The following is a 288,358-nucleotide window of genomic DNA, read 5'->3' on the forward strand; positions in this document are numbered from 1 at the left end:
CCTTTTCATGTACCAGTTTACACGCCAATCAACTGAGCCACCTGGCCAGGGCAAAATTCACTAGTTTTTTTACCTAAAGGTGAAAACTCATTGCTCCAGATGTGTTTGGACTTTCGACAGCAAAAAGTTGTCTTACTGGGCCCCAACCGAATAGGAAACTTCTATTTTTCTCCCAAAACCCATAGCGGTAAAAAAAATAAATAAAAATAAATAAATAAATAAATAAATAAATAAATAAATAAATAAATAAATAAATAAATAAATAAATAAATAAATAAATAAATAAATAAATTCCAGTATCAGGGAATTCCAATCTTTGTTTACTCCTTTGGTGGACAGGGTGATATCTTTCCCTCTTCTGTGCTGAGTCCATATTGTTGTAGAGCGAACGCGAGTAAAGACCACTGGAGTCCAGACCAAATTAAAATTTAGGGAGCCTTTATTGCCGGCCGGCGACTGTCCCCTCTCCACTCAGGGAGATCAGAGAGCAGCCCCGACCCTTTGTGTCCGACCGTATTTAAACCCATTCACTACAGTTTTTTTTTTCTTTTTCAGAGCAAACAGTCTAAAACAATTTAAAACAAGCAGTTTTCCTTAATTAAAGAGCCAGCCCTATGTGTGCTTAGTGGTTATCTGGCTGCTGGCCTTGAAAACAACTCAGTTCTATCCAATTAAAAATGCATCTGGCCTAGCATTGGGAGTATGAGCATCTCTAGTCTCTGGCCTACAAGGTCAGACAGCTAAGTTTATCTTCCTCGTTATTCAAGCAGGCTAGAAAGCAAAGTTATTTTTTAGAATAAGAGTTCGTCTAAAAAACAGCAGAGAATTCCAAACAGTAGTTTTACAATATAGGGGTTAGCCTTCTCACTAGGAGGAAGCATGCTCAAAAATTCCCACTCTCTAACAATATCAAGGAAACAAGATAATTTATCAAAATGTTAATCTGTCCTAGTCTTAATCCCCTCCCTACCCTGATGTGTTAAGAAGATGAAGTTCCTTCCTTTGGCCTTTGCTATCCACTTGACCATTTTATTAACTTCATTGATTAAAAAAAAAAAAATATTTCTCTATGTGATGTTGGAAATAACTGAGCAAAAATAATAATGATAATTATAATACTCCCAGTAATTCAGTGAGTATGTATGTATACATGTGAGTGGGATAATTATTTAACAGGTCTAGAGGTAAAGGGAAAATCATTTAGTATTTCTCAAAATGCTTTAACCTGATTCTTTAATATTAGAAATACAAACTAAAACAATGATTTTATTGTCTGTGAAGAGGGGTGTGAAGACAGTTTGGGATTTCAGTGAAATGCAGGTTTTGATGATTCTGAATACGCATCTTCTTCCGCTATGCGCCAAGTACTTAAATAGAGCCTAACCCAAAGGGGTGGGGAAAACACCTTATTAAAATCAGATGCTTTGCTGTCTGTCTTATGCAAGGACTTTTCCTTTGTGAAGATATAAAACGTGTGAGAGACTCTGTATGTTGTCTTACTGATTTGTTTTCTCTTCACTATCAGGTCTACATTAAAGGAGTAGAAATAAATGCAATGTGAAAATGTAACGTACAGTGATTGCCTTTATCTTTTTTTCTTTCCTTCTCTTCCTTTACTTTCTGTGCTCTCTCTGTAAAGGGGAGCTTATGAGTCATCATCTTGTAGAAACAGCAAGTGGTGACTCATTTCTTCGGAGTTTTCGGGAGTTGTGCGTGGCATTTCAAGCACATAAAGTATTTAACCTGTGATTATCCCATAGCCGTTAATAGTAACATATATGATGTTTTTTTATTTCCACATATGCACTTAGCATTATTATTATGTATGTGTGGGGGGGGCTCCTAACAGATTATTCACAGCAATGTTGACACATGATTAGTAATTTTCTTTTCTTTTTATATTTGGGAATTTCATTTGCCTTCTGAGTTACAACTAGAATTTTGGAAAAAGTGTTTTTCTAATTTTTTTTTCCTCAATACTTCCACAAGCACCCTTTTATTGTTGCTATAATAGGTTTTCCAGTGCATTACAAATTCAAATATATAAAGCAATTCCTCTGGGTTTATGCTACTGGTAACCACAAAAACAAAACAAAATGAGACTATATGTTTCTTACAGGTAGTCAAATTGTTTAAAAGGTACACGGACGTTTTCCTTATTTCGTAAGAGTGTTACTGTGTAGAAAGATTCCATTCCATTTCCCATTACCCAAGTTACAAATACAAATAGAAAAACAAATTTTGACTAATTATCTTTTCCCTTCTCAGCTGACAAAATAAACGATCTTAGAAGGCTGGTGTACATGTCAAGATTGATTTGTAATTATATCAATCAATTCACTAGTTAGTAACTGATTAATTAGTTCAACACATACTTATGATAGGTGCCCAAAATATAGATAGGCATTTTCTCAAATATTTAGATTAGATAATCATCCTACTTCAAGATATGTTGACTTCTTTGAAAACAGGATTGAGAATTTAGGAAGTGTTATAAAAAAACTGACAATCTTGAAAAAGTATTTTCACAGGCTTTTCTAAACCTAACATATAAGTAAGTACCTGAGATCCCTATGAGAAAAAGAGGAAAAAGAAGAAAACACCAAAATGTAGCCTAGCCTGAACCTGAATGCTGTGGGGGAGTTCAGACTTGTGCACAATTTAATGGAAACGTCATACAATATTTTGTAAGCTTTCATGAAGGATAAAAATGAATCACTAGTGATGTTACCAGAACTGATTTGCATCAGGTGAGAAATTTCTTATGGTACCTGTTCCATCATAGTTACTAACTAGTCCATTAATCGTTTTAATTTATAGTTCTGGTTTATTGTTCAAATACTCTAAATGTCAAGGATCTATTTGTATCAAAGTTTAGATAAAATTGTTCCTATATATATGAATTACTGTAAATAGGCCTTCCTGCAATGCCAATACTTATTTTGGATAATTATCACAATTTCTTTGTTTGAAATTATGGTTCATTCTAGAGCTCCATTTCTTTTATATTTCTTATTTATATCAAGAAGCTATATCTAAGCACAAAAAGCCTTTTATTCTGAAGGCAGGAAAAATGCTGGTGAAGGATAAATAGAGAATTATTCAGCACTATATACCGTAACAGTAGGATTTACAAATATATATTGTCACAAGAATTCCAGTGGGTAGGCAGCCTAGATAATATTACCCCCATTTTACAAAAGTGGAAATAGGTTCAGAAAAATTAAATATGTTACCAAGGTCACATAGTAATAAATGATGGAGCTGAGATTCAAATGGAAAGGTATTTAAAAAATTGTTCTTTTTTTGTTTTGAAGTTTAAACATTGTTCATTTTAAACCTGTTTAAGGTGGGGGTGGGGGGAGGTGGGGAAAGGTGTCCATCCTTGGCATCAGGACTGGAGCAGAGAGTACTGCATATTTGAAAATCCATTGCATACTACTCCCTCCGGGAAAAAAAAAAGAAAACTGCAAACTAAAGAGGGAAAAAAAAATCTGTCCTTCCGTTCTTCTCCTTGGGGTTGTCAGCTCTGAGTCGGCTTGGTGAGTAGTTTTGCAAGACTTGTTTCACTTTGTTTTGGGCAAGGCTGAGCCACATATTTCAAACAAAAGCCAGCCAGTTGCTAACTTCTGGTTGCTGGGTGTGGTCTCCTTTCAAGTTCTATAAAACCAGGAGCCCAGGGCTTCAGCGCTGGTGTGAGACTTTCAGAGAAGAACCTCTCTAGTTCTTTGCAAGAAGGCCGAAAACAAAGGTAAGTCTTGGTTTTTCTTTTAGGCAGTTTTGGTTGTTTTGAAAACTTCTCTCATCGTGATGTTACATAGTACTCCTTCTCTAAGATTTATGGCCAACTGTGTTTGATAGGTTTTGATAAATCTTTCTGTGAAATTACACAGGGTATTTGTATTTTGGGAATCACGAATGGTAGTGTTTTGATTTACTTAGTTAAGAAATATAATTTTAAAGTATTACTTTGCTTACTACTGACTTGTTTTACTGTTGGTGCGTTAACCATGGAAAAGAAGGAAAGAATTGCTTTTTTTTTTCCTACAAGTTGTGAGTTTCCAAGAGCTTTGTGTGCCCCACATGGAAATCATGATGTAGGGGGGCGGGGGGTGCATGTGGGGAAGGAGTCAGGCCAGGGTGGGTTTCAGGGAACTGTTTCTAAATAGCATGGTTGACATCATTTATTTTCTTTTGTAAGGAAAACGTAATAGATTCTGGCCTCATAGTGGTATCATGCCCTTTGTAATTAACATTCTGAAATTAGTGTTAGTTTTACTCATGCCATGTAAATAAATAATAAGAGGATCTGCTTATTAACCATGTCATTTAAAGAGGGTGTGGATGCCTTCTTATTCCTGTAGTGTCTGTGTCATAGGCAGGCTTTCAAGTGCTGATCAGGAAACCTACGGGGAAGAAAACATTTTTTGAGGGTGTCAGATAAATCATCCCTTGGGAAAACCAGATGAGCCATTTAAAGTTATTCTTCTTAGTAGCATCTTGATTGTTGAATGAGCTAATGGCTATACCACTCCTTACAAAAGCACAACCTAAATCTAAAGCAGAGTGTTTACTGGTTTGGATACATTTTCAAAAGGAATAGATTTTTAATCATAACCATATATCTGGCTATTGCTCATTACAAATGTTCCTTCAAGAATGTTTCTCTTAGCCCATTTTGAGTGTTAAATTAAATGCCCCAATATCTACTTTTTAATGCTAGCTCATTAAGAAAGGTATTGTTGTTTTTTTCTTGATTTGTTTATGTCTGAAATTATACATGGACTTTGAAAAAATAATATTCCCCTCTGCCTGCACGAATATATTTTTGGTGGCTGGAAGAGATGGCCCATTGCAAAATGATTCACATGTGGTGAAATGCTAGTTTCATCATTCTGAAATGGCCTCTTCTCTAGAAGCTGGTCAACACCCTAGCCCCGGGTACTAACCACATCTGGCAGCTCCCCAAAAGTTGACTGATGTTGTCAAAAGAGTCAATCATAACATTATTAAGGAACCAGCTAGAGTCTCATGCTTATTAAATACTTTTTCACTCAAAAGATCTGCAAAGGTTGTAGATGACATAAGCTTGCTGAGCTGATTGCTCTTAATCCTCTCTAGACCCATTAATTTATGGCTTATTTTACAAATCAGCTAAAGCAATGGCCCTATTCTTTTCCAGTGATAAATCAAAAGCTGTTTTTGAAGTAAACGAGTTCATCTTTCTTTAAAATGGGATCAATTTTTATCAGAAAGATCAGAACAGGCACAATTTATATAATATCTTCATTAAGCTAATTTTTTCCACTTCCATCCTCTTGAGGTAAAGTTTAAGTTTGGCACTTCAGCGCTATCATGCATTTTAGATACTATTTATTCCAACACTCCTATTTTTACAAATGAAGACCCCTAGAGACCTTAAATGTTTTCTTGAAGTCCTACAATCAGCTAAAGAGAATCAAAATAGGGCTTAGAACTCCTCTATTCTCACTTTTATATTCTATAATTATGGGTAGAAACAGTTGTTAAATTAGCATAGATATGTTTCCTAAATAATTAACACTCATACACTGTTTATTCCCTCAATAATGCTTATTAGCATACTAAATACAGTAACAGGCATTTTGGCCCAGATTGGAGGGACGGAATCAATAGTAGATTAGCATTGCCTTCATGTAATGCTGCAGTAAAAAGATACATAAGTAGAAAGTGATAATACAGAATGGTAGGGGCTCCCATAGGGTAAAAGCAGGATGTTTGGGGAGAGCACAGAACTATTAAAGGCTTTCTGGAGGATGTAGTGAGGTCTATGCTGACTCCTGACTTAGAAGTTAGACAAAGGGCTGTGGGCGTGGAAGAGAAAACAGCATTCCAAGCAAAGGGAACACCCTACTCCAAGGCCTGGAAGCAAAACATTTGTGAGGCTACTTTTCATAAAGTGGTTCTTCATAAGCCATGCTGTTGTACGGTCTCATTAGCTTCTCTCATGCGGGTAGGCGTGAAAAGGATTTGTGAAATATAACCCAGCTGTTAAGAGTTCACCACATTTGCTTTGTCATTAATCCTTCCCCTTCCTCCTTCTACCCTCTGTAGATATTTTTTTCTGTAACATTTGAGAGAACACTGCAGATATGATGTCCCTATGCCTCCAAATACTTCTGCCTGGATAAATTTAAAAAATAAGGATACAACCATAGTGCAATTTTTTTTAAAAAAAAAAATCAGGCAATTAACTTTAATGCAACAAGCCTAGGGGTCTCAAACTGTCTAGTGGGTGCAATCACTAATGTACCATTTCTGGAATACCTTTTTCTTACATTTAGTAAGCATAGATCCCTCTAACACCGTGGGCATACTTTTTGTGCAACTTACCTTCTTTAATTCCTTGCTGAATGAGATGAAGAGAGCTCTCTTTGGACCCATGACTATACAAAAAATGCGAATCTCTAGAAAGCTCCGCACATTTATGCACATATAAATGAGATTGGTAGGTTAGTGTATGATCACTAACCAGATAAATTCTGGAATATTGTTAATTTCCATGTAGGTCAGCCTATGTATAAATGGCCAAGTTCATCTTCAAATAAGATGACGGTAAGGCCCGAACTGGCAGAATGGTCTGGCTAAAGCTTTTGGCCAAAATGTTTTTGCTGTGGAATTTGTAACGTGTGTTGCCATTGCTATGCATTTATGTTTAAACATGCAGTTGACTTTAGGTACTTAATTAGTAGTACATGGCGATTCCTAAAATTCTTTTAGAGCAATTTCTGACGTCTTATCAAAATCCTTGTTTCTCTAAGCTTTGTTCAGAGCTGGTGGGTCTCATTGGGGTGAGTTGAGATTCCATTCTGCTCCAATTGCTTTCACGAGATGGGTCCTACTTAGGCTGTCTTCTTCGTGAGGCCATCCAAATCATTTCACACTGAAGTCTAGGAACTCAGGGTATGTTATAAAGCTGTTTCCTCTGCGGACACTGTTATGTCAAGTAAATCATTCAACCCCTTTTTATTTTGTGTTATCTAATTAAGAGAGCAATAACATTTTCTTATACTTTCTCAAGTTTATATTTTAAGAAAGCGATGCGTTATGTAAGCATCATTTTAAAGTGACAAAAATGAGTGAAGTAGGGGAAAGTTCTCATAAAATTCATTTTCTAGTGTGAGTCTCATTTTAAAAAATTTATTCGACAGTATCCTTAATTTTTTTTTTATCTCTTCTGAAGTTTTTATTTTCTAATTGAAAAGAGTATAAATAGTCAAACATATGTTCCTATAACTGTGGAAAAGTACTTTCTTTTGAGGATTCATGAGTGATCACATCACACATTTTGAGGATTCTACTTTATGAAAGTCTTGGATGAGATGATAAAAATGGAAATTTCAAATACCCGAAACCTTGCCAGAAATTGCTAGATGTTTTTGATGTGCCATTAAAAGGATAGGAAAAGGAAATTCTGTAAATGCCAATGGCAACGGCACCAGATTATGTAATAGGAATTAAACCCTTGTGCAAAATATGTACAACATGACTTTACCTTAGGAAACAACTTCAGATTTATCAATTGCTGGGTGTGGGAGTGGAGAGAGATTAAATAAGTGCACAATATGTAGTTTCTTCTCCCAGACCACCGAATAGTAATTTGAACAATCCCTTAATAATTAAGGGGAGATAGTTTCTGCTTTGGAGATTACTTCCCTCATGCATTTAATCACGTTACCTGGAACTGCAGTTCTTTTCCTGGCAGGCGTGGATTGAAATACTGTCTGAACGTGCTGTTAAGGAGGGTTACGGTTTCACTCCTCATGAGTCATTTAGCTTCACGTGAAGGATTTACAATGGCGTAGATTATCCTTCCAGTCTCCCTGACAAATATTCCTGGGAGTAGTCTCCTGAGGGATCAACAGAAGGGCATGGAGAGATATCAGCGCAGACCGGGAGCACAGGCTCCTAAAAACAGAAGCCCAGGCAGAAAGTATCGCTGGGAGCTTCTTTTGTGGGTAACACGGAAAATACATCAGTCGTTCACACACTTCAGGTTTCCAAAATATTCATGGTTGGTTACATAAAAACACTGCTGAAACATGATAGTAATTCCAGAAATTTCCTTTAAGATAGAGTTTACAGCGATGTTGCAATTTAACTCTCCTGTTAGAGCAAAGCACCTGGTATAAAATAATCCATTTCCCAGTTGTTCGTGTTGGGTGGAAAAACATGTAGGCCTAATATTTGAACAGCTCAAAAAGAAAAAAAAAAAAATAGAAGCACTCCAAGTGCTGAAATAATTTTATACCAAGGAATGGGAGAAAATACTGAATCATTCGGGGGAGAGAAATAACACCTGAATATCCTTTTATGGATAGAGTTTTAAGTTTCAATCAACTCCTTCAGATTGCCACAGATTTGTTTACCTTATAAATGTAAATATTATGCTCTTTTTGTTCAGGCTCTCTGGGATCCTACCTAGATTCGCCAGTGGCCTACTAAATGATCTCTAATTTTCGTCTTGCTCATCTCTTAGCCATTCTCTATGATAGAGGATGAGTAATCTTTTCAACATATAAATAGAATCATATTGCTTTCTTTTTAAAAAAACAAACCATTAATTTTTCCCCCCAAAGCTTTAGGGATGCATTTAAACTTCTTTGTTGGAGCTTCTGTCAAACTTCCTAGTTCCAGTGAACTTCTTGTAGCTCCCCAAACAGGACAAGTGTCTCTCTGTTTTGTTCTCTTTCACTTTTCTGCCAGGTTAATCTCAGCTCATTTCAAGAGAGGCTCAGGCCAGCCAACATGTCTTCTAAAAAGTTTCCTTAGCTTTTGTGTTTTCCCACCAAGAACAACAGGAACTTTAAGTTCATGGAGGCAAGCAATGATGTTTTGATGTTTTTTTGCACCCCCAGTGCTTGGCAAATAGTTAGTGGTCTGTAGGTTTAGAGCAATGAAATGAATCACCAGCTCCTCTCTTCAGCCTATATGTTGTTTATAGTAGTCCTCTGATTCCTAAAAGGCAGGGACTGAATAAGCCAAGAAAGAGCCAAATTTCTGAGTGGAGATGATGGGTGCCTATTCAAGGGGAAGATTCTCCTTTTATAAACTTACACCTAGCATTTTAATTATGCTTCTAAGAGTAATATCCTGGTAAGTCAAGTCAAGTCCACTCCAATATGTCTTGTGTATGTAGGGGAATGGAGTGATGTACATGTATGGTGAATTTGTGATTTGTAAAAGCATCTATCTGTTTTCTTTCCAGAAACTTCTTTAAAAATGGCAATGGTATCAGAATTCCTCAAGCAGGCCTGGTTCATTGAAAATGAAGAGCAGGAATACATCGTAAGTCAAGTGACAATAAAATAACTTAGTTAAATATTGAAAAGGAAACTAATAGGAGTGAACGGACATTAATTTTCTCTCTCTCATCCACAGGAAACTGTTAAAGGATCCAAAGGTGGTCCTGGGTCAGCAGTGTACCCCTTTCCCAGCTTCAATCCATCCTCAGATGTTGCTGCCTTGGATAAAGCAATGACAGTTAAAGGTAATGAAGTCTTCCTAAACAGTCCCCTCCTGCACACTTCAGAATGGCTGTCTGAATTGCTGGTGAAAAACAGACATGTGCAGTGGAAAAAGTCTGTTTCATTTTGAAGATACGACTTCTTTATCAAATGAAGCTATATTTCCTTTCTTATCACTTAAAACAAATGGTTAAATCTGGAGAATCTCTGCTGCCATAACAGATATCCTTACCAGCTCATTTCTAGCATAAACTCTACACTGAAACCAACACCACTGCTCACATGGAGGGTCTGAATTAAGATCAAACACTGTAACAGGGAGGGTAAGGGCCAAGGTCCTCTTCCTTTCTCATTCATCTGAGAAAGCTTCCCTTTGAGGAGGGTAGTTGCATCTATATAATCCCTTTTTCTTAGTTTGTTAAGAACTTCATTTGGAGCACCTTGATAATGAATCATTTAATGTCGGTTATTAATGAGGAACAAAATTGATTTTAAAAGGCAAGCCACCCTTTATTTCCAGGTGTGGATGAAGCAACCATCATTGACATTCTAACTAAGAGAACCAATGCACAGCGCCAACAGATCAAAGCAGCTTACCTCCAGGAAAAAGGAAAGGTGGGTTGGAGTGGTAAATTTAGATATTCAATTTCAGTTGCATTTGTGTTAAACATGGGTTTTGAAACACGATTACCTAGTTCCTATTACAACTACTATGACTGCAATTGCAGTATTTATCCACTTGATTGCAATCAAATCAATACTGGCAAATTTATTGATTTCATACTTTTGTCCTAGTGGTGTAGGTTCTTTGCAGATGTGTTCTGTATTGGAGACAAGTCTTTAATTTCAACATAACAAACATCAAAATTACTATGGGTGATAAGGAATAGGTTCTGGTTGAAATGTGTCTTCTGCTAAAATATAATTCTACTGTTGATGTAAGAAACATCTAAAACCTGTAGAGAATTTTCATGAGTTTATTTGAGCCAAACTAATGACAATTGCCAGGAAGTAAAATGTGAAGTTTTGCGGCTTATTTTATACATTAGAATCAAAGGAGGACACATAAGGAGGGATACATGAATTTCATTATTTTTAGATTAAGGGGGCAGGATAAAGCAAAAACAGGGAATTCTCTGGGATTGGATGAAAAGTAAAATGGAGAGACACATTCTTGTTTAAGGTGGGTACAGGATAGTTAATTAACAGTTAATTAACCAGCGCATAGCCATGGTTTGTGAGGAAGAAAACAATGAGGGTTCTGTGACCTAGTGCTCTGGTGGGGGTGGTGATGGTGGTGGTGGTGGGTGTGCCCTGAGGGGTCTGGAAAAGGTAATTACTCTGACATTTTAGATGCAAAAAACCATTTTACTGGCTCACTTCAGGTCAAGATTGACCTTTGTCAAGGAAGCTGCTGGTCTAGTACCTGACTACCTGCCACAACCTGCTTTCAGCTAGGAAATCTATGTTCATACTATCCTCTGTGGTTACTTTCTGTCTCTGAGTTTGTAAGTCTCTCCATTCAGGCATCTCCTGAGCTTGTCAGGTTTAGTATGTGGCCCCTTTTCTGCCCACACTACTTTAAAAGTAAGCTTTGTATTTTTTACACCAAACAAGGGCAGTGTTTCTTAAGGAATGCACTTAGGAAACTATATGTCAGTGTCTGATTATAGTGCTTCTTTGAGCAGTGCAAACCTCAAAGTTTGGAAAAAATTGTTAATACATTATATATATTTTTAAGAATTCTTACTACAGTTTCTGTTAATACACAACCCTATGCTTTGAGCTTTGTGGTTTCTTCCCTGTATAAAAGATTGAGAACCCTGTCCTATAGGGAGGATAAATAGTGATGGAAGGAAACTTGATTTGGGGTGGTGAACATACCACATTACAATAGACAGATGATATATTATAGAATTGTACACCAGAAACCTATGTAATTTTATTAACCAATATCACCACAATAAATTCAATAAAAAACAACTTCACAGCTAAGAAATAAAAAAACTGAAAAATTTTAAAAAATAAGTTAATCAACAAACTTAGTAAAATTTCATTCTAATCACTCTAAAAGATTAAGATAACATTCTAAAAATCTGGTGCCTTTTGTATGCAAAGGGAGGAGCTCTAAATATGGTTGAGTTTAGGAATCTGCAATAAAATTAAAGGTCAGATAACCCTACATTGCTATGTAACCTAGCACTGTTACTTATTGTAAGCCCTGATTTTAATCTCTTTCTTATAGCCCTTGGATGAAGCTCTGAAGAAAGCCCTTACAGGTCACCTTGAGGAAGTTGCTTTGGCTCTATTAAAAACTCCAGCCCAGTTTGATGCGGAAGAACTTCGAGCTGCCATGAAGGTAAATGCCTGATTTAGGAAAAACTTCTTTCCTGAAAAGAATGTGTAGGTCAAATCCACTTAGGCCTCTTATTGTATCTTCAACATCTAGTAGAGGGCCTTCAATTAAGGGAATAAAATGATTAATTAATTAAAATTGTCATTAATTGCTGTGTTATTCCCATGCTCAACATGTCACTATATCAGTCATATATCTCACCTTTTATATCTTTGTCCAAAATATTGGTTTAAAAGCCATTTTGTTTCTAGAGCAGTATACCAGATAGAACTAATTGTAATTACTAAATATTGTGGGAAATGTACTAAATGCCAGATTCAAACAAATTTCAGGACACAAAAACTGGTTGATGCTCTCAAGTGAAGATTTCCTACATTTCCTCTTCTCTTTTAATTCAGGGCCTTGGAACTGATGAAGACACTCTGAATGAAATTTTGGCATCAAGAACTAACAGAGAAATCAGAGAAATTAACAGAGTCTATAAAGAAGGTAAGTTTTAATGTCCAACAGTCCAAGTGCCTAAGTTGGAAAAGGAAATGTGATATACTTTTCTTAAAATTGAGTGCGGGTGTTAATTATGGTGACTTTGAAACTCTAAATACTAAAATTTTTTTTTTATTGTTTTCACATGTCTACTGTAATCACACACTGTTACTGGATAGCATTCAATTTGTTGGGGTGCTGAAGTGAGACAATGTTTGCACTTTTAATAAAGTGTCCCTCTAAGACTAATAGTATTGTAATTCCATAGCATTGTAATGGAAGTCAATTCAAAGCATTAAATTCAAAGAATTTTCCAAGTGGGGATGATGAGATTTATTTTGGAAAAGGTAACAATAAAAATAAAATCTCCAAAAAAAAATATTCTCCAATTGTCCTTGGAAAGGTAAAGAGCTAGGTACTTACAATCCTGTGATGGAAACTCTTACCATTATGAACTTTAGCATTGTGCACATAAATGATTTGCTTATTCTTTATGTATAGTTGGATTCATAGGGATGAAAGAACAAGTCATTACCCATTTATTCTATTCAGTGAAACATCTCATTTAAATGATATGCTCAATGTTGTAAAGAGGGTAGCTGAGCAACACTGGGTCCTTCCTATTTTCCTTTTCTAGTTTTCCAAACCAATATGCAGTACCTGGACTTTTCATCCCAAACACAGAGAATACAATGGCCCTTGCATTTTGTTTTTGGAGCAACTTAATAAAAGGATCAGAATAAGGAAGATTTCAACCTCATTTTCTGCATTTATTTCATTATCAATATTGATCTTAATTCATTTATAAGTGATAATAATCAAGAGGGGCATTATTTTTAGTTTTTTTTTCAATAAAACATAGTTTACAAAGGGAAATAGCCATATTTTCCCATTAAACCCAAGATATAGTCTAGTGATAGCTTACTAAATTGTTCCATCTTCTGGTTAATTATAAATTCAGTTAATTTTTTCCTAATACAGCATTATTTTGCATACTTAAGCAAGGGTGTTTATAAAATAAAAAGTTTAAGTCTATATCTATATACATACATAACTAAACTATATTATATATACTTATAATTAAAATGAATAACCTGTGTTCAAGCAAGCACCTCTGGTTTATTCTTTTAAATAACTGTTGTATTCCATCACATTGCTTAAATTCTGGCATGTTTTTTTCAGAAATAATTATTTAATACCTATGCAATTCATATTAGCAAAAGCTCTGTGACTGTAGGTTTTCATTCACAGTATTGTCTAAATTGCTTTCATTGCCTTAGAGGATATAAATTTGATGATCCAAAGTTTTACTTGGTCCAATATCTCTATTTTTATTTTTTAAAAATTATATTTTGAATGCATTCCATAAGTCATTGAACATTTGGCATTGACATTTTTTAAGCCAATATAGAGATGTCTGGTATTATAAACATCACCATTATTTATCATTAATTTACTGCAAAACATACCTCTCTTATTTTTCAGAATTGAAGAGAGACCTGGCTAAAGACATCACCAAAGACACCTCTGGAGATTACAGGACGGCTTTGCTCGCTCTGCTTAAGGTATAATTCACGTGGTTCAGGGAAGGCCTCTTCTTTTATGAAGAGTAAAATTTTAGATTTCATCTCACTCTAGAAATGAGCAATTGACTCTCTTTTTTCTCAAAGAATATTATTTATTTGATTTTAAGGGAATTAAATGAATCATGTGATTCCATGCTAGTAAACAACTTACCAAGAGAATGGGATTTTTTTTTTTCAGGGTGACCGAGCTGAGGACTTTTCCTTAAATGAGGACATGGCTGATTCAGATGCCAGGGTAAGCAATACTTCCTACCTCAAATGGTTCCTGCCTTAAGTGAGGTTACACCGGATGACCTCCACATGAAAGCAAGCCTCAAGAGGCCAAAGGCACCTAATGTTCATTTCCTGAATGATGGGCACTGTTCTGTACTTGAGCAATCCAAGAAAAAGAAATGCAGTCTTGATGTTTTCAATAGATCTCATTATTCATAAAATAGAAAAGGGTTGAAAGGGAACAATGAGAATTTGATTGGTTGTTCCACAGAATTGTTATATTAAGAAAACTCTGATTTTTATTTTATCAGGCATAATTTTTTATTAAGTGAAGTGGAAAGAGTAAGCACATCTAACATTCTTTTAACAATGAACTTGGGATGGCTTGTAGATATAAGCTTACATTGTAAAAATATTATAGTAATGATATTATAATTATAAAACAATTATAATAACATATTTATATACTTTCAAATATATTGTTATATATCATTTCAGTGAGGTTGCTGGTTATTAATATTCCAGTCCATTGGCAACATTAGAAAATGATACCATTTTAGGGTTTGGAATTTCTATTGAAAAAAATAAAACTTATTTGCATATGCCTTCCTCTTGGGATAACGTTGTCTCTATAAATTCATCACAGTGAGACAGTAAGAATAGAAAGGTATTTCTCCATCCCTACTCCCTTCACAGTAACAGTACATTATCTTGCACATAATAGGCATTCATTAACTTTTTGTAGAATAAGTGCATACATATCAGATCAGTTTGCCTGAAAAGTCCAAAATAACTTATGTCCATTGGAAGTTTGACCATTTTAATAGAAATTGTGTAAGCAAACCAAATAACTGAAGTTAGTATTTGAATAATTATCTATACTAAAAAAAATATTCTTATTTGCTTATGACATTTTTAAACTTGCTTTCTATTTTAAGGCTATCAAAGCTCTAAGATGTATATTTATGGCAGCTACTTGGATTAGTGTGTTCCAAGAGAATGATGGCAATTAAAATTTTAAAGTTAACAGAACAATGTGTGATAATAAGGGGGATTATCTTTTTCATTTACAAAAGAGGAAAACCTATACTTTAATAAGGCTAAATTATTTACCTAAGATTACAGAGTTATTAAGTTACGGAGTCAAAATTTGAATCTAGAAATTCTAACATCAAAATTCAAGACCTAAGTTATTTATGGTTGAATTGTTGATTTTTTAGTACCATTTGCTGATAATTACTTTGAACAATTAAAAGTAAATAAAAATTAGAGAGGTCCTTGGAGTTATCTTAATATAGAATGTAATCTTAAAGCAATTTAATTCATCAAACGTCTCTTCTTCAAACGTATATTCAGTCTTTATTGTTTGCAAGGCACCTTGAGAGATACTGTGGAAGATACTCTCAATCTTAGCATCGTGTATTCTGATCCTTTTGGATACAAAGCAGATGCCTAGAAAATCTTAACATTCTCATGCAGATATTAAGTCAGCAGATGGTCAAGCGTCTATTTTTGTGTTTCTTGACAGGCCTTATATGAAGCAGGAGAAAAGAGAAAAGGGACAGATGTGAACGTGTTCACTACCATTCTTACCAGCAGAAGCTATGCCCACCTTCGCAGAGGTAAGAAGAAAAAAAAGCGTTCCCAAAACCTGTTTATAGCAGACGCAATTTCTTTTTTGAGGAAAAATAAGAGAAAGGAAAACAAAAAGTCTTAATCACCAGCATCACTCATACACCCAATGAATATTGTATAGGGCTTCTGACCCCTTATTGATCTTTGTGCATTCAACATTGTATAGGGATCATTTTATAGTATTTGAAACACCTTTTGTGACTTTGGCATTAGAGCATTATTTCTTTATTTTCACTATTTCTATTCCCCCCAAATATTTGGAGCAGATGTGACAAAGTATATACATACAACAGAACACACGAAATTACAATAAAGAAAAACAAAAAACTCAGGACTAAGTTTAAAAAAAAAGTCCATGTAGATGCTCCAGAAACAAAAACTAAAAGGAGTTTTTCCCTTTGAGCACAAGATTTTGCTGAGCCCACTGGAAGCCATGGCAAATAGAATGTCATAATAATTACCTAAAGTTTAATATCTAATAACTAGAGGCCCGGTGCACGAAATTTGGGGGGGGGGGTGTCCCTCAGCCCAGCCTGCACCCTCTCCAATGTAGGACCCCTCAAGGAATGTCCGACTGCCCGTTTAGGCCCGATCCTACTGGGATCGGCCCTAAATGGGCAGTCGGACATCCCTCTCACAACCCAGGACTGCTGGCTCTCAACTGCTCACCTGCCTGCCTTCCTGATTGCCCCTCACCGCTTCTGCCTGCCATCCTGATCACCCCCTAACCACTCCTCTGCCAGCCTGATTGATGTCTAACTGCTCCCCTGCCAGCCTGATTGCCCCTAACTGCCTTACCCTGCAGGCCTGGGTCCCCCCCAACAGCCCTTCTCTGCAGGCCTGGTCGCCCCGGTCGCCCCAACTGCCCTCCCCTGCTGGCCTGATCGCCCACAACTGCCCTCCTTTGCAGGCCTGGTCTCTCCCAACTTCCCTCTCCTGCTGGCCATCTTGTGGCGGCCATCTTGTGTCCACATGGGGGCAGCCATCTTGTGTGTTGGAGTGATGGTCAATTTGCATATTACTCTTTTATTAGATAGGATAGTACACTGATTTCTAATGCCAAAATTAAGTGAAACTTAACTATACAGATTTTTATATAAGTTAAGATCCATTTGCTATGGTACTTAGCTCTGATGTAGCAAATGTTATGATTGTCAATCACATGCCATTTCTAATAAATGTCAACACTTGCAAAAATTTCCCCCAAATATACAAAATAGCCATGTGACTTACATTCCTAGGGCAAGATGAAGTACCCAAAATATACTCAGTTCAGTAATTAGCTTTAAAATATGTTGTGAAGCCCTAACCGGTTTGGCTTAGTGGGTAGAGCGTCGGCCTGTGGACTGAAGGGTCCCAGGTTCGATTCTGGTCGAGGGCATGTACCTTGGTTGCGTGCACATCCCCAGTGGGAGGTGTGCAGGAGGCAGCTGATCGATGTTTCTAACTCTCTATTCCCTCTCCCTTCCTCTGTGTAAAAAAGCAATAAAACATTTAAAAAATAAATAAATAAAATATGTTGTGAAGTGCAGTCATCCCAAGGAGTGCTTTGAGTCAGTTGCCCGATTTTGCTAAAGTTTGCTAAAGGATGGGATGCTTTCTACATCTCTTAGTTTGAATGTCATATTCAGTGTTTCAGAAGTACACCAAGTACAGTCAGCATGACATGACCAAAGTTCTGGACCTGGAGATGAAAGGTGACATCGAGAAATTCTTCACAACTATCGGTACGTAGTCCTGGAAGGAGAAGAATTTTCTAAGTGAAAATTGCGTCATCATTGCTCTCCCATAATTAAAAAAACAAAACAGAGCAAAACCAAAAGCAAAATAACTCAGATATAGTTCATCTAAGCTTCAGAGAGAGGCAACCTGTAAGCTAATGGCAATGCATAGTTAGCTAAATGTATACAACAGCCTTCTTAATAATAACAGGTATCATTCCCTTTAGAAAAGGCAGATTTGCAGATAGAAAATACTTACTGAGCCCCCACTTATGCCACAAGATGCACCAGGCTGGACATAGCACAGAGGAAAGTCAGAATGGTCATTAAGATGGAATTTGGAATTAGATAACAGATTCAAATCCTGGTCTATCCCTTGCCAATTGAATAGTCCTAGGGAAGCCCAGAGGTTTTGATTCAGTAGTTCTCTGGTAGCTTCTGACAAGGTCTTTAAAAGAAAAAGGCATTAAAGTTCTCTCATGTTATTCAGCTGACCATGTAGGGCTGAGAGCCTGTGTTCTAAAGCAGCTTCTCGAACATTAATGTGCACAGGAATCCCCTGGAAATTTTGTCAAAACACAGATTCCCGTCTTACTAGGTCTGGCGTGGGCCTGGGATTCTGCATTTCTAACAAACTCCCAGGTGATACCAATTCTTTTGGTCCAAGGATAACACTTTGAGTAGCAAACTAGATCATCTTACTAACTGACACATCTATTAGCGTTTTATTTGGCAGCTGCCTTTTACAGCCTGTCCTTCCCAATTTTTTTCTTGTTATGACATGAAAAAAGTATGTATTATATGCCAATATGGCTTTTAACACCAAGTGGTTTCCACATTTCTAAGAAGAGTATGCTCAGAATAGCATGAAGCTGCTATTGTTTGTCTTTAAGATAATAGGAGAGAGGTGATGGTGTTATGAGGAAAGAATATTAAAAACCAACATCTAGAGAATAGCTTCCCATAAACCAAGTATCCCATACTGAGAAGCAAGGTGAGAAATAGGAGTGAATAGAATCTTGCTTGTTGCAAAACCCTGTATCTCCTATTTCTTTCATAGCGTCTTGCTTTCTTCTTTTGGCGTATATAAATATGTCAACTAAAATGTGCCTCTCTTGCAGTGAAGTGTGCCACAAACAAACCAATGTTCTTTGCTGAGAAGCTTCATCAGGCCATGAAGGTAAGATTCTACTTATATGATTTGCTTAGGGGGAAAATTATTGTTAGTGGAGAGAACACAAAACCTCCGATTGTTTGAAAAATACACATTTTTGTAAATATATTTTCATTGATTTCAGAGAGGAAGGGAGAGAGGAGAGAGAGATAGAAACACCAATGATGAAAGAGAATCATTGATTGGCTGCCTCATGCACACCCCCTACTGGGGATTGAGCCTGCAACCTGGGCATGTGCCCTAGACTGGAATCGAACCCAGGACCCTTCGTTCCACAGGCCAATGCTTTAGGGCATAAAAACCCTAAATATTTTAATATTTTCCCATTAAAAAGAATCACGGTTCCATCCAATGCAAGAGGTAATACACTTCCTTGTTAGAATAAAATGGTTAGATTTGTGGTGTTTTTTTATAGGTAAGATGGTAAGGTAACCTTGTAGGTAATTTGTGAGTTACTCATGCTTTGCATAAAAGCAGAGTCAGCATAGGAAGGGTGATATAATTTCGCTTTTAATGTGTGATTTTAGTAACCTACATCTGCTAAGGTTGGGAGTTTTACAACCTCTCCTTTTCTAAGTTTAATCTGTTTTTTATTAGTCTGTCTTCCATGCCATGGGTTAATATGTCAGTCTAAGCTTTTAAAATGTTGTGCTAAGATTACTGAAGTAGAAGGCGTTATTAAGATTTACTGAGATGCACTTCAACCACTTTAATTCTATTCTCCTGCTTGCATCATATTATATAGGATGCCACTTGTATACTCATACTGTGAAAAGTTATGAAATTGTCTTTTTTTTTTTCCTTTAACAATTCCAAAAGAAGGAAATCGAGAGGGAGGGAGGGAGAGAGAGAGAGAGAGAGAGAGAGAGAGAGAGAGAGAGAGAGAGAGAGAGAGAGAGAGAGAAAGAGATATCTAACCATTCAATTAATAGGAAAGAGTCCTTATGAAATGACAGGCATTGTGCCATTATGTACTAGGCAGTACAGTCCCTGAGCCCACGTCCACTCTATTTAGTGGGCTAATCCGATGGGCAATGATATTGTAGAAGAGGAGAAGAGTGTCCTCTATTCCTAGACTTTGGATTTCAATGTAGCCTTGTTCTCAGATAAACTAAGACCTGATAGTGAACAGGAATTAGCGAGATGTGAACAGGGGTAGAAGAGATGGAGAGATACAGTATGGTTGGCCCAAGAGGAGGAGGTAGCATTACCCTTTCAAGATGATAAATACAGTTAGAGTGATGGTGCATAGTGGAAGAAGAGATTGTAGAATTAGGGCATTGCAAGACCAGATAAAATGCTTGGTTTTTAATCCTACCAGAAAAATCCATTGAAGGATTTTAAGTAGGTGAATTAGATGATCAGATTTGCAATTTAGATAGTTCACTGTATTGGTAATTATTGAACAGTTTAGAGTAAGGAAAGACTGGATGGTGGAAGGCCAGTTAGGAGGTTGTAAAAGCTCTTAACGTACTGCTGATGTAGCAGTTGGGTTCTTGTCATTTTATTACCACTTGTGTAAAGTGTGAGAGAGAGAAAGAACGAGAGAGAGAGAGAGAGAGAGAGAGAGAGAGAGAGAGAGAGAGAGAGAGAGTGTGTGTGTTTTAATGTAGAGATAGTTTCTCTATAGAACTATATGAGTTAACGAAAGAGCTTTATATTCAAACCCATATCTTGCTTTATTATGAGTATGCTCTGAATATGAGACTCTTAACCCTCTCTTGTTTTGGACAGGGTGCTGGAACACGTCATAAGATATTGACCAGGATTATGGTTTCCCGTTCTGAAGTCGATATGAATGACATCAAAGCATGCTATCAGAAGTTGTATGGTGTCTCTCTCTGCCAAGCCATCCTGGTATGTTGTGATTTTCATAATGCTACCCCCACAAATTATCATTCTTTTTGAAAGGGAAAGGCTGACTTACTATATCTATAAATTTTATATGTAAGATTAACTCATTATATTAAGATATATAATTTATAAGTAAATTTAACTTGCGCTGGTAAAATCTACTAATAAGTTCTGTACTGAAAAAAATACTCAAAATTTTCAGCATTCATAGAACATTTAGTTTCTCATACATAAATTTAGCAACCAAAATATTTTTAGTAAGGAGATATAATGACTTATTTTGCAATGAATATTGATCAGAGAGTTAGAGAATTATTATTCTAAGTTTTTCTTTAATTTTTGTCATATGTAATATGTATAAAATACATGTTCATGTGATCTCATTATAATGTTAAGAAATAAAATATAATGCTAACAAGTAAAGGCAAGTCAAGGGTTTTGAAGTTATTGAAAGATAGGTGACTATTTAAATTCAATTTGTTACATATAATGAATAACTGTAATCTACCAAGAAAATCACAAGCTTATAACTTTCTCTGGTGAATGAGTCAGATATTCCTTAAGATCTGAAATGATTGTTATGTTATATTTACTCAATTCTGCATGACATCTTATTCTTGGAAAATAATAGCTCTAATACACAGCATAATCAATTCAGAGAAGTTCACAATCTGAATCTTGACAGGTATTGCTTTTACATAATAACCCAGTAACAAATATCAGTTATCTGCTATACGAATTAAGTTATTTAATTAAATAAATAATGTTCTTATCGAAGATCCTAGATAAGTGGTTCTAATGTTGAGATCCTTTAATATAAATATCTGTGTTTTCCGGTGGTCTTAGGCGACCCTGCTAGCGGTTCTCAACCTGTGGGTCGCTAGCAGGGTCGCCTAAAGACCATCGGAAAACACAGATATTTACATTATGATTCATAACAGTAGCAAAATTACAGTTATGAAGTAGCAACGAAAATAATTTTATGGTTGGGGGTCACCACAACATGAGGAACTGTATTAAAGGGTCGCGGCATTAGAAAGGTTGAGAACCACTGTCCTAGATAATTGATGTACTGTGATGTATGCTCTACTACTCTTCAGTCTACTAAGATTATAATTACTCTGTTATTTAAAAATACTTTATATTGATTATGGTTTCAGGTAGCATTAAGTAATACTCTATTTTTAATCAACAGGATGAAACCAAAGGAGATTATGAAAAAATCCTGGTGGCTCTCTGTGGAGGACAGTAAACATTCCTTTGATGATTTCAAGCTTTTTGATCAGAAGATTGTTAAATCATGTCTTTTTATGCCATGTTATAGATTTAAATAGGAAAGTTTCTTCAGCAGGATTAGTCTAGCTAACTGCTTTCTGAAAACTATAGCCTATAAATCATTTTTATATCACAACTCTGTATAATAAAGATAAGTTTTTTAAAAATATATTTGCCCCAAACTGTAAAACCCCATAACAGGTTGTTCTGTTAACATTACCTGAGAAAGATGTTTATGTAACAGAAAATAAAATGATTTTACAGGACAATTGGTGTGTTACTGGTTCTTCTGCTCCAAATTTCTTCTGTGTGTAATGTAGTGGTTTAATCCTATCTAATAAAAAAGTAATATGCAAATTGACCGTACATCCACCACACCCACAAGCCATGCCCACCAGCCAATCAGGAGCGAGTATGCAAATTAACCCAACCAAGATGGGTGCAGCCACAGAGTGAGCAGGAGGATTGGGTTTCCCTGGTAATGGAGGAAGCCAAGCTTTCCACACACCCTGGCTAGCCTAGGCCTCCACTCAAGGCTACAAAGTTTCAATTATAGAAGATAAATAAATCCCAGATACCAGGGCCTCTGCTTGGGTCGCTGGGGGCGTGGCCAGCCTGCAAACCACCACAGGCCCCTCGCCCAGGCCATCCCAAGGGAACCCCCACCCTGATCCAGGACACCCTTCAGGGCAAACCAGCTGGCCCCCACCCATGCACCAGGCCTCTATCCTATCTAATAAAAGAGTAATATGCAAATTCACCATCACTCCAACACACAAAATTGCTGCCCCCATGTGGACACAAGATAGCCGCCACAAGATGGCCAGTAGGGGAGGGCAGTTGGGAGGGACCAGGCCTGCAAGGGAGGGCAATTGTGGGTGATCAGGCCAGCAGGGGAGGACAGTTGGGAGGGACCAGGCCTGCAAGGGAGGGCAGTTGGGGACAATCAAGCCTGCAGGGGAGGGCAGTTAGGGGTGACCAGGCCGGCAGAGGAGGGAAGTTGGGGGTGACCGGGCCTGCAGGGAAGGGCAGTTGGGGGGACCCAGGCCTGCAGGGGAGAGCAGTTGGGGGGGGACCAGGCCTGCAGGGGAGGGCAATTAGGGGTGACCAGGCCTACAGGGGAGGGCAGTTAGGGGTGACCAGGCCTGCAGAGGAGGGCAGTTAGGGGCAAACAGGCTGGCAGGGGAGCAGTTAGGCATCAATCAGGCTGGCAGGGAAGTGGTTAGGGTGTGATCAGGCTGGCAGGCAGAAGCAGTTGGGGCAATCAGGCAGGCAGGCAGGCGAGCAGCTGGGAGCCAGCAGTCCTGGATTGTGCGAGGGATGTCCGGCTGCCCGTTTAGGCCCGATCCTACCGGGAGAGGGTGCAGGCTGGGCTGAGGGCCACCCCCTCCTGTGCACAAATTTTGTGCACCGGGCCTCTAGTTTAATATCAGGGGATAGTAGCCTGCATACTAAATTATAATTATTTAATGAAATAGTTATTACATATTAAATTAAAGAAAATACAGAGTTAGAAAATAGATTCCTTACATTTTATCACCTTGGTACAGATTATCAAGAGTGTTTCTGTCTAATAATGGATTTATTGCATCAGTGATTGTAATAATTGGACATTCTGCTACTTTTGTGAATCAGTGTAAAGAAAAAATGGTAACAGCAATAAAAATTTCTCACTTAAAAATAAAAAGATAGTTGCATGTTTAGTTTTCCAAGAAAATGTCAAACTGTTTTCCAGAGTAGCTGAATCATTTTACTTTTTCACGTAAGCATACAAGTGATCTAGTTTCTCCACAGCTTTACCAGCATTTGGTATTGTCACTATTTTGTATTTTTGCATTGTTGTCTTTTTATTGTTGAATTTTGAGAATTCTTTATGTAGTCTAGATACCAGTGCTTTGTCAAATATGTGGTTTTCAAAAATTTTCTTTCAGTATATAGCTTGTCTTTTTATCTTCTTAATAGAGTCTTCCTCAGAGCCAGTATATTAAATTTTAATGAGGTCCAGTTTTTCAATTTTTATATTTTATTGATTGTGTTTTTGGTGTCACATATACAGACTCTTTACCTAACCTTAGATCCTGAAAATTTTCTTCTGTTTTTTTCCCCCTAGAAATGTTATAGTTCCTTTTTACAGTTAAGTTTGTAATCCATGTTGAACTATTTCCTCTCTCCCTTCTACTCACTCTAAAAATCAATGGGGAAAAATATATCCTCCAATGAGGATAAACAAACAAACAAACAAATAAAAAAGAGCAAAACATCTGAACAGGCACCTTACCAGAGATATTAAGGTAGTAAGTAAGCATTCGACAGAATACCCAACATCATATGTCATTAGGGAATTGCAAATTAAAACAACAGTGAGATACTGCTACACACCTGTTAGGATGGCTAAAATTCATCCCATGTAGGAGCAACAGGAACTCACAAATATCACTCATAGGAATGTAAAATGTTACAGCCATTTGTAAAGACAGGCAGTTTCTTACAAAGTTTAAGTGTCATTGTACAATTCAGCAATCACACTGCTAGGTAGTTACCCAAATGAGCTGAAAAATTATAGCCACAGAAAACCTTACACACAAATGATTATACCACTTTTATCATATCCAAACTTTGGGAGCAACCAAGATGTCCTTCAGTAGGTGAAAAGATAAACAAACTGTGGTACATACACACAATGGAATATTTATTATTCAGTGATAAAAAGAAATGATGTATCAAGACATGGAGGAACCTTAAGTGCATATTGCTGAATTAAAGGAGCAGATCTGAAAAGGCTACTTATGTATGATTCCAACTATATGACATTCTGAAATAGGCAACAGTATGGAGACAGCAAAAAGATGAGCAGTTGCCAGGGGTTGAGGGAAGGTAGAAGGGATGAATAAGTGAAGCACTGGACATTTTTAGGCTAGTTAAGTTATTTTGTAAATATTGTGGTGGTGGATTACATGCATTATGCATACCTACAGAACTATACAAATACAAAGAGTGAACCCTTATATAAATTATAAATTTTAGTTAATAATAATGTATAAATATTGGTTCATCATTACGTCTGCCACATTATTTTGGTTACAAGCAGGGCACAAGAATGCTCAGATTTAAGTGGAGGGTAATTACATTTCACCTCTTAAAAGACAAGTGGCATGGTCTTAGATGATTTGGGGAAGAATGGAGATATTATGACCACCATTTTTGTAATAGATAATATGCCATATGCAGGACGATAGCATGCCATTACATTCCATGTACCATCATTAGTAATATCTTTCATGAACTGTCTATGCAAACTCACACATTGTCATTGCCTTTAAAGCAGAAAGTCATGGTTCTCCTAATTATTTTAATGCAAGAAATAGATAACTACCTTGGAACAATTTTTGTGGGGTGCTGAAAAGTCATGTCCAATTTATTGGCATACATACATCATAGTTCAATAGATCACACTCAGTAAATGAGGGTTGAGACATGGGGCTTTTTTTTTCTTTGTGGAAGTCATGGAATATTGCTAGCAAAGAAGAGAAAGACGAAAAGACATTTGTGAATATTTGCTAAAGGTTTATTATAATGGGAGCAGAAAGGTACGGAGGGTTGTGACTTGGAGCCCGAGAGATCCAAGTTTTAATCAAGCCTCTACCACTTACTAAGTGATCCTGACCATAATAATTACCTTTTCTAAGCTATAGTTTTTAATCAGTGAAATACTACTACTGTTACTACTGTTACTACTACTACTACCACCACCTGCCTCACAGAGTTACTATAACACTAGAAATAATGGAGGTAAAGTAACTGACATTTACTAGGTACATAAGAAATTAAAGGGGAAGCTAAACATGAAATCACCTAAAAGAAAATGAAAAAAAAATCATTGCTTCCAAATACTAAGCTATTTGGTAATGATATGCCAATCAGCCAATATAATTGAATGATTTTTTTATTTTTTATCCATCTCTTTTGCTATAGATAACATAGACCTTGTGATGATTAAGCTTAGATTAAGCTAATTCTTAGCTCCAAACTGAAATGACTTTGAAAAATGGAATGATATAAAAAAAATTTTTTTTTCTTGCATTGGGGTTTGTGCCACTACTTCAGGCGGAGCCAGAAATGCAGGAAGAGAAAGCGCTCTGTGTCCTGAAACTCAAAACGCAGCCATGTGGAAACAATCCTTTCCTTGGAACAGACTCAGAAGCCAAGGCGACCCACCTTCCAAATCCTTCCTTTAGTTTCGATGGGTACACAGTGCACCTTCGCGCCATTATTACCGCTGTTTATCCCATGACTTTGAAGAATGACTCAGAGAAGGTGAGCACCTTCTTACCATAATCCAGAGTTAGTCAGCTGCCTGATTTAAATCCCAGCCCCGCCACTCGCTGACCACGGGGCGCGGCTGTCTTACCTTCTCCTGCCTCTTCACCCTGCTCGTTATAAAATGAAGATAGTGATGGCTGCAAGGGAAAGGAGAGTTTGCCATCTCAAAATATGTCTTTGGGGAATATTATGTTCGAGCTGGTTATTTTTAAGAAAATGAAATAAAAGAGCCAGGAAGAACCTGTGGCCTCCCTTCAACCTGCCTACAAGATTTAAATAGAGGAGCGCTCCAGGAAGGGAAATGCCATCACCGAGAAGTGTGGTTTCCTATGAACTGGAAGAGGCAGAACCTAGCAAGTCTGACCTCCACGCTGTGACCCATTATTTCTGGGTGGCCCAGCAAGAATGCATTTATCAAATGTCTGCTCCCTCTCATCCACCTGTGAATGCTGACCTTCCCTTTGTAGTCTAGACCACCACTCTCCCCTCTCTCCTTAGCTGAACATGGCATAGAAGCCCCAAATACCTGATTTGTCTTTGTGTCCCCTATTCTCACAGAACCCCTGCCTGGACATACGTCATTAAATTCGGTTATTTTGTCCCATTAATCAGTCTCATGTCAATTTGATTATCAGATCAGCCAGAAGAACTAAAAGGAAAAGGGGGACATTTTCCTCTCCCCCACAGTTGTGATGAAAACAAAATGAATACTAAGCATATATCATGTACAACAAACCCCCCAAAAAACCTCAATAAATATTAATAATAGCTGTTGCTACTCTCAGGAGCTTGCAATGCCTTTCTACCAAAGAAACCTTCCTTTGATATGATCATGCATTATGAAATGAACCATAATATCAGAAATATCAGATCATTTCTAGCTATGGCAAAGGTAAATGGAATGAGATTTCTTGCATGTCATAAACGGTTATGGGTTATGTTCTTTAGATTCTTGTCTCCCTGCAGATTATTAAATTCAATAGTGTCAGCCTTATGAGAGCTTATATATTGACTGCTTTTTTCCTACAAAAGGATAGGAAACTACAAAGGCATCAATGTAAAGGTAGGGAAAGCACCTGTGAAAAGGAGCAAAAAAATAGTTATGAGATAAAAGAAAGGAAATGAAAATGACTTGAATATAACTGTTCATTAAGGATTTCATTGTGTGTGTGTGTATTTTATTTTATTTTATTTTGGTTAATCCTCACCCAAGGATATTTTTTCCACTGGTTTTCAGAGAGAGTGGAAGAGAAGGGGAGAGTGAGAAACATCCATGTGAGAGAGACACATCCATTGGTTGCCTCTCTCATGCACCTGACCAGGGTGGGAAGGGAATGGGACTGAGCCTGCAGCCTAGGTATGTGCCCTTGCCTGGAATCAAACCCGGACCATTCAGTTCACAGGCCCACGTTCTATTCACTGAGCCAAACCAGTTAGGGCTGTGTGTGTTTATTTTAGGCCTGTAAACAAAAGAAACGTTCATGGCAAGCTTTTCTAAAACAAAGGGTTTGTTGAGACCTGGATGAAATCTAAACACAGCAACAGGGCCAGGAAAAAAAGACAAACACTGCCCACTGTCCCGGAGTTGATGGCGCATTTAAACATTATGTTTTGGGGAAGAAAGATGTGAGTTGTTCTGAAAGAACTTACATGAGCTACAGATAAGCAGGGGTGGGGAAAGTGCATCTGGGGTAGTTTTATGATAGGTGCACAGTCTGTCAGTAAGAAATATTTACTACTTCTGAGTGGTTACAGGCAACAATCCTGACAGTTCATGCACGGGAGGGGAGGAATGCCGTGGTGTTGGGTAGTCACTCCAGAAGGCGATGGAAAGCTCTAACATACTTTCAGGAATAGAGGCAGTTTACCGTTCGTTGCCTCACAGCTCTTAATTGGTTCAAGACTCTAGTCCAGGCATCCTCAAACTATGGCCCGCGGGCCACATGCGGCCTGCCGAGGACATTTATCCCGCCCGCCGGGTGCCGCTGCCTGTCCTGCTTAGCAGCCGACTCGTCCCGGGCCCACAGTGCGCATAGGAATTTGTTCATAGCTTTTTTTTTTTTTTTTTTTTTTTTTTTTTAACTATAGTCCGGCCCTCCATCGGTCTGAGGGACAGTGAACTGGCCCCCTGTTTAAAAAGTTTGAGGACCCCTGCCTAGTCTCTTCCTCTCACTCTCCTGCCCACTCCACTGTCAGTTAATTTAGGACAGCTCAGAATTTTTCTTTTATCAGGCCCCACCACAGGAGTTCATAGAAATTCAGGCGCAGTCCCAAGCTGAGTCATCCACCAAACAACCCGTGCGGAAAGAAGACTGCTTTGTCTTGGCCAGTCTAATGGAAATAAATGTCTAGTTTCCTGCTTCTAACTGGAAACAATTATTGTCATTCTGTTTCCATGAAGATTGTGACCGCTGGAATGTTTGTGTTGTCAGAATGCAAGCCAACTATTGATTTCAAATGCCTCGACTTTTATACTTTAAATATTTTATCCTGACTTATCTAGTGTCTGTGTATTTTATTTTTAAATGTTCTATGTTCATATTTCTAGTTTAGTCTTACTAAATCTATTACCATGGTGGTGGGGGGGATCAGAAAAAAACACACAAAACTTCTCTACATAGTCATATAGCAAAAACCAACTTCTACGCTAATTTTCAAATGGAGAAGAAAGAAAAAAAGCAGAAACTTATTGGCTTGTCTCTAGTAGGATTAAGAAAATAAAGTTACGTGATAACTTGAAGATGCAGTGAACATATAGCCAAGGCTGGCTGCATGGCAAAACCAAAATGTGGGCTCCTTGAATGAAAGCTATTGAGAATTTCAAGAGAGTGAGAGCAGACCATTTAGGGGCTTAATCACAAGGAACAACAGCCTGTAATTATTGGAATCGAGAGTCTAGGTCTAACCGAACATGAGGCTTTTCTGAACGAGGGGCGATACTACACAGGTTGTGTACCATGAAGCTGACCCTGAAAGTAACTCCTTTAGGTTGTCTAAAAATAATCTATTCTTCTTCATAAGCCCTCATATTCAGTATAAGGAGAGGAAAAATAAACTTCTAGTGCCATCTGGTGTGAATTTTAGTCTGATTTAAAAATCTACTTTTAGATACTCCTCTATATGTCTAGGAACAAGAAGCTTAGTTTCTCAGTTTCTCTTCCACTTCCTTCCCTGGCCACAGTCTAAAAATGTTTGGAGTGTTGCCCTAGCCCAGTGGTCGGCAAACTCATCAGTCAACAGAGCCAAATATCAACAGTACAACGATTGAAATTTCTTTTGAGAGCCAATTTTTTTAAACTTAAACTTCTTCTAACACCACTTCTTCAAAATAGACTCACCCAGGCCGTGGTATTTTGTGGAAGAGCCACACTCAAGGGGCCAAAGAGCCTCATGTGGCTCACGAGCCGCAGAGTGCCGAACTCGGCCCTAGCTGGTTTGGCTCCGTGGATAGAGCGTTGGCCTAAGGACTGAAGGGTCCTGGGTTTGATTCCAGTCAAGGGCACATGCCTGGGTTTCGGGCTCAATCCCCAGTAGGGAGTGTGCAGGAGGCAGCCGATCAATGATTCTCTCTCATCATTGATGTTTCTATCTCTCTCTCCCTCTCCCTTCCTCTCTGAAATCAATGAAAATATATTTACAACAATATGTGTGGTTTTCTGGCTCAGCATCCCCTGGCCCTGTTGTTTGCTGGTTAACATCTCTCTCCTGCCTGGGGGAACCTGACACGAGGTGAACGTGGGGTGTGAGAGTCTGGCTATTTGGTCAATAGATGAACTGTCATTATTGATCTTAAATGAGGTAGCATTCAGAGTTAATTTTTCTGCCAGTTTGGGATCTTGGAAGAACGACTCTATTAACCAAAGGCAAAATGAGGGGGTTTACATTTGCTCTAGACTTAAGCTAAGACTCATGTGAAATTTATGATCTAGTCATGTATGATAATTTTTCAAAGATTGTTCCTTTAAATTACAAGTAAATATTGATTTATATTCTGGGTAAATTTTATGTATTTTTCTAAAACAAAAATAATCTAACAAAAAAACCTGCTTATATATAAAAAGACAAATTTGACTTATTTAAAAGAACGGTGCATTAAAATAATTTATTAAATAATGTATATTTTAAAAAGTGAATACAGTTCTTTATTTCTCCTCATTTCCCAGTGTTTTGATGGATTCCATGAGAAGATATATAAATGCATCCAACAGTGAGGCATTTGTACCTCATGGGACTCACTATTGCTAATTTCTATTTTAAATCTTTTCCTTTGCTAGTTCTTTCCTATCTTTATTTTAAAGATTCAAGAATTTTCCATCTTAAAAGACAAAAAAAAAAATAAAAAGAAAACAAACAAACAAACAAACGAAGTAAAATAAAAACCAAACAAAAAACCAGTTCATTGTACACCCCTGGCATCTGGTACCATCACTGGCATAAATTACCAATTTCAATTAAATAATGGGTGAAGCATCACAGGGGCTGCTCAGAGAAAAATGGCATTAATTCAGAGCTGAGAGGAGGAACTCTGAACCACTGGGCTATTCACTACTTCTGTGATACTTTCTTGGAGGTGAATATATCCACGTACAGGTTATGGGCCTCCTTGATCCTTTGCTCATGAGGCACCAATAATGCTGCTTAGAGTGCAGAGGTTTCATAACAAAAATGTTTTATCATACGTATTTACATTATGCAAAGAATAAAAGGATAAATATGCATAATTTAAAGACAGCAAAGAATGTTATAACTTTCATAAATGATCGCAAATAAAAGAAACTGTGAATTTATTTAAATATTTTTAAAATGCATAAATATAGTGAAAATTATTATTCAACATTCTAACATCCTATATAATAAAAGGCTAATATGCAAATCAACCAAACAGCAGAATGACCGATTGCTATGATGTGCACTGACCACCAGGGGGAAGATGCTCAATGCAGGAGCTGCCCCCAGACCAGAGGCCCCAGGCCAGCCAAGGCGGGTGCCAGTGGGGCCCCCTGATCACCCCTCCGGTCGCCCCACAGGGGGAGGCAAATAGCAATGGCGGCAGGGCCTGCATGCAGGCGGCACTAAGCCGGCCAAGGCAGGTGCCAGCATGAGCCCCCTGATCGCCCCACTGGTCGCCCCACAGATCAGCCCTGATCACCGGCCAGGCCTAGGGACCCTACCCATGCCGAAATTTCGTGCACCAGGCCTCTAGTTGCTATATATTTTGTATTTCCAGAGAAGTAAAGAAAATGCTAGAATGAAAAATGCTGAAATACTACATGTAAAGAATTTCTCTATTTGTTGAGGAAGTATATATTTTCTTTGACAGAAGGCACAGAACTGAACTTTATGTTTTAGGCATGATGATCATATTGTATAAAAAGCTTATAAGTTTCTCTCTAGGGAGTTGTGGAGGTTATAGTTGTCATACAAATAGGCATATCATTACTCATTTGTGCTTTTTACCACCTTCCTTCAATATTTCCATCGTTTTCCTCCAAGAGAATCTGCTTTTTAAGTACAGTATGTCAGCAGCTTTTTTCAAATATGTATTAGCCATCGTATTTTGCAGTATAACTTTTACATTGTTCTCAAATGTGCAAATTCATAATTTATTTCAAAATTATTAATAGTGGAAGTTTTCTACCTTGGCTTCATCCAATTTTTGATCTTTACCGCCATCTAGTGCTAAACTTTAAAAATTTCCTCCTAACTATGTACAAAGTGTGTAAAAAAATATCAAGAACTAGAAAAATGTTGTATTTCTTCTTAGGGCTTATAGTGTAGCCCACAAGACACAAGCCTATATAGGAAAAGCATGAGAAAACACTTTTAAAAGAAAATAAAAGAAAAATTATCAACAATGGGGAAAGTTGGTTTTTTTGTTCGAGGGAGTGGAAAATGGCGGCAGAATAGACGGACGTGTCCTGAGCCTTGTCCCGGAGCAGATAGAGGGAGCAGCTGAAACGAGTGGAATCCAGCCTGAATTGGCGAAGGAGGCGCAGCTGGTGAGACAGTTTGCAGCTGGGAAGGGCAGAGATTCCCCGATAAAGGTAAAATCAAAGATCTAGGCATTAGAATCTGCTGGACCTCTGAGCCCAGGTAAGGGAGAAACTACACAGCGCCAAGCCGCGTCCCTGAGGACAGGCAAAGCGTCTGACTGAAAAAAAAAAAAAAAAAAAAGAAGGGTCCACGGGATTGCGGGAGGTAGGGGATTTTAGACCTTGGAGTCTGGATTTGGGATCTGAGCTCTAAGGCAGCCCTGAAGAGCTGCTGGACCGCGCAGTGCCGGCAAGAGAGGAACTTGCAGAGACACGGTCCCTCCTCACACTGGGGCCTGCACCTTTCTCCACTGAACCTAGTTCATAGGACCTTTTGGACACAGACACTTACCTGTGGCTGAGGTGCAGAGGAGGGAGTGGGGTTGTGGAATCTGGGGAGAGTAGGCAGCGGATGGTCCAGGAGAGGTGGAAGGGAGTCTGGTGCTGAGTCATATCTAGGCCCCGTCGCCATTTTCTCCTGAGAGATAGCCCCTCCCTCCAGTCTCCAGGCAACCAATATAGCCACACCCAGATCCCACACTGATTAATACCGAGGAACCTGAATACTCCCTGAGGCTATAGGATCTGCCCTAAAGAGAAATCTTTAGAAGTTAAGCACCTTAATTACACAGCTACACTGCCAGAGCCCTTCAGAGTGCTTCAGTGTGCCTCGCTGGCAAACTTAACGGCGGGTGCTCCTGTGAGCCACCACTGGGAGTAAGCGCCTATCCACCACAGGTGCAGCAGTGAAAGCTGAGTCTGCCCACCCCATAACTACAGAACTCTGGGCATCACAGTCACACCTTTCCAGAGTGCAGACCCCCTGAGCCACATCACCCCGACAGACAGTTCCTTGGTGCCACTGTGAGTGCCCACTGGGCACGCGTGATTTCAATTAAGGGTGCAAGACAGCAAAAATTGGGATACTCCCCTCCACAGCTGCTGACTTCTAGATACTGCAGTTGTGCCTCTCAAGGTCGAAGGCCTACACCAAGAGAATCCAAATAGCTCAAGTAGGGAGCTACACTAGATTACCAAGCCCAGGAGAACAGAGAGATTACACCAGTAGCACCATCACCAAAAGAACCTGGGTAGCAAAGCAATTGGATCTACAATTAAAACATTACAGGAAACCATGGGGAGACAAAAAAGCAACTCCCAAAGGAAAGAAAAAGAGGAATCACCAGAGAGGGAGTTAAATGAAATTGAGGCTAGTAGCTTAACAGAGAAAGAATTCAGAGTAATGGTTATAAGGATGTTTAAACGGATGGATGACAAATACACACAACTCAATGAGAACTATAAGGAGCTGAATGAGAATGTCACCAACATGAAAAGAAACCAAGAAGAGATGAAAAATGACATAGCTGCAATAAAAAACACATTGGAAGGCTTAAACAGTAGACTAGAAGAGGCTGAGGACCGCATCAGCGAATTAGAAGACAAGGTAGGAAAAAACACACAAACACAGCAGCAACTGGAAAGAAGACTTAAAAAGCAAGAGGAGAGCCTAAGAGAGCTTTGGGACAACACAAAACGAAACAATATTAGAATAATAGGGATACCAGAAGGAGAAGAAGAGAAGCAAGGAATAGAAAACCTGTTTGAAGAAATAATGACAGAAAACTTCCCTGATATTGGCAAGAAAAAAACTATGCAAGTCCAAGAAGTACATAGAGTCCCAAACAGGTTGAACCCCAAAAGACCAACACCAAGACACATCATAATTAAATTGGCGAACACTAATGACAAAGTAAGAATCTTAAAGGCTGCCAGAGAGAGACAGAAAGTTACCTACAAGGGCTCTCCTATTAGAATATCAACTGATTTCTCAACGGAAACACACCAGGCCAGAAGGGAATGGAATGAAATATACAAAGTGATGCAAAGCAAGGGTTTGAATCCAAGAATACTATACCCAGCAAGGCTATCATTCAAAATTGAAGGTGGAATCAGGAGCTTCACAGACAAAAAAGGGCTAAGAGAGTTTATCACTACCAAGCCAGCAATGCAAGAGATGCTAAAGGGACTGCTGTAAAAAGAAGAAAGAGAAAGGCAAAAAGAAACACAAACACTAAGGAAAAATATGACAACAAACATGTACTTGTCAATAATAACATTAAACGTAAATGGATTAAATGCACCAATCAAAAGACATAGGGTAGCTGAATGGATAAGAAAACATGACCCATATATTTGCTGTCTACAAGAGACCCACCTCAGAGCAAAGGACTCACACAGACTGAGAGTGAAGGGATGGAAAAACATTTTTCAGGCAAATGGAAATGAGAAAAAAGCTGGGGTTGCAATACTTATCTCTGATAAAATAGACCTCAAAGTAAAGGCCATAACAAGAGATAAGGAAGGCCACTACATAATACTAAAGGGAGCAATTCAACAAGAAGATATAACCCTGGTAAACATATATGCACCCAATACAGGAGCACCCAAATACATAAAAGAACTCCTAGAAGACATCAAGGGAGAGATCGACAACAATACAATCATAGTAGGAGACTTTAATACACCACTGACATCGCTGGATAAATCCTCTAGACAAAAAATCAGCAAAGAAACAGCAATTCTAAATGACGCACTAGATCAAATGGACCTAATTGACATCTTCAGAGCATTTCACCCCAAAACCACGGAATATACGTTCTTCTCAAGTGCACATGGGACATTTTCAAAAATAGACCACATACTGGGTCACAAGCAAAGTCTCCCCAAATTCAAAAAGATTAAAATCATATCAAGCATTTTCTCAGACCACAATGGCATAATATTAGAAATAAACTATAATAAAAACATTCCAAAAAATTCAAACACTTGGAAGCTGAATAGCATGCTATTAAACAATGATTGGGTGATCAATGAGATCAAAGAAGAAATTAAAAACATCCTGGAGACTAATGACAATAAAAACACAACAATGCAATTGCTATGGGACACAATGAAAGCAGTCCTGAGAGGGAAGTTTATAGCTCTACAGGCCTACCTCAAAAAACAAGAAAAAATGCTAATAAATGATCTAACTCAACAACTCAAAGAATTAGAAAGAGAGCAACAAGAAAAGCCCACAGTGAGCAGAAGGAAGGACATAATAAAGATCAGAGCAGAAATGAATGACATAGAGACCAAAAAAACAATACAAAAGATCAACAAAACCAAGAGCTGGTTCTTTGAAAGGATAAACAAGATTGATGAACCTCTAGCCAGGCTCACCAAGAAACAAAGAGAGAGGACCCAAATAAACAAAATCAGAAATGAAAGAGGAGAAATAACAACAGACCCCACCGAAATACAAAGGATTGTTAAAAAATACTATGAACAACTCTATTCCAACAAACTGGACAACCTGGAGGAAATGGACATATTCCTAGAAAAATATAACCTTCCAAAACTCAATCAAGAAGAATCTAAGCATCTCAATAGGCCAATAACTATGGAAGAAATTGAAGCAGTCATCAAAAAGCTTCCAGGAAACAAAAGCCCGGGGCCAGATGGCTTCACAGGGGAGTTTTACCAAACATTCAAGGAAGAACTAAAACCTGTCCTCCACAGACTATTCCAGAAAATTCAAGAGGAAGGAACACTTCCAAGCTCCTTCTATGAAGCCAGCATCACCCTAATACCAAAACCAGATAAAGATAACACAATGAAAGAGAATTTTAGGCCAATATCCCTCATGAATATAGATGCCAAAATCCTCAACAAAATTCTAGCAAATCGAATCCAGCAGTACATCAGAAAGATCATACACCATGACCAAGTAGGATTTATCCCGGGGATGCAAGGATGGTACAATATTCGCAAATCAATAAACGTGATACATCACATAAACAAATTGAGAGATAAAAACCACATAGTCATATCAATTGATGCAGAAAAAGCATTTGACAAAATCCAACACCCTTTCTTGATAAAAACTCTCAGCAAGGTGGGAATAGAAGGATCATACCTGAACATAATAAAAGCCATATATGACAAACCAACAGCCAACATCATACTCAATGGGCAAAAACTAAAACCATTTCCCCTAAGAACAGGAACAAGACAGGGATGCCCACTCTCACCACTCCTGTTCAATATAGTGCTGGAAGTATTAGCCATTGCGATCAGACAAGAAGAAGAAATAAAAGGCATCCAAATTGGAAAAGAAGAAGTAAAACTGTCCTTATTCGCAGATGACATGATATTGTACATAGAAAACCCTAAAGACTCCATCAAAAAACTAACAGACTTAATAAATGAATTCGGCAATGTAGCAGGATACAAAATTAACGCCAAGAAATCTATGGCATTTCTATACACTAATAGTGAACTTACAGAAAGAGAGACTAAAAAAGCAATTCCATTTACCATTGCACCAAAAAAATTAAGATACCTAGGAATAAACTTAACCAAGGAGGTAAAAGACCTATATGCGGAAAACTACACGACATTGAAAAAAGAGATAGAGGAAGACATAAACAGATGGAAGAACATACCATGTTCATGGATTGGTAGAATCAACATCATCAAAATGTCCATACTACCCAAAGCAATCTATAAATTCAATGCACTTCCCATTAAAATACCAACGACATATTTCACAGACCTAGAACGAACTTTCCAAAAATTTATCTGGAATAAAAAAAGACCCCGAATAGCTGCAGCAATCCTGAGAAAGAAGAACAAAGTAGGTGGGATCTCAATACCGGATATCAAGCTGTATTACAAAGCCACTGTTCTTAAAACAGCCTGGTACTGGCACAAGAACAGACATATTGATCAATGGAATAGAATAGAGAACCCAGAAATTGACCCAAATAACTATGCTCAATTAATATTTGACAAAGGAGGCACGAACATACAATGGAGTCAAGACAGTCTCTTCAACAAATGGTGTTGGGAAAATTGGACAGATACATGCAAAAAAATGAAGCTAGATCACCAACTTACACCATACACAAAAATAAACTCAAAATGGATAAAGGACTTAAACATAAGACGGGAAACCATAAAAATACTAGAGGAATCCACAGGCAGAAAAATCTCAGACATATGCCGAAGGAACTTCTTCACTGATACTGCTCCTAGGGCAATGGAAACTAAAGAGAAAATAAACAAATGGGACTACATCAAATTAAAAAGCTTTTGCACAGCAAAGGAAACCATCAATAAAACAACAAGAAAGCCCACTGCATGGGAGAACATATTTGCCAATGATATCAACGATAAGGGTTTAATCTCCAACATTTACAGGGAACTCATGCAGCTTAACAAAAAGAAGATAAACAACCCAATCAAAAAATGGGCATCTGACCTAAATAGACACTTTTCGAAAGAAGACAGAAGGAAGGCCAAGAAACATATGAAAACCTGCTCAAAGTCACTCATCATCAGAGAGATGCAAATCAAAACAACCATGCGGTACCATCTCACACCTGTCAGAATGGCTTTTATCAACAAATTAACAAATGACAGGTGCTGGCGAGGATGTGGAGAAAAAGGAACCCTCGTGCACTGCTGGTGGGAATGCAGACTGGTGCAGCCACTGTGGAGAACAGTATGGAGTTTCCTCAAAAAACTAAAAATGGAACTCCCATTTGACCCAGTGATCCCACTTCTAGGAATATATCCCAAGAAACTAGAATCACGAATCAGAAAGGATATATGCACCCCTATGTTCATAGCAGCTCAATTCACCATAGCTAAGATTTGGAAACAGCCTAAATGCCCATCAGCAGATGAGTGGATTAAAAAACTGTGGTATATCTACACAATGGAATACTACGCGGCGGTAAAAAAGAAGGAGTTCCTAGCATTTGCAACAACATGGATGGATATGGAGAGTATTATGTTAAGTGAAATAAGCCAGGCAGAGAAAGATAAATATCACATGATCTCACTCATTTGTGGAATATAATGAATGGCATAGTCTGATGAACAAGAACAGATCCAGAGACTGAGAAACGTCGAACAGCACGTCATACCTCAGGGAAGGTAGGGGAGGGTGGGGATAAGGGGGAGAGATCAACCAAGGGACTTGTGTGCATGCATATGAGCCTAATCAATGGACACAGACAACAAGGGGGTGGGACATAAGTGGAGGGTGGGGGGTTATGGGGGAATAATTTATGTTTTTGCCTCCCTGACAAAGTTTATATAAAGTTACAAAAAGTAATTGTCAGCCAGTTTGAAATTGAATTGCCATGGCCTAGAGCAAAGAATATCCTTACATGATATTATTCTACAATGTCATTATAATTTTAGATATTTTACAACAGCATACTGTACAATTATCCCAAACAAACTTACAAACTAATTATTGGAATGTTTGGCAGCAATTTAAAAAAAAAAAAAAAAAAAAAAAAAAAAAAAAGGACATGAAAGGATTTAATCCCTTTCAGAAGGAATTAAGGCACTGGGAAGGCACTTGAGCATTCTATATTGGCCCCTCTTGCTTTTTGTGCCAAGAGGGACCCTCTTCTCACAATCCAATTGCCCTCAGCTGTTGCCTGAGCTTTCTGTTCATGCTGAGCTTGAAGCCTCGTGGTGGCTGGTACCATGGATCTGTCTCTCGCCCAATTGTGTGAGCTGGGCCCTCCCTGGAGAAGAAATCTGAGTTCCCCGAGATATGTAATCAGTTCTGGGGCCCCGCCAGCAGGCCAGGGGATCCCAAGGCAAGTACTGGGCGTGGAGGCCATGGGGGCATAGGCTACCAAGGAGACAGAACTGAACCTCACATCACCCTGCTTGGCCCCGGAGGATGACTGGTTAGCCAGAGACGGGTAAGATTCCTCAGGGAAGGAACAACCTAAGACAGGCACAGTCGCAGAGGGGCCATCAGGAGAGAACTTGGGGATCATCAGAGGTGGGGCACAGACCCCCACCCTCCCAACCTTGCAGGGGCCTGAACCCTCGCCCCATCTGAGGGAGGTCTCCTGCTCTCATGGCTGCTTTGCTTCCCACGCCCAGCTCAGATCGGGACACAGGTGACAGACAGTGTGACTTGGCCCAGCTCAGATTGGGACCCAGGTAACAGACAGAGACTTGGCTGACAGCAGCTGCCCTATATCTAAATCCAGCCTAGCACCAGGAATGCTCAGGGCCTACTCAAGAATGCAAATAATCCTTTCCACTAATATTTACAGGGTAAACTAAGATTGTTGGTAGAGTATTAAATTTGACAGTAAAATAATAATCAAGTTTTCAGATTAATTTAAATAGGCTAATTCAAATAAGTGAATATTCAAGAAAATTTAATTGTACTGGACAAAAAGCTGTTCCTAAAGTGTTAACTAAAATTTCTATTGGTAGTTCATCTCATGGTAAAATTCCTGAACATGCAATGAAACTAAAGCAGTCATATTTTTGTGCAAAAAGTTAAAATTTAAAGTTATCAAGACTGCATTATAAAATTTACAAAAGCCTCCATTAATCAAAAAAGGGGGGATAGTAGGGTAATATCATGTAAGGAAAAATATCCTATAAGTAAATTACATCTAGAAAATTTTTACTTTACAAAATTAGTTTCTATTTGTAATGCTAACAGCAAAACACACATGGTGTCTAAATAAGACAAAGGAAAATCATTTGGGCAAAAATAAAAAAGGATCCCAAATCAATTATATAGAAAAGATTCCTTTATTAACTTTTGGTCGAGAATATGTTTGTATATTTTCAGAAAACAACTCCAAGACCATGTGGATTCCTGCAACAGAGAGGAATTGACAGGTCTGCTCCAACCATGAAGACAAGAGGAGAAACAGTCCAGAGATGGGAGACGCTGACGACGCCTTGCCACGCTAGCAGTCAGAAGCTGTGCGACGCAGCACTTGCCTAGGACCAAACCAGAGAGGGTTGGACCTGCATTGCCACCATGTGCCCACCATCCAGATATCATTGCTGACATGTACACAAAAGGAACTGTTTGACATTGAAACGGGGAATCAGAACTGTTGGACATTGAAATTGGGACTCAAACATTTTTTGTTATTATATGTCTATTTCTAGTCTGCAGAGGCAAGATTTTTTAAAGGAAAGAAAAGGGGGAAAAATAGATACAGAAGCAAAGAAGCATTGAACAGACTGTCAAACTACAGTGGGAAGGCAGAGGAGGTTTTTGGGGGGAGGGGGGCTGTAAGAGATCAACCGAAGGACTTGTACGCATGCATATAAGCATAACCAATGGATAAAAGACACTGGGGGGGGGCAGGTAAAGGCATGTACTGGGGGGAAGGGGAGGGTGGGGGGAGGTCAATGGGGAAAAAAAAGAGACATATGTACTACTATTTTTAATACTTCAAACAATTAAAAAAATGTAAAAAAAAATAAAAATAAAGCAATGTAACTAGTCTGAATCAAAAAAAAATAAATAAAAAAATAAAAAAAAAACAATGGGGAAAGTTATATGTCTACACTACTTGTGTAACAATAATGCTTTTATATGTAACTAGAGGCCCAGTGCACGGATTCGTGCACTGGTGGGGTCCCTAGGCCTGGCCTGTGGGGATTGGGCCAAAACCAGCTCTCCAACATTCCCAGGGGATTCCAGATTGCGCGAGGGCGGTTCTCCTGGCTCCCTCTTCTCTGGTTCCGGGTGCATCACCCAAGAACCACAGCTGCCAAGTCACTGCAGCTCGGCAGCTTCTGCATTGAGCGTCTGCCCCCTGGTGGTCAGTGTGCATCATAGCTACTGGTCAGACAGTCACTTAGGCATAGATAGATAGATAGATAGATAGATAGATAGATAGATAGATACTAGAGGCCCGGTGCACGAAAATTGTGCATGGGGGGCGGGTCCCCTCAGCCCAGCCTGCACCCTCTCCAATCCAGGACCCCTTGGGGGTTGTCTGACTGCTGGTCTAGACTGGCAGTCGGACATCCCTCTCACAATCCTGGACCACTGACTCCTAATTGCTCACCTGCCTGCCTGCCTGGTTGTCCCTAACTGCCCCTCCTGCTGACCTGATTGCCCTTCACTGCCCCCCCTGCCAGCCAGGTCGCCCCCAACTGCCCCCTCCCTGCCGACCTGGTCACACCTAACTGCCCCCCCCCACCAGCCTAGTCACCCCTCACTGCCCCGCCTGCCGGCCTGGTCGCCCTTCACGGCCTCCCCCCACCCCCCACTGGCCTGATCACCCAACGCAGCCTGCTGTTCAGTCGTTTGGTCATCCCTCACTAACCCCCCTGCCGGCCTGGTTGCCCCATGCAGCCTGCTTGTTCAGTCATTTGGTTGTCCCTCAGGCTGGCCCTGGGTGGCTGAGCAGCCTCCATCTGAGGCTTGCCTGTGCCTCAGGCCGGCCCTGAGCAGCTGGGGGCTGAGGAGACTCTGGAGGCAGGCAAGTGGACCTGCCACCCTGGCAGGGCTGAGGGGACTGGGCGCTGCTATCTTGTGGCTGTGGGTGCTGCCATCTTTGAGGGCGTGGCAGTCAATTAGCATATTCCCTCCTTATTGGCTGTGGGCACCTCCATCTTTGTGAGGGTGTGATGGTCAATTAGCATATTCCCTCTTTATTAGATAGGATTATGTTTATTATTTTTATTTGAAGTCAGGCTTTATAAAGCTAATTTTTACATTTTCCCTAACTTAGTTCCCTAGAAGAGCTTGTCTCAGTTATTGGTTCTGCTTCTTCAGTCGTATTTATTCCTCACTACTCTGCTGAATTAACCCTGCCAATTAGCAGTGACTTCTCAATAAATATAATAACCATTTTTAGTCATTATTTTCCTGGGATCATTTGCAACATGACATATCTTTTTTTTTTTTTTTTTTTTTTTTTTTTTTTTAGTTAATCCTCACCTGAGGATATTTTACCCATTGATTTATAGAGAGTGGAAGGGTGGAAAAGAGGGGGAGAAAGAGAGAAAGAGGAAAACGTCAATGTGAGAGAGACACATTGATTGGTTGCCTCCCACACATGCCCCCCGACTGGGGCCAGAGATTGAACCTGCAACCCAGGTATGTTCAATTGGGAATCAAACCCTTGTCGTTCTAACCACTGAGAAACACAGGCCCTGGCTGACATATTCTTTTATGTTTTTCCCTCTACCCATGACTACAGTCCTCTGCTTCTCCTGGTTCTTTCTCCATTTCTCCCTTCATGTAGCTTCCTCTTCCTTTGCTTCCTCTTTAAGTGCTATTGGCTGTCATAGTCCATTTGGGCTACTATAACAAAACACCATAGACTAGGAGGCTTATACACAATGGAGACTTAGTTTTGGAGGCTGGAAAGTCTAGAGTGGTGTGTCTAGAGCGCCCTTCCTAGTTCGCAGAACTGATTTTTCACTGCAACCTCACATGGCAGAAGGGGAAAGTGGTCTCTCTGGGGCCTCTTTTATAAGCTCACTAAATCCCACTCATGAGGCCCCACCTCCTAATAACATCACTTTGGGTTTAGGTTCCCACATGTGAATTGTGGGAGACCATAAGCTCTCAGTCTATAGCATTGGGATCACCCAAGGTGGCATATGCCATACTTGGCTCACTAATGGTCACATGTTAAGACAATTCACATGTATGTGTTTACCTTCCATCCATATTCTGGTGACCTTCAAATCTAACATGTACGTGTCGATGTCCCAGAGCTCTAGCCTGGCACATCTGGTGACCTGTTGAACACTTGGATGTCCCCCGGGAAACTGAAGCTCAGCATGTCTGCACTTGCAATCTGAAAGTGAAGATTTGTCCTGTCGAAAAAATGAATGGGTCAGTGAGAGATGGCTTAAGGTATGGCCACCTCTTACCAGAGGTTGCACTGGTAACAAAATAGTAGCATAGTGAGAGCACTGAATGCTTCCAGTGTAATCACTGGGGTGGGAAGCAAACAGGAATGTGACCTAGCAGAAACACTTTGCTGGCTATTAACATTATCAACCATCACTGAGAATGAATAACTCCTTTTAGAACTCAGTAAGTGGAAAACGGAAGTCTGGCAGAAAAGCATTCCTGTCCTTGGAGAAATGGTAACTTTTAGATACTCTTCGCTTCCTGTCCGTGGTGCTGTGCCAGTGGACTCTTGAATTTTTGCAGAGTGCCCAAAGCCATGTCATACTGTAAAGGGAGATTTTTAAATGTTTAAGGCCATCAATACCTGACCGAGAGTCTATACCTGACACAAAAAGAGAAGATATAAAAAGAGAATATTGACACTAGAAATGTAAGGGAGAAAAAAAAGCACCCACTAACAGCATATGAAATCAGATATTATTAACTACTGCTTTCAAGGGCTCTTTAAAATCTATTTCCAAAGGTTAAGTAAATTATTTCCTTTACCTTAGAAACATCTTATTCTTTTCCAGCTGTGTAGAGAAACAAGAAGAAATACATTTTGGCTTTTTTGGTCAATTCTTGAGAAAAAAATCCCCAAAATAGACTTAGAAAATACCTCAAATCATGGTAAATACTTCTTTTTGTGTTTTTGTATTTGTACACATAAGCATTAACATGTTATTAAAATAAGAAAATGATATATATATAAAATTATATAGTATCTTCTTCCATCTCATATTCTCAACATATATCATTGTGTGTTATTTTTATTTAAAATGGTGCCATTTTTCCTAATTTATTCATGTATTGTCTAAGAGAGCACTACTCTCTATGGATAAACCATTTGAAATTTTATATTTTTACTTCTTGTGATGGCTTACCTCGATAATTCTTATTACAAACCTATATATTTATTTCTTAATTTATTAACCTTAAAAATATCTATTAACATCTCTTCTCAAAAGATGAAGATAACCTTTTAATCAATCTCCACAGCCCCACATAATCCCACAAATGTGTGTTAATTATATCATTATTTTGAGTTTTTCGAGTAACTGCATTTGTGCATTTAAATGTTAGTTGTTTCTGGCTCCAGATTAAATACAAACCTGATGAATTCTGGCTTAAACAAACAAGGATTTATTTCCTGCTCATAACTAGTCCAGAGGTGAATGGCTCTGGGCTTGGCCCAGTGGTCCAATGGACAGCAACTCTGCAATCTCTTGGCCATCTCCTCTGTGGCTGACATCTTCACTCATTTGCACCCTAATGAGCTGGAGAGGGTGTGTCCACAAGATTACTTTCCTCTTTTGTGTCATTATTTGGAATCACTCATTTCTCCAAAGAGCCCTGGTTCCTTTTATGGGAGACTGATTTTTAGGAACCAAGATCTAGTCATATATACTGGAGTGTGATTTTTTTTTTAAGGTTGTTCAACACACGGAGCTAGGAAATAAATGCGTGTGTATGCCCACATATCTGTATTTACTTCCATCCCTGTCTCTGTGAATTCTGATATTACAGCCCCAGGAAAGAAATATCCACCGTTTTACATGAATCAATTTGCATTCTGACTTGAAAGATCTTACTCTTTTGCACTGGGTTACCGGATTCTGTCCTCCTGGAAAGACCAAATTTCTGTGGCACACCATCAAAGTGGAGGTTTGGGTACTTGAAGTACAAGGCTAACGTGAGTGCTGCCACCTGGTGGGAGTCTGCTGCAAGCTCAGTTGCAGTCTTCCCCCTGGCTGAATCACAAGGAACAGCCTGTAATTATTGGAATCGAGAGTCTAGGCCCGTGGTCGGCAAACTGCGGCTCTTTGGCCCTTGAGTGTGGCTCTTCCACAAAATACCACGGCCTGGGCGAGTCTATTTTGACGAAGTGGCGTTAGAAGAAGTTTTAGTTTAAAAAATTTGGCTCTCAAAAGAAATTTCAATCGTTGTACTGTTGATATTTGACTCTGTTGACTAATGAGTTTGCCGACCACTGGTCTAGGCTATCTAGGCTCTTTGGTAACTCTGTGTTTATACTTATGTGAATAATTTTTTTTACTACAGTCTGTATAATTTTATATGAGTTGGAAGATTAGTTACAAACAATCCTGAGTTTCCATTAACAAATAACAATTACATAATTAAGTACATTTGTAAATGACAGCCTGAACTTACTGGCTTTATATTCCAAGAACTTTTTGATTGAGGTTGCAGTAGCTTAAGTGAAACCAGAAAATCCTAACGTTTTTCTTTGGACTATATTCCTTCAAGTGAAAAATGTAATTTACTTGCTTATATGTGGATAATATACACTCGTTTACTGGGGAGTAATTACCATGACATTGATAAAATATTGTTTATGGGAGATGAGAAATTTGTTGGGCAATTTACTTTGTAGACCAAATACAAGAATCCATATGAAATTAATTCATCTTGTTATTTTTTTACACTTTATAACGGCCTCCCTCCCAATGTCTTACAAAAATCATGAAAGAAATTATTGACAAACTCTGGACCTGGATATTGTGAAACAGTCATTTCTGGAGGCCTAACTGTCTGAGGTAAAGGGAATTATTTTTCCTTGCAAAGACTGAAGGGAAGGCTCCAATTTGGCTTAGTAAACATTTATCCTCCTTGGGAAAAAATTTTAATTTCTAAAGGTAAAATACAAATTACATTCTGAGATAAATTTATAGATGCCAGTGAAGTAGAAGAGAATATGATGACTGAGCCCATTCTCACCAATAGATGGAGGTATTGTCATTTGTAGGAGAGAGTAATGTCTGGTTACATATTTTTCTGCCCTCGGAATCAGAGAAATTATGGATGTCCTCTGTGACCCTCAGCATGCATTTTCCATCACCCACCCTTCCCCCCAACACACACATCCACACGACAGTGCGCTAGTGCTGAAAGGCACAGAACAAAACTAAAGGACAACACACCATCTCATGAGTTAATAATAAAGTGGCCACAGTGGAGCTACAAAACAAATACAGAGAGAAATACCCGGCGATGAGTCTGACGTTGTCCTTATGGGAATGGAGTGCAGGTTTCTCCTGAAGAATCAATGCGTTTGACGTGGGTAGGACATACTCGCTGTAACCCCATCAGCTTCAGTGGTCATAGTAACAGAAGGACCCTAAAATAGAACCCCTGTGGTAATCGGTCTGGATTACTAAATTCAGTGATGTCTTGGCAACAAATCAGAGAAAGGTTTGAGGAAAGGGATTTAAACCCATCATGAAGTTTGTGTCTGCATTATGGAGAAATCCACAAGGCCCCCAATTCGGGGCTACTGCTTCCGGGGCTGCTTCCAAACAACCACGCTCATTTTGTCAAAACATCACCTTTCTGTCCTGCCTTTTGCGATTTAATGATGTTAAATCCATTCTCGGAGGCAACGAAAAGGAGCAGCTTTCAACAAGGGCCTGTCCACCCCATCTCTGGTGTCTACATTTTACCCCACAAAGTCCTTATAGGTACAACTTTCTTAATGGTGGTAGAGAAGTTAAGAGACCATGTGGATTGTCGTGAAAACATCATTTGAAATAAAGGTAAGGTGGGTTGTTGGTGTTTTTTTAACCACCCAAAGATGTGTGTAACAGTCACAGCTATATAGACAGAAAAGAGTGAAATAGTTTAGATGTGTGCTCTCTGCGGCTAATGGACGAGAGAGGCACTTTTGTGGACCAGGAACTCAGATTCAGAATCTAGAAGAAACAGTACTCCTGGCACACCTGTTTTCAGCATTGAGGATTAATTACTCTGTGGGCACTCAGTGCAGTTTTTCTACATGCTAGGAAATTGCATACAGGCCTTTTGGCTTGTCAGCCCCACAGTCCCTTTTCAGGTCCAGAAAGCTCTCCCAGGTTTTCTTTGCTCGGACCTCTGAGACACAGGAAGTTTTCTTTTCTTTGGCACTGTAATTGGTGGTAATCCCTCTGCCCATTTTCTCAGGAACCTCTCCTCTCTCCCCCACACTGCAGCTCCCTGACCTCATCCACGTTCCTCCCCAGACAACCCTCTTGTCTTCTAATTCTTTCACTGATAAGCACTTAACGGAATCAGGGAATGCCTAACTAACAAATACAGTTTTGGTGGGGCTTGTTTTCAGCAAAAGCTACCTACCAAAGGAGCAGGATATTTAGACAATCCCACGCACCAAAACAGATACCCTTGGTACAACGGAGCAGAGACTCTGAGTCCCAGTATTTCCACAGAAAAGAAAAAACATACTGAAACACAATTTTTATCATGTCATTCCCTATCTTAAACCGACAGTGATTTCCCTGCTCTTCAGAGCTGTGCTGTTCAGCACTGACATCACTAGCCTCATGTGGCTACTTATATTTAAATTTTAATTAATTAGAATAAAATAAAATTAAAATTGAGTTTCTAAGTTGCACGAGCCACATTTCAAGGGCTCTATAGCCTAAAGTGCCTACAATTCAGGACAGCACAAATAAAGCATTGCCGTCATCACAGAAAGTTCTCTTGGGCAGCACTGTTCTAGAATATAACGTCAATTTCTGGGTGGCAATTGAGATGTCCACAATCGAAAACCCAATGCATCAGTCCAATCTTTTTAGCCAAAATCCCTCTAAAAGAGTGTGATCATTCTCACCTATACTTACTTTTACCACAACTTATCCAACTTTGAAATTCAACTGATGAGATCTTACTGTATTCTAACAGCCTTCTTGGCCCTTTTATGTTAAACTTTTTTCCCTACACAATAATGATAATTACATTCAGTACTTTTTTGGGGTAAGTAGATGTATGCTGCTATACATGATTTAAAAAAAATATTTTTATTGATTTCATAGAAGAAGGGAGATGGATTGGCTGCCTCCCACATGCCCCACAGCAGGGATCGAACCTACAACCCGGGCACATGCCCCAGACTGGAATTGAACCCTGGACCCTTTGGTCTGCAGGCCAACGCTCTACCCACTGAGTCAAACCAGCCAGGGCTATACATTCTTAAGGACACTTTTGTTTGTGTATATCTCAAGTCAAATATAAGTTTCTTGATAAAAGGACTGTAATTGTTACCTCTCTGCATTCCCTATACGACAAGCATGTCAAACTAAAAGGCTAACACAGGCCAAATAAATAAGGCATGTGTCCCGCAGACCACGAGTTTGACATGCTTGCTCTACGATATTCAGGGCTGGTCTGATGCCCACTGATGATAACCAGTTCTAGTAAATGATAACATTATTAGTCCAACCATATTATTCATCTACTTGTTGACTTGCTTCCCCAATGAAAATCCTCCCTCAGCAATAACGCAGCTCTATTTCTCCCTTTCTACCACTATCTTCATTCCTATGCAATCTGAACATACATGCCAGAAGGCTTCTTTCAAAATAAAATATCTCAGAAGATCCTTGCCCAACACTTACTCAACTACTCAAATATACATTTCCATCCCCCCCCCCCCCTCACTGTAAATTCCTGATTGTAACCCTGGTCATGACAGCCCGGGAGGCCCAAACTGCCCACCGACGATGTCATGCCTAATTACTTGTGTATTGTCTTTACAGTTGAAAATACAAATTATTAATAGGTTAGTATGCTTTTCATATCTAATTTCCCAAGTTAAACTTATATCTGTTTTTATTGGGGACATGTCATAGGTTAATACATGCCATATATAGTATTTTCAGAAAGCTTTGTTAAAAGGATTTGGTAGACTCGGTTCTCCTCTCAACAACTGAAGTCCCCATATTACCAGCAATTTAATCAGCATTGATATTAATGTAGCCTGACTCCCTCCTTTAACCACCCCGGCAGAGAAACCAAGAACTAACTGCAACTGGATAGCTCAAAACACACATTCTTCAGATTTTCTTCATTTTAGTAAAAGACACATTTTGTTGGCTTGCTGATTATTGCAATGCAGCTTATACCAGGACATTGTTGATTATTCTAAGACATTGATAAAAAAATGAAAGAAATGGGAGCTGCTAGTGTAGTATGTCTATCAAATATTGATTTGTCTGCACCAAAGAACCATTTGCTCTACTATGTTCTCTTAAAGATACAGCCAGCCCATTCTAGTTGAAGTCTGGTTTCCAAATATTTACGAGACGGAGCAAATCATTTCACCTCTTGCATCTTCAGTGCTGGCTTGGATGCTGTATAAGAGCTTCTGAAATTCAAATTGAAATGGCAAAGGGACCAAAGTGGAGGAAATTTAAGTTTTTCTAAGTAACAAATGTGTTTTTCTTATTGGTAACTGATTAGTAGATGTTAACTAAGACTAACACAAACAAACTATATTTTATATGATTTTAAAAATCATTGCTTTCTAGAATTTATGGTAATCAATTTTTTTCAGTAACAGTGTTCTCTATTCCTACCTGTCAGGAAAATTCTTCATTACTTACCTTCAATGCATTGGTTTCTTTGACTAGCCACTATTACTTCCCACATTTTAAAAATTACTTTGCTCTTTATTGCATATGTTCTGGAAAGGGCATATATCAGACCATCATTTCTTGGCATTTGCCTGCTTTCTAGTATCTTAGTTTTTTTTTTAACTTTTATTAAATTTACTGGGGGTTGACATTGGTTAATAAAATAAAATAGGTTTCAGGTGCGCAAATTCTATAATACATCATCTGTATATTGTATTGTGTGTACATCATCCCAAGTCAAGTCTCCCTCCATCACCATTTATCCCCCATTTATCTCTTCTACCTTCTCCCACCCTCTGGTAATCATCATGTAGTGGTCTGTGTATATGAAGTTTTTTTCTTGGCTTAATTCCTTCACCTTTTTCACCCAGTCCCTCAACAACCTACCTCTGACAGCTGTCAGTCTGTTCTCCTTCTCTATGAGTCTGTTTCAGTTTTGTTCATTTCTTTTGTTTTCAGATCCCACATATAAGTGAAATCATATGGTATTTGTCTTTTTCTGACTGGCTTATTTCATTTAACAATATATTCTAGGTCCATCCATGCTGTTGCAAAAGGTAATATTTCCTTCTTTTTTACAGTTGAGTAGTGTTCCATTGTGTAAATATACCACAGCTTATTTATCCACTCATCTACTGATGGGCACTTGGGCTGCTTCCAAATTTTTGCTTTTGTAAATAACACCTGAGCATGAAGGACATTTACGATGCTGTGTAAGCATCACCACCATTTAGTTGCAGGATGTTCCATCACCCCAAAAGGAAACCCTGCACCAAAAGTACTCACTCCCTACTGCTCCTGCCCCTGGCTACCCCTGGGAGTGATACACCCAGGTAGAAGGTCCCATCCATCCTGCCTCTGCCCTTCCCTATGTCTCTCCCCTTACCTCCTCTCCATTATCCCCACCCCTACCCCACACCTGCTCCACCTCACTCCAAAACTCAACTGAGCTGAGCAGCCTGCCCTGCCATGGGGGCCACTGGAGGATGGGGCCTGCACATTCAGACCTGCTCACTCTCCCTGCAAGCACAGAGCCCCTTCCTCTATGTCAGGAAAGCAGATCTAGGTAGGCTCAGCCAGTCATAGGGACCACTGTGAATGTGCGCTATCCAGGGGAAGTTCTCAGTTGCAACAGCAGGAACCACTTGAGCTTGTGTGAAGAGAAGGGACCTCACAAGGGGGCTCAAGGAAGGTGCCACAGGTCAGAGCACCAGGCTTGAGGCTTCAGGGCAGGCCATAGCACCCAAACCACAGATGTCCTCTAGCAGTGACCTCTGCTCTGTCCCTATGCCAGCCCAGCCCACATACCCAGCACATCCAGCTTTTGTGAGTGGGGCTCTGCTCAGTGGGGAGGAGGGAGAGAGCCATCATCTCATTCAAAGTTAGATCAGGTGAAGTCCACTTGATCTGTGGCTGCCAGGTGAGGCCACAGACAATGACATATCTCTTATCTACCCAGAAAGCACCCCCCACCACCTCCCCAGCAGAGAACACGGGTCCTCCAGGTGGGGTCCCATCAGGCTCTCCCTGGAGGAAGAGAGAGGAACCCCTAATGGTTGGGAAAGCAGGAGAGTGTAGAGAGGAAGACATTTTTTGTGAATGTCAGTCTACTAACAGATTTTAACATAAGCCAAAGACTTGGAGAAATTGATTTCAAAACACAGATCTGATAAAGAACTGATACATATCTTAATTCTCAACAACAAGAAAACAACCAACCAAATTAAAAATGGGCATAAATTCTGGACAGACACCTCACTACAGAAGATACACAGATGGGGATGGGGAGGGATGCAAGATGGTAGCAGAATAAGTGGATGGTACACTCACCTCCTTCCAGGACCGAATTTGAGTGACAACTAAATGACAACACTCAACATGAATAACCAAATGAAGACTAGCTGAATGGAAGTCTTGTAACCAGGGATCATAGAAGAAGCCACAGCCAGAGTGATAAGAAAAATGGAGACACAAAAAGGGCTGGCCCCACACCCACATGTGGCGGTAGAGAATATTCAAGAATCTCTCAGCTGCAAAGGTACCTCCTGAGAAGTGAGGGGTCTCAACCCCATGCTGGGATCCCAACCTGAGGCACTAGAGCCTGGAAGAGGTACGCACCTAACAGCTGGCTCTGAAAATCAATGTGATTCCATTTGCCAGGGAGAGATGGGGGAGGGGGCAGAGGGGCGTCTGGTAGAAAATCAGGTGCTCTCTTAAGGAGCCGGCACACAAAGTCTCATTTGCAGGCACTCAAAGGAGAAGTGGCTCGGAGAAGACTGGAGTCATACAGGGAGAGAGCTTGAGGGAGAGCTGCCACGGACTCAGTGATGAGTCCATCTCCTGCTCTGCCCGCAGACACCATCTTTTCCCTCCATAAGGTCCCGGCCATGCTCATGGCCTGTGTAGGACTCAGCTGGCTTTGGATAGCTTGGGCCTGTGGTGCAGACTTTCTTAGAAGGCTCTTAGGAGATCCAAGCAGACTCAGCAGTGGCAGAGACAGACAAGGAGCTCTGGGGTGATGGCCACTGTTTTCTCCTAAGAAGAGAGGCCTCACTGTTTCTGTGCAGAGCCCTCCCTCCACGTGGCCAAATTTTAATCTGTTTTTAGCCTGATGAGCTCTGCTGGCCTCACCCTGAGGGCTTCTTGAGATCCTGCCCCACCACAAAGGTCCACAGGCCCCTGGCAGGTCACTGCTAGATTTGGTGTGCCCTGAGACTTTCGCGGAGTGGCCTCAGGCCCAACACTGGTGCCAAGTTTGAATCTGTGAACCCCACTGGTGAATGCCACTGGCCCTGGCTCAGGACTTCTGAGAACCTACTCCCCCAACTTGCCTCCTGCCAGATGCACTTTCAGTGACTGAGCCTAACAGGCAGAGGGCAAGAGGAGGCAGATCTCGGGGTGCCTTGAGCCTTTTGCTGACCTGCCCCCAGGCTCAGAACTGGTGGAAACCAGCTTTGGTATGCACACTGGCCCCTACCACACACACCAAGGCCCAACAGAGGCCGCTCCAAACTGTGGGTCATTTTTGTAGCTCCAAACTGGTAGCCAAGGGTTGGTCACAGGCAGCGTCGGACATTGACCTGCACCTGAGTGCCTCCCCATACGCCCCAGAACAAACATACCCAGGAGCGGGCTTTAGAAGAAAATTAGAGCACAGTTTCATTAGCCCCGCGAGCAGCACACCCAAAGCAACATCCTGGCAGTCACCAGAGCCTGCTGGGATGAATTCTGCTTTGGGAGGTCAATCCCCAGAGCAGCTCATACTGGTCAGGGTCAATCCTTATTGTCAGCCAGACTGAGGGTCAATCCCACCCATTGATGGGTCAGCAGCAATCTGGTCTCACCTTCAACAGGAGGGCTCACAAAACCCACACGAGGGATATTCCTGGAGCACCTAGCTCAGGCAACCAGGGAGACTGCACCATTGAGCCCCACAGGACACCTACTACATAAGGCCGTTATACCAAGACTGGGAGACATAGCACATCTACTTAAGACACAGAAACAAATACAGGAGGCAAAATGAAAAGGCAAACAAGCATGCCCCAAATGAGAGAGCAGGAGAAATCCTCAGGAAAAGAAGCAAATACAGCAGAGGCCAGCAATCTACCTGATACAGAGCTCAAAACTTAGGGGAAGAACTCAGTGAGAACTTAAACAGAGATAGTAAACATAAAAAAAGGACATATAAACCAACAAAAGAACCAGTCAGAAAGAAAAAATACAAAAGCCGAAATAAAAAATACCCTAGAAGGAATAACCAGGAGGTTAGATGAGGCAGAGGATGAAACCAGTGATTTGGAAGACAGCAGAAAACACCCAATCGCAGCAGCAGAAAGGAAAAAGAATTGATAAAGTTGAGTATAGTTGAAGGGACTTCTGGGACATCAAGCATAACAACAAAGCTTCCCAGATAAGGAAAAGCTAAAGAAAGCTAAAGGAGACTATGGACTTTTAAACGCAGGAACTGTATGTCCTATTTATATTTACTTCTGTTGGTATTTTTCCACTGAGCACAGTGTATAAGCCATGGGGGATTGATGCATTTCAGCTGAGTGAATAGTAGTGTGGTTAAGTACTGTATGAACATAATGATCAGCTCAGTGCCTTTCATATAAATAAAGCATCAGGTTGGCTTCTATGATAGAAAGCAAGGAAACAACTGAAAAATGATAAGAAAAGCATTGCTAGCACATGGTGTAAAGCTAATGAATCATTAATTCATTTGTTTTGGTTTGATTTCTTCCAGGAGAAGATCCTGAGACAAGGGTTCAAGTAAATAGTATATTGATTAGGAAGTGATTCCAGGAAGCACTAGAAGGGGAGTAGGAAAGTCAGACAGAAAGGGAAGAAGGCAGGCAATAAAAGCAAACTCCCACTGTGGATACTAGAGCTTAATCCTAATAGGAAACACTGGGAAACAGACTAGAACAAACACCTCATAGTTATGCTCCCTAATGGGTAGAGGTGCTGGAGTGTTTATACAGTAACTCTTACTACTGGTTGGCTGGGGGTACTCCTGGGGGATGTTAATTCCTCGGCATTTCTCACCTGCCACTGCCAAGTAGAAACATGGGCTTTAAGGCCAGAGATTATTCTCAATTGAACAACTGCAAATGTTGGAATTTGGACGTAGGGTTAGTATGCAAAGTCCAAGTTGGAAGTAGGGTTAGTATGAAAAGTTCTGACATTTCATTGTAAGCATTATTTAAGAAAGAAAGAAATACTTTTCTTTAAATTTGCATGCATTATTTTTCTATATTTAGTATATTTTTAGAAAATAAATACGTTTAAAATATCTTGGATTTAACTACTTATTAACTACCTAATAAGTGTAACAGTGAGATGTTAATTTTGGTCTACCACAGAAGTATTATTAAACCTTAAGAATGTCATGAATTAAGAAACTTTGCGAACGATTAACCTGCCTCTTCTTTATTAAGATTTGTGTTTGGACTTTTGAGAGAAAACTTTCCCTGGGTAATATCTATGGATTGTATGAATCTATAAGAACAGACCTACCTTCTACACACTAAAATTATATTTCAGAAGCAGGAGAAATTGCACATGAATATATGGACACACTGTCTTTCTGCATAAATGGCAAACACATGTCATATATATTGATGTGTTCTTTCTGGTAAGAGACTATAATTTTTATGGAAAATCTGGTAAAACAAAATTTTGTGTACTGTCTTTGAGCCTCAAAACACCCAGGGTGCTTAACTTCAGAAGGAATTCCTAATTCTTCCTTTGGCATCTTTGCTCAGAATAACCAAGAAGCTAGTTCTGGCTTAAAATCTTGCTATTTTTACATAATCTTTTAAACAGCATGTAGACAGCTATATGACCTGTCATGACAAATTCAGGTCACTGTGGTATTTGTTATTAGTCTCACTTACTATTTTATTCTATAATTCCAATTGTGTCTCTATATTCAACAGTTTTAATTGCTTACATTTTATGTTTTATAAGTCATTAAAATATCTTCTATAGTAGGCAAATAATTCATTAAATAGCACAGAGATGAATGATTTCTAAATAAAAAAATTAATGTAAAACACACTGTTAAAAATATATTATTATCCTATATAATAAAAGCCTAATATGCTAAGTGTCTGGCAATTCATTTGACTGTTTGACCCGTTGCTATGACCCACACTGACCACCAGGGGGCAGACGCTCCAACCAGGAGGTTAGCTTGTTGCTGGGGTCTGGTTGATCCGGACTGGGTGAGATGAGACAGGCCAGACATGCCCTGGAGCCCTCCTGCGGTCCCTCCCCGGCCTCTAAAATATTTCTTCTAATTAATTTCCTTTCAATGTGCATGAATCCATGCACTGGGCCTCTATTACTTATAATAATAAAAAAATAACATAATAATGTCTATTGGATACTTACCACACATAGTCCCTATGTGGTTTTTATGTCTGTACCCATTTCATCCTAACAGCACCCTATGATGTAGTTTTATTCTTACCTCATTTGGGTTGCATCCATCCTGTAGGAGATGCTGTTGGTGTTCCACTTTATTCTCTAGGGCCTTACCATGCAATGCATGGAGTTCTGACTTAATGCCACATTCTGCTTCTCTTTGTCCAATGGCTTTTTCAATAGCTGGTGCCAGGTCTGCCCTCTTACACAGCAGTCTGCAAGTACAGGAGAACTAGCTCAAACTATTACTCCCCCCATCCACCATTGTTTCCTGGGATAATGTTTCAAATAAACTACTTGCACTCAAATCCTTATTTCGGGGATGGCTTCTGGAGGACCCAAACTAAGAGTCATCTGTACATTCACTTGCACATCTATGCACACATAAATATAAAATTGCCTTGACTTGGGGAGAGGAATACGATGTATGTATCCGGGACTGAGAAAGCACTGTCTCAGCCCTTGCATTATAGAGATTATTGGGAAGAAGGAACAAGAAAGCAGAACAGATTTCATCTTCAGGAAAAGTACTAATAATATAGGTTCAAATAAAGAGAAGTAGCCACATAGAGAAAGCAGAGAATGGAACAAGTGACCACATTGCACAAAACCATGGCTGCCCCACAATGCAGTCACACCCCAGAGTCAGAGGAATAGTAAAAATAATCAGCTACTTTCTGATTCCAAATTTTCTCCCATAATTTGGCAAAATGATCTGGGGAGGCAATTAGTAAATTATTTAAGTCCGATGCACTCAGATCTGAAATGTTGGCAGCCTTATTATTGTGGGGGGTTGGGTGGCAAGGGCTGGACTGGCTGGGTACTCTATTCACAAGTATATAAAAAACACCCACACTCCAACCCATCCATATTGAGGCACAGAGAAGCTGTATTGGTCTAGGAAAAGTGGTAAGAAGACTGTTCTTTGCTTATTATCACTACAGCTTTTTGTTATTATTATTGATGTTATGTCTCCCAGGTATTGACATTTCTAAGAATTGTGATTGACAGTAAACTTGGATGAGAATGAAGTTTCCATCAGATCCCTAATTTACTTTGTTTAACTATTAAAAATGTTTATTTTTGGTCAATTTCACAATTTTCTGAAAATAATATTTTCCTTTTTGATACTCTTTCTATTTTATTATAATTTAAAATATTATATTTGTGGTGGTGGTGGTGGTGGCGTGTGTGTGTCTGTATTTCAAAGTAAGCTACCGATATTATTTAATCTCTGATTGCTTGAAACTAGGTATTTCTCATTTGGCAGCCTGTTCAGAACTGAATGGAAGCTGCGTGCTTCTCCATCAGAGTCATTACAGTACATGCTGTGAATGTGAACGTTCATTAGCATTTTATGGATCTATAATTTCTGCTTTAAAAAACAACAACTATGAAAAGCAATTACCCAGCATGGTAAGAGCTCTGTTTTAAAGTCAACATCTTTCTCCAGTTTCCTTCCTTTCAGTCTACCTTCTCCATACCTCTGAATATTTGCTTTGAACCAAATAGAAAAATTGGATCATTCACGATCTCTGACTGGGTCATTTGTACAGAGCTGGCTCCACTGTGACCAGAGGGAAGATGGCTCAGGTAAAGCATCAGCTACTGCAGACCATCTGATGGCTTATTACACGGCTGAAAGGAAATGGACAAGTGCTGCTCTCGGAGTAGACAGTGGCCTCTCTGCCATTTGCTTGCTGTGTGACTTTGAGATACTCAAGTAGCCTCTCAGAGCTTTGTTTTATTAGTCTTTCGGTGGGATCAATACATTCTATCTTGCAGAGTGGTTATGAATAGAAAAGATGATGAATAGTAAAGAACTTTACACAGAGCTCAGAGTTGTACAAATACAAAGGTATTGCTATCATGACTACTATAAGCAGGCATTGATTTAGAAATTGCTGCAATGTGTATTGCTGAATTTAGTTTTCAAAAATGTCCTGCAGAATAAAAAGGTAACCCCCCCTATTTTGTTTATTTCAGATGAGAACACTGAGGCTCTGTGAAGTCAGGTAGAGCCAGGCATGATCAATTTTACAACTTAAGAAACTGCATAGGAATGGCTGGCTGCTGAGTTTGGAATTCAAATTTAAATTCTAATTTAAAGTTAATAATTTGTACATGATAAATAAATACTCATATGCATGTGCACACAGACTCATGGAGAGAAAGACAGGCAAAGAGACAGGTAAGGCAGTGACAGAGAGGGAGAGATAGCTGTAATGGGTTTCATTTGGGATCCCACTGTGCCCTTTAGGACCAGCTCAGATTTTCATATCAAATTGTGATCTTCCCAAGATTTCCCTAAGTTACCCTCTGGCTAGCGTTTCCCTAACACCCCTGCTTCAGTCTCTCGCTTCTTCTGATTCCCAGTTCTCTACTCTGTGTCTGGCAGCTGCTCCAGGTGTGTGGTGGATTATCCTGGTGATTCACATGTAACAATAAAGGTCTTTGCACATATTACTGCTCAACAGATATATTTTTTTAATTGGGCATTAGACAATCTGGTTTGTCAATGTTTTTCAGTCATTTTCACTGCTTTAGGCTTGAGGTTTTTACTTTATTTCTTGGGTCTCTCTTTCTTCCTAAACCCTTACCTTTTATTTATTTTTGTGCTTGTCCCATCCCTCCTTTCCTGCCCTGAGCACATTATAAATCTTTTTATTCCCATCACCCAAAGCCTCTAGAATAGGCTCCATGCGGGGAACAAGAATGTCTGTCATCTCATCTCTGAATACCCAGTGTCTGAAGGGATAGAGTTGGGGGGTGCCTAACATGTAGGAGATAAATAATAAATACATTATTATTTGATAATATAATAAAAATATTGTTATTTGATAAATGAATACATCAAGGTATTGCCTAAGAAGAGTTCTAATACCAACTGGAAAGACAATATATATTGTAATATATTTTCCTCAGCCCACGACATATTTAAAATTTACTTATGAAAATGATAACAGATTTTTAAGCAGACACTAATGTTTTACCAAAATCATATTTTAAACATGTTATATACTCCTTGACACTTATATTACTTCCCTTTAACAGAGCACTCTCTACAAATTCACTGATCATTTTTTTCTCCATTGCTTTTGTTTCATTTTTTCTTTGCCCCGGAGATTGCTATTGTGCTGGATGTAGGCATATTCTGGAAACTTCATTTAAAAATTAATAAATGTGTTTAATTGGAAAAGAAGAACTGCTATATTTTTATGGGCGGGAAGAAACTTCCTTGCTAGCCTTTATCCTCAGATTCTTTTTCTTTAATGTCACTCTCTGTAGAATTGCTTGATCAACGAAAGCGTGTCTCCTGATGAAAACAGACTGTTCCTCAAAGAACAAATTAAGGACTTTCAGTCCTGGAGGTAAAACACTGTGAGCTCATCATGCAGTGCTGTAAAACAAATGTGTTATGTGCCTGGCAACTCTGCCACACAATCAACAGGAAGCCTGAAACGCTGAGATGGGCTGATTTGCACATTTTCATCAGGTACTTGCTAATGCAATAAAAATAAGCCAATGGGATTTAAGACTTCTTGCCATGACATAGCCTATTGGAATTTTTTTTAACAGTCTTTTAACAAATTATTATTTTTTGGCATTGAATGATTATGTTGAATTTTTTAAATTATTATTGATGTTTTTAGAGAGAGAAGGGGGGGAGAGACAGACAGACAGAGAGAGAGAAGAACATCAATTTTGTTGCTCCACTTGCTCATGCATGCAGTGGTTGCTTCTTATATGTGTCCTGACCAGAGATCCAACCCACACCCTTGGCTTCTGAGGATGACACTTTAACCAACTGAGCTATCAGGAAAGGGCTATATCTTGCATTTTGAAAAGCCATTTCAAATTCCAAGTTCTATTTGAGGGTACAAGTGTAGTATGACCTCTCAAGGAGCAATGTGGTATAATTCACAGAACAGAGGAAATGAAGACTCTTCTTAAGCCCCTATTATGTCTTTCTCTTGCTTCTCTCTCCTTTTCTTTGTCATTTTTCCCACCCCTCTGTGTTCAGCCTTTTATCTCCCTTATTCTCTTTTTTCTTAGTCTCCAGTTCAAACTTTGTCCACAATGAATGCATGTTTATGGAAAAGATAGAAAGTAGTATAAGTACTGATTTCTTGGGAAGTCATTTTTACTCATTCAACAAATGCTTTATTTTTCAGCAACAATGGTGTGGTAAGCACTCTATTAGGCATAAACATGGTTTTCAGTAAGCCAGAGTCCTTAAAAGGAATTATTTAAGTGACTGTCTCCCAAATAAAGCTCTGCTATTGTAGGTAAAATGTACACCAAAAATTCATAATCCATACTTTTCACTAAATTCTATATGGTGAATGGTGGCTGGTTGTAGAGATGAAAGTGGTTTTTTTTTTTTTTATGAAATACTAGAGGCCTGGTGCACGGATTCGTGCACCGGTGAGGTCCCTCGGCCTGGCCTGTGGGGATCTGGCTGAAACTGGCTCTCTGACATCCCCTGAGGAGTCCTGGATTATGAGAGGGCATAGGCCAGGCCGAGGGACCCCACTGATGCACTATCGGGGCCAGCGAGGGACTGCAGGAGGGCTCCAGGGTGTGTCTGGCCCATCTTGCCCAGTCCTGATCAGCCGGATCCCAGCAGAAAGCTAACCTACTGGTTGGAGCATCTGCCCCCTGGTGGTCAGTGCATGTCATAGAAACCAGTCAAATGATCAAAAGGTCGACCGGTTGAATGGTCGCTTAGGCTTTTATATATATACATGGATCTGAGGATTTAACAATTGATGACTAATTTATCTGAATCGGCATTAACATATTCTCAATTTTACACCTCAATTTAAATCTTTACTAATGATGTACTAGTAGTCTATCTAGATGTTTTAAACAGACTCAAATGTGTTATTGATTTGTGAATCAGTGTTGTATGTAGAACCTTTACATGATTTCCTTGTGTATATTTTGGACTTGCCAAGACATCACACACTGTAAACCTCAGCCACAATACTAAAAAGATCTATACTATTTGTATAGTCAGCTCATAGTCAACAAGTGTCATCCCTGTGTTTCTCCCGGTATTTCTATCACTCAGCACACTGGGTGAAAGTCCTGGGAGTGCAACGTTATACATTCACCTACCAGGGGCCAATCGGAAAAATAAGCTCTTATTATAGACTAGGTCTTGGAACAAGGTAATTTATTCATAAATGAAATTATGCATTCAATTGTGTTATGAGTTGAATTGTGTCTCCACCCCGGCCCTCATTCCCCCCTCCACCACACACACACCCAAATGCATATGTTGAGGTTCCCATCCCCAGTGCTTCAGAATGTGACCTTATTTGGAAATAGGGTCTTTGCAGATATAATTAGCTAAGATGAAGTCATATTATAATCAGTATGCTTCTAATCCAATATGATTGGTATTCTTATGAAAAGGAGAAAATTGAACACAGAAATAGACAAACAGAAGAAAGCTAAGTAAAGATTGGAGCCATGCTGCCGCAAAACGAAGAATTATCAGAAGTCAGAGAGGTCTGGAACAGATCCTTCCCTGGAGTTTTCAGAGACCAGGTATGGCCCCTGTTAACACATTAGCCTCAGCCTGCTGCCTCCAGGTCTGCAAGACAATACGTTTTTGTTGTTTAAGCCACTTAGTTTGTGGTACTTGCTATGGCAGCCATAGGAAACTAACAGTCAATATTTGAGTTACCTATATTGTTAAGTGAAAAAGGTAAAATGCTACAGTGAGTGAGAAGTACGCAGGAAATTTCCATGCTTTTATATTCTCTCAGAGCTGCTGGGAAACAGGCATGAGGCAAGGATTTGAAACTACTAATTTAAGAATATAAATCGGGGTGCTAACATTGGCTGCCGTGAGGGAATTTAAATTGATAATGTATCTTCAGCAGACGAAGATGATAAAAGCATTCTAGGTGGGTCTCTAAGTCTGAAACCAAAATCCCTGGGCAGAGTTGATGAATACCCCCGGAATCCTCGAGTGTTCTCATCTCCATTTATGCTGCAGAGGTAGCTATAAGGTAAGTAAAATCTCAAGCAGCCAGGCCCTTATTGATTATGCATCAGCAGAGGCTGAAAGATGTTTTTTGTTCTCCCAAGTGGATTGTGAGAGCCTCATTGTGACAACATGCCAGTGCACAGCTAAATGAATGAAGCTTTTTAAAAAGTTGACAATACAAAAAAGAGATGCAGCGCCACATTTAAGGTTCTGAGAACACATCTTTGAAACTAAATACAACAGAAACATAAGTCACCCACATCCTCTACTGTGCAGGGAAACAATATGCAAGCAACTACAGGACCTTAAGAAAAGATAATAGAGAATGAAACAGAGAAAAATGTGGAAATGTAATGAGTGACATTAATAAAAGTATTGCTATGTGGGAAGAAAATCTGGCATTTCCAGATTTTAGCTACAATATCAAATTGATCTTGGAACATGTATGTATAGGATTAATGCAATAAAAATGCCTTTAATCTTAAATGTGCCAGTTGCTTTCCCAAGCACTTAATATGTTATATAATTTAATATTTACATATTCCTTTCTAGTTGGATTCTGTTATTATTTCATTGTACAGATAGGTAATCTGAAGCCTAGAGAAGTTTACTAGTAGTATCATCCCCAGGACTAAAGAGCTAACTAGCTGGAGGTTAGGTATGACCCCCTAACCAGTGCTCTGTACTATAGCTCTGACACAACAGAATGTCCCTTTCAAAACTGGTAATTTTTAAATAAAAAAGGACAACATATTTAGTATTTGTAGTAGTTTCCTTAGCCCTACCGATGAAGGACTATAATAGTGGTGTACTTAAGAATTTACATTTAAAAAAATATATATTTTATTGTTTTTTTACAGAGTGGAAGGGAGAGGGATAGAGAGTTAGAAACATCGATGAGAGACATCGATCAGCTGCCTCCTACACACCTCCCACTGGGGATGTGCTCGCAACCAAGGTACATGCCCTTTACCGGAATTGAACCTGGGACTCTTCAGTCAGCAGGCCGACGCTCTATCCACTGAGCAAAACAGGTTAGGTCAAGAATTTACATTATTTTTACCTAAAATCACCCAAGGGCCAAAGGCTTGATCTCTACCTGACACAATTAGGAGAACATCTGCCTTAACATTTTTATTCAATACCATTGAAAAAGAAAACAACAGGAAAATTTTCCAATCCCTAGGCGTTAGTGACTATGGAGAGTACTGTGGAAACACCTATGGAGAGTGCTGTGGAAAACCTATGGAGAGTGCTGTGGTAACACCTATGGAGAGTGCTGTGGAAAACCTATGGAGAGTGCTGTGGAAACACCTATGGAGAGTACTGTGGAAAACCTATGGAGAGTACTGTGGAAACACCTATGGAGAGTGCTGTGGAAAACCTATGGAGAGTGCTGTGGAAACACCTATGGAGAGTGCTGTGGAAAACCTATGGAGAGTGCTGTGGAAACACCTATGGAGAGTACTGTGGAAAACCTATGGAGAGTGCTGTGGAAACACCTATGGAGAGTACTGTGGAAACACCTATGGAGAGTGCTGTGGAAAGCTTTGGCTTTCCTGCCTCTTTGAGAGGGGAAAGTAAGATCTGGAGATTAGTTGCTGTGAGTCATTTTTATGTATATCTAATGAAGCTTTATTTTTCAGTTGCCAAAAACTAAATGGTCTTACTGGGGAACTGTTGCCAAGTTGGACACCTGTCATAGTTTTGCTTTCCTTGATATTATTAGACACTGTGCTATAACCAATCTGTTTCCACAGTGCCTACAGCAAACCATTTTGCTAAGATCCCTGGTCTTAATGAACTGTATATAGCCTTATTTTTCCTTATTTTAAGGGGGGGGGTGGAGGGAATATCATTTTTAAAAAAATGGGAAGCTGATGTTAGCATGTTGAATTGATTCTTTAACTTTATAAATGTGTCTTCTCAAAAAATGCCCTCAAAAACAAGTAGAAATGAAACAAACAAAAAACAAGTAGGAGTGAAAGCATGGAGGAAATCCAAACATATGTCCAGAGACAGGAAGTTAGAAAGTCAAGTGTTTTCCACTTTGCTCATTCATGGGTCACCTTTAAGGTATTTGCTATATCTGCATGCCCCAAATATTATTGTTTGCTGTGTATTTTATTTATATTAATTATTTATTGCCCTTCAGCATCCTAAGCAACAATAATATTTTTTAAATTCATAGGTTTTTATATATGTTACAGACATTAAACAGATTGCTATTAAAACAAAATAGGTTCAACTCTGTACCTCTTAATGTCATTTGCATCACTATTTTAACTCACTGCAAAATGTGTGGGCTTAAAGCTGCCAACAATAGCTGGCCTCCTGCTCCTACCCAGTCAGAGGATTGGAAAACAAGTTAAAATAAGAACTTATTCCAGAACTCAGATCTCCCAACTGCTTGTTCAGTTATTTCTAAACTCTGTGAATCTCATGCAATCTCAGGAGTTTTTCCTCCCCAACAATCTAAGGAAATTAAGCTTGGATTCTCACTTCCCTTCATGTCTCTACCTTCCCTTGTGGCAATCTTTACAGGAGACTGTCTCTGGATACCCTATCACCACTATTGCTGCTCTCTCTACCAGCCCCTCCTGAGAGAGATGTCCTGTAGGTTAAATGATGTTCCCTCTCCATTCCCCAGAAACACTTTCTCCCACATGACTATCAATGTATTTCATATCAACGCAGCTCCGCGACAGACATACTGAAGATTTCTTGGCCTGGTTGAAACCTCGTCCTATCCAAGTAAGGTATTATTGTTCTTTGATTCAAAGTTATTTTTCTTTTGGTCAAATTCTTTACAGATCTAATTTTGGCCACCAAAAATCTCTGCTGGGCAATAGTTTCTCATAGTAAAGTAGATGGACTATTAAGTTTTACAGGTCTAGGTTCAAATTCAAATTTCTCACAATTTCAATGAAAAAGTGGAAAGTCATTACAATAATAACACAATAAGTCTATAAGAACAAAAGACTGGAGAGCAGAAAAGTTGCCAGGCAGAAGGAAACTTATCTGGTAGACCACACAAAAAATAGATACACAAGTTAATAAGAAAGGAAGCCAAGAATCCAACAGATTTGTGATATAAAATCTGAGAGACTAAGGAATTGAGAGTCCTGGTAAAGATGGGCCTAGGACACAATGATTGAATGAGAGTCTGAATAGCCACTACCAGCCGTGGGCAAACTACGGCCCGCGGGCTGGATCCGGCTGTTCTATCCGGTTCTCTTGCTCTCCCCTCAGCTCCTTTACTTTGAATTTATATTAGTTCACACAAACACTCCATCCATGCTTTTGTTCTGGTCCTCCGGTCCAGTTTAAGAAACCATTGTGGCCCTCAAGTCAAAAAGTTTGCCCACCCCTGCAACTCACACATCGCTGCCCACTTTTTCTATATTTGAGAAACCGCATTGGCCTATCATCTCACCCCAATTACAGAAGGAGCCGGGGCAAGCAGAACTGAAACCAGAAAGATGAAAGGAAGATCCACCTACTGAATGGCCACCTGTCCTCCCCCATGTTTGACTTGTACCTTCCAGGCGGGGGATTGGAAGAGTCCTTTCTGGGAAACTGACCATTCCAACAAATGGGGTTCCAAGGCTGAAACCAACCAGTCCAGTCCCCATACAAAGAAGCCCACAAGGTGAAAAGTCAAGTCTGGAAAAGCAGATGATCCAATTATGCTTTATGGACCCTCAAGTTTAAATCTGAGCAGATAGTAAGTATGGCCAGGTATTTGCTGGAGGCCTCTAACAAAAAAGATCAAGACCAAACAGACAAACAAATACAAGCAGCTAAAGAAAACATTAAAATATTAAAGAAAACTATAATTAATATCCTTAGAGAAATAAGATAGTGTATTGTTAAAGACTAGGATGCTATTTTTAGAAAAGCAACCTTTAAAGTCAATAAGTGTGCCAAGGGATTTAAAAAAAAATGTAACAGCAGAAAATGAAAAAAGTTAATAGAAGGGCTGAGACATAAGTTGAGGATAAGAATCAGAAACTAATATCTCTAGCTAAAAGAGAATAGGAGAGAAGAGATAAGAAAACCATATTATTATGACTCTATAAATGAGTGCTAAAGGATCAGGTAATAGGGCTGTGGACTGTGAAGGGAGAGGGGCCAAGTTGAAAATGTATATAGGATAACCAGGGCAACACCACGAGGTATCACTTCACACCTGTTAGAATGGCTATTATAAAAAAGACAAGATATTACAAGTGTTGGCAAGGATTGGAGAAAAGGGAATCCTTGTGCACTGTAGGTTGGAATGTAAACTGGTGTAGCCACTATGGAAAACAGTATGGAGGTTTCTCAAAAAATGAAATATAAAACTACCATATGATCCAGCAATTCAACTTCTACATATGTACCCAAAGTAAATAAAATCGGGATCTCAAAGAGATTAATAATGAGTACTTTTTTAGTATCAGTTTGGCCCAAATATTATATGGCACAAACCTAAAAATGTTTGTTGTTTATCTAAAATTAAAATTTAACTGGGTGTCCTATATTTCTATTGCTAAACCTGGGAATCCTAAATCTAATCTGCGTTTAGGTATCTAAGTGTAGAAGTGGAATGTCTCTTTTCTGCTCTGTACCCATTGTCTAGAACTAGTGGTCCTAATCCAAGTCCAAAGAAAGCTGGGAAATTTGGAAAAACACATGGATTATTTGTGAGTATTTGCTTCATAGTTTTAGGGATAAATTACAGGAGTTTTAAAATGAAAGAAATACCTGACAACATTTAACCAAGTTTCTTGTTTTACTGATGAGGAAACTAAACCCAGAGAGGAGAGAAACCAAGATGGCAGCATAGGTAAACACCTAAACTGCTGCCTCGCACAACAATTTCAAAACTACAACTAAAAGACAAAACGGACATCATCCAGAACCACAGGAAGGCTGGCTGAGTGGAAATTCTACAACTAGAAGGAAAGAGAAAAGCACACTGAGACTCAGAGGAGCTGCAGGAGGCAGAGGTACTGAGACGCGCATGTGGAGAGGACTGGCAACTGAGTGCGCGGCTGGCTTTCTGAAGCGGAGGGAGACAAAAGCTCCCAACTGTGTTGAACTCCAGTTCCAGGCGAGACTCTGGGGACCCAGACTCATACGGGGTGAAACTGGACTGTCAGGAAAGAGAAAAGCACACTGAGACTCAGAGGAGATGTGGAAGGCAGAGGTACTGAGGCGCGCGTGTGGAGAGGGTGGGCAACTGAGTACACGGCTGGCTTTCTCAAGCGGAAGGAGACAAAAGCTCCCGACTGCACTGAACTCCAGTTCCAGGCAAGACTCTGGGGACCCAGACTCATTCGGGGAGAAACTGGACTGTCTGGCAGTGGGTGAAACTCAAGGGTGGCTTTCTCTTAGAGGTGCTTACAGTGATTACCACAGGACACTGAGACACAGGGGCCTATTAGGGCAGGGCTGATGGCAAACCAATGCTGTCTGCTCTGCCCTGAGACTCTGCCCCATTCAAGCTGAGCACCGAGGCTTTTGCAAGTCTTCTCCCATAAGGGTGTCTCCTGCACAGAAGTTCTCCCAGCATAGACATAGCTGATCCTCACAGCCAATTGGCCTGAAGGTCAATTCCTTCCAGTGATACCAACAACAATCAAGGCTTAACTACAACAAGACTGTGCACACAGCCCACAAAGGGGTGCACCAAGAGTGTCCACCTCAGGTAACTGGGGAGGCTGAGTCACTGGGCCCTATAGGATACCTAGGACACAAAACCACTCTATCAACTCAGGGAAGCAGCCAAAGTGCAGAGACAAAGAAACAGGTCACAAATGAAAGAAATGGAGGAAAGCAAGTGACTGGATATAGAGTTCAAAACCACGGTTATAAGGTTTTTCAGGAATTTTCTAGAAAAGGACGATAAGTTTAGCAAGACCCTCGAGGATATGAAAAAGGACCAACTAGAAATTAATCATACACTGACTGAAATAAGAAATATTATACAGAGATCCAACAGCAGACTGGAGGATCACAAGAATCAAGTCAAAGATTTGAAATACAAAGAAGCAAAAAACACTCAACCAGAAAAGCAAAAAGAAAAAAGAATCCAAAAAGTTGAGGATAGTGTAAGGAGCCTCTGGGACAACTTCAAGCGTACCAACATCAGAATTATGGGGGTGCCAGAAGAAGAGAGAGAGCAAGATACTGAAAACCTATTTGAAGAAATAATGACTGAAAACTTCCCCCACCTGGTGAAAGAAATAGACTTACAAGTCCAGGAAGCGCAGAGAACACCAAACAAAAGGAATCTAAAGAGGACCACACCAAGACACATCATAATTAAAATGCCTAAGAGCAAAAGACAAAGAGAGAATATTAAAAGCAGCAAGAGAAAAACAGTTAGTTACCTACAAGGGAGCTCCCATACGACTGTCAGTGGATTTCTCAACAGAAACTATGCAGGCCAGACGGGAGTGGCAAGAAATATTCAAAGTGATGAATAGCGAGAACCTACAACCAAGATTACTCTACGCAGCAAAGCTATCATTCAGAATTGAAGGGCAGATAAAGAGCTTCACAGATAAGAAAAAGCTAAAGGAGTTCATCACCACCAAACCAGTATTATATGAAATGTTGAAAGGTATTCTTTAAGAAGAGGAAGAAGAAGAAAAAGGTAAAGGTAAAGATAAAAATTATGAACATCAAATACCTATCTGTCAACAAGTGAATCTAAAAATCAAGTGAATAAAAAAATCTGATGAACAGAATAAACTGGTGAATATAATAGAATCAGGGGCATAGGACGGGAGTGGACTGACAATTCTTAGGGGGAAAGGAGTGTGAGGGGTGCGGGAAGAGACTGCACAAAAATCGTATACCTATGGATGAGTACAGTTGGTGGGGGGTGGGTAAGGGCAGAGGGTGGGGTGGGAACCAGATGGAGGGGAGCTATGGGGGGAAAAAGAGGAACAATTTTAATAATCTGAACAATAAAGATTTATTAAATTAAAAAACAAAACAAAACAAAAAAAAACTAAATCCAGAGAGATGCATGAATGCATCCATTTTATATTGCTATTTAGTGAAGGGTAAAAATCCTGGGTAAACTGAGTCACAGACTAGGATTTTTTTCCCCTATATGAATGGTCTGTCCAGACCTTCTCTGAGATAAACATAGAGCTCATTTCCTTAATAATCGTTTAAATCAGACACATCTTTGGGTAACCTTCTCATACTTTGTTTTTCCTTGTAATTGAAAAGCCTAACATGATGCCTACAGAAACTTGCTCTGATGTAGAGTTCAGTTCATATTAAAACATTTAACTTTTTCCTTTTTCCCGTTTCCTCTTTTTCTAGTAAATCAGAGTTACAGCTACAATACATTAAGTGATGGATTCTAATCAGTGGCGAGAGATGGTCTGAGGTCTGCTTCAGTGAGTGAGAAGCTGGCACTAAAGGCATTTAAGCATTTTCTAGCCATTTCACCCAGTTGATTGTAATGATTGTTGATTGTAATGATTTTTGAGTCATTCTATATTAGCAGAAATGTCAAAATCTGTATTGTCCAAGAACTCAGGCATTTGAAAAAAAAAGAGTGTATGGGACGTGGAAGTGGAGAAGAAACCACTAGTTGTGGACAGTAGCTAATCTAATAGCTGTATTTTTTTTCTTTGATAGATTGAAGTGGCTTTTTATCACTGCCAACTACTCCCCACTGCTCTAGTCTCCCTTCCTTTTCCTCTCCCCACATCATCACTTCATGTTGATGATTCCAACGGCAGGGCTTTATTTGTGAAGGGCTTTATCATTTGTGCTGGCAGAAAGGGTCACCATTTGCAACACTTCCAAAGTAGAACATCCCCTTATTGGTGTCATGCAAATTGTTTTTCACTCTTATTGTAAAAGGTAAGTGCTATCAAAACACATGGCAGGTAACCACAGTAGAAAATGCATCTTGTATCAATTTCTGTGCATGTGTATATCTAAAAAAAGTTTCTTAAAATAGTACCTTTGCCATGGATAATACACTGACATTATCTTTTCTATGCTTTTATTCTTTTATATTTTACTAGGGGCCCAGTGCACGAATTTGTGCACCTTGAAAGGAACTGTGGGCCATGAAGCTGCGGTCGGCACAGAGGCAGGTCTTGGCCCATCTCTGCACCCCTGCCTGGTCCCTCCTGCCATGGCCCTGGACCCCTCTCTGCCTGCAGCCCCGATCCTGCTGCCGCCGCTCCCACACGCTGAGGGCACTGGTACTGCTTGCACCCACTCCCTGACTGTGTGGAGTGATTGGGGCCAGCACCAGCAGCAGGTGCGAGTGGTAGCTCCGGCGCCAGCTGTGGGTGTGAGCAGTGCCATCACCAGCAGCCGGTGCGAGAGGTGGCTGCCAGCCCCGATCGCCTCTCAGGAGCAGGGGGAGGTGAAGAAGCCCTGAGGGGCAATTGGGGCCAGCAGCCACTGCTCACACCTGCTGATGGTACTGAGAGATCAGGGCTGGTGTTGGGCGCCAACAGCAGGTGTGAGCAGGGCCAGTGCCAGCAGCAGGTGTGAGCACTGGGTGGGACTGCGGCACGCAGGAGCAAAGAATTTTCAGTAACCACCAGAGGCTCACTCCGATGACAGTGACCAGTGTCCTGACTTGGTCTGGCGCCCCCACTCACCTGCTCCACCATCCCACTGTAGCCAAAGCCCACCATGTTCCGCACTCTACCGCCTGCTGCCAATGCCTGCCATGTTTCGTGCACGGCCCCTGGTGGTCAGCACATGTCATAGCAACCAGTTGTTCGGTTGTTCAGTTGTTTGGTTGTTCTGCTGTTCAGTCTATTTGCATATTAGGGTTTTATATATATAGATGTTCTATTCCATTAAAAAGGCTTCTACTATATTACATTAACCTAATGACTCAATGAAGGCCTTAACTCATATTTTCTAAAACACTGATGTAGGCATGCTTACCTAACTGCCCTCCAGATTACTCTGAAAATTGTGTTTGGCCAATATTACTTAGGTTGCAGTTGAAGTTCTATGAGTTCTCCTTGCATACTTAAAAATATTATAATAAATTTACTTGTGGATAGGGTAAGCATCAATGGTTCTAGAATTGTGCCTTATTTTTTTTCCAGTTTTCATTTTCACATCTTTCCATATGCATTTAACTCTATAACATACTTTTCATCTTCAGATGATGTAAAATAATTTTAATTGCTTCACATAGCATAATTCTAGGAACTTCTTTTGATAATAATGATAAGCATTGAACAAAAGTTATTTTGGTTTTGATATATATTCTTTTTTATTTATCCAATCCTTCTAAAAAGTGTTTTAAATTTTTTGATCTGTGTGAATAGTCATACACATCATACATTGCATATATGTATATACTTGTATTTATTATATATCTCAAAATAAAAATGTAATGGCTTAACAAATATAATTAATCTAGTTTTATAAAACATATACAATATTAAAAATGAGGTTATCCTAGGAGAGGTAATAAACCCAGGAACTGGTTTAAAATGCATAAGGTGTATGTTGTACAGCAGTATATTTGTTTCAGGGAAACAACAAAAGTGGGTCTACCTCTTTTTTTTTTTTTTTTAATATATTTTATTGATTTTTTACAGAGAGGAAGGGAGAGGGATAGAGAGCCAGAAACATCGATGAGAGAGAAACATCGACCAGCTGCCTCCTGCACAACCCCCACTGGGGATGTGCCCGCAACCAGGGTACATGCCCTTGACCGGAATCGAACCCGGGATCCTTCAGTCCACAGGCCGATGCTCTATCCACTGAGCCAAACCGGTTAGGGAAGGTCTACCTCTTTTTTAACAGCTAATGGGATGCTATGACATGATTTACTTGCTTGTTTTCCTTTCTTATGATTCTTTGGGGATCTTGGTTCTGACTTACTTTTTTGTTATAGTAAGCTCTTAATTTCTTATACTTTTTTTATACTAGAGTTCTAAATTCATACCCATGGTAGAAGAGTAAATAGAAATTTTGCATAGGACAAAGGTCACTGATATATATACAAGCTATCCCCCCAAATTTATACACACTTGAATAGCTGATAGCTCAATTTTGAAAATGAAATGTATTTTAATAAACACTGCCTTTATTATGATTCAAAGTGTGTGCATACATTTTTGGGGAACAACCTATATACAGTTTTCATCACAGAGGACAAAGATGCATTGCAGGATGGGGCAGAACGGTAACTTCCCTTCTGCATGAAATACCTCCTGACTCCAAACACTCAGAGTTGTGGGGGATGTGATGCTCCTTGAGGGTTAGCTTCTAGAGCACTGAGAGTCCCACATTCCTAGGGCTGATGGCCGAGCTCAGGGAGCTTTAGAGGCTAATAGGAAGAAGGAGAGTGGTCTGGGTAGAAAAGCCCAATCACATAATGAGTGAGGATGCAAACGGAAATGTGAGGAAAAGGAATTACAAAGGCTAAAGGCTCATTCTTACAGGGATAAGTGCATTCACCAAGGAAGACTGTAATTTTTTTAGTCAATGCAAACCCATCAGTACCTGCAAACTGGGGACAGCTGGGGAAACTGGCTAGTAAGAGGAGACAAGCAGGATTATGAGTGTGTCCTCTGCCAAATAGGACACATCTGTGACCACTCAATATGCTAGGGTTTAGAGAGAATGCAAACTCTTCTTCAGTGGAAAGCACACATGGGGATGTTAAAAATCAGAGCCACTTTGTCAAGCCCTGCCTACCGGAACCTTCCTCACCTCTGTGCGAGTCTCAGACTTCTCTCTCACCGAAGAGCCACTGAACTCTGAAGGTTCTGGAAAACTCAGATTTCAAACTAAAACTACTGATTCAGTTTTAGAAAGAAACAAAATTGACATACAGAGAGGCAAAACGAACCAAACCCACACAGAGGCAGTGCAGAAATGGGGCCGGCCCCATTCACCCGTGCATTGAGAGCAGCTGTGTGGAATGAATGAGAAAATAGCATACATTATTTCTATTCTATTTTCTGATGTTCATGAGATTGGCCATCTAATCTCTATTGATCTTACATCTCACATGTAACTATCAAAAGAATGTAAAAAGTATTCAACGTGGCCAGGGAAGACAAACCCTGGACAGAAGGCTTCGTAAGAGTGGCTGCATGCTCTGCCCGCTTTGGGATCAGGGCCAGACGGGGACTGAAGAGAGAGGGGCAGAGCAGAAGCACAGAGATGCTGGGGAAGCCAGAGGCAACCGCCCAGTGTTGGTGCAGCGTGCAGTACTTGTGGGCTCATGTAGTTCTCCATCCCAGAAGCGTTATGCTCATGTAGCACATGAAGTCTATTTGACAGGCTCTCTTTTCTCTCTTTCTACTCTCTTTACCAATGCCAACACTTCTTTTCTTTCCATTTTCCTCTCCTCCCTCAGCCTTTTTTTAAAAAAATATATTTTTAAAATTGATTTCAGAGAGGTAGGGAGAGGGAGAGAGAGATAGAAACATCAAAGATGAGAGAGAATCATTGATTGGCTGCCTCCTGCACGTCCCACTCCTGCACAGCCCAGGTATGTGCCCTGACTGGGAATCGAACCACGACCCCCTGCTTCATAGGTCAATGCTCAACCACTGAGCCATGCCAGCCAGGCCCTCAGCCTTTTTTAACTGTTCTCCCTTCTTCAGTCCCTCTTACTTCCCTTTCCCCTTTCCTTCCCTCTTTTCTCTCATTACCAAATGAGTTTTACAAAAATTAACACTGATTTACACTCACACCAGCACTGATAAGCTTATACCTGTTTTCTCATAGTATTCTCATAAAAACTAGTCATTATAAAAAAAAATGATTACTCTTTTCCAATGTGTAAGGAGAAAAGTAATCTCTCTTGTTAAAATGTATTTAATGTATTTTTTTTTTAATATTGGACATCATATACCAATGAGGGATAAGTAGAATAACAGCTGTGTACCTTTGTACTAGGTGATTTTGATTATTATCATTTTAAAACAATAAGAATGGAAAGATTCTCTCTTCTATGTAAGTGAGAAATGAGGCTCTAAAAGATTGAATAACTTTGCTGCAAAACACCGTTGGTAAAGCGCAGGTCTGTGATCAAATGGCATAGATTTACTTTATGAAAATTAGGGGTAGACTGTTTTGGTAGGGGCAGATAATGCAAATGAGCCCCAGCATAGCATTCAAGGAATATGAAAAAAAAATTATCTTATATAATCATCCAGCATGGTGATTTATTCTGAATGCATACATGAAAGTGTTACTTCCTATGCATAAGGCATTGCAAGTAAATAGAAAACACATTTTTTTCTCTCTCAAGAACTTACAATATACAGGAGTGGGCAAAAGTAGGTTTGCAGTCATTTGTATGGAAAATAGCACAATAATTACTAAACAATAATAGAAGAATAAATTATGTGTCTCACACACTCACAACTATAAACCTACTTTTTCTCATCCTGTATTAAAGAAGATAAGTCATAAATACAAGTAATTATAATCCAAGGGAGCTTGGATGGCATAAAACAAAGTGAGGGGAGTGGAAGGATAACAACCTGCTCAGGAGAGCGGGTTCCTGGATCTGAGATCCTGTAGGTGGATGAGATCCAAAACATGCAGGAGGCGGGCTATGGCCACACCCGTACGTACTAGTATAAAGGAGGAATGTGAATAAGTTTGTTGACATTGAGGAGCTATGCAGCTAGGGAATGACAAGGTTAGAAATGTGCTGTTTTCGAGTATTTCAGGCACTGGGGATGACTGGAAGTGTCAAGACAAAGATGCGCATCATTGGCTGAGTTCGTGCATGTTGAGAGAATGTCCTGGAGGCTGGTGGATAATAGAGTTGAGATTAAAGAAAAAGGGAAAAGAAATAGAAAATTCTATTTCTCTAGATTTCTAATAGATTTGGACACAGTGAATACTAGTTTGTTTTCATGATCTATAGTCAGTATCTGGATTAATTCATGTGTACAATAGCTATCAAGTTAGGAAAGTCGATGTTCACGGATTGATTTGAAAAAGGGAATGAGGAGGAGAAGAAATCAGTAAGAGAACACTGGGTTGGCAGTGGGTAGAGGAGTAGACCCAGAAACAAAACAAATATCTTCTTTGTGTCCTTCTCTAATGAATATTTATGGCAAACTCATTAGTCAACAGAGCCAAATATCAACAGTACAACGATTGAAATTTCTTATGAGAGCCAAATTTTTTAAACTTAAACTTCTTTTAATAACACTTCTTCAAAATAGACTCGCCCAGGCCGTGGTATTTTGTGGAAGAGCCACACTCAAGGGGCCAAAGAGCCGCATGTGGCTCACGAGCCACAGTTTGCCAACCACAGGCCTAGGGAATGAGGAGCTGCAGAAGGAAACTAAAGATATTCTCAAAGAGGCCTGTGTGAGGCAAAGAGCACCCACAGTACTATTTAAAGAGCCAAGGGACTAAGCAGTCACACAATAGGAACATGGAAGGCTTCCTTTTGTCTATGCAGTACATGGCATACCTGTGGGGATGACAAGTTCTATTGCTATCCTATTCAGTAGCCAATTGCAACATGAATGGAGCTGTGTTGAGAAGGATTCTGAGACTTAACAGGAATGCATGCAATAATTCATTAGTTTGTCATGGTTAGGAAGGCAGATAATAAGCATATGTACCAAGTATCTGTCATCCCTGATTTGTGAAAATATGAAGGATGAAGTTCTGGGCTAGAAGAAAAGCTTTTATGAAAGAGTAATTAGTTAGCATCCACGTGCCTAATCTTGCATATTAAAAATGACCAATTTTGCGGAAACAATGTACATTATTTTGACTAGGAAATAATACCATAGTCAACATTCAAAATAAAAGGTACACATGAAGGAAACAATCTCATTGCCTCTATGAATTTAGAAACTGATTTGCCATAGAGTTAGACAATTTCAAATATATTTAAGTCCTATTATTTTCATGAAGTGGGCACTACACTCTTCTGTGGGGTAGGGATGGGTTGTAGGAACTGGAAAGACCCCAGCTCACAGTGTACGTCAGTGAACCGAGATGTAGATAGCCCTTGATACGGCCCTTTTGTTCCCATCTACACTCATACCATTTTCACACTATCAGTGATGAGTGCTTATTTAGGAGGGAGCGTGAACACTGAGGTAAAGTGAAAGGCACTATTTCTACACTTCACTCTGCCATCACAGAAGACTCAGCCCTTGTAAGGCCCTTTACTACCCACTCATAACTCTTCTTTTTAGCAACAGCTGATAATTTTTATATAGTGCCATTGTAGAGAGCAGTGAAGCATCATGCTACTTAACAATGAGAGTAACTCAGTAGAGATAAAAAAGGTTGATTAGATTTTGTTCATTCTCTTTTCCTGACTGTGAAAAATGTAACACTTGAGAGGTCAAAATTATTATATGAAGAGCAGCATGCCTCTCTCTTCTCTTAGAACATGTGTGGGAGGAGCCTTTTGCACTCTCATGTTACTTCAACACCGATTTTTTCTATAGCATGAGTCATCATGGATATAAGTCCTTTGTGGATCAGTTTATAAATTGTTTTGCTGTTGAGAAACAAGTTTACATTGGCTAGGCTCCCTCAATATCAACACATATTTGCTGAATAGAATTAAAGGTATCCTTTATACTTGCACACATATGTTACCCATACCATAGTAAGCAATACACCAAGCTCCTATTGCCTGGAGAACATGAATAGTGTTACACAGAACGTGTCATGACTATAATGGAAGATCAGTTTTTATTTGAGGTTAAGCAGGAAGAGTTTTGTTGTCTACAAAGATCACGAAGACTCCTCCCAGATACTGAAATAAAATATAAACATTACACAAGTCACTACAGAGAACAGTGGTTTTGCACCATGACCTAGACATTCTCAACGCTAACAAAGACAGGCTCAAAATTGAAAGACTGCCCTTTAATGAAGTTGTCAAGCAAGTGCTAAGACTGTGTAAGGTCCTGTGGCAGAACATATATCCAGGCACAGAAGAGATGGTTTGGGACCAGAGAGACCCAGAACAGCTTCCACGGAAGATCAAGACAAAAGCCATCTAGCCACACTGCTTAAGGATTGTCATAAATTCCTAGTGAGGAGAAATGCAATAATTAAAAAACAACAACAATTTACTGTATGTCTCTTAATGTATTGTCTTTATATATGCACAGTAAAGTATCTATATATATAAAAGCCTAAACGACCGAGCAACTGAAAGACCAGTTGACCGGTTGCTATGATGTGCACTGGCCAAAGCAGGAGCTGCCCCTTGTGGTCAGTGCGCTCCCACAGCCAACCTCCTGTGGCCAGCCAACCTCCTGTGGTCCCTCCCACCAGCCAGCCGGCCCGATCAGTCCCGATCAGGACTGGGTGAGACGGCCCCGATGGGCCCCGGTCACCAGCCAGGCTGAGGGACCCCACATGTGCATGAATTCATGCACCAGACCTCTAGTATATAATAATATATATAAAAAAAAAAAAACACAAGAAACCAAGACCCAGCTCAGGAATGAATCTGTGCAGCTCACATAGATTTTAATTAAGCTGGTCTTAAATAGTTTTGAATGTTGTGGAAATATATTTTTACTGGTTTTGCTCTGAGGTTTTACATTTTTAAAAGAATTATGAACAAAGTTAACACTCAGTGATATGTCATTATAAAGACACAAACCACAAATCACATAAATAAATATACGCATACACAAGTTAATAATAGGTTACAGTGAATAACACACTATGTAATGCCTACCATTAATTTTGCAGTAAGGTCAAGGCAATGCTCTCATCAGCGATAAAGGCAGGCAAACAGAGATTCTTGACACAGTCAGAAGTAAGCATTAATAATGCCTCCCTTTTATGTTTTAATTGGGTGTGATTTGCCTCTGATAGCACCTTTCATTATCGGTACAGCGGGGCATCTATCTGTTCCCTCTGAGGTGCCCATTGTTCTAATTATTCTGCATGCTGGCCATCTTCAATGCATATTAAATAATACCAGTAATGTATATTTAAGCAATAGGCTTGGATATATTATAGGTACTATGTCAGCCTGGGATTGCTCTTTTACTCTTCAGACTGGAGAAAGCTGTGTGGCTATTTTGCACTGATAGGCATTTACATTGATCGGAGGGAAAAAAGAAAGTCCTCATTACGGGGCTGCTAGCAGTGTAATTACAGAGTGGCACCCGCGCCGGGGTGTATTAGGAGCCATGCTTCTCTTTAACACTATGTAGTATGCAGTATCAGTAGCTCAGCAGAATACTTCCTTTGTACTGGTAATTGTGTACAATTAGACCAGAGTAGCAGGGTCTTTTGCTTTCTACCTATCATCAGCCTGACATTAGGAGACTGGGTATTAGGTTTACTTGCAATCCTTAAAATTATTTAATTGTGAAAATCCATATATTAGGATTTGCTTCTTTTTAGACTTTGACCTCATGGTTAAAGGCCTGATTTTGAATTCAGGCTCTGCCACTCACGAGTTCCATGAATGTAGGGAAATTTATTAGTTTTTGCAAGCCTCAGTTGTCTTTTTCGCTGAAAAGTCAGCTTAATAATAGCAACCCCTTGAAAATTTATCAAAGGAAAAAATTCTGGATGAAGAGAAATGAGTATGTGGAAAATGGTAGCTGAAATGATGTTGTCATGATGATTATGACACATGAATCAATCATCCAAATCTAAATTATTTTCTATTATAACATGTTACATTCTCACTGCTAACTTAAACTTCCACCAATTTTTTTTTTTCCTGCAGTAGTAACAGAAATCAGTAAATAAGTTAGTGGTTCATTTTCTCAAAGACATTTTAAAAATGCTCTTGACTGAGTTCATCCTTTTGCAAGTTCTTAAAACCCTGTCCCAGGGGTCCTCAAACTTTTTAAACAGGGGGCCAGTTCACTGTCCCTCAGACCGTTGGAGGGCCGGACTATAGTTTAAAAAAAAACTATGAACAAATTCCTATGCGCACTGAGGGCCCGGGACGAGTCGGCTGCTAAGCAGGACAGGCAGCAGCACCCGGTGGGCTGGATAAATGTCCTCGGCGTGCCGCATGTGGCCTGCGGGCCGTAGTTTGAGGATGCCTGCGGGCCATTCAGCTGAGTTTCCTTTCTCTGTGATGGGGTTTCCTATTTGTTTGCCAAGTTACTTGAATTTAATGCTGCTGAGAGCAGATCTGGATACAGAGCCAGCACAACTTGAGACTCTTGGCCAGTCAACAACTGACCCACTCAGCCCTTCCGCTAGGAAAATGCAGAAGGTAAAAGAGTGAGTGAAATACCTTCCAGGTCTCAGGCTCTATTTTCTCTCCTGCTTCTTACAGAATGTCTGTCCTGAAATCAAGGCAGGGATTTTCAGGGCCATCAAGTATATTAACATGTTCTCTATGATAGTCTCCATTTAACAGTGTTTTATAATCCCAAAAGAGGTATCTGATTTCTCCTCTGAAATGTACGGTTTGGTGGACAATGACAAGCTCTATAAGAGCAGATATATTTGGATCCCAATTCTAGTTTGCCACTCCTTAGCTGTGTGAGAAGTGACCAGTTACTTAGGTTCTTAGAGCTTCCATTTTCCCTATTTATGCAATGACTGCTATCATAGGTATTTTTGTTTGTTTGTTTGTTTTTTTTGGTGAGAAGTGAGAAAATACATATAAAGAAGCCAGTAGAATATCTTCCCTTTTGCTGTGATATGTTTTTTAGTATTTCAACTATACAAAGTCCCCTAAACTTGTTTCTCCTGTTGATAGAGTAGAGACTACACCTGGGAAGTTTTGAGGTATGTGTCAAACTAAAAACATTTCAGCTCTCTTTTACAATATCAGAATTAATTTTAAAAAATGTCTAGACAAGCAATAACAAGTATTGGAGAGGTTGTAAAAAAATAAAAAAGGAGTACCCTAATTCACTGCTGGTGGGAATGTAGACTGGTATAACTACTATGGAAAGCAGTCTGACAATTCCTCAAAAAATTAAGAATAGAGCTACCATGTGACTCAGCAATCCCTCTCTCTGGGTGTTTACCCAAAAAACCTCCAAATCATGTATTCACAAAGATGTATGCACCTCTATGTTCATTGTAGCATTATTCATGGTGGCCAAAGCATGGAAACAACAAAGGTGTACTGCAAGAGAGGACTGGATAAAGAAGATGTGGTACATATACACAATGGAATACTACTTAGCCATAAGAAAGGATGAAATAGCGCCATTTGCAACAACATGGATGGACCCTGAGAACATTATGCTAAGTGAAACAAGTCAGTCAGAAAAAGCTAAGAACTATATGATTTTACTCATAGATGGGATAGAAAACTGAAACTCATGAATACAAACAGCAGTATGGTAATTGCCAGAGGGAAGGGGGTGGGGGGAAAAGGGAATCCTAATATAAGGTGACAGGAGAATATTTGAGTTTGGGTGGTGGACACACGGTGCAATATACAGATCTTATAACACAGAAACCCACACCTGAAATCTATATGTTCATATTGACCAATGTCACCCCAATCAATTTAATATTATATATAAATATATAATATATATAATGTTTGTATATTATATATATATCATACACACACACACACACACACACACACACACACACACATATATATATAGGAAAGACTTGATTAAACATATAATCCTTATATTTAGGTATAATTGTATTACTAATACACAAAATTAGCCTTTGTCATGCACACCTATACTTTGTGCATACTTTTCATTTAATAAATGAAAATAATAATAAAATAATGTCTAAAAGAACGATCCCTGTCTTCTACTTGGAATGCAATGTGTATTCCCATATATTGACAAGATTCTTGGAAGTATATTGGAGGCAAAAGACAAAATTGAAGACCTTTTCCTTTACTACTTAGATCACATGTTATTTGCCTGATATAGGGCAAGTCAATTAAATTCTGTCCTTCACCAGAATTCTCCTCTCCCTTTATCTGCAAAATGGGCCACCTTAACTTCCTCTGGGAAGATATTTTGAAGTTCTTCCTGTAAATACCAGCTTTGCAAAATATCACGGAAACAACTTGGAGATAAGACAGAGCTGAGTTGATTGCTTTCTGCAGAAAGGGGGAGCACCACCCCTCCCCCTTCTCCCTGTGCCTCCTCCTCCCTTACCGTACAGTGGGACTTTTGAGTGAAGGAATGGGAAACAGTTAATAAAACATTTGATGGATATTAATTACTTTACACGTAATTACCTGCCTTGTGGATCTTGTTGAGCTATTGATTACTGGCAAACATACATCCCACTGGGGATAAGTGTGATTTAACTTCATCCAAAGAGTCAATTAGTCCAAGTAACATAGAAAGAGCTGGTGCTTCGCCTCAATAGCTGGGGTTCTTGCCAAGAAGGGTAGATAAGACATTTATCTGTTCATTAAAACACAGTACTACTATCAACAGGAGGCACTTACCAGTGTTACTGAGATTGGTAAAATGTCACTCTGTGCTGTCAAAGATTAGCTGCATGGTGGAGAAGCAACAGGAGTGAAGGGAGTCTTTCTCGCTTGAGAACCCTTGAACTGGTGAGGTTATGGAGTTAATCCCCCAGAGGTGTAACCCCCCTGGTGTGGTTCTCTATTTTGTAAAAATTATAACCAAATGACTTTATCAGATGACACACCTATGCAAACTAATGCTGCAAAATGGGCTTTGGTCTCCCAGATAATCTTGGATATCTTAGATCAAAAGACATTTTCTGGAACTTCACTTAATAAATTTAACACTATGTAGTATGCAGTATCAGTATCAGTAGGTCTATCAATAAATTGCAGACCTCTGTGTTTATTTTTGCTAGAGTCAGTAGAAAAAAAGACTTGAAAGTGAGGCCTTTGGTATTTGGAAGTGGGGGGCAAGGAAAAAAATATTGTTCCATTGATCAATATTGGTATTAATTTGTACCTTGAAGCCAATTAGAAAACTTAAGAAGCTGATCATTTTAAAACTTTATCCATTAAACTTCAATTTAGGATTTTAGAAACACTTTATTATGGAGGTCTTCCGTAATGCTCTTATGAGATAGTAATCCTGTAAGATACATCTAACTTTAGGAGTTAGAAGGAAAGAGGTAGAAGAATATGTTAAATGGTAAGTTCGTGGTAAAACTTTGGTCAATAAATTATGTAAAGCAGACTATTGGAAAAACTGTGATAATACTAAAAAAAAAAACCCTAAATATTTTATTTAAGAATTATCTGTGAACTAGAAATTAAAATAATTTGCTTTGTTGAAGATTTTACTGTGTGTTGAATCTAACAGGGCTAATACCCTCAAGTTCAATATTGCAGACATATAAACAAGAGTTCCTTACATTTGGCCCAGCTGGCATGGCTCAGTGGTTGAACATCCACCTATGAACCAGGAGGTCATGATTTGATTCCAGGTCAGGGCACGTACCCAGGTTATAGGCTCACTCCCCACTAGGGACATGATTCTCTCTCATCATTGATGTTTGTTATCTCTCTCCCTCTCCCTTCTTCTCTGAAGTCAATTATATATATATATTTTAAATTCCTACCATTTGTATTGTTAAAAAGTTACATTTTTATTATATAACCATTACCATACTTAAATTTTGGGGCTCTTCATAAAATCCATATGAGATACAATTTATGTTGTATACCCATTTTTAGGAAGTTGAGATTGAGGATCAGGAAGGTTGAAGTAACTTGGCTAGGGACACCTAAGTTCTCAAACTTGATCTTAGGCTTCTGGGACCTCAAATCTTCCTTCCACTGCCTCTTGGCAGTCCTTTACCATGTTCTTTCCGAGTGCGCCTGGAAGACAGCAAAATGGCAACTCAGAGTGAATGTGAACTGCTCGGGGTTCAGTTTAAAGGCCAGGTGATATTTTTACCCTGTACTTTGGTTCCACCCCTCCCTCCCTCCCTCCCACACTATATGGTTTTGCAGATCTATTTTTCCTCTCTCTTTCTCAGGCATGCTCATTTCTTTTTTCCTTAAGCCTTTTGTGATAACGTTTTATAGTTGCTGGAGTGAACACATTTATTTCCATCAGGCAGTCTGATGGTTAAAGCATTTTAACCCAGAATTTAACCCCACTATCGCTCACATTCACGTAAGAGTACCTCCTTCTTTGTGACAGTCGCAAGCGATTCAGGCCGAAAAAGAGAGGAGAAGATACTCGTGCTTGTCATCCTTAGATTTCAGGTATTTGGGGTATTGTTCCAAAGGGCACTCCCGCTGAAAGGCACAGAGTGTCCATGTCACCCCTATCCATTAGGTCAGATGATCCTGCCAGTGACAATGACAATATTCACATTGATGCCCAATTGGACTCCCTGCTTGCAAGGAGCATTCTCCTGAAAGGCACTGCGTTTTGGATTAATTATTTCTTGTCTCAGGACGTTCTGGAACAGTGAGTCAAAACCTACTGTAGTTTCCAAAAGGGTACATGCTGGCTGTGAGCACAGGTTCTGTATAATTCAAGATTTCACTTGTTTTTAAAACAGAAGTATACGAGGCTTATGGTTTTTAGAGAAACCCAGGTTTCAGACTCAGGGAAATGAACATGATGGCTAAAGGTAATGGCAAAATCTTTCCTTTCTTCTGCAAAACCTTGGCAAATAGATGATTTCATAGAACTATATTTTTCCTTTCTCCTAGAATTTTTTGAGGATATATTAGCTTTCTATAGAAAAGTATCCCCCAAAAATTTCTGACCAGCTGAACATAACATTTCTGGTAAGTTTTCAGTTTTTCAGGATACAGATGGAATATATATATATATATATATATATATATATATATATATATATATATATCTTTATTGATTTTTATAGATAGAGAAAGGTAGAGATAGATAGAAATATTGATGAGAAACATCAACATTGATAGGCTGCCTCCTGCATGCCCCCTGCTAGGGATCGAGCCTGCAACCTGGCATGTGCCCTGACTGGAAATTGAACTAGAGATGCTCAACCACTTAGCTACACCGGCTGGGCTAGAGATATAATTTAAAACAACTGACTCTCTCTTCTGCAAATATACATATATGTATGATATGTTATATATTATATACACAAATAAATATTATACATGTGCATATATTATATATGTAATATGTGTATGAGAAAACATTTTCAGTAGTAGTGGTGGTGGAGTAGGAAGAGAATAGGAAACACCTAGCAAATGCTTTTCTACTATGTGCCAAGAGGAAGATAGATTATTTGTATATTTTACATCCTTTAAATCTCAAAACAACTTATTTAAGTTAGAAACGTTGCCTCCATTATGCTGAAAAAGAAATGGGGAGGTAAGGAATGGGGAAGTAAGGATATTTGTCTAGTGAAATACTCAATAAAAGATGTAAGCCCATATCAGTCTGACTCCAAACCACAATCTCTTTCCATTCCACTGCCCTGCTTTCCTGGGAGATACCGTTTAAGCTCAGAAGACAGTTACTCATTCCTGACAAGACCCAAGGGTTCAGCAGGAAGATTGTAGGACAAACAAATCATGACTCTTAAACTATGGTACATCTGTAGCATTTTCTTATGCATACCTTGAGCATTAAAGCAATCTCCAGGCTAAAAATTCACAGTGGTAGCTAGCATATCCTTATTTGTTATCTTTTTCTCTTAACAGGGGAATGCAACAATCTAAAAAATGTGACTTTTAATGGACTAAGTGTATGCAGTACACACTGTTTAGTTATATTAATTATATGCAACAGTGAGATAACCACAGATAATAAGCAAAAATGAAAAGACAGCATATCCAGGTAAACTTAATACAAACCATTAAAATTTATTTCAAAATCAAGGTTTCCTACTATAAACACTTTCATGTGCATTAAATTCTATTATGAATTTATAAAGAGACCATTTCTGTTCCTATAGTTTCACACACAAGAAAGTGGAATGCTATTGTTGATCTCAGCATTATTTAAATGCTTACAGATAATTTATTAATTCTTTGAATGATTCAAAACAAATAAGATGATTTTCAATTTCAGCCATGAAGAAATAATGGATATTGCACTTACTCTCCCCCCCATAAACAACTTAGAAACTGAACAAAACATAAAGCACTTCTTTTTTGGTGTTGGACAATAAGACTGTAGGGCTATGGTCCTTGAGCGAAGGTAAGCAATACAGTGAACTCAGTATTTACCAGATTCCTTAACTTTCCTAACTGCAACACAGACAGAGCTTTCCTAACTGCAGCACAGAAAAAGTGGGGCCCACTGTTCCTAACAGAGGAAAAAGAGATCAGAAATTGTCTTGCTGAGTCATGGGAATTTCAAGGTATGGTAACAGAAAGGAGGGTCTAATTCAGAGAAGGTAGCCCATAGATTTGCATTTTTCACTAAATATTATGCTGAACAGAGAATATGGCAGTTGCACGAGGCTAGAGATGTTGAATTTCTGACCAATAAAAATAAAGAGATATGACTAAACACTCCAGGTCTGAGCTGAGAACCCATAACTCTATGCTTTAGGAGTGTGAATTATTGATACATGCGATAACATGCATAATTGTCAAATGTTTTGCACTAAGTAAAAGAAGACAGAATCAGCAGGTTACATACTTCAACATTAGATTTACATGGCATTTTTGCAAGCACTGATCTAACAGAGGGGAGAAAAATCACTCAGTAGTTGCTTGGGGCTGCACTTGGAGGGAGTGTTTGATGACAAAGGGACACAACAGCATTTTTTGGAGGAGTGGTGGTTTGTGAAATTGATTTATATCAGGATTTGGGAAACTTTTTTTCTGTACAGGGCCAAGTAGCAAATATTTTAGGGCTATATATGGTCTCTGTTATATATTCTTCTTTTTGTTTGCTTGTTTGTTTTATTTTTACAAACTATGATATTTAAAAAGTTCTTAGTGGAAGGGCCAAAAATAAGCCAGATTATGTAGTTGATCCCTGTTCTATATCTCGATTTTTGTAGTACTTATATAACTATATATGTTTGTTATAACAAATTTTGTTATAACTCTTAAAATTACAAGTTTCACTGAATGAAAATTATCCTATATAATAAAAGGCTAAAATGTAAATCATCCTAATGGTGGAATGACCGGTTGCTCTGATGTGTACTGACCACCAGGGGGTAGACACTCAATGCAGGAGCTGCCCCCAGGTGGTCAGTGCACTCCCACAGGGGGAGCGCCGCTCAGCCAGAAGCTGGGCTCATGGCTGCAGCGCTAAGCCATCAGCTGGACATCCCCTGAAGGTTCCTGGAGTGTGAGAGGGCATAGGCTGGTCTGAGGGACTCCCCCCTGAGTGCACAAATTTTGTGCACTGGGCCTCTAGTGTTTTAATAAAATAAATTGGAAAATTTTTGTGCGCTGGACACTAGAAATAGAAAATATGAAAATCCTTGAACATATTTATTAAGTTGAATTTGTAATTAAAGCAATTTCTACAATGAAACTTCAGATTCAAAGCACTTCATGGGGACTTCTATCAACTATTTAATAAAATAATATTACCAATATTATACAAACTCTTTCATATAATAGTGGGGAAGGGATACTTCCCACGTTATTTCACGAAGCCAACATAACTCTGATACCAAATCACATAAGAAAATTATAAGCAGATACAATTACAGACAAAAAAATATTGTGAGCATAGACACAAGGTCCATAACACAAATTATCAAATAGAATCCAGTAAGATATAAAAACATAAACTATCTTGGCTAAGTGTGTTTTATCCTAGCAATGCAAATTTGGTTTAATACATGGAAATCAGTCAATATAATTAACACATTAAATAAAAAAATCATATAAATATTTATATGGATGCTGGAAGAGTACCCATTCATGATAAAAACTCTTTACAATCAAGGACAGCTATACAAAGACATATAGTCAAAATGCTATAGATAAGTAAAAATGGAGTTTAAAAGACATTTAAGAAACCCACAGGAAAGGAAAAAAAAAGAAACAAGGCAAATAAAAAGCAGAGTGAACAAACAACAATAATAAAATGGTTGACAAATCCTAAGGTATCAATAATTATATTAAATTTACATGATCTAAGCACACCAATCAAAAGGCAGAGATGGGCAGAGTACATTTAAAAACATTAAAAAATTACTTCAAATATAACAATACAGGCAGATTTAAAGTAAAAGGATGGAAAAGGTATTTCATGCAAATATTAATCTAAAGAAAGCAGGAGGGGGGAAATCACAAAAAATCAGAGCAGAAAAACTCCTGTAGTGTGGCACTATGGTAAGGTATCACCTCACACCTGTTAAATGGCCATTATCAAGAAACAAGATAATAACAAGAGTTGGTGAGGATGTGGAAAAAAGGAAACCTTTGTGTTCTATTGGTGGAAATTAAATATACTATAGAAAACAGTATAAAGATTCCTAAAATACTTAAAAATGAAAGTACCATATGATCCACCAATTTTACTTCCGGTATTTATCTAAAGGAAATACCGCGAATGATATCTGCAGCCCATGTTTATTGCAGCATTATTTACAATAGCCAAAGCCTGTAAGTGACCTATGTGTCTACTGACAGATAGATGTGAGAGACATGTATAATAGAATATCATTCACCCATTAAAATGAAGCAAAAATCCTGTCATTTGGGACAACATGGTTGGACTTTGAGGGCAAAATGTTAAGTGAAATAAATCAAACAGAGAAAGACAAATACTGTATTATCTCACTTATATGTGGAATCTAAAAAGAAAAACAATTCCTAGATACAGAGAACAGATTGTTAATTGCCAGAGGTGCGAGTGGGTGATAGGCAAAATAAGTGAAGGTGATCAAGAGGTACAAACTAGAATAAATTAGTCTTGGGGTGTTAATGTACGGCATGGTGACTATAGTTTCTGCATTATATATTTGAAAGTTGGTAAGAGAGTTGATATTTAAAGCTCTTGTTTCAAAAAGAAATAATTTTTTTAACTGTGTAGTGACTACTGTTTTGGAATCCAAATATACAAATTGTAAGACTTATTCTATATTGAAAAATATCAGGGTAAATAATACCAATTTTCAAAAACAGTCATTTAAAAACCTTTTATAATATCCTCATAGGTCATGTCATTACTTTTAAAAAATGCATTTTTTTTTTTTTACTTCAGAGAGGAAGGAAGAGGGTCAGAGAGATAGAATGATGACAGAGAATCAGTGATTGGCTGCCTCCTGCACGGCCCTTATTGGAAATCAAGCCCACAACCTGGGCATGTGCCTTGACTGGGAATTGAACCTTGACCTCCTGGTTCATGGGTCAATGCTCAACCACCGAGCCACAATTATGTCATTGACAAAGTTCAAAATATCAACAAAAACAGAACAAAGTTATCACTGCATGGAACTAGTTAATATTAACCACTTAAATATTAGAGGGTTGTTTAGCCCTGCTAAGATAATAAGTACTTATGTCATCATAATTAATGTCAATTTCCTCTTCTTGATGGAAAAATATCAAGTTCATAATTCTTCTAAGGTCTATCATGATTCAAGATAAGAAAACCATGACCTTACTATAGAGAAGGGTAATTATTTTCCTCTTCATTCTTGTGAGTGGGCAATGATCCAATTTCTTTCAAAATAATATAAAAAAGATCTAGCTTAAAAGTAAAAAGAAAGTCCAAGACTCTTTTTTTTCCTTTTATACATTTAAATGGCTGTCTTGCTTGATTCTGGCAATGATACCACAGATATAGATTTTGCAAGCATATTAATAACTGGAGACTTACCTTAAACTCACAGAGCTTAAAAAACATATCCACAGAATCAAAGACAGATGTAAAGTTAATCAAATGTCTAAAGAGTTCTGCTATTTTTAACACATTTTTTCCAATGAGATAAAAGAGTTCAATAATAATCAATATTTCAAGAGTTCAGTCTAAAACTCCTTGCTTCTCATATAAAGAATTACAATGAGAGCCTAAACCTTTACGTGCTTAAGTAGAAAGAAATCAAATTAACACCTGGGCTTTTATTTTTGCAAGAGTGGTGGGTTACTCCTTCTAAGGCGTGGAAAACTGCATGTTGCACACTTTCAGATGGAATTTATTAATTTAGGAATGTATGGTAATAAATGACTTGATGCAGAACAGAAGCTGAGAGTCAAAGCGGACCACGTGATGGTATAGTAAGCAATGAGAATTCAAAGAAATCACCAAGAAGGTATTGGGTCTTCTCTAATTTACAAGATGAAACTTTGTACTATATTAATCTAGATATTTTGGGATGGTGACCACAGAAAATACCTAGATTAAACATACATAATCCTATTTAATGTCATTTGAATAAAGCTGTTTCATTTGATATTAGGTATTCTATATATATAAAAGCCTCAGTGACAGGAATGACCGGTCTCTATGACACACACTGACCACCAGGGGGCAGACACTCAATGCAGGAGCTGCCCCCTGGTGGTCAGTGTGCTCCCAACAGCCAAGCTCCCTCAGCTGGCCAACCTCCCCCAGTCCCTTCCTCCCGGTTGGCCAACCTCCCGCAGTCCCTCCCCCTGACCCCCAGGCTGGGATGGGGAACTGGAGGTGGGTGGTGGTGGATGCAGCCCTTTTCCAGGGGCGGGGGGAGGGCCGGCTCCCTCCTAGGGGCTGGTGGCCAACCTCCCATGCCCTGTCTCTCTCCCCAGCCGGCAGGCTCCAATAGGCCCGCCGTGGTGGTGGCTCAGTGGCGAGGAAAGAAGGAGGGGGGAGGTGGGGAACCACGTGGTGGCAGAGTGCCAACGATGGTGGTGTCAGTGTCCATTTCTTCCGCGTCCTGCCCAGTGACCATTGCCTCCTTTCCGGCCTGTCCCTGATTAGCCTGGCCCTGATAGGCCCTGACCACCAGCCAGGCCTAGGAACCCCACCCATGCACGAATCTTGTGTACCACGTCTCTGGTAGGAAATAAGATACCTGAAAGATTCACCCCAAAGGTCTAGGTGCAGTGAGACTTCCCAATGAAGCATTCTCAAAACTCCGGTTATCGTTTCTCTCACCTAGAAAGTATTGAATTCTTTCCCTTGTGATAGCAATAGTTATTAGTGAGTTTAAGAGACATTGACACAGTTGCCTTTTGCAGAGGCAGCCTCAGCTTCTCTCCTATTGCTAGCAACATGACTGTTGTTCATCATTGTTCATCGAATGAATTAATTCACTAGTACCACTGAGGAGAGCAGCAATACCCTTTTTTTCTGTTTATATTCTTACTAGAGGCCCAGTGCATGAAATTCGTGCATGGGGGTGGGGGGTGTCCCTCAGCCCAGCCTGCACCCTCTCCAATCTGGGACCCCTACCTGGATCGGGCCTAAACGGGCAGTCGGACATCCCTCTCACAATCCAGGACTGCTGGCTCCCAACCGCTCGCCTGCCTGCCTTCCTGATTGCCCCTAACCACTTCTGCCTGCCAGCCTGATCACCCCCTAACCACTCCCTTGCCAGCCTGATTGATGCCTAACTGCTCCCCTGCCAGCCTGTTTGACCCTAACTGCCCTCCCCTGCAGGCCTAGTAACCCCTAACTGCCCTCCCCTGCAGGTCTGGTCCCCCCCAACTGCTCTCCCCTGCAGGCCTGGGTCCCCCCCAACTGCCCTTCCCTGCAGGCCCGGTCGCCCCCAACTTCCCTCCTCTGCCAGCCTGGTCACCCCTAACTGCCCTCCCCTGCAGTCTTGATTGCCCCAACTGCCCTCCCTCGCAGGCCTGGTCCCTCCCAACTGCCCTCCCCTGCTGGCCATCTTGTGGTGACCATCTTGTGTCCACATGGGGGCAGTCATCTTTGACCACATGGTGGCAGCCATCTTGTGTGTTGGAGTGATGGTCAATTTGCATATTATTCTTTTATTAGATAGGATTAGATAGGATAGAGGCCTGGTGCATGGGTGGGGGCCAGCTGGTCTGCCCTGAAGGGTGTCCTGGATCAGGGTGGGGGTTCCCTTGGGGCATGGGATGGCCTGGGCGAGGGGCCTGTGGTGGTTTGCAGGGTGGCCACGCCCCCTGGCGACCCAATCGGAGGCCCTGGTATCTGGGATTTATTTATCTTCTATAATTGAAACTTTGTAGCCTGGAGTGGAGCCAAGCCTTCTGCTCGCTCCGTGGTGGCAGCCATTTCTGTTGGGATTTATTTATCTTCTATCATTGAAACTTTGTAGCATTGTGTGGAGGCCTGGGCTGGCAAGGGCAGGCAGAAAGCTTGGCTTCCTCCATTGCCAGGGAAACCCAAGCCCCTCCCTCCTGCTCTCTGTGGCCGTAGCCATCTTGGTTGGGTTTATTTGCATATTTGCTCCTGATTGGCTTGTGGGCGTGGCTTTTGGGTGGAGCGGAGGTATGGTCAATTTGCATATTGCTCTTTTATTAGATAGGATACCACTAGTATAGGTTCATACCTATAGCAGGCACTCAATAAATGCTTACTATTTGGATAGAGTAAGATATATGAGATCTGTTTAAGATTCCCTCTAATTTTATTGTTCTGAAAATGCTTATAGGCAAAGTAGCTACCTTTCAGTGAGATTTGAAAGATGCTTAAATATTCACCTGCCATTAAACTGTTTCCTCAAAGGCTGGCCAATTGGTGTGGTAGAAAAACTGTTGTAGTGATATTTATTACCTGCCTGACCTTGAGCAAACCACTTGAATGTTATAGGTGAATTGGGAATGTAAATATTTCAGACAATAGCTGTGGGTTTAAGTCAGATAAAATACATTCTATTGCTTAACAGAGTTACAGGCACATAGAAAAGATAGCAACAAAAATTAATCCTATTTTCTTTTCCAAATTTCAAATATAGAACTCTTTGAATAAATGTGAAGAAACTTCAGAAGTTCCCTATGAGTTTTCCATGTTTTCCTAACATATCCAGTATACTCAATAAAAGAGTTTGAAAAATAATCATATTAGCCAGCTGTAAAGGAATGGGCTGTAGGAATAGCAAGTATTTATGAAAGGGTTGTGAAGAGTCTAAAAAACAGGGCTCACTGTTCAGGTCAGCAGTAGCTGATTCCTGGTTTCCAGGGTTTAGCATGCAGATACTAGGACCAAGCAAAGAGGAAGGTTGGCTAAGACACAAATTACAAGTGAATGGGAGGTAAGGTAATACTAGTAAGATATGAGAGAGAAATTTAACACAGTGCTATTAACCAGAATATCTAAGTACATGAGTGTTTTTCTTTTACAGCTTTATATACTGATCCTTCCTTTGTCTCCTTAGCCACTCTTGTGCTCAAAGCAGGTCTCCATTGCATTTACTTCCAGGCATTTACAGACTCCCAAGGATGACAAATGGAAGAACCACCTTCCTTGCCTCTTCTGCATATTGAAATGAAGGAAAAAGTGGGATTCTAGAAAAAAAAAAAAAAAAAAGAAAGGAAGGAAGGAAGGAGGAAAGAAAGGAAGAAAGGAAGAAAATGCATCCACCATTATGCTTTCCATGTCCTGTCTCCACTTTTTTTTTTTTTTCAAATTTTTATTAAGGTATTATATGTGTACATATCTTACCATTACTGTCTCCACTTTAGATAGTTTCCTGCCATAAGGTGGAGCTATATCCTATCAGGAGAAAAGTATTAGCTATAAGATCTGGCAAAAGTCCACTTAGGTCATTTTTTACTTGGTTTGTGGTTTGTAATTTTAAGAAGTTAAAGTTCATGGCAGCCACCCCCAAATCCACCACCCACTGATGCAGAGAGAGTGGTTATTTTGGTGCAGCTTGGCTTTTAATGTGGCGAAATGTGTGTGAAGGCAAGTAGGACCTTGTTTTTTTTAGTTTATGCTGTAAACAGGGCCTCAGGGGAAACTCTTGGAAGTGCTGAGATCTGAGGTGGCGGTTTTGAGGCCCCCCTGAGGTAGAACAGAGAAACCACAGGTATCTGATAGTGTTTGCTCTTGAGTAAATCCTCCTGAGCATCAAACAGTGTGTTGACAAACAAAATGAAAAAAATAAAAGTACTTTATTTAAAAGAGTATATAGTGTTGAATAGAATATGGCTGGAATGTCTGATACAGACTTATATGAACTGAAAGAGAGGTTTTACCTCCCAGTCTGGGATTGTTAGAGGTATGGCCATGAAAACCCCCAGCTGTGTTATCTGTAAAACCCTGGCATCTCCACCCAAAGGAAAAAATGATCCCCTGAAGAGAGACAGCACTGCAGGTTTCCTGATAACACATCAAGGGTAATCTAGATAAAGGAGAATGGCTCAACAGGAGTATGTGTTGCATGACTCCCTGAGCAGTGCTCTCTATTTGGAAATCAATTAAAGGGCAAGGTACACCAGCTCATAGCACCTTTGGGATTTCCTCTGTAGATATGCATAGAAACCTTGCAACAACTAAAACCTATGCTAAAAATCCAAGGAGGGGTTTGATCTTGGTGGAGAAAAACCTCTATTTAATATAAACTAATACTGGAAAATTTTTATAACCAAAAATTCACCTAATGGGCATATTTGCTTTTTCCTGTGGATATCATAACTCATTGGAATATGGGCAACATGAAGATCGTTTGTGGTATGTCACTTATTACCTTCCTAGTGAAGGGAGCAGGACTTGCCACCTCCAAATATGTCTCTTTGGCATAAGGATTATCTTGAGCAGGTTATTTTAAAAGAAACTAAAGACATGGGAAAAGAGTAGAAGTTACCCTCTTATAAGAGACATTTACATTTATTTTTAAGAATATATTTTTAATTGTTTTCAGAGAGGAAGGGAGAGGGAGAGATAGAAACATCATGATGAGAGAGAATCATTGATCAGCTGCCTCCTGCAAACCCCCTGCTGGGGGTCGAGCCCACAAACCAGGCCTGTGCCCTGACTGGGAAGCTAAGCATGACCTCCTGGTTCATAGGTCCATGCTCAACCACTGAGCCATATTAGCCAGGCAAGAGGCATTTACATTTATAAGGGCAATCTCCAATTACAAGTTTGTGTCCCTCTCAGTACCAGGAAGAGAAGGATGACTAAATTTCTAGAAACTCTTATTAATGGAGAAGGCAAATATCTAAATATCCATAACAACCTTACCCTTGTGTTCTGTGCTTTGTCAGATAGCCTCCTGTAACTGGCAACCTACTGGAGATGGTATTTAAGGTGGTAGGTTGGGCCATTTCAGGAAGTTAGTTTTCCTATCTCCCATGTATGCAGGAGGTATGCATGTCATTAAATGTTGTTTGTTTTTCTCCTGTTTATCTTTTATTATTTGGGGGTGGGGGTCTTTGGCGAGAACCTAGAAGGGTAGATATAAAATTATTTTCCTCTTCTACACTAGACTCCTATTAGATGTGTTGGTATTATTAGCTTAATATTTCCATATAATAAAATCAACACTCTTGAGGGATAACAGACTTTCATAGGGACTGTCAGGACAAATAATATAACTACTTTTATATGCATGTTCATTCAGGGCACTAGATACTTTATATGCACTATCTAATTTAATCCTCACTGTAATCATGTGAAGATTATATTCCTGATTTTTACTTTATAGTTTTAACTACTTGCACATAGCAATAGAATGACTTGGTAAAATCTGGAATCCAGCCTCAGCAAGTGTGATGCCAGAGCTTTCAAACTCATTGGTGGGGTGCCCCCCTGTGTCCGGATCTAATATCAGTGGAACTGGAGTTCTTGTGATGTTGCAAGGAAAGGAATTTCCTGAGACCTGCATGGATGATGAATGATCTTTATTTCCATGGAATCAAACCTCTGGCTTTCCAATGTTGCCTTTCCCTTCGTCCCACCATAGGAAAAGTCCAACTTTGTCTTCAGCGGGGCAAGAATTAAGGCCACTGCTCAGAGTCTCTGCTCCATATTAAAGTCTGGTTCAGTCCAGCATCCTCCGAGTGGAATCCACATGGCCCTGGGCCACGAGCTGCTTAAGCCCACATAGCTATAAGAGAGGATGGGCAAGTGAGGCTACAAAGCAAAAGAGGAGCCAGCGGGCAAGACAAAAGCAAGAGAGCACAAGAAGGGAAGGCTTTCTCGTTGACCTGGGATTATCTTCTCAGGTTTGGGAGGAACCAGAATCTTATTCAAAATAACTAATCAGCTTCCCAGATTTTCATGGCCTGGCACTGGGGTCCACCCCTGTCGTCTTGACTCCCTGTGCCTGCACCCATCTCCCCCTTTGTTTGATCCTTTCCCCCAGTGATCTGTAGAGAATGGACCAGTGGTTGCCTGAGGACTGTGAAGTTATAGTTTCCTGGTGTCGCTGTTCAGATAATCATGTTTATAAAGTCTGGCCGAAAAGTCTTTGCTCTCTTTCTATTACTTATATTAATCAGTAGCTAATTACAACAGTAACAAAATCACTGCGTATTTGCTTGAAGATATTTTCCATTTTTAATGTAATTGTCAACCAATGTATTATAATCCCACATTGTTTATTTACAGGCTAGCTATCCTTTTTCTTCAAAAAGCTAACTCATGAGATCAGGGTCTTTATTTTACTGATTCATCATTGGCTCATCATAGAGCCTTGTGCATTGCAGTTTCTTAAAATATATTTTCTGAATATATAACCCTCAATACTACTGAAAAACCTGTACATACAATGACTCATCCTTTTCATTTATATAATATTTCTCCCCTCATACAACTTTCCTTTCTTTTGTATTTTCATTGTATTCTGACAAATGCATGTTTTTGTTTTTCTTTTAATGTACTTTTATTGTTTAAATAGGACTCTCACTCACTCCCACAGGCCTTTAGTCTTCTAATCTTGAAGGAGTTTCTGCTTTCTCTCTTACAAAACACTTCTGTCATGGCTTTGCCTCCTCCACTCCCCTGAGTCTCAGAGCTACAGACTCACGCTGTAGGGGTTGTCCATCCGTCTAGAGCACCTGGGGTTTAAGGTGGTAAGCAATTTGACTGTAATTGCTTCTTCCCAGCAGTTATTCCTTGAAGTGGCGAAGGGGGACATTTGGTTGGCTTTCTTTTTCCATCTACATAAATGGGTATTGGAGTCAAATCCAAAGAGCATGGTGTATTTACCTAGAAATAAATGTTACCCCCTTGATGAATGTTTTTAGCTACACTTTTGTTTGTTTGGTTTATGTTTCAGCAGAGACTTAGTTCATTCTTTCCATTTACATCTGATTCATTGATTTCTCTAAGTGAAATAAAACATAGATCTCAATACTATATTATTTAAATAATTCACAGGCTTTTTTTCCCCCCACTTCCAGTTATATCGCCATGTTGAATTGCTCTCTTGTCTATGACTGCTGTGTTGGACTCAACTACTATTTCTTAAGCTATAGACAGAATGTATTTTAGATATTTATTTTATTACGAATTTTTAGTTTCCTCAAATCCCCATATCAGTTTTTGGTAGAGAGGAACAGATGTGATGGTTGCAAGACAGTATTGAGTATTGATAAATTTGTAAATATATTTAGTAACTATTTTTTCAAATTGTGTTTCCCTTCTATTTTATGCAAGGAATATAACTAACATGGCCTCAACTCTCAAGGGAATTAAACAAAATTGTTCATTTTCTTGTCTGAAAGTTCTTTTTGAAAGACATGTTTTACTAAACCAAAAAAGCTAGCCAAACAAACAAACAAGAAGACCGGTCTTGGGACATGAAGCCTACACAACCAGCAGCATGGCCAGAGAAGACATACCTGTCCCTCTCCTGGAATTGCTGAGCATTTTTATACATCTGTAACCTCGTAGAAACGTCATTTCTTTAACGAGACCTTTTCTCCTTTCTTTCCTTTTGATTCAAGCTGGACTCATCTGACACCCTGATCAGCTGCCTCCTTCCCCCTTGCAGGACCCTCCCTTAATCATAAAGCCCTCAAGACAATGAGGTTCTGGTCAGCATCCAGGAATCTTAGAAATAAAGCCTCCGATGTGTTGACCACAGAGACAGAGTTTCAGTCAAACTAGAGATAACATCTAGGCCTCAGTTGTTTTTCAGCTCCAGAAGTATGCCACCAACCATATCTGTGTGAAACCAGACAAAGCAATACCACCTACTCTAGCACCAACCAATCAGAAGAGACCAGGACCCTGACTACAACCCTAACCCCCTTCGCCACCACAATTAGTGATTTTTCTCCTGTGTAATCCATCCCCTGGAAGCAATGGGAGCCAGATTGAGCATGAGCTTACCTGTGACTTTGGGTGTGGTGCTATTTGCTTAAAAACAAACCTTTACTTTTTTGATTGCAAACTCCTGTTCACATTTGATTGGGCTTTGATGTGCCCAGGAGAATGAACCCCTTTAATCTGGTAACACATCAAGGAGCAAGGAAGGAAGATGTAATCTGTTCCAAAAGAATTGACATGAGCTATAGACAAAGGGGGTGGGAGAAGGTGAAGCAGGGCCAGCTCTGGGATAGGCGCAGAGCCCGCAAAGAGAAGTGTTCGCTCCTGTAGATTAGTTGAGGGCACCAGTCAGGAAAGCCTACGTGTGAACAGGAAGCAGAGTCCTGGAGTTTGATGGCCCTGGCTGTTCTTTTTTTGGATAATCACAGAAATAGCCACCTGGGAATTCATCTCATGTTCCAACAGACATAGCAGGAATGTGAGCAGTGCTCTGTCAGCTGGCCCAGAGCTTTTCACAGACTAACTGTTCTCACTCACTCACTCACTCTCTGGCCACTGTAATTTAATTTAGAACATCTAAGAATTTCTTTTTCTTGTCATGAGTAACACAGTATCTTTACAAAAATTTCAATGCAGATCTTAAAAAGTTTTAAAAAGTGTTTTAAGACAAAAATTAAGTAAAATCTATATAGAAAGTCAGTGAAGAGGGCTACAATGTTTTTCTTTCCCATAATTATTTGCTTAAAATGCCCCCAAAGTCCATTCAGGTGTCATGGAGTGAAGAGGATTCGGGCATGCTGCACTGAACAGCACAGATCAAATGCCTTCCTTGTCCAATAGAAGCGTGTGAGAACATCATTGACTCTGGAGAAAACATAAGCCAATGCATATAAAGATCAGTATGAAGATGAAACTGTATAGTGATCCCAATTTATCTGATACAAGTTAAAATATTGATTAAGAAACTTGGGACATGACACTCATCTCTCAAGCTGCTGGAGAAAAACTCCGTTACTGTCCCAAAGTAAGAGTGGAATTTTATTCATCAGATATAATTTGTAAAAGATTGTATCAAGTTTTAGTCCAATATCTCTCCTTGTGATATTCATATTTGCTGCCAAGCAGTACACAGAAAAAAAGGTAGAGACATTGATTAGAATTTAATTTTATTCCCTTGAAAACACTGCTTCACTCTAATAACATACTTTCCCAGCACACTGTCTTTATACTACACTTATGGATAGAGTGACAGTCCAATATATCTTTTAAATCAGTACACCATTGGAAATGAAAGTGGGTACTCTAAAGAATTGCACTGAGACAACAGGCGTAAACTACGACTGTCTTGGGGAAACTGGGCCATATGATTGCCAATCTTATAGCAGGACTATGTAATTAAGTCACATAATGTTAATGTGTAAATTTCTAAGGTCTTAGTGACTCTACAACTAACATCCTGTTGCTGTGATGGCCAAGATACAACTTTCAAGAACTGGAAATGTCCTAACAAATCCAGCCCATATTTTGTTATCATGATTTTCCCCCTTGTCTTTAAATGTCTACTAGAGAGAACCTCGATGTAACCAGGAGGAAGGGACAGAGGGTTGCTTGAGAGGGCAGTAGTTCTTCATCTAAAACCTAGAGGACACATTCACAGCCTCCTCTGGGAAGTCAGTGGGAGAAGAAAAGGGAACATTGTTCTTGGACGATTTTGCTATTCCCTCAACAGCTATTCCTTGGGTCTCCTCTGTTCTGTAACTATGTCCTGGGTGACCCCTGGGTATTCCACTTAATTGCATGCCATTTCATCCTTGTTCAGTAATTATACTTGTGCATAGTTATGAGTAAAGTGATTTTCCTATCTATGCATTAAAGTTAAATTTTGCTCCTGGGGTTTAGTGCGTGTGCCTTCTAGTGACATCAATAGGAAGCATGTGTACTTCTTCCTGCCATGTGTGAGAGAAGAATATGGTCAATTAACATAGTGAAATTTACTAAATGTGATGATAAACACTTTTTAAAAGCAGCTCAACAAATGATTATGGATTTCACACTTTTACTAATTGCTGCAATTTCTGACTGAAATAAAAATCTTCATCTTGCTTTAGTATTGTGGGTTGGATATCTCTAGAAAATAATAAAAATATCCTTCAAGAATCTCTCCCTGTTGCATATTACCCTCTTATTTCAAGCTCTTTATTCCTATAAATTTACCACTTTAAAAAAAATTTCACCATAGAAAAATTATATGTAGAGATAAGTATATTCCTATTATGTATATTTCTAATTATTTATCTAGCTATCCTAAATGTCTTTTTGATATCAATAGTTTTTATTATTTCACAGAAATGTTCAGGTTTTGAAGTTCTTTAGGTTTAAATGTACGGCTGATTTTTATTTCTTCTTTCTCACCACTCCACCTAATTCTTTTTCAGCTCAAACATTGCTATCTCAGGGAAGTTTTCCCTGAAGCTCCCCATCATGCTACTCCCACACTAGGTTGGTTTTTCTCTCTTATGCTCTTTCAGGTGGCTCCCTCCTTTTCCATTATAGGATTAACCATGTTGTGTTTTATATTTGTACTAGAGGCCCGATGCATGAAATTTGTTGCAAGAGTAGGCCTTCCTTCCCCCAGCTGCCAGCACTGGCTTCCCTCTGGCACCCGGGACCCAGGCTTCCCTCGCAGCCCCAGCTTCATCCGGAAGGTTGTCCGGAAGGACATCTGGTCTAATTAGCATATTACGCTTTTATTATTACAGATTTATTTGGTTCAGGTCAGCTATGTCCAGTGGACTATTTTTTATGATGTCACTCAGTGTGTCTACTTTACTTGACATTTTATTCCCAGTGCCTTATGAAGACCACACTACAAAGTAAATGTTCAAAGTCATTGTGAGAAGAAAAAGAATAAAAGAAAGGAACAAAAAGGAAGAAAACAACAAGACTTTTTCTTAAGATCCAACACTCTGAGTGTTGATGATGCTATTGATCAAGGATGATTCTTTGTGCCTAAGTATAGATATTCAGCCTTAGACTGAGCTGTCAATAGTTGATTATCATTTGCTCTGAATTTCAGGGGAGGCTTTTATTACCTTGTTAGTTTTTCTATGTGAAAACTAAACATCACATTTTCCTGTTTTTAGCATTTTTTTCCTTTTTCTTTTATTCTTTTTCCCTGGGTCCTTCCCATACTTACCTTAATATCTTTGGTTCATGGATATCTGTTACATAGGTTGATAGAAAGAAGGCAATGTGAGGACCGAGTGCCTCATAGAATTTCAAGTGTATTGTTCAACACTGTTATAGGACCAATAATTTTTCATTGTCTTAATTTGTTTATATGTCTGAATTTTCCTATTACCCGATAAGGAAGGTGCTGTACTGCTGGTACTGGATATCTTTCTTCAGCTTCTCCAGGTCCAATCTCTATCTTTTCCATTCTGCTCCGTGCTTTAGGAGGCTTCTGCTTGGGTTCCACTGCTGAGGGTACCAGCAGAAGATCACAGGGTGGGGGCAACGTAAGATTGGGATTGATTTCCTGTTTCCTGAAAGATAGCTCACTCAACTCAGGGCTCTTCAGATTCTAGCCCTTCAGGCTCGGGGTGCAAAGAGCACCCCACAGTTACTAGTTATGGGACACTACATTATCCTTTGTTCCTTAAAAATTTTATTATCTTTTGCCCAGTTTGAATGTGTTATTTCTTGAATTTGTATTTGTTTTCTCAGTGCCTGGCTCAAATCCTACATTTTTGTTGAGTGAACAAAGGCATGTTATCAAAATTCTATTTTACAAACCAAGATTCCTGCTTAACTATCTAAGTTTCAGAAACAGCAGGAATCAAAAATAGAAGCTGGGGCAATAGTTTCTATTGAGATTCTGTAAAAAGTGATAGAATATTAAAGTCCTTACTGAGGGCAACTGTTCATTTAGTTACAAATAAATGTTGGTCAGTTCCTAGACCATATCCTGACTGCATGGCTTTAGAGAGAAAAGACAATCTTTTGGAGCCAAATTTCTTCAATTATTCCATGGAAGATGAAATTTACTAAATTGTTTCAATCTGATCCACTGCTGGTATTATAATTAATAGTTAACAACATTTCTCCCTTGAATTTTATTGAGATATCTTAAAAAGAATATGCAAATAAATGAAGAAGGAGATAATAAAATGGCAATTTTAAACACTAGTACTTTTGTTTGTGGAGTTTAGTTAGTTAAGTGTTAAGTATTATGTTTGGTCTTAAGAAGTATACTTTTCTTCTTTTTAAAAATCTTTATTGCTGAAAGTATTACATATGTCCTCCTTTCCCCCCATTGACCCCTTCTGGCACGCCCCCATTAAGAGTATACTTTTCAACTCTTTCTATCTATGTGCCATGTTTAGTTGCTAAAGAATAACTTCTTTCCCAGAGAAAGCAAAAGCTTGGCAAAGAGAGTTTCAAATATCCCGTCTTAGTTTCATGTTTCTTCATATGATCCTACTTTGAATACAATTTTTATCCTATTTTATTTACTTATTTTAAAAAAATCACTGGGATGCTGTCATTTCTCCAGATATGCACATATTTTTGGTACTGCAGCCCATTACTTATTTACCATTGTTTGAATTTCCTACAAACGGTAAACATTTCTTCCCTTTTTAACTTCCCCACTAACATGGTGATTTTCCACAGGATTTAATGTGTATTCAAATGCTGTATAGATCAGAAAAGAATTGCTGCTCAATATGGGTAATCACAGCAACTGCATTTTGCTTCCCAGGTACTGCAAGACAAGAAATGACTTCCTTGTGATTTTATAGTTTATCTAAAAACAAAATGTGTACACGCAGCTTTCTTTCATTTTATCTATAACTAGAACAGCTATGGTGTTTCATTATGGTAAAGAAGACCATATATATATACAGTTAGTTTCTTATATAGCTTTGCTGTGCCTCAGTTAAAATCCAGAATTCACCATTTACTTCAGATTCTCAGTTTTCTCATCATTACAAGGTGGATAAAAATAATACTCATACAGATGTGAGAATTTTAAATAAATGCAATTAAAACCCTTAGAATATTGTCTGGAATTTAGTAAGTGCTTCAAATGTGTTAACTATTTTTATTCTGAAGTTCCATAGTATTTTTCTGTACCTTTCAAAATGCATGGATATTTCTGCTTCCTATTTTAGTTATTTTTAATAAAGACCATATTGTGAAGATTAATAAATGGGAGAGCCTGTAGGGGGAGCTCTACCACTCATTGCCAATGACCTGAAACAGGAAGAGAGGTACTGTCACCTCCAACAAGAAGATATTTTTGTACTCTACTACTCCATCCGGAAGAAAGGGATCTTCTCCTAGCCACAAACAGTTAACTAATGAAAGACTGTTACAACTTCAATGAAAAAACACTACACTTCAAACTCCCAGTTTCCTCCAGTGGATTTTTTATTTACAACAGCCTCTCTGAACTCCCTTCTTTCCTCTATAAAAGAACCTTCCTCTCCTTTATTCTCTGGACTTGTGTCACCATTAGACAATCTGTCCTGAATAGTAACTCTTTGTTGTTCCCAAATAAACCCTTTTTCTGACTATTTGTTTAAGGTCAACAATATCATCTTGACTAACTCCCCAAAAGGGACTTACATCTTTCACATAGTTTGTATCTACCACCACAATAATGTAAAACTTATATATACAATAATGTAAAACCACAATAAATATTTATGTATAGATGAAGGGTTACATTTTTAGTGAATATTTAGAAGCTTTATTTAATTGGGAAAATTAATAACTTTGAAATTCTCCATTGCCTGTTTCTAAAATAAAATGATGCTATCATTTTGCTAAAAGATGTAATACAAGCTGCAGAGTTTCAATTAGCCCTTGGAAAGCATGGCTATTTTCATGAAGTGTGAATGTTGCCTGAGAATGGAAATTTTAAAAACAGGAATTTAACTGAAAGTTAAGAGTATAAAAGAGAAACAGGACTGACAGAAGATTATCAGATCACAGTTCTCTGTCATCAAGATGTTATCTGTTTCATACAGACTTAGCACTCAGGGTAGAGCAAGGCAAATAAACATTCACTCCCCGGCCTTCCTTCCCCCTTTGGTTAGACAAAATGAAAAGAAAAAAAATAAATAAAGGTGCCAATATGACAACTAAGGTCATATGAGAATCTTTGCATAAAGAATAAAAAGAAAACTGAATTTGCTCCGTGGCCACGGGGAGAATGGTTCTCTCTTTCCCATATGTTAGGAAAAACTTAAAAAAAAATTGAAAGTGTTTTTAGACAAGATAATCTGCTAGATTCTTTACAAACCTAATGAAGTTTAATTATCATCATTATGTTTTCTTTCTTTGGAGATGAACTGCTTTTAAATTAGTTTCAATTATTGCATTAGACTTTGTGAACAAAGAGAGGCATTTGCTAGATGTTAAAAAATATACAACTTTGAGTCTATTATTAGTGCATGAGAGGGGACAGTGTTTATGGGTGAGAAGTATAAAGACTTTGCCAAACATTTCCATATAAGTTTTTCAAGGAATTGGTGAACTTGAAACATTTTTTTTTCTTGACTAGGTAAATCGACCTAAAAGTGTGATACCCTGAGATGACTAAATGTTCAACTGGTCAGCTGGCAATATCAGCCCAGAATTCACACTCTGGTCAATAAAGGAGTTAGAGCTTTTATGTGCACCCTTTCTTTCCTTTAAATATGTATTTTCTTTGTATTGCCTAGATGATTTGCTGATGTTCAAAGAATTAGCTAATATCTTTTATTTTGGGGTAGAATAAAAAAGTTATTCTAATTTCTTTTTCAACAAGATTAAAAAAGCAACATTTCTCTTCTCCTGCGACTGCACTTACAAAGTGAATTTCCCAAATTCAAAGAGGAGGGCATGCAAGGATAGAAAACAAGGTTTGTTAGTCCACAGATATGAGATTTCTTAAAAAAAACAAAAAAAACAAAACAACAACAACAACAAAAAAACTGTAGGATTTTCCAACCTGCTGTGCTTCATTTTAGATTCTAGAGAGCCATCATTGAGAAAAACCTGATTTTTCTTTTATCTGTGCCCCATATTGTTTTCATCCTCCTCTAAACTAGTGTGAGCGATCAGGTCCCCAAACTGAAACCCTTTTGAAATTTCTGATCTTCAGTCTCTTCGTAAATATGCTAAGTTATTCTCCATTCTCCCTGCCACTGATGAGCAGACTTAATGGAGACAATATGCGAAGCATTATTCCTCTACTATTTACACCTCTCCAAAAACGGAGCATCGTTTTCAGGTAAAGATACCTAATGTAAAGGTGAGGATGTGGAAGAATCACCCTGCGACTGCGTGGCTCATCCAGATGTGTGCTGCCCTAGCCCAATTCTCTTTTTGATTTATTTTAAGTTTGGAAATAACAGTATTAAATTAGCAAAGACAAGCAATAAACAAAGCCCTGGAGATGAATTAGCCATTGTCTCTGGTCCATTAATCTCCTCTTCAATTCTAGAGAATTGTGGCTCACCCAGACCCGAAGATCAAATAAAATGCCTAATTGGGAAAATCCTAAACAAGTGTGTCCCGGGGAGCTTGAATTTATTTGTCACCCGCTCAAACAACTGTGTTGTTTATATAAGTCTTTAAAGCCCTAATACTTTTCCACTACTATATCTTCATCCCTGGTTCTTGATGCTCAGGAGGGCAATTTAGAGTTGTTTTCAATTAACTAGAATGGAGAGGGGCACTTATTCCAAAAACAGATAGCTGTGTTGTGAATATTTTGCCAGACATGCTGAGTGGTTTAGATCTAAGCATCAGGTTTGGGACATGCTTTGGAATCAATTCTTGAAGATAATAATATCTGCTCTTTGGCACTTTTAATTTCAGTAATAAATGGTTGAATATAATCACAATTGAGGACATAATATACCAAGGAAGGTTGAGATGTTAAAGCTAACCACAAATGTGAAGTAGAGAGCTGAGGTAATTATCTAGAACAGCAATCCTTATCAGGCAATACTTTCATTTAAGATATGCAGATAACATGCAGATATTGAGGTCAGACTTTTTATTTAATACAGCAAAATAGAATGAAGGGCAGTGTGATGAATTTTGTTCACACAGGGGTGGGGCATTCATTTTCACAACCCCAAGTGTACAAATACTTTATGTTATTTGGAAAAAAACAAAGAACTAGAAACTGGAAATCAACTGACTAGAGTGACATAATGACACATACTGTTAATATTTATTGTCTCAATAGTAATTTAAATGCATAATATTTTACAAGAATAATGTCACTTAATCCTTGCAGTGAACCAGGGACGGTTAACATTAATAGCTTTATTGTACAGATGAGTTTCTTTTTTAAAAAAATATATTTTTATTGATTTCAGACAAGAAGGAAGAGGGAAAGAGAGATAGAAACATCAATGATAAGAGAGAATCATTGATTGGCTGCCTTCTGCACACCCCCTATTGGGGATTAAGCCACAACCCAGGCATGTGCCCTTGACCAGAATCTAACCCGGGACCCTTCAGTCCGCAGGCCAATGCTCCATTCACTGAGCCAAATCGGCCCAGGCTGTACAGATGAATTTCACCAACTCCTTGAAAACCTTTTTAGGCATAAAGCACTGTCTTTAGAGTAATATGGAAATGTATAGCAAAGTCCTTATACAAGAGGTTAGAGAAGCACCTGAAATGAGTCAACTGATAGGACTAGAATTTTCTCAAAGTCTGTCTGCTTCTAAAGCCTATGCTTTTAGTGCTAAATTGCCTGGCTGTTACCACTAAGGTTGCAGAATTACTAACAAGGTCTGTTGGTCAAATAAAGTAAAAGTTAAAAAGTAGCCCTGGCCAGTGCTCAGTGGTTAGAGCGTCGGTCCATGGATCCAGGGTTGCAGATTTGATTCCTGGTCAAGGGCACATACCTCGGCTGGCTGCAGATTCTCCAGCCCTGGTAGGGGTGCATGCAGGAGGCAACCAGTTCATATGTTTGTGTCTCTCTCTCCTCCTCCTTCATCCCTTACATTCTCTCTAGAATCCAATGAAAAAAATATCCTCGGTGAGAATTAAAGAAATAAAAAAAGTATTACTAAGACTAGGTGAGATAGATGTCGGTTAGATTTAGGGAATATATGAAGGAATTCTCTAGTAGAAATATCTATACAACAGTGAAAACCCACTTACGTCTTCACTGTATGTTTGCTAAGCTTATTAGTTGTAGGGCATTAACATTGTATTGAATTCCTCCAGCCAGCCTCCCCATTTTCAAGTGTGTCAGTACACTGTGCCTTCAGCTGCAGTTATTATTAGAACAAAATATCAATGTGCTCGGGAAGGTTGCATATGGATCAAGTCAACTTGTTTGTTATACTAACTTCATTCCTCTATTGTTGATCAGCTTTATGGCACTGAGATGACGGAGGTTATCAACACATTAGAATGGGACATGAGATGTTTTAATTATTTACTTTACCTGGTATATGAAATAACAAAACCGGGTAGGTTTGCAACAGGCATATTTGTGCATTTTCAAAGGAGTGGAGGGATAGAGATAGGCACCAATCTTGAAAAGGGGCAAAAAATGATACTGCAAACCAGATTATAACGGATGCATACTTTTTGCCTAGACCAAGTTTCTAAGGATGACTTAAATGCAAACAATTTGAAGTATTTGAAGAGTTAAAAAACTTTTGGAGAAAGACTCTAATCAGATTACCCGACCTTTTATCCCTCCCTCCAAAGAGTATGGTCTCCATGTGTGCTAATTAATGGAAGTGGTATGAAAGAGTTATCTTCATCTGATATTTGAAAGCCAGAAGAACTACTCTTCCAATCCCAAGACCATGCCTGTAACAGCGTACCAGGCAATTCAGTCAGCTGCTAGCCTGATGCTTTAGCCTTGTGTGTACAGGATTAATTGTCACTTGACTGCTCCCGTTTTGGTCTGGTCCTTGGAGGAGTATGTAGCTGCCATCTGCCTTTCCAGAAGCATTCTATAAGGGAAGCAATATGAATCTCTTTGGCTATTAATGAATTCTTTTATTTTAAAAAATTTATTGGCAGAGAGAGAGAGCCTGAATATAGAGGCTTCTGGAAATAAACACTCAAACCTGGCACCGTCCCTGTCGTGTCAAGAGGCGGATGGGAATCCAGAGCTCTCCTCTTTCAGAAGGAAGGCACTGTGTGGGGGACCTGGATGTGTGGCACCCTCACAGGAAAGTCGAGCTAAGACTTTATGAATTATTCAGAAAGAGAAAATTAAATAACCAGTCCTGTAAGACGGTCTAGTTCCATCAGGATTGTTTTCACCTCACAGGGGGATACAGAATAAGATGAGTGGAGCAAAAAGAAAGTGAAATAACCAGTCAGCCAAATATAGCCAGAGAAACAGTTCCTGGACTCACAGCATGTGGACCCGACGCGAGAGGGGCTTCTGGGGGAGCGCTGCAGCAGGCCTGCTGCGCGCGGGGATGCGGACCTGCCAGAGCCAATTGCGTTGCCGGAGTCCTTTACTGCTCCTTCTGCAACTAGGTTAATCTTTTGTGCTGTTTCTGTCTCGCTTTCCGGAAAAGAACTTGGAGAGAATTCTACTGTAGGTAATGTCTGGGAAAAGTTCTTTGTGTTATGTGCACTGCGGTGCTTGATGCTATAAAGCTGGTGAGTTAGCCAACTTTGAAGTCGTCAGTTCTGATTTGTCACTCAGCGGGTTCAGTTTACAGAGGCAAAGAACCGAGCTGTCCCAGAATGGGGAGGTAGAGAGTACATTTCTTACAGGCTGCAATAGGCAGGAGTTCATTTGTTCCACTAGTCACAACTGTTCTACATAGCAGATTAGGGAGTTTAATCAGCTGACATTTAACCCTGGGCATTAATTAAAAGTGGCACGCTGCATCATTTGGGAATGTGTGGATATAATGAGGTGATACTTCTGTGAAAATATTTTAAAACTTTTTCTTCTGTTTATGATGTGGCTTCTTTATTTGAGTGACCCTGATATAATTTAGGGGCCAAAGATATAGCATCCCTCAAAACAATGGAGTAGAATCTTGCTTTCAGGTGCTGAGGAGGTAAGAAAAGGCAGGGAGTGTTTTATCATTATTCAACTTAAATCCAAATGCACATTAAATTTGTAAAGTATGCAGATGCTGTATTCAACAATCTACCTGCCTTACTTTCTGGTTACTTACAACAACTGTGTATTTATCCTTTAACAATTTTACTGTGCAATTAGCTTGTGCCATTTACTGGGGGCATAGCTATGGACAAAATAAATAAAATTCCTACTCTCTTGGAGCTTACATTCCAGTCAGCTAGAGAGACAGTCATCAAAAGTAGAGTGTAAGTAATACAAAGGCAGGAGTTTGTATACATTTTAACTACTATTATAGCTCCAACAACTATAACAGTACCTGACACATAGTATGCGCTCAATAATGTCTGTTAGGTCATTGAAAGGTAAGATGGTTGACAATTAGAAAAAGTGAGTTACTTGTTTATGGCCTCTATGCTTATAAAATATATAGACCTTCTAGATATTATTTATTTTTAAAATAGTCTACTATTCGTACATTTGTCTCCAAATGTGGAAAATTATAACTTACAGCTTAAGCTTTTCCCCATGTGTTTTCTTCTTTGAATATTAAGGTGTTTTTTTTGTTATTATCTTGGGTATAATTATCTTACATTTCCATTAAAACTATCACTCTTAACTGGTTAAGAAAATTCTAACACCAAAACAATTTCTGTAGCATTGACATGCTTGTAATACACATACCTTTAGGTGCAGGAAATATTTTTAGAAAATGAACAAGAAAGTTTCCTTGCCTTCTTTTATGGAGAGGGGGAAATAGGCAATAAACAGATAAACAAAAAATATCCTTTATAGTAAAAGGCTAATAGACAAATGGTCGTCACACCCTCACGCATAATGACCATCAGCAGGAGGCTGCGTATGCAACAGGCGCGCGTGGGTGGACAGGGTTGTGTGCAAGGCAAGGCATGTGCAGGTGGGAGGGGCTGCGTGCATGACCGGTCACCAGGAGATGCATGGAGCACCTCTCGGTCCCTTCTTTCCAGCTCCCGCGGGCAGCGGCGGCTCCCACTGGCTCTGGTGGAAGTGGTGGGGTGTCCCATTATGCGCAATTTCACGCGCTGGGCCACTAGTGTATTATAAATGACACATTAACAAGTTCAACGAATAAAATAAAATAGGGAAATGTGATAGGGAGATAAGAGGAAGCTAAAGGTAAGGAGAACTTCTCTGAAGTGCTAACATATGAACTGCGATAAGACTTGAATGATGACAAATACCCAGCTGTGAGATGATACCATGAAAGATAGTACAAGAAGAAGAAACAGTGAGGGTAGGGAAAGAGTTTGGCTTTTAAGCTGACAGACCTATTACCATTTTAGATGGGGCACAGTACCCCAGATGGTAGACATAGGGAAATTGAACTGGTAAGGTAGATGAGGAAGACCTTAGATACTTTTTTTTTATTATTGAAACGGGAAAGCTTCCCATGGCTTTGTGTTGGTGAGTGAAAGGTCTGATGTATAGTTATAAAAATCACTCTGGCCACCACTGGGAGAGTGTCAAACTTGCCACCAGGATGACAAGCAGTGAGAAGGTTGTCTTCAGCGGTCGCCAACCTTTCAGACCTCACAGACCACCAGTGGTTCACAGACCACCGGTTGGCGACCACTGGAATATCTCAGGCAAGAGTTAATGGTGGAAATAATGTGAGGTAGCCAGAGACACATTACATTTTAAAGATAAACTAGACAGAGTTATTGGCGGGTTGGATATGGATAGGGTGTGGAGAAAGCTACCAGTGCTGAATCCAGATATGTGGCTGAATCACTGGCTGGGGGTGATTCAGTACCAATGACGAAGGCATGAAATTATTGTGCAGCAGGTGAGCAAAAAGAATGAAGAGTTCTGTTTTAGCTATTTTAAGTTAGAAATGGTATTAATGCCAAATGAATATTTATATTGCAAAGTAAGCAATAATCATTAGCAGCACGGAAATGGATATGAATCTGGAGGCAGGAATAATTTTAGAAATAAAACTTACAAAGTCCCCAGGGTTTGTGTATTATTTGAAACCATGAGACTGAATAAGACCATGAAGAAGAGCACAGAAAAAAGTAGTCTATGGGTTTTTCAATTTTAAAAGCTGGCACAGACGTCAAGGATCCAGAAACAGAAACTGGGAGTGTCCAGGGAAGTAGAATGGAAACATGACAACCTATTATGGAATGAAAGTGTTACAATAATAAAAAGAGAAAGAGTGGTGTTAGAAAATGTCAGTGGGATTTTTCCATTTCAACAAAAGGACGAATATGTGAGACTATCAGATAGGTTAGAGTAATTAACCTTTTTTAAAAAAGTTATTGGATAGATTTTCTATGTGAGGTGCATGGTTAGGTCACTCACAGATTCACAGGAGCAATAGATTGGATGGGTTCCATTATTCTGAGTCACACTGTAGCACAGAGCTAAGCCCCATTACTGAATTATCCTCTTGATTTATTCATTCACTGATTCGTTTGTTCAATAAATTGCCATTTCGGGAATGTTATGTTGTCATGAGAATATACATCCCCAGGTACTCAAATTCTACAAGAGGAAGCTCAAATGGTTAAAACTTGCCAGAAGAAAAGTTAAGAGATAAATACCATATCAATATCAATATATTAATGACTGCCATTTACTGAGTGCTTACCATAGTCTAGGAACTGTCCAAACAATAAGCCCCTGTTTATTTCATGCTGTCAACAATGCCATGGCATGGACATTTATTATCCACCTTTCACAAATGAGGGGTTAGGAAGTAATTTGCTGTGTTACTCAGTTGGCATACACTCAAAACACAAAGTGCTCTGTTAAAAAGGGGGGTATGTCTATTAGCAGAGGATATCAGGGAAAGTCTCTAGGACAGTGGTCAGAAAACTGCATCTCGCGAGCCACATGCAGCTCGCGAGCCGCAGTTTGCCGCTCTGTTGACTAATGAGTTTGCTGACCACTGCGTAAGGCATTACCCTTACCCAGAAGTTTTGACTTCAGGTTAAAGACATTAGTACATTATTAAAATGTTTTTTAAGTGTTTTTCCCTAAGGCAGTGGTCGGCAAACTCACATGTGGCTCGTGAGCCGCAGTTTGCCGACCACTGCTCTAGGAGATCATAGCTGTGCCTTGCAATCCTATATAATAAAAGTGTAATATGCAAATTGACCGAATGGCAAACTGACCAGTTGGCAGGGGGCAGGGCTGGTGAGCAGGCAGCGCCAGGGCAGCCAAGGCGTGTAGCAGCAGGCAGAGGGAGAGAATGGCAATGGGGGGAGGGGTGGGTGCCGGTGACCAGCAGCGGCAGAGGGGCGATGGGGAGGGGGCCGGCAACGTCCCCTGATCAGCCTGTCTGGTCACCTCCCACAGAGGGAGGCCAGGTGACAGCTTAGGACATCCCCTGAGGACTCCCGGACTGTGAGAGGGCACAGGCCAGGCTGAGGGACCCCACTCCCACCTCAGTGCATGAATTTTTGTGCACTGGGCCTCTAAGTATAGATATATTTGGAATAAGAGAGGGGCAAAATGAGCAAAGATGGAGGTGATGTTCAAAGGACTTTATATGAAACTAGAGGCCTGGTGCACAAAATTAGTGCATGGAGGCGGGTGGTGTGTCCCTCAGCCCAGCCTGCAACCTCTCCGATTTGCATAGGATCGGGCCTAAACGGGCAGTTGAACATCCCTCTCACAATCCAGGACTGCTAGCTCCCAACTGCTTGCCTGCCTGCCTTCCTGATTTCCCCTAACTGCTTCTGCCTTCCAGCCTGATCACCCCCTAACCATTCCTCTGACAGCCTTATTGCCCCTAACTGCCCTCCCCTGCAGGCCTGGTCTCCCCCAACTGCCCTTCCCTGGAGGCCCGGTCGCCCCCAACTTCCCTCCTCTGCCGGCCTGGTCACCCCTAACTGCCCTCCCCTGCAGGCTTGATCGCCCACAACTGCCCTCCCTTGCAGGCCTGGTCCCTCCCAACTGCCTTCCCCTGCTGGCCTGATCACCCACAACTGCCCTCCCTTGCAGGCCTGGTCCCTCCCAACTGCCCTCCCCTGCTGGCCATCTTGTGGTGGCCATCTTGTGTCCACATGGGGGCAGCCATCTTTGACCACATGGGGGCAGCAATCTTGTGTGTTGGAGTGATGGTCAATTTGCATATTACTCTTTCATTAGATAGGATAGAGGCCTGGTGCATGGGGGGGGGGGTTGTATTGAAGGGTGTCCCGGATCAGGGTGGGGGTTCCCTTGGGGTGTGGGGTCTGGGCAAGGGGCCTGTGGTGGTTTGCAGGCCGGCCATGCTCCCTGGCGACCCAACCGGAGGCCCTGGTATCTGGGATTTATTTGTCTTCTATAATTGCAACTTTGTAGCCTTGAGCAGAGCCAAGCCTCCTGCTTGCTCCGTGGCTGCAGCCATTTTTGTTGGGATTTACTTATCTTCTATAATTGAAACTTTGTAGCGGAGGCCAAGGCAGTCCAGGGCTGTGGGAGCTTGGCTTTCTCCATCACTGGGGCAAGCCAAGCCTCCTGCTCTCTCCAGCTCCATGGCTACCGCCATTTTTGTTGGTATTTATTTATCTTCTATAATTGAAACTTTGTAGCCTTAGGTGGAGGCCTGGGCCCTCCAGGGTGTGCGGAAAGCTTGGCTTCCTCCATTGCCGGGGAAACCCAAGCCTCCTGCTCTCTCCAGCTCCATGGCTGCAGCCATCTTGGTTGGGTTAATTTGCATACTTGCTCCTGATTGGCTGGTGGGTGTGGCTTGTGGGTGTAGTGGAGTGGTGGTTAATTTGCATATTACTCTTTTATTAGATAGGATGATGACATAAAGATTTTGGCTGGATTGTAAGTGGGGAAAGACATGAGGAAGAGTAAAGATTCTAAACATGTAACAAGGCCCAAATGCATTTAACATAAATATTTACCATAAAAATCTCAGCTAGGACATAAGAAAAATGAAGTAAACCATAAGTATGTTGCAATGTAAGATTTTTAGAAATTCTAATTAATGGGTGTGTGTTTCTATTTTTTAATTTTTTCTCCTCCTGCTGCTTTTTCTACCTTTTTCCATTTCTTTCTTTCAAGTATTTGGCTTTTTTTTCAAAATCTTAAATCCTAGAGTGGAGTAGGGAGAGGATTTGAGGAATAGATAGTATGTCCCATTCAGTCATGAAAAGCCAATAACTTTTCCTGGACACAGAGTAAATTCCTCCCAGGCCAGTGAAGGAGGGAGGTGGGCACAGCGTCTGACAGCTGTTTTGGGGGCATGCCAAGATCTCAAATAGGAAATCCTATCTCTGTCAGAGAGTCCATGGGCAGGGCCTGGCAGAGGATGAGGGAAACCTCACAGGGGAGTCAAGTGTGGCCAAACAAATAAATAATAACAGAAAGGGGGCATCTGGATCTCAAATGTTATGTTGGCTTTGAATTTGGACATTGAGACAGAGCATGGAGTGATAGAAGACTCAAGTTTAGGTGCCCAAATAACTGTCAATAGAGGCAACGGTGAAAGTCAAGGAAGACTGATCATTGAGTTTCTTACATTCTAGCATGATGGGGCAGGGGACTTGAACATAAAATAGTTAGAGAAAATAAAGCTATATTTCTTGAACATCTGAATTTGGTAACTGATTCATGTCAGCTGTTTCTGATTATTCAGGCTGTATTAGTTAGGCTAGACCAGTGGTCGGCAAATTCATTAGTCAACAGAGCGGCAAACCACGAGCCGCAGTTTGCCGACTACTTGGCTAGATGAATATTGGCCATGGCAGGAAAGAAACCTAGAAATCTGTGACTTAACATAAGAAACATAATTTTTCTCTCTCATGAGAATCTAACACAATTGAGCAACCTTCCCCATCTTGTAGTTATACCCCTGGAGACATGAAAACCACAGACTTCCTCTCCCTGCCACCGAAGGGAAGAAGCAGCTGGAGAAAGCACACTAGTTCTTTCAACTGCTCCAACCTGGAAGAGACGCATTCTTTCCATCCACTAATTCTTATCCTGCACTAGTCAAACCAGCTGTATGGGGGGCAGAGACAGGAAGAAATATAGAGTAGCATGTAGGTATTTGGTGAGCACCAACCATTTACCGCCCACAGGCCCATGTAATTGGACAAAGGAGAAATTCTATTTTGCCTTCTCCATTGCACATACTTTCCTTCTTCCAGGTAAGTGCTATTTTTATCCCTGGTGTAGAGGATTCTTGAATCCTTGATTTTTGCTTTCTGGATTCACAGTGACCCCCAAAGTTCATTTGTAGGTTCAAGGCAATGTTTAATTGCCTTCCCTCTCCTTTTTCTGCCCTCTTTCTCTAGAAAAGTTATGACCAAAGAAACAGGGTTAAGTGTTTGATTTAAAGGAAAACCTCATTAATTGCATCTCAAAATTGGTATTCAAATTTAAAGTCCAGAGCTATTTAATAATTGTCCCAACAGTTCAATGGCACATTGATTTTAGTCTGTCATTTGGACCAACAATTGAATTGAATTACTGTAAATCAATAGTTTGATTTCTATGAACTTCATATCACTACCAGAAAAGTCTTCAAAGGGAACGTACTATCTATATTAATAAGAGGCCCCTGGCCTTAACGCCCTCATGACCAAACGAGCAGGGGCTCTCACGGCGAGCTACCAGCGGCGGGCGGAGAGTTAGGAGAGCGGTGGAGGGCGGGGCATGAGCTACCAGCGGCAATGGGCAGGGCGGCCAGCTGAGGCAAGCAGAAGCGAGCTACCTGCGCACAATTTCGTGCACGCTGGGCCTCTAGTTATGGTATAAAGATGTTATTTAGGATTATCCCCTGAGGAGTAAAACAAGGATTATTTCAGAGCCTATAAAACATAGGGCATTCTCTCGGTATCTGCCATCTATTTTCATACTCTGCAGATATCCTCTGTAACCACAGAGGCACACAAAGACTCTCAGAGAGTCCTGGAATGCTGGATTCTCCATCTGTCTTGATAATGCCATCTTGTTAAACTCATTTGACAGTAGATTAAAATTTCTCACCAAACAGTGTGTTATACCTGAGGAAATAGGATACTATAGGATTCACATTTGGACCTAATAAGGGTTAAGTTCCCAATTGAGTTGTCAGTGACTCAATTTGCTGATAAATCTATAACAAGGCAACTGTCACCATTTCCCTCAAAATCATTTTCTATATGTTGAGTGTCTTGTTTTGAAACAGTTATCTAGTACAAGTTTTTCCTAGCTAAATTGAGCTCATTTGAGCATTAAGTAAAGGGATTTATAAGATTACTCTGGGATATCAGCTTAACTTTTTTTTGTCTCATATGCATTATTCTTTGGCCACACAGAATTATTACACTTTTGAGAAATATCCCCCCCTAAATGACCTCTTTCTCTTTCAGAAGAGGTGCCTTTCCCAAGATGGCCATGCCTGGCTACGCACATACTCATTCCCTTTCTCCCTACTGCCCAGGTCTCAGACATAGTCTCATGCAATATTTATAAGTAGGGAGTAGCGAGGAACTTTTTTCTGAGGGTAATCTTGTTTGTGTTCCACTCTTGCTTATATCCCGATATTCTCTCTCATGCCTGGGCCATCTCTACCTGCCTCTCCGCTCAGATATAGAATCCAAATCTGGGTCTGCTTGAGTTACATACTTTCTCCTAGTTATATATGAATAGCATTTTTAATATCCCTACTTTCCCATGTATGCTATAGATATTGGTTGTGACTGTTCTTATTTACTTTGTTTCTTTTTTGGGGGGATATGGATGGATTTTGGAGAATGTGTGTCATCTCTTCTAACCACCTACCTCCTATTCATCTTTTGTATCTGAAAAAGATGCCTTCTCTCTCTTATTCTTGTGTATGCCTTGAGCATTCATCACAGTGCTTACCCTACTGTTCTGTAACCACCTTTTAACTTCTCTGTAATCTCCTTCACACAGTTAGCTTTGAGGAGAGTTTCTCATGGTCATTCTTTTATCTTTTCTGTTCAACACAGGGATCAACAGCTATTAGACCCTCAATACCTATTTCTTGAGTGAATACCTGTATTATTTCTCAAGGATGAACCAAGAGCAGGGCAGTCTACCTCTGGTAGAGAATAAAGGATGCATATCTGCAGATAATTTCAATACAATAAAAAAAAAAACCAACGTAAAGTCTGTCTACTCTTTATTATTGCCATATGTCAATATTTGTAAATAATGTCATGATAAAACACTTCTCTCTTTTGGGGCTGATGTCTTTTTCTCTGGGGTGCACTGCTTTATTTCCATAGGCAGAGAAAGAGATACATTTTTGGATAGCCTAACTCTCAGCCTTCTGCCATCTCCTTTCTAAGAGTCATTTTCTTCTAGAAAATATTTTTTAAAAAGACAGTTTATTTTATATTATTCTAGGGTACACATGAAATATTACTTCAACCCTGGCCAGTGTTGGTTGAGTGTTGTCCCATGCACCCAGAGGTCACTAGTTCAATTCCCAGTCAGGTCAGATGCCTGGGTTGTGGGCTCAATCCCCAGCAGGAGGCTTGCAGGAGGCAGCTGATTGATGTTTCTTTCTCATTGATGTTTCTCTCTCTCCCTTCCTCTCTCTGTAAAAACCAATAAGAACATGTTTTGTTTTGTTTTGTTTTTAAAAGGAAATATTACTCCATTGTCTTCTGGTGCTCCCTCTCTGTTTTCAGCCTATGACAAGCTCACATTGCTGCTAGTTACTTCCGGAAACTCCTGGACTTAATCACCTCAGAAAAAGAGAAGTATATGAAGGTGTGTCACATCTCCCTCTACTTCTGACCAAGATGGCCTTAAGGTTTCCCTCAGTATGACTAAACTTTAGAATGACTTCTTGATTCTAGGCACCTGATAGCCCTTTTCTTAGAGCATTTACTTAAATAAAAACAAAAAGCTTGCAATTGTAAATTCTTCTTCAGCCTCTTTGAAGTGTACATCTTCTATAACCCAGGAATGTTTTTTTGAACGACCTGGAAGCCATTTCTTTGAAATGTAATAATCAAGAAAGATAGAACTGCCTGGCAGTCATGGCTCAGTGGTTAAGTATTGAGCTATGAACCAAGAAGTCATGTTCGATTCCCAGTCAGGGCACATGTCTGGGTTGCAAGCTCGATCCCCAGTGTGGGGCATGCAGGAGAAAGTCGATCAATGATTCTCTCTCATCATTGATGTTTCTATCTCACTTCCTCTCTGAAATCAATAAAGATCTATTTTTTAAAAAGAAAAAAAAAGAAAGATAGAACTCTTGTGGGAGGGTAGGAACCTGACTTCAGTAAGCACCTATCGGCAAACACGGATGCCCTAATCAGGTTGATCAACCTCCCAGCTAATGTCTCCCAGTACTTATCCACTAGCTCACCCCAGTGCTTCAAAACTCCCCTGTCTTTTGTTTCAATTTAATCTCTCTTCCTGTTCCAATACTCTTTCTCCCATATTGTAAGAGTCTTGAATAAAGTCTTTCTTGCCTGTTTAACCAATCCAGTGAAATTTTTCTTTTAGACTCTCCTACCTTTTCTCTACAAAAACACAACCAAAGCAATTTTAGTTTAAGGATAATCCAAATGTCAACAAACAAAAGAAACACAATATATACAAGAAAACTATAAACTATCCCTAAATAGGACTTTCTTAATAATGTAAGAGAAAGTCATCTTCATAATCCCACAGAAGTCATCACTTCACTTTACAACTTTACTCTCCGGTGTCCAGGTATGCATTAAGAAACAAAAATGAGCCCTGGCCAGTGTTTCTTAGTGATGAGAGTGTCAGCCCATGCACGGAAGGGTCGTGGGATCGATTCCCAGTCAAGGGCACGTACTTGGGTTGCAGGTTTGATCCCCACCAGGTTGAGGCGCCTGGGGGAAGCAAACAATCAATGTGTCTCTTACAATGATGTTTCTCTCTCTCTCCTTTCCCTCCCTCCTTCCCTTCCTTCCACTCTCTCTAAAAAGATTAATGGACAAACAACAGTGTGGGGAAGGCCTGTGGAGCGGGCAGACGCAGGGTAGCGGGGGTTAGTGGGGGAAAAAGGAGGACATGTGCAATACTTTACCAATGGTCGGCAAACTGTGGCTTGTGAGCCCAGGTTTGCCTCTCTGTTGACTAATGAGTTTGCCGACTACGGCTTAAAACAATAAAGTTTAAAATAAAAAGGAAAAAAATACCCCCAGGTGCAGATTAACAAGACAGAACAAACAAAAATAAATGAAATGACAACAAACAACAAAAACCTCTTCATGCATTGACTTGAGGTTTATGGTTGTTTTTATTTTCTTCCTTTTGGGAGACTTCACCATTTAGCCTCAAGGATTGTTCTTCCAGGGGGATATGGACACATGTAATACCTTAATTAATAAAAAAGAAAAGAAAAAATAAAGAATTGTTCTTCCTTTAGTAAGCTACCCAGCTCCCTTCCCACACCCACCATTAATTAGCATATGGTATATTTCTCCAAGTTGGAATGTTCAGTTCGTCATGCTCTGGCACTCTAGGGATAGCCTGGGAACATAAGCACATATGAAACAGTCCAGGGGGGGACACCACGAGTCAATTCCTCTTAGAGTTTTCACCACCCTTATGAGTTTCTCGCATGCTTATTTATTCCCCAAGTAAGTACGAGGTAACTGCTGAATCTTACAACCAAACACATTTCCCAAGTGACAAGCATTTATTCTCAGAGACAGTATATTCTAAAGCCACAAGGAGGAAGAGAAACACTATATTCTTAATAACCTCCATAATTTAGAAAACTGCCACTTTCACAAAAAAGTCATATCGTTGCATTATCATGTATACCACTGTTAATTATTTTCCTATTTTTCTGTCTCAGCTACTTTGTGCCTCTTTGGGTGGCCAAGAATAAGAAAGAAATACATCTAGAATCAAAGAGCAACTCCCTTTGCTACCCAAAGAGTTGAACGCAGTTTCGGCAGCCTATTTGTAATTCCTGGATTCAATTTTTAGCTGATGGCCATCTTCACTTTTTAGAGAGAGGAAAGTGTTTATTATTCTGTCTAAGACACACACACACACACACACACACACACAAATGGTTGGGTAAGAATTAAGCAGACGTTTACTTCGTTTTTTTCTCATTTTAACCATGAGTTAGAAAAGAATGTTTCTAGATTTTATCTAAGATTTGGTGTTACAGCTTGTTTATTTCTGTACCTTTGCTAATGCCTTTTACATGATTTTAGCCCATCAGATTTATATGAAATATCAGGGCCTGGGACTAGGATAGGAAAATGGTATTTTACTAACAAGCACATTCTGATATAAGCACATCTATTGTCACTATGCTAAAATGACTTTGGGATTTCAAAACTGACTTTGGAGGTCTTATTCCCAAGAAACAGATATCTTTCTGGTACTCACCACTTGTGCACTTTTATGTGTGTTTTGATTTTCAGAATGAAAATTAATGGGCACTGGTAAAATTGGCCAAACAAATATAAGTGGGTGAGCAGCATTTTTTATGGCTTTCTTTGTTTCTACAGAGGACAGCATTATGGTAGCAGTTTCAAATAGTGCACTTAATTTTTAATAGGATCTCTTAGTTCTTAATCCAACTGTTCTGGTTGTTAGAGAATAGAATTCAAGTGCAAAATGTTAGTTCTAGCCACTGATGATAATATTTGGTTGTCTGTAAGGTGTACCCAGTTTAGATTTGATTAGCTTGACTTAGACTAATTTTAAATCTAAGTAGTTTTATATTGTTTATGCAAATAGAAGTACTACCATGATCACCTGATTTTCCTTCCAGATTAAATAAAACATCTATAATCTTCTAAAGACCTGAAAGCCTAAATTACTTCTGGAAACTGTAGTATTTATTTGTTCTCAGGAGACTAATTGGTAAGTATTGAGAATGTTGCCTGAGGGGTACTCAGTCATCTAAGACCATGTCTAGCTCTAGGATATAGAGGAGATATTTTATAATAGAAACAGGGGCATAGTCTTTATATAACCCATTGGAGATTTATTAATTTATTAATTTATTCAAATGTAACTACCATTACTTGTGTTTGTGATGGTAATTTTGGGATTACCTGGAGAATATCATCATCTTAGAAGATTGTCACTTCCAAAAAATTCATTTTGGATTCCTACTTTTAGTATCTCAGTCAAAAAAAAAAAAAAAAAAAAAAAAAGTAAAAATGTTCTCTGCCACTATCAGAGCCATATTTTCATGATTCTCTAATTTGATGGAATTAAGAGTAAATGTTATGATTCCATTTCTATTACTTACTAATCTTGTGACCTTAGTCTGGGATGGTTAGCTGGAAAATGAGAGTGTTGGATTAGATGATGTGGTTAACATTCCTAGTGCTTGCTAATATTTCTGCCTGTCGCCCATTCTAAAATACAATTATGTCCCTTTGAAGTTTAGTGGCCCTATCTCTGACTTTTTGGAGTAATGACACGAGAGCTAAAAGGACACATATCAATTTTGGTCCATGCTATTCTCCCCTTGCATAGCACATACTGAGGTAGAAGTGCCCCAATATTGAAGGCACATGAAATACTAAACCACCTTATGGGGGTAGGTGTGACGGGGAATTGTCTTGGCTTTGCTTGAATGGTTAACTTTCACTGTGTTAAGCAATGAGATTCTCCTGCAACTTGTTACCATAGCATTACCTATACCATTCTAATTAATGTAGATGATTTCTAAATTGTCTCTCACTGCTATGACTTTGTGAGCCACAATCAAGTATGCATGTTTGAAACTGCCACAAAATAATTAAGGAAGACTATTAACTCATAAGGCCAATAAAATAAAACACAAGTTATTAGATACAGAATTTGGAATACTTCACAAATAGCAGTCACATCTACTATAAATTTTCTAATGATATATATGTACAGTGTCTTTGAATTTTACCAGTAGGCTTTATATCTTGGAATTATTTCATAATTTTTTCTCTAGCAAAAAGTTGCTTAAATTAGAACTTAAAATAGATAAACAGTGTCCAACAAATTTAGTATGATCAGTGGAATTTAGCCACCTTGAATACTTCTTGACATGTAAATGTCATAATGACAGTATTTATGGGCAGCAATAGATTTGGTTTTGGTCTTATAAAAGATGAATATGATATGGAATGGAGAAGGTTACTAGCTTCATGGTGGAAGTGAAATGTCAGCTATCTGCTATATTGTCCATCAATAGGCCAGGGTTGCTAGCTTTTTAGACCTAGTCATATTTCATTCAAGTTAGAGTTTAAAAAATATGATCTAATTCATGCTATTATCAAGTTATTAAATATTCTTTGAAGTTATTTGAGCACTTATTAGGGTTTTAATCTTATATTTAGAAGTATTGCACCTTGATCCATGGATTTTTAAAATATGACATACATTCCACTTTTGTAATAAGCTGTTCATTTTTACAGTCTTTGACCTGAAACCTTCCTGACCAAAAAAGAAAAATAACAGTATTTAAGTATAGTAATCTATTTAATATTTATTGCACTATGTGAATTTCTTTTTTGTGTGAGATGCTAGGAGACTACTAGTATATATCTCAATATTTCTTTCCAAGGAACACATTCATATGAATTCAGAATATATGTAAAAACTCCAGAAGTAAAAATCTTTCATAATAAGATACTTAGTTTTGCTCAAATGTTATTTCACTTCAGTGAAAGTTGAATTAATTTTTCCACAGTAGTAAGCAATAATATAAAGAAATATAAGTAATCTTAATCCTATACTAGTTTTTCTGCTGTCTTATTTTTCCTTCATGATTATTCCTTAGATAATTGTTAAATTACTATTGATCTTTTATATATAAGGATTATAACACCAAGCTTCAAATATTTTTTTTAAATCTTTATTGTTTAAAGTATTATATATGTCCCTTTTTTTCTCCCATTTGACTTATTACCCCCCCTACCCCAGACTATTTATTCTCCAGAAGTGCCTATCATATTATTATTGTTTTAATTATTATTGTTGTAAGGCATATCTTCTTCCTATCAAATGCCAATTATGTCAATTTCATTTATTAAATAATCCATCTTTGCCTCCTAATTTCCAATTATTCCCTTTTTACATGTAAATATCTCATTTAAGCTTGGGTTTATAATTGAGTTTCTAAAAATTTATTTTTCAGTATTATCAGTTCATTGATGAAGAAATTGAGAGTTAAAAATGATTGATTACTATTTTCAAGTTCACATAGTTGATAAGCAGACCAAGGGCAATTTAAAAACACAGAATTGGAGTTAAAATAATTTTAGTGTCTGCATTCAAACATCCATGCAAAAACAAGACACATCAGAATTGCAACAAAGAGCTGAATTGTTGTGGAGCAAATTTCTGAAGGAAAAACACCTTCATTCCTTTTAAGTCAGAGCAGGTAGTTACAACCATTCCACCAACAAAGACTAGGGTGGGGGAGGAAGACAGACTCAGTACAGATTGTTCTCTTTTCTTCATCATAGTGATCAGATAGTAAGCTTTGGCCTTAGTCATGAATACAGATGTATAACTTCTTATGAAAAAGTTACGTATTTAATGAAAAAGAAATTGAGCATAGGTCATGGGTTAAAGGTTGATAGAGTCTGAAAATCAGATTTCTTTGCAAAGCATGTTTCACAGTACCCTTGTGTTCAGAAAGTTGATAGTCAATGGACAGGCATGTATCACACACTGAGCTAACGGTACTGACAGGACTAGAAGTAATTGGCCTGTTATAAATTACAGGACAAACTCATGATTTGTCATTCCAGAAGGAGAGGCCTGTGAGAATCATGCCAGAAGCACATCGTAGATCAGTGTCGATATTCATGATTACACCTATGGGTAAACCTATTTCATTTTTTTGTACATCCAATAAATTGTATATCTAGACAGCAGATTTATCCACCATTAGGTAATGATTGCTGGTACAGAAGTTATTATTTATTTATTTATTTATTTATTTATTTATAGGGGATGCCTGCTACCTCTCCAGTAACAAAAATCAAGAAAAAAATGTTGGAAGCATACATTTCACATGCTGCATATTGCTTTATTCAAATATCACCATACTTTACATTAGTAACAAAAATGAACAGAATGATATTATGAGATGAAAAAACAAATGTTACTTATTCCAACATTTTTCTTTGTCATCTTTAAGGAATTTATGCCCCGCTAGTTTGGGATTTTTTCCCCTATATCTAGAACCATCGGTGACCACTTTTTAAATTTCAGATTGCTGCTTCATTCTGTACTTTGAAAGGCAATAACCTCACTCATCTACTTCCTTCAGCCTCATTTCATGATCCATTTTGTAGAACTATCTTCTGGATTGGTTCAGTTTTGTGGCCTAAGAAACATTTTCTCTCTCCCAATGATTTTCATTTTTCAGTCCATATTTATCTTCCAATGAACCATCTCCTTTAACGAAGTATTGTATTTGGAAACAGTTAAGACATTACCTTACTATTGTATATAGCTCAGATGGCACCCATACAAAATAATTAACTGGATGACACTGTTGTTATCCTTCACCATTTTTCAATTTAAAGCTCCCTAAAAAAATAATGTCAATGCATGAATTTTCTAAATGCTGCCAAAGGGGGATTCATTAATGTATGCATACCACCATACATGGCAGCGTTTATAATATAGTTCTGTTTGATCATGTTTTTGTTTACTTGTTTAAATCTGATCCTTAATTTTTAAACCAATTAAGTGGTTGTTTGCTGTGAATGTTATTTCAGAAGTTCATTCTCACAAGATAAATTCCTTTGGCAATTCATTCAAGAGTAAGAGAAAAGGAAAATATGATATTCCTATAGGATGTACTGAAATTTTTGTTTGGGTCTCAGACTTAGGCTTGTGTAGATAGAAATAGTCATTGTTGCTGAATATTGGTGTGATTTGTAGAGTTTCTCCTGTCTGACTCCTATATGAATGTTTGTATCCCCCCAAATTCATATGTTGAAACTTAATTTCCGATGTGATGATATTTGGAGGTGAGGACTTTGGGAGGTGAATAGATCAGTAGGGCAGAGCCCTCAGTAAGGCAGTGCCCTTATGAAACAGTCCCCAGTGAGCCCCCTCGCTCATTCTCTCATGTGAGAATGTAGTGAGAGAAGATGGCTGTCTATGAACCATGAAGCAGGCCCACACCTGGACCAGCTCTTTGATTTTGCACCTTCCAGCCTCCAGAACTGTGAGAAGTACATTTCTGTTGTTTATAAGCCACCCACTTTATAGTATTTTGTCATAGCAGCCTGAATGGACTAAGGCACTGACCTAGCAAAAGGAGCAATTTTTTTTTTCATTTTGAGAATGAAGTTGGTTATTAGATACAGAGGTAGAGCAAGAAGCCTGTAGAGAATCATAAGAGTGATGCTACCATTATCCTTATTCCAATTGGAACATTAAAGCCCTTTGATTTCTACCTTTCATTCCTCTCCTTACCCCTCCATCTAACGGTCCACTAAGTTCTACTGAGCCTTTAAGATATCTACTGATATCTTTGAGCATAAATTATAATTTCATTCTTAGATACCCCTTGTAGAAGTAGTTTCCAGTGGTCTCCCAGCCCCTCTCTCTCTTCCAGTTCACCATGGTGATAGCTATCATTCCTATCAAGTCACTCTTCTTAAAATCCTGCGTGGATTCCCCATTCTCTCGCATATAAAATCCTGACTCTTGCCCAGTCAGTGTGGTTTAGTGGTTAAGCATCCACCTGTGAACTAGGATTCCCAGTCAGGGCACATGCCTGGTTTGCGGGATCGATCCCCAGTCAGGGGTGTAGAGGAGTCAGCCAATTAATGATTCTCTCTCATCATTGATGTTTCTACCTCTCTATCTCTCTCCCTTCCTCTCTGAAATCAATAGAACTATAATTTAAAAAACACACACACAATTTCACAAAAGGCAGGGCAAATAAAAAAGTGTCAGTTAAGAGCACAAAATAATATTGCTAAAATACATTCAACTATATCAATCAATTTAATAATGTTAACAGTTAAACTAGCAATGGACAAGGTACACATATTTTTTGATTTTAAACATATTTCATTTTAAGACAAGTGAAAAATTATACAATATGAGAGTAATTGTGTTGGAATAGAAAGAACTGGAATTACTGGAATTAAAGACTGGCCATGCCTTGTACTATCCAACTATGTGTCTTCAGGAATATTTCTTCACCTTTGGTGGCCTGCTCATCCTCACCTGTGCACTGGGAATAATATATAGTTCACAGGTGTTTGTGATCATTGTTTATAGTAAGTGAAATTCGGTCAGCACAGTATCTCATCTATATGAAATAAATTTTTTAATTACGACTGAAATTTGCTCCTGGTGTATGAACACAAATTAATGACAACTAATAGGGTTGTCCAATTTTCAGGTGGTGTTCTTAGGTGTTTTTTTCCAGTCAAATGCATTTTCAAATACCGTCTTCATTATTATAATAAGAGAAGGGGTTAGCACTACTCGGATGAATGTGAGATGTGTTATCCTTAGCAATTAAACTCACAAGATTCTTTGCTATTGGTGTCATTTTTTGAACATAATTAAGGTGATAAAAAACCCATTTGGATGTACTAGTAATAAGTTGGGAGGATTAGATATATAGTTGCACTGGGATTAGGGGGTTTATCTAATTTCATGTATATTATAGTACCTAGCATATTTTGATATTGAATGAATATTAATAATGAGAGCAGTAATAATTTCAATTTAGTTTTCTATGTAGAATACAGATGTAGCAGAATTTTCTGCTGAACTTTTTCTCCTAATGCAAATTCTGAGTATTACTCCCAATTTATCCCTGCTATTGACTAAAGCTATGTTCTCCTGCAAATGATTTAATACCTTTGTGCCTATGATTCCTTCTATAAAATGGGGATAATAATACAGAACTATTTAATTATTTAGTTCTTCAGAATGCTAAGACGATGTATTAAAGTTAATTATATGAAAGGTACTTCGAGTTAAGTCTATTACTAAGCATACTTATATGATTTTGTATAATATGACCTCCCAATTATACATGGACTACACTGAATATAGAGTATAAAAATAAAATGAATTTAAAATATCTGAATAGTAACAAGCTAACAGCAGAGGTATATTTTATTTAATAAAATAAAGAGATTATTCAAAGCTGCTAGATGTAATCACTTAAATGTAAAATAATTAGCTCAATACTATTAGTCTCTCTTTATTATAGTTTAAGATTAGCTGAGTTACAAATGAAATGCTTTGTTTTAAAATTTATGCGCTTTACATAGATATTATATTTGTAATTTTTAATGTATCAATACCTATTAGAATGTCTAAATAATTTATAATGATGCATTGATGTTTCTGTATCTAGACTTATGATGTTTTTATTTGCTACTTAATATCATTTAAGTAAAGAAAAAATATTAAAATATTAGCATGATTTTAAAAAACATGCTAATATTTTATTTGAAAGAGGAGGGATTTGAAAGAAGAGGGAGAGGGAGAGAGATATAGAAACATCAATAATGAGAGACAGAATCATTGATCGCTGCCTCCTGCACGCCCCTCACTGGGGATCAAGCCCACAACTAAAGCATGTGCCCTGACCAGGAACTGAACTGTGATGTCCTGATTCATAGGTTGATGCTCAACCACTGGGCCAGACAGGTTGGGCAATATTAGCATGCATTTAACATTCATCTTATATTGTTTATAATGCCAGTTTTAAATGAATATAACACAGCACTGAACTTGTGTGAATCATAAATGAAATTACACAATTTGTATTTCATTTCTCATGAGCAAAACTAACTGCCCTGTTTTTACTTCATTTGGTGATAAGCACACATGCTATCATGTTATTTGCCTTTGGCTTACTGATGAGGAAGGAAAAACTGAAAGAAAAAGGAACAATGGTTGCCATATCTTTTCCTTTTTTTCCTTTTTTATCCTTATCAGAGTAACTGATGGGCAAATACAGGGAAGTACTATGAGTAAGAAAGGATACAATAGAGTTCCTTGGTAGTTTGAGTTTCTTAAGAAATGCCATTGCCTTTTAAAAAAATTATTGTTGACAATATTATAAATGTCCCCCTTTCCCTACCCCCCATTGCCTTTCTTTTTCAATTTGAAGCAAGTTCTGGTTTGACAAAAAAGCATGGGCTATTAGGCTATCAGTATTCCTGGTCTTAGAAATAACATACTTATATTGTACTATGAGTCTCACAAAACTCAAACACATCATGGATTCCCTTGGATTCTGTACTCATTGGGCATCTTGAAGGTTACATGCAAATGGGCCAAAAGAAATGATAGTGTGTATCTCTCTTCTGCTCATATACATACCCCATTTTCCTATTGGACTGACCAAATATCAGTTCAAAAATAAAATAATATATTAAAAATTTCAACATGAATTCTGAAGATCACTAAACCTAGAGAAGTGGGTATGGACTTGAGTGACTGCATAAGTTAAATGCCCATGAACCTGGCCCTGACCCTGCTCTGCTTTTGTGTTTCAGACTCTTGTTTAAGGCTCTGATATTTGGGGTCTTCTGCCAAACCCAGTTAAAAGTCTTAGGCTAGATAAAGCATCTACATTATAGTATGACATATAATAAAAACTCAATAATATCTATAGTTATTATTATTAATAATCATATTAATTACTCTTATTACACAGCACTTTTTCTCATATCTTATGTCTATAACTATTCTACTATTATAAATTATTTCAATACCCAAAGTTCTCAAAGTACTATTATGTATAAACTTACTTCACAACCCAATCCAAGATAACTGTGTTCTTTTTTGTGACATTTAGCCTGAACCTTAAGGTATACATGAACTCAGTTGCTCTCCATTCTTGTGAAAGGACAATAAAGTTTCACCAATAAAAATATTTTTACAGTTTTGTGTTCATTAGACTGAATAAATTCCATCAGAATAGTATACATATTTACTGATGACATTGAATTTGGTAGAAAAACGGTTTTGAGTAGCTTATCAGCTTCTTGGTTAAGATCAGATTAGATAGCCTTGATGGTAGTTTAGCTTCAATACTGTCTACAAGACAAGGCACTGTGTTTGCCAGAGGCCCTGGTAAGATGCAAGTAAGTAAAGAAGAGTCAAAAGGTCTTATTCACTCTCAGATAAAAATAATAACTATACAACTATAAAACTAAGTCATTGGTACTACATAGACAAGCAAAAATTCAGAGAAAAGAGAGTTAATCCAAACTGAATAGGTCACTTTCTTAGACTCTATAAGAAATGCTAATAAATTATACCCTCCTCTATTTATCTGAGTTCTTCCAAAGCAGGAAACAAGTCATTATTATCTTCCCTTCATGCTTAGCACAGTGCCTGGCACCTAGTGGACATGCCTTTGATGTTTGCTTTATTCTTTCCACAGAAAAACGCAATACAAGCTCAGACAAAAAACAAAATGAGTTGAGAACATACTGACACCCTCAAATAGTTGTCAAGGATTTAGAGGCCATGTCTTAAATGGTTGGGACATCTGGTGAAGTAACACAAAAATAGAAACCACAGTAGGATTTTTCAAAACTGAAGTAGGGAGAAAGATATCTAGAAGCAACCCTTGAAATCCATGGAGGAACATAATAAAGAAAAGACTTTAAATAGAAACCTTGAACAGAAAACTTCATATGCTATGGGGGTTTAGAAAGGTGAAAGGAATTTGTGTCTCTGATAATACAATGATGGTCTTTATTGTTTGTAGACATAAGGAATGTTGATATTTCAAGAGTCACTAAAATAAGTAGCCACTTGTAAATATGCCATCAGATCCTGCCCATTTGGAAACTCTGACAGAGAGATATTTTTTTACCTGTCTAAGGATGGAAGTGTTTGCTGACATAATATCTGTAATATTTGAATCTTTAGGCATTTCTGAAATTAAGAATTTACTGTGAAAAACCCACACTCAAAATATAAATAATATACATTAATAGGTAATATATACTATGTAAATATAAATGAATTCACAAAAATTATAATCCCAGCAATATCTGAACAAAATTATCTGTTAATTTTATCTAAGGACATAAACATAAGAGTTAGATTTATTAAATATTAGTCCTAACTTACCTCTTTACACCATTTTTATCAGTGTGGTGTTCTTCAAGGTTTTGAAAGACATTTTAAGGTACTAAGGTAATGAATTTAACTGCAATGTCTGGCCCACTTAAATCATGAAAACATGATGTGACTTCAGTGATTAGAATTAGCAAAGATGCTTTGCCTGCTTTTTAAAAAAATCTCTATGTAGAAAATGCAGGGTCTTAGCCAACATAGTTTTGCTCATAAACTGGTATTTTGATCTTTCAATACTTGTACAATACAATAAGGAGAGGGACATTTCAGTACACGGAAGGCTGCATTCCCACAGGCTTTCTGCTCCATCAATTGTGAGAGGAGCAATGATTTCCAGAGCTGAGAAGAGAAACGCAAAGCAAAGCTGTTGGCTGACACAGTGACATCTACAATATAAAAAAAACAAACCTGGGAATGGGAGAAACTGTGACTGAGACTGTGTCAGGGGTACTAAAGGTCAGGCTGAAAATCCCCCCAGAGTTGCTGCTCAGAAATGTTAATATGTACAGAGTTGGACTGTTTAGATGGATGCTTTTCTGAAAAAAAAAAAAAATAGATAAAGCTGCGATGAGAGTAAAGTGGCAATGCTTGGATTACTGAATGAAGCAAAATAAAGCATTATTCAGTGAGAGGAGAAAGGTCTCCTCTAATGCATCCAAGAGCTCCTATTTTGACAGTTCTGTGTGTGGAAGTGAAAGCATTAGAGGACTAAAAACCTTGCCCAGGTTACCTGCAATTTGACAACACCAGGCTGCCTGTGGAACTGCACTCTGATGGGTTTTTAGCTTTTATGTGAGGTTCATGATGACTTGTTTAACAGAATTGTTTTAGCATTAGTTTGTCAGCCCTGGTAACCCAAAGGTCTGCTTTGCAAGGCCAGAAGTTCTAGAAATGTATTACCCCTGCTGCAGCCACCCAAGCACCCACCAACAACATTAATGTGCTTAAAAACAACAAAAGTTCTCTGTCCAACTTTTTAAAAAATGCCATTGCTCTGATCTATGAATATTTGGCACATTTTTTCTTGCCAGATATCACTGAAGAACATTGGCTATCATATATTTCACTATTTAAAATGTATTCTGAGCTTTAATGATTCAAATTTAATTAAACATAAAGAAAAAGTTGACTATGGTCAGGAAATTAAAAGGAAAGCTATGTTATACCTTGAATCTACTATTTATTTTGTACTGTAAACTGTTATAACTCATGAGTTTTCTCAAAGAACAATTATTGTTGATTATTGAGTTATCTTTGGGGAAGTTTTAGGGGGAATTGTTTTCTATAAGTTGAAAACTTTTTTGTTGTTTTACACTGCAATGTTTGTAATGTAATCCTCTATTTTGATTTATGTACATTTATTTTAAAATAGAGGCCCAGTGCACAGATTTTGTACCAGTGGGATCCCTCCGCCTGGCCTGCAGGGATGGGGCCAAAACCAGCTCTCCAACATCCCCTGAGGGGTCTCGGATTGCGAGAGGGTGCAGGCCAGGCCAAGGGACCCCACCGGTGCACAATCGGGGTGGGGGAGGGACCACAGGAGGGCTCTAGGGCGTGTCTGGTCTGTCTCACCCAGTCCTGATCGGCTGGATCCCAGCAGCAAGCTAACCTACTGGTCAGAGCGTCTGCCCCCTGGTGGTCAGTGTGCATCATAGGGACTGGTCGAACAGTCAAACGGTTGAACACTTAGCATATTAGGCTTTTATTATATAGGATACTCTTTCTTTGAATAAAACTTTAAAATAATAAACAAATAATTTTCTTGCTTTATGTTCATCCTATTAGAAACCTTGCTATGACTGTACTACTTTTGAAACCCTAAGAGCTTCCTAATCCTATATTTTAGGACAGGCCCTGATCCACTCCCATTCATCATTGTTATAAAAAGAAACAAAGAAAATATGTCAGAAATGTTTAAAATTGCAGAACCCAAATACAGATTCAAGGTTAGAGCTCCCTATTACAAAACAACTTTTGTTTAAAATAAAATTTAAAAAGCTTCAAGCCTATTTTAAAATAAATCTCCATTAAGTAAGGATTTACTATTGTATGAATTATCAACAGACTATGTTTTTCTCATTTTTGCTGTTTGTGGTGGTGACAAACAGAGGCTACTCAAAGGAAACTGTGGTATAGGCTGAGAAAGAATGAAACCAGCTGTATTCTTACTTCTCCATTTGGAAACACTAGGAAAATACGAAAGTGCCAATCTTGATGTTGGTGGGTTGTGGGGAAGAAAAAGGAAGGCCGCTAGGAGAATGGATTGGTCCGATCTGCTAGGAGAATGGATTGGTCCGATCTGCTGGCTGCCCTGAAAGGGGAATGGACTTGCCGTCAGGATCTCATCCTCCTCAGCCCCTTGAGGGACCAAGCTGGGCCTCCTGTCAAAGGGCTTTTTGGAAAAGGCCCAGAATTCTCCAAATTAGTTCTCTGCTGCCTCACTCATGACCTATGCTTCTCCCTGTTTCCCAAGCTCTTCATTGATGATGCCTCAGTCTTCAGTGTAGTCTTGCCTCCCACTTGGGTCATTTGTATGAATTGACTATCCTACTAACCTTTGAACTGTGCCCCTTGTCCTTTGCTATTTTTACCAACTGTTGGTAAAGAGATGACTCTAGCAGATCCCTGAAAATGGCTTTTCTTTCCCAATGCCTGGAACCTTTTGCCCTGATATATTGTCCAGGTGAGGTTAACAGTTAAGACTTTTCCTTTCCACACACTTTATTCTAGTGTAGCACTTTTAAAGTGGTCAAAACTGACTTTAGAAATCTCCCTTTATTCTGTTAACACATACAAGTTAAAGGCAATTCCTTTTGTCTATTCTTTATCTTTTTAGAAAAAAAATCACTGGCATTAAGATATGCTACATTAACGTAATTGTTTCAACTTACAGTTGATCAAGTCAGCAAAAGTCATCTTTAAATCAGTGTCATTTTGAAGCCTTAAAATAAGCTGTTCTCTGAATTTGGACAGCTTATTTCTGGCAGTTTGCAGATGGACAGCCTCATGGCATTGCTGAATGTATGCATTAGAACATAATTAGCTACATATAAAGATAGGTTTAGTTCTTTCTAAATGGGTTAATCAGTTCTCGCTGAATTCAGGAAAATAAAAGGAAAACTCAATGCTAAATGTCTTCAGTTTTGTTGGCTTAGACTGTAGGTAAAATTAGATATAAATATGTGCCCCAATGGGTAGTAGTTAGTTTGATAATGTTCAGATGTTCTATGAAGTTATCAAGGCAGGGTGTCTGCCCAGTCACATTCCAAGAGACTGTTTTGATTTTGGTTTGTTTTCATTTATAATCAAGAGCTTTACATTTGCATCATTTAATAGACACCTGTCTATTGAAGGTGGGTTTTAAAGTAGCAGGGCTCATCTGCTTATTAATGAGTCCAGTTATCAGAATACCTTCTACCTTATTTTTCATTCATTTGCTATTACTAGTATATGTCTATAACGAAAAACTTTCTCTCCTTACCTATCTGTTAATACTGAGGTGAGTTTGTAGAAAAATGTGGGATTGGTTTGTTAGCATCTTTCAAGGTGATTGATATGTTTTCTTTCTTATTGGGTATTTTTATGAAATAATAGAATTTTTAACATATTTAAACTATTTTAAATATGTATCCTTTGCAATTATTATTATCGCGGTTGTTCAAATTGCCCCTTTTATGGACAGTTGACCCACTTCCAATTGAATCCTGAGCTTTGATGACATGACCAAATGCTTCCACTCTTTCTGGTATAATAAGTAAGACCCTCTATGCTTTGCTTGAACATTTTGTCCACACCTGGAAGTGGCAAGTTTTATAAAAACTATGGTTCCTTTAAATGGAAAATGTTATTTAAAGACCTTAATTTAAGTGCTAGTGATGCTCATAGCTATTTTGTTGCTCAACATTTCTAGACTTTCTCATTGAATAGATCTTAGAAATATACTGAAGATAAAATACACCATGAGTTCATATTCAGATTTCCAACTCCAATACTAATTTGACTTCATTAGTTTTATATTGGCATATCTTTTCTCTTGAGATGAAAATCTTGGATCCTAATAACAGTACTTTTTGCTCATCCTAATAAGTGTGGGTATGCACGTGTATTAATTAATTTGTCAAGTGTAGACATACAGAAACACAACTAGAATAACAACATGATTACTGCAGTATTGTTGTCCCTAGGCTATATTCCACTGGAGATGTACAAATTACCAAGCTTTACCATCACCCCATGTAACTGCTTCTTGGCCTTTTGACGAAGATTGAGTATAAAGTCACTTGATGTATTATCTGTTTATGAAGTTTAGCCCCCCGATATGCAGTTCATTTTATTTTGTTTTGAATTAAGGATTTCTTTCTGCCTACATTTGTTTTGTTGTATTATTATAAAAACATTTACCTCAGTCCAAAATCAAAACTACAGAATAAGTGCAGCTCAGAGAAGTCTCACTTCCGACCCAGTCTCCTTCACCCTAGTCTCCTCTTCCCTTTGTAAGTACTCTGTTTTTAAAATTAGTTTTCAACATAGGCACATTGGTGTGCATGCTTGTGTTTGTGTTTTTCCCCCTTCTTGAAGATGAATGATAGCATACCATACACATTTTTCTCCGCTCACTGTGTTCAGTTCATGGCATAGGCTAGATATTACACCATAGCCATGATAGAGGTGTTTCTCCTCCTTTTTTGGAGCTACATAGCATCCATTTTGTGGATTTACCATAATTTATTGTAACAGTCACCTAGTTATAGACCTTTGGATTGTGTCCAGTCTTTTGCTTTATACATATTGCTTTTCTTCCACTTAGAACACTTCAGTGGCTTCCCATTGATTTTCGATAAAAATATAAACTACTGCCAAAACCGGTTTGGCTCAGTGGATAGAGCGTCAGCCTGTGGACTGAAGGGTCCCGGGTTCGATTCCAGTCAAGGGCATGTACCTTGGTTGCCAGCACATCCCCAGTGGGAGGTGTGCAGGAGGCAGCTGATCGATGTTTCTCTCTCATCTATGTTTCTAGCTCTCTATCCCTCTCCCTTCCTCTCTGTAAAGTATCAATAAAATATATTAAAAATATATATATATATAAACTACTTTCCATAGCCTACAAGATCCTGCTGCATAATGGGTCTCTATTTTAATTATCCAACCTTATTCTTCCCTGTATTCTCACTTCACTATTCTTCAACTCTCACCTAAGAATACTATCTTGGCACCCATCTTCATGGCTGACATAGTGTCAACCTTCAGATTAGAGAAGTTCAAATGCTACTGGCTCAAAAATATCTCCCTGAAGAGTCCCACCTATGATGACACTACTAGTTACTCACTAGATAGTCACCTTGTTTGTTTCCTTCACCTTGTTTATTTCCTAACACAATCTGCAGTGATATATGATACATCATATGATGTTATTATTTTACAATACTAGAGGCCCGATGCATGAAATTTGTGTAAAAGTAGGCCTTCCTTTCGCAGGCTGCCGGCACCAGCTTCCCTCTGGCCCCTGGGACCTGGGCTTCCCTCGCAGCCCCTGCTTAGTAGAAGGTCATCCAGAAGGATGTCCGGTGTAGTTAACATATTATGCTTTTATTATTATAGATCATGTTTGTTCATTTGCTGCTTGTTCTTTGTACCTAAATGTCATTCTGGCTGAATCTTTCACATCCTGGATAGTGTCTGATATATATGGCCTCAAAAAGCATTTGTTGAACTGATGATTGAGTGAATCAATTCATATCAAACAAAATATGCTACTGTGGAGACTATATATATATAGGCTCAGCAGCTTAAAAATCCAACAAAGTGCTAATCTGTCTCTTTTTATATATTACCCTAATATGCCCTAATTGTATTTCTTTCACAGTCTGCCAAGTTTCATGGGGTTAATGTGCTTGTGACCTTACTATAGTGTCATCTCACCAGACTGTAGTATCTAATTTTTTATTACCTTAGGAACCAATTTAGTAACATTTATCTGTGATATGTAACTCCATTAAATTTTGAAGCCCTTACAATTATTTTGATATTTTAGCTAAAGGTTTTACTATAATCCTCAGATTGTTGTTTGCAAGTGAAAGTATCAGACATATGGTTGTCCTAAAAAGAGAGGTACAGTTATTTCCATTTTATCGATGAGAAGAGTGAGTCTTAGAAAGGTTAAGTGATCTGACAAATGGCATAGGAACTCAATTCCAGGTTTCCTTAATTCCAATGTCATGATTTCTGCCAGGGGACATCGAATATGGAAATATAACAAAGCAGAATTTTCATGGCCTCTCGCCATTTGTAAATGTATAGTTTAAAAAGAAATGTTAAACACATTTATAAAAACTTTTATTTCTATGGGGAAAAGTCTGTCCGTTTTGGTATATTTTCATCTACCCCAATCTAGTCAGCCAGGCATTTTCTCAAACTCCATGATTCAGATACCTGAGATTTAACCATGGGATACATTTTTTATAGTCTCCACAGTGTTAAAAGTATTCACAAATACTCAGAACTTTTTGACCTACTTCAAGTCTCATAACTAACTTAACTAGTTTCGAAATGTTCTCTTTTTCTTTTTTTTTTATAAAAAACAGCCTATTCAGCGCTACACCATTTGCACACTTGCTACATCTGTCAACTTTCTTTCAGTTTCCTGTCTGGATTCCATGTCACTCCATGGCCTCTATTAGACTGCCCCCTGCATTTCAGAGATGTGGCCTAAAATTCCAGACTGACAAAACCTTTAAAGGGCCGGGTACATCTATTTTTCCTCATTGTTGGCACAGCAAAACAAACAAACAGAAACAAACAAACAAACAAAAAAACCCTAAAGCATTACACTTATTTTAACAAGAAATGTGAAATTTATATCAAATTGTTTTTGTCACAATAGCCTCGATTTCTGTGTAAGAAAATACATCTACCTACCATTTATTACTTTTGTGACAAAACTTGTTTCTTTGCCTGGTTAGGACTTTTGATAGAGGCAAAATGTTTGAAAGTTTTACTTTATTTCCCAAACTTCTCTAATTTTCAGAGCCTGGAACATAAAATAAACATATAGATACCCAAGCTTTATGCTTGGAGGAGCTGAATGACCAGGATTGTATTGGAATACTGCATGTTGTATAGGAATTTACCTTTTTTAAAAAGAGTGTGTGATTCTAACGTTAGGCCTAATTTGGGATTATCACAGGTTTAAATATGCTCTACCATTTACATGCAGAATTCCTTGAAGCTAAGAAATATGTCTTTATCAACTAAAGGATGTTATAAAACTTAAATGTGTATGTGAATCATCTGGGAATAGTGTTAAAATACATATGCTGACTCAGTAGATCTTGGGTGTGGCCTGAGATTTTGAATTTCAGAAAAGCTCCCAGTTGATGCTAGTGTTACTGATTCATGGGACACAATCTGGGTGGCTCTCAACTCTATGTTATTTTTAGAATCACCTGAGGATTAAAACAAGGACAAAAACAAAAACTGTACCTGAGCCTCACCTAGTTAAATTAAATGAGAATTTCCAAGAGAGAAAGGTCAGGGTATAAGTATAGTTAAAAAGATCCTCAAGTGATTCTAATGTGTAGCCAGGGTTCAAAACAACTGCCCTAAATGAAAATGCAAGTGAAAGAGAAAATAAAATTTCCTTTTCGTAGTTATCAAACTTATAGAACTTATGCTACTTAAACCCCAGTGGTAGGCAAAGAAATTAAGCTGCCTGAATACTCTATCAAGGAAGAATTTCTGCTGATTCTTCTCTATTTTAAATTCAGATTCCAGTATCTAGGCATCTGCCTTATTATTATTTTTTTTAATGAAAAACTACAAACATGAAACTATGATTATTACCATGGTCCCGCTTTCACATGTTGTTGGTAGGTGAGCAATGGAGCAGACATCTACAAGGAAGACATTCAATCTTTATGTGACTACAGTTTTCAGGGAACAGGTGAGTTACAAAGACTAGAATTGCTACCCATGGTCCTGCTACTATGACTTAACTGTTTTTCTCAAATTTAAGTGTTAGTGGTTGTCAAAGCCTTCATTACCTTAATGAATCTTTCTTCACACCCCTCTCCCAGCTACATATGAAGTGAAAAATGATTATATTGAATGTCTTCTTGAAAATAGCCAAAGAGAGGAAGACAGAGAGCGAGAACAATCAGGACATCATGTAAGGCTATTTAGAGTGAAAGCAAAACAGTGCTATCCTTTCTCCCTGTCAGCAGAGCATGTCATTCGCTGGAAAATTGTAGTGACGCAGATAAAGCTGAACATATCATTGTATATATTATTTTTCATAAGATCATTCATAAAACCATTAAATGGTATCTTATAGCTGCTATTCTTTTCAATTGTATCCAGAAATTTTCCATTTTATTTTTATTTTATTTCTGTTCCATAGTAAGTTCCTAAAAAGTAAATCTAAATTTGGTTTCTCACTGTGAGAGTAACCGGTCCTGGACATCCCCTCCTACCACAAACAACTAGAAAACTGCTTAAAATATAGGAAGGAGTTGTTCTCAGACACTGGAAACAGGCAGCCCAGGGCTGTTATCCACATAAAAAGGATATTAACAAGACAGGCACCATGATTTTCCCAGCTTTCTGCTGGGAGGCATATTTTGGATCATGACCCAAGAAGGGGCTCCCGGGCAGAGAATATCGGTCTTCCTGAAATGAGATCATAGAAGTCAGAGCTTAGGGAGGCTGAGGTGGCTGGAATTTGTGGGGCAGAGTATGAAAAGAGAAGAGAGACTGAGAGATAGCTCCAGGAATCTGCAGAGGAACAGTGATCTGCACGAGTGTGACATGAAATTCCACCCGGTTGAAAGAGAATCACCACACATGTACTTGCTGAACAATAACCAGAGCCTCCAAAGGCCACAGTGACACACAAGTTACAGCAAAGTAGACTGGAGAGAACTTGTTGAACACTCAGGGCATTCAGTACAGACCCCTGAAAAGTAATACTTTAGGATTAAAGTAGCCCTAGATGAAAGCTATAACAGAACAACCACCATAAACAAAAATAAGCCTCAACAATTATTGGGGAGATCCACAAACTGTTTAACTGCCTGCTAAATAAATCTCAGTGTTCTTTGAAATAAAAAAACTACCCCAGATATGCAATAAATAAAATATTATTGGCATCCAATAACACATTAACAAGAATGCAAAGAGGCAAGAAGAACGGGATCCATTACCAGGGTAAAATCAGACAATAAAAACAGACTCATCAATGACAAAGATGATGGAATTATCATGATCATAAACAAAGATCTAACTCATTTGTTTAAACTCACATTTTAGAATCTGGAAGCAGGAGTGGGCATATAAAATATGTATTAGAGTGTGATGCCAAAAATTTTTAATGCATATTATTTTTTTATCTGAGTTATATATAATAATTCTAACCTATTTATGGGTAATAAGTATCACGGCATGACTTGTTAAGAAATACATTCAGGAATGACAGATGGTTACAAAAAATAGAGAATAATATCTGTGACCGAAGATAAAGACAACTTGTGTTTATTTCTTACAGATTGAGATCAATCATTTACCATGATATTATTTCAATTATGAATATGTTCATTCAAGAGTTGTTATGCTATCCTTATTTACTTTCTGAATATTTTAGTAAAGCAGCTGGAAATTAATTTTGGTCAGAATTACAGAATAGTATCTGAGTACTCTACCAGACTTATCTTTTATGCAATAATGCATAGAGATTTCTCTTAGAGCAAGTGAGCATTCTCAAAAACAGTGCTGGATTTTTTTAAAAAGTTACTAAAACCTAACATTCAATCATGAAACTTTATCAAGTATTATGTCACAAATAATAATTAATCAAACAATTTTTATTGCCAGCTAGAAGTTGTTGCTGAGGTTTCTTGTAGCAAGTGTTTTCATGTATTAAAGGATGTTCACATTCATTTCTCTTGGATAGTTATTTATTTATTTTTAAATGTCTATGTGATAGCAATTCTAAATACATCCCTGTTTCCCCTTTTCACATAAAGGGGAAATTATGTGATTAATAATTATTAAAAATGCAAGGACTTAGGAAGTCCATCCATGCTCGAAGTTGAGGCTATTCATGGCTTGCAGAGTTGTGCAAACTGAATACATGACCATTCTAGATTTCCAAAGATGTCTCCTCAGTCTCTAGCCATGCCTTTCCATGCATCCTTCCTTAATACTTTTAATCTTTCCACTCCCACACCCTTTCTCATTGGCACCTTATCTATTCCCACAACTCCAACTGCCACCTGTTAATTTCTTCCTAGTCTGTATCTTCAAAACAGACATTTATTCAGATTTTCAGACTTCTAAAATTTAATGGGAAGCAGATGAGATGTCTCACAGGCACCTCAAATTCAATGTCCTGTTTCAAGCCTATCATTTTTTGAAACAACATTTCCATATTTTCTTGCTCTTTTGCACATAAGTACCATTTATCCACACGAATCTTGCAATAACCATGCCTAATACCTATTATAAGACCTATTGATTTATCTCACTGACATCATTTAGATACTGAGTTTGATTAATTTTATCTAAAAATATTTGTTTCTACATTCACTTCTTTAGGTCAGCCCTTTATTATGTTTTTCAAAGATTCAACACCATGGAGATTTAGGGCCAAATAATTCCCTGTGGTGGCAGCTGTCCTGTATATGTTTAGTATGTTTAGAAGCATCTCTGGCATCTACCCAGCAGATGCCATTAGCACCCCTGCCTCCATTGTGAAAATCACAAATGTCTCTAGATCTTGACATCAGGCCCCTCTCCCCACCCCCCATCCCCCCGAGAATGACTGGACTAATACTACAACTGGATCCTAACCTGTTCCCATGCTGTTAGCCTCAACTTTCTCCAATTCATCTTCCACCAAAGGGAATTTTCCAAAACTAACTTAGGACTAAAACTCCCCTGTTAAAAATCCTTTAGCGACTCCACATTGCCTGAAGAAAAAGTAAGAACTCTTTCAAGCCATTTATTGCCTTACTGACCCATTTTCTTTCAGCCTGTGAATATTTCTGAAACAGACAAGAGTGAACCCCAAGAGTTTGGAGTAGTTAATATTCACATGATGTAGACAGGCGGATTCTAACATTGTCTATATAAATATTTAACCATAACTTCTAGGTACTTTTGAGTAAACTTGGAAGATATTTATTTACCCCTAACTCTTCCTACCTTGATTTCTTGTATTATATTTCTATGTTGTAGGACCAACAAGAAAATCTTGGTTCAATAAGAAAGCAGCCCATTCATTTTAATTATTGTAAGTGAAGAAGCTTACCTAGGAGAAGAAAGTCAAAACATAGGCTGCAAGCTGTTAATTTTAATTCCTATTCTTCTTTCCAAATAATGTTGAGAAAACAGAAACAAAAACAACTGCCCTACAGGAAGAACAGCATATATTTCAATGCACAATTCAGAAGCACCTGCATTAGTCAGAAATGCCATGGCAGTAACCTGACCTATTGTTAGAAACCCAGCAAGTACATTTTTCATTGTTTCCCAGTGGGACTTTATGCCAACCAGTATTGATTGTGAGAGTTCCAAACTTCTATTAGACTCTTCTTATTTCTTAGTTGATAATTATTTCAGCCTGACAACAAGACGATTTAGAATTGTGAAAATAAATTGATGCAGGCTGCATCAAACTGTCTGATACTTGGGCAAACCTCATTTGAGCTGTGCTCTCATTTGAAATCAGAGTACTTAATCCTCTTAATATAGATATTTCTGCAAGATTTTCACATTATTAGTTTCTACTTGGTTTTGGAAAACATTGTTTTAATTTTTAAAGGAAGTATGATATGTTCACTTTACCCTAAGGACTTACTGTGACTCAACATAATTGGATGATGCCAAGAGTTCATTGGAATGTAGTCAGAATGTGATGTGAAGTAGGATTCAAGGTAGATGGAAAAGAAGGAGCAAACACTGTTAAAAGGTGTGTACAGAGGAAGGAAAATGGAATGTCACTTGATCCTGATAGTATATAGAGTTTTACTTCTTTGAGACAGAAATTAGGATAGACTTTTTTAACTTGTTTTCTCTATTACAATATTTGTAAAAAGTTACAGCAAACTATCTCTGTTTCTTCAGTTCCTGGCAACTTCCTGTTAAACTTTCATCATATAATGTAATGGTTAAAAAATGGGGCCTGGAGTCAGACTGTTTAGATTTAAATTCTAGCTGTTCAGCTTGCTAGCCATGTGATGTCATGTTTTAAGTCATTTAAAATTTTAGTGCCTGTCTTTTCTCATCTGAAAAAATGGAGGATAATAATGTCACTTACCTCATGAGGCAGTGATAGTGATTTAAAAACCCATGTAAAATGCTTAGAAAAGTGCCTATCATAGAGTATCCATCCAATAAATGTCATCTATTATCATCCAGAACAACCTCATAACTCTAAAAATTAAGACAAGGACAAAAGCAGGTAGTACCCCAATAGTCAATCTCAGATGGCCAGGGAATGACTTTCTTCAAAGGACTATTATCTTTCATTCTGTTTTATCTTGTTTTAGATCTGTTTTATCTGCATGTCTGTAGTTATAGCATTCGATTTCCTCTCAGTTTACCTTAGGGTTATAGTGCCTTTAACACTTAGTCTGAATTTACAGCTTAAATTAGGAGAAAATTAAAAGTTACATATTTTAATTTGAAAAGGTCATATGTGATGCTTTCAAATAGAACTACCTGGTAACATGGTCAAGTTTTTCCAGAAAAGCTTGGCCAAAGGAGTGTGGATTTGTCTTCTATGTTTACTAGCTATTAACAAATAATTTATCCTTTTGCTATTTTCATTTTGCTTTGTTAAAAATCATCTATTTCTCCCTTGTTTCCTATCACAAGCTAACACCTTAATTCTTTTTCACTAATTTGACATTTTGTAATGCTTATTAGGTAAATGTTATTCATAGAATTTGGATGCTTTTCCCTGATATTCTTAAGACTCCAGGAGAAAGGCATTGTGGGAAACAGTACTGTTGTTATTATTAACAATAACAATAATAGCACACTGCAGCTGTGAAGAAACTGGGAGAAAATGCATCCAAGTGTTTTTGCAGACATTTTAAGGTTCATACAGCAAAAGCTTAGAAATATGTCTCTTCTTGTATTTTAGCCAAACCAAACCTGTCTCTCAAATTATGTTAATTGTGTCTGAAAACCCAATCCCCAAGGCCTTGGTCTTTTCATCCCCGCATTTAGAATTCATTCTTTTGCACTGGCTAGTAATTACTGGCCAATGTCCTGACCACCCAGCTGCACTTCTACAAGGCTACCTAGCGTCTGCGTTCCCTTCTGCTGAGGTGGGCACTCTTTCCTGCTGCTTAGTGACCCGTAAGTCACCCTGCAAAGATGCAAATAGCAATATACACTGCTCCTCAGTTTAGAAAGAGCTGGCAGTGTAAGTCTTATTTATTCTTTACTTTTGCATGAGGCAAGTAAAACAAATGAGTAGGAAATGCATTAAACTTCTCTGGATGTTTATTTCTCTAGATTGAATTTAAAGGTCCAGATCATATGGCCAGGGAAGGCATCTGTGCCTCTTTCCATAAATTCTTCCACATAGTGCTTCAAGCAAGTGTTAAATGGCCAAAGGCAGGGATTTCATCCTCCTTTAAAAAAGTATGAAGGATAAAAAGCCAAATATATGTCTCTGTAAGAATCACTAATTGTAAAGTCTATAGTTCTGTCTTTGAATTCATACCTTCCCCTCATTCTACCTTTTGCAACGTACACACAAGGGGATGGTCATTACTTTTGAGACAATAAATGGTTAATATTCAGCATGGCGATAGGCATAGTTGTAACGTGGTGTTAAAAGTGTGATTTTAAAGGCCTCACTTTATCATCTACACAAATAAAAGAGAAATATGCAAATTAACCATACCTCCATGATGCCCACCAACCAATCAGGAGTATGCAAATTAACCCAACAAAGATGGCTGGTTAATTTGCAGGCGCTGAGCAGCCGGGTGGGGCAGGATGCCTGCTATGAGGGGGAGCAGGGGGGGCGGAGGGAGCTACAGGAGCGGCGCTCTGGCCAGAGCGAACGTTGAAGGCTCCCACCAGAGCAAAGGTGGAAGGCAGCGGCCAGAGTGAAGGCCTGGGTCCCGGGTGCCAGAGGAAAACCGGTGCCAGCAGGCAGGGTAAGGAAGGCCTATTCTTGCATGAATCTTTGTGCAACGGGCCTCTAGTTTAATTTATAATTCTTTTTCATCTTTGAACACTCTTTATAGAAGAAAATAGTTCTCAGCCACAAGATTGGGAATTTAAATGAGTGATTAAATACTATACAGAGTAAGATATAAATGTCTAACAATGAAGCTTAGGTGTCCACAAAGCTTAGGCATTCACATTGTGAGATGGGTTAGTGGGGCCATTTTCTGATTTTGAAGTAATGTTTTAGCACCCGTAGACATCATCACTTGGAACTTATTTGTGGACAAGAAAATTGAGTAGGAAGAACTTTAGATTCTTATCCTTCAAACAAAACCACACAGGCACCCAGCTACTTCCTATAGCTAAAGATTTCTTTGCCCTATGACTCTGGAATTTAATATATTAATGTTAATAATGTATATCAAAGGTATATAAGAGCAAGAAAGTGAAATGTCATTTATCTGAAGAATAAAAGTTACATTAAGTGATAATCATTTGCTGATATTTCCCAAGAAATTCAGCTATTTCAATCTACATAAAGAGTAGTTTTGATGAGAAAGTAAAATTGTTTGAGCATGGGGTTCCTGGCTCTTTAGAGCTGCACCATCCAGTATGGCACCAATATGTGTCACTACTGATCACTTGAAATGTGGCTAGTCCAAATTGAGGTGTGCTGTAAGTATAAAACAGACACTGGGTTTCAAAAATTTAGTACAAAAAGTTTGAAATAGAGCATTGGTAATTTTTATATTTTAAAAGCTAAAATAATACTTTGAGTAGAATGTGTTAAATAAGGTATTATTGAATTTATTTCATCTATTTCTCTTTACATTTCTAGGGAAAAGTTAACAATTCAAAAACTTAAATTTAAAACCATATCTATACCTTATATTCCATTTCTACTGGATTGTGCTGCTTGACAGAATTAAACATTGTTAGCAGAGGGGTTGCCAAGAGAAAGATGAGCATAGAATGAAGAGTACATTATGTGGTCTGTTCCCAAATCCACCCCCTTATTTTGGCATCTGAGGACTACAGAGGAGAACTACAGATAGAGCAGAAAGACATGTTTTCATAAGAAACTGTGAGAACACAGTTGTCTCTGCTTGGGAGCCACTTTCAGAGAACATAACACAATAGACAAAATGGGAGTGAGGAACATTTTTTCACCTCGCTTTATAGCAACTGAATATCTCAGTGGCTTCTTTCAGGTCTTCTGTCAGCAACTGTGGGAGTCCATTGGATGTGGCAGTCTCCCCAGATGCCTACAGGAAGATGGCCAATGCTAGTGAATCACAACAAAGTCCGGTGTATAACCAGCAAGGTTCAGCAGCCCCTGGTGGAAGCTGACTTTGTAAACACACGTGAGAGCCAACAGAAGAACGTCAAACTTTGTGTGGGGCCATGGGAATGACTCCAGATGTTATCAAGAGCCAGAGTCATATTACCATTATATCTCTCTATTTTTGTCTGTAAACTAGTGAAGATTAGAAAAGAATTCATTCCTCAGATTTATATCTGGTGTCAAAATTTAGATGATATATTCAGATTTGAATTTTAGTCACCACCCATTAATAACCAATGTTTAAAAAATTTTTGGTTATCATTGTTTTTTAGAGCTTCTGGCATCTATTTTAAAATCAAGCTTTACTTCTGGAATAAATGTAGCATTTTTCAACTACTGAAGTTTAATTTTTGTATAAGTGTTTGGGTAAATCCATTTCCCCCTGGATTTATTCTGCTTCATTTCATTCTCCTGTGCTGGGGCTAGTGAGTGGATTTCCTTTGATTTTTGTTTGTGTAAGACATGATTTTTTTTCACCCAAGGATATTTTTCCATTGATTATTAGAGAGAGTGGAAGATAGTGGGAGAGACAGAGAGAGAGAAACACTGATGCATGAGAGACACATCAATTAGTTGCATTCCATAGGCCCCCCGACCAGTGCTGGGGGATGAAGGCTGCAATTGAGGTACGTGCCCTGAACTGGAATCAAACCCCGGGCCCTTCAGTTCCAGGGCCAACACTCTATCCACTGAGCCAAACCAGCTAGTGTACAATTTTTTATAATAAATTCCTTATTCTAGAATATTCATGGTGGTTCTGCTTGCATGACTGCACCCTAAGTGGTGCAAGTAACTCAATGCAAATCACCCCATGCAGCTCCTCCAAATGCTGCCTCTCTGAATGGACAGGAGACAGTAGCTGGAGGTGCTTTCTGTGGGTACAGTGGGAGACTGAGGATATGGCCATATTTTTATTAGTCTTCGAAATCTAGAGACAGGTTTTGATTTTGTTTCTGAAAGGACACTTAAAATCTTCAGCTGTGGCTAAGAATTTGGAAGCCACCAAAGGAGACTATTTTTTTCAAGAACAGAAATAAGGATTCCACTGCACTTACTAGTACAAAGGACAAGTCAACTAAATAAATTTACTGAAAAATACAGGTGGTCTACTGTGTTATTCTTACTTTTTGTGTTGTTTATTTAATGAAACTGACTCCTATATGACAATCCATTCTGTCAAGTTTATTGCTAAAAGAGTAGTAATGATTAATGACTCTAGTGAAATTATGGATTCCTATTGTTACTAGGCTAACATAAGCCCTAACTAAATCTTGTAATGTATGATACAGATATGTGTGGCATTCTTTGTGATATAAATTACTGTGTAAATGCTGATGCTATGAAGATTGTTTACTGAACTAAATCAACATAACTCAAAAATAATAAGGTAAATACTTTGAATTAAGGCCTTCTAAAAAAGAGTAACTTCAAATATTTCTTCTCTATAGAACTACAAGAATAGCTGGCTAATTTGCATAAATTGAGGAGATCAATTTGATTTAAGGAAAAATTATTGTTCTTTTTAAAGGAATATAATTACATCACTGTTTTATTATCATCTACTGATAAGAAATACCTATTCCACAATGTTCTAAACTTTCATCTACATACTTTGTAATGAACATATATATGCAACATATGTATTATGTATATTAGTCATATAAATGATAATAACAACTAACAAATTTAAATTCTTTACTGTGTATCTGATATTGCACTAAATTTCAACTCTAAGAGTTGGGTAATATTATTACCCCAATTTCACAAATGAGAAAAATTTAAGTACAAAGAAGTTAAATAACTTATCCAAGGTGACATCACTTATGCAAGGAAGAGCCAGAATTTGCATGCAAGGGGGTTAGCTCTTCTTTGCTAACAGGTTATGGTGAGCTATTTGAAGATGGGTGGCTCTGTTAGACATGGGTTGTTTTGGATGATTTGTTTCCTGTTCCCAGTCATTTGGTAAGAGTTCCTTGGCAAATAACTCTTCCATTATAAACATTCAAGGTGGTTATTATCAATCCCAATAATTTTTTACCTTCTCCAAGACTAAGAGATGGTCAATGGCTCTTTCCGGAGGCTGGATTTTTCAGCTTCCCCTTTAAGATTGCTCTTTCATATTTTTACTAGTATTTTCTTCCTTTGGTTGCTTGCTTTTGCTGTATTTAGTTACAGTTACTTTCAGCCAAAGAAGAATTCTAACTGAGACATATGAATCTATAACTTTGAATAACCCAGAATAGTTGTGGTCTAAATATTCTGTCTTGCTGTGTTCTTAAGTACTTGACATCTGGATATCCCAGTTTTAACAGCTGTATATCTAAATTGTAGTATGATATCATATTGCACATAAAGAACCAGGGCAATTATTGAATTGTAATTTGCTAGACTACCCTCTTTTTCTAATATTGTTTTGGAAAATGTGGTCACTTTGAGTAGTTGTCCTTTAATCATGAGTAGCCATAAATATTAATTGTATTTCTTCAATGCATTAGGTTCATGAACTGAATTAATTTTTTTGGTAAGTTATCTTTATTGATTCCAGCTCCAAAATTCTGTCCCTGGGACTTGTCCTGCCTTTCATATCTGAGTTTTTTATAATATTTGACTTTTTCATATTATTTAGCAAATTGATACATATTTAACATACCTTTACATAAAGTGTACCATTTTAAAGTGTACAATTAAGTATTTTCTTAGTTTATTTATAAGGTCATACAATCATCACCATTATCTAATTCCAAAATAATTCCATCAATCCATAAAGAAACCCTCTTCTCATCAGCAGCCACTTCCCAGGCTTCTTCCCCCCTAGCCTCCAGAAACCACTTATTTACATTCAAATCACTTACATGGTTTAAATGTCCTAAAAGTACTCCTTCTAGAAGAGGGTTTTTCTTTTATTTACACAACCTATATTACATGTTTGACATCATCTACTTCTATCCACTGACTTTAAACTACTAAGAAAACAAATGTATTTGTATCCTAGTAGTTATTGAGAGAAATAGTTACAAAACATTTAATCCCCATTTTTTTCAGGCTTCCTTAATTCTCTTTTTAAAACTATTTATTTCTGAGTCTCAGAAAGTATATAATATCATGCTTACATTTTATCTGGACTTGGGCAAATTAAAAAGATATGCAAGGTCAGAGTCCATAAACATTTATCTTTTTCTAACTTCCTGCCGGGAACCAATTCCAGCATGTAATAATTACAAGAGTTTCACGAAAGGTTGGTGAAGCTTGGGGAGCTCAACAGGGTTGAGTCAAATGTAGTTTACCTGTTGGAAAGGGCTAAACGGCACTTCCCCCAAACCTGAATAGGATTGTTAACTGCCAGACAGTTGAGGGCATTTTATTGCCTCCTGTTGGTCAAATACCTGAACAGCTGTAAGCTATTCCCCAAACTGACAATGCTTCTGTAACCCTACCCTCTGAAGTTTATTATTTCCACCTTGCCCGCAGTGGTCAGCAAACTGCGGCTCGCAAGCCACATGCACCTCGCGAGCCACATGCGCCTCTCGAGCCGCGGTTTGCTGCTCTGTTGACTAATGAGTTTGCCGACCACTGCCTTAGGGCAAATTGTGTTTAATAAAAGCATGGGTCCTTGGTCAAGGTAAGAGTCTTTAGCTCCTTCAGTTGAAGATCCTCTGACCCCCAATGCCTTTCAAAATTATCTTTCGTCTCTGGACTCTTTAATCATCTACGCGTAGCCCCTTTCTCCAGAATGCTGAATCCTTTGTAAGGCTGGGAAAAGAACCCCAGCAACTTCCAATTAGAAAAGTAGATAAGAAAAATCTTATTTTAATTGAACAATTTGAAGGAATTTGAAATTCCTTTGAATATGCACTATTTCTCAAGTTTTCCTAATATCACCTAAAAAAAAAAAAAAGAACAGTTTTCCTATTATGTGCTTTGCACTAAATACAGGGGTGGGCAAGATTGACTTTAAAACACTGTGTTGTTTAACTTATAGTATGTGAAGGCCCATTTTAGACATCAAGTAAATGATTTCTACTGTGTTTACTATTACTACTCCCAAAACCCAAAGACCAGCTTTCTATCTACACCAGGGGATAGTAATAATATATGATTCTTTCAATTATCCTGGTATTTTGCCAGACAAACTCTTCATGTTTTGTCTCTCCCCTACATCACAAACTCCTCAATGGCAGATCCCTTGGGTTACACAGCTTTATATCTGAGAGATTCTGATACTTTGCAAATACATACCAGTCCTTGCTTATTTATACTCACATTCTTTCTATGCTGATTTCTGTAGTTCTCAACATGGCTACAAGCCTAGTTTTCACAGGGTCCTAGAGCAGAAATTTCCATGTTCCCAATGTGTGATGCAATTTATGTTTAGTTTCAAATAAAAATTAATTTTGTTTTCCCACTGCTTCTCCCTCCTTTGAAAATTTTAAAGATTTCAAACATGGGCTTTGCAAAATTACAATCAGAAATTATTTTTAAAGAGGTCAAATACTAGGCCTTTCTGATTCATATCTTACCTAATAATAGACAAACAATGCTAATTGGCTGTACCTTCGTGATGCCCAGCAGCCAATCAGGAGTGAGTATGCAAATTAACCCAACAAAGATGGTGGGTTAATTTGCATACACGGCCACCAAGCGGCCGGGGGCAGGACGCTTGCGTCATCGCCATGGTGATGATGCAGGCATTCCGCCCCACCCCCAGCCGCTCTGGGCCTCTGAGCAGTATAGGAAGGCAAAAAGGCGGCTCTGGCCAGAGTGAAAGCGGTGCCGGCAGCCAGGGAAAGGAAGGCCCATTCTGGCACCAATCTTGGTGCATCAGGCTTCTAGTCTTTTTATAATGACTGTGGTTATCATATGGATTCCTATAGAAAATGTTTCTGACCTTGGTAGCTAAAAGTCCTTACTGCCTGCTGACCAGAGTGACTGACCTCAATAGGTTTGTTCAGGACAGACTTGCAAATTGCTAAGCAAAGAATTGAAGCTTCTCTGTGACTTGGACCAAACTTAATGCAAGAATATTCCAGCCTCTCCCATCACTCTCTCCACCTATGAATCAAGACTTCCAGCTGCAGAGAATGGTCAACAAATATGCTATGCCTTTATGAGTCTCGCCCCATTTTGCACTGCTGCTTCTTCTTCCTGTAATGCTTCATCTTATGTGGGACTCTGACATAAACAAGGATGAAACTTAAACTATATTTTGCAATAGAGCCTATTGGTTAAGAGTACATGTTCTGGAAGCAACCCAATTTTACTAGTTCTAGCATGTCTTTAAAAAAAAAGTAAAATGTATATTTTTATTGATTTCAGAGAGAGGAAGGGAGAGGAAAGACAGATAGAAACATCAATGATGAGAGAGAATCAATGATTGGCTGCCTCCTGCACGCCCCTTACTAGGGATAGAGCCCACAACCTATATGGACCATGGCCTCCTGGTTCATGGACTAGCATGTCTTTGACTAGCTATCTGACCTTGAACTTTGGCACATAACCACCCTGAATATTATTTCTGCATCTGTACACGAGAAAAATACCATCTACTTTAACATGATTGTGAGGGTTAAAATGATATTATGAAAGTAAAATGCTCAGCACAATGCCCAACACTTAGTAAATGCTCAGCAAGTAATAGCTATTATAATTATTATCCAGATCAAACATTCTCCCCTCTATGAAGCTCACTTTCCTCTTTGCTTCTTTAGCACATTTTAGTTACCACCAAGATGCCACTTTCCTCACTGTATTATAATACTTACTTATTGTGCCTGTATTCCATAATCAGAACATGGGTCTTTAACTTCTTTATAGCTTCAGCATAGTTGCTTTGTATGTGCTTATTAGGAATTGGAGTGAGATGAATAAATGAATAAATGAATGCTAAGATAAAAACAACTCTTATATAAAGATGCTCATTATTTTAAAGAGACCAAGTTACTTCAAAGTGAGTAATTTAGGTAATGAAAGATTCTGTTTTAGTATACACTTGGTAAGACCCAGTCAATACAAAGGCTTGGCAATATGATCTTTGTGGTTCGGTTAATTAATCACTCATTTCTTCCTGAAGTTGAGAAGTAGAAAGTGTTTTCTTCATCTCTATATTTCAACAATAATGAGAAAAAAACCCAGTCTCTGAGATCAATGCCCAAAATCATTAGGGTGGTGTACTTTTTTTGCAATTCTTAATTAATTTGTGACAAACACATAGCGGTCTCCATGGCCAGCTTCATCTGCATACAGCAGCATAATCATTTTTTCTTTTATAGTAAAGATTTTTTATGAGTCATAAGTTTTCTCTGGAGGGTGTGGTTATCATCTGATAATCACACCCTTGGGAGTTTAAAAACACTTATCTTTGGATCATGACTTGCAATGCCCCAGGGGTATGATTATCTCCAGAAACTCATACTCTCTGTCATGCCTAATTGCTTAATTATTATAGCAGCCAGTTCACACTACCATCCAGGAGCTAAAGTTGTGTCAGCATTTCCACTATAAATTCCTTTTCCAAGAGTCTCTAATTCAGACATTAAAAAAAAAAAAAAAAAATCTATGTTCTGTTAAACACTGCCCTAAAAATCTTATTGAAAAAACTATATTTCTTCAATAGATTATTTTTATCTCAAAAATTGGGTCCCTGTCCTCCTAGTGAGTTGACCAATAAAACAAATGCCAATTAAATGTCTTTAAATCATATATTTTTCTGGACAGCTGGAAAAATAATATACATTTTAAGGGATAAATATGATTTCACCTGTCTCAACAGCAAGAATGGCTCATGTAATTTCTAGTCTCCTTGGAAGTACACTTACACTCTTTAGAACCATTCATAAGATCATTCCCCTTTGTAAGTAGAACAAGCTAAAGCAGAGTTGAGAAATGCTATATATATGTAAGTTCCAAACTTCAACTAAATATTTCCTTAGGTTATATATTGTTAACTTTCTAAAGAGAATTGAGTAAAGGACCATTAGTTAGAAAGTGGGAAACAAGGAGAGGTAGCCAAAACACATAGTTGCTTAAAATAAGACTAGAGGCCCGGTGCACAAAATTCGTGTACAGGGTTGTGTGTCCCTCAGCCCAACCTGCACCCTCCCCAATCTGGGACTGCTGGATCAGGTAGGATCAGGTCTAAACGGGCAGTCAGACATCCTTCTCACAATCCAGGACTGCTGGCTCCCAACTGCTTGCCTGCCTGCCTTCCTGATTGCCCCTAACCAACCACTTCTGCCTGCCAAACTGATCAACCCCTAACCACTCCCCTGCCAGCCTGATTGATGGCTAACTGCTCCCCTGCCAACCTGTTTGCCCCTAACTGCCCTCCCCTGCAGGCCTGGTCACCCCCCGACTGCCCTCCCCTGCAGGCCTGGTCCCCCCCAACTGCTCTCCCCTGCAGGCCTGGGTCTCCCCCAACTGCCCTCCCTTGCAGGCCTGGTCCCTCCCAACTGCCCTCCCCTGCTGGCCATCTTGTGTCCACATGGGGGCAGCCATCTTGTGTGTTGGAGCGATGCTCAATTTGCATATTATTCTTTTATTAGATAGGAGGATTAGATAGAATAGAGGCCTGGTGCATGGGTGGGGGCTGGCTGGTTTGCCCTGAAGGGTGTCCAGGATCAGGGTGGGGGTTCCCTTGGGGTGTGGGGTGGCCTGGGCAAGGGGCCTGTGGTGGTTTGCAGGCTAGCCATGCCCCCTGGCGACCCAAGTGGAGGCCCTGGTATCTGGGATTTATTTATCTTCTATAATTGAAACTTTGTAGCCTTGAGCAGAGCCAAGCCTCCTGCTCACTCCGTGGCCGCAGCCATTTTTGTTGGGATTTATTTATCTTCTATAATTGAAACTTTGTAGCCTTAAGTGGAGGCCAAGGCTGGCCAGGGCTGCGGAAACTTGGCTTCCTCCATCGCTGGGGGCAACTCAAGCCTCTTGCTCTCTCCAGCTCCGTGGCTGCCGCCATTTTTGTTGGGATTTATTTATCTTCTATAATTGAAACTTTGTAGCCTTAAGTGGAGGCCAAGGCAGGCCAGGGCAGGTGGAAAGCTTGGCTTCCTCCATTGCCAGGAAAGCCTCCTGCTCTCTCCGTGGCCGCAGCCATCTTGGTTGGGTTAATTTGCATACTTGTTCCTGATTGGTTGGTGGGTGTGGCTTGTGGGTGTAGGGGAGGTATGGTCAATTTGCATATTACTCTTTTATTAGATAGGATATTTTAGTCTTATGAATGTCTTAAAGGTGACAAATATCCCAAAGCCTGAAAGAGGCTAACTCACATTGATCAAGTTCACAAGAGACAAAAGATTACAAGACACTGTGCTAATACATTAATATACAAGATGTATATTAAATCTGGGAGCTGTAATGAATTCATCTGATATAATACCTTTCCAATAACAGCATTCCTGAGATGCTAATAAAAATGTTCCCTGTAAGTATTGAACTGGATCAAACAGAAGGAGAGTGTTGAGAATTTTGTATCGAATGTGCTGAAGGCTCAATGCTTTTGTTCCTTGCATGAGAGGGTACCCTTCTTGTGTTACTGAAAGTTACTGGAATTTTGGATATAGAGTATTTTCTTGAGAAAATATTCCAGAATTTGACCTTTAATTTTCTATGTTCCAGGCCACTAGGCCTCAGAAAGTATACATTTGGAAAACTTATGACTTAGACTGAACCTCTTCAAAGTATAGAAAGTAAAATGTTATTAGTAATTTTTGAATTCCTACACTCATCCTTTCGTTTTATTTGGTAAAATTCTTTAGTATTTTTTATTTTTTCAAGAGATGCTGCAATTTCTCCAAATGTCAGAGTTGATGAACACCTGATATCCTGGGGAATGAAATAATCCTCTGAAGAATTTAGAATGATATATAAATGTCATTTTTCTTTTAAAAAAAATCTAAAGGAAAGTATCTCTAGATAATGAAAATGCATGCCCATCTACCCCCTCCCAAAATAAAAGTGATTCTTTTCATTAATAATAGGGACATCTTACATTGTTAGATAAGAGTTAAATAAATGCAATTGCATTTCTTGATTTTTTTTCAAAATGTTGAGTAATATCTTACTTTTATAGAATATAGGCATGTTCCACAAATCTTTTGTTGTGTTTTTTTTTAAATAATCATTAATGAGGAAACTAATTCATTAGGAACATGAGAGAAAAACATAGAGAAAAATCAGAACAGAAACTAAAATATATTTATTTTTTTCATCATTGCATATATACATTTTACTGTGACTTTCATGTGGAAAGTTTATGATCATTTTACAGACAGATGACTTAGAGTATCCACCATATAGTTACCGGTAATGAGGTAATAATAGATAAAACATCTTGTGTTTTGTGAATACTGAGATCAAGATGGTTCATTAAAAGAAGAAAGAATAACAGTCGCTATATAGAATGATAGTCAATATAGGAGCCAATATGTATATTCTATTCTGTTAATGTTTTACTTTATGTGTCATTTAAATGAAAAAGAAAAGACAGATTCATAGATACTTGAAGATACTTTGGGGTTAGGCAAATGAAAAAAGTGGGGTTCAGAGGGGAAAAATACATTGTAGCTTATTACACAACTATTCTGGAACAAAAAAGGTCATGACTTTTTTCCTAACTTGTTCAGCATTATTAATTACACATAGAAAATATGAGAAGTTTGGCTCAGTGGACAGAGCGTCAGCCTGTGGAGCAAAGGGTCCCGGGCTGGATTCTGGTCAAGGACATATACCCTGGTTGCAGGCTCCTCCTAAGCCTGGGCCCTAGTCAGGGCTCCTGCAAGAGGCAACCAATTGATGTGTTTTTTCTCACATCGATATCTCTCTCTGTCTTTTCCTCTCTCTTCCACTCTCCTAAAAATCAATGGAAAAATATCCTCTGGTGAGGATTAAAAAAAGAAAATACAAGAAGTGTTAATAACAGGCATTTGTTAGGTTAAGTAAATGAAAGATAGGTAAGTAACCACTAGTGTGGGAGGCTATTAGCAGGGCAATAGTTTACCTGACAGTATACGGATGAACATAAAATATAAAGATGCCATTTTTTTAAAAAAAAATATGAGGAATGTGTTTCATATATCACTATAGGTGGGTTTTTAAACTTTTTGGAGGTCAGATGCTTCTTAAAGAAATGAAGTGTCTGTATGGTTATAAAAAGAAAATTTAGCATAGAATTTTATAGAGTACAGAGCTCATTCAGAAAACACAAGAACCTTAACAACACAGAGAACAGACATAGCTAATTATTGAGAACTAATGTAGGTAAAATATCCCCCAAATTGCTTCAGAAAGACAGCACTTATCTGAATTTTAATAAAGGTATAGAGCTATTCAACTGTCCTCATACATATGATATTGAACACCTTCATTTCTCCAAAAGTTCCTTCTTTCTCCTATGCAGGCAATCTCTATCCCAATACCAGCCCTAGACAATACAAAATCTACTTGCTGTCATTGTGAATTAATTTGGCATTAACTAGAGTTTCATATAAATTGATTCATACAATGTGTATTCTTTTCTGCCAGTTTCATTTGCGCAGCATAATGTTTTTGACATTCATCCATGTTATTGTAGATAAAAGGTAGTTTACACTTTCTTTTTGCTGATAGTGGTCAAAAGTATGGATGCACTATCAACAGATAACTGTATTACTTTCAAATTATGGCTATAATGAACAGAGGTGATATGAACATTTGTGTGTTAAGTCCTTGGGCGAACACTTTTTAATTTTAATTTCCTAAATGATAAACTCAATTAAATATTATTTTCTCCTTTATTTTACATGCTTTTGTGTTATTTCAAGAAATTTTAGCCTAACAGATTTTCCCCTTTGCTTGATTGTGTGTGTGTGTGTGTGTGTGTGTGTGTGTGTGTGTGTGTGTGTAAGAGAGATGGAGAAGAGAGAGAGACAAGATAAGAGTTGAGGTTTGTTTTCCTCCTTATGGATATCTAATTGCTTCAGGTCAATTTGTTGAAAAGACACATGCTTTATTTAGAATTATGCTGTTTACATTTCAGATACTTAATATTTTTCAATTACTGGTCCCTAGTTTAATTCTGTTTTATTCAAAGGAAATACTCCACAGGAGCCATTTCTTAAAAATTTACTGAGACTTGTTTTATGGTCACCCATACGGTTTATCTCAATGACTATTTCTTGTGCACCGTGTATTCTCCTGTTACTGGGCATTGTGTTCAATAAATGCCAATTAGGTCAAGTAGGTTGAATGAATTTTTGGTCTATTTACTTCAAGCTTTTCTGCTTGTTCCATTAATTATTGAGAGATGAGTGTTGAATTCTCAAAGTATAATTGTGAATGCTTCTATCTCTTTTTTCAATATGTTTTTGCTTCATGTATTCTGAAGCTCTAATCAGATGCAGACACCTTTAGAATTGCCATGTCTTCTTTTTATTTTTATTCTTTTTTTTAAAAAATATATTTTATTGATATTTTACAGAGAGGAAGGAAGAGGGGTAGAGAGCTAGAAACATCGATGAGAGAGAAACATCGACCAGCTGCCTCCTGCACACCCCCCACTGGGGATGTGCCCGCAACCAATGTACATGCCCTTGACCGGAATCGAACCCGGGACCCCTCAGTCCGCAGGCCGACGCTCTATCCACTGAGCCAAACCGGTTTTGGCTTATTTTTATTCTTTACTAGAGGCCTGATGCACGAAGATTCATGCAAGAATGGGCCTTCCTTCCCCTGGCTGCCAGAACCGCCTTCGCTCTGACCCAGAGGCATTTCCACCTTCCCACGCTGCCCAGAGACCCGGAGCGGCTGGGGCTGTGAGGCTGGGGCTGTGTGGAACGCCTGCATTGTCGCCATGGTGACAACGCAAGCATCCTGGCCCCCAGCCTCTAGCACCTGTGTATGCAAATCAACCCACCATCTTTGTTGGGTTAATTTGCATACTCACTCCTGATTGGCTGGTGGGTGTCGCAAAGGTATGGTTGATTTGCATCTTTCTCTTTTATTAGTGTAGATTGTTGAAAGTATTACATAAGTCCCCTTTTTATCCCCATTGACCCCTTCTAGCCTACAACCTCCCCCCAGGCCTTCACCACCCTATTGTCTGTGTCCATGGGTTATGCATATATGCATACAAGTTCTTTGGTTGATCTCTTCCCATCCACCCATCTACCCACCTCCCTGCCTTTCCTCTAAGATAAATTGATTCTTTATAATTAAGAATAGTCATTTTTTTCCTCCCTGGTAATTACTCCTGTTACTTTATATTGCCTATTATCAATATATATTAAATTCAGCTTTTTTTTTTTTAAATATATTTTATTGATATTTTACAGAGAGGAAGGGAGAGGGATAGAGAGTTAGAAACATCGATGAGAGAGAAACATCGATCAGCTGCCTCCTGCACACCTCCTACTGGAGATGTGCCCGCAACCAAGGTACATGTCCTTGACCGGAATCGAACCCGGGACCCTTCAGTCTGCAGGCCGACGCTCTATCCACTGAGCCAAACTGGTTTTGGCTCAGCTTTTTTGATTAGTGTTTGTATTAATGGCATTTTCCATGTTTGCTTTTAATATAATATACATTATCATCTGTATACTTATATTTAAAGTTTATTTCTTACCAATAAAGTATTTAATTTAAATAGGATGTTAAGTAGCTTATTTTTAATGCAATTATTGAAATGTTTGCATCTAAGCCTACTATTTTGCTTGTTGTTTTCTATTTTCACCATCTGTTCTTTCTTTCCCTTTTAGCTGTCTTCCTTTGGCTTAATTGAGTAATTTATAGGATGTTATCTTATTTCTATTATTGACTGTGGCATAGGCAGAAAGATAATTTTGACTCTTTCCAGAACTGTTTTAAAACTTGTTTATGGAAGTTCTTGGATAACATTTATTCTAGTGTAATTTAGCCCCAATACAAATTCACGGCTCTTCTTAGATCTTTGCTGAATACTCTGATTCATCAGCGAGAACACCTCACTGCAGCATTGAACTCAAATACGCCCTAGCCCTTGTGAGTTTGGAGAGCCATTTGCAAACTCTGCTCTGTATTTACACAAACTATTGAGACACTCATCCTCTCCTTGAGATTGTCTTCATATTCCCATGGTTCAGAATGTTCTTCCAGGTGAAAAAATCAAGTCATTTCCAGGGCTCAGCTTGTTTGTTGGCTTGTTTCCCTTATATCTCAGGGCTCACAAGATTGCGCTGTTTATTTTTCAATGTTTTAAAGAATTGACATATTTTTTCCAATAGAAAAAATTGGTATCATATAGAAAACAATGACATGCAATTGTTCAGTCTGACAAGTTATATCCTTAAACATACAACATTATTTATTGTTGAGTAGTTGTAAATATTTGCTGCAGGTTGTCCTGATTTAGTATTTTTTTTCATTTTTCTATTGTACTTTTATTACCATACTTTTTATATAATAAAAATGATCAATAAACTTATTTAATCTGACCATTATCTACATAGTGTCCAAAATTAGCTCAGGAAATTTAAAGGTTATTTTTTCCATTTTTATACATAAAATATTCTTGGCTTACAGTTCTAAGCTTTATAATTTAAAAAAATATCCAATTGAAATTTCTGCTTGAGAAATAACTTAATTAGCATGAGTGTGAGGTTCTCTAGCCTCTAAAACATTTTCTATCCTTGCAAGAAACATTTTTTCTATATATCATAACCTTTGGTGTTTTTTACATAATATGGAAATTTTTAGAAATAAGAACATATTATTTCATACTATTACACTGTATTCATCTAAAAATGTCTTTATTGATAAACGTACTCTAATTTTGAATCATTTAAAGAGAACAGACTTATTATGACCTTTAAGAATACAGAACTATTATAATATAAAACATCCTTGTATTTTTATTTCCATCTAATTGAAATTGAATGTTTAATAGGTATATGTTAAACAAAATTTTCTTGTATGTTTTTATCATTTTATTAGTCTTTATAATATAATTTTAGTATACATTTTTAGATTCACACATTCATGGTTACATCTTTTCAAGTGATTACCCATTTTATTCTAATATGATTTCAGTCTTTATCCCTATAAATTATTTCTTACTAAAATTCTACTCTTGTCTTATGTTAGCATTATTTTAATATATTTCTATGTATTATTTGATCAACTATATATATAAAAGACTAAGTGTCCTTCCCTCCAACTGGTAGCTATGATGCACACTGACCACCAGGGGGCAGACACTCAACGCAAGAGGTGCCATGACGCATACTGGCCATTAAAAATAAACAGCACCACGGACCTGGCACTGACAAACCAACACTCGGCTTCCCCCAAGTGGGACACAGGCCCACCACTCTGGAGCGATAGCCCACCAAATCACAGCCTATGATGCCGAGACCCCATGGCACAAAATGTGGCCCACAGCCTAGCCCAGCTCAGAAATGTGAATGTGAGCACCGGGTAATGATGCCATGTAGCAACTCCCGGCTTCCTCTCCCTAGCAACTAGCCTCCTCTCCCTAGCAAGTAGCCTCCTTGGAGTTTCTTCAACCCAGGAACCTGACTTGCTTTACAGCCAGGTGCAAACATTTTACGGTTCAACCAAATGTTTGTGAAGCTTTTTCCCGTGCCTCATCTCGTTTGATCTTCACAGAAGTCCTGGAGTAGGTAGATAGGAGACTCAGTAGAATTCTATTTTCATTAGCTGTAAAATGGAGATTTAGAAAGTTTAGAAACTTGACCCTACTGAAAAGAAGAAATGGTAGAACTTGAAAATGACTTCAGGTTTTCTCACTGAGCAGAATATAGTCAAACACTGCTATAGTTAAATATTTTACCCTTTCTTCTCCCTCTGTGATCTACAATAATAATCTGCTTTGTGTTGATATTTACTGCTGTGTTGCTGACAAGTACCTGAAAGAGAATTTGAGGTGCTTCACTGGGCTGGGAAAAGTTTAGCTAAATCAGAAAGCAGGTCTAATTAAGCAAGTTTATTCTATAACTATAAAAGGCTAAGTTGACTTGCACATGCGCGATTCATATAGAGTTCTCACTGGCGCCAATCGCACATGTGTTTCAATCTGTTATTGTCGATTGTGAATTTGGTTGACACTTCTATTAGAGAGAAAGGGTGGCGAATAGCGATATTAAAATATTTCTTCTAATTAATTTCCTTTCAATGTGCACAAATCCATGCTCCAGGACTCTAGTTTTATTATAAGATGTTTTGTACCATTTTGTTTTAGGTATTTCTATTTCCTTCACCAAGTTAAGGGATTTTCTATCATTGTTTTTTCAAATAGGTTTTCAGTTTCTTGCTCTCTCTTCTGCTTCTAGCACCGTCATGATACAAATGTTGATATGCTTTTGAAGTTGTCCCAAAGGCTTCTTACACTATCCTTATCTTTTTTGGATTCTTTTTTTCTTTTTTTCTGTTCTAACTGCAAACCAAGGCCTGCTGCTACTAACTGGGTGTTTTCTGCTTCTTACCTTTTAAATAACTTTTGAGTCTCAGTTTTATCTATTCTACTATTGATCCCTGTAAATTATTCATTTCAGTTAGTGTGTCCTTCATTTCTGACTGTTTTTTTTATTGTTTCCATGTCTTTTTTTTTATGTTGTTGAAGTTTTCTCTAAGTTCATCTACTCTTCCCATAAATGCATTGAGCATCCTTATAACCAGTGCATATAATAGATTATGTTGTTGTTGTTTTTTCTGAAGTTTTGTTCTGTCCTTTCATTTGGGACATGTTTGTCTCCTTATTTTGGCAAACTCCCTGTGTTCTGCACATAAGGTAGAGTTGTCATATTTCCCAGGTTTGGTAGAGTGGCCTAATATACTAGTAGTAGGTGTCCTTTAGGGTTCAGTGGCACAGACTCCTTATTCACCTGAATTGGGTATTCCAGGTGCAACACACCCCCACCCCCCACCCAATATGGGCTGTGTACATCTTCCAGTAGTAGTTGAGTCTTGATTGCTGTTGGCAAGTCAATGGGAGGGATTTACCCTCAGGTCAATCATCTACAAGGACCAGCTTCAACCACCATGGAGGATCAGCTATGCAGGGGCCCACCCATAAAGCAAGACTTACTGCAGTGAGTGCCCACTGAGTGTGTTACTTGTAGAGTTGGTTGGGCGGTGCTTTTTCCTGGTCTGAAGCTGTTCACCAGTTGTGCTGTCTTTGGAGCTTCCAAGGAAGTACAGGCTAAGGTCAGCCAACACCTGTGTTCTAGCCAGTGCCCCTCTTGCAGGAGCTACAAAGTGATCTGCGGATGGCTGTTACTTGTGCTGGGCTTAGAGATGGCTAGGAGAGGCCAAACGGCAAACCAAGGTCTGCTGCTGCTAGTGCCAGCTCTGGGGCCATTTAGCAAGAGGTACACAGCATGCCAAGGCCAGATGCTGCCTGAGCCAAGCAGGCCATTCATATGGAAAAGCCACTGGCAACCGCTTGGGTGGATCTGCCAGTTGCCGGGGTGGGGTCTCAGGGAATCACCAGGGCGGGAAAAACAGTGTTAGGCAGGTTGATGGAAACTCAGATCTGGTGCACCCTGCTGGCTCTGTGAAAAAGGACCCAGGAAAGCCTCTGCCAGCACTTTCTCCTGGAAGAAAGCTGCCCTTCCAACTCTCGTCCTGATGCCATATATTCCTGGTGTCTTTCAAGGTGCCGCCCCAGCTCTGAAACTCAGGGGGAGTGAGTCCAAGTAAGTCTGTGTGCAGGCCCTTTAAGATGACGTGTCTGACTCCAGCAGTGCCCATTTCATACAGCCATAATCCCCACTGATTTTTATAGACCGAAGTCATGGGGATTTCTCTTCCTAGCACTGGAACCCTGGGTTGCAGAGCCTGGTGTGGGGCTGCCTCCACAAGGGGGACCTCCATCAGTTGGAATATCCCTCCTGATTTATATCCACCTGGGTATGGGCCCAGCCCCATTCCATGTCTCTGCCTCTCCTACCAGTCTCAGTGTGGCTTCTTCTTTATATACTTAGTTGTAAGATTTCCATTCAGCTACATTTTAGGCAGTTCTGAATGATAGTTGTTCTGTAGCGTAGTTATAATTTTGATGTATTGTAGGAGGACCCAAGTACTGCATTTACCTATGCCACCATTTTGACCATTAGTCCAATAATATAAATTTTTAATAAGTACAAGGTAATTTATAAAATTTAATAATATTCCTATATTAGGAAATGAAACTTAAATAATGAAAAAGACAGAGACATGAAAGCATCAAACAGACCATTAAACATCAGAGGAAAGGCAGGGGAGGGGAGAGACAGGGGTAAGAGATCAACCAAAGGACTTACATGCCTGCATATAAGCATAACCAATGGACACAGACAATAGGGGGGGTGAGGGCCTGTGCTGTGGGGCAGGGCAGGCTAGGAGAGGTTAATGGGGGAAAAAGGAGACATATGTAAGACTTTCCATAATAAAGAATTAATTAAATAAATAATGAAATATATATTTTAAGAGCTAAATTTTCTGACCATTTCCAGTAAAATGATTTTTAAAAAGCTTGTAAGGTTGCCCAGGACCAAACCAGAGAGGGTCGGACCTGCATTACCACCATTTGTCCACCATCCAGAACTGAAATATCATTGCTGACATGTACACATAAGGAACTGTTTGACATTGAAATTGGGTCTCAAAGAACTGTTGGCCCATAAAGAAACTCACTACAGACTGATTCATTTGCCTCTCAGCATAATCATTACTGCTTGTCTCATTTTCGGTTCTTATAAGGGTATTACTAGTATCACATGATCTCGCTCATCTAGGGGAAATGATGAGCAACATAAACTGATGAACAAAAACAGATCCGGAGACAGGGAAGCATTGATCAGACTGTCAAACCTCAGAGGGAAGGTAGGGGAGGGTGGGGGCAAGGGGGAGAGATCAACCAAAGGACTTGTGTAGATGCATATAAGCCTAACCAGTGGTCATGGACAACAGGGGGGTGGGGCATGCGTAGGGAGGGGTTTGGGATGGGAATGGGGGGATGAGGACAAATATGTGATACCTTAATCAATAAAGAAATTTTTAAAAAAGCCTGTAAGTTGGCCAAAATATTAACTGCTTGAAAACAGCAGGAAAATACCTTTATCTAAGATAATAATAACAACAACAATAAATACTTTATGCCTATTAACTCACTTATAATAAGTATAAACCCAGAGGTAGATACAATAATTATTCCCTGGAAACTGAGGCAACAGGTATATGAAGTGATCTGCATGATGTTTTTTCCTTGTTCCTCAGCACCTGAATACTCAGATGCAGATTAGTATACCTTAATCTCAGGCCCTCACACCTTCATTTTGATAGATTAATTCTGATGACATAAATGCTATCATCAAGTGCTGCTGTGAGTAGTCATTGTTTATATTTTCTTTACCTCTGTTCTGTTTTCTATCAGTCCAACGTATTATTTGTATTCAGCATTTTCTCAAACATTTTACTTCAGGGCTTACTTCCTTTCTTCATTATGAAACACATAAGGTTTTGTTCTTTTAATTTTAGGGGGTATATTTTGTGTGATTCTAAAAGACTTTTGGTGGAATAAGGGATCTGAATATACTAATTCTCCCATCCTGCATCTTAAGATAGAAAACCCTAGAAACTTTTTAAACAAAACTATTTAGGATAGCAATGACCAACAAGACTATTTAGGTTTTTTAGTTTATTAGTTTCATTTTTAAAACAGAGTCAAAGCAGCATTTTTTAACTACTTGGGGAAATCATCCTATCTAATAAAAGAGTAATATGCAAATTAACCATCATTCCCCTACACCCACAAGCCATGCCCACCAGCCACACCCACCAGTCAATCAGGAGGGAATATGCAAATAAACCCAACCAAGATGGCTACCACCACAGAGAGCAGGAGGGAGGCTTGGGTTTCCCCGGCAATGGAGGAAGCCAAGCTTTCCGCCTGCCCTTGCCGGCCTAGGCCTCCACTCAAGGCTACAAAGTTTCAATGATAGAAGATACATAAACCCAAACAGAAATGGTGGTAGCCACGGAGCTAGAAAGAGCAGGAGGCTAGGGTTGCCCCCGGCGATGGAGGAAGCTAAGCTTTCTGCACACCCTGGCTGGCCCAGGCCTCCGCTTAAGGCTACAAAGTTTCAAATATAGAAGATACATAAATCCCCAAAGAAATGGCTGCCACCATGGAGCAAGCAGAAGGCTTGGCTCTGCTCCAGGCTACAAAGTTTCAATTGTAGAAAATAAATAAACCCCAGATACCAGGGCCTCCGCTTGGGTCACCGGGGGGCATGGCCGGCCTGCAAACCACCACAGGCCCCTCGCCCAGGCTGCCCCACTCCCCAAGGGAACCCCTACCCTGATCCGGGACACCCTTCAAGGCAAACCAGCTGGCCCCCACCCATGCACCAGGCCTCTATCCTATCTAATAAAAGAGTAATATGCAGATTGACCATCACTCCAACACACAAGGTGGCTGCCCCCATTGGTCAAAGATCCTGCCCCAATGTGGACACAAGATGGTCACCACAAGATGGCCAGCAGGGGAGGGCAGTTGGGAAGGACCAGGCCTGCAAGGGAGGGCAGTTAGGGGTGACCAAGCTGGCAGAGGAGGGAAGTTGGGGGCAACCAGGCCTGCAGGGAAAGGCAGTTGGGAGGGACCCAGGCCTGCAGGGGAGAGCAGTTGGGGGGGACCAGGCCTGTAGGGGAGGGCAGTTAGGGGTGACCAGGCCTGCAGGGGAGGGCAGTTAGGGGAAAACAGGCTGGCAAGGGAGCAGTTAGGCATCAATCAGGCTGGCATGGGAGTGGTTAGGTGGTGATCAAGCTGGCAGGCAGAAGTGGTTAGGGGCAATCAGGAAGGAAGGCAGGCGAGCAGTTGGGAGCCAGCAGTCCTGAATTGTGAGAGGGGTCCCAGATTGGAGAGGGTGCAGGCTGGGCTGAGGGACACCTCTCCCCCGTGCATGAATTTCATGCACCAGGCCTCTAGTTGTATCTATATTGATAGATTTTCTTCTCAATTATAGAATTAGACTAAAAAAATCCACAATTTTCTTTGTCATCTATTTCAATCTCCACCTCATCCAAATCAAGTTAAAAAACAACTTACCAGAAATCTATGTTCATACTTGTTAAGTGGGATATTTTTGAGCCCTTAGATATAAAAATATATACATGGGACAAAATAGTTAACAACTGCTTCATTTTTAATAAAAGCCATCTTATCGGTTGAAAAACAGTTCGTTTCAACCTCTGATTTTTTTTGTTTAACATGTATTCCTTTAATCTTTATAGATTCCTTTCTTCTTTAGTTCATGGTTCTCTCCTAATTTAATTAGTAGAATTTTGGTATCCTTCAGACATTCTTGGGTTCCTTTAAAATACTGAGATTATTGCCCAGCTGGTGTTGCTCAGTAGTTGAACATCTACCTATAAACCAGGAGGTCATAGTTCGATTCTCCATCAGGGTACATGCCTGATTTGTGGGCTTGATCCCTAGTGAGGGGCATGCAGGAGACAGCCAATCAATGATTTTCTCTCATCATTGATGTTTCTCTCTCTCCTCCTTCTCCTTTCCTCTCTGAAATCAATAAAAATATATTTTTTAAAAATAAGATTATTGCAAAAAGTAAAGTACCACCATATGTAGTAACTAGTAGGTTTAGAGGATACTGATATACTTTTAAATATAATATGTGAAGAAAAGGGATGTAATTTGGGGGATTAGGTAACGGGTTGTAAAGAGCATTGATATTTATTAAGTGGCTGCTATTGATACAAACTTTTAACCTTTTTTGAGAAATTACTATGTGTTAGGTACTATGCTAAGCATGTTACATTTATTTGATTTCCATAGTCCTAAAATATGTTTCCTCAGTTTAGAGGTGATAAAATGAGGAGCTGAGGGGTCCAAACAGATTGTCCAATCATTAAATCATAGGAGAGTTGAAGTGTAAATTATTCACATAGCTAGACAAAGCAAAATAAGGCCAAATATCATGTCTCTCAATCTGTACCTTTTCTCCACAAATTGTTTTTCTTACAATGCCAACAAAAGAACATTGATCAGAGTGCTTATTCACCCCAGTCTTGTTTAGATAATTCTTCCGGAAAAATGCGAACTGCAGATAGGATTTGCAACTTTAAGACACAAGCTAAAACTGAACTGGAATACATGATTCTTGATTCTCAGAAGACTGTCTCATCATTTGACCGCATATGTTCATGAGCCAATTTTAGAAACTTGGCCAATTCAAATTAAAACATTCCAGTTTGCTAATCACCCTCCAGAAGTGACTGCCCAAGAGATGCAAGAACATATGTTAGCAACTGATTCAGCCTTATCTTGCTTCAACTGCATTTTACTATAAACAAAATAATTTATGTGTGACAATTACAATGATTCCACTCATTATTTTCAGAACAGCTTCCCTTCCAGTAAGTATGAAAAACTTAATCGCTTACTTTATCAAAATTACATGTCACTGGAACACAGCTAATATTACTTTGTAAACTCACTTGTCAGTTTGCAGGTTTGATGTGTTCTGAGTGTAGATTGTGCAATCAAATAAACTAATCTACATTTTAAAATGTGCTTTTTGCTTATTTTAATTTTCTCATGTTAATAATATTGTATTTCCTTATGGCTGATGTACCACAGGCAGTATAGAAATTACTGGTTTTTATGAATGTTTAACACAAGAATACCTCTTCTTGGATGATGTAGCCTTTTTAAAATACAATAAGAAATAAATGTGTAGAAAGCTTTCTTTTGAAATTTGTATAAGTTTAGAAAAATGCTTTATATTGATTTTAAGCATCTGAATTTTTGAAGGGACCTTAAGAAAATCCTGCTACCTTTGGGATATGAATTATGATATTTCCCCCCCCCCCATTTTAAAACAGAATTGCAAAATATGTATAAGGTCAGATGAGTTTTCCAAAATCATACAAGAAGTGTTAGTCACAGAAGGGAGATAAGAATGCATGTTTTCTGGTTTTGTATTTGGGGGTATATTTATTTGTAATTAAAAATATATACATTATAAAGCCTAGTTTTATCCCTAGCTAGTATGTTTAGTTAAGATTAAATGGAAAGGAAGGGGTAATTCTGGCCATTTCCATATCATTGCTATAGTTAATATACTCTGGAACAGATGGGAGAAAAATTAAATATACTGAATAACTCATAGGAGCCAGACACTACATTAAATTTTTAACACAAGAACATTTATTCAATATGTAAATGATATGGCTATTGTTATTGCTCTCTTTTTTTTTCCTGATGAGAAAATTCAGGTGTAATGCAGTTGAGGAACCTAACATCACACACCTTGTTAAGTGGCACAGCATAGATTCAAAGGTAGATTATCTAAATTCTAAGTGCAGGCTTTTATGTGTGACACACACAGACTTCCTGGGTGCTCTTTCTTCCTGTTATACCCAAAGAAATACTAGCAGTAAGTGCACACATTGTACATGAGCCCCAAATGTCACAGAGCTCATTTTTGCCTACCCTTGGGAGACATGGAAATATATAAAGTATATTACACAAACACAAATAAATCGGTATATATGTTTATATCTAAGGCCATATCTATGTTCTCAACTAAACATACTGCATTCATAGAGCAAGAAGATAGAATATATGAGTCTCAAGTCCATACTTACCAATTTGCATTAGTACATTAAAAGACAAGAAATTTCAAACAAATACTTCAAAAACTTTTTTAAACATTGTGTTTTTTTGTATCTATGTTATATTGAATACTTTATAAAAATAATTAAGTTACTATGGTAAATGAATTCAATGAGAAAAGAATGGGTTATTAATGAGCAGAGCTGAAACAGCAATGCATCAACCTGGGGAAAAAGGATCCCTGTCTTATAGTATTTATGAAAATTAATACTAGTTGAATTAAGTAATTGAATACTGTAAGAAAATCTAGATTAATGTACAATAGTAGAATGTACATTACTAGTATATTGTGCTAGTTAATATACAATATTACAAACAAAGAGATCTAGAGACTCAGAGTTTACTAAATGAAATTTAAACCATTTGTATGGCAAAAACCTAGGGCATAAGTTCAATAGACATATGATATATCTGCGGAAATGGTAGTGCAAATAGTAGGCAATGAGTTTATTCTGGTAACACACAAAAAGCTTTTACAAACTGACCAAAAAAGACAAAACATACAGCATAAAAGTCAACAAAAAGATATGAATACACAATGTACCAAGAGCAAATCCAAATGACTAACACACTTGGAAAAAAGAAATTCACCTGTTAATGTGATTTAATCTTGTTTAGCTTCTGTTCCCAAGATCTCAGTATATTATTATGTAAAATGAAATCTGATTAATATCTACTAAAATTTTTAAAAAGCTTTCCTAGAAAGCTAATCTGTAGAAGCAAATGTAGCAATTTGTAAGCGCTTACATATAAAAATACCTATTGTAGAGCTGTTCAATGAAAATATGAAAAAAATAAAAACAGTAACAAAAACTCGACTCTGTATGCACACATATTAATATATATGGTCTATAAAAGATTATTAAAATGTAGAGAAAATACATATGACACATACTAAGTTGTTAATATTGGGTTATCTGAGGGAGAGGGGGATAAGAAGGAGGATGGGCTCCTACAATCAGAAAAAAGAGAGGGAGGGATGAGAGAAATGTGTCCATGCTAAGACAATGCTTATAATTCCACTTACAAGGAAGGAAAAATAAGCATAAGGTAAAATATAGTCTTTGCTATAGCAGTGGAAATTAAAAGTTCTTTTTTTAGCCTATTTTGTATCAAGTAGAAAGATGTATTAGTATTTAGAGGATTTCCATGTATGATGTTAAAATGGACTCAAAATTAAATTAATAGACTGTATCATAAATTAGGTTATTTTTTAAAATAAAGTTGTATGCAGAAGCAATAAACTAGACTTTTTTCAAAGCTCATTATAAACAAGTCCAACAATATTGAATAAAATAAATGAAATAATAGTTTTGGAAATTAAGTTAGCTATTCATATCATCTCATAATGGAGCCTTTACATTATATGAAATAGGATGAAAGCCACGAAACTCTTTGTAGCTAATGCTTAGCTAATTGGTAATGAATGATCCAGAAATTTGTTCATTTAAATTAGGCTGTGATCAGTTTCCTAAGGAAAACTTGAAGTTGTGGGTAAAATTGCTTTTAAAGTTAAACTGTCTTTTTTTTTTTTTTTTTTTTTTTTTGGTAGTTTGCTTGACTGCACTTTAAACTACTAGAAGCTGATTCTTTTTATGTCCATGTTTAAGGAAGTGCTGACGGTCACATCACTGAAAGCCAACCCCATCAGGCATCCTACCAAGATAATCTCTAAAGAGGTCAGAGGTGGGAGTGACACAGAGGAGAAGCAAATTTTACCAGTCCAGTTCAAGGAATTTCTCACTCTCCTCAGAGTGGACAACATAACCACATGATTAGCATTAAAGAACTCCAAATCTATATCTATTTCCAAATGAATTTGGAATCACATGAAAATTAGAACTACTTAAAATAGACAATAATTCCATAAGCAAGAGCATTAGAAGGAGAAAGGGTTGCACTAACAAGACAATAGAATTCCCTCTATTTTATGTTGATTTATTTTTTTCATGAGATACAAGTAACACAACATTTATATTCTTTATACAGTGTAACGTTTTGTTGAAGATAAATATTTACTTGGAGTTTACTTGTGCTCAACTGAATGTATTCCCCAAAATTCCTATGTTGAACTCTTAACTTCCCATGTGACTGCATTTGGAGATAGGGCCTATAAGGAGATGATAAAGGTTGGACCCTAAGCCAATAGGAATGGTACCTTTATAAGAAAAGAAAGAGATACTACCAGGGGTGGGCAAACTTTTTGACTCGAGGGCCACAATGGGTTCTTAAACTGGACCGGAGGGCTGGAACAAAAGCATGGATGGAGTGTTTGTGTGAACTAATATAAATTCAAAGTAAAGGAGCGGAGGGGAGAGCAAGAGAACCCTCCGCTCTTTCGGCTCCAGGGGCCGGATAAAACAGCCGAACGGGCCGGATCCGGCCCGCGGGCCGTAGTTTGCCCACGGCTGTCTCTTCAACTTTAAGGATGTAGAAAGAAGATGGCCACATGCAAGCCAGGAAGAGAGCTCTGAGCAGAAAGGGAATGCTGCCAGAACTCCCAGCCACCAGAACTGTGAGAAAATAAAAGTCTTTGTTTAAGCCATCCAGTCTGTGGTGTTTTCTGAGCAGACTAAGACAGCTAGTAAAACAATGTGCCTGCCTGTTTTCTATTTCATTTGTGGTTGCCTTGATTCTTTTGATATCTAACAAAGGTGATCGGTATTCATTTGAATCAAGTTTCATTATAACCATTATTTGTCTAATTTAATGAATGCTCTTAATATGAAATTCATCATGTTGGAAAGCGACTATGATTTCATATTGCAATTTCTTTTCAAAATTTAATTAGTATTTGGAAAATAAGAATATGGCATTTTCTATTGCTTTATAATTAAAAATCACATTTACACTATTTTAGATGCTGATAGTTAAAGCTGAGATGATACAATATTCAGCCTCTCTTTTATGTTAAAGACAGATGTTTAAGAGTTAGTCTCTGTGTTTCAGTATTTCAAACATAGAAGTACAAGGAGTTTCTTGAACATCAACTCCAACATTTTTATTTTACAAATGAAAACATTCACTTAAGGGAATTTTAATGACTTGCTCTCAGTTATAAGTTTTGTCAGTCGTAGGGGGAATAAACATTGCTAGCAGAGAGGCCATGAAAGAATAAATGAAAATTAAAACAGAAATCACCACTGGCAACATGTACCCTGAATCACAAAATAGTGTCAGAGAAAATTACGATGTTTATCATACACCATTTAAACTCTCATTCTTTTAGCACCAGTTTATTTAGACCCATGTGGCTTTGATAAGACCACACGCAACCTGAGCAACAGTGATTCCACATGAATTCATAAATCGTAAAGATAAAGACCTCTGAGGGTTCCAGCAACTCCCTAGGATATACAATCTAATAAGTCACTCCTCTGGTCAGCCTGTGACTCCAGCCCCCCAAACCCTAGAAGCACTCTTTCCCTAATTTTACCCTCATTCTTTTGAAGTACCCCGTGATTCCCTAGGGTGTGTGGTCTCTTTTGTTGCAGCAGGTAATAATGTCCTATTTTTTTGTTTTTGTTTTTTTAACCAAAGGTGTGTTCCTGGGAGTCTTCTGCTAGTGGAAATTAAGAGGAGTCAAATCAAGAATAAGAAATTACGAAATTCTTTGGATTCCATTCAAGAAAGACTCCCTTTCTCTCCCCTGGATTTTATCAGGTCAAAAGTCTAGTAACTTTTTCAAATCTAATTTATGGTGAAAATAAATCCTACCTTTCTATTAGCCTTAATTTTTTCAGAAAATAAATTCTATCTTTCTACTAGCCTTACTTTTCCAGAATGGAGCAGAAAACTGCAATCGGGTGATGCTACTTGACATAGTGACTGAGACGAACAGCCTTTATTCTTTCTTCAATTGAGTCGAACAGCCCTTATTCTTTCTTCAGTTGCTGGTATGTCAATGTTTTCCCCTTCTGTTTCTGCACATCTCCCTTTCCCCCATGAATTATCCCCCAAAACAAAATAAAAAAGCAAGTGACTTCCTAGGTCTGAAGGCAAATTCTCAACACTCTTTCAATATAATTCAGCCTAGGCATACTTACGCTCTCTGTGACAAGTTCTCTTCCGCCTGATAAAGAATTATCATCATCCTTTCCTTGCTATGCAAACAAATTGAAGGTATAAAAACCTCAGAGAATATAAAGAGATGGCTTAAGTTTAAAAATATAATCTTCCCTTGATACATGCCTTCTCACCAAATGTTCTAATTTATTATTTGGAAGATACTGCAACTATATATTTCCATAATAAACTTGTTATCCATTTTCATTCAAATGAGATTTCTTTACTATTCAATGTAATATTGTCTTTTGGAAGCCAACCACAAGAGATAAATGATGGTGAGCATACATTATGTTATCCCCTTACCTGAGAGTCAAATGAATCTTTTGCATCTTTGTTGATATAATTAATGTTCCTTGCATGTGGTACTCAGAAATCAGATGCCTTATTTTCACACATGACAAAATATCTTTTGCTACATCTTAACATTCAGTATGAAATTACAAATTACAGAAAAATTCTTTTTAGGGTTTTTAAAAATCATGACTAGTTTGAATTACTTTTGCATTTTCTTTAATAAACTTTGATAGGAATGATGGAAACAGGTCTTAGTAGTCTGTATGTTGCAATAGGTAGGAAAACATACCCAATTAAACAAGAGTTAAAAAAGCATAAGCACTGAGTTGACAAAAATAAAGCCAGAAAATATTTAATTATGTGATGAATTTAGATTATATAGGCAATATTGGAAATTATGAGGAAAAATCCCAAAATATTTTCCCATTTTGGTGGCATAATTTTTAAGTTGTGAATTAATGAGATTGTGTTTTTAGCTTTCTATTTCATATTGCCTTATTTTAAATCTCCATAAATCATGTCTAAATTTTTCTAGCTAAAAATAAATGAAATGACAAAAGCTCTTAGTAATTTATAAAGTAGTAAAAAAAAGAAAAACTCTAAAATTGTATTCACCCACCCTGGCTCAATTGGTTGGAATGTCATCTGGTACACCAAAAGTTGTGGGTTCAATTCCCAATCAGGGCACATTCCTAGATTGTGGGTTCCACTCCTAGTCAGGGTGCATAGAGGAGGCAACAAATTGATGTTTCTCTCTCACATCTATGTTTCTCTCTCTCTCCCCCTTCCTCCCTCTTTTTTTCCCTCCTTCCTTCACTCCCTCCCTCCCTCCCTCCCTCCCTCCCTCCCTCCGTCCCTCAATAAATATACCCTCAGGTGAGCATAAAAAAATAAAATTATATTCACCCATTGAAGGCAGAAACTTTTGTATCTACATTTTCATAGTAATGTTAAAATAAAACATGTGTAGTTCACATGGACTATTTAGCTTCAATATTTTTAAGAGACTCATTTCATGCAGACATGTAGAACTACAGCTTAGATTTGTATAGGGATATATCTTATTACTAGAGGCCTGGTGCATGAAAATTCATGCATTGGAGGCAGGGGTCCCTCAGCCCGTCCTGCCTCCTCTCACAGTCTGGGAGTCCTCAGGGGCAGGAGGTGACCCAGCGATCAGGGGAAGGCGACGCCCCCATCACACTTCTGCTGCTGCCACTGCCAACAGCACAAGGCTCAGCCGGCCCTGGTTACCTGAGTCTTAGGTGGCCCTGTGCAAACTGGGAAGCTGCCATCCAAGGCTCAACTGTGCCTTGGGCTGGCCCTGGGTGGCTGGGCAGCTGCCATCCAAGGCTTGCCTGTGCCTCGGGCCAGCCCTGGGCATCTGAGGGACTGAGGGGACTGGGGGACTCTGGAGGCAGGCGTGCAGAGCAGCCAGGCACCTGCCACCCCACCGGGGCTGAGGGGACTGGGCACCACCATCTTGTGGCTGTGGGCACCGCCATCTTTGAGGGCGTGATAGTCAATTAGCATATTTCTTCCTTATTGGCTGTGGGCACCACCATCTTTGTGAGGGCATGATGGTCAATTAGCATATTTCCTCTTTATTAGATAGGATACCAAATGTTTTTATTGGAATGAGTGATTGAGTTTAAATAAATGTGGTTTCTTTGTATTTATATTGTCACAAATAAAGATTTCTTTGGGATCCATTTACTTCTTGGCCTCAAATGACCCTCCATAGATATTTGTACTATCATTATTTTTGAATCTTTGCAATAGGTTATGTCATGCTTGGTTCTAGACTTACAGGGAGGTAATCAAGAAGTTCTACCCACTTTAATGAAAACTTTACTAGTAGATGTCATTCTCCTAATCTAGGTTCTTGCATCAATGGCTTCCTCATTCTAATTGAATTAAGTCCAAAATTTTCAGTTTGTTTTGAATGTTGTCCACTTGGGGACTGAAATGTGGTCCTTCAAAATTCATATGTTGAAATTCGAAACTAAATGTGGCTGTATTTAGAGATAAGACCTTTAAGGGGGTAATTAAGTTAAATGATATAATATTGGGGCCCAAATCTTAGAAAACTGTGCCCTTATAGAGAGGTAGACACCAGAGCTTTCTTTCCTCTCTCTCCATGTGCATACAGAGGAAAGGTGATATGTGGACACAGTAAGAGGCAGACACCAACAAGCCAGGAAGAGAGGCATCATCAGAAACCAGCTCTGATGGCACCTTGAATTTTGTATTTCTAGCCTTCAGAACTATGAGAAAATAAATTTTTTGTTGTTGAAGCCATCCAATCAGTGGTATTTTGTTATGCAGCCTGAGCAGACTAATACAGGGACCCAGTCTCCCTGTTAAGTCTTAGCTCCTCCTTCTCCTAGCATAATTACACATTCACTTTAATACCTTTCACTTATACTCTTACTTCTTTTTACTTATCTTCCACATTTTACTGCTAGAATTGCACCTGAAATTTAAAGCCCATGTCAAATCCACCCTAAAAATAATACAGGGGTGGATAACAGTAGCTTTACAGTTGTGTGTACATGTACGAGTGTATTCATACATTATTATTTATTAATTATTATATTATTTATATTATAACTGTAAATCTATTTTTGCCCATCCCTCTATTTTTGTTTCCTCTGTCCCTTATATTCCCCTCTCCCCAAATTATATACTCTCTCCTATATCTCCAGTGTAGACACAGTGTATTAACTCGGATTTTTTTCTGTTTGGACATGGACATTTGTCTCATCTTCTCTATTAAATTACTTAAACAGTACATAAATTAGTTAGGTCATTTTGAGGGTCTACTATTCCAATTTATGATTTCCTGCTAGAAATTAGAAAAATAATTATTATAATTATAATCACTATTAGATATGAATTAGAGCAAGGCGCATTTCAATTCAGTGCAAGCTCTTTCCCATAGTCATAGGTGTTAAAAAGTATCTCACTATCAGTAGTTTTTAAAAACAAGATGTTAAGGATGGAAGTCTTTTAGGAAGAACAATGGAATCAGATTATTTCCACGTTTCTTTTCAATTACTGTATACAGGGCTTTGTATACAAAAAGCATCAAGTAATATTAGGTTCCATTTATTTAAGTTGATTGTGTATCAGGCTAGATAACTAGTATAATCCGTATGCAATTATCACAAAATAGCAAGATACGTAACTAAACAAAGGTAAGCAATACAGACTAATTTATATTCACTATACTTCCTTTATGCTGGAATTCTTTATGTGGAAATAATATGAGCTCACTATTGAATTTGTGGGGATAAGAATCAATTCTTTCATTTAGAAAGAAGAATCCATGTAAAATTTTGCCCCAGATTCTTTACTTAAAATAGTTTGCAGTAGAGAACACTATCTTTCTAATTTTTTTTCTCTCTCCAGCTGCCTAAAAATTCTTTTTTTCTCTTGTTATCATTTTGTGAATTATTCTGTGTCTAGCCTTAATATAAGACTTCATAAAACCATGGGATATATAAATATATCTAGATGTATCTCTGTCTTGATAGATATACCTATATTCTAATGGAAATTTAGGAATGCAGAGTAAAACATTAGTAGGCTGAAAAATACTGACCTGAAGATAACTGTTATAATATTTATTTTAAAAATTAAGTTGATAACTAATATAGATTTCAGATTACCTACTTGACACAAACTTAATTTAAAGTAATTACTAGTTCTTTTTTTAAAAAAAATTCTCACCTGAGGATATGCTCAGAGAGAGAGAAACATTGATGTGAGAGAGAAACATTAATCAGTTACCTTCCGTATGCTCCCTGACTGGGGATCGATCCCACAACCCAGGTATGTGCCCTGACCCAGAATCAAACAACCTCTTGGATGATGCTCAACCAACTGAGCCATCTGGCCAGTAATTACTAGTTATTCTTTTAAAGCATATATGAAAAATTTCACAATGCACTATAGAGCTATTTTTTGCCTAGGTGCGATTTGTATCTTTAATATAAAATATATTTTTACAGTCTGTACTTTTTAATATATTTGGGTTTCTTCTCAATTAACATATTAGAGCCTGAGTATTTCCTCATTATTGTACAAGTAGAGGCCCAGTGCACAAAATCCGTGCACGGGGGTGTGTGTCCCTCAGCCCAGCCTGCACCCTCTCCAATCTGGGACCCCTCGAGGGATGTCCGACTGCCCGTTTAAGCCTGATCCCACTGGGCTTAATCCAGGACTGCTGGCTCCCAACTGCTTGCCTGCCTGCCTTCCTGATTGCCCCTAACCCCTTCTACCTGCCAGCCTGATCACCCCCTAACCACTCCCCTGCCAGCTTGATTGATGCTTAACTGCTCCCCTGCCAGCCTGTTTTCCCCTAACTGCCCTCCCCTGCAGGCCTTGTCCCCACCAACTGCTCTCCCCTGAATGCCTGGGTCCCCCCCAATTCCCCTCCCCTGCAGGCCTGGTCACCCCTAACTGCCCTCCCCTGCAGGTCTGGTCCCCCCGAACTGCTCTCCCCTGCAGGCCTGGGTCCCTCCCAACTGCCTTTCTCTGCAAGCCTGTTTGCCCCCAACTTCCCTCCTCTGCTGGCCTGATCACCCCCAACTGCCCTCCCTTGCAGGCCTGGTCCCTCCCAATGGCCCTCCCCTGCTGGCCATCTTGTGGCGGCCATCTTGTGTCCACATGGGGGCAGGATCTTTTACCACATGGGGGCAGCCATCTTGTGTGTTGGAGTGATGGTCAATCTGCATATTACTCTTTTATTAGATAGGATAGAGGCCTGGTGCACAGGTGGGGGCCAGCTGGTTTGCCCTGAAGGATGTCCCGGATCAGGGTGGGGATTCCCTTGGGGCGTGGGGCAGCCTGGGCAAGGGGCCTGTGGTGGTTTGCAGGCAGGCCACGCCCCCCGGTGACCCAAGTGGAGGCCCTGGTATCTGGGGTTTATTTATCTTCTACAATTGAAACTTTGTAGCCTAGAGCGGAGCCAAGCCTTCTGCTTGCTCCGTGGTGGCAGCCATTTCTGTTGGGATTTATTTATCTTCTATAATTGAAACTTTGTAGCCTTAAGCGGAGGCCTGGGCCGGCCAGGGTGTGCGGAAAGCTTGGCTTCCTCCATCGCCGGGGCAACCCTAGTCTCCTGCTCTTTCCAGTTCCGTGGCTACCGCCATTTCTGTTTGGGTTTATGTATCTTCTATCATTGAAACTTTGTAGCCTTGAGTGGAGGCCTAGGCCGGCAAGGGCAGGTGGAAAGCTTGGCTTCCTCCATTACCAGGGAAACCCAAGCCACCCTCCTGCTCCCTGTGGTGGTAGCCATCTTGGTTGGGTTTATTTGCATATTTGCTCCTGATTGGCTGGTGGGCTTGGCTGGTGGGCATGGCTTGTGGGTGTAGCGGAGTGATGGTTAATTTGCATATTAATCTTTTATTAGATAGGATGTAAAAATTTCACATATATTCCCTCCCTCTTTTTAAAAAAATATATTTTATTGATTTTTTACAGAGAGGAAGGGAGAGGGATAGAGAGTTAGAAACATCGATCAGCTGCCTCCTGCACACCTCCCACTTGGGATGTGCACTCAACCAATGTACATGCCCTTGACTGGAATCGAACCTGGGACCTTTCAGTCCGCAGGCCAAGGCTCTATACATTGAGCCAAAACAGTTAGGGCTATTCCCTCCCTCTTTTAAAAAAAGGTTATATATCAGTGCCCTTTGCCATGTAACATGTCTGTTTCCTAAGGAAGAAATATACTTCTGCACTCACTTGACTTAAGGTTTGGCCAAGAGACTTGCTTTGGCCAATAAAATATTAACAAAAGAGAGAATGTACTAGTTCTGGGCAGGTGCTTTAATAGTCATTACATATACCAGTGAGTTTCTTATTCCTGCCCTTGCCATGAAATAATAGCAGATGCTCAGAGAGGTAGCTCCTTGAGCTTTGGTTCCAGAATGAGAAAACATGAGGAACAGACCCACAGTCCCAAATCAGAAAACCTGAGTCTGACACACAGCCTTAAGTAGAACCATAGCTTACCTAAAGACCAGTTTGTAAGAGTCACATAAGTGCTATTGTAAACCACTCAAATTTGGGATTACTTGACTAACACAAATAATTTAGTATTATAAATGTCCATTATTAAATATCTACCAAAGAAAATCTTTTCTTGTTAAGACATAATAAATATTGACTGGGATTCTGGAGACATCCAAGTATAATTTATATTGACAAATTTATCTACGGTTAGAATATTTAAAAATTCAACAAATGATGTTTTTTGTCTTATGTTCTTTAACATGTGCCCAGAGAGTTCCAGTTGGTAGATGAAGTAGAAAAACTTTTCTCTATTCTTCCTGCTACGTACAACTGGATAGTAAATATGAAAGAAACGTAAGTAGACTGAAAGATGGAAATGATCACTTTACTCCAGCCAAACACCACAAAAAACGAAACAAACAAACAAACAAACAAAAAGTTGGGGCTTTGCTCCCACCACACCCATAGACTGAGTGAGCAGTCTGGACCTCCACACTTGTAAGGCTGTAATGAGGCACCTCAACACCTCCACTGGGATGACGCAGAGAACACCCAATAGGAAGTTGGGATTTTCCACCTTGCTGAGTAGTAACAAAGAGGTCGCCTTGCCTTCTCCACGAGAATAGTGCCAAAAGAGGCCTAAAGGAGAATAGAAATGGTTATCATTGCCCAGTTGTAATGAGGTTATCTCACCACAATGTCAGTGGACCCACGTGTGGACCTGGAACGCCTGCCCAGTCAGTCCATCAGCAGAAAAGAACCCTCGCTGCCCTTGTGTGTCACTTCAGATGTAATAGTATAGACTGGTTGAAAGTAAAATGATGGAATAAAATCATTCAGTGAAAACATTTATCAAAGGAAAGCAAAAGTGGTAATATTCATGTAGATAAAATATACTTTAGAGCAAAGAAAATTATGAGAGACAAAGAAGAACATTATATATAATGATAAAAGGGTTAATTCATTCCACCAAGAAGACATAGCCATCATAATTGTAGATGTACCAAACTGTTATTAAGCTTCAAAATATGTGAAGCAAAACTTGAGAGAACTGAAAGGAAAAATAAACAAATTCACAGTTATAATTGCAGACCTCAACATCTCTTTCTCAACTCCACCTAGAAAACCAGCAATTCTTTAGAAGAGCTTACCAATACCATTAATCAACAGGATCTAATGAACATTTATAGAACATTTCACACAATGACAGTAGAAAATACATTCTTTTCAAGTGCCCATAGAACATATGCCATGGTAAGTACAGATATACCATGTTAGGCCATAAAATTAACCTCAACAAATTTTAAAACTTACAATTATACAGAATGTGCTTTCTGATCACAATGGAATCAGACTAGAAATCAATAACAGAAAATTAACAAGAGAATCTCCAAAATCTTTAAATTAAATCACACATTTTTAAATAATCCATGAGTTGAATAAGGAGTTTTAAAGGACATAAAAATGCATTGAACTGAATGAATATACAACATATTAAATGTTGTGGGTCACAACTAATGCAGTGCTAAAAGGGAAATTACTTTAAGTTTAAATTTTAAGTTTAAAATTATTTTCAGATTTTTAAAACGATATATTGAAAATGAAATTTCATGTAAGCTCTCCCAAATTAAGAGTTACTCCAGGGCAAAGGTGATAGTGGGTATCACCGGTAGTGTATAGATATATAAAGAGAATAATGCTTTTGCTATTCATGCTTATTAACATGAAATGATAGTTTCATGAATATGAAAATATCCATAAGTTTAGTGGTAGGAGCAGTCTTCTATATAGATTACAGAAAACAATAGGATTACTTAGCAGAGTTGAAATAATGCCAGGCTTTAAGGATAATATAAACTAGATGTAACAAAGGTAGCACTGTATTGGCATTTTCCCTTTCTCATCCACCCAAGAATAGAGAATATTTTGACATAGCACTGAGTCCTTTTTTTTTTTTTTTTGCAATGACTTTCCAGCATGCACATAAATAATACTATTTTTGTAGGGAGAAAATAGATATTCCAATAAATAAAAATGGGTTTATAAAATGCATTATATATAACTGACATCGACTTAAAGAAACCAGGTAACTGTAACATATATCCTGAAAATGGCAAAGCTCATTTTCTAAACCAACTCAGAAGAGGTAAAGGTGAAAATAATGATTAACTCTATTGGATATGCCCATCTTAAAATCCACATAGAAGCCAAATAAGAAAAACTGAGATTTAAGGGTTGGGCTTCTTTAGTAGGTTCTGGTAAATGAATTTTGATGGTGTTTCATATTTATTTTAGTTGGTTTACTTTTTATTACAACTCTCTACTGTATTTCAGAATTAAGACCATTAAAGTTTAAGAAGTTAAGAGATATTTGAATGAAATGAATTATCAGAATTAAATACTTTTCACAGAACAGTTAACTCTATTATGTAAAGTATAGACCCTGAATGGAACATATAGAAATGCAACTGAAATCTGTAAGTAATAATAATTTTAATAGTGTTTTAGTCTCTTACACAGCAATGGAGTTTTGGGGACTTTAATTTTTAAAAATTTTATCTCAACATCAATTAAATCTATCTCTCTTCATCTTTATCAGAAGACATTTTCAGTGTTAAACAGGTTAAATTTATTCTATTCCAGATTTTAATATATAGTTTTCTACCAAACTTATATTATCCTGAAGCAAACTGGATCACCACTCTAGCCTTGATTTATGTTTAGAGCTTTAAACAAAAAGTTTGCATCTGTTACCCTTAAAGTCTGTAATCAGTAGTTGAACCACACAAAGAATCAACATGATGTCATGTCTAGACGACATGTAAATTAATATGAAAGCAATTGATTTACAAACTCTATACTAATACAAATTAATCTGAATTAAGTTTAATCCCCTGTTATTAACTGATTAAGTGTGGCTGCTGGTAGCTACAGAGTGGTGATTTCCATCTGTGAATTTACGGACACAACTTAATTATTGATTCTGTATAGAGAAATAGTTAAAGCACAAATCCCATACAGTGATGCTCCATGAGTCTTCCCTGCAGAGAAGAGTTATAGAAGCCAAACTGAAATATACAATTTAAAAATGTGTAGGAGGCATTTCTTAAGTGTCATAATTAACTTTTGGCAAAGGGGATGTTTCAGGCGTATTGACTCTGGCTGTGACTGGCACACCATCCCTCTTAGAAAGTACATTCATCTGTTCTGAGGGAGAATCTACTCTTGCTTTGAGCAAACATGAAATCAAAATTGCCAATACGTTCTTTCTTTTTAAGAGAATTATTACAATTTAGTACAGATAGGAAAACACATATTATTAAGTACTGATCTCTATAAAAGATGCTTGGGCATTGGGGTAATAATACTTCCAAGTCTCCAGAGAAATCAACAGGTGCATAGTCTCAAACCAGAGCAGTTTATTATTCTACCATATTATATGTACTAGAGAGCCAGAAAAATGTTGTATTTGTACCATTTACTAAAAATATATTTATTTTCTTTAAATATTATGGGTCTTCCTCAAGTTTTTTTTTTTTTTGTGTGTGTGTGTGTGTGTGTGTGTGTGTGTGTGTGTGTGTGTGCGTGTGTGTGTCTGTTTTTCTTAGGAACATTAGTTCAAGTAAAATTAGCTTGCATTCATTTGGAGTGCTAAAAACTCAACATGAACACTATCAGAATATAACAAAAACGTTGGTTTTTGCTTCCATTAACCAGTTCCCATAAATGCATTACTACTATTTTTCAGATAATTAGAAACGAAGAACAATCCTATCAAATTATGAAGAATGATTTACTCTTTTTGATTTGGTAATCATGGTAACTTAGTTGTCAGAAAACTTTATTGCTTATGTTGGAACAAAATTATGACTATAATATATGTAAGTTTGATAATTAGAAAGCAACTACGTTATATCAAAATGGGGATCATTGTATTTGCATAGGCTCTTTTATAGACATCCCACTCATTGTCATAATAACTGAGGCTGTCATGACCATGGTCTGTGCCTCCCATGAAGTCCTAAACAATTCTGACAGGCTGCAGCTCATTAAGGGACAGTCATTTTGTTGAAATGTCTGTCAGCTTGCAGGGATGCACCAAGATGAATAGGCCCAAAACAATAGGCCCATTTGTTAGAGCAGTAGCTTCTCTAATACATGATGAGACAATCAAGCCAAGCTGCCTTCGGCACAAAGACATAATTAATCAAATGGACAAATGGTTCAAAAATTGCTCTAGTATATTCTGTAGTGGACAGAGGTTTCCATGGAAACATTGGCGTTTGCATCACAGTTAATGACCTTTCTGTACAATGAAGTCTCTCCCTTCGCACACACACTTTACTCCCTCTCCACTATGCCTGCTCTCCTCACTCCTCCAACCATTAAAAAACAACAACAACAACAAAAAAAACAACACCTGGAGAAAAAACAAACAAAATAGGGAGAGTGAGGAAGCATAAAGGAAAACCTTGAGTATCTGATTTCCCTATCAGAAAATCTAATAGTTCTCTTCAGCATTTATGAAACTAATTATGATTTTTTATTGTATTTTCAACACTTAAACAAATACATATATAGAAAACCAGCCTTAAATCATGACTTTAAATGCTGTTAAATAATTATAGTGACTGCACTAAAATATTTACAGATACAACTTAGGTTACTATAATGATATAAAATGTATTTTTTAAAAGTTTAAATTACAATATTTCTAAAATGTTAAATGACAACTTAGTAAAGCATTATGAGAAAGGGAGGCTTTATCTTTAGTTGCCAGAAAAGGATATGTAAACAATTTTTTACATATGCATATGACTGCTTTTTACCTTGTGTTCTGAAGCATCATTGATTAATATTTAATCAAGTTAAGGGCAACCACTACTTTGGCTCCTAATAAAACACATTCCCTAGAGGTAACTGAATTTAATTTTCCTTGAAGTTAGCTTCTTGCTATTATATGATGGCATTTGAGGTTTTGATCATTGCTCTCTACCTTCTCCCCAAAAGGAAGCTTATAAAAGTGTTCTTCCCAGTCACTAAAACAACAACCTTTCAGAGGTTTCCTGATAAATAAAATATCCCCCATCTTGATAATTTAAGGACCACAAGAATGGTTAAGTTTATGCCTTTTGGGGAGTCTCACATAGTACTTGAAATAAGAGTTAGATTATTTGGAAAAAATATGGCAGTGTAGTTTATTGAAATATTTATTTGTTGTTTTTTAAATTCTCTAATTGTATATTTTCCTTTTCACTTTCTCTAAAACACTTTTTTAAATGTCTTTGTATGGGGAGTTGGATGGCTTTGTAGTGTCCCTTTAAGACATGTTCCCTTCCTGGTATTTAGCTCTTTATTTTTTATGTTCAATGGAGTCTTGTTGGCAGGAAGTATGAGGAGAGAATTATGAGGCTTTGGAGTTAGAGTGGGCAGGGGGACAAACTCAGCAAGAGAGCTGGTGGTATTTTCCAAGACTGCAAAGGAGGAAAAGGTCCCCTAGTCCTGAAAAAAATAAAGGGCCCAGACCACTACCTGGGTGTGATGGTTAGTTTTATGTGTCAACTTGACTGGGCTAAGGGGTGCACAGAGAGAGGGTAAAACATTGTTTCTGGGTGTGTCTGTGAAGGTGTTTCTGGAAGAGATTCACACTTAATTGGTGGACTGAGTAGAAGAGCTTGCCCTCATCAATGTAGGTGGGCCTCATCTAATCTCCCAGGGCCTAAATAAAATAAAAAGGTAGAAGGAAGGCAAATTTGTTCTCTGTTTGACCTGGAACATCCATCTTCTCTGCTCTTGGACTTAAGTACTCCTGGTTCTTTACCTACTGGTTCTCAGGACTTTGGACTTGAGCTTTCCTGGTTCTCCAACTTGCAAAGAGCAAGTCAGGAGACTTCTCAGCCTCCATAACTGTGTCAGCAAATTCTTACAATAAACATGTCTCTGTCTCTGTCTCTATCTAGCCTATTAGTTCTGTTTCTCTGGAGAACCCTAACTAATACACTGGGCAACACACTGAGAAAATTCCCAAACTTAGAGAGGATTGGCTAGATGGTGCACTTAGGGAGGTTGGAACTGAAGTTCTAAGTCCAGGCAAAAAGTTTTTTGCACAAGCTCAGTTGGGAGCCTGCTTTCAAAGAACCATGAGCATGTCTGCAGTTACCCAGATGAATGAAAGCCCACAGACCTTTACACCACTTTCCTGCATCAAATTGGTATTCTAATGCCATCCTGGAATCAACAATGGTTAATTTTCACTGCTTGACTTGATATTAAAAATGACAAAAAAAAAAAAAGAGAGAGAGAGAGAGAGACATTTCTGTACACGCTGGTGTGGCTCAGTTGGTTAAGCATTGACTCGTGCAGCAAAATGTCACTTATTTGATTCCTGGTCAGGGCACATACCTAGATTGTGAGTTCAATCCCCTGTTGGGGGCATATGGGAGGGAGGGAACCAATTGATGTTTCTCTCTCACATCAATGTTTCTCTCTCTCTCTCTCTCCCTCCCTCTCCCTTCCTCTCTCTAAAATCAATAAAACATTTTTTAAATGACATTAATTCACATCAAAATATGTAGAATAAGTTTTATTCTTGTCCCAACATTTGGCTATAGAGAAAAAAGAATGAGAACATGCTCTTATTCCTCACTAAGATAGAAGGAAGAACATGGACACAGACTGGTGTTCAATTAAACTGCCTGGTAGAGGCTTAAGGCATGAAATATTTTTTACACATTTTACTGAATTATATGATATGTATAGAAAAAGTGCACAATGCATAGATACATAACCAACACATAACAGAACATAACCAGCATCCCAGAAGCTCTCTGGTTCACTCTGCCACTTACAACTCCACCACAGGTAATCACTATCTAGACTTCGACGGGAGTTTAATTTTGCCACTTTTGAGTTATGGACTCTAAAATTGTGATGATATGTATCTAAGTATACATTCAAGCTGAAGTGTCTACATAAATATAAAAATAGATCTGTTAATAACAGAAATAAATAAAAAGAACAAGAAAGTAAATAATTTAGAATGATTATTTGATATCAAACGGGCACAGTTTCTGTCTATCAAGCAATCTGATGTAAGTATTTGCTCAGTTTGTGTATGTAACGTGCTGCCCTGGTTCACTTTATTCCATAGGAGCAAGATTACCTCCTAATGGACTCATCTCTAAATGATACTAGTTATTTATATGAGAAAGACAGTCTCTTTAGGACTCATTTTACTTAGGTGTAGAAAGAATGATAACATCATGATGCTATTAGAAAAATAGTAACATTTTGAAAACTTTAGGATTCCCACAGTGAGGCTGTGGATACATAGGTGCTCTATTATATTGATGGTGGGAATGAAAAATGATCCTACCATTCTGCAAGAGAATGTGAAACTATCACAATTAAAGCTATATTTGCTCTTTGATACAACAGTCCTAATTCCAGAAATCTATCCCAAATTAACACTGGCCCATACATGAGATAATATATGTAATGTACAAAGCTATTCACAGCATATTATTTTTATTTACCAAAGATTAGAGCCGAAACCGGTTTGGCTCAGTGGATAGAGCGTCGGCCTGCGGACTGAAGGGTCCCAGGTTCGATTTCAGTCAAGGGCACATACCTTGGTTGCGAGCACATCCCCAGTGGGGGGTGTGCAGGAGGCAGCTGATCGATGTTTCTCTCTCATCGATGTTTCTAACTCTCTATCCCTCTCTCTTCCTCTCTATAAAAAAATCAATAAAATATATTAAAAAAAAAAGATTAGAGACACCTAAGAGTCCAAAAATAGAGGTCTGTTGAAATAAACTGTGGTGTATCCAAACAATAGAATTCCAAGCAATTATGAGAATGAATCACGAAGACTTCAATTAAAAGTTTTCTAGGGTATATATATATATCTTTAAAACATTTTTATTGATTTCAGAGAAGGGAGACGGAGAGAGAGAGAAATATTAATGATGAGAGAGAATCATTGATCGGCTGCCTCCTGCACACCTCCTACTGGGGATGAAACCCAAAACCCCAAGTATGTTCCCTGACCAGGAATTGAACTGTGACCTCCTGGTTCATAGGTTGACGCTCAGCCAATGATTGGGCAGGGCTACAGTATATTTTCTTAAAGCTCTCTTCCTTTTGACTATCTTTTCCCTTCTTAAGTGAAATGGGAAGTCAGGATCAGGCTAAAGTGGAGAGCATTTCCTTTCCCTAAACTGAGATAAAGTTTCAGAATTGCCCTCGGGTGATGTCTTTCACCCTGGAGATTAAGACTTTATTAGAGAGAAGGGTCTAGGAGCTTTTCACAATGAATCCCTTTTCCCTTCTCCCTGTCAGGGCAACTTGGGGAGCTTTCTCAGATCTTCCAATGAAAACCTGGTGGTGTGGCTAGAGGAAAAGCCTCAGAAACCATGGGGGTCTCCTCTTACAGCTGCCTCTAGGAGCTTCTCACCTTCCCTAGTCTATACATGACCTCTGGCAATTCCCAGTCCTCACTAGATAAGTGATCCTCACTGGCAGTTTCTGCTCCAAGTAATCAAATATCAGAGGCGCTCTCTCTCCAGATGCACCTGATTCTGTGGATTTGGGGAATGCAGCTTGTCCTGTGACCTCATTTTTCTGATGGGTTTAAAAAAGTCATTGATTTTCAGCTGATTTGGCTTTTTTCTTGTTGTAAGGATAGAAGTAGTGGTTTCTAACCACTTTACATGTTGGTAAAACCTAAAGTAATCAGATTCATAGATAGTTATTTTATTTTTGGGTTGTAATCCAAATTCTATTATTATTTATTTTGTTATGCAAAGTATTTTGGTTATTGAGAGTCTGGTTACTGGGAGCTCTTTTTAAGTTTGACTTCTCTATCCTTTTGAAAGATTCCCCTTCTTTGTTCAAAAGTATGAAGTCTGACTCACATTATCTACAATTTATTTATTGTTCAAGCCTAGTATTCATAATAAACAACATGGTAATAGGTCCCATACGAACGTATAAAACAAGTTTACCAATTAGACTAGTGTTTTTCTACAGTTATTTTTGTCTCAATCCTTATATCATCCAGTCAGAACCTTGTTTTCCAGAGTTCTTGGCTTGGCTTTTTCTGCCTCACTCCCTTCAGTGTGTTTCTTTCATTCATTTGCTGGTTCCTTGTCACAGTCTGCATTCTATCGTGGGTGATTTCTTTAGACCTTTCTTTGCATATATGGATTCCTTCCTTGGCTGTACCCAGTTCATTGAAGATATTCTTCATCTCTGTCAATGCATTTTGGTGTTTCCATTGGAATCTTTCTTATAATTTCTATATTTCTGCTAAATTTAACCACCTATCTTATATATTGTCTACTTTTTCCTTTAGAGCTTTTAACATATTATAGTTATTTTAAATTTCCTCTCAGATCCATCCAACATTGATATTATATTTGAGTTTGGTTCTAATGATTGCTGTTTCTTAGGAATGCACTTTTTCTTCCTTGCCTTTTTTGTATGCCTTCTTCCTAATTTATTCTTGAAAAATGAACATATTGTGTGAGACAAAATAAATTAAGGTAAATAATTTTTATGCTTGGAAATGGGCATGCTTTTCTTCTTATAGGACTTTGTGGAGAGCAATTTATTTAACCTATTAAACCTGGTTTTCAGGTTTGTTGTTGCTATGGTTACTCTCAGTGTACCACTGGTTTCAGTCTTCTGGTTGTATATCGTGTGTTTAAGGTGGAGGCTGTAAAAGGGCTTTCTATTTCAATGCCTACTCCACAACTAACCTTTTAATCATCCCTTTATACTGAGCCTCAGTGAAGATCTGTCTTTTGCAAATTCCTTGTTGTTGGATGCTACCTTTCCGGAAGTGTGTGCATTGGTGGTGGGGGTAGGAGGGTCGCAGGTTTGGTTGTTCTCTATTGTTCTGATTAAGTCTTTGTCTTAGGCACTATGTCCCTCATTCTCAGTCCAACAGCTAGTTTTGTAGTTCTGAGTCCAGTACATCCTTATGCCCTTCCTCCAGGGTTGAAGTTTCTTTTTTCTTGTTTCCTTTCCCTAGCGGCAATGGGTTCTCACCATTGCTCTAAAAGTGCCCGTGTGCTGATCTCTCCCCACCCTACCTGCAAGGGTGATGGTTTTACAGGTTTGTAGGAAAGACAGATAAACTCTGTGACCCTCCCTGGCAGCTGCTGTTCCCCCATTCTGGTCCTGCAACACAGCGGAGACTTTCTCAGAAATAAATCCAAATGTTCTGAGTCCTCAGTTGGCAGGCTCTCCAGTATTTGCAGTTTCAGGGCCTTCACACTTTGCCAGTGCACATTCAACCTCCACCCATTTGCTAATAACTCCAGCTGAAGCCTTCCTGCCCAGCTCCATCCCGCCCAGGTAAGCCACTGCTCATATCTTGTGTTTCCCTGTAGGCTCTAGTCTTAGACGTTTGGATCAATTGGCTGCCTTGCAGCCTAAGTACTCAAATGGGTTCAATAAAAGTTGTGAACTTGCTGTTGTGTGTTACCTGTTTATAGCACGATGAGTTTTGAAGCATGCAAATGTATTATATTTTCAGAAATATTAGAAAGAAAAAATTGCAAAAAAAAGTGGTACCTTCTCAAAACTCTTAAGAAAAGGAATCTGTTCAAAAACAGATTATTAATATATGTGACCTTACACATTACTGTAAAGGAAAAGCTAATACTAACATTCCCCATGCCTGAACTTATACTCTAAAAACTTCATTTTAAATAATAATTTAAAAAATAAAAACAAAAAGTAAAAATCAGTGGAGCATATATTCAGATAAAAAGTAGTGCAATTGTTTCCATGTGCTAATAGAGTTTTAGTACGCCCATTGCTTTCAATGTTTGAATAAGCTGCACTTCTGTTCTGAAACTTCATTTTTATTTATGACACAGTTATGTACTAGCAGCCTTCCTACCTTTGGTGGTAATCTTATACGCCTAGCCATATAAATTGTTGTGTAGTTTTTTATTTTTATTACTTTGAAGAGTCTTTCATTGAACTTTGTAACTGTTTTATTTAGAACCAATTTGCTTTCCTCCTAGGAATTTATTCTTCTATATATACATTCACACACATGTGGGTACTTTTTATTGAAACCAGTTCATATGCATGTATATATAATCTTTATACATATGTATAATATATTGCATATTTTCCTACTTGTTATGCATTTAAGCCATCCTGAAATTATTCTATATTTTAAAAATATATTTATATTTCCTTTAATAAAATGTATTATGTGTACAACTTCACTGTAGGTGCTGTAAATTTGGCAGATTTCTCTTACGTTACCAGTGGAAAATGCAAGTAAACAAAGCTCCACATAAAGAAAATTCTTTGTTCCACATTTATGCATTGGATTGCTTGAGAGCTAAAATTAGAATGCAAATATTTGATGGATAAACTTTTCTGTAGTTTTCCACTTGTCAAGCAGCCAAGTGATGTGTAGTCTGAAAAGCACTCTTTTCTTAGTTCTACCATCCACCTATTGTTTGATACTAATATATGTAATTAAGAATAAAAGAAATGGTGTTAGCATTGTGACATTCAGGATACTGTTTAGTTTTAAAAGAAAGAATGTACAGGATAGAATACTAAACAGCCCCTGTCTGCTTAGAGCATACAATCAAGTAGGTCAAGCTTATAACAGCAATATCCTATGAATCAGGTCTGGTTGTGATTCCTTATGATTTTCTGACTTTAAAATTGCCTCTAGTGGGGTAAGGTCCTTTTCAATGGGCTGAAGATGCTGTATTCTTAGGCAGGTTAAGAGTTGTTGACATTTGTATCATGATGAATTTTGAAGTATGCAAATGTAATAAGCATTACATATTCACAAATTTTAAAAAGAAAAAGTTGCAAGACAAAGTGGTACCTTCTCAAAACTCTTGAGTATGTCATTAAGAAGAAAGTGAGTCTGTTTATTTGCAGATGCCATGGAATATCCTATGGTCTCCTTTACCCTGGCTCTCAGACATCGAGCACAGAGAAGTCACAGAGCAACTTCTTCCTTAGACACCTGAAAGCATTCTGAGCAGTCACAATGATGCAGAGACCCTTGTTTTGGTAAGTGTTGTTTTCCTGTCTTATAACTAGAGGCCTGATGCACGAAATTCATGCAAGAATAGGCCTTCCTTTCCCCAGCTGCTGGCACCAGCTTCCCTCTGGCACCCGGGACCTGGGCTTCCCTCGCAGAGGGAGGCCCTGCCCACCCACCGCAGCCCTCCAGTCGGTGGCCTGGGCCTCTCTCTTTGGGGTGATCATGGAGCGATGGCCGGACCCCCGACCAATCGCATCACACCCGCCTTGGCTGGCCTGGCACCAGTGGGTGTCATAACATGGTCGTCCGGAAGGTTGTCCAGAAGGTTGTTTGGCCTAATTAGCATATTATGCTTTTATTATTATAGATGCTAGCCAAAACCTCCAGTGAAAGGTTATTCATCATTAGTATAACAGCATCGTTGTCTTATTTGAGATCTTACAGGGAATGTATCTAATATTTTTATTAAATATATTATATAGCAATGTAATTTTCCTGGTGAAAGTGCAAGAAAGCTTGATGGAAATTTAGCATCTTAGTTAATTTGTCTTATATGACTCATGAAATAGTCATTCAAGCACTTAATAGTGGCTCTCTATAATCTTTACAAACTTACAGTGGATTTTTATATTTCTGAAATTATTCTATACAAGAAACTAAGTGGACTTCTGGTTTCCAGGTTCGCAGGTAAGGAGTTTGCAAGTTGCCACTAAGTTCTACCAACAAATAAAACACCAAACTGACTGAAAATCAACAAATCTTCTTGAACCCATACGAAAGGGGAGGATACCGGGTAAACCACGGTTGTCAAAGCTGGAGAGACAGGTAAGTCCCAATTGCCAGAGCAGAGAGGCAGGTGCAGAATAGCCAGGGGAACCCCTGCCACAGCAGGAAAATCTGAACTGTAATTGAGGAATTGCTAGAGGTTCAGTGTGGACAGACATAAAGTTAAAATCTCTAGGGTAATAGTCATAGGAGATCCCCCCAGTTTTGTGCAATTGAACAGAATCCCACAGTACGTATTAGAGCAAATTCCCCTCATGCTGATGGACAAAGTTGGGGGAGGAATCATGTTGAAATACACAGAACACTGTTCTTGTTAACAAGGCCTGACCGAAGGGGACACTATTAACTATAGCCTAAGGGGCTGTGGGCATATTATCAGAGCAAATCAATCTGGTCAAGGGAAATACCCCAATGCAGCTCACTCTAGCCATCCTCTCCTCCTAAGGGGTGAGAAAAAAAACCCAGAAACACGTGTGAAGTTCGTAGTCCAGAGGCATAGCCTCACTGAGAGACCAGGACCTAATCACGGGACTTTAGAGCATTTCCCCTGCCCCATATCTTACCACCACATTATTAAAGACCTATTTACAGCAGTTCCTTTTACCTGCTACATCATGTACAACTAACTATAAAGAGAAAAATGGTAAGACATACTAAGAGGCAAAAATAAAAAAAACACACACACAAATTGAAAAGACAGAGTAAACATTAGAACCAGACATGGCAGGGATGTTGTTGGAATTATCAGACCTGGAATTGAAAACAACTATAATTAATATGCTAAGGGCTCTATGGATAAAGTAAGTAGCATGCAAGAAAAGATGGGCAATGTAACCAGGGAGATGAAAACCTAAGGAAAAACCAAAACAACTGCTAGAGATAAAAATCATTCTAATGATTTTAATGAATATGATGAAGTAATAGAAAAACAAGGAGTAGAAAGGAGAAACAGAAGTAATATTTGAAACAATAATGACTTAGAACTTCCCCAAGTTAATGTCAGACACTAATCACAGATCTATGAAGCTCAAGAAACATGAAGCAGGATAAATGCCAAAAAACTACATCTAGGTATGTCATATTCAAACTACAAGAAAAATCAGATCTATTTCTTTAACTCTTGAAAGATTTACCTACAGAGGAGTAAAGATAAGAATTACACTCAACTTATCAGAATCATTCCAATAAAAGAGAGGAGTAAAATACCGACATATCTCATTTATTGAACTTTCTTTTACTGCACTTTGCAGATAGTGCATTTTGTACATTTTTTACAAATTGAAAGTTTGTGGCAACTGTGTGTCAAGCAAATTTATTGGCACTATTGTCCAACATCATTTGCTCACTTTGTGTCTCTATGTCATATTTTTGTAATTATCACAATATTTAAAACTTGTTAATTTTTATTATATTTTTATGGTTATCTGTAACTAGCAATCATGGATGTTACTATTGTAATTATTGTGGGGTGCCATGAACCATGCTCATATGAACCAGAAAACTGAATTGATAAATGTTAGTGTGTTCTGGCTGCTCCACCAACTAGCCATTTCCCTGTCTCTCCCCTTCCTCAGGCCTCTTTATTCCCTGAGACAAAACAATATTGAAATTTGGTCAGTGAATAACCCTACAAGGGCCTCTAAATGCTCAAGTGAAAGGAAGAGTCACATGTTTCTCACCTTAAATCAAAAGCTAGAAATAATTTGGCTTTGTGAGAATGTTACGTCGAAAGCTGAGATAGACCAAAAGCTATGCCTCTTGCCCCAAACGGCCAAGTTATAAATACAAAGAAAAAATCCTTGAGAGAAATTAAAAATGCTACTCGAGTGATCACATGAATAATAAGAGAGCAAAGAGCTTTATTGTTAATATGGAGGAAGTCTATTGCTCTACGGATAAAATATCAAACCAGCCACAATATTCCCTTAAACCAAACACTAATCCAGAGTAAGTCCCTAACTTTGTTCAATTGTGTGAAGGCTTAGAGAGGTGAGGAAGCTACAGAAAGAAAGTTTGAAGCTAGTAGAGATTAGTCCATGGGGTTTAGGAAAAGAAGTAACCTTCATAAGAGTGCAAGGTGAATCAGCAGTGCTGATGTAGAAACTGCAGCAAGAAGATCCAGCTAAGATAATTAATGAAGGTGGCTACACTAAGAAACAGATTTTCAGTGTAGACAAAATAGCCATATATTGGGAGAAATGCCATCTATGATTTTCATAGCTAGAATGCAACAGATTGCCTTGCTTCAAAGTTTCAAAGGACAGGCTAACTCTCTTGTTAGAGACTAATGCACCTGGAGACTTTATGCTGAAGCCAAATGCTCATTTACCATTCAGAAAATACTAGGGTCCTTAAAAATTATACTAAAACTACTCTGTCTGTGTTCTATAAGTGGAACAACAAAGCCTAGATGTCAGAAATCTGTCTACAACATGGTTTACTAAATATTCTAAGCTCAGTGTTTCATCCTACTGCCCAGAAAAAAAGGTTCCTTTCAAAATATTATTGCTCATGGACAACACACCTGCTCACCCAAAAACTCTAATTGAGATGCACAAGGTGATTAATATTGTTTCCATTCCTGCAACCCTTAAGTCAAGGAGTAATTTCAACTCTAAAGTCTTATTATTTAAGAAACACCTTTTGTAAGGTTACAGCTGCCATAGATAGTGATTCCTCTGATGCATCTGGGCAAAGTAAATTGAAAACCTTCTGGAAAGGATTAACCATTCAGGATACCATAAAGAACAATCATGAATCATGGTTCAACATTAACAAGAGTTTAGGAGAAGTTGATGCCAATGTTCATGGATGACTTTGAAGGGATCAAGACTTCAGTGGAGGAAGGAAATGAATATGAAGTGGAAAAATCAAGAGAACTGGAATTAGAAGTGGAGCCTTATGAAGTGACTGCATTGCTCTAATCTCATGATAGAAGTTTAGTGAATGAGGAGTTGCTTTTTATATATATGTTGCTTTTTGAGATGGAATCTACTTGTGATGAAGATACTGTGAAGATGGTTGAAATGCCAGCAAAGGATTTTTAATATTATATAAAGGAGTTGACTAGGCTGTGGCAGGGTTTGAGAGGATTGACTCCAATTTTGAAAGTTCGATTGTGGGTTAAATACCATCAAACAGCATTGCATGATGCAGAGAAATTGTTTGTGAAAGAGTCAATTGATGTGGCATACTTAGTTGTTGTCTTATTTTAAAAAATTGCCACAGCCACCCCAACCTTAAGCAACCACTACCCTGATAAGTCAGCAGCCATCAAAATTGAGGCAACACCTTCACCCAGCAGAGATTACTATTCAAAGACTTAGATGGTGGTTATTATTTTTTAGCAATCAAGTATTTTTAAATTGAGGAATTTACATTTATTAAGACAAAATGCTATTGCACTTAACTGACTACAATATGGTGCAAACAGAACTTTTATATGCACTAAGAAACAAACAAAAAGTAATCATGTGACTTGCTTTACTGCAATAATTGCTTTATTGCAGTGGTCTGGAACCAAACCCACAATACCTCAAAGGTATGCCTGCTTTTAAAGTGTTGAGAGAAAAAAGGCACCAACCTATAATTCTATACCCTAATAATTATCTTTCAAAAGTGAAAGACTTTCAAAGATAAATATTAAAGGAATTAGTTTCCAGAAGGCCTGCCTTATAAGAAATGTTAAAGATTCTTTAGAGAATCTTGGTATTTTTTCAATGGCATTTAAAATAATATCCAGAGAAATACCTACACACAAATGTGTATAGTAGTTTTACTGATAATTGCCAAACTCAATGGCAACCAAGCTATCCTTCAGTAGGTGAATGGGTAAATAAACTATGAATCATCCAGACAATGGAAAATTATTCAGTAGTAAAAATCATTGAGTTATCAAGTCATGAGAAGACATGGAAAAAACTTAAATGCATAGTGCTTAATCAAAGAAGCCAATCTGAAAAGGCTACATACTGTAGGGTTTCAACTATATGGTCTTTGGAAGAGGCAAAATTATGAAAAAAGTAAAAAGATCAGTGATTGTCAGAAATTTGATAGTAGAGAGGGATAAACAGGTAAAGCACAGAGGATTATGAGGTAGTGGAACTACTCTGTATCCTATCTCAAAAAAGAGTAATATGCAAATTGACCAAACCTCTGCTACACTCACAAGCCACGCCCACCAGCCAATCAGGAGCAAATATGCAAATAAACCCAACCAAGATGGCTGCAGCCACAGAGAGCAGGAGGGAGGTTTGGGTTTCCCTGGCAATGGAGGAAGCCAAGCTTTCCGCCTGCCCTTGCTGGCCCAGGCCTCCACTCCAGGCTACAAAGTTTCAATTATAGGAGATAAATAAATCCCAACAGAAATGGCAGCAGCCACAGAGCTGGAGAGAGCAGGAGGCTAGGGTTGCCCCCGGCGATGGAGGAAGCCAAGCTTCTACAGCCCTGGCCTGCCTTGTCTTCTGCTTAAGGCTACAAAGTTTCAATTATAGAAGATAAATAAATCCCAGGTACCAGCACCTCCGCTTGGGTCGCCGGGGGGCGTGGCCGGCCTGCAAACCACTACAGGCCCTTCGCCCAGGCTGCCCCACGGGAACCCCCACTGTGATCCGGGACACCCTTCAGGGCAAACCAGCTGGCTCCTACCCATGCAGCAGACCTGTCTGCTGTCAACATCTGCAAATTTACTTAAATCTTGTCCGTATATCTTCTTGATTTCTAGCATGACAATAGAAATCTTAGTTTAATGATTCTAGTTGTTGATCATTTTACAATTGGCCATCTACCAGAACTTCCTTAAATATACTTACTCTTAAAAATATTTAAGATTTCTAATAAATAAAATTGAAATTTAAAATTTTTCTTTAAAATTCTTTGAGAATTTTATTTTGTATTTATCATTCTTTCTTATAAAACATTTATCATTCTTTTCTGATAAAATCAACTTCCAAATAGCTACTAATATTTTTAACAGTTGTACCACATTAAAGTTTGGTGGTTTAATAGTTTAATATGTATATAGCAAAGCTTAGTTAGCTCCATTCCCACTACAAATATACTCAGGAGAAACTTTAAGCATATCAAATACACACAAAGTAAATGTTTCATCTAGTAAAATTAGACTGGTATCAATTATTTTCAATATTTTAACCCAGAAAACACAATGTTTTCTGTGATACTGAAGGCAAACATATAGGACTGTACTTTCCTTTTCTATATATTCTCATTTCCAACATTTTTTAAACAAACCATGACATCCTACAAAACTGAGGAGGTGGTCAAAATGTATATTACCAAACCATCAAGAACACTATGTTTTTACTTCCCAGAAATCTGGAGATTAAAAAAAAAATACACTGCATTCTAAGCCATGTTAGGTTGGACCTATTATCCTAATAGTGTGAAGGCAGATTTTCATTGTCACAGATTTTTATGTGTGAAGTACAAACGGAATTATCTTTATAAAATGGGAGAAAATTACGACTACTTTTCACATGTAATCTTGACATTTTGAAAAGTGCTGTAATGGATCTATCCCCATGGAGACAAATATTTTACCCTTCATATCTGCAGCCAAAATTCTGCACAGTATACTCAGACTTGACCCAGTCTCTAAAGTTTGTCTTGAGGGTTATATGATTTTGAAGTTATGTCCAAGTTAACAGTAAAGATTCACAGTGTTTTCATTTTCCATCCTTCCAATTGATATTGTATGTTATCTTTTTTTGTAACTTCAGGTTTTTCAAGATAAAAATCTGTTATTTATTCAATAAAATAGAAGATCCAGTAAAAAGGAAAAGTTTGAGAGAACTCAAAGCAAACTTCTGGAACTAACAATTGTAGCCCATGCTCGCATTCTTCTAATTAGTAGGAATAAAAAATATCACTTACAAACATCCAGACTGTGTCTTCATTTTATCCCTGAAAAACAATAAATGAAATATTTAATTCACAAAAAAAATCACATATGTCACTGATAGATGCTGTTATTTTCCCTTTTTCTCCTATTTATAATATTAACTGAGATAATATATGCAAATATGCTTTACCTGGTGTCTTACATAAATTAGTTGTCCAGTAAGTGCTTATTAGGTTTTTAATTGATTCATTTGTTTCATAACTCATTCATTTCCTTTTATACTTTGAAAATAGATGCATTTTTAAAATTTAATTAACATAGACCCCAGGTTTATTATTCATAGAACTTTGTAAGTCCCAAGAGCAAAAACAAACCTTTTCACTGAATCTCATCACTGGATCTTTTTTATTGGTAATTTCATACATGTGACTCATCAAAATTCTCTGTGTGTGTGTGTGTGTGTGTGTGTGTGCATTAAAGGATAGGAAAACTTAGATTTTTGTCATCACTGCACCAACATACTTGACTTACAAATCATCTCACTGTTGTCTGTCTATCTGTGTGATGGCCTCACCTTTGAAGGCACTATACACTGAGTGGCCAGATTATTATGACCACCCCATCAGTACTTTGTTGGGCCACCTTTTGCCTTCAATTCTGCAGCGATTCTTCTTGGAATTGACTCCACGAGATGTTGAGAGGTGATGCGAGGAATCTGACACCAAGCCTGATGAATAGCACTGTCCAGTTCTGTGAGATTTGATGGTTGTGGAACCAGCTGCCTGATGGCTCTTTAAACTTCGTCCCACAAATGCTCAATTGGCTTGAGATCTGGTGATTGTGGGGGCCAACTAAGCAAGGTAAAGTCTCCCTCATGTTCTTGAAACCATTCCTGTACAATACGAGCACCATGGCATGGCGCATTGTCTTGTTGGAAGAAGCCATTTCCATTGGGATACGCCATCAACATGATAGGATGAACTTGATAAGCAACAATACTTAGGTATGTTGTGCTATTCAGACATTGTTCCACACAAATTAAAGGGCCCAAATCATGCCAGGAAAACATGCCCCAAACCATAACACTGCCCCCACCAGCTTGAATGGTTGTACTCATGCATGTGGGGTGCATGCTTTCATGCTGTTTCTGTGAAATTCTCACTCTGCCATCTGCGTGATGCAACTGGAAACGTGATTCATCGGACCACATGACTTTTTTTCCAATGCTTGACTGTCCAATCCTTGTGTTCCTGTGTGAATTGGAGACGTTTTATCTTGGTGACTGCAGACAGCAAAGGTGTTCAAACAGGCCTTCGGCTTCCATATCCCATACGATGCAGTGTACGGCTAATTTGCCTACAAATGTCAGGTGGTCATAATAATCTGGCCACTCAGTGTATAACTCTCTAAGATTTCAATGCATCACTGAGTAAGTGCATTTCAAGACACCATAACTAGATGTCTAAACAGCAAAATCACATAGTTAATCCAATCTACACCAATAGCTTATTCATTTCAGGGTTTTGTTTTTACTTAACCACTTTATATTTTAACTCTCCACATGGAATTTTGCCTATGTGCAGCTTCATTTCCATAGTAGGCTTATTAAATACCATGGAAACAGTTCACTTACATAAAAAAACCTGCATAATAATTCCTGTCATGCATTAATACATTATTCATGCATTAATTTATTTTTCCTCATTAAAATGTTTAATACCTAAAATTATATAATGCATTTGCTTATTTGCTTACTTGCCATCTCTCTTGTACACTAGAATATATGATTTATGAGGCCAGTCTCTTTGCTGCTATACCCTCATACAAAACAGTACCTGGCACATATTAGATGCACAATAAATATTTGTTGAATGAATTTGCATATTAACAAAAACATGGCAAATGTCTTTCTGTTCCAGCACAATCTTATGGAGGGACAGAAATTTACATTACCAGGTGGGATAGGATGGTCAGTTAGGTTTTGTTAAAACCCCAAGAGGATTAGGCTGTGGTTAGACTGTTTCTCCTGAGGGTAGACCTTGTTAAGAACAAAATGCACTGGAATGCTGCAAATGGTTCCTCTTCCTTGCCCTCATCAGAAGCAGGAGGAGATTTTTCTCCAACAGTCACTGTAATAACCTGGTAGAGCTTCAAGAGAAAATTCACAAAAAGTCTGGGATCACACATATGACTGGATCCCCCTGGAGTTTTTGCCCCTCAAACTTGTCCACACTGAGCTTCCAGAAAGTCATTGATGATAGTTCAGGTTTCCCTACTTAACTGTTCCTGCAGTTTTCTGCTGGTGGATTTCTGTGTTGGTAATTCTCTGTATTCACCTGGCTCTCCAATCTGGGGGACAATGGCTTTCCCTGTGACCTCACGTCTCCTACAGACCTAAGAAGAGATGAGTTTTCAGTTTGTTCACTTTAACTTCTTAGGGTGCAGTAGCAACTTCCAAGCTTCTTATACATGTTGATCTAGAAATCTGAAGTCCAACTCTGTGTGTTCTTCATCCTATTTAAGAAATTTCTGCCTGATTGAAAATCAATAGTTTATTCCCCCCCTTTTTTTATTGTTGTAAGTATTACAGACGTCCCCCACGTTTCCTCTTTTAGCCCCCCTTCACTCAGCCCTCCGCCACCCCAGGCCTTCTCCATGCCATTGTCTATATCCATGGGTTTTGCATATGTGATCTTTGGTTAATCTCTCACCATCCCCTCCTCACTGAGATTTGTTAATCTGTTCCATGTATCCATGCCTCTGGACCTATTTTGTTCATCAGTTTATAGATTTTCCCCTCCCTTTCTAAAAGTTTTAGAGTTTGAGGTTTATATTTACGTTTGTGATCTATTTTCAATTTGTTTTTTTGAGGTAAAAATTGAAGTTTATTTTATTACTTGTATATATTATATGTGTTCTTTATCAATTGTATTTGTATTCATTATTAATTATATAAAATAATACATTTTGGGGTTTTTTTATATTATTTGTGGCTATCCCATATTCCCCAACAACAATTTCTGATTTCTCAGTCCCCCAAGACAACACTGTTCCCCTCAGTTATTTCCTGCCAGTGTCATGATCCTGAAAGTGCTTGCAGACAGAAAATAAGGTAACCATAGCTCTAACCTCATTTTTGCTTGCCTTAGATGTCCACACTCCTGTGCTGTGTTTTCTAATCTCTGAAAACAACTCTTTCATTAATGTTATCCAGTTTTCAACATTGCAAGGGAACTTCTGGTTCCAGTTATCCCAACATGACCAAAATTTGAACTTGTCCTCTTTTAAATGGAGTTGTCTTCTCTGATTTTTGCTTATACAATAATGCATTTGAACATTGGTTTTCGTGGTGGCATGGTAAAAGACTTATACTGGTAGGTGACACATTTTTTTCTCTTCTATCCTTTTTTCTACTTTTCCTCCACAGAAGCAGAAATTTTATTAATCATATTCTTTATTTCATGGCAACCCATCATCATTCTGTTGGAGTGATTAGAGCAAGCCACTCTAAGAACACAACATTTCATTAGCTCAGCATCCTGAATGATTATTTCTCACCATGTCACATTAGTGTAAGTCAGGCAAACTCTACATGGTGCCTTTTCTCTGACTGATGACTCAAGTATCCAGGATTTTTCATCTTTTGATGCTGCTGAATTAGCAAGAGAACAAGAGAGTGGTAGTGCATAGGGTGTAATGATCAGGCCTAAAAGTGCTGTGTTTTACTTCGACCACATTCTATTGTCCAGGGAACACTCAGATGGTTCCAAGGTACTTGCATGGAGTCTGGAAGATACAGTTTTCCTTTGTGTTCAGTAGGATATGGTTTTTGTGAATAATGAGTCTTTAATGCAAATGACAAATCATGCAAGATTTCTCTGTTATTTTATTTTATGTCACTTCTCCCCTTTATATCTGATTCCTAGGCCCATTACCAACACATCAACATAGGCACCTACTCTGTTAGATTTCTTTTGATATGAGTTTTACTAAAAAAATTGAGAGTTACTTACATATATATGTATATTTTTAAATTTATTTAAATTATATTGCGCTTAATAAAATAGTTTGATACATGTTTCTGTTGTTGTATGTATCTGTACAGAATACTGGAGACTTTAAATTTTCAATTACTTAGTATCTCATTCTGAGGGTCTGATTGAGTAATCATAAGGCAAGGGTGTGTGTGTGTTACATACTGTTGAATTGGCACCAACTCCTGCAATATGATGAATGGCAATATGATGAATGAGTGATGTCCACAATGTCCACACTGTCTTCTCCTCAGCAACCCTGCTCAGCTCCTATAGACTAATGCCTATAGCTTCTCATATTTTGTTTTTCTCTTCTCCTGCTGCCTTCTATTTTCCCCAGCACTATTGTCTATTCTAAAGACCCTTGCCTTCTGTGATGTACCTAAAGTAGGACAGCTTCAATTTTGTCATTTTTGCTTCTAGGCATGTTTTAGGTTTAATTTGCTCTAGGATCCACTTGTTCATCTTTCTGATAGTTCAGGGTATCTGTAGAGCTCTCCTCCAACACCATATTTCAATTAAACCATTATTTTTCTATCAGCTTTTTTTCAATGTCCAACTTTCGCATCTGTTCATAGTAATTGTGTATGCAAGGGTGTGGGTGATCTTAGTTTTGGTATCTAATGACACGTCATGTTCTTGGTGATCCTTCTTAATTCTTCTTTGCTGCCCTTCCAAGTCTCAGCCTTCTTATAGTATCCATTTGAATTGATGATTGAAATAAGGTAAGCAAAATCTTTAACAATTTTAATGTCTCCGTTGTATATATTAAAATTGTGTATTGCTTCTGAGTATTGGCAACCTCCGAACTCATGCAGGTCTCTGAGTTTGTGATGGTGGCAATGAGAGTTGGGTGGCAGTAGAGAATGGTTTTAGAGCACAATGGTTGATCCATCTTGTCTCCCTGGGTGATGTCTGATTATGAAATACATCTTTTGTGTCATGTTAACATTTGAAAAGCAAATGAAAAGTTAGACATCATCTCCTCAATTAAACACCAGAGAAGTACAAAGATAATATTGAGTCTGTTGCAAAGAACCTCAAAATGAAAGTTGAGAGGCTTGATATGACTTGGGACTGCCAATTTAAAGTAATCTAGACCCAAACCTATAGTCAAAGATAAAGCATTTCATTTGTATAATAAACATCATCAACAAGAGTAGCATTGAGAGATGCTATTAAGTATTATCAAATCTTAGGGCACTAGTTGTATCTTTTTGGCAGGCAACACCAGTCAGAAAATACTAGTAGGTAAAATAACTTGAGAAAAGCATCTATGATTCCTGATCATATTTAAATATTTCTTTTTAAAATGTGAGTTTTCAACCCTGAAGATGCCATAAATGCCCAAGAAACTGTACCAACCCATTCTAAGGTGATCACCAAACCCACTGAATGAATCCAGAGAATCTATAGTCTTGAGGCTGATGCACTACTTGGTAAGACCCTCTGAAATTTTTCTCTGAGACAGAGCACCCAACATCCTAAAGAAATCTCATGGCTCATATTCTGGTTAAATGTTGATCCAAGAGAGAATGTTCATGAAATAGTTTGAAAGGTCAAAATGTAAGTGTGAAGAAGATAGTGTAATGGAAGTCAATGATCTAATTTTTTTTTTCTATTCCTATAGTTTCTTACCTAATATCAGAAGCAAGTGTGAGCTATAAAAGAACTGTAGCAGTCCTAGCTGGTTTGGCTCAGTTGATAGAGCATTGGCCTGCAGACTAACAGGTCCTGGGTTCAATTCCAGTTAAGGGCACATGCCCAGATTGCAGGCTCGATCCCCAGTACACAGCATGCAGGAGGCAGCTGATCAATGATTCTCTCTCATCATTGATGTTTCTATCTCTCTCTCCCTCTCTCTTCCTCTCTGAAATCAATAAAAATATTTTTTTAAAAAAGAACTGTAGCAATAGTAAAGCTACTGGGGTAGAGGTTGAATGATAGACAAAAGATTCTGGAACAGAGCAGATACAGAGAAACCAAGGCAAGTCAAGAAAATTTTATAATCAACCGGAAATATCCAACTTTTACTTTTTGAATTAATTGCCTACATATTTTGGGTTTACTTAAAGAATCAGAGACAGGACAGACATTTAGATGGGATAAGATTTTGTATTACATGTAGCTTTTCTTTTACTTCCAGCCACTGTGGGTAAATACGAAAGTAGTTGAAACAAATAATTTGCCAAAAAGTTGTAGATTCTGGTGGGAGAGGGCAGTTAACAAATACTTCTATCCATATATACACCAGGAATTTTGTGAAAGACATCGAAGTATAGCATGGGATGTAGTCTTTCAGGATTGAGTTTATTGATTCAGTCTGGTTGTCATTGTGCAGTGATAGAGGCTGGATGGAGACACAGAAAGATTTTGTTTAGTGTTCCTCAGAATCAGGACATGGATTGAGGATGCTTTCAGAAATCTTGTGTAGTGATGGCTCAAAGCTCAGGATGGAAACAAGACTGACTCGGTTTTGAATCTTAGCTATGGAAATTACTATAGAAGCAACAACATAAATTTCAAGGAAAATATCATAATATTTGGTTGAATGAATATAATGCAACTAATTTATTCCATGTTGATGACCATGGGTTGTTTCCAGATTTTACAGAAAGTACTAATATAACCATTAATATATACATGGACATAAAAACACTTATGTTTAGAAGAGGAATTCTATGTGTATGCGAGGGTATATGAAGTTGATGGACATGACTCCAGTCCAAGATTAAAGGAGGCCTTTATTAAACTATGGCACTGGGTTATAACATTCTATCTCTGTTACTTCTGATTTTGACATAATGTCTTATTTACTTAATTTCTCTGATTCTTAATCCATAGCCATAAACTTGTCAGTTATTCTTTCTTTCCTAATAATTCTCTTTTCAAATATGAGTAGCCTAATGACAAAATCCTTGCCTGTGTTCCTGATACTTTACAGCTCATTGGATCAAGTACCACTTTCCTGCCTAAGTTACTTTCTTTTTTTTTTTTTTTTTTTTTTTTTTTTAATGCCAGCCCCTGATGTAGTTCTTACAGGAAGTTACTAGTACCAATTGTTCCTCAACATGCATTTCCCTGTGGATATTTCATATATGTCTCCTCTTTTTATTGTGGCTAGATGTCTTGTTTAATTTTGTTGCCTGTTTGATTTTTTTTTTTCAAACTGTGCCTTGGCTCGCATCTGAAAGCTTTAAGTCCAGGACCATACTAATGCATTTTAATATCCCACCACCAGGTAAGCGGACTGAATGACATATAGTGGATGATAAAAACTACTTATAAATGCACAAATCATTGAGCATATACCTTAATTTATATTAGATGGATCTGTTATTTAGGCATTGAGTGCCCTTTTTTTCTGGATTATAATTAAATATTTTTCTGTTTCTCTCCTGTTATTTCCTGTTGTAATAGGGCCCACTATTTTATAAGAATTTTGAAAAATTATTATTCTTTTGATATTTATATGCATGTGTGGATGGAGAATTGTTAATATTAACGTGTATATATTTCTTTTAGAGATCTTGCATGAGATAAAGCAATTCTAGCAGCTTCATGGTGTGTTATTGAGGCTAAGCTTTATCACACCTCCTCACTCAAATACTGGTTTTTAGTCATTTGGTTTACTATTATCTGAGCCCTTTTTATTGTATACTAGAGGCCCAGTGCATGGTGCACCGGGCCTCTAGTATCTAATAACATAAAGCCCAATAATTTTCTCCTATCATCTCACAGAGCCCTGGAAATATGGTAGCTCCATGGACAATTCTCATTTACTTGAGTATTTGTCTGCTAATTTTCTATTATTTTTTGGCATGAATAGCTTCCTCTGAGTCACATTACTAAGCTCTAAAGTGTATGTAAATGGTGTCCAATACAATGACTGTTCTCAGAATGTTAAAGAGAAACTCCTTGACATATGGCAAAAGCATTCGATACTTTTCTCTGTTCTGTTCTTTGAACATATAAGAGTGACATGGTATAGTGGAAGGGGCATGGAGGTATATATGATAAATTTGAATACCAATTCATTATTTCATTATTTATCTTCATAAATAGATAAATAGTGAAATAAGGAAATGACAAGCAATCAAAGTGATCCAGAATCCTTATTCTCTAGAGTGTTCTTGTGTTATTTTCTGACAGTAAATGATATTGGCTTGGTTGGGTCAGGGTGCAGTGCCTTATTAATTACCTCTTGGCTGAATAAGTGAATTTATGATCTCTCACCTCAAAATAAATACTGGCTATCTGTTTCTGCCTGAGCTTCCATCATGTAGGAGAATAGACTCAAATGGTGTTAGACCTTTAGCTCTTCTCTAACACCTCTCATTCTCTTTAGTTTTATAAGTCCCCATGGAATTTGGTTATAAGTCATTCACACTTTAATGAAAATTCACTCAACAATTATTTATGAATAACTCATATTCCAGACACTATGTGAAACATGGTATTTTGGAAATACATTGAAAAATTTTTGTAAGTTTTACTTTTTAAGTTTGAGACAGATTAAATAGGAGGAACAGGAAAGAGTATTTTTGTACAGATCTTTGAAGCACTACTGTTCACCTCACCTTCCCACTAGTATTGGACAACTGATCAACTTTTAGTTTGTTCACAGTTTTCTGAACCATCAAAACAACTATACAATGTAAGCCTTCTATTCTCTCATGTCTTGTCCACAAACTATTATTTTCTCCTTTTAAAGCCATGTTTTATCTTTCAGATATGATGTGCATTTTTACCTTCCCATTTGACTTCTTGACTGATTTTGCCTCCTTATAGGCAATGCCTCCCTCAACCCCTTGCAAAAAACCCCTTCTAGCTCTAATTTTCACACTTGGGAATTTATACTTATACTTACTAATTACTTACTAATCCACTCTCTACTTTGGATTCACAAGTAGAATTCACACTGCCAAGGGAGAGTTACAGAACTAAGACCAGGTTTGAGGTTTTCAAACAAGGAGAATTGGTCTGCCTCACATTGCTATCATCACCAAACCATAATAGAGAGAGCTCAAGGATCCCATCTTGTGCCCAGGGTGGATGGATGACCTCTAGCATGCACATTTTGTTCAATTTTGTATTGCCTTTTTATAACAAATGAAATTCAGAATACTCAAGAAAGCATATTTCACATATGGCAGTCATTTTGACTCTAAAATTAAAATATAAAATGGGATCTCTTGATAAGAAACATAAAATGTAATCAGAACACTGCATCCATGATATGAGAGTTCTAGTCGCAAGTTATAATAATAAATTTACATCTTGGAAGATGTATATCTATAAATTTAAAACTTATTCTATTTAATTTTGTTTCTTAACATTTATGTTACTTTCTCAAGCCTTAAGTATTACCATCTTATGCTCCATTCCTTGAACAATGCACTTCCTAATTCCCCCAAATTATTTTGATTTTATTTTTTTATTCCAATTGTAATACACTTCTCTAATCTTAAAATAATATCTTATGAAAATGAGTTTTATCTCTTGAATAACAATACTGGGGGAAAAGATAGAAATGATATCCACATAGCCTTATGCTAGATCTCAACAGCATATGAGTATATATCTTGTGAATAAAATAGAAACTTCTGCAAGCCAAAGCAAACATTTGCGAAGCAAAAAATACCCTTTGGGCCAGACAACTTCTGGGAGATAGTTCAAAGCTAGGTCATCAGAGAGGGGAAAAATGAGGTTTTGACTGGAAGAACCCCTGGGTTCTACTTTATTCTGGGGAAGTTGAAACCCAGAGAACATCATTAACCCTAAATTATTCCATGTTAGCTATTTTATGACTTTAAACATAACATCACAATACTTCCAACTCCACATTAGACTAGTTAAATCATAATTAGGATTTAACATTGAAAATTAGAAGCTGGAATATCTAGTAAACTTACAGTTTCTTCCATACTCAATTAAATTATTGTATACGCCATGGTCACTGAACATTTGTACCTTCTGATAAATGAAACAGTGTCTAAATCATACTATTAATTAGTTTTAAAAAGACATGGACACTGTGTATGCTTTATGTGCTAGAATGCTATCATTAAAAACAATGAAGTATATCCATCTATCTATCTATCTATCTATCTATCTATCTATCCATACACATGCCAGTCAGAGTTCTTCAGAGAGACAGAACCAATAGGATAAAGAGAAGAAATTTACTTTAAAGACCTGACTCACATGATTGTAGAACGTGGCAGGTATGAAACCTACAGGGCAGGCTAGCAAGCTGGAAACTCATTAGGAGCTGAAACTCTAGTCTTCAGCAGAATCTCTTCTCTGGGAAATCTTCGTTTTTAGTCTTGAAGCCTTCAACCGATTAGATGAGGCCCACCCAGATTGTTGAAAGTAACTGCTTCTACTTAAAGTCAACTGATTGTTTTGTTAACCACATCCATAAAGTACTGAAAAGCAACACCGACACTAATGTTTGACTAAATAATGGAGTACCACAGCTTAAACCTGTTGACACATAAATCAAACATTTAGAGAAGGAATTACACAAAAGACTGAAGAGTAGGAACTGGAAAGCCAATGGGGGTATCTTTTTTTGGGGTCATCAAAGAAGGTGTTTAGTTTTGTGAAATTTTTTTAAATCATTTTTGACCAGATAAGAAAGGTATAGAATGCAATGATGAGCTACATTTCTTCTCAGCTATTTTCTACTGAAAAATTAGAATGTATTGCTTCTAATTCTGAGGATAAACTGGAAATCCATAAATAAGCCCTTTTTTCATTTTAACATTCAAATTTTGAATTGAGTTAGAAGTAGTCTAATTTCACACCACCATCTCTCAAAACAAAGATCAAAAGCAGTGATTTTCAACCTTTTTCATTTCATAGTACATATAAACTAATTACTAAAATTCTGTTGCACACCGAAAACATATTTTTTGCCAATATGACAAAAAATAGGTATAATTTTGGTTGATTAAAATAATAATAGAAATTACTTATCCTTTTTGCTCCAAAGTGACTTTTAAAATAATCAGGTGCCTATACTTATATATAAGGATTTCTGGTACCAAGAATTAACAAATCAGATGCAATTTTATTATGCGACATGACCAATAAGAGGCTACTCTGTTTTATGACCTATATGTTTATGTTTCAAGACAGAGCATTCACACTAAACAGCTATTGTTATATTGACTGTTATCATTTTTTATATGGTAATCTAAGGGAAAAAAGGTCTGTGCCTCTGACTAAATAGTCAGGTATTGTATATTTTAAAAATTCTTACAGCACACTATTGGAAATTGCTGGTCAAAAGCACAAAAGTAGCCAAAGAGGACTGTTTCATTCTATGCCTATTTCCCAAGTCTTTGACTCATTGTATGCCCATAATTATCTGGGTGTGTTTACGTCTGTGTATGTATGTGGAGTGCTTATGACAGAAAAGAACTTGTGACATAGCAGCAGGTGAAATAATTCACAAAAGTTGTCAGCCTGAAGTCAGAGTCAATGAGGAAATCTCATTTCCTTGTTCTTAGTTCAATGTCAGAGCCTATAGCCCAAGGTCACGACATCTGAGTAGGGTTGCAAGATCACAGAAAAGTCTTTCCTAAGATTAATGGCAGGGCTGAGCCGAAGATGACTGAAGGGGCACCCTCTGGCATGCTCATTTATCAGGGATTTACTTGTTGGCTAAGGATAGCAGTAACAGTTTGTATCTGACAGACACAACTGGATATGTGCAGTGAGAAACTTTGTATTTGAAGTTGGATTATACGGGTTCTATACAATTTCCTTTTCTGTTGCTGGGACTGTCTCCACAGTTTCTGTTAGTGAAGTTTGTGCTTTTATTTTACTTCTTAAAATGAAAAGCAACTGTTTTCATAACAAAAAAAATGGCAGCTTATTGAAAATCATATTTAATTAACTTTTAATTTTTCTCCATACTTTAGGAAGATATTTTTCATATGCATATGCAATTTCTAGACTGCTACAATCATAGCAGAATTAAAATTTTCACTTAAACTCTTACTACATTATTCTATGCTCTGTATTTCATAATAGTGCTTTATAATTGTTATTATAAAAATATATTCTAATAGAAAATATGCAAAATACTGGTAAATAAAATAAACATTGTCACTCTTAATCTTACCACCATGTTAAAATTCCTATTAGCAATATTTCCCTATGATCTTTATATTACAAAAGCATATATACACATATGTATACTCACATATGTGTATATACACATGCATGCATCTGCATGCAATGAAATTCTACTAGTTTTTTTCCCTTTTGTTAATCCTGTATATAAAAATGGGTTTTTTATATTTAGCCTTTAAGAACATATTTAAGTGGCTGAATATTATGTAATTGTCTATTGAACAGTATTGGGATAAAAACTTTGTTATTATGTATTTGTGCGTATTCCTGGTAATAAGTTATTAATACTAAGATGCTGGGTTACAGAATATGTATATTTGCTAGGGCCTAAATATTTTTGCCTTCTGCCCAATTCATATGTTGAAACCTTATACCCAAGGTATGGGGATAGGAGGTGAGGCCTTGTGAGGCCTGCATATCCTTGATACAAAAATCTGTCAAATATAAAATTTAAAATAAAAATTGTCTAAATTCACTCACTCATGCACTAAGATGTACAATGATTAAGTGATATATTAGTCAACTAAATCTGAATTGTGTGTGTGAGTATAAATAGATAGGTAAATAGAAAGATAAATTTGGTTATCAGCTTAATTTGACATTAAAAAATCAACCAATGCATTTCACTGCCTTAGGCTAAAAATTGAAAATCATATAATTATCTTAATAACTGCAAAAAAACATTTGCTGAAATGCAACATCATTTTTTTTTTTTTACACAAAATGCACACACAGGCAATAGAAAGGGAAAAAAAGAAGCAAGGGCATGTTTTTCTCCCAACAATTGGTTATTTTCAACAATAAAAATGTCTAAAATTAAAGCTAAGAAATATGGTAGGTAATAAATTCTAATGCTTACTTACAAGACATTCTGAGGTTTTATCTTTTTCCCTCATTTGTAACATATTCCTTTGTTTCTTCATTTTGCTTGACTCTCTGTTGGTTTCTGTGCATTAGATGAGACAACCATGTCTCCCAGTCTTGAAGGAGTGGCTTTGTGAAGGAGATGAAACTCGTCCTTGAACCCTACCTCAGCTCTTGGTCTCTTAAGCTTTGTGATTGTCCAAGCAGCTTATTTCATTTTCAGTCGCTCCTGGTAATTGAAGGTGTGACAAGAACAGTCAGTGACGCAAAGGGGCTGATCTCAGTCCACACCCAGATGCAGGCTGCCTGGAAGCCAGGCCCTCAGACAGTTTTCCCGGTATGCAAACACATCCATCCAGCTCTGTGGGACCTCCCGCCGGAAGCCCTGCTGGCCACCAGAGCCAGGCGGTCTGGACGTGTCCCCTGGGTGGCACTGGAAAATATCAGATCCCCAGAAGAGTGTATCAGCTCACTTCCGGGAGACACCGGTGAGCTGTAGCCAGGCAGAGGGATAGCACAGAGAGGGGTCCCCCGGCCTCTGCTCCCTGATGGCAGCAAGAAGCCCCCTAGGGTGTGCCAGCCCTGAAGACTACCCCTCAGGCCTGCTCCAAGACAAGCAATGCGCCTCTTTCACAGAGAGACTGGGGGTGTGCTTCCGTCGGCCAACAACTGTCTCTTCCCTTGTTACAGTCCCATGGGACCCAGGAATGCACGCTCCCCTGGCCATTAAAGCTAGATGATCAACAGGTGGCTCCTGTTTGGCAGCTGCAAAGATCCGGGCACCAGAGGGGCCTAAACACTCCCTCTGGGAGACACCACTGCTCTGGAGCGCAGCATAGGGAGAATGCAAGGATGGCACCTGCTGGGTACACGAGGCAGAGAGGGAGCTTCTAGAAGGTATCTGCAGAGATGGGGAGGGGAGAGAGGTAAGGGGAGGAGTTTAGGATTAAAAACAAACAAACAAAAAAAGCAAGGTAGAGGAAGAGAGTGAACAAGGCACCCACCAGTCTCCATGCCTGGAGAGTGTTCCAGCAGACTCCTAGGTGCGTGTGAAAAATCAGAAGCTTTACTATAAACCAGTAGTCGGCAAACCGCGGCTCGCAAGCCACATGCGGCTCTTTGGCCCCTTGAGTGTGGCTCTTCCACTATTTTGTGGAGGAGCCACTTCCACGGCCTGGGCGAGTCTATTTTGAAGAAGTGGCGTTAGAAGAAGTTTAAGTTTAAAAAATGTGGCTCTCAAAAGAAATTTCCATCGTTGTACTGTTGATATTTGGCTCTGTTGACTAATGAGTTTGCCGACCACTGCTATAAGCAAATGCGCCTCTTTCACTGAAGGGTCTGGCTGCAATCAGTTGCCTCTGAGCCGGGCCCTGGGGGCAGGTGAGTAAGAACTTGTGAGCAGTTTCTCAGGTCCCTGAAGTTTTGTGGGTCTTAGGACTCAAAGCTACATGTTTTGCGGGTTCATCTTTCAGGTGCTGGTCTTAAAAGGTGGGGTGCCCAGTGTGAAGTTCAAACCCTTTGCTCCTCAGGGATAAGCGCTGGGTTTTGAGTTCTCGCTTGATCACGTGGGTCACATGCAGGGCCAGGTGTGAGGTTTGTGGAGAGATGTGTCCCAGCCTCTCCTACCCTCTTGATGTGGTTTTCTTCTAGCTCGCCTGATGTGTAGTTGTCCCTCAGCCAACCTTTAGTTTTTTGTTGTTTTTTTTTTCAGAGAAAATTGTTCCATAGGATCTTCCTACATCACTATCTTGAATATTAAGAGACATTCTATAAGGAGAGAAATTAAACAAATGGAGGAGAAAAAATATTTAAAGAAATAGTAGAAACTACCATAGTATACCAGAATTGGAGAAAAACCTTAGTCATACTAAAACTAGTCACTAAGGATTAAATAGAATAAAAAATCTCACTGGTAGAAAAATACGGGTGATGAAAACTAAGAACAAGAGTAGCAGAAAATCCTAAAAGCTTTCAAAAGAGGAGAGAAGAGCTACAAAGGGACAAGAATCAGATTGATCTGTCACTTACTGGCAACTCAAGTATATAAAGATGAAAAGCCAAATTTCTCAATGTTCTGAGGAAAAATAACTTTGAATCTGGATAGAGCATATATATCATTAGTGTCATTCAAACTGGAGTGAGAAATAAGGTAGTGTCACACATACAAAAACACAAAACATTCACTGCCCACCAGCAACAGGGAGATGCCTGAAAAAATGACTGACTGACCTCAGACTCCCTCATTAAAAAATAACATAATAAATGATTGAATGAATGAATGAATGAATGGATAATGCTGAGAGCTTCAGCCTTAAACATTTAGCTGCACACAGTTCTCAGAGGAAGGGGAATGCCAACAGTCCAGTTGTTTGGAATGAAGTCTCTAGAGTGCATTTCTATGTTTGCTTTTGAGCATGTTGTTCATTACAAACTTTTATTTATTATAAGCTTTGTGTTCTCATCTGTGCAGTTTACTTCTGTTAACATAAAAACATTCAAACTTGTAAAAAAATTTTGCGAGCTTATTTGAGCCAATCTGTGGACAATTGCAGGGAAGCAGAACCTCAAAGGATTGAGATAATGCTCGGAAGAATGGCGAGTTACATTTGTATTTATACATTGCAATCAAAGGAAGGACATAGGTGGATTACATGAAATCCATTGGTGATTGACTAGAGGCGGGAGAAAGCAAAGGAGGGGAACCCCTGGGATTGGATAAAAAGTAAAATGATAGACACATACTTAGGTGAGTGCAGGAACAATCAACATGATAACAATGAAGGAATTTGTGGTATCTGTCCTGGCACCCAGACACATTATTAGGTTGTGCCACAAGGGGTCCGGAAGAAGGGAAGTTACAAGTTATCCAGACATTTCATGGATATGTTATTATAGGTGCAAAGAGATAGATAGGCTTAGTTAAGGTAAAAGTTAACCTTGTCAGGGAAGATACTGGGCTAGGACGTAACTACACACCATAACTGTTTTTAGTTAAAGTTTAATTTCAGACCATCCGTGTGGTTACTTTAGGTCTTATAGTTTGCAAGACCGCCACACAGGCCTCCCCTGAGCTTGTCAAGTTAGCATGTGGCCCCTTTCATCCACACCTCTGAATGTTTTTGTCTATGATAGTCTCTGGTCCAATTACTGTCCCCATCTGTTTTCTATCTTGTGAGAATCCCTCTAAATTTCTCCTAGCTGATGTCGCTTTTGGAATTTCCCATTACTTTTTAAAAAATATATATTTTATTGATTTTAGAGAAGAAGGAAGAGGGAGAGAGAGATAGAAACATCAATGATGCGAGAGAATCATTGGTTGGCTGTCTCCTGCATGCCCCCTACTGGGGATCGATCTTGCAACCTGGGCATGTGCCCTGGGCCGGAATCGAACCTGGGACCCTTCAGTCCGCAGGCTGACACTCTATCCATTGAGCCAAACCAGCTAGGGCCCATTACTTTTTAATATATATTTACTTTTTTATATCTTTTCTTGAATTTTGGCTTGGAGGGGGAGTAGACATATATGGTCAGTTCCTCATTTCATGCACTATTATAATTGCATATGGCACAGTCCTATGGAGGATTTACTAAAAAACAGATTCAAGTTTTTCCTGTAAAACGGGCACCCGCTCTGGAGAGTGTTATTAAAAGTCTCATTTTGCCATGTTTCTGATTCCCAGTCCATCGTGTGAAATTCAGACAGGACATCCATTCACCCAAGAAACTAGCAAGGTTCGTCAACTGAAAGTGAAGAACTGAGGCCACTGAAAATGAAGAACTGAGGCCAACTGAAAGTGAAAAACATGAGCCCATTCTTGCTCACAGGCAGGAGCCCGTTAACACCAGGGGTCTGAGAGATTTGGCAGGGGCTGGGTGAAGGTTGAGAATGGAAGAGATTTCCCTTACGGAGTTCAAGGACATGTCAGACTACAGTCAAGAACTCTGCTCTAAACCATAATAAAATACCACTCACTAGGATGGCTATAATATATATTTTTAAAAAAGTATTAATAAGAAATGTAGAGAAATTGGAACCCTCGTACATTGCTGGTGGGAATGTAAAATGGTAGAGCCACTTTGGAAAACATTTTGGCAGTTCCTCAACATGTTAAGCATGGAGTTAACATATGACCGAGAAGTTCCACTTCTAGGTATATACCCATGAGGAATGGAAACATGTTCACACAAAAACTTGAACACAATGTTCATAGCAGCACTATTCATAACAGCCAAAAAGTGGAAAGAACACAAATATTCACCAACTGATGAATAGGTAAACAAAATGTGGTATACCCATGCACTAAAATATTATTCGGCAATATGAAGAAATGAAGTACTAGTACATGATATAACATATAAAACTTGAAAATGTTAAGGGAAAAAAGCCAGTCACAAAAGACCAGTCACAAAATTATGACTGCATTTATGTGAAATGTCCACCATAGGCATACCCACACAGAACGCAGATGAGTGTCTGCCTGGGGCTAGTGTGGGAGGACAGGGAGGGGACGCTGGGAAAGAGAAGTTTCTGCTAAGGGGTGTGGGTTTCTTTCTGGAGTGTTGAAAAAGTCCTACCATTGGCCCTCTCGAAGGGGGCGTGGCTGGGCCCTGGGGGCGTGTCTGGGCTCTCGGTGGGGCGAGGCCAGCTCAGCCTGGCAGCAGCAGACTCAGACCTGGAGGAGTGCGCTTGCCTCTGCAGCGTAGGCCCTTGGCGGGGATGCCGGTGTCGCCAGCAGCAACGGGGCCCAGCCGAGAAGGCTGTGGCCAACAGCGAGCCGGACCCGCACCGGGAAGAGAAGCACGTCGAGGCGGACACGGAGGCGCTCTTCAGTGCTGGGAGTGTTGGAATTGTGAGACCCGCGCCAACCCGGAGCTGCTCGCTGCAGGACCTGCCTCCAGAGCTGCTGGTGGAGATCTTCACCTCGCTCCCTGGCACCGACCCGCCCAGCCTGGCGCAGGCCTGCACCAAGTTCCATAGCATCCTGCGCACCGACAGCATCTGTAGGCGGCGCTGCCCGGAGGAGTATGGCGTTGGTGAAAACTTGCAGAACCTGGAGATCATGGGTGTGTCTTGTCGGGAAGTCTATGCAAAGCTGCGCCACTCTTACAGACACATTTTGGGATTGTGGCAGCCAGACATTGGGCACTATGGAGGACTGCTGAGTGTAGTGGTGGACGGCTTGTGCATTATTGGTTGGAGGTACCTGCCTCCCCATTACCCGCATGTGGATGACCCAATGCAAGTCAAGGCGTCGTTTAGAATTCACCTGACGGAGAGGAAATCGGCCTCGGTGGAGTGCATGTACGGCCACAGAGGGCCCCACAGCGGCCACATGCAGGTGCTGAAGGACGAGTTCTCCACGAAGTGCAACCAGACGGACCACCACAGGATGTCTGGCGGGAGGCAAGAGGAATTCCGAGTGTGGCTGAGAGAAGAATGGGGGCGGACGCTGGAGGACATTTTCCAGGAGCACTGGGAGGAGTTCATCCTGATGAAGTTCATCTATAGTCAGTATGACAACTGCCTGACCTACCACCGCATCTACCTCCCGCCCAGCCACCCAGACGACCTCATCAGGCCAGGCCTCTTCCAAGGCAACTACAATGCCCATGGCCTAGAGATTGCCATGCTCAGCTTCCATGGGAGGCATGCCAGGGCCACAAAGATCACGGGTGACCCCAACATCCCTGCCGGGCAGCAGACAATAGAGATCAACCTCATGCAGCGCATCCAGCTGCCTGTTGTCCAGAACCTCGGCAACTTCAACAATCTCTCCCACATTGTCCTGGAGGTTCATGAGCAGGTGAGCCTGGAGCAGCAGCAGCAAGAAGACAGGACTGGGGACAGTGAGGGCCATGGCTGGCAGAGTCCTGCCCAGCCCAATGTCGGGCCACCCACTGAGGTCAGGGAGTCCGGGCCTGCAGCTTTGCAGGAACAGCCTGTCCAGTTTGTTCTGCCTGTGGGCGTGAGCTCATGTAACGAGGACTACCCCCGAACCTGCAGGATGTGTTTCTATGGCATGGGCCTCATTGCCCACCATGGCTTTATCAACCTCGAGCGCATCCCTGGGGTCTTCATCCTGTTCGATGAGGACCACTTCGGGTTCATCTGGCTGGAGGAGAAATTCTTCAACCTGTACAGCAGAGTCCAGGCCACCTTCCAGAATGCGGAGGCACCATCCCCACAGGCCTTTGAAGAGATGCTCAAGAACATTCAGTCCCTGACCTCCTGATGCCCCCCTCCCTTGCCCAGTGGCAGGCAGCAGGGAGCAGGGGTTCTGGACCATCTGGGAAGAGCAGCAGCATACACTTTGGAGATTCTACCTTCTGACCAGAATACCCACCTTCTTATAGGTGTCTGGGTCCAGTCACCAAGACACTTTCTTTAAAGTGTTCAGCATATGCCTGAGTATTTGTCAGTAGCTGATGGAAAAGTTGAGCTGAGCATGTCTTTAAAAAAAGAAAAGAAAAGGTCTTAAAATTAGATTGTACAACTCTGAATATAATAAAAACCACTGAATCGTATATTTTAAAAGGGTGGATTTTATAGTATGTGAATTATCTACATAGTAGAGGCCCGTTGCAGGAAGATTCCTGCAAGAATAGGGCTTCCTGCAGCCATCTCTTCTGCCCTGCCTGCTTCCCTCCCTTCTCCGCCACCCCGCTTGCTTCCCCGTAGCTTCGCTCCCTTCTGCAGCGCTTAGCTTCCTTCTACGCTGTCTTCAGTCTTCACTCTGTGCCTGAATATGCAAAATAACCGCCATCTTTGTTGGGTTAATTTGCATACTCACTCCTGATTGGCTGGTGGGCGTGGCTTGTGGGTGTAGCGGAGGTATGGTCAATTTGCATGTTTCTCTTATTAGATAGGATATAAAACCCTAATATGCAAATAGACCGAACTGCAGAACAACCGAACAAACCGGTCACTATGACCTTCACTGACCACCAGGGGGGCGTGCCAGGGCTCAGTCGCTGTCATTGTGGCAAACCTCTGGTGGTTACTGAAAATTCTTTGCTCCTGTGCACTACAGTCCTGTCCGGCGCTTGCACCTACTGCCAGTGCTGGCCCGGCTCGCACCTGCTGCCGGCACTGGAGCCACCACTTGCACCCGCTGCTGGTGCCCAGCACCAGCCCCGATCGCCCCTCAGGGCTTCTCCACCTCCTCCTGCTCCTGAGGGGCCATCGGGGCTGGCAGCCACCTCTCACACCTGCTGATGGCGATGGCCTCGCTCACACCCACTGACAGCGCTGGCCCCACTCATACGCACAGCTAGTGCCAGTACTGCTGCTCACACTCACTGCCAGCGCCCGGCTCCAGTCCCAATCACTCGGCACCGTCAGCGGGTGCGGGTCGCAGCTGCCAGCCCCGATTGCCCCTGAGGGTTTCTCTACCTCCCCCTGATCCTGAGGGGCGATCAGGGCAGCAGCCACCACTCGCACCCGCTAACAGCACTGGCTCTGCTTGCACCCACTGCTGGAGCTGGCTCTAATCACTGCGCCATCAGCGAGTGTGAGCGGGGCTGGCGCCATCAGCACATGGGAGCAGTGGCGGGAGCATGACGGCTGTCAGGGGACCCGGGCCATAGCGGGAGGGGCTAGGCGGGAGAACAGAGGATGGGCCAAGACCCGCCCCTGTGCCCACTGTAGCCTCATGGCCCACAGTTCCTTTCAAGGTGCATGAATTCATGCACTGGGCCCCTAATATCTCAATAAAGCTGTTATTTTAAAAAAACTGATTCAAGTTCAGCTGTTAATCCAACCTTATACAATATCTTCAATTTAAAGTTGAGGAAATTTTGGATATTAACTCCTTATCAGATGTATCATTGGTGAATTTCTCTCATTCAGTTGGTTTTCTTTTCATTTTGTTGATGGTTTCCTTTGCTGTGCAAAAACTTTTTAGTTTGATGTAGTCACATTTGTTTAATTTTTCCTTTGTTTTCCTTTCAGTAAAAAAATATTACTAAAAGACATGTCTGAAATTTTACTACCTATGTTTTCTTCTAGGATTTTTATGGTTTCATGACTTATATTTAAGTCTTTTATCTATTTTGAGTTTATTCTTGTATATGGTGTTATGTTGGTGGTCTAGTTTCATTGTTTTACATGTATCTGTCCATTATTCCCAACACCATTTATTGAATAGACTGTCTTTCCCCATTGTATGTTCTTGCATCCTTTGTCAAATATTAATTGACCCTATAGCTGTGGTTTTATCTGTGCACTTTATTCTGTTCCATTGATCTATATGTTTGTTTTTATGCCAGTACCATGCTGTTTTGATTACTATGGTCTTATAGTATAGTTTTATATAAGGTAGTGTGATTCCTCCAACTTTGTTCTTCTTCCTCAAGATTGCTGTGGCTATCCAAAATTTATAAAAAACCTATACAACTCAACACCAAAAGCACACAAATAATTCAATTAAAAAATGAGCATAGGGCCCTAACCGGTTTGGCTCAGTGGATAGAGCGTCGGCCTGCAAACTCAAGGGTCCCAGGTTCGATTCTGGTCAAGGGCATGTACCTTGGTTGTGGGCACATCCCCAGTAGGGGGTGTGCAGGAGGCAGCTGATTGATGTTTCTCTCTCATTGATGTTTCTAACTCTCTCCCTCTCCCTTCCACTCTGTAAAAAAAAAAAAAAAAATCCATAAAATATATTAAAAACAACAACAACAAAAATAAAACAAGCAAAGGACCTAAACAGACACTTTTCCAAAGAGGACATACAGAAGGCCTGTAGACATGAAAAAAATGCTCAACATCACTATTATCAGAGAGATAGCAAATTAAAACCACAATGAGATATCATCTCACACCTGTTAGAATGGCTATCAATAAATCAATAAATAACAGGCATTGGTAATGATGTGGAAAAAAGATAATCCTCATGCGCTTTTGGCAGAAATGCAGATTGGTACAGCCACTGTGGAAAACCATATGGAGGCTGCTCAAAAAATTAAAAATTGTATTGCCTATGACTCAGAGATTCCACTTCTGGGTATATATTCAAAGAAAACCAAAAACACTAATTAAAAAGGATATATGCACCCCTATGTTTTATTTTGTGTTGTTGCTGTTGTTTGTTTGTTTTTTGCAGCATTATTTACAAAAGCCAAGCTATGGAAGCAACTCGAGTGCCCATCAATAGATGAGTAAATAAAAAAGCTGTGGTAAAGATATACAATGGAATATTAGTTGGACATAAAGAATGAAATATTACCATTTGCAACAGCATGGATGGACCTAGATGTCCATTATGTTTAGTGAAATAAAATCAGAAAAAGTCAGATACCACATGATTTCATTTATATATGGAATCTAAAGAACAATGTAAATAAAATTAAAACAGACTCATAGACAAAGAATAGATTGATGTTTGCCAGAGAGGAGGAGAATGGGGGATCTGAGTGAAAAAGGTGAAGGGATTAAGAAATAAAAATGATAGTTATGAAATAATCATGGAATGTATAGTACAACATAGGGAATATAGGTAACAATGTAATAATAACAATGGAATATAGGTAACAATATAACTGTGTATAGTGCTGGTTGGGCACTGTAAATATCAGGGGGAACGCTTTGTAAAGTATATTATTGTCTAACCACTATGCTGTAGACCTGAAACTAAAACAAAATAATAATGTAAACTGTAATTTAAACATTTTTAGAAATTAATTTAAAAAAATAAAATTGAGAAAGTTGAAGGCCAGGGTAGATAGATGTTTTGCCCTGGTAAATGCAGTAAGTTTAAACAGAATCAATATGAAACTTTAGTTCTATGAAGTCCTGGTGCCAAAAACTTGACACTGAATCATGCTGGATAGTTGGTTAAATCAATACCATATATTTAAATGGTTTACACAAGGTGTTTGCAATAGTAAAAGATGTAATTATAAATAAAGGATCAAATATTAGGAAAGCAAATATAAATTTTCTACAAGTATAAAAACCCTACTATCTATAATTGTTTTCAGAATGCTACTGACTTCTCCCTATACTTTCGTTGCTAAGGCATAGAATTCTATATAAAGAAATAACTAAGTTACGAAAAACATGATTTGTCTATTTTGCCAAATCTCTTGAATATAAAACTAAATCTATTACAGCCCATTCTATAATTCATTGCTACATCTCATGGTTGATAGTGATTACAATTAGCATTTACTGGTCACTTCAACTTCAGATCTAGGTATAGTGCTAAGTACTTAAGGGTTATTTGCAAACCATTTTAAAGATGATGAGACTGTGAAAATGCATGTAGCTCATCAAGTCTGTAAGTTCTGAGTTGCAATCCTTCCTTTTTCCTGAATAAATCCTTTTTGGTGATGAAAAAAAAAAAAAGGATGATGAGACTGAGGCCACTCAATGTTAAGAATTTGTACAAGACAACATAGATAGTAATGGGCAAGGGCAGATTCAGAGGTCTTTGTTGTGGTCCACTATGCTACATTTCATCTATGTCCTGAGTTAAGCAGTAGTGTTCTGGTAAACATTTAGCAGCAGACACTTCTGGAAAGGCAGAGATTAAAAAAAAACACCAAAAAAAAAACAAAACCCCACAAAACCTGCATTCTAGTTTTAGTTGATTCTGTGCTATAAATATCTCATCCAAGGTACCAATTCAGGTCAGTGAAAGAGGTGCAATTGCACACCTCTAAATAGTATTTCAACCATGCAGGTATAATAGACATAAATTATTTCAAGCACATCACTAATAGTAAAATGTAGCAAAAATAACTAAGAAATTATGAGTTTTTAGCATTTATTACCTTTGTTTTTAATACGTTATTTTGTAAGTTTCTTAGTTAATTTTTTTATTAAATTTACTAGGATGACATTGCTTAATAAAATTATATAGGTTCAAATGTAAAATTCTATGATACATCATCTGTATAATACATTGTATGCCCACCACCCAAAGCCAAATCTTCTGTCACCATACTCTTGACCCTGTCTACTCTTCACAACTCCCATCCCCATACCTTTTTCCTTCTGGTAAACACCCTATTGTTGTCTGTGAGTTTTTGTTTGTTTGTTTTTTATTATTAATTTATTGCTTTCAGTTTTGTACCCCACATATGAGTGAAATCATATGGTTTTTTACTTTGATTTATTTTGCTTAGCATGATATTCTCAAGATCCACCCATATTGTTGCAAATGGCAGTATTTTATGTTTTCTTATGTCTATTATTCCATTATATATATACTAGAGGCCCAGTGCATGAAATTCATGCATGGGGGCGGGAGGGGTATCCCTCAGCCCAGCCTGCACCCTCTCCAATCTGGGATCCCTCTCACAATTTAGGACTACTGGCCTCCAACTGCTCGCCTGCTTGCCTGCCTGATTGCCCCTAACTGCTTCTGCCTGCCAGCCTGATCGATGCCTAACTGCTCTCCTGCTGGCCCAATTGCCCCTAACTGCCCTCCCCTGTTGGCTTGGTCACCCCTAACTGCCCTCCCCTGCAGGCCTGGTTGCCCCCAACTGCCCTCCCCTGCTGGCCTGGTCACCCCTAACTGCCCTCCCCTGCAGGGCTGGTCCCTCCCAACTGCCCTCCCCTGCTGGCCTGATTGCCCACAACTGCCCTCCCCTGCTGACCATCTTTGACCACATGGGGGCAGCCATCCTGTTTGTTGGAGTGATGGTCAATTTGCATACTACCACTTTATTATATAGGACTAGAGGCCCGGTGCACGAATTTGTGCACAGGTGGGGTCCCTCGGTGTGGCCTGCGGGGATCAGGCCAATACTGACAGTCCAATGCCGCCTGCCACTCCTGCCTGCTGCTCCCATTCATCCTGGCCCCACTGTGCCTGCCACGGGCTCATGCTGCCGCAGTGGTGCTCATCAGCCATGAGCCCCGCATCTGGCGGCTGTCCCGAGGGGGTGGGGAGAGGCAGGGATGCGATTGGCCCTCCAGGTGGGTGGTGGGACACCCTTGTTGGCCTGGGATCCAGATTCGTCCTGCTGATGTTCGAGTCAGTTGTTGGAAACCACCTGGCGGCCACTTTTATATCCTTTCTTCCTTGCAAAGCCTCTAGGGAGGGGAAGTGGCTGCGGTGCCTGAGGCTGACTTCCAGGTGGCTGGCAGCACTGTTGGGATCATGCCGGTGGCACTGGTCCATTCTCGGTGCCTGGCCCATTCTCTGGAGATTGGACCTGCAGAACTACTGAGGGAGTCAGTGGCTGCCACTGGGCTGGTGGGCCGCTAGGACGGGACAGTCAGCTGAGCAGCACTCCTGCTGTGGGAGTGCATTGACCACCTGGGGGCAGCTCCTGCGTTGAGCATCTGGCCCCTGGTGGTCAGTGCACATCATAGCAACTGGTCGACCAGTCGTTTGGTCGCTTAGGCTTTAATATATATAGATGGCCAGCGTGTGTCATGGCAACTCCTGTGTTGAGTGACTGCCTCCTGGTGTTCAGTGCATGTCATAGCTACTGGTTGGATGGATGGACACTTAGCCTTTTATATATATAGATGTGTCACATCTACTTTATCCAATTATCTATAGAAGGACATTTCAGTTGTTTCCATGTCTTTGCCTGTGAACAACGCTGCAATGAGTGTAGGGCTGCATATATCTTTACAAATGGATGTTTTCAAATTTTTCAGGTATGTATCCAGAAGATGGGTTTCTGGGTCATATGGTAACAGTATTCTTTTTTTTTTTTTTTTTTAATATATTTTATTGATATTTCACAGAGAGGAAGGGAGAGGGATAGAGAGCTAGAAACATCGATGAGAGAGAAACATTGACCAGCTGCCTCCTGCACACCCCCCACGGGGGATGTGCCCGCAACCAAGGTACATGCCCTTGACCGGAATCGAACCCGGGACCCTTCAGTCCGCAGGCCGACGCTCTATCCACTGAGCCAAACCGGTTCCGGCGGTATTCTTAATTTTTTTGAGGAACCTCTATACTGTTTACTATAGTGGCTATACCAGTTTACATTCCCATCAGCTGTGAATGAGGGTTCTTTTTTCTCCACACTTATACTCTCCACCTCTCCAACACTTGTACTCAAAATGGATCAAAGACCTAAATGTAAGACCTGAAATAATGAATTACACAGAAGAAAACATAAGACTAAACTTATGGCCCTTGGTCTTAGAGAGGACTTATAAATTTGACAGCAAAGGTAAGGAAAGTAAAAGCAAAAATAAATGAATGGATTATATCAAACTACAAAGCTTCCGCACAGCAAAAGAAACTGCCAACAACAGAAAAAAAGGCAACCAGCCAAATTGGAGAAGATATTTGCAAACAACAGCTATGATAAGGGATAATATCCAAAATATATAAAGAACTCATACAACTCAACAATAAAACAAACAAACAATTCAATTCAAAAATGGGCAGAGAATCTGAACAGACACTTCTTCCAAGAAGGCATACAAATGGCCAACAGATATATGAAAAAATGCTCAACTGCCCAAGCTATTAAGCAAATGCAAATCAGAACTACAATGAAATACCACCTCACTTCTGTTAGAATGGCCATTATAAACAAGAGAAGCAATTTACTTTTAAATAATGGCTGTATTTAACAGCCAGCTTCCAATATTTCTGAGAATTTAACAATTGTCTCTTGTAAGCTGGTATAAGTCAGTCCCAGTACACTACAGGGATTAATCATGAGTGTTTTTACTCGACCTTTATTTTTGGCATGCAAAAATACAGGTAGCTGTAAATTGGCTTTTCTTGTCAACATACTTACACATTCTATTGCTTTATTTGAGGGGGGGGGTCCTGTTTAATTTCTATTTTTTAATTTGCTTGTATGAGGTATGATGGATTTCTTTTCTAATTCCTTAAAAAACAAGACCATTGTAGTGCATCACACAGTATAGTGAATTAATGCTATTGAAGTACTATGTATTATCACATATACACATAAGGTCATACACACATATGGAAAGGACATACATGTGCATTTTCCTGTTTAGACATAGAAAACAATAAATTGGAAGCCAGTCAAAGAAAGATAAATATCACATGATCTCACTCATTTGTGGAATATAATGAATAACATAAACTGATGAACAAAAATAGAACCAGAGACATAGAAGCATCCATCAGACTGTCCAACCTATGAGGGAAGGCAGGGGGTGGGGGGAGGATGAGGGGGTAAGAGATCAACCAAAGGACTTGTATGCATCCATATGAGCATAACCAATGGACACAGACAGTAGGGGGTGAGGGCCTGTGCTGGGGTGGGGGTGGGGGGGTGGGGGTGGCCGGGGGGAGGTCAATGGGGGGAAAAGGAGACTCAATACTTTAAACAATAAAGAATTTAAATTAAATAAATAAAAATAAAAATAATAGTTCCATGAAGAGTAATATTAGAAAGTACTAGAAGGTTTTGTATTTAAGATACTGTACACATTAATATCAATTAAAGGGTGAAATCTGATTCACTCAAAGTTAAATATGACCTCTAATCCATAGAAAGTTTAGCAGTGACAGTAAACAAAAGATGGTTTGTGGTTGAAGCCTCTGCTAAGAATACTTCTCTTTCTGACACAGAATTAAATACAAGGTCATTGATTCTGTTCCATAAACATCCTTCCCTATTATGGATGGCTTCTCCATTTTTGCCTTGAGTTGTTTTCATTCATGCTAGCACTTATCACTCATCCATCTGTACTTTCTGTAGAATGTCTTATTTTACTATTGAATAGTTCAAGATAAATGACTGTTTTACTGGAAAGTAAATAAGACTCTTGAATGTTTCTTATATTGAAAAAAATACTACAGGGTTCAAAACTACTAAAGGTAACTAACAATGCACTATTGGAAAAGAACATTGACTATAGATCCAATTTTCTATTAATACTATTAAATACTTCCATAAATATTATATATTTCAAGGCTATCATGCAAGACCAATAAAGTGCCTAATGCAATTGCCATACTCAACAGTTGGAAAGTTTAAAACCATAATTTTAATTTACTATGTAATCTACAAGTCTATTTCTGCAAGGAAAGAACTGGTAAGGGGATTGATTTGGTTTAAGTCAGATGAATGCATGTTTCCAAAATACTACATTCTCCATCACCAGAGAGGTATTCAAGTATAACTTGGATGACTACACATGAATTCTATAGTTGATGGGATTTAGGCATCAGATAAGTAGGAAACAAGGGATAAAAAAGGAGTCTCTTATTTGTCTGAGAACTGGAACTGCCTCCCCTTCTCCCAATTTCATACCATGAAACAGTTTAATCATTCAGTACCTGTCTCTTATAACAAAGAACTTCATATAGTAGAAAATTCAGAGTTGAAATTGGAATACCTGAGTTGTCCCAACTACTATTAGAAACTCTGTGATGCTGACATGATATTAGGCTCTATACCAAGCGAGGACTAATCTCGTGATCTCTAAGTTTGCTAGGAGATCTAAAAGTACATGATTATAATATTGACTCTCAATTTCAATGACCTCCAAGATATAAGATGGGTTATACTTTTCCAACTCTACTCTCACCTCTTACTATCAAAACACACATACAGAAGTGTTCCCTGTGTGAACCTCATTTGCTGAATTTTGGGTAGAAGGTGAAAATCTGTGTTTATTGATTTCATGTACTAGCCAATTTGAGTACTAGCATCACCCTCCTAGAAAAGGTTGCCAAGAAAAGCTTAAACCCAGTATGTCCTGCTAATTTGTTTTCCAAAGTATTAGAAATGTAGTTGCAAGGATAATGCTTTGTGGATTGTGCTATCCATCTTTTCTATTTTGCTGATGTCACACTGAGGTGTCAATTAAAGATGATATGTGCAAATCATTTAAAGCCCTAAAGAGAAAAAGGAAAAGGTTACAAAATATAAGGTCATGCCCAGGCAATTAAGGAAGCAATAAATGGAAATTATAAATGGCAGGCAAACCAAGCCTATAAGAAATAGTATGAGCTTTAAATCTCAGAAACTCTTTATTTAGGTGGGCTGCCTGTGTACTGGCCTTCATTCAGAACAAGTCATAAATTAAGCAACGTCTTTTAGAAACACAAGCATCAGATTATTTGTGAGTATCATGCTATATCATTTTGGTGTTGATAACATTTATTAGCCTAGAAGTATCAATTCCAAAAATATTTTCTTACTAAAAAAGTAAGACACTGCTATTTATAGACTTTTTTTCAAGAATACAAAATATAAGGTCAATGTAAATGCATACTTTTTAATAGACAATTATGTACTCATATATCACACTGCAAATTTTTGAACTATATATTATTAACTAGAGGCCCGGGGCACGGATTTGTGCACATTGAAAGGAAATTAATTAGAAGAAATATTTTAGAGGCTGGGGAGGGACTACGGGGGTTGGCTCCAGGGAGTGTCCTGTCCGTCTTGCCCAGTCGTGATATGCCGGACCCCAGCAGCAAGCTAAACCTACCGGTCGGAGCGTCTTCCCCCTGGTGGTCAGTGCACATCACCACGACTGGTCAAAAGGTAGAATGAGTGGTTGGACACTTAGCATATTAGGCTTTTATTATATAGAATACTAAAACTCAGCACAAGTATATACTTAAAGGAATAATATCAATATAAATTCATTTTACTTCAAAGAGTAACCTTGTCTAGCTTTCAAAAAATCTCAAATATTTTAATGTTTACTTATTAAATTCTCTCTCTCCTGATATCTACATATGAAGAAGAGACATGGGTGAGAAGTGTCAGGTGAGCTATTTTCAGAAGGGAGAGAAAAATCAGAATGTAGATGATCATTCAAACACTGCTGAGTTTTACATTATCAGGAGCTTAATGTAGTTTTTATCAAAGTAGAACCAGATGATCCTGACAATGTCATGATTTCATGTTAATGACTTTCTTGCTAGACCTCTCATTTTCTGCACAAAACACAATGTGACACCTGGAGGGGTTGGGAGCATTAGAGCAGCATAGAAATTGGTATTGCCTGTTAACAGTGGCGGGTAGTGGTGGTGAACTATAAATCTTGAAAAGGGAAAGCAATTTGTCCTCATTGCAGTTTGTCAAGCAAGTCGGACCTCCAGCAGGTATCATCTAAGGAGAATAAAGTAGGACATAATTTAATAGTGGATATGTTTAAGGCTCTGTGCTTTTGGGGGAGTTTTAAGTGTGCTAGAACTTTTTTCTTCTGCCTGGAGCATGCTCTCTATCGTTCCTCACAGGTCATCATTCTGATCCCAACTTCGGCATCACTTTTGATAACTCCTCTGACACCCTAGCCTAGGCTGACTGCTCTTCCTCCTAAAGGCTCTTCCCTGCCATATTGCTTATAACACTCCATTTTATTGCAAGTCTATTTTTTTCATTTTCCAAGACAGCATGGGCTCAGTCTATGTATCTCCTGTGCTTGGTAAAATTCGTGGTGTATGGTAGTCATAGTGCAAATATTTGTCACTACCTCCTCCCTCAGCCCCAAATGGATAGCTGAGAATTCATGTTTGTTAGGACATGTAGGGTGTTGCCAGTTGCTGCACTCCTATAAATAGTGAGGGCTGCTTGCTATCTTGGAAAAGAAAGAGGATTACTATTAATGTAACCTGATTTTAAATTTCAGGTCTGGAACTAGGCAAACACAGGCGATGACAATAATAATTTATAATTATGTGCATATTACGATTTACAAAAAAAAAAAAAAATTTGTAAATACTGAGACACTCAAACATGCACATATAGTGATCAGGGACCATTTAAGAGAGAAAGATGAGAGGCAGTGGGCAAGTCTCCTGCCTGCAGCCAACAGTTGAGTGTACCTGGGTCAGGTAACTTCCTTCCCTGACAGTGTAAATGTTTGTTATAACTCAGGTTTAGAAAGACACAAAGGGACTAGTTGAGATGAATTACATATACAATGTGAGATAAAATATGCACAATATAATAAACTTTTAAATTAAGTATAAAAATGATTACAGCACCAAATTGAATTATATGATTTGATTGTGGTGTTAACTTCATTTCTTTTTTCCTATAATCTTGGGGAAAATTTGGTTACAAAGAAGATCATTGAGAATCAGTGGAGAAGGCAATGATTAATCCTAAGTAATTTTTTTAAAAAAAGAATTTGTGAAACAGCATGAAGAAAGTTCTACATACACAATTGTTTGTATTGGCTTCAGGGTAGATTGCTGTGGTTGGCTTTTGGTTAGCTTCTGGAATAGTGAATTGCTGACTTTATTACTGACATTCAATTTTATAAACCACCTTGAACCTGAGAGGACAGTCAGGAATTGACTTCCATCATATGTTAGAAATGAAAAAGCTGAGCAATTTTTGTTGGCCTCTAATGTAAAATCCACACGAAATGATTTCCCAAATAACTTAAAATGTTCTCAAAAAGAAACTCTTTAAAAATATTATTTTTCCTCAGGAAATTTCTGCCCACCAGAATAACTTGTGGCCATTCAATATCAATTGAGAGAGGTTAGACTGGGCCTCGGCAAAGAGTCTCTAAATTTGCTTTAAGAAATTTGAGACTTCCATCTGGCTATTATACACTAGAAAGAAGTATGATTTTGTTCTTTTTGTTTTGCTTTTAATCCCACTGAGTGTATGAAGGTGGCTCAGATGATTCAGGGTGTTTCAGTCACTTCCAGTCTTGAATGTCTTCACTGGGATTAAGGAACTCTGAAGGGCCTGATTTAAAACTCAGGTGCATGAAAAGGCAGCAGTGTGTAGTGGGAATCAGGAAAAGCAGGATCAGTCTGGTTCTGCCACTTCCTATTTGGGTGACTTTGGACAAGTCAACCTTTCTGAGCTTCATTTTCTCCCTTTGCATAATGGGTTTAAAAACAGCTGCTCTTATACACGGATGAAATGTTAGGTGTACTAAAGTTCTTCAGACGTTGCAAGCAGGATACACATTTAAGGCTGATTATCGTCATTATTACAATGAAAATTAGAAAACTGGCGTAGAAACAGAAGAGAAAAATATCAAGGAGGGGGGACACAATGAGCCTGAAGAACATGGTAAACATACAACTTTAGAAAGGACTGAATGGAAATGTCAAAGTCCTCAACACGAGGGTGGCTCACATCTTGGCCTACTTCAGATCCGCAGTTGCTTGGAGAGTGACCAATGGCATTCACCATATTGAAATGTGAGAACAAAGTGTGGAGGATTTCCAGGCTCCTAGCGTCACTATCTGAAGCTCTGAATCACGGCAGGCCCAGCAATATGGCTTAAGAACAGGAAAAAGACAAAACAAAACAAAAACAGATGTGCTTCTGTCGAATATACCAAAATTCCCTCTCTTGGCACAACTGAAGGTGTAAGATTTTTGAGTCAGATCTGTTTGAATAATCCTGAACACATTATATAATCTTATTGAGTATCCATTTACTCAGTTTTAAAGTGAATCTAACATCCATATTTTACAGAACGGATGGGGGATAAAATGGCACATGTAGCTCTCAGCACAGTATTAGCATAGCAAATACTCTCAGTTTTGAGTTTATTCCCTGTCACAAAGGCCCACTGTTATTCTCATGACCTCTCCTGCTTGTGCTCTTATCACTTCACCCTTCTGGCGTTGCTCCCTCATTGTCGACTACTGAATCTTACTCCTGTTCCTCTCTTGCTGGTGAGTCTTTCATTAATAGATCTTCCAAATAGCTCAACTCTGCTAAAACTTAAATTCCCTTTTTACTAGTCAATAGGAGGCCTCAGAGAGCCAATGAAACTTCCAACCTTATATTCGCAAAATACCATTTCCCCAGAAATTTTGAAACTCCAATTTAAAGACTCATAAAGAAACTCTCTATGTACCCATACCTTCCCAGACACAAAATCCAAGTTTTGATTTCCTCTGAAATAGTTGCCTAAAAGTAAACTCTGTGCCTCTCCTCCCAAAGCCCCTTCAAAGTACAAACTGCTATTTTAGTGGAAGCATTTTCCCAATCAAGAATGTCTAGCTTATTCCCCAGTAAAATGTTTCACTCTTTCACAGACAAGTATTGCAAAGTGAAAAATCAATTGTGTTAACATTGATCTTTAGTCTTCATCTCTTAAGATCTTTAATCCTTTAGTCCTGTATGCTGAAGACAGAATTATTGAATAACAATAACCTGTAAACATATACATAATGCTGGGAGACTATGATAGACAAAGAAATGATGATTTATACCTATTAGAGAGAAATTTCAGGATGGAGGGATCAATTTCTTAATATAGCACTCTGGAAGTTGTGATTTACAATGAGATGATGGACCATTAATTTATCCTATGTGACTTTCATCACCAGAGAATGCCAGCACTATCGCTGCAGAGGAAAGAAAGCCATATACCTGTATCTCACAGGCCCCATACCCATTAATTGTTAAACTTTATTTTTTTATGATGCTTTACAGAACCAGTTTCATGTACTTCTTCATTCCCTTGATCATCAACATATTTGTTCATGTAATAATTATTTATTGCCCTGGCCAGTTTATCTCAGTGGTTAGAGTATCAGACTGTGGACTGAAGGGTCACAGGTTCAATTCCCTCTTGGTTGCATGCTGGATCCCCAGCCCTGGTCAGGGTGCATGCAGGAGGCAACCAATTGATATGTCTTACATTGATGTCTCTCCGCCCCCCCCCTTCCCTCCACTCTCTCTCTCTCTCTCTAAAAAAAAAAAAAAAATCCTCGGTTGAGGATAAAAAAAATAATAAGCATATTTTTTCAGGTGTCTGTGTGCAAATTCTCTAAGAGATAGTGCTGTCCCTATACATAGGAAGAAGGGGACCCTTTCTTAGTATGTAAAGGGCTAAGGAGTCTGTCCCTCCCCATTCTAGACCATAATCTGGGTATCCAGAAGCCTGAATTTCTGTCCAAACAATCTTTTCAAACCCATAGAATCACGTAGTCCTGAAGGGTGGCCAAGTCAGAGCTGTCGGGAGGGTAGTTACTGTGAAAAAGCCTGGATGTGAATTTTGGAGTCTCCACAGTCCTCACACATACAGGCAAGGTAACGAAAGACAAAGACTTGAAGCGGAAAGAGAAGGGAAAGAGACTGCAATAAAAAGCCTCCATTTGTATACCTTCCCCACATCCTGTAAACAGTAGGAATAGGCCTGGTAAGAGGTGCTACGATATGAAGGTGGATAAAATACATTTTCTGTGTTAATTTATTATAAGAGAAATTTTATATCTTCATGTTGTTGGAAGAATGTGATATGAGTGAGCCAAAAATGGCCTCTATATTGGTCCTATCTTATTTATTGCTTCTAAGCGGCAGAGACCTGTTAGCTCAAAAGCCTGCTGGAGCCAAACTCAAATTTTTACACATCCAACTATTTTAAATATAGCCTCAAAAAAAAAAACAGATGTTTAGCCACCTGCCTACTTTGCATACCCCTGGAAACTGAACCCAACAGATGACAGCCACAGATAAAACCCTCACCCATTAAAAAAAATAAAAGAAAGGGAAAAAGAAACCCAACCGCTATTTAGAGCTCTCTTGATCCAGAGGTTCTCCACTGGGCAACTGAGTGACATCATCTAGACAGGTTGTTCTCCTCTCCCATCTCCCTGTCTCACAGCACGGCTTTCCCTCTCCGCCCCTTTGGATGGTGGCCCCAATGCTGTGTCCTCCAGGCCAGTGGTTCCCAACCTTTTTTGGGCCATGCCCCACCTAAGCATCTCTAAAATCCTGACATGACTTATAATTCTTACTAGAGGCCCAATGCACGAAATCTGTGCAAGAGTAGGCCTTCCTTCCCTTGGCTGCCGGCACTGGCTTCCCTCTGGCACCTGGGACCCGGGCTTCTCTCACAGCCCTGGCTTCGTCCAGACGGTCATCTGGAAGGATGTTCGGAAGGATATCAAGTCTAATTAGCATATTATGCTTTTATTATTATAGATTATTCAAAAAGTGAACTCCTATTCACCTGGAGAAAGCCTAAAAGGCCATTAACTTGGTCTAAACAAGCTTCCAAAGAACATGGCATCCATGAAAGAGAAAAATAAAAGAACAAAAGGACAGTTGAAGTGCTGAGGAAAAAATCACTAAGAAATTGTTAAAAAATAATAATATGAAGTGATATGAAAAAATAGCAAATAAAGTTTCAAAACATATAATAGAGAACTGAAATGCATAAATATGTCACAATATATATTTGTATACTGTATCTGAGGCCCCTAGAACCATAAGAAATGCCAAAACTTCATGGTTAATAACTCATTCTCAAATTGCTCCCCTTAAAAATAAAAAATAAATAAAATTGCCCCCCCCCCCATAGGGCGTGTGCCTCTAGGCTCTCCTGCTGTGAGGGACTTCCCTGCATGCAAACCTGTCAGTGTGGATTAAGTAAAGCTTGTATATGCTACTGCTACCTCATGGTCATATCATCTTCCTTAATCAGTCCAAAGTTCTGAAACCCATATCTTTCAAGAAAAAAACTTTATTGCCTAGCTGGTGTGGCTCAGTGACTGAGCATTGACCTATGAACCAGGAAGTCATAGTTTGATTCCCAGTCAGGGCACATGCCTGGGTTGCAGGCTTGATCCCCAGTAGGAGGCTTGCAGGAGGCAGCCAATCGATATTTTTCTTTCTCCTTCTCTTTTTCTATCTCTGAAATCAATTAAAAATATTATTATTATTATTTTTTTTTACTAAATATAGAACAGTGGTTGACAAATTATGATCCGGTCTGCCCACTGCTAGTTTTGTATGAAATTCAATCCAAGAATTGTTTTTATGTTTTAAATGGTTGAAAAGTATTAAAATAAGAATATTTTGTGACCTGTGAAAAACCATATAAAATTTAAATTTCAATGTTTGTAAATATGTAAAGTTTTATTAGGAAACAGCCACACTCATTTATTTACATGATTGTCTATGACTGCTTTCATGCTGTAATGGCAGAGCTGGGTAGTTGTGAGAGAGACAATATGTCCTGCAAAGTCGAAAGTATTTTACCTTGCCCTTTGCAGAGAAAGTTTTACTGACATCTGAAATAAAGGAAGGTGGTTTGTGGGTCACTATTTTTCAACTGACACATGTACTTTCTATGATGTGTGTAATTTCTGCACATTTTTTTTGTAAATTTTATTAAAAGATATAAAATGCCATCTCAAAGATTTAAAGGAAAAGTGGTATGTACAGTCTTCAATTTAATAAAACATTTTAAATCTTTCTTAAGGTCTGCCTTAAGAATGCCTAAAAAAAAAGCATTGACAAAAATTACAGTGATCTGCCAATAATTTCACCATCTGCCAGACACAATTCAACACAGAGAAAAAGAACATGCTGCAAATCTGCAATGTATAATTCATAATGTCTCACAAAAAGTAAGAAAAAATATTAGACATGTGAGAAGCAAGAAAATGGGATGCATATTCAAAAGAATACAATTGCCAACAGGAGACCACAGATGAATCAAGTGTTGAAATTAATGGAATAAAACATTATAATAACCATTATTAAATATGTTAAATGGTGCACTAATTAAGATGTAAATGTTGGAATAATTTAAGCAGGGAAATAAAACCCTTATGGAAGAAGCATACGATAATTCTAGAATTGAAAACTATAATAAGTGAAATAAAGAATTCATTAGCAGTTTCTAGTCACAGAACATATAGCGGAATAATTGATTGTGAGTTCAAGAAAGCAGAATATAATTTATGTAATTTAAAGTATAGAGTGAAAAAATAACAAAAATTAAAATTGAAAAAGGAGCCTGTGACATGGAAGAAAATATCAAATTTTCTAACATACAAGGAACTGGAGTACCAGAGAGTAGAGAGAGAATGTGTATAAGAAATGTTTGAAGAAAAAATGGCTCAATTTTTTTCTACAATAGGAGAAAGGTAACAGTACAGAGATCCACAAGTTCCAGCAAACCCTAAGTGAGGTATAAAAAGAAGCCTATACCCAGGCATATCATAGTCAAACTAATAATAAAGAGAGAGTTTTTTAAAAGATAAAAACATTAAGAGCAATAAGAAAAACAAATACCCATTCTATTGAGGAGAAAATAATTAGAATGACAGCTGATATTTCATCAGAAAAAAAATTGCAACACATAGACAATGCAATGTCATAATTATAACACTAAAAGAAAAAGAGGTAAACCTAGAATTCTATACTGAGTGAAAATATGCTTTAATAATATAGATGAAATAAAGATAATTTCAATAACTGTGAAAAGTTAAGAACAATCCCATCTAATAAAAGAGTAATATGCAAATTGACCATACCTCTGCTACAGCCACGCACACCAGCCATGCCCATCAGCCAATCAGAAGGGAATATGCAAATAAACCCAACCAAGATGGCTGCAGCCACAGAGAGCAGGAGGGAGGCTTGGGTTTCCCCAGCGATGGAGGAAGCCAAGCTTTCTGCCTGCCCTTGCCGGCCTAGGCCTCCACTCAAGGATACAAAGTTTCAATGATAGAAGGTACATAAACCCAAACAGAAATGGTGGCAGCCACAGAGCTGGAAAGAGCAGGAGGCTAGGGTTGCCCCCGGTGATGGAGGAAGCCAAGCTTTCCGCCTGCCCTTGCCGGCCCAGGCCTCCACTCAATGCTACAAAGTTTCAATTATAGAAGATAAATAAATCCCAACAGAAATGGCTGCTGCCACGGAGTGAGCAGAAGGCTTGGCTCCACTCCAGGCTACAAAGTTTCAATTGTAGAAGATAAATAAACCCCAGATACCAGGGCCTCTGCTTGGGTTGCCGGGGGGTGTGGCCGGCCTGCAAACCACCACAGGCCCCTCACCCAGGCCACCCCACGCCCCAAGGGAACCCCCACCCTGATCCAGGACACCCTTCAGGACAAACCAGCTGGCCCCCACCCATGCACCAGGCCTCTATCCTATCTAATAAAAGAGTAATATGCAGATTGACCATCACTCCAACACACAAGATGGCTGCCCCCATGTGGTCAAAGATCCTGCCCCCACGTAGACATAAGATGGCCACCACAAGATGGCCAGCAGGGGAGGGCAGTTGGGAGGGACCAGGCCTGCAAGGGAGGGCAGTTGTGGGTGATCAGGCCAGCAGGGGAGGGCAGTTGGGAGGGACCAGGCCAGCAGAGGAGGAAAGTTGGGGGTGACCGGGTCTGCAGGGAAGGGCAGTTGGGGGGGACCCAAGCCTACAAGGGAGAGCAGTTGGGGGGTACCAGGCCTGCAGGGGAGGGCAGTTAGGAGTGACCAGGCCTGCAGGGGAAGGCAGTTAGAGGCAAACAGGCTGGCAGGGGAGCAGTTAGGTATCAATCAGGCTGGCAGGGGAGTGGTTAGGGGGTGATCAGGCTGGCAGGCAGAAGCGGTTAGGGGCAATTAGGAAGGCAAGCAGGCGAGCTGTTGGGAGCCATCAGTCCTGGATTGTGAGAGGGATGTCCGACTGCCTGTTTAGGCCCGATCCCGGGGGGATCGGGCCTAAACGGGCAGTCGGACATCCCTCGAGGGGTCCCTGATTGGAGAGGGTGCAGGCTGGGCTGAGGGACACTCCCCCACCCCCGTGCACGAATTTCGTGCACCGGGCCTCTAGTATGGTAATAATACCTACAGTAATTTATTAAAATTAAGAAAAAATATACAGCTATAATATTATCAGAGGTAAAAAAGAATATTAAAATATTTTGATTAATTCAAAATGAGGCAGGAAAGTACATATGCAAAAAAGAATAACAGAAATAAATAGCAACCTTAGCAATAAACCAAATGCTCTTTTAACTACACCCTCCAATTAAATGACAGAAACTATAATACTAGATGAAAAAGAAACTCAAATATGTGCTGCTATTTATAACAGAGGACTAAATATACCATGCAAATTCTAATGAGAAAGAAGATGTAACTATATTACTATGAAACAAAGTAGACTTCAGATGATAAGTATTACTGAAGATGTATTTCCTGGTGCAAAGGAGGATAATTTATCAAGAAGAAATAACAATCTTAACTGTGCATAACCAATAAGTAGTTTCAAAGTATATAAAGCAAAAATAGAAAAAACTAAAATAAATAGATATATCTAAAATCATAATTAGAGATTTCAGTGCTTCTTTTTCATAATCAAAATCAAAATAAAACAAAACATGAGAACCACATACAAAGTAAACAAAAAAGAGTATTAACTAAGTTGACCAACTTCACATTTACATAATAATACACCCCAAAAAATCAAAGTGTATATTATTTTAATGTACACATTGAATTTTTTATCAAAATAGACCATGTTGTAGCTTTAAAAGCCTCAATAAATTCAAAGTGGTTGTACTCATGTACAGTAATATGCTGATAATAAATTTTCACTAATATTCAATAAAGAAAATTAACAATCTCCAACTCTTTGGAAACTAAACAATACACTAGTAAATAACCTATAAATCAAAGAAAAACTAATAATGAATATTAGAAAATATTTTTAACTAAATATTAATAAAAACACAGCATAGCAAACTATGGTGGATGCATTTAAAACACTGCTGAGGAAAATATAGACTTTAAATATAGATATATTTAAAATCAGTAAACATAGCATTCACCTCAAAAGAGCAAAGTAAAGCCAAAATTGCAAAGGAAAAAATATATATTTATTTTCCCCCCAGCATTATTGTAACATAATTGACATGATGATGTAGGTTGCCTTATCATTTTGTGGATCATTTCTTTTTCTGTGTAGAAGCTTTTTAGTTGATACAGGCCCACTTATTTATTTTTGCTTATTATTGCCAGAAAGGGATATTCAATATTGGTGGATCCCAGCTCTGCAGATGGGCAAAACTGCTGCACCTCTGCAAGGAGAACTATGGTTTGCCAACCTGAGCACTGGTCGTTGTAAGCTCCACCCTACTTCTCTGTCTCAATTTGATCCTCAATAGTCAAGCCCCCCAGATTGTTCCTGTGATCCATCCCTGCCTGTCGGGTCCAACCCAAGGTAGCTTCCTGGGAAGTGTCCTGCAATAGTGGGGAAGCTGGATGTCCACCATGGCCTCTCTTTTTCCTCCTGAAGAATCCTTAGGCCTGGGTGTGCCATCTCAGAGCAGCACTGTGCTGGCCTGGGGAGGGGTGATGCAATCAGAGTGCAGCTCTTCCCCTTTCCCTTCTAATGTGGTCCTTCTTGGCATCTGTAGTCCAAGAGGGTGCTTTGGCCTCACCTCTGAGTTCTGGGATTTTCACTATGGTGCCATGTCTGTGAGTAGTTGTTAGTTGTTAGTTGGAGGAGTGAAATTGGGAACAAGCTATGTTGCCTTCTTGATGATGTCATTACACCATAAAATATTAAGGAGACCTCCCCCCCCCCCAAAAAAAAAGGAAAGCTAATGAGCAATAAGTAAAATAGAGTCAACTTGATTTTTGAAAAAGATAAATAAAATTTATAAATGCCTATCAAGACTAATCAAAGAAATATGAGAGAAAGCAAAATTTGACAATAGCAGAAGTGAAAAAAGTATCCATCCACAGATGAATGGATAAAGAAAATGTAGTTTATATATACAAAAGAATACTATTCAGCCATAAACAAAGAAGAAAATCCTGCCATTTATGACAATATGCAAGAAAATGTAGGGCAAGTGAAATAAGTCAGACAGAGAAAGATAAATAATGCATGAACTCATATGTAGAATCTAAAAATGTTGAACTTAAAGAAACAGTAGTGTGTTGGTTGCCAGGCGCTGGGGGTGCCGACAGTTAACAATATTGAATTATATGCTTAAAATTTGCTAAGAGGGTAGAACTTACATTGTGTTCTTATACATTAATAATAATAATAATAATGGCAACAGGAAACTTTAGAAGGTGATGACATTTTATGGCTTTCATGGTGGTGGTGGTTTCATGGTTTCATTATTATATCCTAAAACTCATGGAGTTGTAAACATTCAATATGTTCAATTTTTATATGTCAATCATGCCTCAATAAGTTGGTTAAAAAAAACATTATATTCACCATTCATAACACAACCCTAACCAGGCTTCAATCATTACTATGTGAGAAATAAATTTCTCCATTGAACTAACATAATTGAACATCTAACTTGACAGATCCTATATTCAGATGGCAACCTTCTTGGAATAATTTGAAAATTCTATCCAGTGTCTGAAGCCTCTATAAGTAAATGAATTGTTGCTGGTAGAAATGTTGTACTTTGGGTGCAAATATGTCATTTGTTAAGAATGACACTAAAATATTATCACTCATATCTACATATCATGTATATGTCATTCTGTTACATTCTTTAGGAATAAAAAGCAGGCATACTTTCATTTTCAATGGTTTTCTAAGTATTCTTTTCTTAGAGTGAATGCAGGTTGGAGTCCTTCCTCAGAGATTCTGGTTAGTCATTTAGTCACTTGCTACTCAATGTGGGACCTGAGAATCAGTATCACCAGCACAGGCATAGTAGAGTGGCTTGTTAGTTATGCAGAATCTCTGGCTCAGAGACCTACTGAGTCAGATTCTGATTTTAACAATATCTCCAGGTAATTAATGTGCCTAATAATTTCGAAAAGTATTGATTTAGCTTACTGTAGGATAGGAGAAATTATGAAAGGAGAAATGTCAGCAAGGAGAAGGAAACCCAGCTTCCTGAATATTCTCAGTTGCCAAGGACTATTTAAAACCTTTAACAACTACTCCACCCTCTTTATTCCAAGTGTACTTTATAAGACCTAGCCCGTATTCACTCTTTAAGAATCTTGGAATAAGTTCTTAACTGTTCAACTTTTTTTTAACCTTACCCCACTTTTGGATTTAAAATCAGCCAATCTTAACTCTGCCTGTCTGGAAATGGGGATTGTGTACAAGAGGGCTGTATTTGACTCATTTTGAAAATGTTTAGAGACTTAGAGAAAATAAAAATTAATGGATTCAAGAACAGATATAATATTTCCAAATGCTGTGAATTAAGTATACCAATGACAAACATAAATAATGTTATTTCAGAGATGAAGTTAGAAATGAAGAAAAACGATAGCAGTAGAAGATCAATAGAATATACATTTTTAAAAATGCAAATAATGAGATAAGTTTTTTAGTAAATCTCAGAAAAAAAGTATTTTAAAAAATAAAAGAGTATGTTAATAATATCCAAAGGGGTTTACAAAAACAATTACATATATACTAACTAATGAGGAGAATATAATGAAATCCACAAAGACTTTGAAATGACTAGGCTATTGACCTGCTTTCTAAAATCATCTTTAACAAAAGAAAATAAAAAGTACAGCACAAGTAGGAGGTTGAAGCAATTAGCATGTAAAGAAGACCTTATTAAACACAAGAAAGACATGGTCATTTTAGAAATCAACAATTTTGTTTGCCACCATAGAAACCAGAATGTTGAAAATTTTTAAAAAGTATTGATTTGTGTGCCATATTTTCAGTGAACTTGCTTCCCAATGATGAATGCAGCTTTGTTTATTTTCACAGGTAACTGAAGACTATAAAAGAGAAAAGCTATGAGCAAACAAGGCTGTGTTTTTTTAAAAGGCAAATAGCCATCATCTCAACTCTTAGTAAAGTAAATCCCAAGATAAATATTGGAAGATATCTAGAGGATAAATGAATTATGAAAAGCAAGCAGTATAATTTTACATAGAAAAAAATCATGCCAGGCAAATTTAATTGCTTTTTGTGTGTGTGTGGATCAAGTTCTGAGATTAATAGATGAAAGCAGCAATAGATGTGGTATATCTTGATTTCAGCAAGGCAAAAGGATGGCATATCTTATAAAATTTTACTCAAAGAATTAGTTCAAATTAGCTTGGATATGAACACTTTACTTAGAGTAAAAATTGGTTGAAGTATCACATAAAAGGGCTCATAATAAAGGACAGTTTTCCTAGGAGGGTATAGGTATCTAGAGAACTGCTACAAGGGTTAGTGGTGGGTCCAGTTCTTTTAAACAAGCTCCTTAATGATGGGAAGAGGTTGGGAAATACTGCATATTTTCCCCAAACTGGAAAGCAATAATGAGCACAAAGAAGTTTGATATATGGTCAAATTTTTATTTTGATTTATCCAACTTGAAAAAGTCATTGGGGAAAAATCCTAGGCCAAATGGCAAGATGCCCTCCAAAGTTGCTATTCAAGAAGCAACCAAAATATCATTTAAGTCAAGATATCACAAAGTCTAGTTGTTTAGAAATGCACGATTTACATTATTCTTAGAGTCAAAGCAAGACTTTGTATTTATTATGTCACTGGTCTTTTAGAATACAGAATTTTGTTTTAAGCATCTCATTTCTAGGAAGAGGTTAAGAAAAATAGAAGGTGGTCCAGAACACAGTAACAGAAATATTGACAAAGGGTTAGCAATGGAGAAACCCCACTATGATGGTTTACTTAACACATTATCTCTATTGGAAGTTTGCTTCATTCATTGATCAAACTCCATTTCTTTTAATTGACTAATTTTATGTCTAGCACCATCCTTTAAGAAAACGTTGGAAGATTTATGGATAAAGATGTTTGTCAGCTACTACTTGCTATAGCAAAATATACTGAAAGTAACTTAATGCAAGAAATAGAAAACATTACATTATGACAATAGCAAAAAGGATAATTTTGCAACCATAGAAAATATTTTCAAAGCATTGTTACAGCATTGAAATGAAATATGAAATGAAAATAAAGACACCGATAAGCAGGATGCAGGATTACACAAACAGTGTCTTCCCAATCTTATAGTACTATATGACTTGAGAAAACACATTGAGGATAATTCACCAAAGTTTTAAAAAAATCCTTGGATAGTTGACAGTTATTACTGGAAATTTTTATTTTATTTTCACAACTGGAAATTTTTATTTTATTTTATTGAATTTTCAAAGGTTATGTTGCTACTAAAATTTTATACTATACTAGTTGCCTGGTGCATGAAATTCATGCACATTAAAAGGGAATTAATTAGAGGGAATATTTTAATATTGCTATTTGCCCTTTCTCTGCAATAGAAGTATCAGAGATGAAAGAAAATTAGTAAAATGTATATGAAAATCTCCCTCCTGTCAGAGTCTGGGGTTGTTTCGTGGGACCTAGAGTCAAGTCCCTGCCTACCTCCTGCATGCACTTTGAAAACGCAGGAGACCCAGCCCCACCCAGCACCACCCCCATTGGGAAAGACTCAGACCCAGCCAGCCATACCCCCATCAAGCCCCTCTGGGTGGGGGGCGCAGCCTCAGGTCCCCTAGCCTGGCGCCAGGGCAGGGGGGGATGGCCTGAGGTCCCCTGTCAAGCCCCGTCAGGCGGGGGTCGCAGCCTGAGGTCCCCTGGCCTGGCACGGGGACGGGGGACATGGCATGAGGTCTCCTGGCCTGGCGCCAGGCCTGGGGGCATGGCCTGAGATTCCCCCGTCAAGCCCCGCCAGGCAAAGGACGCGGCCTGAGGTCCCCGTCAAGCCCCGCGGGGTGGGGGGCGCAGCCTGAGGTCCCTCGTTCCGGCCAGGCACCATGCAGCCTCAGGTCCCTGCTGTTCGATAGTGATGTTACAGCATCCCAGCTAATTTGCATATTCCTCTATTATTAGACAGATTAATGTAAAAGACAATAATGGAGATTATAAGAAAGGGACATGTAAATAAGGGAGGGCAGGGGGAGCAAGCAGCAAGACTCATACATTAAATCACTAAAGGAAGCCAAAGTGACAGATTCCTCCCTCCCACAGTTAATTTTAAACCAGATTCAGAAAATAGAATAGAAATATGGATGCATTAGGAAGCCATTATATAGGACCTTTTTGTTGGCATGTAACAACAGCAACTTTAAAATAGCTATATATACAAAACCCTAATATGCAAATAGACCAGTGGAACAACCGAACAACCAGTTGCTATGATGTGTGCTGATCATCAGGGGGTGCACGTGGAACATGGCGGGCATCGGTAGCAGGCAGCAGAGCACAGAACATGGCAGTCATCGGCTGTGGTGGAGCAGGTGAGAGGGGGCGCCAGGCCAAGGTGGGGCACCAGTCACTGTCATTGGGGCGAGCCTCTGTTGGTTACTGAAAATTCTTTGCTCCTGCATGCCGTGGTCCCACCCGGTGCTCGCAACTGCTGCTGGTGCCGGCCCTGCTCACACCCACAGCTGGCACCTGGAGCCGGCCCCAATTGCTCAGCGCCTTCAGCAGGTGTGAGCGGCAGCTGCCAGCTCCGATCACCCCTGAGGGCTTCTCCACCTCCCTCTGCTCCTGAGGGGCAATTGGAGCAGCAGCCACTGCTTGTACCTGCTGAAAGTGCTGGCCCCACACACACCTGCTGCTGGCACTGGTCCCAATTGCTCCATGCCGTCAGTGGGTACAAGCGAGGCTGGTGCTGTCAGCGTGTGGGAGTGGCAGCAGTGGGAGCGGGGACCAGAGGCTGTGGCAGGAGGGGCCAGGCAGGGGTGCAGAGGATGGGCCAAGACCTGCCCTTGGGCCCACCGCAGCTTCATGGGCAACAGTTCCTTTCAAGGTGCACGAATTTATGCACTGGGCCCCTAGTATCTATATATATAAAAGGCTAAGCGGCCATCTGACCGCCTGACCGGCCAGTAGGTATGATGCACATTGACCACCAGGGGGCAGATGTTCAACACAGGAGCTGCTGAGCTGTGATGACTTGGCAGTGGCGGTTCTCGGGTGATGCACCCTGGAATCAGAGAGGAGGGAGCCTGATTCCAGGGTGTGTCACCTGAGAACCGCCCTCTCACAATCCAGGACCCCTTGAGGAATGTCATAGAGCTAGTTTCGGCCCAATCCCCGCAGGCCAGGCTGAGGAACCCCACCTGCTGGAGGGACCCCGCTCAATCCACAGACACCCTTCAAGCCACGGCGCTGCCCCAGGTGTGGCCAGCGTGGGAGGGACTGTGGGTCCAGTCAGTCTCACCCAGTTTCACCCCACCAGCCACCTTCTAATTAATTTCTTTTCAATGTGCACAAATCCATGCCCCGAGGCACTAGTATGCATATAAAAACTGATAAATTAGAGCTCAAACTTATTTGTCCCAAAGTCCCTTGGGAATATCATTAGAAATTCTGAGATTCTCCCTACTCAAAAAACTTTTCCCCCCTAAATATACAGCAATGTTTCCATGCATTGTCCTTAGAATGGTTAAGTATTTCTGAGGATAAAGAGTTTTATAACCAAACTTATTGGTATATTTTTTCTTAATGTTATAAGTTACCTAGATTGATTTTTTTTAAAGTAGATTTGGAGGTTTTGTTCACTGTATTCCAACCCAAACATTAGCTTTAAATGTAAGTAAAATTCTTTGTTGATACAAGGGATGCTTACCTAACCTATTTTGCTATTTCATACAATTTGATTTATCTTAAAAGTCAGATATTGTCTATGATTCATACAAAGGCATTGTGTTTAAAATGTGCAGAATACATTGCATACAGCAAAATTAACGATTTGAATCTGGAGATCAAAACTTCTTTGTGCTTCTATGATCCTTTCTTTATCAAGCTATACAAAACAGTGCTGCTCATCTACTAAACAGTGTGGGGATGCTCACCTTGTTTTACCAAAGAGGATCTTGATCTTTCCTCCAGTTTGTCCACATCTCTTATAAGAATGTCAGCAGGAACTTGACTGTTTCTAGACTAATGGCATAGGAAATAGAAATATTACAACTGCTACTCTGCATGTAGTAATCATTTTAAAAAACTGCAGTTTAGATACTCACATTGAGCTTTCATAGCACTCTATACTGTATTAAACAATAAGAATATCTTTAGGGTTGTATTAAGTTTTCAATAAAAAGCACAGTGAAAATAAAAGGAAATGGTTTGATTATTTTATACTAATAGGTGTTGAGTATATGAAGCAAATGTTTGTTCTCATATTTAACATATTTATATTTAACAGAATTGGCTTCAACTATCCTAAAGCTGTTTATTCTTTTTCTAGACTTCTCCAGATTTTTGACATGTCACTATGGTGATCTAGGACTCACCCACTGATTTCATTCAATTAATGGGCAATAGCTGAAGGAACTTGTTTAGTTCCTCAAATTCTGTGATCAGATAGTTTTAGGAAACTTCCAATATTCTCTTGCCCTAATTGCTCCAGGAAGGCCACTAATAGTATGTGTTTATTAGCGTCTTTGATGTGTTATCATAGAAATTATTCATCTAGGCCTACAAAGCCTTTTTCTTTTATATTTCTGATTACCCAATTTATATACATAGACTTTATAATAAATTGATTTGGATGCTGGCAATGGTTGATACAAACCATGAATAATTTCATGATACAGTTAAAACATCTTAATTCCATTTTCAAAAAGTCTACTCATTTAAATACAAAGTAAGGTTAATATAATCCTAGGACTTATTGTAATGAGAATTTTAAATGAGTTGTTTATAACTTCAGAAAAGTAATTTTTAAAAAAGTGATAGTATTTAACACTAAAAAATTAAACTCAATTTTTCTAATTAAAAAAATAGAATTATGTACAAGTGAATGAAGAAAAGTAAAATCATTCATATTTATTGAGCCTAATGATAAATAAGTATATCTAATAAAATTTTATTTTACATACTAGTGACTATAGATTAGGACAAATATAAATATTACTTTCAGCTTCTATTAATGAATAATTATAAATAAAAATTTTAGAATATAAATAAAAATGCTTCCACTCAATATAATAAATATATAATCACACAAAAATATATATTACTGGAATTCCAAATTTATGTTGAATAACTTATTCCAATGAACACAAGGTTTCTTTCTTAGAGAGCATTTCCTAGAATGTATTTCCAACAAGATGTTTTACATAGACAAGTGATGGAATGCATAAATAGTTACATAGCCTACTATTTCCTAAACACTTCTCATATTTTTTATGTAGAGAGTATACCATAGTTTGATGAAATTTAGTATTCCTACTTAACACCATCTTTTGTTTCTTTAGTGCCAGCTCATTAACAAATTATTCAAATTTTACCAACACCACATATTTGTGAGTTAAACCCTTATTGTATATACTAGAGTCCCGGTGCACGAAATTCATGCACTGGGGAGGGTGTCCCTCAGCCCAGCCTGCACCCTCTCCAATCTGGGACCCCTCAGGGGATGTCCGACTGCAGGTTTAGGCCCCATCGGGATTGGACCTAAACCTGCAGTCAGACATCCCTCTCACAATCTGGGACCACTGGCTCCTAACCGCTCACCTGCCTGCCTGATTGCCCCCTAACTGCTCCCTTGCTGGCTTGATTGACACCTAACTGCTCCTCTGCCAGCCTGATTGCCCCCAACTACCCTCCCCTGCTGGCTTGATCACCCCCAAGGCTTTTATTAGTATAGACATGACCCTTCACAGAAAATTTTACTAACCCTGCTTTACAATAAGGGCTTGACAATTGAATCATTGGGACCAGACACCAAGATTTCCTTTCTTTGAATAGTGGAGGGAATAATTATCTTGTCTTTAAGTTGCCCTGAAATTAAAATGAGATAATGACTTAGAAAAGTATAAAAGCACCATATAAAGACAACTGTCTTTTTCATGTACTGAAAAGACAATAAAGTGGTAAAATGAAAACACTATTTTTATTCTCCCCCTTCCTTCCTTTACAGCCTTTATTTAAACTTTGAAATTTATAAAAATTTCACTCCAATTTTCATTTCTTTACATTCAATATTATTTTGTATTGGTTTCAGGTTTTATATTAGTTATAGAATAGTGGTTAGACAATCATATACTTTAAAAAGTGTTCCCCGATATTTCCAGTACCCACCTGCCATCATACCATCACTACAACCCTATTGACTATATTCCCTATTTAAGTGACAATGGGTTTACAGGTTCCTTCCAGTCTTTCTTTTGTGTTGTTCGCCCTTCCTTTTCGTTCTCACTTCTTCCCTCATTTTCCTAATATAGTATCTCAATTGGCCATCAAAGCTCAGTGAAGGCACTGGGACACGCCAGTTAGCACTGGGAGCTTCTCTGAAACACGTCAGTCAGTTCGGTACCCTGCAGTGTGGCACCCCTCCACTGAGGTGGCACCGCTCCTCAACCCCCGCCTCAGGGCTGCGGGTCCTTGCCCCTCCGCCCTGGTGTCCTTCCATGCCCCTTGATCCCTGGCCGGGCCCACCCACGTCTTGGGGCCACTGCAGAACCTCTCCCTCTGCAGGTGAGGCAGATCCCTGCCCGCAGGTCCCCTGCCCCAGCCCCCTCTGGTGCACCCTGCCTCTCCAGGTTTTTGCCTTTGATCTATGGCATTGGCGACAGCACACTCCTAGCAAGCCTGGTACCCAGAGGAGCACAGGGTCAGTTCTTTGCCGAGAATGTTAGAGGTTGCAGTAGCATTTGCAGATGTCGCCCAGAGCCTGCTGGCGAAGGCAGCACCTGTGTGGGGTGTCCTCATAGAGGGATGGTGAGGCGCTGCTCGGCGCCCCTTGAAACACCCGCCTCCTGGCCAGCCTTTGCAAAAGCTGTGGCACTCACCCTGGAGCCACCCCTCAGGCAGCCCCTCAGTCAGGCCTCGTGCCTCCTCTTCCACATTTGGCCTTCATCCATCCCTCTCTCTGGCAGTGCTTGGGCTCCAGGCCCAAAAGAAAAGAACCAAGACCAAGAAGGACAAAGCCCAAAGGAAGTGAGTCTTGAACCCCCACAACCCATTCTCTGGATTTCCTCCTGCACCTCCTCTCTGTGTCACATCTGGAAGGGGCACCCTGTGGCCCAGCCACATGGCCACCGGGTGGCCTCGTAGAGTCAGTCTCCTTGAAGCTGTGAATCTGTGGCCAGAGGCCCTGTCTGGGTCTCAGCAACACCATGCCTGTGATGTTCCCGGGGCCCCACAGGAGTGGCTAAGCAGGCCCAGCCACTTCTCCCTGGGGCAGCAATGTTCCCAGGGCCCCGCAGGCGTGGCTAGGCAGGCCGCTGCCCCTCCCGGGGCCTGTGATGGACCCGGACCCCGCAGGTTGCGTCTGGTGCTGCCCAACCTGCCTCCCAAGGACTGGTACCTTGCCAGCGGTGTCTGGTGATGCCCGCCAGGCTTCCCCTGGCCCCGATGGACCTGGACCCCCAGGGGCGGGCCATGGCACTGCCCACCCTGCCTGCATATGCTAATTTACCCGCCATCTTTGATGGGTTAATTTGCATACTCGCTCTGATTAGCTGGTGGGCGTGACTTGGCGTAGCGGAGTGATGGTTAATTTGCATGTTTCTCTTTTATTAGTGTAGATGACCAATTTTAATAACATGATTTTCTTATTTTGAAGCAAAGTTTCTTTAATACAATGCCCTCTTAGGGTACAAAGAATTAACTTACCATAGTTGACAGATATGTATCAACTAGATTTAAGGCCTTGGAATAGTATAATATTCATCATCATCACAATTATTATTACCATCCTCAATGTTTTTATTAATGTTTACTGAGTACTTATTATCTTCTAGAAATTGTCATTACTATTTAAGATGCTTTAATTCTTAAATAATTCTCACAATGTAATTCTCACAATAATTTATAAAGCATTTGCTGTGATTGTCTTCAATTATAATATTGATAAGCAAATACAGTAAATAAATTATCACTTGTTATCAATGATATGGTCACTTGGAGAATAATTTGTGAACTAAGACCTCAGAAAAGCCCATACAATTAATTACTTGGATACCCGGACCTGTAATCTGACCATCTATACCACAAGTTCTTCTAAACAAATGTACTAAATTAAATGATCCCTATGGAACATTCAGTAATAAATCAATGGGTATTAGAAGCATAACCAAGCTCTATCTCCTTTGCATCACTACTTACATGTCAGTTATAATCAGAAAAAGGTCAATACATTAATGTATGAAGGAATTTGTACACACACAATCCTTCACTAGGAACATATCCAAAATTAAAGAGACTAAAGGGAAAATTAATAATTAAATGAACAAGTTTTTTAGGTTTCAATTCATAGCAATAATTAAATTATCTGAATTTTTTGATAAAGTTATTACCTAATGAAATAATTTCATTTTCAAATCATACTTATAATAATTCTCTACTATCATAATATTTAAATAATTATACACTGTCAGTCCACAGATAGTGTTTTCCTACCTTATAAACTATATATTTATTATAAATCTATTAACATCATCATTAAAAATCATTAGTATTATATAAAATCAAAATATCCTTCAGTAAGCTATAATCCCTAAAGTAATTTGTTTATAATTATTTAAGTACAATTGCTAATGGTCCATGCAATTTATTTCCCCACATTTTAAATAGAACAGTGCTTGTTTTGATTTAAATAGTATAAGACTCAATTTTATTATTTCAGCATATGACAGTATCATAGTATAAAAGTCATATTTATTTGTCAGTATATATAATTAACATATTTTTATTTCAGTTAAATTTTGGATATCAAATTAGGCCATTTTCATATGCATAGATAAATTAAAATGTGAAATATTAATATTTTGTATCATAGATTATGAATCCAAGGCAACTTATTAATCACAGATATATGGATAAGTCACTTTTTCTAAAATCATATACTCAGAGGCCCATTTATTGAAGGAAATGAGATATGATCAAAAATGAATGTGGATTTTGACCCAATAATCAAACATTCATGAATAACTGACAAACCTACTTTTAAATCTGGCATATGTTGGCTGACATGGCTATTGCAATGATAAATTATGAGAGTATGTCTTTAAGGAAGTATTTCTAAGAATTGCTTAAAGCCTCACACTAAATATATAGTAGAATTTAAGTTAGGATAAGCAAATGCCTCTTTATTATTATTATTGTTACTTAATAATCATGGCTGACATTTCTTATGTGTTTACTGCCAGGCATTTTGTGAAGAATTTAAAAAACATTTCTTAAAGTCCTCTTTGTACAACTCTAGAAGTTAAGTACTACTATCATGTTATTTATAAGTAAGAAACTAGGGCTTAGTTATATTGAGCAATTTGCTCAAAGGCACAAGGTTAAGTCATATGTTGTAGAGTAGGTTATGAATTTGAATCTTTAAGAATAAAAATCCCATAATTTCCCTGCTCATTTAAACAATTAAAAATTAATTTAAAATAATTGGAAGTTCTTAGAAGAATTTAAAGAATAATACAAAATACTCTTATTTATCTTACACCCCGATCAATTTTTTGCCATACTTTAGTTCTTTTTCTGGATATTTCTTCTCTTGTTTTTTTTTTGTTTGTTTGTTTTGTTTTGTTTTTAATTTGTGACCTTTTTCTTTGCCTCCACATTTTGGCTGCTTACCTATGTCTGTTTCTATGTATTAAGTAGAACTGCTATGTTGCCTTGTGTAGTAGGTGTCCTGTAGGGCCGAGTGAAACAGATTTTTTAGTGTCGTAGGCAAAGATATGCTAACAAAATATTCTATCAGCATACATAGCACTCTTTAATGAGATACAGTATAATATCTTGTGTTTTGTTCGTTTTTCAGGTGAACAAACTATTAGTTCATCTAGAAGGTATACAGAAGACTCTTCAGCTTTCCTTTTCTTATTACTTTAATATATAGTTTTACAGTCATTTTTATATCTCCTGGAAAGAAAACACGTGGGCTGAATTTTGCTATTGTCAACTTAATTTGGAAGCTACATTTTCCAGAATTACCCTCCCTGTAAGGTTTAGGATTAGAGTTGGCCAACAGAGGAAATCATATGAGATTTGGAGGTGGAGGGAAATTATGGGTCATCTAGAGTAACATGCAGACAAAGAGGTGCCCAGTAGTCCCTCATACTTATTTGCTGTACCTTTAGCTCATCTTTGGGACTGATGCCCTGCTGACTACCAAGGTCCCAGTTCCGGCAAGAGATGCTTGCCTGTGGAGCCACAGAGGTGGCAGCTGCACATAGGAAATAGCTCACCAGATATTTTTCAATGAATATTCCTTTGCAGTCCCCTTTGGAAGGCTCGATGTGCTAGGCTCCTCAGATTCCCCTGTAAATTCTGACTTATTCATACATGGCAGGGCTTCAGTAGAAATAAATATTGATTCTTTCTCTGATCTTATGACTTCCTCCTTCCAAACCTTCATTTCCCAAGCTTCTCTCACATATTGGAGAAGGGCTAATCCTATAATAAATTCTCCATTCACCTAATACTCTATGTACCACTGCTTCCCTGAGTGAACCCTGACTCATACAATTCCAAACTAATCCCACTTTCAAGGAAACAGACATTTGTTGGGCACCTATCTTGATGCAGGGGCTGGCTTAAGCACTGATGATTAACATATCTTCAAGATTACCAGAAACCATTTAAGTCATAATTAAATCATAGCTACCCTTTTGAATAGATGACTTCAATCCAAAATTCATTGCGGAATTCAAAGACATTGATGATCCAAACATCCAAACCTTATCCAATCCTGATAAGTATAAAGACGTTTCTCTGCTCCTAGCAACACACCCCTAGCACTGAGTCTGCTTTCCAAGTCCACTGTCTTATAGCTTTGGGGAGTACAAATTGTGGTGACCGTAAGTCTGAGCCTGCTTTTACTGGTAGAACAACTCTCACTATTTTATCTGCATCTGTTATGAAGAAAAATGTATTACCATGGCTCTCTTAAACCCAGACCAGACATTTGAACTGTCATTTTCACCTCTGATTTCCATCAAGGTTCACAAAGCTTTTAAAGACACTCAGTAATGTATCCTGTATATCAAGATCCACAAAAGGCAACGTTTCTGTTCTACAGGGGTGAGAGGCAGAGCGCTGGACTCTTTGTAGTCCATGACCAGGGAGTTCAAAAGCACCAACAAAGGACTTTTATGCAGCCAAGGACTTTTTTCTATGACTTTTATTCTGAGCAAAATGTATTCAGCCAAGAAAGAATGGGAAATAGTGGTCTTAAAATAATTTCTGCAGCAGAAACTGGATTTCAAATGATATAATGAACTAATGTGCAGTAAAGGGATGGAAATAATTAGCTCAGACAAGGCATTTGATAGAGTTAGCAGAAAAATAATTGATCTATATTTTATGTGATTCTTTTTTAAAAAAGGACTATATGGATAAATTACTAAAGTCTTTGATAGTTATACCCCCAAATATAGATACATGATAAATAGTGGCATACAATCTTGTGATAAATTATATATATTTTATTAGAATTCGGTATTTGTTCTTTTTATGAGCCCAAGACTGAGCTTCTTTTCAGAATTGAAATTTCTATTTTCCACTTAAATATGCAGTCTTCGTACATACATCTTGTTTATCCATTAGTTATTTATTACTTTTATAATTTCACAGAGATGTTGAAAAAAATTGCTGAATATAAACACAATGAAATTGTACCATGCATAAACATTGGAAGAACTAAATTAGGCCCAACCTGAAAAACATGTTTACCTACATTGTCAAAAAGTTGGACCTATTCTTTGGACACTCATTTTACATATTTCAGGTCCTTTACTTAGTTGGCATATGGAATTGTGTTGATCTATCCACACTTTAAATTAGGAATGAAGTTAATGGTTAGGGAATTTTTATTTCCCTAGCATGAAGGTGAATCACGTACAGAGAATAGAAACCATAGTTCACATTTCTGTCCCATTTCAGACTATTTCCTGAGGCTCCTTCATGTCCTGGTGGCATGGCCAATAGCTTTGGACTACTACTTCTGCTTCAAACAGAAGGTAATTTTTAACCTAAAGACTTCACAGCTATTAAGCGATTGGTTTCACTATACTAAATCCTGGCAGTTTTAAATTTCTACTGCCTGGAGCTTTGCCCCAATTTTAGTATCCAGTGGCTCTAGTGCCCTAAACGTAGTTTCTTTGGGACTTCATGACCTATCTCTCTTAGACTCAGTCTAATCTTAGTGTCCAACTCCTGTTCTGATGTATGCCCCTGTGCTTAAATCACTATCAGCTATCCTGAGTTGCAGAGTTAGAAAGAATAACACTCCGTTCAAGTTCGTTTTCTCCACAGGAATTTATCCTTTGCTGTCCTCAACTTGACCTAAGTTTACCATTTCAATACTTCAACCAAGTACTGATATTATAAAATCTTTACATAGTTATTGAAAAGTTCTTAGTGAAGCATACTGTATATTAAGATACATATCGTTATTATCCACATTATCATCTTTAATTATAGTTATGCCTATTATTACTTCAATTTTTAAGGCATAACTATAAGCCAGGACTGTGGTAGTGGGGACTGAGTAATGTTGTTCAACCCCCAGAGCTGTGTAGTACCTCCACATTAGCAGCCATAGTACTAGCTAGGTACTTTACATACAATCCCTTATTTTATCTTGACAATAACAATGCAGAATAGTTTTATAAAGGGCAGATCTAATGATCAATAAAATTTAGCTATATGCTCAAAGTTATACAACTAATAAGCGTAAAATGGAATTTAATATCAGGCTTCACTCGAATCCCATGCTTTTGTCATTATCCCTTGATTTTGCATTAATTTCTGAAAATCATATACGTATGTAATGGTTTAATACATAAGGAATAGAGCTATTGGACTATGCCAAGTCTTTCTTATAAATCTTTCCCATATTTCACATATTTTCTTAAATTATTAAATATTAAGGAGGGGGTAGTAAGAGAACACAGCAATCTACCAAGACAGGAAGTAATTTGTATTTGTCTATCATGGCAATTTATTTAGTCCTTAGATTTGGGAAATGTTGGAGTTAACTCTATTATAATGTCACATCATTGATAGTAGGATTATTTCCAAGGTTATAGGCATATGGGCAGAGCTAATCATCAATAGATTACACTGGTTCTTCTCAGACACTCTTTAGCCTTCCATAAACAGTAAAGAGCACATTCTATGACTGTACTTGACACTTTAATTACTAAGGCATTCATAGAGATTAGAAACATAGTGTCAAAATATATTTTGGAGCTTTACAAATACTCTTTTAGGGGAGAATATCAATTTGTTAACAATAAACTGATTTCACTTTTAAAAAATTCTTTTGAAGATCAATATGCTAAATCCAAATTTTAAAAAACCTTTAAAAAGTCCATTTAAAATAAAGATTTGCAGTGTAGTATGGCTACATAAGATATTATCATTGGGGAAGCCGCATAAAATGCACAAGGGAACTTCATAATTTTGTATCTCTAATGTGCCTTAAGCTATTAAACAATAAATATTATGTAAATGTGAAAAAGTTATACAAATCATTTTACATTGTTTTAACATATTTGAAAAAAAATCAGGCACACGGATCTCTTCTCCATTAATTGAAATGTCATCCATTAATCACTGTGCAATTAATTATGAAAGGTGGTTACATTTACCCATACAGGAGCTAATTCCAGGACTGTGGAGGCTTTAGTGGCTACCACAATTAACATGAAAGTATATACGGAAGAAATTTTTTTTTTAAAAAAAGGAAGAAAACACAGGAAGATTTCTAACAGTGGGAGAGGATTATGAAGAACCATGAAAAATATTTAAAAGTATGTTTTGGATTGTCTAAACTTTGAATAAGTTGTGAAATTCATTTTTCCTGTTAAACAAATTTATGGACATCTATAGAGCACCATTAAATAAAGTTTAGCCCTAACCGGTTTGGCTCAGTGGATAGCACGTCAACCTGTGGACTGAAGGGTCCCAGGCTCGATTACGGTCAAGGGCATGTACCTTGGTTGCGGGCACATCCCCAGTAGGAGGTGTGCAGGAGGCAGCTGATCGATGTTTCTCTCTCATCAATGTTTCTAACTCTCTATCCCTCTCCCTTCCTCTTTGTAAAAAATCAATAAAATATATTTTTAAAAAATTTATTGAAAAAGTTGAGAAAGACAATGTAAGTTTTCATTGGAATGAAAGCATGAAGCTAAAAGGCATTTCTTCATTATCATCATTATCATCATCATCACTGTCATCCTTGTCATTATTTAGCACCTTTTTTTGAATCAAACACTATTCATAGTATTAATTTTTATATTAGAATCTCTTAGATTTCAGCTAGAACTAACCATGATCAATAAAAATATTTAAGAATAACAGAAATTACTCAACTGATTGGTAAATCATTAATATACTTAGCAACTATATTTTAATTTAGAAATATGTTAATAAAATGAGATTTTTATATTCATGTTAGATTTTAAAGTGTTGTGATAACAGTAAAGCTGGCCAGGGGGCGGGGACATGGGTGGCTGGCCAGCCTGCCTGCTGGTCGAACTCCTGGTTGAGGGGACAATTTGCATATTAGACTTTTATTATATAGGCTATACACTGAGTGGCCAGATTATTATGCGTTCAGAGATCATAATAATCTGGCCACTCAGTGTATATTAATTGCTTTGGTGCTGGATACTATGTGTTATTTCTTACACAATTGTGCTATGTGAAGAAGGTGGTGTTTATAACCTCCAATTTACAGGTGAAGAAACTGAGAGTGAATTGCTAACTTCTCTGCCTAGGATGTCGGTCAGAGAGAGGGCAAAATTTGAACCCAGGGAATCTGCCTCTAGAGTTTTTGAACCTGCCACCAGGCAACTCTGCCTTCTTAAGCAAACATCCAAGAATGGCCTTAACTTTTGGATACTAACGAATGTAGACCTTCCCTTCACTTATTTGGTACTAAGTTTGGAAGACACTTTTTTGACAGTTTTAATGTGTTAAAATGTACTGACCTGCCTTCCAGCATTTTCAAATCATTGTCTCTTTCGTTAGTGTAAGAATGGGATTATCATGGACTTGTTAAAATGGCAGAAAAACCTGTAGGATTCTTTTAAAAAGCTATGACCTAGTTTTATAAGTGTGCAATGTGCTATTAAGGTTTAAGGTCAAGATAAGGGTTTCCTTTCCTTAAATTTGCAAATCTGTATTAATGAACCTCAATTGTGGCCTTTACTTGGTTGATTTTCTCTGTATACCAGAGCTTGAAGGAGACTCTTAGTCCCCCAAAATCTAGAGTTCCAGGAGTTGTACGTCATTTGGTTTAATTCCTTGTCATAACAGGAGCATTTAATTGGGTTAAAATTCATCAATCCAAATAACTTGCCAGCATAATTATAATTTTAGATGAATATGAGGGTAAAGTATGCTAATAGAAACATTGTTTCTTTTAAAAAGTTGTTGAAATTGGTCTAAATAATGTTAAGTTCCAGGCAGCATTTACTGTAAATTCATTATTTAAGAATTAATTGCATAGAAAAAGAGGAAACAAGAGACTAACCTCTAAGAAACCCTTTCACTGTATTAATATCTTATGCTCAACTTTTTTTTTTAATCTTAATAGAGTGGTACAAAAGGAGTAATGACATTTGTAATTTTTCAGTGCTTTTAATAAATTCACTTTAAATGTATTTAAAGGTTTATAAATTTTATTGTTTTAGGAAAATAGATTTTCTCTTAACATATTTAGGATTTGGGCACATAACAATTACAGTCAATTTGTTCTCAATCCTGGCTAAACATTAGAATCACATGGAAGATTTAAAGGAAAAAGATATTAATGCTGTGATCTCATTCTAGGCAAAATTAATTAGAATCTCTAGAATGAAACTCTATCAATATTAATGTTTGAATGCACCTTCCCCCCAATTAGGTAATTTTGTTTTTTAAGATATGTTTTTATTGCCCTAGGCCGGTTTGGCTCAGTGGATCGAGCATGGGCCTGCGGACTGAAGGGTCCCAGGTTCGATTCCGGTCAAGGGCATGTACCTTGGTTGCTGGCACATCCCCAGTAGGGGGTGTGCAGGAGGCAGCTGATGGACGTTTCCCTCTCATCCGATGTTTCTAACTCTCTATCCATCTCCCTTCCTCTCTGTAAAAAATCAATAAAAATAATAAAAAAAAATGTTTTTATTGATTTCAGAGAGAAGAAGGGAGAGGAAGAGAGGGATCGAAATATCAATAATGAAAGAGAATCATATACTGGCTGCCTCCTGCATGCCTCCTTCTGGGGATTGAGCCTGCAACCTGGGCATGTGCCCAGATCAGGAACTGAACCTCAACCTCGTGGTTCATGGATTGACACTCAATCACTGAACTACACCGGCTGGCCACTTCAGTAATTTTAATGACTAATACATAGTTTCATCTCTTTTCTCATATATTGACCTCCACTGTGATCTCTCTGTTCCTATGAGAGTACTAAAAGGTTATCCCCAATGGCTTTTCCTTCATCTTTTTAAAATTTTTATCTTTGCATATTTAAATACATTTATACCTCAATTACTTGATAGACTTGATTTTTACATTTTCTTAATAACACATTGAGTCCTAGTTAAAACAAAATTTTCCTTCATTTGCACTTTCCCAGTTTTTAAATCGCCCTATGTTTAGCATGCATTTATCTATTTTTGTGATTCAGGTCCAACTTCCAATATATTTGTGTATGCTTTCCTACTAGTATAAAGCACTGAATTAAATTTTGAAATTTGATAATGTAGACAGTATGAAATAAATGTGGAGAAAAATACAATACCTCTTCCTTAGCAAATATTTTTATTGTTGTTGTTTCTTGTTCATAAACTCCTACTCATGTGGTCCTTTTGTTGAAAAATTTCCTATGGAATGCATCTGTTTTTAAAATAACTTATACATGTATATATCAAATTCCTCTCTTCTTATATCTCAAGACTCATCTCAAGTTTCACTTTCTCTATGAAGCTTTTCCTAATGTCATTCTGCTTTCCCTCCACTTCCTGACTTCACCTCTCCTGTGATCCCACAGTACACTATCTAAATTAGCTGTCTTTTTTTTTTTTTTTTTTTTTTTAGCAAAGAATGTTGCTTGAGAGCAAGGATATGCTTTTTCATTTTAGTATATCAGGAACCTTGAAGCTGGTTGTCATGAAAACACACATACACATATTTTATTAAAAGGATGAAAGATTCTGTGGCAAACAGCCTATATATACTGTTCATCTTCTTCAGTTTCATAGCTGTATTACCAAGCAGAACCTAACTTCTCTCTATACCTGCCTTGCATTCAAAGTTGACACAGTAGCAAATAAGACTTTTAATTTGAAGCTGCTGTGCAGGGTTTCTAATTATATTGTCAATTTTAATTTCTTTTATAGATCTCTTTTATTGAAAGATCATTTTGGGGGATAGAAAAATGTATATAGTCCCATGAATAGTCCAAACAGTTATCATTAGAAACCTGGCTTCATAAGGGAAACCAATATGCATATGGGATAAATTATTTGTTCCAAAGGATGATGTCTATCTTGCCTTTTGCTATTGTTGTTGTCTTTATGGGATATTTTGTCCATGCTAGGTCAAGCCCTTGATTCAACTTTACATTTCTCTTTCTCAAAAAGGTGTTCTTTTCTATCTCTGGGCTATGCACAAACTTACATGAATTCTAAAGCATATTTTACTTCAGAAACTTTGTAAAATTTCGGCTGCTTATTAATATGAATTCCACTTCGTTTTTTATTTAGTGATTTATTTGTCTCAAACTAAAAAATGCTTTTGCTTCATATGTATTATTTGAAAAAGAAACGGTCTGTCTATAGTTAACTCTTTAGAATTAACTCTATAGAATTGGTATCAATAAATAATTAATTTTTTAATATACTTTTTAAACAACTATTTTTATTGCCACTGGTTTTTTTTCTTACCTCTTTTTAATGTTTTTCAAGATCATTATGAAATGAGTCTTAGAAACAAAACTGAATTGCAAACTGTGTCTTTCAAAGCTTTACAAATTCACCTATTTATTTCACCTTGTGCTGTTATATAAAATTTGTCCTTGCATTTTGCTCTGCAAGATGGTAATTATTAACAATATATTTCTCTAAACTGTTGCCGCAAAGCTATTATTCATGCAAGGTTACAACCGAGTTAATTTTGGGAGAGAGCTGTTCAAAGAAGCCCAGAGCTGTGGTGCTTACGAGCACCGCCTTTTCTGTTATTCCTAATTAGTGTGAAATGGTTCCAAACAGGAGTCAGCCCCGCGGAAGTCTGTGTAGCACAAAGCCAGCCTCATCAACGGACACAGGAACAGTTTTGTTTTGCTGAATAAACAACTGCGTCATGAAGCCTTTTCAAAAGGAATACAATCTGATTTACCACGCTCCTTAAATGTTGAACGTTGTTTTTATGGCTTCAAGTTTTTTTATTAAAATTTAAAAGGCTTATTATTATGACTCAGTACAGATGATGATGTTTGCAATATCCCGTGCAAAAGGACTGTAGACTTTCCCAGTAAGACATTTTCCCTTCTCTTTCTATTTTACAAATGAACTTTCATCTTTTGTTTTTTGTGGTTTGGATGCATGACTACCCTTCTACATTTCTCATTACACCATTAAAACAATTTTGCTATCAATAATTACAATATTGCAAGAAAATCCGTTTATTACTTTTTCAACAAAATTTCATTTATAGTGTTTTACAGATTACTGTTCTCTTGCAATAGAAGTTCTCAACGCATGTTGCTAGTAATGTGTATGAATGGGTGTTTAAGTGGTTTAAATATAGCTCAAGCTGGAGGTCTTCCGACATTTGCATTAGATGAGTTAATTGGACAATTGCATCCGATTGAGAATATATCTCTTATTTCCCATTTGGGATTCACTAGAGAAAACCCCAGATAACTGACTGTACATAACAAGACAAACCACACAAATCTTGGTCTTGAGTTTGCTCTGGGTTACTCAGAATAATGTATAAAATTATGCTAAATTTTTGTTTTTTCTTGGGAGACTTAAACATGTCTCACATTTTCTGCATCCTTTCAAAATGCCTGGCATATTGTAAGTACACAGAGTGGGTGCTCGATAAATGTTCCTTGAGTGAATTTATGAATGGGTGGCAAAAATATTGCTTTCCACATGCAAAGTAATATGAAAAGCTAAATTACTTTCAATTAATGCCTTTAAAATATACTTACATGAAGTAATACTTATGTTATTATATTATCTTTAATGTCTAACCATGGAGTATCATTAATTGCACTATTACATACAAAGCCATTTCAGATTCAGCTCACAGAATATTGAAGAGATTATAAAATCGTAATTGCTTATTACCTTGATGTAGGAATTGTGAATTCATATTTAGACAGAAACCACACAATTTAATTCTAAATATGTTTTTTTCTTCTGAAATCAGTGAAAAAAATTATTTAACCAGTGAAATGCTAACTGCTATGGACGGCAAAGCTCCCTCTGGCAGTGTGGCTAAAAGAAAAAAGGGCCCAAGAGAGTATCAATTTATATAGATAAATGAAAATATAAGCCTTCAGAAGCCAATGAGCAGGTTTGATGTTTGTTCCCTCTTCTGATTTAACTTACAAAAACCTAAATTCTTTTTTTTTTTTAAATATATTTTATTGATTTTTTACAGAGAGGAAGGAAGAGGGATAGATAGTCAGAAACATCGGTGAGAGAGAAACATCGATCAGCTGCCTCTTGCACACCCCCTACTGGGGATGTGCCCGCAACCAAGTTACATGCCCTTGACCGGAATCGAACCCGGGACCTCCCAGTCCGCAGGCCGACGCTCTATCCACTGAGCCAAACCGGTTTTGGCCAAAAACCTAAATTCTAAGACACATGTTTTTATCTTTGCTAGCATTATCATAATCTTTGCCTTATTGCATACTCACAAAAACCAATGAGATGTTTTAAGGTGAGAAATAGATAGATATAGGTAAAGTTGTAGACATAGATTATTTTAAGAAGATACACACACATACATATATATACATGCATATATATGTTATGACATGGAATATTGTTTAATATTAATCTGTAGCAGCCTTTTCCCTAACAGTCTTGATATATAGTTTATTATTTCTTTTCAGCTGTATTCACTAACGAAAGAGACTAAATGTCACTTAAAGAGCCGACTATCAGCAAGAACATGACCTGAAAGTTTTTACCTTTCATGTTGGTGTTTTCCACAGCAAAAACTCAATTCCTGCCATGTCCTGTTTTTCTACCCCTGAAATCTCAATAACTTCAGCATTCCACTCAGAGATCTACAAAAAAATTTCCTCTTATTAAATATGTTGCATTAATGATTTTCAAATCATTCTTTAAAAGAAAAGTCTACATGAATTAAGAACTTGAATGTACATTGGAACTACTAAAGAGAAAAGGTGCATTCTTCCCACATATTAAGGTTTTATTTGCTTGACACTACCATCTCTACTTATTTCAGGTAAATAACTCATCTTCTAACCTAACCAACTGTGCTTTCATTTAAACAGGTTGAGTTGAATTTGCAGAATTAGTTATTTTATATTTCGTATTCATGAATATATAAAAGAAAATGAGTCTGTTTTGACTCATGAGTTATATATGTTTTTAACCAGACTCATTTTGTTTTGTTTTGTTTTTATTTTGGTTTCCTGTCCCTTGTGTAATTTTATTACTGCTTCATTACTAAAATCAGTATGTGAGGGCTAGGGTACAAGACCCAGTTTTTATCTAGAGTGTCTTTTTGAAACACTGACAATGAAGAAAATTAAGAATAAGTCAAAATTGCAGCTAAACAACCACAGGAAAAAAACTAAAATTATTATTTTCACCTTCTGATTTCATATTTCAGCAGTATTTTAAAGCTTAATGCTGGCACTGTGTGATTAGTGTGTAGAATATCCTTTTTCACCCGCAGATACCACACAGATTTTTGCAAGATAACAATTTACTAAAGCTGAAATTAGATGTGTCAATATACTATAATTGGGTGGTAATCTGGACAAAATAATTAAGAGACCAAGTAATATGTTCTTCAAATTATAGCACTGGGGTACATCTGGAGTTTACTTTCTAGCAATGTAAGAGTGTTAATTTATTTAAATTCCACATTAAAAGGGCAATCCTGGGTGAAAGTCAAGCACTACATATCTTTAACATTGTCACAGTGGAGGGGTCATAGATGAAAGAGATGCAGTGAGAATTCACCACCTAATGCTCCTCCCTGTATCAGAGGATTCCCTTACCTGTAGTTAGCCTAATTAAACTGGAGAGGGGACTGTTCTTAATTGGTTCCCTGCTCTATTAAGTAATGCAGATTTTTCCCCTAGTTGTATAAGGTATCTTCTCTCTTTGGTCTACTCTGTATACCTGGAAATTACAGATTTCTGTACTTCCATGCTTCCCTTTATTCACTTCCTTTAAAACTATGGATATTTTCATTGGCCATTTATCACATAATTTAGATGAAATTGATCTTTGTGAATAACATTGTTTAGATTATTTAACTTCCAGATGGTTTTATTGCCAGCTTTTAAAATTGGCAATGGTACTAATAGAGCTTTAATATTTACTGTTGCCTGAATTTAGCCGTGCATTATGCTGAGCATTTTTCTCATCCATGTCCTCTGTTTAACACTTATTTCTGGTGGTGGGTAGTGAGACATTGAGACCCACTGAAATTAGACAGAGAGTATTTTAACCTGGGACTATACAACTCCGTGCAATTCATTTACACCTTGTTGTTTAAATATTACACACCATTAAAATGTCTTTCCTACAATGACCAAGCCATACATCTATTTTGGATCACATAACAGTTTCTAATGAAAACAACAACAATAAAAAGTTCAATAATTTCTCAGTTTTATCATACTTAAGAATCATGCACCTTTACTCTTTCTTTTCATATATGTTGTGTTCTTTTGAGTCTGTTGTTTTTATTAGAAACCAGTTATTTTGTTGATTTTATATTTCTCTGTTTTGCCTTTGTTTCTTTGTTTACTTTTGGTAGTCCAAAATTATTTATGCTCTTCCCTGTAACCAAATATTCTGATAATTTGACCTTTAATATTTTCCTTTCCTTTTCTTTCTCTCCCTCCACCTCTCCCTCCTTCTTTCCTCCTTTCCTTCCTATTACCAGAAAACCTATAGCGATAATCCAATCTAAACCCCTGCTTCAGGTCCTGAGGAGGCTTTTATCAGGGCAGAGATTAGAACCCAAATTTTCCAATTCTGAAGCAAGTGCTCAGTCTACCTAGGCTGTTTTGTTTTCTATTTTTATTCACTTCGCTTTGGTTATTGCAAAAGTTTGATTGTTCTGTTTTATTTATTTTTCGTAGTAGAGATTACTTTTTTTTCAAAATCAGTTTACATAGTGCTTAGCTTGGTATAGATCACAAGCTATCCTTTCATAGAAATCGAAGTTTCCTAGCCTCTCAGGATCCAAAGACATTACTGTTTTAATATCACGTGGCTTAACAAAATGATGAAAAGCAACTATGAGTTACAGACTCAACTTAAGCCAGTAATATTCTTTAACCAATGCTCTCTTACCATTAAAGAATGGTGAAGATTTGTTCTCAATGGTGGATTCCAAATGCTCTGATACTTTGTCATTATGGAAGACTTTCATTTTGGCTGCAAAACAAATGGAAATTTCAGATTGCAGCAATAAACTTATGTCTACCAATATTTAAAAGCCCAATATCATGTTTGCATGAATCCTTCTCTCTCTGATACTTATTCTAGGGTCCAAATCCATAAATGGCATGATGCGTTGCCTGGCTTAGGAGGCTATGATGCTGGTGTGAGAATGAGGCAAGAGAAAAACATAGATTTAGGATTAAGGTTATTTTCCATTTTTCTTCACTAACTTAAAAAAATAGAAAATATAACTTTAGAGCAATTTTCCAATAAACTTATAGTGTCATAATAGTGTATATTATTATGAATGGCTAGCACTACAAATAAAAAAGCAATACTGCAGCTGGTATTTAAGCCTCCCCACAAAAGGCATCAGATCTTATCATATTGCAATACTAATACTTAACATTTTAGAAAGAATGGCAAACTAATTTGCCTGAGTTGCACTTTATTTAAAGAGTCATATTTTTAAAAGTCTATTCCAAGGCTTCAAATTTGAAGTCATCAGCCAAATAAGCTATCATTTGATAAAACAGGTGTAAAAACCCCTTGGACAATCAAAAGGTTCAATATAGTTGTTGCTTATTAAGACCCATTGGTTTCAAATAAGTGATACTTGAGGTAAATTGTATATTCACAAAAGCTCCTTTTCAGTGATACATATACTATAGTTTGTTTTTTTATTGTTCATAACTATAAGATAAAACCCTATTGACATAATTGCAGAGGCTTTTTCAAAGTATTGTTTAAAGTACAAAACTTTATTTTCTTAAAAAATGTCCCACAAGTTATTAGAAGTGGAGCTAGGCTTTTCATCCCCAGTGTACACGCTGCTTATTCAAGCTGATTGCTTGGTACACTGGCTGCCCATGATGCCCACTCCCTTTGGCTTACTCATGTGTCAGCAAGTATACTTTAGATTTCATCACAAACAAAAACTCTTTATCCTGAAAATATCATTCATTTTAAATATTTAGATGCCAGAACAGGAACATGAGCGAGTTGTTTCAGGCCATTGGGTTGATTATGATTAGACTACATTCTTTTTACAAATTATTATTATTTATTTGAGAGAGAGAGAGAGAGAGAGAGGAAGGGGGGAGGAGACAGAGGGGGGGGGGGAGAGAAACATTGATTTGCTGCTCCACTTATTTATGCAACCAATGAATGCATTTCTGCCCTGACCAGAAATCAAACCTGCATCCTTGGCATATGAGTTGACTCTCTAATCATCTGAACTACCTGGCCAGGGCCTAGATTACTTTCATGTGTTTCTGAGGTCAGACTGAGAAATAACATTTCACTTTACAATTGGCCAAAAAAAAAAATGTAAATAAGACAAAGCTTCTAAAAACCAATTAATGAACAAATATTAAGAACAAAAAGCATTACTTAGCAATGTGACATAAAAATATTCTAATAATTACAAACAATATTTGAGTGCTTACAATGTGCCAAGCATTATATTGTGTTTTCATCATTTGTGCATGTTGACTTTTTACAACACTATGAGGTAAGTACATTATTATACAATTACCATACAAATAAACTGTGGTTTGAAATGTAAGTAGGGCTATGGTCTGAATGTTTGTGACACCTCAAAATTCACATGTTGATATCCACATGCCCAACGTGATAGTATTAAAGGTGGAGCCTTTGGGAGATGATTAGGCCAAAAGGGTGGAGCCTTCGTTGATGGGATTAGTTGTAAAACACACCCAGAGAGCTCCCTAGCCCTCTTCACCATGTGAGGACACAGAAATATGGTACTGAACCAGGAAGAGGAGCCTCACCAAAGTGTGACCATACTAGTGCCTGGATCTTGGCCATCCTAGGCTACAGTACTGTGAAAAATAAGTTTATGTTGTTTATAAGCTACCCAGTCTGTAGTATTTTGTTATAGCAGCTTGAACAAACTAATACAGGTAGCTCTCCCAATATCTGTTACTTAGTAAGTTGCTAAAACGGAATTTGAGCTAGTCCTTAGGATTGAGAGCTTATTTGATTAACCACCAGGCTGTCCTCATAAAAAAAGCATAAAGTATCTTTTATTATACTAGAATGTGCATGTGTATGTGTATTTAATGAGTGATTTACTACTATTATTTTAAACACTATTTTGTACATGACAAAACTGATGTATGAAAGATTAAGTAATTTGTTTAATTTACTCTACACAGCTCTGTAAAAAGAAAAAAACACTGAAAGTTATGCTCCCTACAAACTTGAGTACTTCTCACTGAAAATCTACTAAATATTTAAAATGTTCATTTAGTACTTACAATATGCCAAGAACTGTGTTGAGGAAATCCTTTAAAATCTTTAAATCAGAGAAATTTTGTCATTGTTAGATGAACCAAACATAATCATTACCTTTTTGGAGTCTAGAATTGTCAATTTTTCATAGTTCTATAATTTTACCATAACGATTATTTCAGTTACCTAAATAAAAGTGCTTACTTGATCAAGTGTTTTTAAAAAAATAAAAAAATAAATTTTATTTCATAAAATAAATGTCAGTTTTTAATGAAGTATAATAAGTAATGTATTCTTTAAATACAACAAAAAATCCCTAAAAGTAAAGTGCAATGTTGGATCAAATGAAGCATGTACTTCATTTTCAGGATGCCATGTTCCCTGTTCCTTTGAATAAAGATAACACAAAGAATGTTGGTAGAATATAATACAGAATTTGCAACAAAAATCAACTTATGAATTAAAGAAACAAAACTGATTTATTAAGGCAACTGCTTATGATGAGTATAGGATTGATGACATTAAAAATTCTATCTAATTATAAAAACAAATTTGATTCTTGATAAACTTGCTGTCAAATCAACTCAAGACCAAGAAGTAATAAGTAAAAATTGATATAATTTATATAGTTATTAAATGGTTCATTACCACTTATTATTTATTCATTCTTAATTGCTATAATACCATATATAGATAATGGAAAACTTTTTAAAATGATGTCTGCTTGGTTATTGAACTGGGCAAGACTCTCAGACCTCCAAATACAATGTTAATTAAAGCCAATTTTCCATTATGCTTTGAGAAGAGAAATAGAATGGGAAAGAAGATAACTTCTAAGTAATAAATTATTAAGTAGGGAATGTGGCTTTAGAGAAATAAAAATTTGAAGGCACTCCAGGATGTTTACCCAGGTCAGTATTTCTAGACCTTCTATTTTGTACCCAGAGAAAAATATAAGAGTTTTATTAGACTCTGGTTGACCAGTAGGCTTATTTTACTTCCTTTTGTCCAGAGGATTTCTGGGGCTAGCATTATTCTAGGTCATAGGATGGTGTTGTAGCAACTTTGTTGATGAAACAGATCAAAATAACTTCCCATCAAGTACTTTGTTGATGTCACAAGGGAAAAAAAGTGAGTCAATTGCATACCATAACCTACTTTTACAATGCAAATGTCACACGTTAGAGCACAGGGAATATGACTCATTGCTTATGGCACAGGAAAAGTTATTGCAAGAGATTTAGAAGACAGTAGAATAGATTATTACTATATATTTGCTCAATAGTAATCACATGTTAAACTCTATTTTTTTTTTAAAAAAACTTAAATTTGTCAGAACATATTTATTTAAAAAAATGGCATTTTTCTGAAAGGAATTTTTTTTTACAGCAATGTAGGGTAAAATCACGTTATGTTCTTCATCTCTAGTGTCCCTTTCACCCTTCTCTCTTTTGAAAATTCTTCTTTTTCCTCTTCTCCTTTGCACTTCTTTAATTTACAGTATTGCTGTGTGTGCATTCCTCAAGAAATGTGAAATGGAGCAAGAGGCTGTAACAGGGGAGGGAGGAATTCTAACAGCTAAACAGGTGCACACAGAAAATAAATAAAAAATGAGAAATCAGACCCCCAGGGTTCTATAAAAGGAGCATTTGCTGAATAACTAATTTGGTAGCCCTTGTGCCCTATGAATTATTGTTCTGATTTACCCACTTACACTGTCTAGCAAACTCAAATTGCTTAACACTCTAATTATTCTGTATGCAACATGAGAAGAGTGTAACTTCTAACTCAACAGTTATTAAAGGTATGAAATGATTCTGTTTTTTCACTGTTTTTGTTTATTTTGTTTCAGTTTCCTGCTATGCTGAAGGACAAATTAATGCTTAAAGAACACCTGAATCATGTTGTATTTTTAAATTTTGCCACATAATTCAATGTAATATGGTAATTGTTTAAATATTAAAATGGTTATTTTGAAATAATAATAATCTACACAATAGTCTCTACTTCATTTATTTACTAAAGATTTATTGAACATCTACTATGTATATCCCTACCTGCTATGTGCCAGTTTATACTGAAACTACAGCCATTTGAAAATTTTTACAATATTTACAAAATTTTATGTAGATCAGTCATTCTACATAATATATTCTTCAAGTAATATCTTCCATTTTTTTTAGCAATCTATTCCATTATTTTACTATTCACTTCCTAAACATATGAACCATGAATAGTTAAAGCCAGTTAAATTTACAATAAAGATTTTTTTTTAAATAATTGTCTGAATAGACACTTCTCCATAGAGGACATTCTGATAGCCAATAGACATATGAAAGGACGCTCAACGTCACTAATCATCAGAGAAATACAAATCAAAACCACAATGAGATATCACCTCACACATGTCAGAATGGCTATCATAAAAAATCAACAAACAAGTGTGTTGAAAAGGATGTAGAGAAAAGGAAACCATCGTGCCCTGTTGGTAGGAATGCAGTTTGGTGCAGCCACTGAGGAAAGTAGCATGGAGTCACCTCAAAAATTAAAAATGGAACTGCCTTATGACCTAGCGATTCCACTTCTGGGAATATGTCAGAAGAAACCCAAAACATGAATTGGAAAGAATATATGCACCTCTAAGTTCACTGCAGCGTTATTTATAATAGCCATGATTCTATTTTCTTAATCTCTCTCAAAATTATCTCATTCTAACTCTAACACTATCACCTCAGTCCTGGGGTGGGCAAACTTTTTGACTCGAGGGCCACAATGGGTTCTTAAACTGGACCGGAGGGCTGGAACAAAAGCATGGATGGAGTGTTTGTGTGAACTAATATAAATTCAAAGTAAAGGAGCGGAGGGGAGAGCAAGAGAACCGGATAGAACAGCCGGATCTGGCCCGCGGGCCGTAGTTTGCCCAAGGCTGCCTTAGACCATGTTTCCATCATTTTTCACATGGTCTATTGAGAAATTGTTTTAGTTTTCTATGCTATGTAAAAAATTACCACAAATTTAGCATCTTGTAGCCATATGTGTTTCTTATAGGTTCTCTGTTCAGTGTCTCACAAGGTGTTGGTAAGGCTGTATTCACATCTGGATCTCAGGGTCTTATTCTAACCTTATTCAGGTTGCTGGCAGAATTCAATTCCTTGTAATTATAGGAAGGAGGACTCTCTTATCTCCTTAGCTGTTGGTCAGGGAATGAATGCTCTCAGTCCCTAGAGCTGACCCTCAGGTTCTTGATATGTGCTTATATCCATGGGCAGTTCACAATATGGATGTTTGTTTCTTCAAAGCCAGCAGGATAATGTTTCCTACTTTGAATCTCTTCTCTCAGGAAAATACTGACCCTTTTTTAAAGGACTTTTTATTTATTTATTTATTTATTTATTTATTTATTTATTTATTTATTTATTTTGACAAAGGAGGCATGAACATACAATGGAGTCAAGACAGTCTCTTCAATAAATGGTGTTGGGAAAATTGGACAGATACATGCAAAAAAATGAAACTAGATCACCAACTTACACCATACACAAAAATAAACTCAAAATGGATACAGGACTTAAACATAAGACGGGAAACCATAAAAATACTAGAGGAATCCACAGACAGCAAAATCTCAGACATGCCGAAAGAACTTCTTTACTGATACTGCCCCTAGGGCAATGGAAGCCAAAGAGAAAATAAACAAATGGGACTACATCAAAATAAAAAGCTTTTGCACAGCAAAAGAAACTATCAACAAAACAACAAGAAACCCCACTGTATGGGAGAACATATTTGCAAATGTTATCACTGATAAAGGTTTAATCTCCAACATCTACAGGCAGCTTATACAACTTAATAAAAGGAAGATAAATGATCCAATAAATAAATGGGCAACGGACCTAAATAGAATCTTTTCGAAAGAAGACAGAAGGAAGGCCAAGAGACACATGAAAACATGCTCAAGGTCACTAATTATCCGAGAGATGCAAATCAAAACAATGCAATACCATTTCACTCCTGTCAGAATGGCTATCATCAACAAATCAACAAAGGACAAGTGTTAGTGAGGATGCGGAGAAAAAGGAACCCCCGTGCACTGCTGGTGGGAATGCAGACTGGTGCAGCCACTGTGGAGAACAGGATGGAGTTTCCTCAAAAAACTGAAAATGGAACTCCCATTTGACCCAGTAATCCCACTCCTAGGAATATATCCTAAGAAACTAGAAATACCAATCAGAAAGGATATATGCACCCCTATGTTCATAGCAGCACAAATTATAATAGCTAAGATTTGGAAACAGCCTAGGAGCCCATCAGTAGATGACTGGATCAGAAAACTATGGTACATCTACATAATGGAATACTATGCTGCCATAAAAAAGGAGGAATTATTACCATTTGTAGGCACCTGGATGGAATTAGAGAACATTATGCTAAGTGAAATAAGCCAAGCCAAAACCGGTTTGGCTCAGTGGATAGAGCGTCGGCCTGTGGACTGAATGGTTCTGGGTTCGATTCCAGTCAAGGGCATATACCTTGGTTGCGGGCACATCCCCGGTGGGTGGTGTGCAGGAGGCAGCTGATCGATGTTTCTCTCTCATCCATGTTTCTAGCTCTCTATCCCTCTCCCTTCCTCTCTGTAAAAATATCAATAAAATATATTTTTAAAAAATAATAAGCCAATCAATGAAAGAAAAATACCACATGATCTCACTCATTTGTGGATAATAAAAAACATAAACTGATGAACAAAAAGATAGATACAGAGGCATTAAAGCATCAAACAGACTGTCAAATTACAGCGGGAAGGTTAGGGAGAGGTGGGGGAAATAAGAGATCAACCGAAGGACTTATATACATGCATATAAGAGTAACCAACGGATGCAAAACATTGGGGTGTGAGGACATGTATGGGAATGGGGTGGGGGGGGCAATGGTAAGATATGTACACATATAATACCTTAATAAAAATATATATAAAAGAAAAAAAAAGGACTTTTTAAAAGGACCCTCATTAGGTCAGGCCTGGGATAATCTCTCCTTTATTGATTTCAAAGTTAACTGATGAGAGACCTTAGTTATATCTGCAAAATACCTTCACCTTTGCCATAGAACATAACCCAATCATGGGGGGTAAATACCATCATATTCATAAATTTTACCTTTATTCAAGGAGAGGGGATTACACAGGGTGTATATGTAAGAGAGTGAGGACTTTGGGGACTGTCTTATAATTGTACGTGCCAAAATTGCCAATTAGTACCCAAATGAATTATGACCAATTCCATTCTTCAATGCTGTAAGAATCATCTCAAACATAACTTTTATCATTTTGTTCCCTAAATTAAACTATTTTTCCTTCCCATTGCTGTTGATATTAAAAAAAAAAAAAAACATTTTACAGGGACTATAGTAACTATCAGGGTCTCTGGCCCAACCCATCTCTCCAGCTATGTCTTCTACCACATTCTTTTACTCTCTGAATTTCAATCAAACTGATTTTTCCTTGGTTCCTTTATGTTTTATGTTCCTTCTCTCCAAAGAGCATTTTGCATACTCTGATGTGTTTACCTGGACCTTTCTTCTGTCCCTTTTCATCTAGTTATTCTGACTCATTCTCCAGATCTCACATAAACTATTACTTCCTTTTATAGGCACTCTTTGTACTATGTACCTTTTCCATAGCACTTTGCAAAGCTCAAATTTTCCTGTGTTGTGAAGGGCATACTGTTTCCTCTAATAACTTTCCTTGGGCAGGAACCAATGTGGGTTCTTACAGCCTTGTGTACCCCTGTGTTTGGGACAGTAGCTTGCACAAATTCACTAAATATATGTTAACTGACCAACTAAATAAATGAAAGTTTCTTGCATGACATATTTTATATTTGGTTTTGAAAAGAAATATAATATATTCTATTTATACATGTTCATGTATAATTAATATTTTAAAGCATAATTAATGTTTACCATTTAATAGAGTATATAAGGGAGTACTGAAAAAGTGATTGTGTTTGTCAATAACCATGGTTCAGATTTTGAGCAATTTAGAACAAATTGTTTAATATTTCAGTCATGAAGAGCAAATCATTCAAAGGCACATGAAATATTTGTAGAGAAGATGTTTTAATTATTGGGTTATATTTTATTTACTGTTTAAAAATATTTTTTTTATTGATTTCAGAGAGGGAGAGTGAGATAGAAACATCAATGATGAGAGAGAATCATCAATCAGCTGCCTCCTGCACTTCCCACACTGGGGATAGAACCCATAAGTTGGCATGTGCCCTGACTGGGAATCAAACTGTGACCTCCTGGTTCATAGGATGATGCTCAACCAAACCAGTCGGACTAATTGTAGGTTTTTTTTAAAAAAATAACTATGCTCTGATGTGCTGTGAAGATTTGAAAGGTGTCTTAATATTAAAACTGGAGATGTAATAAAATCCAGTTGAAAAGATAATAGCAAAAAGTAAAGCTGCAAAAACTGACATAGACTAATTCAAACCTGTTTTACTTTTAAAAAGTAATTAACCAGGCTGATTTCACTTTTAATCTGATTAACTCTTCTTTATGAAACTGCATATACAATATCCCAAGCTAAAATTTGAGTATTTATTTGAATAGGAGAAGAAATGTGTAAGGGAAAGAAATCCTGCCAAATCTAATGCCTACCAAACAGATTTTTTTAATTGAATATGAATGATTGCTTAATTCACCATATTTTTCAGATTAAATTTTGTTAATTCTACATTTTCAGGTTTCATGTTCTAAGAAGCAAATTCAGGACCCATCTCTGTACCAAAGTATTCTGAAATATATGACCCTGATTACTTTCTGTTCTCAAGAGTATCAAACTGGGGAAGGAAGCACTCTCAATAGTCACTAATATTATTTATATTTTAGAAATATTTTAGCAATTATAAGCTATTTTCTTATGTTAGTGGATGTGGTGGATGATATGATTTCTTGGGGGATAAATAATACTTTTGAAGCAAAGAACTACTTCCCAAACAAGATTGTTCTTAGGACACATTGTGTGAAAAATTAAAATTTTATTATTGTATTATACATTGAGAATTGTTATATCTTCTAGATCAGGGGTGGGCAAACTTTTTGACTCAAGGGCCACAATGGGTTCTTAAACTGGACCGGAGGGCCGGAACAAAAGCATGGATGGAGTGTTTGTGTGAACTAATATAAATTCAAAGTAAAGGAGCGGAGGGGAGAGCAAGAGAACCCTCTGCTCTTTCGGCTCCGCAGGCCAGATAGAAGAGTCGAACGGGCCGGATCTGGCCTGCAGGCCGTAGTTTGCCCATGGCTGTTCTAGAAGAATTGATCTTTTATTATTATGCAACTAAAGGCCCGGTGCATGAAATTCGTGCACGGAGGGAGGGTGTCCCTCAGCCCAGCCTGCACCCTCTCTAGTCAGGGAACCCTCGAGGGATGTTCGACTGCCCAGGCAGTCAGACATCCTTCTCACAATCCAGGACTGCTGGCTCCCAACTGCTTGCCTGCCTGACTTCCTGATTGCCCCAACTGCTTCTGCCTGCCAGCCTGATCACCCCCTAACCACTACCCTGCCAGCCTGATTGAAGCCTAACTGCTCCCCTGCCAGCCTGTTTGCCCCTAACTGCCCTCCCCTGCCAGCCTGTTTGCCCCTAACTACCCTCCCCTGCAGGCCTGGTCACCCCTAACTGCCCTTCCTTGCAGGCCTGGTCACTCCCAACTGCCCTCCGCTGCTGGCCATCTTGTGGTGTCCATCTTGTGTCCACATGGGGGCAGGATCTTTGACCACATGGGGCAGCCATCTTGTGTGTTGGAGTGATGGTCAATCTGCATATTACTCTTTTATTAGATAGGATAGAGGCCTGGTGCATGGGTGGGGGCCAGCTGGTTTGCCCTGAAGGGTGTCCCGGATCAGGGTGGGGGTTCCTTGGGGTTTGGGGCGGCCTGGGTGAGAGGCCTGTGGTGGTTTGCAGGCCAGCCATGCACCCTGGCGACCCAAGCGGAGGCCCTGGTATCTGGGATTTATTTATCTTCTACAATTGAAACTTTGTAGCCTTAAGCGGAGGCCAAGGCAGGCCAGGGCTGCAGAAGCTTGGCTTCCTCCATCGCCGGGGGCAACCCTAGCCTCCTGGTCTCTCCAGCTCCATGGCTGCTGCCATTTTTGTTGGGATTTATTTATCTTGTATAATTGAAACTTTGTAGCCTAGAGTGGAGGCCTAGGCCGGCAAGGGCACGCGGAAAGCTTGGCTCCCTCCATCGCCGGGGAAACCCAAGCCTCCTTCCTGCTCTCTCCGTGGCCGCAGCCATCTTGGTTGGGTTAATTTGCATACTCGCTCCTGATTGGCTGGTGGGAGTGGCTTGTGGGTGTAATGGAGTGATGGTTAATTTGCATATTACTCTTTTATTAGATAGGGTGTTTTTCTTCATCCCTGCTAATATTATTTGTGTGTTTTTTCAAAATATATTTTATTGAATTTTTTACAGAGAGGAAGAGAGAGGGATAGAGAGCTAGAAACATTGATGAGAGATCATCGATCAGCTGCCTCCTGCACACCTCCTACTGGGGATGTGCCCGCACCCAAGGTACATGCCCTTGACCAGAATCAAACCCAGGACCCTTCAGTCTGTAGGCCAATGCTCTACCCACTGAGTTATACCGGTTAGAGCAATATAATTTGTTTTGATGTTAACATTCTGTAATATTAATATACCCACTCCAACGATCTTTTGATTAGAATTTTCATGATAGAACTTCTTTGTATCCTTTAATTTTTAATGTATCCATGTTTTTTACATTTAAAGTAGGTTTATTATAAACATACGTAAGTGAGTCTTGCAGTTTTATCATATCTATTAATCTTTGCCTTTTAATTGGGGTATTTAGGTCATGTATACTTAATGCAATTATTGATATGGTTTGATTTAAAGCTATCATTTTGCTAGTAGTATTTTGCTTGTCTGATTTTTTTCTATTCCCTTTTTCTTCATCTTTTACTTTTGGGTTACTTGAGCATTTTTATTTATTTATTTATTTATTTATTTATTTTAAAAAATATATTTTATTGATTTTTTACAGAGAGGAAGGGAGAGGGATAGAGAGTTAGAAACATCAATGAGAGAGAAACATCGATCAGTTGCCTCCTGCACACCTCCTACTGAGGATGTGCCCGCAACCAAGGTACATACCCTTGACCAGAATTGGACCTGGGACCTTTCAGTCTGCAGGCCAACGCTCTATCCACTGAGCCAAACTGGTTAGGGCTTCTTGAGCATTTTTAAATGATTACATGATTGTCTTATTTGTTATTACTACCTCTTTTTAATTTTTCAGTGGTTGCTTAAAGGTTATAACATACATCTTTAACTTATCAAGGTCGATCTTCAAATAATATTCTTCCACTTTTCACATGTAGTATAAGAACATTACAATATTACACTTTAATTTCTTCCCTCCTATCCTTTGCTATTATTTCTAAACTAGAGGTCCAGTGCACGAAATTTGTGCACAGAGGGAGGGTGTCCCTCAGCCCAGCCTGCACCCTTTCCAATCTGGGACCCCTCAAGGGATGTCCGACTGCCCTCTCACAATCCAGGACTGCTGGCTCCTAACTGCTTGCCTGCCTGCCTTCCTGATTGCCCCTAACCGCTTCTGCCTGCCAGCCTGATCACCCCCTAACCACTACCCTGCCAGCCTGATTGATGCCTATCTGCTCCCCTGCCAGCCTGTTTGCCCCCAACTGCCCTCCCTTGCAGGCCTGGTCCCTCCCAGATACCCTCCCATGCTGGCCTGATCGCCCACAACTGCCCTCTCTTGCAGGCCTGGTTCCTCCCAACTGCCCTCCCCTGCTGGCCATCTTGTGGTGGCCATCTTATGTCTACATGGGGGCAGGATCTTTTACCACATGGGGGCAGCCATCTTGTGTGTTGGAGTGATGGTCAATCTGCATATTACTCTTTTATTAGATAGGATAGAGGCCTGGTGCATGGGTGGGGGCCAGCTGGTTAGCCCTGAAGGGTGTCCCGGATCAGGGTGGGGTTCCCTTGGGGCTTGTGGCGGCCTGGGTGAGGGGCCTGTGGTAGTTTGCAGGCCGGCCATGCACCCTGGTGACCCAAGCGGAGGCCCTGGTATCTGGGATTTATTTATCTTCTACAATTGAAACTTTGTAGCCTGGAGCGGAGCCAAGCCTTCTGCTCGCTCCATGGCAGCAGCCATTTCTGTTGGGATTTATGTATCTTCTATAATTGAAATTTTGTAGCCTTAAGTGGAGGCCAGTGCAGGCCAGGGCTGCAAAAGCTTGGCTTCCTCCATCACCGGGGAAACCCAAGCCTCCCTCCTGTTCTCTCTGTGGCCGTAGCCATCTTGGTTGGGTTAATTTGCATACTCGCTCCTGATTGGCTTGTGGGCGTGGCTCATGGGTTTGGCTTGTGAGTGTAATAGAGTGATGGTTAATTTGCATATTAATCTTTTATTAGATAGGATATATTATAAAACAAGGAATACACTTATATTGCTTTAGAAAAATTAATCATCTTTTATATAAATTAAAAACAATGAACAAAGTAATAGTAATTCTTATTTCACAAATCCTGATAATTTCACTTCTTGTTTATATCCAACTTTCAGCTGGTTTCATGCTCCTGCTTGCAGAACTTTTCTGACATTTCTTGTCATGCTAGTCTGCTAGCAACGAATTTTCTCAGGTTTTATTTGTCTGCAAAAGTCTTTATGTAGCCTTCATTTTTATTTTACACAAAGAAGTCCAAAAGCAGCATGGTTCCAGGGATGATTAAACCAGTAATTCAATAGCATCATCCAGCATCCAGTTTCTTTCTATCTTTAGGCTCTTCTATCCTGGAAATATTGGTTCTTATCTTGCACTTTCATAATCATAGCATAACTGGATCAGCCCAAAGAATCTCATGCTTATCAATCTGAACATCTGAAAGAGACTGTCTTTTGTTCCTTTCCTAGAACACCAGGAGAAGATTTTTTTCCCATTACACTTTGGCTTAGGTTAACGTGCAAGGCTACCATGATAAAAGTGCAGTTTTGAAAGTTTTGAAATGAGCTGTTTGGTAGTCAACCAACAGAATCAGCCAAGAGCTATTCTCATTTTAATATTTCAACATGATAATAACTAGTTTTTATACAATTTGTTGGTTTATTTTTCATCTTGTAGAGTGAGATTTCTAAGAGGAAATTGATTCTAATACATTTTTCTTCTTCAGTTACATAAGAAAGGAATTCTATAGATCAATGACATATTAAGGTCCTCCCACATTTTGAGGATGTTTAGGGAGTTTTTCTGGCATGTTTTCTCTCAGAAAGCCACAGGCAAGCAAGTATAAAACATCACCTCCAAGTATATCCTTTGATTTTACAATCAAAACCTTTCATATCAAAAACATACTTGCAAAAAATGGAAATGGATGCAATTTCAATACCTTGAAGGAGAGTCAACCTAAGATAAAATGAGAAGTAAATGCAAAGACATTTGTAAAACTAAGGGCTTTTTTGAAAAATTCTAATATATCGATGTTTAGAAGTCTACTATCAAATTAGTATTTTGTTGCCTTGGCCCAGAGGCTCAGTTGGTTGGAGTATCGCCCATACATCAAAAGGTTTCAGATTAGATTACTGGTCATACGGGAGGCAACAGATAGATTTTTTCTCTCACATTTCTTTCTCTCTCCCTCTCTCCCTCTTCCCCTTCCTCTCTCTCTCTAAATCAATAAACATATCTTTGGGCAAGGATAATAAAATTAGCATTTTGCTGACTTTTGTATAAGTTTTGAAATTAACAAATATATGCCTTATTCCCCTGAGTTTATAATATCTGAAACTTTATCTTAGAAACAAATGTGAAAGTACTTAATGGCATCTTTAAATATCACAGATTCATAAACAGTTGTGTGGGGTAAAAATCAACAACATTCTTCTGATGTGTTTTTTAGTTTGTTAGTGTACTCATCAAATATCTGCACAGCCTCAGTTAAACACTTTGTCAGAAAAGGAGTTTACAGTCTCCCAAAGAAGATCAGTTCAAATAATAAGTTTCTTTTTTGGGCGGAGGGGTGGTGGTGGTGGTACCATATTACTTTATTTGAAGGAATGATACAAATGAAAGAACTTAAATGGATGATTTGGTACAAGTTATAGAAAAAATAAAGGGGACTCCAACATGCATATTGGTTTGGGGACCAGGGAAGTCACCTCCATTGCTATGGGAAGCCAACCTGAGGCTTAGCTCTCTTCATTGTCTTCCAGGGTGTGCTTGTAAAAGAGTTCTCTACCATGACAATTTCAGGGGCCCCTGAAGTTGGTTATCTGGTTATCCAAATCTTTAATGTATTTCACTGGCTTATTCAGGAGGTGAGTCTCAATGAAGTCACACAAATGAGGGTCACTTTTATCAGTGGCCAGTTTGTGCAATTCCAGTAGTGACTGATCCACACTTTTTCCCAAGAGTAATGTATACTCCATTGTATTGAGCCAATTTTCCCAGTTGTCACCTTTTGGTTTCTTAATATCCTGAAGGAAGATTTGGCCACATCATTGGTTCTGCAGCTTCATAAGTTTCTCAGCATATTCTCTCTCTTCATGAGATTGGTGAAGAAAATATTTGGCAAAGTTCTTCAAAGCCACATCATCATGGTCAAAGTAGTAAGACACCGACAGGTAGATTAGGAAACATAAAGCCCCAGGTGGATCTGGTGGTTGATGGCGGCCTCTGAGAGCCTAGTGGTAGTTCTGGTGCACCTGGGAGGTGAATGCAGTGGTGAGGGCCTAGGGACACTCCGAGGGACTGTGAGGAGCGGGCAGAAGGCCGGATCTGGGTGGCTGCCAAAAATGGGGGTTGAGCGCTGGGTGGGCCAAGCACTGTTGAAGCAGGAAACCACAGTGACTCTCAGAGAAGACTATCTAAATCATGTTTCCTATGGTAAGCCATGTTTGCTCTTCATACTTTCAAGCCATGTGCCCCCCTTTGCCCTTTTCTGTGGTGTGCTGGAGCTGGTATTGTGCCTGGGAAAACCATATAAATACTAAAACAATCATAAAAGTAGAAGTTACTGTATACACTGTATATGTATATCTATCTATGTATACATATAAGGTTTCAGATTAGATTTCTGGTCATACAGAGGCAACAGATAGATATATGATCATAAATGATATTTCTACAAAATTGTTAGCATAGGCACACCCTTGACTTTGGGGAATGTAAGGACACATACAATATCTAATAGCTAGCGCTTTAATAAAAATTATTTGAATTGGTCTTATGTAGTGAAGTATGACTCATTCTTTAAGACTTCAAAGTTAATGTAGTAAAGAAAACAACAATTCTATGCCCAATAAATTTTTTACTCAATGTTTTATGATATTGTACATTGAAAATTTATTATTGGCATGAAAATATGTGATTTCTAGGCTTTTATTCATTGTTTTTAATTCCTATCTGCTTAGATAAATATAAGTACTCTATCAATAAAAATTATGTCTTTTGAAATTAATTTTTTCTTTGTTAAAATCTAGCATAGAATTCTAGCTTCTACCTTAGGCTGAAAATGCCCAGGAATTTTATTTTCATTCACCAAATATCTACAGAAACAGATGTCAAGATAAATTACAAAATGTTAGTCAATATTTGGGATAATTCAAAAGCATATGTGACTACAAATGTAAAATATCCATAAATACTTTTATATATAGACCTAAAAATATATAAATGCTTATAATTAAGGGTAAGTCAAGTGTCCAAAATACTTAATCAGATTATGATGTGAGTGCAGTAAAGATTTAGAACTACAATACTGTAATTTGTTCATTTATTACTTGTTTGTAATGTGACTATTAAAAGTGCTGTATTTTCTTTTAAAGTAACTTAGTCTCCACATTTGGGCAAAGAAATGTTGAATATGTATGTACACCAAAAGACTCTTTATCTGACCTAATAATCTCTAAAACCAGCACAGGTGGATAAAACTTATGGCCCAGTTGTAGGTGTTTTTCACATATTTTAGGAGAATGGAGAGTACAGAAGTAGTGCTGCAGAGACAAATATTTGCTATATATTAATACATACCCTCCCAGTGGCTGGGAGGGAAGTTTTAATTCCCACCACATAATGGTCCATTTGCCTCAAGTGTTTCAGAATGGTTCAATAATCACTAGCCATGTGTGTAGTTTGTTGAATTATTTAAGCTTATTTCCAGGGGGAAAAAAAGACAGGGAGGAAGGCAACTGATTCAATGCAAATGAAAAGCTTTTGAAGCTCCCTATGGTGAAGATGTGATTACAGTCAGACAGTTAATAACGTAGACTTAGAAAAATCTGAAGGTTTTAAAACTGTCTGGCCAGTCAGTAAATGAGGTTTTTCCACACTATCAACCAACTGCCATGTGTTGTAATGGTTTCAGATCTGTTTGGAGTTAGAGTGGACCCACAAATGAAGCAAGAATACCACCTCCTGTACTTTCACTGATTAGGAAAAGTAGTTTGTAAACCTTAACTGTTTTCCTTTGGATTGCGGATTGAGTCTTTAGCACAAACAGTTTAAGAGCCATGCACAATGAGTGCTGCTCTCTGAAAACTCAGAGATGGAACGCCAGTTGGTGCTGTGCAAAGTGCCTGTTTGATGGCATGAGGTCTCTCTTAAAATGACCACAACCCCGCCACCCATGGACAGTCACTGCATGTTGTTTAGCTGCCAGAGAATTTCTGGGCAGTAGTATTTGTCCTGGTTATTAGATCAAATTGAAATAGAAATTTGGAACCTAAGATTTTATTTTAGCTGCTACTCAAAACCCAACTGATGTAAGAGTAAAAAATACATTTTTACTTTGTAAAATGTTCATTTACTATTCATAGGTTACAAAATTTTCTTTGTCAACAAATCTCTGCATAGATGATAGATACTTTTGTGAATTTCATAAAGATATTTTGATAACTAGACAAGTGTTAAATGTTTGAATTCAGGAAATCTTTGTTTCATCTTTTGTTTATATGGTGGGTTTTTTCCATTGGGGGTAATTATTTAATATTTTAAAAATGTATCTTTATTGTTGAAAGTATTACAGATGTCCCTCCATTAATGCGAGGCCTTCACTGCACTATTGTCTGTGTCCATGGGCTATGCATAGATGCATATAAGTTCTTTGGTTAATCTCTCCACCAACCCCCAAATTCAGGGAGTGTTTGAGTTATTGATATGGTGGTTATAAAGAAGTTTGAATTTTCTTTGAAGAAATTAAAATAATGTCAGGTATTACACTGAGTTGAGCAATGATGACTATAAAATTTGCTCTGAGCTCTGTGCATGAAATTTTCTCCCTAGTCTCAAAATTCAGTTTAAGTGACCAGTTTTCCTAAAATGTTATGTGTCATTTATTTTATTGCCATTTTCAAGGATTATAAAAGAAACCATATTTTTAATATTTTACTTTATAAGAGATTTTGATGCTCTACTGCAATGATTTCCTTATGAGAACTGTAGTTATTAAAATTAAGGGGTTGGTCCTCAGGGCCAAAGACAGCCGGTTAAATGTACTTGTAGTAACCCTTTTTTTTTTTTTTATGTGTATCTGTGTTTCTTTAATTAAAGACAAAAAAGGTAGAGGCAAAAGGAATATTAACATTTCCAATCATCTAAGGGAAACCTTGAACTTACGGAGATAAGCACTGGACTTGCTTCTGCATTAGCGAAGATGTAAAATTTTGGTAGTTTTATATTCATCCTCAGAAAAATTTTATTATTCACTTCTCCTTTAAACATGTAAAATCCCATAAATCATGCAAAAATAATCCTTAAAGTAGAAGATGATCAGTTATATAGCAAATGCAGTAGCTTTAAATATTCTATCTCATGCTCCCGAACCACGCTAATTAATAGTATGATACTTATCTTGGAAAAAGGCCCACCCTTTAAAAATGCTTTGTGAAAGCCCTATTATTGATGGAGTTTACTTCTTAAATTTAATCAGCAGCTTGCTCTATGCTGCACTAGAAGCATGAAATTTCCCAGTTACTCATTATATATAAAGATTATTTTCAAATTAGAAATGAAAACAGTTATTTTTCTTTTAATATGGTTTTAGCTTTTCCCCTTAAAAATAAAGACTTGAAAAGAAAAAAACTAGGAAATACTAATGTCTTATCATTGGGAACTATTTGAAGCTTAACTGATTTTGCATTAAAAACACAATTAACTTTTTAATTTTTTTTCTTGAGAAACCACACAAGAGGGCATTTGTGTGCTGCTATTTGAGTAAATTTCCACATAGTAATATTATTTATACCAAAGAAATAAAGCATTCTCTTATTGTACAGCACAGTTGAAAATAATATTTTACCTTCACAATATTTGGCAAATTCTACTCCCTCTGTAACATTTGGTTTCAATCTATCAAATTCTTTTTATCAGGAATCAGAATGTTTAATTGGCATTAAGAGCTCAAATTGTTCAATTTGATATAACTACTATTTCCTTTTGAAACTGACACATAAACAACCTTTCCTTCTCCAAGATTATCAATATTTGATTTGTATCTACACAAGTAAAATTTTAAAAATGGATCATTTATAAAATTATATACTCACACTCTGCTCCAAAGTAACATAATATTATAAAGGCAATAGCATCCACAACCACGATTGGAAAATTAACGCTCTTTCTATACAAATCAGCAGAGGTCTACATTAATGATAGTCACTGGATAAAAATATTTCTTTACATGACTATAAAGACCAACATTAGAATCTGTAAAAAAGGTCAAGGATTTAGCTTTGGAAAATTCTGAATGTGAGCTTTTAACGCAAAATCGTATTGCTGTCATTAGTAGAGTATCTGTTTCTATATTATATATGCTTAAATAAATTAGATAAATGTGATTATTCCTCAGGGAAACAAAAATGTAGATCATAAAAAACATCAGAGTTTAGCATCATCATATTAACTGTTTCCTGACAACATGCAAATAAGTAAATTGGCTACCTTTAAAATGAAACTGAAACCAGATAACCAATGGGTCAGGCTGCCTGTAACAAAAGCACTATTTTCAAAGTTTTATCTGGCTACATATGGATATAACAAAATTAAAAAGTTCTTAAAATTAATATGACCTAAAAGTAATTGAGCTTAGTATGTGGACTAAATAATACAGAGATTTTCTTTTCTACATGAGATTTTGGTGCAAACACATGTGTTTCTCAAAGTTAATATGTGTCCTTTTGTGAAATATTAGTTGAAGAATTTGCCTAAATAATATTAACTACTATATTTTATAGATACTATAAGAAGAAAACTTCAGCAAAAATTGGATAATGCAAATATAAGTAGTAGCCCCCCCCTAAAAAAAAGAAAATATAAGAAACTTCAATATAATTCATGCAAGCTATGTATTGAATGAGAATGATATAATATCATTATTTTGTATTTAATATGTGAATAGAAACTTACTATTTAAATTAGTTTAATATATTTCCAATGAAGTCACTTCAATATACTATGTAAGTAGAATTCAATCTAAAACATCACATGACCATTTTTTGCCTCTATGTACTCCCAATAAAGGAAATAAATAGAAACAATTTGATTGCAAAATTCCTGTAATTTTACTATGAATAATAGTTTTGTATACTACTTTCACTAGATTTTGAAGTTGCAGTTCCCCAGTAGGACAATTAATTTTGGTTAGAAGATGGATTGCTGGCAAATATTAGCTTCAACACATCCAGAAACTGCATGTGGTTTAAAAACAAAACAAAAACTAAGTCTCCTTCACTCCTATTGGTGTGAGAACTGAAGTGGGGAGGCAGGGAGAGGTTTTTAATTGATTCTTAGAATCCAGAAAGTTGAAAAGGTCAATATGCAAAGTAATCAAAAAAGAGCACACCAAATTCTAAACTAGGGAAAGACATAAACCTGGGTAAGATGAGTGCAAGTTTTTTGTTTGTTTGTTTGTTTTTTACAGGATGATAGAAAAGTTTCTATACTTAAGACTAGAAAGCACTTCAGAAATATACCTGCTTAGAATAGTAAAATGTATTATTTGCTTATTCATTTGGGAAAGTCCCTATCAATAACAGGTGTGACTTAACGTGTACTGCATTAAAAGACTAGATTGTTCATTAATAAAGAAAGGAAGAAGCCAGAATGCTAAATCAACAGGGACTCCTAGGAGTTTTGTATTAGGCAGTAATTAAATAATAGTTCATGTTGCTTTCTTTCACTGGGAATCACATCCTTTTCACCTCTTCTCGGCTAAAGCAGAGACATCCATTACGAGAGTCGCTGCAACACTTGTCAGAGGCAATCAGCTCCAGGCAGCTGAAGGCCAACTGACGTGTATTCTCTTAAAGCAGGGTTTCCTCCCCACCCCCAAGCCCACTGTCCTTTCACGTGCATGCAACAGTCAAAAGGGATCACATCACCTAATGAAGAAAAACAGAAGCATATGGTAGGAAGGGGTCTCAGCAGGAGGTGACTGAAATGCCAAGGCTTGTACATAAACAAAATATATGCAAAACTGTGTGTTCATAGAAGCTGTCAGCTACAGTTTCAGGAAATAATAAGCCGGCAAAGGAAGGCAGAGTTTTACTGTGACCACAGTTACCTAGGAGTCTGTATTTTCAGTTTAATTTTTTATTACTGGATAAAGTGGTGCACCAGAGCAGGCTAGTCCCCGATAGTTAATTATGCATAAGCAGTTGCAAAGTTCGATTTTGCTGTATAATACTGAGCCACGTATTCTTCACAGTATATTTTACTCACACCTACTGCAGACTTCCGCATGACAGCTGAACTGCAAACTGTAAGTGATTTCATCGCCCTCCTTTTTGCACCCCACTATTGTGCAAGGGTGAATGCTGAACAAAGTTTGTGAATTCACCGCACCTCTGTAACTGAAATGTAAGTGCCCATCTTCCCAGAGGTGTATTAATTAACATTTTAGATGTGCACTGGGCATATTTGCCCTTATTGTTTCTTTCAAATTCGCTTCTGTGCAAAGTTAATGGTGTTAATCAAAATCCTTTCTCCCGCTAATGGCTCTGATCTTGGGACTGCAGCTGCCCTGCTGAACCGAATCTTTATCATTTGCCAGTGAAAATGCACATCATCCCCCCTTTTGATAACCTTAGTGTTATCACTTTGTATAATCAGCTTGACTGGAACCTTCAAACTTGTGTGTCCCTTTGCTGTGAACATTTCAATATTCTGTGATGATCTGCTCAGAACCAGGGGATTTGGAAGGACAGCATTCAAAAACAAGATTTCTAAAATATGACCCCAAGCATTTTGGTTCCAATGTTGACAACAGCTAAAATAAGTTATTGTTCTAAACAGCAAAGGTGACATGGGCTCTCCTATGGACAGTTACAATAATGGAAAAATATATTACCTTCAAGTTGAGTTTTAAGTTCGAGCATGAATAATCAACCTTAATTAACTTGAATATTTAGTATTTTAAATGAAGGGTAATCATGTCTCTTAAAAATTACATTTTAAATACATTTTGTTACCACTTACCATGTGTTCTCAATGTCAACTAAGGGACAAAATAGAAATTAATTAATTTAATTAATTAATTTTGAGGATAATATTAAAACAGGTCATATGCTTTATTTCTTAAAAAAAAATTCTTTGCAGCCCAGGTGTGGCTCAGTGGTTGAACATCAACCCATGAAACAAGAGGTCACGGTTTGATTCCCGGTTAGGGCACATGCCTGCTTGCAGGCTCAGCCCCCGGAGGGGGCGTGCAAGAGTCAGTCGTTCCATGATTCTCACCATTGATGTTTCTATCTCTCTCTCCCTCTCCCTTCCTCTCTGAAATCAATAAAAAGATTTTTTAAATTATTCTTTGCCTAAAAAGATGCCTAGAATTATGAGTTGACTTTACAATTTAGTGTCTGTCTAAAACTAGGAATGTGATTGGTTATGTGACAAAATTGGTGGGATAAAGTTTAGCTTCTTCAATGCTCCCAATGTTTCATATCTATTTATTGACCTAATTGCCTCAATGCATGAATATAAATGAATAGATGGCACTGTGAGGAGTTTTCTTTTGGAAGTGATGTGAAGGCACTTAGCTAGGCACTGACATAAGCAGAATATCAGGGCTTCTGTATTAATCAGTTCTTTGAGCTAGAAAAGTTTCTGACCGAATACCTTCCTGTCAGTCTTACTATTGACAGTAGCATGTGGGTAAAGGTCTTCTCAGATCATTTTTAAAACGTTTGTTCCTGATTTTTACTCTCATTTCATCCTAAAACTTTCATTTTGAGTAATTAAGGATATAAATAAAATCACATAGCTTGGGAATTTGCATCCTCATGAAACACACACTCCTAAATTAGCATCAACTGGATCAAAATGAAGGCAGAATTAAACAAGCGGCAATTGATTGGAGACCAGTCAGGAACAACTGATTGAACCTCAAATTCTGCTTCCAGTAAAGTGGGCCATGTCTTCTACCAAGCTTCTTCGAGGACAAATAGAGAGAACTGGATTGAGATATTTGTCAGAATCATTTTTTTCTTTGGCTATGATTCTTTAGGTGGATCTAAGATAGCTCTGCTTGGCCTGGAATTGTCCCAAATGTCCTTTTAGCGACTTCATTACAAGCAACAGGAAAGTCAGAGAGAGCAACTTCAGGCAAAATGTTGACTCCTCATGGCATGCCTTTGATTCCAGTGTGAAAGGTACTCCCAGCATTCTGTTACGCCCCTAATTCATCTCCTATGTGCTCGGTGTGTTAGCAAAAGCTTGGCCTGAAGTGCTTTTTTTTTTTTTCCTCCAGAAGAACAGCCTTTCAGACATTCCTGGCAATTTGGTTTTAAAATGTGGAAGAAAGAGGCTATGTTGGTAGTGCCAGGGGGAAAAGCTGCACTACACAATTACTGGAATGATTCAAAATAGAAAAAAAAAAAAAAAGGAAATTTGCCTGCATACTATGGTCATTATGTATTCTAGTTTAAAAGAGCTTATTGGGAAAATATTTTGCAGGAGGGAATAAATATTTCTGAGCAGTCTCTAGGATAGTTTTGAATGCTTGCTCATTTCTCTCCCGTAGCCTTTGGAAAAGTCTTCATGAATTAAAAAAAAAAAACAAAAAAAAAAAAACCCCACAGACATCTAACAGTATCTTAACCCAATCCAAAACAAGCAAACAAGACTATCACTTACCATGTTCACAAATATGTTCAATTTCCTAAAACTTTTATTATTAAATACCTCTGGATGGAGCATTTTCAGATTCTTCTCAATTACCATAATCATGTATAGTAACAGATCATCTAATTTACCCTTCACTAAAAAAAATTTAAAGAAACTGACAAGTTTTTAAAAATGAAAAATACATACGGCAGTAAGAATTTTGAATTAATATTGAAGACATGAGGATTCTTTCATAAAAATGAAATTTTTCATTTTTAATCATAATTTATTTGGAGATAAAAAGTGATGGTATATTACCTAATATTTTAAATATTAGATATATATTGAGCACAAAAAAGGCCAGATTTTTAAGAAATGAATTATTTGAATATAAACTTACATTTTTAACCTCATTAAAGTTAATGTGAATGAAATTAAATCCACTTTTTTCTTATATTACCAGGATTGCACTATATTCTATGGAATTTGAAAACACTGAATATTTTCATATCTTATCTGATCTTGTGAAAATTAAAAGGCTACTAATATCTACTAGAGGCAAGTGGCAGAACCCAGCTGGACATATTTCACAAATTCCACAAAATCAAGAACTTTGCTATTGGCCAAGAAATGTTGTCTTGTGTGAAGCTCTAGGCAGAAATACTTTTTCTTCTCAAAACAATATTCTATCAAAGCTAACTTCACTCTGGCATTCCAGTTCTTTAGAACACACTTTAGAATATACCAGGACACACTGGATCTCTGACATTTCTAGATGTTTATCAAGCTTGCTGTTATGTCATGCTTTACTAACATTCAGCTCACCCTATTGCTACATAATTATTTACTTATTTTATTGTTGAAAGTTGTATAAAGACTTTAATGTCTAAAATATGAAAATATAAAATGCAAATTAACCTCTGGATCAGATTCTAATAAGCAAAGTGAACATAGTTTTATATATATATATATACATATATATATATGTACTTACATATGTAAATATATATGTATATATATGTACTTATATATATATAAATATATATATGTAAATATATATGTATATATGTGTACTTATATATGTAAATATATATATATGTAAATATATATATGTCCCTTAAGAAAATGTCTAAACATGAAAACAGAAAAACACACACATTATATTTGATTGGTAGATTCGTAAAACTTATTTTTACATAGAGGTGACGAGGCTGAATGTATTAAATGTTTTAGTATAAAACACAAACACTAAAAAAGCACCCCCAAATACTATATGGAACAATATAAGATGTGGTAAATTACTTTGCATTATAAAAGGAGTGTCAAAACATTTGGGGCTGCATTTATAAAAGTTAACTTAAAAATAAATTTAAAACAACTTAGGTGTTTTAACAGTGGCATCTGCAAAGCTCTAATTATTAGCTTCTAAAGTATACATTTTGTATTCTCTAACAACATATATTATTTGACCAGTTGACAGATGTTTTAATTAGGAGAGCCTTAGTTAAAGACTGTTTTGATAGAATAGCTCCAGAAATTGGCAGTTTGGCACTACCTTTCAAAAAGCTTGGCATGTTGCTTTCAAAACAGACAAACGAAATCACCCACATAATCAATAACAATGATAATGATAATAATAATAGTAGTAAATGGGTCTAGTACAATTAGTTTTCTATACAGATTGTGGTTCATATCACCTACTCTTTTCCTTTGACAGGTAAATGGTTGAAGACAGAAGATTTATAGATTTTACATCTAGCCCGTGAGGATTTTGACTGATTCCATTGAGCAGGCTCAGGTCAGCTAAGTCCTCCCCTTCAAAGCATCATGGGTGTCTCCGAGCATCATTGCAAGCTTGTCCTGGCAGTAAGCCAGGCTTCAAAAGCCTTTCACTGCAGTCACTGACTCACTAATGGGCAACTGCAGGCTTTCTGATTTTCCTCTCGTTTCATGTGTTCATTTGACATAAATTTAATTAAACCAAATCTGGTGTTAAAGCAAGACGAGATAAAAGTGATATGTCTCAAATTAAAGAACTGTGAAAAATACAGGAAACGGAACTATGCTTTTTTTTAAAAATCTGTTTCTATAAAATATTGTCAATTTTTATAAGCTCACTACTTAAAGTCAGCTTTAAAAAAAAAAAGATACCTGTATGCATTATTAAGAATAATGTGTATCCAGGGTTAGATGAAGGTCTTGGCCCCATATTCTCTGTAGTAAAACCTTTCATAGAATTCTTATACTTTCTTTCATTCTCACACTTCAGGTAGTCACCTCTTCACAGGATATAAGACAAGTCTGCCCTTCTTCTGGCTACATAGCTATAGTTGTTAGCCAGCTCAAAAGCGTACAACAGCAGAAAAATGAAAAGATCACATATTACATATAAAAAATCATCATTTTTCAAAGGTCTCTTTTGGTTTTTACTTAAGGCTAAAGAGGAGATTGTGAGAATGAAAAAGATCATGTTGCTTAAAAAGCTCCATTTAATTGCTTTGAATGTTGCTTTAGGAAACATTCAAGTTTTTCCTTTTAAAAATCACTTTTTTTCCATTAAAAGAAATCTCAGACTAGAAAATACACTATGCGAACTGAAAGTAATTTTGCAATCTTCCTCAAGAATGCTCAGCCTCATTCTCTTCCTTCTTGAAGCTGAAATGCTGCCACTTCCTAGGTCCCCACTCTAAGTCTCTGGATATAACATGATTATTCTGAGCAAATAAATACAAACTAGCAAGCTAGTGCAGTGCCCTGTGGACAAGAATCAGAAAAAACAAAAGTACTGAGCTGGCAGGTTGTGTGATAGAAGGTAGATTTCCTTGAAGCAGGAAACAGTGTGTGGCATGTGGAACCTCAGCCTTTCTTGCATCCCAACTTTTTGGACGGCTAACTTCTTTCATTGCCAGCAGAACTCAGGTTCCTCCATACTCCCCTGACTTGATCACTTTCTGTAGAAACCCACTGGAATTTAGACTCAGGGTTTAGGCTCATCAAATCCTTCTATAACCTTGTACATATTAGAGTTGAAAAACTTATGGGCCAACAAGATTAAGTGATATGGCCAAAGTTACACAATTAGATATCAGCATAGCTCAGACAAAATCCACATTTTCTGATTCCCCGATGAATGCTTTGTTTTAATTTTTTTTTTTTTTTTTTTTTTTTTTTTTTAGCACTGAGTGCTTCATTGTAACAACTCCTTTGGATTTTTTCAAAATAAACCCCTTTTCATATTTCCCTGTATTTGTCATGTCCCTGACAAGAGAAAATATCCCTAATGGTATAGGTAGAATTAAATCTAAGATTCTCAAGAGCCTCATATATTATTCTTCCTTTAGTACTCACTCAATGAATATAATTTGTTGGCTAGTCCTTTGGTTTTTGGAATTACTAATGGGGACATTTTAGACTATAACTTATATAAAGTAGACATTATTCATGAAAGCCATTCAAGTCTTTAATAATCACAGAACAAAGCCGATATTTCACTAGATCCATATTATTATCCAAATAGAAAATATAGAGCTTGGTATAGTTCCTCTCAGGCATAAAGCCTGTTTTTCAAAACTTTTTTTGATTTATTTTTAGGTATGGACCTAAGTTTATTAACAGCGTTATATACTTTCTTTATACATATGTATATATTTATCAATCTATATACACATTTGTAACATACTCTAGTTTTAACTGCTTTGAAATGTTTACTGAGACATTGACAAGGTCCACAATGATATCCTGTGTTAACATGGTTTTATCAGTGTCTGTTCAATGTACTGAGTTCATTCAACAAATATTCATTAAATGAGTACTATATACACAAGCAAAATGGTGAATCAGCTACTGGCCACTTAATAATCACTCTACATAATAAAGATGTCATACTTATGGTATATATTATATATTTTAGTAATTTCACATTGTTAAACAACACATGATTCAAATTTTTATAATTTTGCAATTCTAGAATCCATAAGTATTTTGATTTCATAAAGGCTGAACTTCTGGTGATAGACCTTGAGGTAGTAGTCCTATCAGATACTAAAAATTTTAACAATGCTAGGTAACTGAATT

General features: G+C 38.1%; 2 protein-coding genes across 2 annotated transcripts; both read left to right on the forward strand.

Moving 5' to 3' along the window:
• The first annotated feature begins 3,506 nt into the window (after positions 1-3,506).
• Positions 3,507-22,071, forward strand: ANXA1 (annexin A1). The gene is made up of 13 exons (XM_080670096.1): positions 3,507-3,751; positions 9,248-9,327; positions 9,421-9,529; positions 10,027-10,121; positions 11,752-11,865; positions 12,261-12,351; positions 13,831-13,910; positions 14,110-14,166; positions 15,673-15,766; positions 17,411-17,506; positions 18,622-18,680; positions 20,409-20,531; positions 21,724-22,071. The coding sequence occupies exons 2-13, from the start codon at positions 9,262-9,264 to the stop codon at positions 21,778-21,780; spliced, it is 1,041 nt and encodes a 346-aa protein (XP_080526222.1). The 5' UTR covers positions 3,507-3,751; positions 9,248-9,261; the 3' UTR covers positions 21,781-22,071.
• Positions 22,072-62,613: 40,542 nt separating this feature from the next.
• On the forward strand, positions 62,614-214,906 carry LOC308248325 (F-box only protein 31-like; the record flags this gene model as incomplete). The annotated part of the gene is made up of 3 exons (XM_080668298.1): positions 62,614-62,854; positions 212,354-212,405; positions 213,232-214,906. 3 exons carry the CDS (start codon positions 62,614-62,616, stop codon positions 214,904-214,906), a joined length of 1,968 nt encoding a protein of 655 aa, XP_080524424.1.
• Positions 214,907-288,358: the final 73,452 nt, after the last annotated feature.

This window comes from Plecotus auritus (assembly GCF_963455305.1).
Source record: "Plecotus auritus genome assembly, chromosome: 5".
Classification (NCBI taxonomy): Eukaryota; Metazoa; Chordata; class Mammalia; order Chiroptera; family Vespertilionidae; genus Plecotus; species Plecotus auritus.

What these genes read in the sequence shown, in the direction of transcription:
- ANXA1 (XM_080670096.1), top strand. Translation starts at nt 9,262, where the DNA reads ATGGCAATGGTATCAGAATTCCTCAAGCAGGCCTGGTTCATTGAAAAT. An exon ending in ATGAAGAGCAGGAATACATC is followed by an intron (nt 9,328 to 9,420) that starts GTAAGTCAAGTG and finishes TCTCATCCACAG; the next exon opens with GAAACTGTTAAAGGATCCAA. An exon ending in GAAATTCTTCACAACTATCG is followed by an intron (nt 17,507 to 18,621) that starts GTACGTAGTCCT and finishes CCTCTCTTGCAG; the next exon opens with TGAAGTGTGCCACAAACAAA.